This window comes from Mugil cephalus, chromosome 4 (genome assembly GCF_022458985.1).
Source record: "Mugil cephalus isolate CIBA_MC_2020 chromosome 4, CIBA_Mcephalus_1.1, whole genome shotgun sequence".
Lineage (NCBI taxonomy): Eukaryota > Metazoa > Chordata > Actinopteri > Mugiliformes > Mugilidae > Mugil > Mugil cephalus.
In genome coordinates, this window is record NC_061773.1 from 24408198 (window position 1) to 24673808 (window position 265611).

Sequence of the window (265611 nt, forward strand, 5' to 3'; positions counted from 1 at the left end):
AAATACGATAGCAGGCGTTTCAGCAGATTCATTCTGCAGCCGATCCCGTAACAAAAGTGCAAAAATGTGCAAAACCGCATCAGATTTTAAAACTTAAACATCTTTTTTATACTTATTAATCGCTCAAGTTCAATATTACGGGCAAATTCTATCAATAGTAACAAACTATAACTTTGCTAGTTATCAAGAACTCGATAATTTGCAATTCTGCCTATGCACCGCAACATTCAAACATAGAAATGATTGTATGATGTATTTTGTTACATATTGGTAACTTTATTATAATATTGAGTGAAATAATCCCCATGTCCACGCATGAGGACATATTTTTTTTCCCAAAAACTTCCCGTTCAAAGACGATGTTTAGTTTTTGTAGTTCTTTGGTGCCGCTAATCCCAAAATAAGATAATTGGAGAAATTAGAAATGCATACCAAACTAAAGCTCAGGTCTCAGGAGGATAAAAAAATCTGCCTCCAGACGTGTTTGAAGATATATAAATAGAAAACAGAAAACAGTCTTCTGGTGTCATTCTGGGGACATTGTACATCCTGCTTAGTTTTCCTGACTGAACCAGAACTTACAGAAAGTTCTACCCAAGTACTGCACTTAAAGAAGTTTTCAGTATTTCAGTTCTATGACACTTTCTCCCAACATTTCTTATCTTACATTTGTCAAGTCGTCAAAATGGATTTAAACAATGAATACAAATGATAATATAATAATGGCTGGATGGCTTTTTCTTGGTTTCTTATGTCTGTTTTTTGGTTTATTGGTCCAGGATGTACTTTGATGTTGGGGTCCCCATGAAGGAAGGACCGCCTTGGCACAATGTGATCCGGATCTAAATAAATCAAAGAGTCACTGGGGAAGAAAAAAAAAGCTAAAAACAAAGGCAACTGTTTTTTGTTTTGTTTTTTTGTTTTTTTTTAAGATGTTTCTCCTTTTATCCAAGTGGCTTTTTCAGTGGCCTCAACTTAATTCAATAGAAATTCTGTGGAATGCCCTGAAGCGAGGAGTCCAGGTGAGGAAACCCACCAACATCTGAGAACTGAAGTGGTTCTGTAACTGAGGAATGGGCTAAAATCCTTCAACCTGCTGTAGACGACTGATCCATCAGTTACCAGAGCAATTAGTTACTGCACCACAGACCCTGTGCAAACCCTTATTTCTACTTCCTGCTTCACTTTCAACAATGACGACTGAAACTTTTTTCTTATCCATCCCTTACAAATCCAAATCAATCAATTCAAAAAATGGAAATACTGCATCAGAAACAGTCTACTAGCAAGTGGACCAATCACAGCTCTTGTGCTCTGCATTGTCATGGCGTGTCGTTACATTTCTGGGGAGGTGCACATCAGTTGAGCTTTGCGTAGGTTGTTGCTGTAGCCTCTGTGTCAAATTAAAAAGTCTAAACTACCTATAATGACACGCATTGGCCACACAGAGCTCAAGAGCTGCAGCTCGTCCTTGGAGAAATTTCGCCCAAAGTTTCAGTCGCTGTTATTGAGAGTGAAGCAGGAAGTAGAAATAAATATTAACCTTAAATTAACCTTAAAAGGGCAAGTCATCGTGACGCGCACACAGGTATAAGTGACTCGCGCAAGCACAGGCTACGTGCGTAGGTTATGTTGTCTGTAAACCTAAAAAAAAGCTTCATAATAGAGTAAAATATATATTTATTTTAAATTCTGAAGTATATTGAGGTTGTGGCCTCATTTACTATATAGCCGAGCTAATACAACAACAGAAAACCAAGAGGACACAGTCATATAAAACATGTGAAAATGCTGTTTAAAACACTAAAAAATGAATAACTAAACTAATATGACGATTAAAATAAATTATTATTAAATTATTATCTTTTTCTAAAAGTCTGTTTTGAATAAGGGCTCTGGAGACTCTGTAATATCGTTCATGCAGCAGCACAAATGTGGGCACACACATTGCCATGCGTGTCACTGTATTTGTCTCATTTATTTAAATAGAATTCAAACACTCTCGCACGTCAACACCGGCCGGCCCACCAACTCAAACCCACACTCACGTACACGTAGGGGCTACTGTCCGTGCCGATACGCAAACGTATGGCAGGAAGATCCTGTCGAGGAATGTGCGAGGAGTAACGCATGGATCCAGCTTCAGGAAAAGCTCAGATTTATTGTGACTGACCTCATGGTGTGATTAATTTGAAGGGCAGATGCACTCGGCTACCACGCATAGAACAACTCCCAACACTCCTACGGTACAGAATACATGAACAGGATCCCTCTGCTCTGCTGCAGCGTAAGTGTGTGTGTGTGTGTTTGTGTGTGTGTGTGTGTGTAGTGCCGTCAGTGGTTTCTTTGTATCTTCTCACTCTTGTTCATTTGAAAGAGGGAGACGCGCAGACACAGGCCACTTTGTTTTTCCTGTGTGTTTGTGGCCTATGGATTTGACCATTGTTTCTCCGAAAGAGAGTGGGAGAGAGAAGCGGGAGGAGGGAGGAGGGAGGAGGAGAGAGGAGGGGGGGGTGACAGAGTTTGAGTACAGAGTACAGTAGACAACAGAGGTCTAATCCGTGATTGGTACAGCCATCTCTAACTGTCCTGCCTACAGCCACACTGCGTTTCAGAACACTTTCACCAGGATCAGAAGTCGCAAAGTCTTAATTTTCACGCTTTAACACCTCGAAGTGTGTGTGTGTGTGTGTGCGTGTGTGTGTGTGTGTGTGCGTGCGCACGCCCCTGTTGCTATGGCAGTGCGGTGGGCATGGAGATGGTGGTGGCAGGTTGGGGTCAAGCACAGCGGGGCATGGAGCTGAGATTAACTGTGACTGTGACTCTGGAGAGAAGAGAATGAAACAGCAGGCTATTAAGGACTGATATGACCTCCGTCTGCCTGCTCCTCCAGGCTATGGGCGCCACATCCAAAGGAAACTTTCCACAGCCCAACGCTTCGGCTGCAACTTTCAAGATCAGCCTTCTCGCTTATCTCTGCAAAGCTTTGCGTAGCGCTATGCGTGCGTGTGTGTGTGTGTGTTTGTGTGGCATTTGAAGCAGTTTTGAGTCGACTTTTGTTTAAAACTTATACGAATAATAAAGTTTCAGAGGGATTTTTTCTTTACCTGTAGAGCAGAGACACCCCAGTGATCATCAAACCAACTACCCTCTGCAGATGTGTGAGGTGTTACAGTACAAGACGAGCTCACACTGTATCTGTCAGTTCTGTTGCTGCTGCCGGTCCGGCCTCTTGTCTAAAACCAATCTTGTGTTAAAGGGACAGAGAGGTCCATTGTTTTGGGTGGTTGTTCCGACAGATGCCTGGCTGATGACTTCAGCTCCACCATGAACCGTCTCCTTATTCTCCTATAGGACTGCCATCATGGCCGTGCCGGCCTGAGCATGGGACCACAGCTGAGAAGAATCTATATATTGGGACGGTTGCAGGGTGACAAGGAAAATTTTAACTTTTTATTTTTCAAATTATAGCCCACTGAAATAAAAAAAATAAAAAAAATCACCTTAAAAGACACTGGATAATGGCATTAAATGATCATTCTTGGGGGTTTGACCCTTCAAGTACATGGTTATTCTGAATTATATAGCTATATGTCAGGGATCTTCAGGCCAAAGACCTCCAAACTGATGAGAGAATAAGTAGGGACCCCCTACCTACTACATGTGTTCTATAATAAATTCGGCCTAGTGCTATTTATAAATACACATTATTATCATTTTGTATTCCATATTCAAATAATATATAGGCACAAATATATTTTTTTTTCTTTTATTTCCAACGTGTGCAATCGTAGGGTAGCCAACTCCCGTAAACCTAAACATACTTGACATAAACACAGCAGCGTGTGTCTGCGAAATCACCTGGGGACTGAATATGACCTCATGCGGTCTCCTGATTGGCTCAGCAGTGGTAGGGGCGGGGCCTACTGTGTACAGGAGGCTTTGATTGACTGGTCTCAGCTAGTGTGGTGCACTGTGTGAAAACGGTGCGCTGTTGAGACAGCTCCTGTATCACTAACATTTTTCTGCCTCCATTTATCTCTTATGTATAAATGTGTTGGTTTCATGTTAATGTGCATTTAAAGACATTTTAATTTGTGGGAGAAAATTACAAAAATATCTAAAAAAATAAATAAATGTCTAATCAACCAAAGATTTTGCAACCGCCCCTCCAGTACCTCTGCGGATCCCCTAGGGGTCACAGATCGCTGTCGAAAACTTACGCTATATGTAATATATAAGTTATACTGTTGTTATGCCAACAGTACAATGATTAATATTAATACTTGTTAACCTCACACTACAGATGATATGAAATCGTTATTATCATTATTATCGGCTCCTCTCTGTCTTTTATGCTCCAGCTGTAGGGATCAATGGACGGGTTAAAGAAGAACAAAAAAGTTTTGCAATTACCAAGTGAAAGTCTTAAACGTAATCCAACAGAAATGTTGTGGAAAACCCACCAACATCTCAGAACTGGAGTGGTTCTGTACTGAGGAATGGGCTTAAATTCCTCCAAGCCGCTGTAGACAACAGATCAGCAGTTAGCAGTCGGAAATGTTTAACCGCTGACTGTCATCGCTGCACAAGGGGGTCACACCAGATTCCTTTTGCAACTCACAAATACAAATGATGAATTTTATTGAATAAATGCACCCCCAAGTATAAATGTATATGCAATTTATATAAAGGAGTAATCTTTTGTTGAAAAATAATGCTCTCTAGCTGTATTGTGTGTGTGTGTGTGTGTTGAGCCTGGTGTTTTTTTAATATCACTGTTCTAAAGTTGTCGTGTTGTTTAAAGTCCTCTCCATAAAGTTTGGTAATGAGGTCATGCAGGTGGGGGATCTGGTTAACATTACGTCTCTCGTAAGGGTTTAGCCTGGATGTTTGTTTAGCGCAGTGCGGAGGAGTTAACAGGTCTGAATAAACCCACATAATGACGTTTTTTATTGGCCCTCATAAAGAACGGGTGTAGAAATGATCTTTTTTTTATGAATTCCATGCATTCCACATTAACGCACAAATGCATCATTTCACCGGGACTAAAAGCAGAGCACCAGTAGCCCAAGTGTTTGTGGTGGGATCATTCGCTGCATGTCGGGATTTGTGAAATGTTGTGAGAAGACTTAAGCTGCTCTTTGGGGAATAGGTTTGCGGCGCTGGGAGGTATTTCAGGGAGGTTAAACACCGCGTTGATATTGATGCAACCACCCCTCCCTGCCTCCGTCCAAATCCACCTCTGTGCCCATATGCAGCTGGCCAGCACCCACAAGCACCCAGGGGGAAGCAGCAGTGATTCTCGGAGGACCTTCTGTCCCACCAAATGAAGACTGCCGGTTGTTAGGGTGAAGGCAGGGCCGGCCGACGCTTGGCTCGCTGCCACCCACTTACAGGGAGACAGATGGGAGAATAAAAGTGGTGAGAGGGAGAGGAAGGGAAAGATGACAGGCTGATAGAGAAAGACGTTAGCGTGGGGTCAGGGAAAATGTCTTCTTACCTGTATACGTGACAGAACGTGCCGAAGTTGGTGGGAAAGGGGAAGTGAAAGAGACTGGGGGGTAGAGGGCTCTTTTTCACGAGACAGCAGGTACATGGCACATTTTTGGAATAGCTGCCAATAAAAAGGCGTGAGAAAGGTTTTGTGGACACTGGTGAAGCTAAACTCTAGACTAGCTGCTCCTGACCAGTGTTGACACCTCGTCATTGGTGGAATAGAAGCTGGATTTCATTTTAAATTAGCTCTTTGAAGGAGAGAAAAATGACTGGAGCGCTACTGGTGTCCCTCAAACCAATGGTGCTCTGGAAAGGGAACTAATGACGGATGGAAAATGGAAACATCATCTAGAAAAAAAAACATCCAGAAAAGTAAAACGTCTTTAATTTAACAAGCTGGAGTCATTAAAAAAAAAATGGATCACCTCATTTTGGACAAAGATATGGGTATGAGCGGAAAAGACTCCACTTCTCTACTGGAGCTTGTTGCAGCCCAACTAGCTCATGATTGCACACTGCAAACTATTTGGTTCTTACCAAGATAAAAAAAAAAACTTAGACGTGTAAGATAATTTGTCTTGTTTTAAGAGTTAATTTCTTATTTCAAGTGTTTAACTTGCTTATTTCTAGATTTAACAATCTCAATTTAAGAAATCTTGTCAAGTGAAATTATGTTGCTGTATGGACATATAATTTCACTTGCTTTTAGTACCTTTACCCTCAGATTTAGTGTTTTTATCTTGTTTTGAAACCCCTCTTTTTTGCAGTGCAGCTCTTCATTTGTGAAAGGAGCACTGTGATATTTCCTCTGGAGTAAAAGTTGTTGGAGTTCATGCAATGTTTGGACTATGCTGCTGTCAGAACAAAATTCAACCTGTCACATTTCCTAGGTTGATATATTTTTCATTCAACAGCCCTCTAAATCACAGTTACCGATAGATTTCCTCCTTACAACTCTTATCTTATCATATACCATTTTGCGAGCAAAGAAAAAAAAAAATCAGTGACATCTCCCTATGTTCCCCTTGTTACTAACGTATATTTCTGGATTGGATAAAGACCCCAGCCATAGCATGTGTTTACATGTAGCACACAGTCCCCCGAGAGCGAGGATTGCTGGGAAAAGTGCCGGTTTCGGGCAGGTGAGACATATTTGAATACGAGCAGTGAGGAATTCGACCTACTTCTCCGCATGTGATGTGAAAAGAAGAAAAGCGGACAAAAAGAAGGATATAGTTGTTTAGGTTGGTGGAGAGCAATTGATTTTGAATTTCACGGTTAACGGTGTGTGCTAAATACTATACTTCTGCTCTATGGCATTTGGGAGGAGAACCGTTTACTCTCTCTCTCTCTATATATATATACAGCAACATGGAGACATTTGATTGTCAGTGTGTTTTCTTAAAAAATGAAGAAAGAAAAAGGGAAGAATTTGGTTTCCCTGCTGTGTAGCTGCAGACATTTCCCATATTGTAGGGCATCAGCTGGACTTGTCGGTGGACACATGTGACTAATAGACCCCCTCCTGGCCTACGTCACTGTGACATCATGGGGTTAGCTGGAGGCAATACAGGGAAGTTTGAGGCAATGCTACCTGCTAGCTATCACAACATTAGTTTCAGGGGTGTCCAAGCAGAAGTGGCATTTACTACTTTACCCTCCACAGTGGTTCCACTTCTCGTAATATCTTTGTTGGAGAGGCTCCACTTGATAAAGACAGACCAGACTTTGTCCCCTCTGTGTCCTCTTTTGGTCATCTAGTGAGAGTGTAGGGATAGATGACTGTAGTCCCATCAATCAGAGTAAACTTATTAAAATAACACTCATGGTCTAAGGGAGTGAGTGTATTAGTATATTCCCTAAAATTTCCTCATCCATTCTTGTCGTTGAAATATGCTAATCGCCGTTTACAAGCTAGCGTGTTTGAGATGTTTTGCCTCCACCCTTGAAAAAACGTCAATGCTAGGTACTTGTCAGAGTGAGGAGGAGGAGCTGGTCGGTTTTGCCCTCAGATCTTTTAGGAATTCAACTGTTAAAGATAATTAGATTCAAACATTAGCTGTGATTAATGTTTTGATCTTGCTTGTACCAATTTTCTAGTTCCACTACTCCAGTTCTAGCGTAATGAGTTTTATATGCTTGTGCCGACAATTTATCACGTGAGGAAAAGTTGTATTTTCTTTAAACCTTGTGTTGTTGTTGTTGCACTCATGGATAATGAGTTGCGTCATCACTGACTTGAGACAAATGCCTCAACATTGAGTCCTCTGTCTCCTCTACTCTGACGTCACACTCTGTCTGCACTCTGTGTGTGTGTGTGAGGACCTCAGTCATTGTTGCCAGACGTATGGTAATTATCGTATTTGTACGATAATATCACCCTCTGTATCTGTATGATCAATAGTTTCAAAAATCCCGATACAATAATTTGACCCCTTCGATACATGGCTATTAGGAAACACAAAATATGATCATTTGTCATTTCCCATCTGGCAACACTGACCTCGGTATTACCCTCACTCGAAATGGTAGACAACACTAAAAGCAAAGCAGAAGGACCATTCATTGAGTTTTCATACCATTAAACCAAACCTGGTTTGATTATTTCTAGCAATGAGCACAAAAAATGGACAAATGTACTCTTTATAGGCAAAAGTAGTATTAGCTACTACTTGTGTGTGAAGACGATGGCGAGTGAATCAGGGTCGAGGAGGCTGTCTGGTGTTTGGTTAAGGCCGGATGGCAGGAGAACGGCATCTGGTCCGTGTGCTGTGTAGCGAGGGCTGGGAAGAATGCTTGTCTTTTCTTTGCTCTCCCTCGGTGAGTGGAAACTCAGAGGAGTGCGGTACAACAGTGGATTAAGAGCCACATTCCCTTTTTAATCTCTCTATAGTCACCCTCAGCTGTTCAACCCCCAGGCCTCTGCCCCTCTAACTCCCCCCGCCGGTCTGTTGACGTTGGCCTGGCATACAGTTCACACACACGCCATGTCCTCAGGTGAATTTCTCACAGATTGTGAGCAAAGGTCATTTAAGTGAAAGATTTGCTCACATCTGCACTGTGTTGATGGCAAATTCAAGCAGTACAAAAAAAAAAAGATCTGTCATAGCCTTCACCAAGCTATGGCATCTCTGTAAACCAACAAAAATTCAGTTTTATTATAAAATTTCTAGCACAAGCTAATGCAGACTGCACTTATTTTTACCCCAAACCAAATGCAGAGATCTAGTGAACAAGACAAAAATGGGCTTTGGAGCAAAAACGCATTCATGAGGAAGACCTAAGCTTTATCTGTAAGGTTCTTATTTTTGTGACGCTGGTAAAGATGATGCCAACAGTGTAAGAAGCTGTCAATTGCTACATTTCCATTACCTCTAGAAATGCCTAAAACCTAAATATTGCAACAAAAAAATGGAAGAAATGCAAATGCCTACATTTCCAAAAAAACCTCTCAAGTATTGTTAAAACATTTTTACGCTCTCATGAGGTGGTTTTTCAGACGTGTCAATATAAAAGTGTATCACAAAGGCAGGTATCGCCCCACCCAGCCTATGGAGAAAGGCAGTAAGGAAAGCCGAACGACACCACTAGCACATCCTGCATGCCACAACAACACAGCTGGCCCCTCCAGGCCCATTCCTTCAAGATGGCGGCCAAGGAGCTGCTCACTTCCATCCTGGAGGACCTGTCCATAAAGGCATGGTTGGCAGCAGCTTGGAAGTGAGGGTGGGAATCAGCAGGACAGACAAAAGCTTAAGCTTTAACTTAAGCTAACTGAAACTGAGGCTGATCCAAATAAGGGGGTACTCTAATGCAAAGCCGTTGTAGCTGTGTTGATGTTTTTTACCACTCAGCAGTGACGTCAGTACATAATAAATGCAAATCAATTTTTTTGTTGGACAAATGTAATCATCTGTCCAATCAAAGCTTTGCAAGATTTTTAGCAAAACCAGCTGCTTGCATTCATATTTCCTTATTTCATACACCATAATATAAAAAAATCTGCTTGTAGACCACAAGTGTCAAACATACGGCCCAAAGTGGCCTAATCTGGCCTGCAGCATGAATTTACAAAGTGCAAAAATTACACAGAAGGCTGCAATTTGTCAATGAAAATAACTGCTATCCAGTTATTAATCCACTGTTTTGGAAAGAGAAGTGGCTAGAAGACAACACTGAGAGCCAGGACTAAACAGCAGACAACAGCAATGTGTCCAAATCACACTTTTTCTCTAATTTTTCTAATTTACTTGCATTTGTTTTTTGCACTAAAACAAATGGAAAAAGTATTATTCTGTTATATTACTGGTTCAGCATGATTGAGCTCAAACTGGGCTCGTATGTAGCCCTCCAAACTTAAATGAGTTTGACACCCCTGGCTTACATTAAAGCCTAACATACATTCTTAAAGCCATCAACCTTTGGGTATCCTCCACGTCGGGGGGGAGCTTTACTTTTAATGTACGTCTACGGATGAACAAGGAATTTAGAGGCCCCCTGCTCCAGACTAGAAAGGACTATTTCTAGGGACTCTGTTAAAAGAAGTCGTTTTCCAGAGCTCTGGGTGAACTTTAGGCTACAATTAAGCTCCTTCCGGCTCCAGATAAATACACACTCCTAATAAGAGCCCTCCCCAGCACCACTAAAAAGGTCCTTGCTCTCCTCTTTTTTTTATTTTCATTCCCCTTCACATCCCTGGTTTTCTTTAAGGGTCAGATCAGTGCAGCGCTTACACAAATTCAAGGAACCGGATAGAGTCTGACATGCAGGTGCAGGAGCTTTGGTTCCAGCAACCGTATGGTACAGGAGGAGGAGGAGGAGGAGGCGGGTAATAAGGTGCCAAGAGGAGGAGGCCAGGAAGGGAAAGATGGAAGAACACAAAGCTGTGAGGAAGTGTAGGCTGGCTCATTTATGTCTGTATTGTGAATAAAGAGCAGGAGAGAGAGAAGGAATAGGCCATGTGTCAAACAATATGGATCATTAAGGTTCAACTGAAGGTTCACGATTATTAGTCATGGCAACAAGCCTGTTGCTCAGTATGAGCTTTGAGCATATGAGTAGAAGAATTACCTTAATTCTTCTTCAAATAGTGTTTAAAAAGACAATAACAGCACTGCTGGTATTACTTACTCTGTAACACAACACAACAACACAAGTAAATGGATGCATTATTTTAAATTATTATTTGAAAAAAAAAAAAAAAAACATAGACTGTATATAAATATGGACACCATCATCACCATTTTCATTTAATTAACATTAATTAACAGCTCTGCTCTATCTCCACCAGACATGTTGGATTATACACTGTATTTTGTTTTGGTTTCGCTTTACTGAGCGGTCGGCATGGCAACTAGTGGTCACTATTACGTCACATCCAGCTCTATAGCGTCAAATAACTAACTAAAACTTCCTTGATTACGGATATAGACTAGAAAAGATCATGGTTATTACCTCACAAATATTGTATTTAAAGCTGAAGAAGTCCACTTTAAACTTTTACATAATATACAGTCCACAAATAGTTCCCTTGCAAAATTTCTGATATTGACTCTTCTTGCTAATTATGTAATTGACCTAAGTTACCTTCAGTACTTATATTTGTGTAGATTATAATAATAACAATAAAATAAAAAAATAACTAAAAACAAACGTATCCAAAACAATTGCACTTGAATATACATCAGTATTATATTAACTACCTAAAATAACTGTAACCATCATTGAAAAAAATATTTGACGTCTATTTTGGTGTTTCATTTTGGCATAAGTTCCATCCACTAACATGGAGGAGGCGGAGCTTATGATCTATACTGCAGCCAGACACCAGGGGGAGCTCTACTTGCTTTGGCTTCACTGTTCCTTCCTTATTTATATTGTCTTTGGTTTCGAACATGATGGCCACCATCATATAACTTAGCATTTAATATAAGTCTGAGTCAGTTACTGGTAGAATATCTACAGAGTCATTGTTCAGTCTTGCCTTTTTGCAGCCAAACTGTCTTTTCTAAATTACATTTCTTCAAACTTAAGCTGTTAAGTCTTTAATAGGTGTAACCAAGTTGTATCGTCGGTGGTGACAAGCTATTAAGCCCATGTTTACTGTCAACCCAAACCTATCTAACATATTGAGGTTCTATCCTGGTTGATTTAGTAAGTGTGAAAAATGCATGAAGTTTTGCAAACCACATTTGGAAGAAGCTTAAAATATAACTCTAGTTGGGTTATTGCCTCTTAGCCTGATTGCTCTGACCGCTCAACTTGGAATTTAAAGCACCTCTTGTTTCCCATGCGAGACACTACATGACGATAACATCAAATTCAGAGTGACAGAAATGCAGAGCACACTATAGAGGACAACAATTACATTCTGTATATTGTATAGGTCTGAATTTACGGTTAGATGTGCGGTGGTATACAATTAATTAATAATTCTAGTTTTAAATGCACTTTCATTAATGCTCTGCTATAACTGCTAAACTGTTTCCTGGTTGTTACAACCTGGCTCAGTGTTTGCAACAAAAGACGTGGAGGGACAAGAGTGGGAGCGATTTACCAATAATGTATTTAACAACAAAATAATCGAATACTCAAACGTAACAGTTTAAACCGGTGGGATGTGAAAGTCAGTGGGATCAGTAGTGAAGATGTGTATGTATGGGTAAACGTTATGTGTGCGAGTGTTGTAATGGCAAAAAAAAAAATTACAAAACACAAAAGAATAGGAGCTGGCTGGGAGTTGGGTCGGAGCAGGAAGAGAGTGAGACCATCAGAGGCGGGGCTTAAATACCTGCAGAACACCCAGGTTCCAGGTGCCCCACATCAGGTGTCAATCAGTCACTCGGGTTCCATGGCAACCTCAGAGAAACACAGGCATTCAGACATACCCACCATACTTCATTCTCACTATTCACACGACAGGCGCCCACGACAGGGGTCGTCACATGGTACATCATATTGGTGATATTCTCCTGCCATTGCCCCCTTGTCCTCTTAAACATGCAAAGAAACTTAATATGACTATTTTTACTGTTTTGTTTTAGCACAACATTTGCAAACTCTTCATTGGTCCTTCTGGCTGTTCAGACAGATTTTTACAACACGTGTCCGTCCATTCCCATTGAGGCAAGCTTTTTATTTAGATTTTCAAACTACTCTACAAGTCTGTTTGAGAAACTCTAACTGTAACTATCATGCCATTGTCTGTGTTGTTGTAGTAGTTTTAGTTTGAATTATTATGTTTACATGTTGATCAGTTGGGAGAGCGTTAAACTGAAGGTCCGTAGTTTGGTTGGTTTTGGAAGTTAAATTTAATAATTAATATCAATTAATTCATTTTAATTATTCAACATGAAATTCATACCATAAATGGCCAACCACTGGCCCTCACATTTTATGGTTACTTTTTTCTTAAATTGATAAAAACTCAATATTTTGCTGAATACTTTTGTTGTTGACTGTTGAAGGAAGTAGAAAACAAAAATTTGCCCAACTGGCAAAAAAGAAACAGTATTTTTTTTGTTTGTTTGTTTGTTTTTTTATTATTTATTTTTTTAGAAGGAGCCAGACTTACGAAAGCACAAAAATAAATGTCACGCTCGCTGCTGGCTGTGCACATAGGTTATGGCATCTAGTATCTTAAATGAGCCTTTAGGGTTATAGTTCCCACAAACAGACAGTTCTTGTAGTCTAATCTTGGAAGCCAGTTCCATGACTTGGTTATGTGTGTCTGTGGACAACTACCAGCTTCTAACTATGCATACATACTACGAGTGAGGTGTATATGTGTATGCATATGTGTATGCAGACACGGTCCCCACGTACAGAAAACATGGAAAACATGATGGCAGCATCCTAACAACAGGAAGAAGAGACACTTTGTTTATTGTGTGTGTGGCTGAACCACATGAAAAAGTCAAAAAGAGAAAACAGTGTGTGCGACTGCTTAACAGGAGAAGGGGCAAGGATGTGGAACACAATGCGAACACTGTGGTATACGTACAATAGATGTAATGAGTGCCCAGTTTACTTTTCCGTGTTAAGTTCCGAGTTGTTGAGGGTGACGGTCATTTCACTGACTGTCACTCACCATAAATTAGATTTAACGTTGTTGCAGAATAGAGGGTTGCATTGATGTCACTGAGGCCACGCCCCCTGAGTGGCAAAAACATGGGGAAATGTATCAGTAAATACAGAGAGACCAGGAAAAATGTGGATTATCAGATCAAATTAAGGACAATTGATCTCATCAATGATCCATATGAACTAGTATGGATTTGGAAAAGTGGATTAGCCTCAGTTTTAGATCATTTCAGTTGTGATAAATGTAGCTAAATAAAAGATGCTAACGCTAAGAGCTTTACTGAGAAGTAACGTTAGCCATATAATACTGTAGCATTGGACCGGATGTTAAAAGGCAGATATCTTTCTTTGGCAGATATCTGTAAAAATATATCTCTGACTGCTTTTCAGATCTGTTGGTTCAGTCAATCGCACAACAGCTCTTCACCTTTTTTTTAAAAATAAATTTTACAATTTAGACGCTGTTAAAACCTATGATTCAAACTAATGCTGCTAATCTCAATGTTCAAATGTCACTTTTTGCCACTCATTGGCCGTAACCATGGAGACTTCACCAGCTGTGACATCACACGCATACCCTCTGTTCACTTGAGTCGCAGTTTTATGTCTGTATGATTTGGTTTTTCAACAACCGTGGCTTTGTTTACTGGCGACTGCATAAAACATGTATGAATTACCATTTCTTCACAGGACTGTGGTTTCGTTCCTGCTGGGGTCATCCAGCGATCTACTGCAGGGGCTGCTGTGAAGCAGATGAAGCAGGTCATGAAGGATAAAAGAAGGTGGGAGCCTGCTAGCGGTAATTAGAGTGATAATAGAGGGATGGAACATGCAGAGGCAAATTTAAGGGGTGGACGTGATGGGGAGAGGTAGATGGAGAAGAAGGAGGGGAGGGGAGGGAAGTGCTGGGAACAAAACCTGGGCCTTGGCCACACTGAGGGGATGCTGTGTAATAGAGGGTGGCTCATAACGTAGATGTAAACTCTCTAGAGCTGACAAGCAGGACATCCCACAGACTTGAAAGTCTGGGTCCGCGAGAATAAATGCACGTCACCAGGAAAACAAACAGCGTCCACACGTCTACCACACAACTATTAATACTGTCACACAGGCGGAGTGCACAGTCAGGTCGGGTCCCTCTACGCTGATTCTAGTTACAGCAGGTCTATGGTGGTGGGAACCTTTGGGAGGTCCTGTGTCGTTGGGAACTCTCGCCTCTTGTTAGCCACTGCATTGCTACAGTCTTTGATCAGCTCAGCTGACTCTTAAGCTCGGCTTAGAGCGGCAGGGGTCTGGAAAATCTGGGGAGAGGGAGAGAGGTGAGAGGTGGGGAGAGACATTAGAGTGAGGAGCTAGCTAATGTCCCCCCCACTGAACTACGTACGCTCTGGTGGAGGGGTCGACGGGAAGGGAGAGAATAAACAGGGTGGAGGATAAACAGGTGGAGATGATGGCAAACGGAAGGGGTCTCCATCCGTCCTTCTCCGAGCAATCGCAGAGCTGACGTCACCAGGAAGCACTGTGAGTTTAGGAAACAGACTTCACACAAAGTGCAACCTCTGTGCATCATTACATTACACGCTCTCACAGTAGTTTTTTAGATTGAGACATCCGAAATGACATAATCAAAGCAATTAGGCCACTAGTCAACAACAGTAACTCAAGCCAAACATTCAACTCTCAAACTATTTTTCTCTACCACATTCTCAGTTTTGTTTCTTTTTGTGTCACAGCACTCGACGCTGCTCTCCGCTTTTGTGGGGAAAGACGCCCTGTTCAACTCCGTAATGAGCAGAGCCAACAGTCTCTTCAGAGGCACTCGAGCTCAACCACAGGAGCTCTCCTCCGGGCACAAACATACATTATTCATTTCGGCGCTTAGTTTGCATTCATTCAGATGCCACCTTCTCATGTGGGCTCTCTGGGTGAAAAACATTAACAGGAACGGACTTGAAGCGCCGTAATTATAGTTTACTGGAGAGCACTAAGTTCTGTGGAAATACTGGGAACTCATGTACAAGCTTACATCCCGAGTGATATTAATTATATAGTGTCTCACAGACCGCATATAAATGTCCCGACATCAAAGAGAAGCTTCTCCAACGAATAATGAGAAGATGTTTCTTCAAACGCACTAATCCACAACCTGACTGTTACATTACATAATTCCCCAACAATACTGTTGACATGTCCACACGACCCACAGTATCCCTGGAAACACTCTCTAATCTCATAGACCCCTGATGTCTTAATAGCGTACACATGGGTATGAGCCTGCGCTAACCACATCTAGCTGTTTCCTGTTTGGGTAAAGTCATATCTGAGAGATAAGAGCCGTAGCGAATGGGTGTATCCACCCTGGAAATTGTGTTAGAGTCCACACTCACCGTACACGCATCTGGGTTAAAGTCGCACAAAGTCTTTGTTTGGATTTATTCAATGAGTTAATCTGTAATTTAGTTATTTCAGAAATAATAATTACACCTTCTTTTATCCAAAGTAAGGTTTGGCTGTACACAAGTACACATGCTGATGGAAAGACATTTTCAACTGAAAGTTTAAAGTAATTTAAAGCATCATATTTATCCTGGAGCTCTGTTGTCTTATATTTGCATGAGGAAAGCGTTGTCCTGATTGGGCATGCTCACAGAATCACAAATAAGACAACAGAAAAGCAACCATTTTGGTGCTGTATTATAGTAAAGTGATTAAACTGGGTTTTGGTCTATTTCTTGGAAAAAGCACAGCTGTGAAGAAATTGTCGATTTCTTATCCATAACAATAATTCCCTTCCCTGATCAAAGCAGTTTTAACCGTTTTGACAGAAAACACAGTGGTAAGTAACGTGTTCTCCAAAGCAAGCAGCTTAGTACGATCCGTATTTCAGTTCGTTTCATCTCAGTTCAGTTCAGTTCAGTTCGATTTATATGGCGCCAAATAGCCACGCTACCTTAGGGCACTTTGCAACAATTCCCCTTTGAGCAGCACTTGGTGACAATGTAGAGGAAAGAATTCGCTTGAAGAGGACGAACATCCAACGGAACCAGACTCAAGCTAAAGCTGCTAGTTGGAACGAGAAGAAAACGTACGTCCACGTCTGTAAACGGGCTTTGTATGTAATCGGTCTGAATTTATAAAGAGACACACTGTTAATAAGGAAATACAATAGTTCAAACGATGCAGTTTTGTCAGCAACACACTGGGACAGAATGCTGCAGGTGAAAGAAGGCAGTCACCACGAGACCATGATGGCAAAGGTCTTCTGATCTTAATGAAGTACTTATCTAACCCCAAGCAGGATTTCCAGTAAACCTCACAAAAGCTCTATTCGCACGGGACTAGTTTTAAGTGGGGACCTCTGGTAATTTCTAATTATCACAGAGATCGTCTGTGATCTTAATCCTGTGTGACTACGACTCGTCCATGTCTGTGATTTGTAAAATAAAAATTATACCACGAATTAACCACCATAATTCTCATAACACAGTGGTCCTCTCACTCAAGTGCGAATCAACAACTCGATTTAGGGGTGAGTTTGTAATTTTTCATGACTTTTGTTTGACTTATGGCTTTTTTCTGCCTCTTGTCACTTAGGAATTATGAAGGATGTGCTATAATTCAAAGTTTGGACAGATGCAGGAACAGAAAGTCGAGATGTAGCTGAACTATTCACCCATTTAGACGGATGAAATCATTAAATCAACCATTAATGTGTTCATCGGCAAAGGTGGAGCTGATTTAAATACCTCCAGGACGTTGGTAAATTTCTTCCCAGGGATAAACAGTATCAAAAATATATTTTTATCATCCATTATAATTTGCACAGTAATTAAAACTGTCTGTGAAATGCAGCGAAGTGAGACAGAAAGTAGCAGAGCCATGACAAGAAAAAAACGTGACTTTGATTAAAACACAGTTTGCTTATCCCGTGTGAATGCGCCAAAAGTTGCTCTTGTGCTCAAATCTAATCAGACATTTTAAGGGTTGAGGCCTCTTCACAGCTGTTTGAGGCAGTCATGAGAAATACTGTGTGATTATTGGCTCTATGTCGCGCTGTGGACGCTATGTTTAATGTCTACAGAGCAACCTATCAGCAATCTATGTGAAATACATTATACTCAGTGCAACATGTCTCTAGCACACCTCTTGCTGATTACTACTGCAGCAATGTTTATATTATGTTTGTATCTACATGCTCAACTCTTACCTTGCAATCCAAGCCACTTTGTCCCTCTAAGTTAGTGTTAAATCCTGTTCCTCTTCGTGTTTCATGATGTTATGAACACGTTTGGTCAAATTTTTAGGACGTTCAGGAGTGTTTTCCTCATGTTCACTGAATCCATGTTGGCCGCCATATTGGATTTCTGTTTACCAAATGCGGCCACTGCATTGGTGTAAAACCAGAACTCTCATACGCATTTCAAAAAACAAAAAATGATCATACTCGCCACACATGGACTTTAAAAGAGATTAATAATCTACGAATAGATGAAGCGAAGGCAGGCTGCGCTGCTTCAATCAGCGACCGATCAGAAAATATCAGCGACCAATCAGCCAATCAGAAAATAGTATTTGTCGTTGCCAGGTGAAATAAGGAGCGCCCTAACCACGCGTTCCCCATGACCGAAAATGTGCACTGGTCAAAGAAGAATGGGAAGTGGAAGTCCGTGATCTGGTAAACACTTCATTACTTAATTTTATTATTATTGTTATTATTATTAGTAGTAGGAGTAGTAGCATAAGTATTATTATAGTGGCTTATGTCTAGGAACTATGCAGGATATTTGCTAATGAATCATGGTAGATTATCTACTTTATTATCATGCTCAAAACGAACTAGACCTCAATTAAAACATCAATTATAAAAAAAAAAAAACTGGGGGATTATGAAAGATGAACTTTTGCTTTCGAACTCAGTACAAACCTGTTAATTTTAAGAATTATAAAGTACATAGATGACAGAGGCGGGAGAGCACGGTTCACCTTACGACTTATCTCACCTAGTAAGATATTTGAATGCAAACGACTGACGTTCCCATTTTGGTGTGATGACTTGCTTTAAGCCGGCAGACTGTATTTCTCATTCAGCCCCCACCAATAGCAGCATGTTGTTATGATTCAAAATCAGAGGGGCCTTAAAAGCCTCCTTGAAACCCCCGCCGTACTTCCCCCTACATGTCTAGCACTTGTTTTGCCTCACTTTCATCTCTTCTCGCCTCTCAGGCTCAGCTGACCTCTGTCCCCCCCCCCACACACACACGTCAAGCCTCTCATTAGACAAACTGAACACGCAACAGCTAGTGCCACGCATGCACACGGGCAAAAAATGTTCTTGAACCTTTGACAATAATCGGAGAATGGCCAGTTTGACGGTTTGACCTCCATGTATGGTTCTTCTTACTCAGATTAGTATGAACACATGTGTGTAGTGAAGGGTTTTCATGCTCGATGGATAAGTGAGGTCACATGTGTGTTCACATGTGATTTATGATGATCAAGTTCAAGTCGAAGGTCAGATCGGTGGGAGAGGAATTAGACCAGGAGAAAAAACAAAGGTCCAGAAAAACTGATGTTTATTAACTTTGAAAAGTAATAAAATAAACTAGCTACCATTGTAATTCTACTGAAAACAGCTGGGAGAAGTTGCGCTTGAACATGCTGGTTGTGCGGACCGGCTACGAGTGTGTGTGTGTGTGCGGGGGGTGCGGGTGAGACATGTCTCTTGCAGATGTGAGAAAACAGTTGTGTCTCTGGGAGCGAGTGTGTCGGGCCGTCTAATTGGCAGAATAGAATTACCGAGTTAGCCTGGAGTGAATTGAAGCTAATTTAATGAGCCGTGGGGAAGGCGCGCAGCTGTGGGAAAAACAGGTTTCTGAACTCCCCACCGACACAAAAGGGCAGAGTGTGTCCGCGTTTTACGGCTCATCGGGACGTACAGTTGAGGGCGAACTCTCCCTCGCCCTCTCTCTTCTCTCTCGTCATTTGTTGGGGTTGTCTTGGCGATGGTTCGGGGGGCTTTCCTCGGCGGCCCATAACTTTCAGAGGGCCTGTCTGGATGTGACACGTCCTTTTCAGGCCGGGCATTGTTTGGTTGCTGATTTACGTGAGTTTGTTGCACTTTACCGGCACCTCCTCAACACCTCCAGCTAGGAGAGGCAAATTTTTCCCTGAAGGGTCAGTGCACCCACACTGGAGTTTAGCTCGACATATTTGACTGGAAAGTGTTGCTTCATCGGGACTTGAGTGGTGCCTTCCCTCCTCAGCCACATCTTTCGCTTTTTCCTCTTTCTCTGTTTGAAACGGTCTCCCCACTCAGCCAGTCCCTCTTCCCTCCCAGTAGGCGTTCCTACAACACTGTGAACTCCAATCGCAGGCCAGCCCTTCTCCCCATCCCTTCATGGTCAGCCTGTTGTGTTCACATGTTCTTTTTTCTTTTTTTTTTTTTCCTGCTACCCCTCATTGAGCCACTCAAACCCTGGAGCAGATGGAAAGATTGTACTGGGGGGGAAAGAAGTAAGTGAGCAGCAGAAAGGGAAAGAAGAAGCCATGCAGAGGTTGGGGCAGCCCAGCGACGATGCTTGATGAACTGAACTGAATCTTTTGGCTTTTCGACCGTTCCCCAGAGGGACCAAGGAATCAGACGGGACGCAGAGGGGGAGACGTCAATTTGCTGTCCCAGCTGACGGGCGTGGAGAGAGAAAAAGGAGGACAGAGTTAGAGACGAGGAAAAAAGAGGGGAGTTCTGCAGATGCCAGTTAAAGCGGAGAGGCAGAAGGAGATGCTCGCAGGGACCAGATAGTCCAGAGAACAGTGAGACAAGTCGCAGGTGTGCCCACAAAGATTGCTCAGAGAAAGGGACCAAAGTCCTAAAAGACAAAAAAAAAAAAAAAAAAAGCTGCAAGTCAAGCAAAGCAAGGAGAGAAAAAGAAGCCAAACCAGATATAAAAACAGAGGGACAGCGCTAGAGAAGGATGGCCAATTCAGGTCTCCAGTTGTTGGGTTATTTCCTGGCGTTGGGCGGATGGATTGGAATCATCTCCACCACTGCCTTGCCCCAGTGGAAGCAGTCGTCGTACGCTGGCGACGCCATCATCACGGCCGTGGGTCTCTACGAGGGGCTGTGGATGAGCTGTGCCTCGCAGAGCACAGGGCAGGTGCAGTGCAAGATCTTTGACTCCATGCTCTCGCTGGACAGTAAGTACGACGTTTGAATTTGACTTGACAACCCCCCCCTGATTCTCTAACTTCTAGCAGCTCAGGTCACTTTCCACGTCCACTGTTTAAATTAACTTTTGAGGGATTAGAATAAGACCCAAAGTAAGTTGTTTCTTCTTCAGGGGTCAAATATTTTATGTGGAACCACTGAGTGATATTCACTCAGTGATTTGTGATATGATGGAAATGTACAATTAAAATTCATGCATGCTAATAATCTGCTCTTGATGCATCCCCAGGAAAGGTCTCTCTAACTTAATCGCACTCTCTTTCTGACTTTTCTTCCCTGATTTTAATTCATTCTATTTGATAAGGTGTCTTTCTTGATCCACTTCCCAAATTCAGTCACTACAAATCATCACAACAGTTATTGTAGTTGGCCAACAACAGAAGAGCGACAGCTTCCTCAGCACTAAATGCTATCTGGGACGCATTAACTTCACAAGCAGTAAATCTCACTTAAAATGCTGCCGTTCGCATCTCACGATGACGTTCGGGTTGTTTTGTTAAAACTCTGAAACAACCACGACACGTAATGTGTGAGGATGGGGAGGGGGGCGAGGAATGTGGGGTTCAGACATAAATTAGCTCACATTATGAGTCTCCTGCCATCTCCAATCTGTAAGCTGGTGACTCACAATTAATGGCACAAAGATTATATGAATCCATCCTTCTGCTGCCTGCTTAAATCATCCTATTAGGGATTCTAATGACAGGCCAAGGAGGGGGTGGGCGGTAGTCGCCGGGGACGGGGGTCAGATGGCATTTTTATGAAACAATTTGAGTTTGCTTTAGTGGCACACTCCCCTTGGAACACTTTGCAAACATTTTGGTGTCTTGGTGAGTCATTATATCAACAGATTTTCAGTGTGACCGGGCGCCCCAGCTGATCTCCCATCTTCCCGTCTCCTTTGGTACATTGCAGCGATGAGAACAGAGTATTGTCCTTGTACATGAATAGGGGCTGTTAGGAGAAGAAAAGGCCAGTGTTGAGCCAAAGACCAGAGATATTCCCAGAATGCATTCTGTCCTCCCCACACGCACGCATTGTTCCATTTCGTCCACTATCACACCCCGAGTGTGTGGATTCAGCGTGGAGACAGACACTTAACGGCGTGCTGCTGCGAAGCTGTGACCGAGCATCTTCATTCAGGTGTTCCAGCCAGACAGATCCAATCATGCGTCCAGGCTCTGAGAATTCACAGCGGAGTCTGAATCTTTGATTAAACGCCCCGTCGGGTGTGGGTTTGACGCAGCGTCAAACAAAGTTGTGGAGGAGCTCTTCTCCCCTGGATACGTTAGCAGCGGGAGCAGCATGTGACGGCGGGTCTAATTGTTCACCAGACTGTGCTCTGCTGATGGCGGCTGAAGCCAACGTGGTGGCGCTTCGGGTTTACTGAGCGTTAGGGAGAAGATGGAGGCCGGGGCGACAGGTGACCGAGGAGATTGACATTGCCATCTGTCAGAAGAGGAGAGTGCGGATGGTGGTGCTGAAGGGACAGCTCTTTGCATCCAGAAATGCTGAAGCGCTGAGTGGAAGACACGGCGACCCGCCTCCGTCAATCCGTTCGGTCCCGCTGAATTTTGACATTCCCCCTTTGCTTCAATTACGAGCTTCGGATCAAAACCATATCTGCTCCACCCAATCAATCACGTTGCATAAAAGGATAAGCCCAGTGCTCATCTACATCTGTTTCTTCAATAATTTCTATTAAAATATCAAAACCGCCAACAGTGTCGCACAGTACTCACTGGCTGTCTCCACTGAAAACCTTAAAAATTATTTTTTGAAACTATATTTTTAGCTGGGATCAATACACATTTGATACAGCGCCAAGTATTTACAGCAGCAGCATTCTCTGTGGCACAGAGAAACAAGACGTGTGAAGTTTGTTTGATCAGTTTATTGCTGTTTTTCACAAGATTTGGTCACAATTCGAACCATAGGAAAAGTTAAGTGCTCAGGCTGACTATAGTGGCTTCCTTTGTCACTATCTGCACATACCGGTATGAAGGGCCGGGCTATAAGTGCAGGTGTAAGTGCACCAACACAAAAAACAGCAAAAGTGTGCAAACATTTCTTTATGCTGATTTATTTAAGACACTATACTCGTCTATGCATTACATTCCTTGGCACCAAACCAACCTGATTATATAGACAGAGAAGTCCATATAAGTTCACAATTCACAGCTGTTTTAGTTTCAGAATGTATCTTTACAAGCATCGACCAATAGAAGTAGCGATAGTAAATGGTGTAACATTTTCTTCTTGACTGTACAAAATAATCTGGATAAGACCAATGGGTCCACTTGTGATGGAGCTAATGAAAGGAAAATGATTTAAAATGAAATTCATGCTAAGTGAAGTTTGTGCTTTGAGTGGAGACTACACTGTAAAGGGGCAAACTCTGAGCTGAGCAGTGAGTGGGCAAACAGAAATTACGTATAAAAACAGTCACAAGTGACCTCACAATGGGACCTCACAGCGCCTCCACACACACTCATTGAAAGCTTGTGGCTGGCACTGCCAACCGTAGCAATGGAAAGAGAGGCCTGGCCCGGCCTGCCCCGGCCTGGCCCGGCCTGGCCTGGCCCGGCCCACGGCCACCTCCCTCCCTCCTCCTAGCCTCTCCTTTACCCCAAAAGGCCTCAGGCCACCCGTGTGGTTTGTCAGCGGTGTCGTGGGTGTCATTGAGCCCGTGCACCCCAAGAAGAAAAGAGTGGCTGAAAAACAACAACAGCAATAAAAGAAAAAAGAAAAAGAAAAATCAAACCTCTCTCTGTTGAAGACTCCTCAGATATTCCATCAAAGGGAGCACTGCAGCCATGAATCAGACTTCAAAGATTGTTCCATCCTCTTCTCCCCTCATAAGTCTCTTCAGATCAACTTCTGAAATGCTGCTTCCTTGATGCACCATGAATGATGTTGTGTGTATTTCTGTCACGGTGACAAACGATGACTTTGGCTTCCGTCTCAAGCTGTTGTGCAACGGCTCTTTTTTTTTTTTTTTAAGTGATTCTTTGTAAATTATAGCCTGCTATTCTATTCTGTTCTATTCTGTTCGGTACATTTTGCTCCTCGGAAACAGCAACTTCACAAAACACAAACTCAAGGCTCATTTTCCATCTTGGTTTTCCATATTATTCTATGAATATTAACTGTGGTCCAGTTATATCAAAGTGTGTGGTAAATTACATTTTGAAGCTCTAGAAAGGAACATGTGTGTAGCTTGCATTCAAATGCATAGTTTTTTCACACCTTCTGATTCAGTTCAATGAGAAAGTGTGTCCAAATTAGTAGTCTATCTGTCTATCTGTCTATCTGTCTATCTGTCTATCTATCTATCTATCTATCTATCTATCTATCTATCTATCTATCTATCTATCTATCTATCTATCTATCTATCTATCTAGTAAGCTAGTAAAGAAAGAAATCCCCCTCTCGTACTGTAAACATAGTTGGATCAACTTTACACTGTTATACGTTATTTACTTCAGATTTATAGACTGCAATGAAAAGCTCAGAAAAGCCTAACGACATCAAATAATGGCACCGAACTCTGTAAGTTCATTATTTACCTTTCAGAATCCACTTACTGTGAGATGCAATATGAAGGCTCCAGAAATAAGCTACATTTATATATCTACCTTGAATGAAGATTTATTTGAGAGACGGTTTAATGTTATTATATCTGGTGTGTCTCATTTTGTATATTTTTTTTTTAAAGAAAAGCTTATTGTCAGTCTCTTATTCTGTTTGTGTTTTCAGTTTAATTCTGGTTTAAACTTTGTCATTAAAAACTGCTCTGTGCGACCTTTCTTGTGAGACCCGTCTGAAAAGTCTTTATTTCCATCACCATATTTGACAGCTTTGGCCACATATCAACATCGTGATATCGGAATCCGCATGTTTACTCGCGCTGCTGAAAATAATCCCCTCGTTACTCACTCCATCAGTATTGTGACAGTATTATTGGGCTCTCAGCATTGCTTTCGCGTTTACACGTCTGCGAGCGGCTGTGGTCGGGGGGCCGTCTGATCGCCGTGGCGACGGCCCCGCGAAAACAATCTCGCTTTGTGACAAAGCCACAGTAATCCCACTGTGCGAAACATGTAAAGCGGGGCCCTCCTACAGCCGCTCTCTGCGCCAGAGAGTTTCATCTGTGCCCGTTTCCACCTACAGCTGCCGGGGCCCGTGCCAATATTGTGCCTTGTACATATGTGTGTGTAAATATGTGTAAATATGTTCCTCCCACTGAGTTATGTGTGAGCTAAGGCCTGTGTGGGCAGCGCAATAGATTTTCGAGAAGGCAAAACCACAATGGAATGATGTGGAGAATATTTGGAGGATCATTTAAGGTCCAAAGACTTGGACAAGAAATCACCTCTGGAGATGATAAAAAAAAAAAAAAAAAAAAAGAAGCTGCAATTACCCTACTCTGGAAAGTAGGACAGTGGTGGAGTGTCCGCTAATCATATTTCTTTCATAAATGCATGTGGTCCCATCAATCCTGCATAGCATGTGTAGCTTGATTCCCTTATAATTATCACTTTTATGTTCAGAAATACTTGCGTTTTAATCCAAGTGTTGGACTGAAAGACTCTTTGTTTCCTCATCCTGTCATCACATTCACTCTCCCCCCCTCCATTTGCATTTCATATCTTCTTTTGTATCATCCACTGTCCTTTGCTTCCCCTGCGGTCGCCGCCTCATCCTTTCTTCTTCTTTATCTAGTCCACATCCAGACATGCCGGGCCCTCATGGTGGTGTCAGTTCTGCTGGGTTTTATCGGCATCATCGTCAGCGTGGTGGGCATGAAGTGCACCAAGGTGGGAGATAACAACCCAACCACAAAGACTCGCATCGCTGTGACCGGAGGAGCTCTCTTCCTGCTCGCAGGTGTGATTTCTGTCTCCTAATGCTTAGTTTTCTTCTAATTTTCAAGTGTGTGCGTAATCTCCTCTCAATCAGTGCATTTAGCAAGAGTGGTCTGGCAATTTTCTAGCCTGAATATCTCACTTGGGGTCTCCTGGGTAATTAAGAGTCTTCACTGTAAACAGGAAGTGGTCATTTTAGAGGCTTGAGCCGCCGACCTCAGACATAAACACAGAACCCCACCAATTCATTTGTGTGTTGCTTAAGCTACGATGTTTGCAGGCTTATTAAGTATGGAGAATGATCTTTCTGTCACTCCACAGGTCTGTGCACACTGGTGTCTGTGTCCTGGTATGCCACTCAGGTGTCCTATCAGTTCTTCAACCCAAATACGCCACCCAACGCCAGGTATGTAGAGCATGGAACGAATACCAACGGTTGTGCCAATGGTGCCTAAAGTCTTAAGTTTCTTAAAGTCTTTAAGAAGCCGCATACAAATGACTACTTTCACAATATGCCCACTGTCCCCAAAAACTACCCAATCAGGCATATTAAACAAACAACAGAGGAGAGAAAATAATTTAGAATTTTTTTGGTCCATCAGTTAAAAGACGATAAGGATTTGGGAAAAGAGAAACAAGATTAAAATAAAAAAAAACAACACATCCTCTCAGTTCTCCCTTGGCCCTGCTTTCATTCCGGTTTAGTTTCCTTATATTGTTTGTTGTTTATTTGACAACTGCAGCCATTAAAGACAAATTATAACCGTGGCTCAGACTCACAAAACATGACTTCCTCGTCCGAAGTTTAGCATTAGCTGCTCAGCTTTCCTGATGAACACAACCAGCTTTATTTGATATATTTTCCAAATTATAGCTAATTAAAATGAGCTTGAATTAGTTTAGCACTGACTATGTGCTTCAAATTATGTATCATTAGTTGGTTCAGTTCAGAGTCAGTTGCTAATTTTAAATGAGAAGTGTGTGTTCACCATCATTTGCAAATGGTTCCAATTATATCAGATTAAAATGATCTAACGCTAACTGCTAAGAGTTGTTATTATACCTCACAAATATCTGTTGTTGGCTAGTAAAAAGAAAATAGCTGTAATTGCTAAGAATACACCTGATAAATATGTCCAGTCATAGTTTTTTTTCATGTTATGTCTTTAAAAATGGGACAGACAATGACTACATTTAGCTGCTACCAGCTAATGTGAGACATTTTTGGAGAAGGACCATGGACAGGTGTAGTTATTCATTTCTTAATTATAAATGATAAAATAGTTTTAGTTATTAACACTAAATTTTTATAGTAATTGATTATGGATACTAAAAATTATTAGCATTAGCTGCTCACACTTTCTGATAAACATGCTTGAGAACTGTGTGTTCACCATCATTTCCAAATGGTTCCAATTATATCAGATTAAAATGAGTTAACTGCTAAGAGTTGGTAATTATAGCTCACAAATATCTGTTGCTGGCTGTTAAAAAAAAAAAAAAAGCTTTAATTGCTAACGATAAACCTGATAAATACGACCAGTCACAGTTTCTAGCAGATTATAGCTTTAAAAACTTTAGCTGCTACCAGCTAATATCAGAAAGTTTTGGAGAATTTCATTTCTTAATTTTAAATGATGAACTAGCTTTAGTTATTACCACTTAATCATTATGATAATTTATTAGCTGCAAAGCACACTTTAAAAAACACTCACAACCACAAACAACATAAAAACCGAGCCCATGGTGCAATTAGATTCTGCAGCCAGCAAAGAGCAACAAGAACTAGTTGAAGCTAGCTGAACTGACGTCAGTAAGACCTCAGACACAAAGCCTCTGTACCTGTTGATAACTTCTCCTATTTTTCCCCGTACAGGTATGAGTTCGGCTCCGCCCTGTTCGTGGGCTGGGCGGCGGCCAGCCTCACGGTCCTGGGTGGCTCCTTGCTGTGCTGCTCCTGCTCCAAAGACGACATGCGAGGGCAGCAATACTACCGCCAATCACAGCCTTCCACAGCCAGGGAGTACGTGTAAACCCCACCCCTCTTCCAGCAGTCACCCAATCAGAGAGCAGAGGACACGCTGGGCACCACCCTCCCCCTCCCCTCCTCCCACAACTCCACCCCCCTCTTTGCCCAAACAATACAATTACGCTTGCTAAAACAAAACAAAAAAGACTATCACGCATAAACATGTATACACTCATATAATAGAGCTCGCACACTTCATATGCAGAAACATACCCCATACAGTGTTATTCACCAGTAGGACGTGTTATTTTTGCTAAGATGCTAAGAGAGCTACATATGTGAAGTATTTGCATGCATGTGAATGGAAATTTTTCATGTGCCTTAATGTCTTAATTATTTAATGTACTCTATATCAGACATGGATAGAAACGTAAAACTGCACTTAAATAAGTTGTTCAGACAAGCAACTTTACCATGGAGCTAAAAAAAAAACAAACCTCTTACTGGCATGTCCTACGCTTTTCTGGTTGGAGCTGCATTAGCGCTTTGGCCTCCATGTTTCTTTGTGTATTCATACTCCACTGGTGCAGTCAGGTTTGTTCAAGGACAAGCAGAAACCGCCAAGCAAACCAGGAAAGATTACAGCTACCTTTTTTTTGCGTTGGCAAAATTAAATTATCTCTAAATGTTTCAGAACGCAACACCAAAGCATTTAGATTTACTGTGAAGGAATATAAATCAGACAGAGAGCGGTTTGGTCTTGGTTTAGTCTTTTAGTGGTAAAATTTATGTACAGCGACTCAACACTGGAATCAGACTATAAAATACTCACGAGTAGCTCTGCGGCTACGTCGCCGATGGCAAACAATTATATCAACCAGAATGACTGACAGGTGTTGCTCAGTGTTCTGTGTAGTGAGGGGCTTCGGCTTCGGGGCTTCGGCCATTTTGTAACAGCTGAGCAACTTCCTCGCTTTGTCCTGGTTTACACACCAAAACACCTGATAAGATAAGAGCTGCACACGTGGACACAATCTCAGCTGCAGGGGTGGAGGTGAATTATTAGCTGAAGGTGTCTGTTTATCCTTTTTAATGAGCGTGCATGCTGTTGATTATCTGTTTTTTTTGTAATACCCAGCGCTAAAGAGAAAGTGGAGCTTCTCATCGACACATATCATAACGCTTCATTTACTAACACCATCATTCCAGATTCATACACTCCCTCGTCTCGTAATCTCTTGTATAACCAAACCAACGTCGAAGATTTAAGCTATTTCACAGACCTCTGATCAAAGTAGAATCTTACTGGGAGTCACAAGCTACTATATGAGACGCTGGCGCATAAGCTAACACGAGGTCTAAAGCACGGCTAATAAAGCAGCAACGTAGAAAACATAACTTTAACTTAAACACAGTAGACGCCATTTGATTGTTCAGTGGCAACAAGTGCTTTGCAAACCGGCGCCTGCTCCACGCAGACTGAAGTACAATGGATACGTGCAGCTAACCCCACATTAGAGCCTGTAAAACTCAACTGCACAGCTAAATTGGCTCTTGAGTTCCCCCCTCTTGATGCTCCCCCATCACTTGTGCCCTCATTTGTGTTTCTGAAAGAGCTGTTCCATCACTGTTCCAGATAATAAAGCCATTAACTTTTCTCAGAATAGGTCCCAGTCGCGCGATTTTCCGGCCATACAGTCTCTCTTCTTGGAAGACACTTGTTTGTGGAGAGCTTTATTATTGCGGAGGATTGGTGGGGGGGAGGTTTTTAGGTCTATAGGAAATTCTCTCCCCACCTCCGCCTCCCCTTTAAATAAAGAGGGATGTCAAGCGCCACTGGTCTGCCAGTAGCAGCTGCGCTTTGAATAGGGACTGCTCAGCAACAAGTATGAAAAACTACCTGTAAAGCTGCGTCCAAAGATAAGCAAACACGTACTTGAAGGAATGATTTGACATTTGAGGAAATACAAGCGAAATGCAGTTGCTAAAGCAAAAACTCATATAAATGAAGTTTAAAAGTGCAGACAGATTTGTGTAAACTGTGGACAGAGATGGACTAGCTGCTTCCAAACTTTATGCTAAGCTAACCTATGACACCGGTCAAACGTTTTAGAGCAGTATCCTCTGGTGTAGTTGGTCAGAGCTTAATCCTACAGCAAGATAATGACCCAAAAACTTTAGTCCAAGCTCTACCAGAACTACCTCAGGATGAAAACAAGATGGAAAGCTTGAAAACATGGAGTGGACCATGGCCCAGTCTCTAGACTTTAACCCCATGGAGCTGATTTGTGATGAAATGGACAGAAAAGTAAAGAGTACAACACATTTATGGGAACTTCTGCAACAAAATTGGAAAAAATATTTCCATTTTTGGAAAGAATGAAGAGTGTTTACATGTTAAATCATGTTACTTTGATAAGTCCAAAGTTTAGAATGTATTTTAGGTTATATATTGATATTTTTTTTTTATCTTCAGTTGATTATTTGGTAAAATGAGACATTAAACTGCATACACTTCAATTAAAAAAAAAGACAGAAATAACAGAGTGATCTAAAACTTTTGACCGGTGGCATCAATTCATCATCTAACTTTTGCATGAAAAGGTTCACACAAACATCAAACAACAACAATTCGTTTTTTTTTTAATCTTAATTTTATTCGTCATTCCATCAGGACCAGTCTCTAACCTGTTGAGTCTTAGCCAGCTGACATGTAGCATCACTCCTCACCCTTTTCTGCTAACGCCCTAATCGCCGTGGCAACCTGAGAGGTCGTGATGTGTCTCTGATGTCCCCTCCTGTTGTGTCTTATCCTGTTCTTCTTCTTCTTCTTCCTCTGACTGTCTTCTTCTCTCCTCTAATTCAGGGCAGAGTTGTTGAGTGAAACTAGTTTCCCTGACTGATCAGCCCCCGCCTTTTTATCGAGGACTTATCCGACTGTCCAACCACTGTCTCCCCCCCTCCCCTTCTTCTTTTTTTCCCCCCCTTTTGACCTCAAATCTGGACCTCTCGTAGTAGACGATTCCCCCTGTTTCTCAGTACTACATCTGCACCTTATCATTTTTTGTTTTAATGGGAACCAAGATCTACTGTGCTCTCCCATTGTCGCTCACCGTCTGAGCCTATTCTCTAAATACGGACTCATAAAAGATATGCGACCAGACCTTTTCTCTAAGAAATGGGGCGTCGACCCTCTACTACACCTCCCTCACCCCCCTGCACTCCTCCTCCTCCTACCCCACCGCTTCTGTCCAGTTATCGGCTGAAAGTTAACAATGAGTTGAAACAGGTTGTGGGGGTTTTGTCGCGCTGATTTTTATGTTTTTCCACTTATATCCTATGACCTCTGGGTGTTTTTGTTAATGTGCCTCTTGGGGGTTTATTTTGTTCACTGTGACTGTACTTTAACTGAAACGTGTCTTTTTTTCCCTTTTGAATTGCAGACCAAATGTTAAAAGTACCCCACCAGAGAAAAGGGAGCAGTACTTGTAGTTTGGGAGAGTCTTCTGGCCTTGCCATGGTTTTAGGTTCTGTCAACAGACAAAACCCTCTCACTGAGGAATTCAAAACAGACAAGACGGAATGAGCAGCAGCTTTTCGAGCGTCAACATAAATTAGAGTCTTTGATGAAATTAACTTTGTTAAATTAGTTTGTCGAGGTTTCATGAATTAGATGTTTTTTTTTCTGGGGGTGGGGGGGTTGTGATTGATAAAGATGATATCCTTGTCTTGTCTGTGTTGTTGACTTTGGGAGAGAGTCATTCAGGGTATGTTTTCTATAACATGTTAAAATTGCCCAGGTGTATATACCACCTACTCTGTTTTTTCTTCTTCCTCTTTTTTTTTTTTTTTTTTGTACTACATATATAATGTTTTACTACAGTGCCTTATAACACATGTTTGTGCACATGGAGGTTTTTCACCACGAGGATTCCTTAAAGTCTTCCATCCCGCCTGAGGGATGCACATCCACAGCCTCTCTGTATTTTCTACTTGTTGGATTTCTGAAAATGAATGTGAAGCTACTTTACAGCACCATTTATGAAACAACAACAACAACAACAACAACAACACATGCACGTAATAGGTCTTGTACTTAATGCCTTATGCCACTGTTTGTAAGAAGCTGTGTGCCCACTTCCACGTAGCCTGGATTGAGGATATACCGAGTACGTTCCTTTTGTTTTGTTAAGTGCCTATATGATTTTGTGTGAATGACGGAGTCGTTGTATTGTTGACTCTGAAGGATGTACTGTACTGTGTGCTGTCTCCTGTACTAAGGAACCCCAGTTTGCTGAGAGTTCAAATTCCCTTCTGATGCCTGTGTTTATTTACCATGCCATTCCTTTCTCTAATATTTACCTCCTCCATTGTTGTGTATCATCTCATTTACAGTATACCCCCATGTCTGTTTCTTTTAGGATGAAGTAAACAGAAACATAAAAATGAATGTGGCTATGACTTAGTGCTTTATCAGCTGTTGTTTTACTTTTCGCCCTTCACTGATTTCCCTTCGCCCCCTCCTCCCCTCCCAACCCGTCCCTCTGTTCCAGCTCAAAACCTTCTTTTTTTTTGCACCCTGTTGTTCAATAATTGCAGGGGTGGAATTCCACTTCTGCTCTACTGGACTGTGGCACATTCTCAGAGGTGGACTCGCAAAGTTAACTCAAAACCGGCAGCAACGCTCCACTTTTCTGTTTTTGTTAGTCTGAACTAGACTTTACATCACAGCTGTTGAAAATAGTTTTAAACTGAATCCCAAAAGGCTACCAACATGCACACATAAGCATTATGCTTGCTCTAAAGCAGGGGCAAAGGAAATATAAATAAATATACATTATTATTATCATTTTGCATTCAGTATTAAGCTATTCAGATCATACACACGTCCAAATATTGATTGATTTATTTTTTTATTTCAAACATGTGGCCAACTGCCGTAAACCTAAAGAAAGGAAAGGATACATTTTTTATTTTTCTTTAATGTTCATTTTGGACAAAATTTAATTGAAAAAAAAAAAAAGCCTAACCAAGCTAATATGAGATTTGAGTTTCACAAGCCAGCTCATTAGGAGGAGTTTCCTGAGGTTAGATGTTTTTAACCAAATCGCCGGACGATAAAAACGATATTGGAAAATTTAACAAAATCCCTGCTGATTAAAAGATTTATTGTTTCCACAGTCCACATTTATACAGTATCTCCACATGGTCATTATATTATGGCATTTAGAGACATTTGATCAGTAATAAGTAATGAATAAGGTCCAAAAGAGGGACAGACTACTGCTATGACTGTTACGGTCAATACAGTGTTGACCCGCCAATCCTCCACACAAACATTTTTGCTCTGGCCCTAATGACCGGCTGCGGATGTTAATTGCGAGGAGGGGAATTTCTATGCAGACTGACCTGATTTTCAAAGTATGCTGGTGCTTTAGCAAGTGACGTTCCCTTGCTCTGCTCCAATGAGACAGAACGGCAGACCGTCATACTCTCCCAGTGGTGAAAAGACAATTTATGACTCATGTGAGCTTATAGTATGCTACTGACTACTTATGGTTTGGTTTAAAGTGAGTCATTAGCTGAGCTTACGAAACCTTCTTTGTCGTTGCTACAGTGATAAACATGTAAATATGAAGATTTAACATCACTTACTATAAAGAAAAAAAGTAGAATATTGGTTTAAAAACAACCAAACGTTTGTTCCTCCTTTCGTTTAATCATAAAGTCCATGCGATCACGTTCATTTACACTGTAAAAATGATTAGAAAGAAGCAAAATATTCTAATATTCAATCAAATCATCTTGTATTAAGAAAAAAATCTGCTGATGGATTAAACTTTTTTTACTTGACAAAAATCTTAAAATAAGCACAAAGTTTTAGACTCTGAACAAAATTGATACGATGATTTTTGAAATTCCTTTTTTTGCAGTGTAGATTTTGCCACAGACAAGGGTTTCCCACTCGTTTATGACTTAATCAAGACATTAGCTAAACTTATTCATGCAGAATCTGAAGGCTAAAATAGTTAGCAAACACCGAACACACCTGGTGAGAAACAAAACAGCATTAGCATAACAAACATGAGTCTTTCGCTGAAGAAAATCCCACAAAGGTCATATTATAGAGTAACAGTTATGCTTGTACAGGTCCATTTAGTAAGTATCAACGCTGGAGGATGACAGGACGACCATGAGCTCGTATGCAGAGTTAAAAATGAGGCAGTTTGAGAAAAAGAGCAGAGCATGGATGTGAAATCTCACACAGCCCTGGCATTTACAGATTCACTTGCAATACCTATGACCAGACAATCGTGCAAAAAAAAAAAAAAAAATACATTTTGCACATTTGGTCCATGCACGTGTATAGAAGCAATAACTGTGAGTTATAGCGCCGTCCCAAAACTCCAAATAAACATCAGTATGTGTGTCTTGCACTTTCATGCTAAGCTCAAGTAGTGACTTATTAGCAGCTCCTTATCAGGCATAAATCTTTACTGACCTATATATTGAGCTACCGTAAGTGAAGATGTCGACACACATAACGAACCCGATGAACCGAAGCCTGCAGCGCAAACCAAACAATTAGAGTAAACACAAGAATGTGTTTTCCCACTTTTAGCACCCCGAATGATGGATGGTGTCTCACACATGTGTTTGATTGGGACTTGCATAGTGTGGTCATTGAGGCATGTGGAAATGAAAACTGTCTCCTTTATTGCTGAACTGCAAACAGCATTCCAACAATTAAACATGTTTTCAACGCAAAGGTTTTTTTTTTTTTCCATTTGCATTCAACAGCAGGACACGATACAACAGTAGCTTCATTGATTACGTCGACCAAAAAAAACAAAACAAAACAAAAACGTACGTATCTTCAAACGTAAGTTGTGTGGTTTCTTGTAGTCGGCGGAGATGCAACGCTGTCAGTTTGTGCCGCGCGCGCACTGGCATCGCTGGTACACGACGTACTCCTGAGTACCATTGCAGCTGAAGCCAGACAGCAGACTGCACCTCCCACCGTCAACCAGTAGGAGAGTCCAAACTCAAATGTTATACCAGGCGCCTGCAAAGCCGCCTGCAGTCAGAAAACACATCACAGTGAAATCAGAACATTATTCCTTAGTTGGAAAATGTTTTGGGGGCATAGAAAAGTTGTGTTCTCCACTTGGCGACGGCGTTGCAGTTTTAAAAAGCGCACCCCACCTTGATTGTGGGTTCATTAGAAATTCTTTGTGAGCGCCTTTACACCTGTGCTGCGGGCGTTTTTATCCTCTCCCTCTCTGAGACCTTTTTTATTGTGGATTCCTCCGCCTGCTTGCTCAGTGTCTGCTGTGGACCAGCACAGCTCTTTCAATTTATTCCAGCTCGACTTGGCAGCTCTGTCTGTGAGTCCTGCTTTGTGTCTGCCAGAAAAAGTGCACTATCGGTGAAAAGCAGCAGACTCAGGAGCAGGAGACTTGACTAATAACTCGTTACGGTCCCGTTACAAGCTTCAGTTCAAAGAGGCACGTCGGTTAGTTCAGACACGTCGCACTTAACATGGCTTTAAGCGGCGTCATCAAACTAGTGCAACTTACGGTTTCAAGATCTCTTTGTTTGGGAATTTTAATACAGAGAATAACACGGCTTTCATTTCCATTCAGAGCCCTCAGTGCATGTTCTGGCATTATGTTAACTTGATGTGCTGACTGAGGCCAAAGAAGAAAGTAAGATGAGACAGAGCGAGGCCAGCTGACTTGTTAGTTTTTGATTATGAGCCAAGTCTGTCTATTCGGAGCTTGACCGTCTCAGCGTTCAAGGTTTGTATTTGTTTTGAGCATAATGTGCAGGTACAGGCCGCAGTGAAATGCAGGCGCAGCAACTCAGACTGTGCAAATTATCAGGTAAAAGTAAGAAATATTTAAATCCATGAACAGTATAAAAAGACACAGCAGACATAATAAAGGACTGGATGAGAATCCCTAAAAATGTTCTGCCTGTAGATGTAACAAACTATTTCCAGGAAAGAAAATCTAACCCTGTGATAGACTGGAGATCTGTCCAGGGTCCAGCCCTCATTGTTTGGTCACTTAATGGGGAGCTGGATACGAGCACAGTATGACACATCTGTGGTCAGGTTACACTGAAATACACCATATTATAAGAAATACTCTGGGACATTTGTTGAAATTGCAGCAATTACAAGTATTTAATCACACCTACTTCCTGTTTGTATCTGGTGTAAGTGTCCACCCCGTACCAAAGAAGGCCCACTGCGCCACACAAGCCTGAAACACACACCAAACCAATCCTCAGATATGAGTTCAGCGTTAAACCTGCTCTTGCCTGAAGTGTAAACAACAACTAACTAAACAGCGTTAAAACGTGTCTGAACCAGAGAATGATGTGAATCTGAAGTAATGGACCTCGTGAGTAGCTGTAGTACCAACCTCCACACACACAGAGGGCGCCAGAGACTCGCAGCAGGCTGCTCTGCTCCTGCACACCGGGGACCAGTGTGGTGCACTTCAGACCGGGTATCATGATCAGGATGGAGACCACAGACAGCACGCCCATCCCCACCAACGTCACCCTCATCACCAACATATCGAACTGGAGGAGACGAGGCAAAGGCAATAAATAAATAGAAAAAAAAAATGGAGCTGTCTCATCAGATTTTTTAAGGTATTTTCATTACAGCATTGTGTGTATTCTTTGATATGTTTTCCTGGCATGTTATGATTATTCAGTTTAATTTTATAGAACCATCAACAAATTCAGATTGTCTCAACGCACAAATCAATATGAACTGATATAATTACAATCTGGGGGCATACAAGTATTTAAATAAAAAAATAAAAAAACATTATATATTACATTTTTAATATGAATGAATGGATAGATTCAGATGTGGATAACAACTAGAACCTGAACTCTTTTCTTTTTCTTTTTTTTTTGGCCCTGATCCCAATTAGAGGATCTTAATGTCTCTGATTCGCTAGATACAAGTATTATCTGACGCTCTGATGTTTACTTACCTGCTGATGAAATAACACTGGCTAACCTGATCCGAATACTAGTTGATTAAGCTCACCTCTGATAAGATATGAATGAAAGTTTAACTGGCAGAGAACTGGAAATGTTTAATTCGACTGGCTAATTGTCCTTCACCCATCACTCAGTACAGTTACATGCATGCATTAATTACTGCCTTAATCTGACTTTGACTGGACAAGTTAAGTGCATGTGAACACTTATCGGATTAAGACACCCAGATAATGTGACTGGAAATCGATCTGCACCATGTGTACGCCTTAATTGGACTTTAACTAGACAATGCGTGTGCACATTCTCCACAACCACTATGCTGGCGTACAACCCCAGAACAAAAACGTCCAAGAAAGCTGCTCCTACTAATAACTAATAACTTTACAGATGCAGTCTGTTGATGGAGTGTTTCTAAGGTATTTTTATTACTCATGAGTTTAAGGCGTCCCTGTTCTTTTTATTCTATTGTAGCATGTGCAATACTTTTTATCTGTAGACATGTCTGAGGGTAAATCATCATCCGTACCTGGCAGATGCTCCATATAAGACACTGACACGTCGCATGTTCTTAAACTGACCAGACTGTCGTACACACACTCCCCCCAGAGACCTCGACAACGGAGGCTGAGTCCCACTGAGGCCACGGGATCTTTAGCTCCTTGCTGAGGGGAGGACGAAGAGTTACAGATTTGCTTTTGAAATAAAAAAAAGAAAGGCAACTAGACTTGTAAAGTTTATTTTTATTATATATTAAATATTATTATGTTATATTCAAGTAGCTCCTTTACTTCTAAGGGACTGGTGGTTAGTTTAAATAGGAACATCTATGTGTGAAGCCCATCACAAACGTGACTTTTGTCATTTACGGCTAGATGCTTACCTGTCAATGAATGGAGGACTGTTTGTCCCTGTCCCCTCCCACCAGTCCCTTAGAACTAAAGAAGCTACTCAGATGAGTGACAAAACATCTTCTCAAAATAAACTAACAATGAGCGGATCGATACTGAAATATCGTTAACTTCTGATACCAGGTCTTTAAGCTCTAAAATTGATTCTCAAATCAAAATATTGAGACTTTTGATACTTCAGTTGTTAGAGATAATGTAGAAACACAGTGTAAAGTAACTAAACTATTGAGTTGTGGCAACACAACAAACCTTGTGAAACACCTCAGGTTAAACCACAACACAGAATATGAGGCATTTATGATGAGGAGGACAGAAGAGGAGAGAACAGAGTCACAATTAAGATGCAAGTTTTCATTTTATAGTAGTTCTTAATAGTTAAACAATCATTTATTTTAATGTTCTTATTTACTTTTCTAGTGTTTGAAACATCTGTGGTATCGAACATCACTAAAATAAACTCTACAAGTCCAGTTAAAAACACTCTTTGGATACACCATGACCTGGATGACTGATCAGTGAAGATCATGAAACATCTCCAGACTCTTTACTGCACAAGAGTTGCTCTGTCTTGTGGTGGGGACAAACTAAAGCTCAGAGTTTGTCAGTAGTGCAGCCTAGTGGTAACTCTCTGCTCATACCAGTGAGTTCAGTGCACACATGTTCCTACCCTCCAACAGTCTCTTCCAGCTGCAGTGACCAGCAGCATCAGGCTCGTCACTGCCGTCAGCAGACCCAGGACCTCCAGCTGTCCTCTGCTCATCTCGTCCTTTTGTGAGCAAAATATACACATATATATGTAATAACAACTTCCATCATCAAAATATACCCAATCAAAAGTGACTTTTGCAAATGCTGAATAAGTGCTGACTCCCAAAAGTCAATGAAGACGAGCAGAAGTACAAACCAGCACCGAGTCAGCACCAACAGTGGGTGAAGTATTCAGATCCTTTACTGAAGCTCAGGTACCAACACAACAACGACAACATCAGCAAAATAGTTCGAAATATAAAAACATTTTATCAACAGAAAATGTTTCAAAGAGCACATTTAGATTCTAATTAGCTGTCACCCAGAGCACTAACACCATGCTCTGTTTTATGCACACTCTGGATTTTTCATTGTTGATCGCAGTCAGTCAACACAATTGTATTACAATAAATCAGGGGTGTCAAACATAAGGCCCAGGGGCCAAAACCGGCCCCGCTAGAGGGTCCAATATGGACCATGGGATGAATTTGTAAAAATTACACTGAAGATATTAACTGAAAACTTTCAGTAAAATAAGAAATTGAACTTGCACCTTGCACTTCTTAAGAAATTCATGGTTGTTAATTACAAAGAGCTGTATTTTTAAAGTAAAGGGAAACATGTGGAGTTGTTGTTGGGCTGTATGTGGCCCCTGAACTAAAACGAGTCTGACACCCCTGAAATAAATAAATAAATACATAAAGAAAGAAAGAATAGTGGTATTCTACCTGGAAAGACACCAGACTTGTTTGCATTGCATTTTTAATTTCTCTAAGAAAAACAACAACTAAGCATCATCTTTGAACAGGAAGTCGTTTTTTGTTGGAAAAGAATTTGTTAAATTTGCACTTCATATCAAACTAAAACAGTTAATAATCATTAATAAACAAGTTTCGACCGTAGAATTCGATGAGGTTTAGTACCTCGTCCACTTTTGTCCCGTCATCGGCTGCAGAACGAATCATTTCACTATCATGCTCTTACCCCAACTAGTGTGTTGACCCTTTGCTACCTCTAGATGGCAGACTAAAGTGTCCATTTATGAGGACAACAGGTCTAAATGAAGCAGAATAAGCTTTTTTTTTTTTTTTAAAAAGACAAAAAAACATAACGTCCCCATAACAGGACACAGAGTCTCAGGAGGTGAAGACATAAACAGTTTTTTTCTTCCTTTTTTTTTATTGAGAATGATTTGTATTGGAATACAGTAGTGGACTGATTATTGTACATGACAAATCTTCCAGAATAAACAAAACAAATCCTACATAAACTGCATAGTTATGTAGGCTACAGCGTTTTCTGTCTTAATGTCTAGACTTTACAGATAAAAATGGTGGAATCGAATCTGGAACAGACTCCATCAACAAATTAACACTCATTAAATTGACCCTGTGGAAATAATCTGAGACCTTGCTTTTTTCTAACAGAGAGATATCGTGTGGCAAACCCACCAGTCAGACTTGATTCGTGTCGACTGGAGCAGAGAGACAGCTCGAATGTCTCACCGAGACGAATCAAGATCTTGAAACAAGTTTAACAACTGAACACATTTGATGCTTGACAGGACCGTTTATGTTTGATGAGAACCCGCAAGATTTAATCGTCACAAACTGACTGTCTGTTCAAATAAATAACGTTTCCATTTAATTGCTTTTGTCCAGACTTCACAAACTGGATGATAGATGTTAATGAGCGAAGGTGCGCGAGTGCAGGTGTGTTGATGTAGCCGCTGGATGATCCGTTTGCACCTGTCTGCTGTCGTTACGCTAAAATAAGCGAGCTGTCGCTTCAGATTTACTGCACAGAAATAAGTCTCGGCCACACAAACCTACTTCTCAGTTTGTTGAACACTGCACCTCTACGTTACCGTGATGTATTTTTTTAAACTTTTCAGAACTTTTTAACTGTAAAACATAGGTCTTCAACGGAGGGTCTGTGAACCCAAGGGGTCGCAAAAACTTTTTTTTTTTTTTTTTTTGTTTCCACACAATTTTAAATTTCTTTAATTCACATTTATAGCATTTTTTATGCTATAGTTGCTGATAAGCCTGGTTAGCGAAAATGGGAGAAGACCTGAAAATGCTCAGATAATTATAACGTCACCCAGCCAGCATGTCCATGTGGGGCCCATAAAGGTTAAATATGGGCTGAAGATAAGGGTTTCAAGTGGGTTTGTCCGCAGTTTCCATGGTGGCCCCACGAGTGTTTGTCCAGATGGGCCTCAAGTGGGTTCTGACTGGGTTTCAGGTGGGGCCCAAACTTGCTGAGTTGCACAGGAACCATGTAGGCCCCATATCTTTGCTGACATGGGCACAAAGGGGGGTCAAACTGGACCATAAATGGGGCCCAACTGGGCAATTTATCCGAGAACCATTTAGGCCCCAACTGTTTGGGGTCTGACTGTGCTTTAAGTGGGACCCACATACGCTACATTATGGGTTTCAAGTGGGTTTGTCCACAGTTTCCACTGTGGCCCCACCTGTGTTTGCCCATATGGGCAGGAAGAAGAGGCGCCATCATAGTGCTACTAAATGTTTACTACAGATTAAATCTTAAATCTGTCAATGACTTTCTTTATCTGTCCATTTTACATATATATATATACACATGCCAGTTAGGTTAGGTTTTAATATGGCCACCCTACTGATACACATGTTTGGAAAAAAAAAAAAAAATGAATCGCTTAACGCTGGATGCAATAATAACGTTATAGTATATTTATAAATAGCACTAGGCTGACTTTAATATAGAACACATATAGTAGGTAGGGGGTCCCTACTTAATCTCTCCTTGGCCTGAAAAATGTTGAAGACCTCCGCTCTAAAATATTGATATTAAAAATTATAAAAACTATAGCTGGTAAAAATGTCGCACAAAAGTGTATAAACATTATAATATGAAGATAGTTATTACTTTGAAAATGTCCATAAGAACTGAACATTTTAGAAACTATTTACAGAGAAGTTACGTTATTGTTTTATGAGAAACATTTCATCAACAGGTAAGACAATTTCCTCGTGTCTTGGAGCAGCATTTATATAAATATCTCGAGGAAGGAATAGAATATTAATCTGGTAGAAAACTTACCTCTTTAAAATCTTTTATTTCAAGCAAGAGCTGATTCTCACACTGGCTCTGTTCATCGCCCCCAAAACACTGTAAACTAGGCACACAATCAGAGTAAAGTGTGTTGGCAAAGGCCTGGAATTAAGAATCTAAGCACATTAACTATGCATGACCTTCATAAGTGCACAGCAACTTTCCATTCTGCTCTCCTCTCTGTTTATCCTTTCTTAGGTTTCCAACCCTTCCCATCTACAAAAGAAAGAGAAAAAGAATAAAATATTTCTCCCCCACACAGAAAAACAATCTTCATTTCTAGACATTTTGTGCCATTTGAGGCCGCTCTGATGCGGCGAGGAGATATTCGAGCTGAGGTGACAAGATGAAAAGGGAAACATTTAAATGCATCGGATGGGAAGGAGGGAGCGCGAGAGACAAAAGAGACAGACGGAGGGACAGGCAGAGCCATATTGAGATGTTCACACGGATTATTGTCGAGTGAAAATGCCAGCGGGCTGGGTGCCAGCTGCACCCGAGCTGCTGCGGACGAGCTGAAGAGGGCAGTGTTTGTCTTCCTACCGCGGCACACCTCTCTGGAAAGATTTAAGTTGTTAAAAGAAAAAAGAAAAAAAAGGAAAAAGCTCTCATCCATAATTACTTTCAGTGATGTATACTGAAAAAAAAAAAAATCTTTGCATGTTAATATGGGAGCGTTAATAGCCTTCACAATAATTAAAAGTGGGGGGAAAAAAATAATTTAGAATTTACAAAGATTAGTTCAGGTCTTCTAAATATATAAGATAATACGCTCTAATAAAAACAGAAGGATTTGGTTGCAAGACTTTCCGCCGGGCAGGTCGTTAGTAATGGAGTTGACTCACAGCTGACCAGGCCGGTGTGCATGTGTGTTTCTCTTTATTAAGTAATGATTTGTGTGTGCTCCACAGTATTAACAGTTTTTGTGCTGGTGTGTTTTAATTGTTAAGCGTGTGTGTCCTTCTCATGTGTATTTTTTCAGCTCTCGATCCATCCTCCTCCATCCTTCTTTCCGCACTACCTCCTAACAATATGGCTTAAAGCCTCATGATCAACTATTGATTCCTCATCATCGTTACCACTGTTAGCGCTGTGTACGAGGCCTCGTCTCAGTGGGAGGGGAGGGGAGGGGGCTGCACGGGACCGTTGCTTTGATTCGAACAAGGTCAGAGGAATCGATCCTCTTTGACTTGCTCGGAGAAAGTACCGCAGACGGCAGATCACGTCTGGAGTCTGGAGCTTCTCTTCAGCCTCTGGTACACTTTCATCCTCCTCGAGTTCTTTGGTTTCGCTTCATGAAGCGTCCGTAGTCATTGTACACTTTACCACTTATTTTGAGGAGAGGCTATGTTGCTTTTTTAAAAAAAATCGATATCCTTCCGAGTTCTTACCTTTACAAGGAAGAACAAGGGGGATGAGTGGTTAGCTTTGGACAGATTTGCAATGTCACTGGTTCGAATCCCTTCAACAGGTGCCTTGAGGTAAACCCCTGCAGACCTGTAGCACCACATGTGTGAATTTGTTCACGCCATGAGAGACTGAATTTTTAATAGGGCTGTCAAAATTAACCTGTCAATGCAGATTAATCCATCATCATGATTGATCTGATTTAAAAAACTGAACGCAATTAACCCGTCTGCAGCACGGGATGACTCTGAATCAGTGCGTTTACATGCACAGTTTATTCGCGCTACGCTCTAAATTCGACTTTCTGAATGCGGTCCTTGTCCAAGTTTACATGCAACGGAGAAAATCCAATAACTGGCGGGAACACGTCCTCCTCCTCCACACTAGGTGGCGATATGTGTCTTGACAGTGGGTTAATGGCCCCCTTTCCTTTCAACTTAATACATCATATATTATGCAGACTGGCATTTCAAACAACAATCACAGGGACAATAGTTCAGCTTTTTAATCTCCTACTTAATGTACGCGCTACTTATGGTGCAGATAAGATGCTATCCCTCAGGTGGTTCTTCGACATCTTCTTCTTCTTCTGCAACCAGCTTTTTTGGCTGTTTTTGTTCCAGGGTCATACACTAGCGCAGAGTTTGTGGAACACACACGTTGTCCAGTTAAAGTCCAATTAAGGCGTATACATGCCAGAGAAAATCGAAATTCCAATCGCATTATCTGGGTGTCTTATTTGGACAAGGAGAACTCCGCTCACATCCACTCACTAAAACATACTGAACGTCTCTGACAATGCATTTCAGGCAGTTTGTCCAATTAGAGTTACTGTTGCGCATGAACAAATGAGTAGTTGATCCAGTAGTGACAGGCAACTGAACCAACCGATAAACTTGGAAGACGCTAAACAGCACATTGGCCTTCTCCATGGGCAATTTAAGCGGACTGGAAATTTATGCACACTCTGCGGGAAGGAGTTTTCTTTTCACTGAAGCACTTCCAGCTTAAAATACCACATTAACGCAAAGCATACGTTAGTCGGGGACTAACACGTTGTGTACTTTCAGACAAACCAAGACAAAGACAAGCTGGTAAAGCTGACTTGCAAATACTGTCCACTCCTGCAGCTACTGTTCCATGTGAGAGACTATTCTCAGTTGCAACAACACTGTAAATAAGTCAGCTCTCCTCTCAGACAACGTCAACAAGTTTGTTTGTTTTAGTAGCTGCTGAAAGAGGAGGAACAGGGCCGCATTAATGTGGAAAAATGTTTTTTAAAAAAAGACACAAAAAGATGTTGTTTCAAGTTGTTTTGTTGTATTCTTGTAGGAATGGTAAGCGCTGACAGACTGTGAATTTTCATAAACAGCAGCTCTTTCGTTTGCATCTGGGAGACGACCCCATCTACAAATGAACACATTAAATTTGTCTCGTGGAAATAATCTGAAACCTTGCTTTCTTCTTGCAGAGAGATGCGGTGTGACAACTGTGCAACCCACCAGTCAGACTTGATTCGTGTCGGCTGGAGCAGAGAGACAGCTTGAATACCTCACCGAGACAAATCAAGACCTTGATACAAGTATAACAACTAAACACATTTGATGCTTGACAGGACCATTTATGTTTGATGAGAACCCACCAGATTTAATCGTCATAAATTGACTGTCAGGCCTGAAAGCAGCGCAGTGGCCCTTCTTACTGAAAAGATATCTGTGCACATGATGTAATATCACGAAAAACGCTTCAGCGCTTTTTTTTTTCTGTCTGTGTATTTATATCTTCCAACCCCCCATTTTCTGGGCATTTGGAAGCAGCAAACAAACTGAAAACTATACCCAAGACTGGGATGTCTTGGTTTGATGATACAACTTACTTCACCTTCCTACATCAACATACGACCTACAGGATTGTTTATCTTAATTTTTTTTACTACTGAGGCCATAACACACCACTGATTGGGAGATCAACAACAGTGATGGTTTTTTAAAAAGCCAACTTAGTGGCTGCACCAACTTGAATCTCCACACACTGACATGTCCTGCAGTAAAAGTCAGACCAACAAGCTGATGAGCACAGTAACAGTTTGAACACAAAGTCAAAGCAAGTAGAGCTCCCCCTGGTGGCTGGCTGCAGTATAGGTCATAAGCTCCACCCCCTCCACGTTAGTGGGTGGGACTTGGGTCAAGCTAAAACACGAAAAACTTTTGGGTCATTTTGGGTAATTAATATAATGTTGATACATGCTCGATGTCAATTTTTTGGATATGTTTCATCTTAGTTATTTGAGGCTAAAAAAACATGATGTGACATAATGGTTTACTTCTAAGTGGTCCCGTGGGTCATTGATATCGTGGCTCCACTCTCAGACCATGCTGATCAGACTCTGGTTCCAAAGTTGCAAGATGCCGCCACCTGTATTACCAGTAAAATAGTTTAGCCAATGTTTGTCCCTGCCCTCTTTCCCTATGAACCATTCCTAGGGACTTGGATGTGTGGTGAAACGTCTTTGTCTCTTTTGGATATACAATTACCTGGATGACTAAGAAACTTCATGGAAGCATTTATTTGATATAATTAAGCAAATCAGAACTGTTCAATGAGCATAATTAAATCTGAAGTTGACAGCTGATTTAAGAAGGGTGCAATTTGTGTCAAGTAGTGAACATTAGGTGAAATTTTAATGTCTTAAACTTAAAACTTTAACGTTAGTTTGTGCTATATATTCAAGTAGTAGTAATTAAACTTAACAGCTTAGCTCTAATTCACTACGTGATGTTTGCTTAGTTTTTTGATGAGTTTGCAAACTTCAAGATTTTATGTAAGTGTGATGCCAAAAAAAAGGAAAAAAAAACAGTATTTCGTAACAGATTCTTCAAATATGAAGCAAACAGTGGCTACTTTTTTAACTTTTTATCTTTATAACAGCTGTGCGTCACAGCTGTGCAGTCACCTGCGCACTGACACCATCTCCGCATGAGACAATAAATGTTCTCAAACAGAGACAAAACCACACCAGGCGTCAACCTCATGAGGCTGGTTCAGACATGGAGACGTTCATGATAAGTATTTTAAGAAGAACAGGGAAGTTGAGGCAGAAAGACAACTTCTTCTGCTTCACATATTGCCAGTCGTTTGAGGAATTCAACACTTCCTGGTTACTACATAATGTCATATGAGGTGTTTGTGAAGGTTTTAACTTATAAAATAGTAAAATTAAATTGAAACCAACCAGGCTGCAAAACATATAAACTGCTACAGCAGAGCTTCTCCCAGAGGAATTATCTACGTGTTGATGCGTATCAGAAAACAACTTTGAGTGAAATATTAACTTGTTATCGGCGGCTCCATCCAAAATCCCAAGGACTTTGCATTACTGCACAATAGAAAAACCAGAGACAGGAAAAGAAAAGAGAAACGCCTTTCAACGCCTCTGCTCCCATCAGCTGCTGAGAAACAAACAATTAGAGAATTCAGAGGAGTGTAAAGTAATGAAGTCCTTCCAACTTCTACGATCCAAACAGTCACGTGTCACTGTTGCTCGGGGCTGCGTTGCCAGCGGCAACATCACAAATAAAGTCGTCTCTGCATCTGTTCTGTTGTCTTGCTTAAACCTTGAAGTCTTTCCATTGAGAGACACCAGCATTGAAATTTCCCACTTATCTTTTCTCACCACACTCCTGACTCTGCTTAGAGATTTTCCTGAGATTTAACTCCTTTTTTTTTTTCCTATCGATGGCTAAAGGCAGAGTTCTCATCCTGCCATGCTACACTGCACCTATACAATTCAAAACAGCCCGAGGATTTAGAAAATAATTATCTAAATTTCCCTCCACTCGTCGAACTGGACCAGCACTCCAGAGCCCCATCCTCTTTTCCCTCCAAAACACTAGATCGCAGAGTTTTCTCACTGTAACTGTAACCTGCTGCTTCCCCCGTTGAACTATTATCTATTTCTTCCTCCAGGTTTTTTGTAGCTTTAACTCAGAGGACTCCATCATTATATCAACAGCAGAAAAGTGATTACATCCAGCTGCAATCACTACAATCAAACGCTGGCATCGCATTCATCCACACTTATCCAAAAAGTTATATATATATATAAAAAAAAGGCAGAGATGCAGTTAAAAGTGTGCGTCATGTGCTCTCCCTCCACAGCTGCATGCCCAGCAGCTGACAGCTGGAGAGTCGGGTGATGTGTGCCCGCGTGTGCGTGATAAGCTGCGAGTCATTATCATTGTTGTTGTATCATAGTTTATCACACCGCAGGAGAACGGTTACACTCACCTGGCTACGTTTTCCTTAGAAGCTTCATCATTCACACACGCAGGCGCAAAAACTTAATCTAATCTGTGTGTTTTCTCTCTGCCGCAATAATGCAGCGGCCTAATTGGCTCTGACAACTTGGCCAACTCAATTCCAGCCAGTCTCGTCCAGAATGCCTCTCTATGTCTCTAATTAGGTCCAATCAGCCGGAGTGATATTTATCGATTCACCTCATACACACACACACACACACACACAGTCTATATCCTTCGCCACGGCCACCCTTCACTCATTCTTCCCGTCTTCCTTGCTTCTGTCTGACGCCTCCTCTCCTTGGCTAATTTTAGCATGAGTAAAATAATTATGATTGATGCAGGTGCCTTTTTCTCCCTTCAAAGCGTTTTAAATAGATACCCCCCACACCGCCACCCCTGAAAGAAAAGAAGCAAGAAGCTAATTAGCACGCGAGGATGAGCGAGGAGAGAGGCCTTATCGAGCCGTTATCAGTCGGCCTGGCCCACAGCTTTAAACATCATATTAGATATCTTAATCGTTCATTCTGACAGGGGCGTCAGGGACAAACTTTCTCATTTTCCCGGCCAATTGACGTGCTCTATTTTTCTCCCCCTGGTTCCGTAACATTCTTTTTTTTTTTAATTCTTCTTTTTTTCGAGTGCACACACACAGACACAGCCGTCCGCTACGTGCTGGGAATGCTAGATGCTCTAATTCATCTAAACAACCTTTTAGCTTAGCGCCGAATGTAATGCTTCGTTTCAGAGCCTGAGCTAAGTTGGCGTCGGTGTCATTTCGGGAGTATTGACGTGCCAGGGCTGCTGCTGAAGACGCTTCTGCAGTGACATTGGAGCTGATGATTGTTTCTCTAAGGGACAATGCCCAGATAAGAGACAAAGAGGAAGAAGGCAAGAGAGAGATGAACTGCATATGCACTGTGTCAGAAAGCAGCACTGGCTACGACTCTGATTAAAGTCAAATCTTATTATATCAGGAGATCAGATGCACTTCTGATCAGAAGGTGGCGCAGTGCTTCATTTCTACTCAGAAGTCAGAATTTTCGAGTTTCGTGTTGGAATTTTCAACTGGAACGTCCCTTAAATTCGCATTTTTGACTCAGAAAGTCGGAGAATCCTCACTGCCTATGAGTTGAGTTACGAAGATGGCCGCCCCGTGTGTAAACAGTAATTAGAAGCTCCAATAATATTTTGTTTATTAGCACTTCTGATTAGTTGTTGTTGAATTAAATCGGTCATACATACTGTATTTAGCAACATAAATATGTTGAAATGCTGTTACAGTGTTATTTAAGTTTTTCATGTGTTATATGGGAACTACAAGTCTAACAGTGCGCTAACAACGGCTAAAAACTATAGCCTGGTAAAACTTCTGCACAGCTCTGCACAGCATTTTAGAGTATTTGATCTTATGGCAGACAGCTTTTAATTCGGTCTCCTGATGACTCTCATTCCCAGACAATATTTCCTGCTTCAACTGGATACACGAACAAATATTCAACAACACATTTTCTCTAATTTGAAAAAAAAATAAATAAATAAAAACATTATATAATTAGACCAGGAGAGCACCATGTTATTCGCCAGTATTTGTCTCCAATGCCTTATCAATCTTGAATGGTCTTAATATAGATTTTAAAAGAAAAGGAAAAAGTCACGTTATGGGCCGATCGTGAACGACTTCCGCACCTCTGCTGTGTTCCCTGCAGTGATGAGCGGGGCAGTCGAAGTAGCAGAAGTGAATGTGGTGGCAGCAGCAAAACTTGAGTTCGGAGGCAGGAACTAATAAACTGGACGAAGAGTATGTAGTTTGCAAACTGTGCTTCGCTCCAGTTATATTCAGAGAACACGACCAACTTGTGAACTCGTCTAATGAGACACCATGAGGCATTAACGCAGCAGTGGCCAACAAACCCTGTTGATCTGAAGCAAACTACACTGAATAACACAGTACTTATGCGTAGGCATTTTATTTTCACATATATTCAGTGGAGTGTTCAAACTGTGACACACATTTTCATTCAAAGAGACAACTGTGAACTTTATTTTGACATTTAAGTGGCAATTAACTAAATTATTAATAAACTACATAAACGGATCATTTGAATTAATATATTTTCGACTCCATTTGTCCAATGAATTATCACTCTCTTCTGATGTTCATATATACAACTTGTATTTTAAGCTGCTTTTAAAAAATTCTCAGTGAACTACGTAGAATATCGCACTATATCGCAATATCATACTATTGCAATAATGTATCGTATCGTGACTCAAGTATCGTGATACGTATCGTATCGTGACGTCCTGTCATTTTCAACAAGTTTCATAAAAGCCTGAGTGAAAAGCTTCCATTTTTCCTCTGCTAGCCAACCAGCGCTACGGCATGATGGTCCTGGATGAGAGTTAAATAAACTTCAAATGAGATATTACGCAGCAGTAATCCATGGACTCCTTACAGGCCTCACAGCTGAAGTCTTTTAAATAACGCAGCAGGCTGTCCTCATCACTTTCTTTTTGTTGGAAAAGTCCAACCTTTACACAGTCTGCTTTCCCTCTTACTTGCTCTTGCATACTGAGGTGAGTGAGGAGTTGCGCTCACTGAGGCTTTCTGACCTCCACATAACCCCGATTTAAGACAGAATGATGCTTTCTGATCTCTGCAGCTCTCTGCCCAAACCTCCTTCTCCCGCTCCGTGGCCGCCCCTCCGCTCGGTGCGGTGTGTATACAGGCTGGCTGTTTGTGTACCTGCAGACTGACAGACACCGCTTTGATCAGGTCCGGGCCCCGGGGGCAACGCGCGGCCGGGTCCTCCTCTGTGGCCGTCCACCGATGCGCACGCCCTCATCCACACATCACAGAGTCAGAGCGAGATGAGAGAGCGGTAGCCTTTGATGTGCTCGACTTTTTCTGCAGTTTTCAAACGGCCGCCGTCACAGGATGTGAGAGGAGAGGCTCAGAAGAGATCCGATGACGGCTGATTGACTCTTCAAACCTGGCCGTTCTTAACAGGGGTTGATGGGGCAAAAACACGTCGTCTCATCGTCTCATTTCCTCTCGAGACCCGATCGCGCCCCTCCGACTGACAGACATCCTCTGCCTGGCTTTTAAAGTGAGCACCCTGCTATGGTGATTAGCAGTTTTCGATTACCCAGACAGTGTGTGTGTGTGTGTGTGTGTGTGTGCGATGTGACTGATAAAGAGCGCTGTTCCTTGGAGAGATTTTTAAAGTGGCAAAATTGGCTGCTCACTTGCCCTGGCTCTGACCCCTCTCCTGTGGGCCAACGAGCAGATGGCATTCAAGTGGTTAGACCGGGAGGTTTGTAGGCGTGGTCGGCGCAGTGAAGTGGCGGGTTACCTCGCTTCTCCTCCCCAATCCTTTTAGGACGGGCGTGGAAGGCTGCGTTAAGTGATTTTTATTTGGGCGATTAAACTGTCTATTCAGTGAGGCAGCTGAATTCCGCCCTCCTGCTGCGGCACAGGCGCCGCCACGGAGGTTGCGGATGTTTCTCTCCGCGGAACATCTCCCGCCATCGTGTTGAATATTCTCTCATCGCCCCCTTCATCTCGCTCCATCTACTGAAACCCAGACGTTGATTCACCAAACCCCTTACGCCTGATGTAGAAATGATTTTGTGTCCAGGTAAACGTTCCGGACACGGATCTCGTCCGGGAAATTAAGTCTTCCCGGACAATTTTTATTTTTTTTCCTGCCTGACAAAACACTTGAAAGGTTCAATTGGAAATAATGATCCCCAGCGCTGTATTGAGCTTAGGTGATGGTGATTCGGCGCTATCTATCTGCCACGGAGCGATGCTTCCTGCAGGTTGCAGGTTATTAACTGACAACGGAGGCGGCTGAGAAATGAAATGCCGTCGTAGCTTCCACGCGGGATCTAGGTCAGGCTAGATGTAGACGACGTAGGACGTTCTGGTAGAAGATGGACTGTGGTGCTGGGTATACGCTCGGAAAACACATCTTTTTTTTTTTTTTTTTTTTTTTCCCACTCAGTAAACCATTCACAGCCCAAAGCCAGATGGGACAGAGCCAGTGTATTCTGCAGAGAAAAAAAGCAGGTGTCTACTGTATGAGTACTGAAATAATACTCCCAACCCTCTCTCACAATTGCATCCAATTTTGTCGAGCTGCCTACAATCAGAAATGAAGAGAGGAGGGCTGAGTTACAACAGCCAAGCTTTTCCAGATGTAACACCCTCGCTGATAGCATGGCTTTGTCTCTGCTGACCCTTTGGACGCTGGTCAAATCAGCTATTGTTCTACCCGGGGGCTGTATTCAGCACTTCAGTGTCAATCAAAGACAGCAATGCAGCAATGTGTTCTCGGCACATAGTGGACACACAAAGTTTTCTTTCGTCTAATGTTTTCTTTCCTGAGGAGAAACAGTAAGAGTCCACAGTGAAGACTGACAGTCATGCCAGTCACGGTGTGAGATGGGAGTCACGGCTCGTTAAGAGGGAGCCCGATCTTTTAAAAAGACTGACTGGTTTTAATGTGACAAAAAGAAAGTAGTGTGTAATATGTGAAAATGTTGTTTCACGGACCATTAAAATAATTGTTTAACTATTAAGAACTACTATAAAAAGAAAACATCTTAATTGCATCGTTATTCTGTGTTAATAGTTTAGTGACTCTCCACTGTGTTACTACATTATCTCGAATAAATGAAGTATCGAAAGTATCGATATTTTGATTTGAGAATCTATCTTAGAGCATAAAGACCTGGTATCAGAAGTATCGATATTCCAGTATCAATCTGCACGTCACTAATCGGTAGAAAAGTGAAAAACTGTTGATATGATATCGTCCTCTACAGACCTGGAAAAGTAAAATTCATTGTCATGACATTAACACAAGGGCTCAAGCAGGATTTTGTAGATGAGACTTTAATGTGAATTTGCGTCCACACAAAGTAAAATCAAAGTTAAATGTTAGGATTTTAGATTTAGGTTTAAAACTTGTGCATTTTAATAAATCATTACATTTATGAACCAGTGTCACCGTTGTAGCCCAGTTACAGTTGGTTGTTATGACACCTGGGCTGCTTCCATCTGCCACATTCTGGCCTGTTCCATCACGCGGAAGAAACAGAGAAAGAGCACAAAAGATGCCACATGTATTGCATCATAGAGTCATGTCAGTCCTTCAACACAAGCACAAATTGAATGTACGTTACATATTCTGAGCCGTTTATGTGCACGCATTTGAATATAAATTGCTTCTTTTTTTCCGCTTTGAACCTGAGTGTATTTCCTGCATAAGGAAATATTCACCCTCGCATATTTTGTAATTTGTACACCATTATGTGGTTAAATCATTTTTTAACTAACGGTAAAAGCTTTCCATTCCTCTACCGTAACATTAATTTTCAACCAAATCCACATATTAGCCAATTCAACCTTCACATTCTTGCCTCATCCACCATTATTACATCCATGCGTTCTTGAAATAATTTCCATTCACTAAACTGCAACAAAGCAGCCAACTTTGTGATGGAAATATGATCCGAATTAACTTAACCAGACTCCATCTCTTAAGTCTACATGAAAGGTGTTGAAGTTCTTTTGAATGTCGGGCACTTTGAGAAGTTTTACACAAATGATGTAATCTCTGTGTTATTGTTAAAATCCACTGTCACGACTCCCTAAAGATAACACAATAACTTGTGCAAATTGATGTACTTTGTTCAGACTGTGATCCTGTTGCAGCAGAGACTCAGCTTCTTTGCATAATTAGGACAATATTGATTGATGTGTTCTACCAGCCGACCTCTGTAATGTGCTCTGATCTTGAATTGTACGCTGTAGAGCTCTGCACTAGTTGACAGCATCCCTTCAGGTGGTCCGGACTTCATTACAGACAGGGAGCCCGCGTGTAAATAGCAAAAGTCCGCTCATATGGCACTCACATATGCTGAACTTAAGCCAGGATCAGACCGCAGAACCAGATACAAAAAAAAATACGTAGATTATCTCTGTCTTTAATTCATTATTACTCAAGATAAAATGTTACAATCCCTTGTGGCAAAATCCCAGACAAAACACATTTAGAAGCCCAGTCCATCTGAAAAACCGACGAGAAGGCTAGCAGTTAGCTACCAGCTAGCAACCATTGACTGTATATACTATGGACAAACCCAATGTGACATCACTGATTGGATTCTGAACCTAGAAAATGAAGCCTGAAGTGGGAGGAGCCCGTAATCGCCATGTTGGATGAGCTTTACTCCGCCCACACTCGGATACTCCAAATACGGACATGGGGGTCGTGTTGGGGCGGAGCTAAAGCAGCCTGGACGTTGAGACCTGCCCACCCAACTCTAAACTACCTGTTAGCTCAGGCTACCTGTCACTCAAAGCGGGAACGCCGTTAATTATGCAGAATTTTAAACCTTAATAAAAAATAAATAAACAAATGAGTTAGAAGAAAATTCACCATCCATAGAGTTTTCATGAATAGTGAAATACAATTGAGAGTAAAATAGTTTTTTGTACCAGGCTGTAAACATGTTTGATAATGTAGAGCTTTTTAACATGGGGGTCTATGGGGATTTGCTCCCTTTTGGAGCCTCAAGTGGCCACTTGATGAACTGCAGTTTTTTCGCACTTCCACATGGCCTTCATTGCTCAGACCTGGAGGTTGCTGCCTGCTAGCAACCAACAAGAAAACACCAGGTAACTAGCCTAGCCAATGGCAGTACACGGTATGCCGCACATCACTGAGGTTTGCACCTCCCTTCATCGATATTTCGTCAGGTTAGGCCCACAACGCCTCAATAAGTCTTAACAGTGAGTTCCAGCGTCCTGGAGTCACCCCCCTCCTCCATGCTGCCACCGCACAACCCCGTGACTTTCAACCACAGAGAGAATTAGCTTAGCCCTCTTTACTCCCATTCAGTAAATTGTGTCAGTCGGGTGTCCGAGCTACCCCCCCGCTCCCTGTTAGGAAGGGAAGGGGTGGGATGAGGATACAAGAGGACTTCGAGATACATTGAAATGTTGCAGTTGATTCAAGGTTCAGAGCTGAAATGGAGGGCAATGACCTTTTAAGCTTTTGGAAAAATATGAAACAGGCACAAATCTGTGACTGCCCATTGCTCTGTTGTTGTGGACCCAAATAGAGACTGCAATTAACCTAAGTGGGATAAAAAAATAAATAAATAAATAAAACAACTTTAAAATATTTAAATGAGAGAGACCACGCAACAGAGGCTTGAAGACTTCTCTCACCACACCTGGCTGTGTTAGTAGCCAGTCGAGGGACGTCACGTCTCTTTTGGAGGTCAGAGGTCAAGTCATTGAAGTGGAAATCAATGGCGGTATCCCCAGTGGCCTTAAGCAGACTAGAAAGGAAAGGAACATTTCAAACAAATAAATAGCAGCGTTTTCAAGGTGCCCTCCTCACTTCACAGCTGTGGATTGATCTCACTGGTTTAACCCAGAGGAGGAGGCAGAGAATGGGAGAAGCAGGGAGAGCCTCGCTCTGACTTGCTCTCTTTTATGTACATAACTGCTACTTTTTCACCTTGCTGCTGACATGCTCCTTCTTTGCGTCGGCGCCAGCGAGGCAAGGACTGCAGTCTGTCCAGACTCACAGGCAACCAGTCAAGGGTAATCTGCTTCACACGCAGCCCGCGATAATGTGCTCTTTCATACAGGCACAGCTCACAAGTCCTTGGAAAAAAAAAAAAAAAAAAAAAAGAAAAAAAAAGAAAAACATTCTTTATGTTCGATTAATACAGGCAGTTTTCTGATGATCACTCAAAGACAGCTGGGGCTTAAATTTTACCCATGCAGGAGGCCAGAAAGGAAACGCTTTCACACTCTTTGCAACGAGACAATGAAAATCTTAATCGTGGTCATTTTTTTGTGCATTGTACTAAAGCGGATATTGACAGATTTTCTTATTCTATTTGTTCATTCTCATAGGATTTAACTTTCTCATTGTTAATAATGACAATTGACAGCTGCAAAAAAGAGGACTAAACTGAAACTACACTTAGCTAGGATGAGTTCATCCATGGCTTCAGAAGTGATGTGTAGGGCTGGGTGGTAATAACGAATACAGGTATTTCCGTTATGATATGAATTTTTAATATACAGGTGTATTTGATTACACAGCGTTTGAAAGGAAGCGCCACGAGACACCGTTTCAGATCGGACCATTTTTAATGTAGCGCTTTTAAACACGCATAGTGTGACTGCGTCACTGTGAGGCGTGGTGAAGATGGAAACGTCCGAATAATGAAGCAGCAGAAAGAGAAGACAAAAGGAGAGGAAAAAAAGGTGCTGTGTCGATTGTTTGTTTTTAGGGTGACCAGACGTCCCCAATTTCTGGGGACAGTCCCCGTTTTGGATGACCTGTCCCCTGGCTAAAGCTGTCCCTGAAATAGTCCCAAATTTTAGTTTTTATGAATGAGAAAAAAAAGAAAAAAAAAAGATGTTGCTCCCAAACAACAATTATTATGGTAGTTGGTCATTGCCATTGATGTTAGAGACATAACAGTTTAAATATGTTTAAATATGAATAAATATGTTAAAATTAAATTGTAATTGTCCCTGTTTCTTCATGATAACATTCAATTCTTTTTTTTTTTATCTCGGAGCTGTAAATTTCAGATTTCACATCAGCAGGTAGTACCAACACGGGACCATGTAAACCTGTTTTACTACTACAACTCTACAATATTTACTCATCATTACAGTAAAATAGTCCATCCTTAGTCAATCTACTGCATTAATTCCTCTCTCAACCAGAAGAAAATGTTGTGAACACTTGATTATGCATGAAAAAATAAAATACTGTCATACATTTTTGGTCATACAGCCCAGCCCTAGTGATGTCTCTGGTGGTATGAAGGTGCCACTTTTCTCTCAGATTGTTCTTGGAGCCCACTTGTGATGTGTAGTGTTACCTCCCTGGGATCCATGCATGGATCAGTTTAATACCGGGCCGCTGACCCGGGAGACCTCTCTTTGCAGAGACATATCCCCCTCTGCTCGGCCTCGGACAGATAAATATCGGGGAGAACAAAGAACCTGCCTTTCATATCCGCTCTGACTCCAGTGACGCTCGCTCCAAATTGGGTTTTTGTGGTAATCTGTGCCCTTGGCAGGAGCGAGCCCAGGGTTGTTTGTATTGGTATGATTATGGCTATCTGTGCCCCTAAATACTGGATTCAGCCAGGGTGAATGACAAGCCCCCTGATTGTCCGTGGTTCACATGAATGACAACAGTCCTCATATTGCCACAGTCATGATAAAAAAAAAGAAAAAAAAAGAGGCAGATGAGACCTGGCATTAGAGGACTGCTCTTTTACTGCTCTGGATAAGCTTTGGGTGACATGTTCAGCATCTAAGTCACCTTGAAAAACATTTAAAAACACCAAATGAAAAGCAGCTTTGCAGAGTGCACAGATTCAAAGAAGTTGTAAAAAGTTCTCTCTTGCCAGGAGAGCGATGAACAGATGGGTATTACTGTCAAGCCTCGCTCTGTATCTGGTTCTTTGTCAAGATTGCAATTTCAATTTTTTGTTCATTCTTGAGTTAAATTAACAGCTTACATCCACATACGGTGGAAATAAGAAAGCTTTTGTTGGTAATGTGTTTTCTTTTTAAAAAAAAAAAAATCTTGAGTTGCCTTTTTCCAGTTTTAGATTTGTTGATCTATTGCCTTGATGTTATTCAGTTAGTTTTTCTTTTCCTGCAGAACACGATCCGCATTTAGACCGTACTTGGTCTTCTCCTTCCTTATTAGTCTCTCCTGTGTCTTGTTTTCTTGTCAACTCTTTGTGTATATGTTTACCCCAATCAGCCACAACATTAACGACAGTAAGTGAATAACATCGAACCATCTTTTGCTAATTCGGTGTTCTGCTGGGAAACTTTTGGACCTGGCATTTGTGTAGATGTTACTTAGACATGTACCACCCACCTACACCAGACCAGGCACCCCCACCCCATTAGCAATGACACTCCTTGATGACAGCTGCCATACCCTGCAGGATGCAGCCTGACACACACACACACACACAAAACAGTTTAGGAACAACAAAAAAAAAAAAAAAACAACAACTTAGCATCCAAATACACTATCCCAAACTGATTAAGTATCTGTGGCCCCTCCCCTTTATCCATAAGATCCAAAGACCCCCACTAACACCCTCAGAAGGACCATGTCCATTATCCGATGAGTCCCATCTGTTCTGGGGGAAGACCTATCCTTATAATATTAGGAAGGTGGTCATAATGTTATGTCTGATCAGTGTAGGGTAGCAGGGTGCTTCTTTAACCATTGCGCCACTATGACGTGTCCCACATAAGGGTATTTGGACTTGGACAGGGACTGATGAGGTTTCACAAGTCGATAAGAACACGTGTACTGACGCAAACGTATGCCCATAGTCTTGTCTCTTCCTCTTCGTCTGTTTTACTTTCAGTGTTTCAACAACCTGCCTGTATTTTTTGCAGCTTTCTTGCATTTTACACTCCAGTCTTCTTGTGAATCTCCTACCGCCTTCTTGTTTATTTATTATTTATTTATTTTTATTTGATTCTGCTCATCATTTTCTTCCCCCGAATTGTGTTTTGTTGGATTTCTTCTTGGACAGACTTGCTTTATCTTAGCAGTGTCTTGCTCACCTCCAGAAGCAGAAAGATTTCAGGTTTGTTGCTCATACTGCATCATTCCCTCAGTGTCCTGCACTTTTGAAACTAAACCCTTGGAGTTACAAGTTAACGTTTGCCTGCTGCTTCCCGTCTTCCAGAAAATAAGGAGGAAAATAATTATATAAACTAAAAAAAATAAATATATATGAAATCTAGCCTAAACTCCAAGGCACAAAAACCGGCATATGACAAACTATGTCTATATATATTTAAATAATATAATGTAAATCTAGCCAGCTGGGATAGGTTCCAGCAACCCCCGCGACCCTAGTGCAGGATTAAGTGATACGGAAGATGAGATGAATGTAAATCTACTCAAAAGCACAACTCTTTCCCCAAAGAAATATAAATGAAGGTTACAAAATAAAGCTTTCTGAAGATTCAAGTTGATTAAACAGTGTGCACTACAGCTTTAATGACAGTTGACCTGAAGTTATTAATTTAGACCAAGACTTACAGACTGTATAAAGAGGGAACAGCTTGTCTAAAGTGAAGCCAAAGCAAGTAGAGCTCCCCCTGGTGACTACATGAAGTATAGGTCATAAGCTCTGCCTCCTCCATGTTAGTGGATGGGACTTGGGTCAACACTAAAATATACATTAAGTTAGTTTTAGTTAGTTATTTGATGCTATAGATATAGGATGTGACATAATGGCGACCACCAGTTGCCATGCCAACTTCTTTAAGTGGTGGACTGAGTTGTTAAAAAACTATTTAAAAATAAGTCTGATGTCGTGGCTCTGTGTGGTTCTACTCTCTAATCGTACTGCAAATACTCCATACTTACAAAATGGTGCTGCACGTAACCCCAGGAAAATAGTTAAGTCAGTTTGGCCAGTGCAAGAAAGTGATGTTGTCCATATTTATACAGTGTATGATTTCGACAGGCACAGGTTAAAGGTGCAATCCAGGACTTGATTTAAATGCCGGAATTTGATGGACCCGGAGCTGATCGTGCCACTAGTCTATATTTCATCACAGCCACAAAGACCGGGTCAGGACAGCATGTTGGAACATTGGGACATTGGACGGAGGTTCTTCCATGACCCTTACTCATAACTTTTTTTCTTTTAGGTTTTGTAATTATGTTTCTTTCTTACCAGGTTAATACAAAAATGACTCTGGTGTGAAGGGAGTAAGGCCAGTCTGTGAAGGCTCAAAGACAGCCACATCAGTTTTTCAAGGATTCAGTGGCATGTTTTTGAGTTTGGTTCAATGCACTAAATGAACATATTAGCTATAAAGACCATCTTTTTATACCAATACTGGTTCATTGCTGCTATAAATTTTTAATTGGAGTTTTTAGGGGCAAATACTTGCTTTTGGGACCAGCTTCAAGTTATCTGAGAAACTACAATTTCAGCATGAGAGAAAATGACATTACAGAAAGATTTGTCTTTTCCTCAGCACAAGAACAATTTGGAAAACAGATGCAGGACTCCAGGAGATGTGTATTTAATGATAACAAAACAATGTCAAAAGAAAAAGGGCAGGAAAATACAAATAAAGAAAAAGGCAACACAGAAGGATAACAGGACAACAAAAATGGCAGGTAGACAAAACAAACAAACAAACAAAAACACAACAAAAAAAGCATGGCAAGGTGACAAAACAGTAGGTTGACGACAAAAATGACAGGTAACAAAGGGAAAGGCAGGGCTATATATACACACATGGGCAGAGAGGGGACAAGACACAGGTGAAACTATTGAATCAATCAAGGGAGAACACAAGGAGTAACACAAAACAGGAAACCTAGGGACTCAACAAAATAAAACAGGAAACTCAAAACATGATCACTGATTACTCCATTAAAACGTAACTTAGATACTTCACTGATTGCTTGATTTTAAAAGTAACTAAGTTAGATCACAAGTTACTTCATTAGTTACATCCCTCACCCCTTTTTGCAAATAACACTCGTTTACATGCACGTGAAAAAAAAAATTAATAATTGCCTTAATCCGACTTTAACTGGACAACTTAAATGAAAAGGAAATTGATTTTCCCAGCACGCACTGTAGTTAGCTAACCAGATGTTTACACTTTTTTTTCAGGGTTTTTTTTTTCTCACAGAGCGCCTCTACCTGAAGTCCTCTAGCGCCCCCCAGGGGAGGGATGCCTCACACTTTGAAAGCCGCTGCTCTACAACATACTGCCCGACCAACTTGTTCAACTCTCCCCAACTTACTGGTTTTGCTCCATAGTCTTGACATAGAGACTTTTAAATCTGTTGCTTTGTTACTTTCTTTCCATTATTGCACAGGTAGGTAGCCCACTTAGCTAAAGGTATGTTTGGAAACCCAGCATATGATATTTTACTGAACAACATCACTTTTGAGTTTTGGAAACTATCACTGGAGTTCGTAGAAGTCCCCGTCCACCCTTTTCTTCCGGTCACAGCAAAGACTTTAATCAGTATCCAATCCCAACTCAGCCCCTGGTTACTCACCAGTCCAGTAAGTTATGGATCTCTCATTGCAATGATGTTATGCTACAATATGGCACTCCGCTGGATGAACTCCCAGTCAACTCTGTGTGTGTGTGTGTGTGTGTGTCTACCTTGCTGCTGTGCTTTAAGGGGTGTCTGCCTGCATTCGCATCATCTCCGTCCCTCACTCTGAGGAGACTTTGAATTAGTCTAATTATCATCGCCTGTGTCACGGAAACATGAGGAGGAAGGTATCATCCCCAGGAGGTCTTCTTAGATTTAACAGCCTATGTGTGTGTGTGTGTGTGTGTTTGTGTTTGAGTGAGATATTTTATGAATTGCCACAGCTGTGTTAGACAGCTGCTGGAGGGGCTGCATTCAGCGAGGGCACCTCCCCTTTCAGTCGCTGCTGGAAACATACCCCCCCCCCACCACCACACACACACACACTTCCCGTACACAAACAATTATGAGCCTATCACACACACTCAGGACTTCACATAATTACAAAGTTCAGTGCTTACATTTAAAAATATATGCAAATTCCATCTGATCACCCCGAAGAACCGTTTGAAAGGGTGGTGGCAGTGGCATTCGTATATATACCGTGTATGCGTGTGTTTTCCTGTTGATATAATGTTTTGAAGACCATTTCATCTTTAGCCTTAAGACATAGTTATGAACCAGAGCAAGTGCAATGCTTGAAAAAAAAAAAAAAAAACTGCTTTCCTTGCTGTGGCTCTGTGACATTAGCTGTGGGAAATGATGGTCAACTCTGAAGGACTACTTCTGCGCCCCCCCTGCTGTGATCTGTGTGTTGCAGACTTAGCAGATCGCACCGTTGTCTCGTGGCCCGGGAAACGTTCATAATGTTCACCAGCCGCTCACGGTGGACCCCACATGAAGAATAGAAGAGGTAAATTCTGTTCTTGAGTGCTCACAAGCTAGGCTCGGCTCAGCGGGCAGCAACATTAAAGCTCAATTTGTTGGGGCCCATGGGTTTAGAAGCACTTGGTGTAGGTAAGGTGCTGATTTCACGTTCTGACAAGAAAGCAGAACGGATTTCTTAGAAACTGTGTTTGTTATGACCTGTGTTAGATCCCGGGAAATCAGTAAATCAGCTTCTCTGTTTAGATAGGGTTATGACTTCGCGTCAGCAGAGTATTACCCCAACAGAAATCAATGATAGCACTACTCAAGCTGAGGGCAGGGTAACTCGCCTGGCTCCTGACCAACGTCAATCCCGACGTTTGCCCCACTTCCTCTCATCCCTGGTACCACCAGACAGGGATCTGTGCACATGGAACGTGCCAGGATAAAAGTTAAAACGCTAGGCTGAAAGCCCTAAGGCAGGCATCTTCAACGTTTTTCTGGCTAAGGGACCATCTTCTTACTATATGTGTTCTATATAGCCTAGTGCTATTTATAAATATACATCATTATTTTATTATTACTTTATATTAAGCTATCCCTTATCCATTCACTACAATATGTTGAATTCATGTATTGTGCATTCAAAAAAATTTAAATTTGTGGGGGGAAAATTTTAAAAAATATATAAAAATGTCTAATCAACCAAAGATTTTGCAACCTCACCCCCTGCAGTACCTCTACGCACCCCTAGGGGTCACGACCCCCCTGTTGTAGACCAATGCCCTAGGGACATAAAAATGTTCTAAGTGGACTCAAACGACTAGTGTGACCAAATCGAGCTAGATGTTGGAGCTCCCATAAAGTTTACCTTGAATTTAACCATAAACTGAACCAAAAATAGGGAAATTAATTACTATTGAGATATTTCTGACGTTTTAGTAACTGGTTTTATTTGCAGGTTTCAATGTAAGCATAGCATCAGGTCAATAAATCAATCAAATAATCAAAAATCACATAATTGTTGTAAAATCAATTGTAAATCATTATTAATAATCTATTAGAATTCTGGTGGAATAGCTTGGAAGCCAGACCAACTTTCCTGCTCACAAATTTATTGTGAGCAGTGAAAACAGCGTCAGCGTCAAATGTTGTCCACATTTACACAGTCTATGCAGTCATGCAGGTAACCTTGGCCGAGGAATTCAATTTGTTTACAACAAAATGGCTCTGACTGCTGGTCAGACTATCCAGACTATGCAGAGGTAGACAACAGGAAAAGGATCCATGGTCTGGAAGCAGGTGGTTGTGGAGCAGAGCTTAAAGAAAAGAAAGAAAAGCATAACAAACAATGCTCATGGTAATCCAAAAGGAGTTTTTAAAAAAGGCAACTGGACTTGTAGAGTTTTGAGAAGACATTTCTCTGCTCATCCGAGTAGCTTCTTCACTTCTGAGACTGGTGGGAAATTGAGGTTTAAATAGGAAACTCTGTGGGTAAAACCCATCAGAAACTTGCTGGACTTAGATACTGGTGCCACTAATTGTCTTTTTTTAGACTCCCTTTGTTTCTCCTGTGAAATTCCATATAGACCTGGTCAAAAGAACATACTGTATGTAGAAAAATGGACAAATCATGCAGAAAAATGCATAAAAAATCCAGGTCAAGGCACTCAAATGGCACTCACTTGGATTTTTTATGCGTTTTTCTGCATGACTTTTCCATTTTCCTTCAGCCATTAGTTCCCATTCCAGTGCACCATTGGTTCGAGGGACACTGTACATTTCAATTAAAGTGCACTAGTTACAATGAGAGCAAAAGAGGGAGTAAGGCGATGGTATATTAGTATATAAGAAAACCAGACATAGGAGTATTAAAATGCAAAATTGCAAACTCAGTCTTGTGAACGATTAAGCCTGATGACATATTGTTGAGCGAGGCAGCTGGCCCATTGTTAGCTTCTCAACAGATGTTCTGCATTCAAGTACTTGCAAACATTTGGGTTTCAAATTAAGAGAACTCTTGATAAATAAATGGGCCACAACACTGTTTTCTTATTACAATTTACAGGAGAGTACACTGAAAAAGGTGACTTTTTGGTGAAGTAAACTCTATTAGAGTAACTGTCATAATTTCTACCTTGTATTTTTAAGATTCAGTAAGAACTAGAGCTTCTAAAGTAAAATTAAAAATACGTAATAAAATAAACGTAATACCTGAATTATGGAGGAAGGGTAAGTTTTACTTAGGTTTCGCCATACAATTTAAATGTTTAATAGTTGTATGTACATAAACCTAGAAATACTACATAAACTTTACTCTGAACGTGTGGCGTTTTGAAACGCATGCACGACGCATGCGCACAGTAGGACTGACTCTCCGTACGATACATGCTGGATCACAGAGAAAAGTGTAGCGCGAACGACAGTCATTCCGCAGGCAAGTTATTACTGTTCTGTTTTAAATAAATATATAAGCACCAGCTTGAAAGTACTTTTCTTTTTTATGACATGAAGCTAGTTAGCACGGTTAGTAGCATGATTGTGCTGTGCAGCGTGAAGCCCACAGCAACTTCGTGACGTACCGACCGATACTTTCGATACCAAATGTGTCCGTTTCAGTATCGATACTGATGTCTATATTTTCACCAGTCTGCACTAATTTGAGTTAACAACTTTTTTCGTCACAGTAGAAAGTTATTTCAAATCTACTAAATTACTTCATAACTGCAAATACTACAGATATATAAAATGTACTTATGCCTATGAAAAACAAGTACACTTTACTTAATTTGTTTAAATAAATATAACTTAAAACTCAAATGTAATTAAGTAAATGTTTAATAGCTTCACAACTGTTATGTTTCATGTTAATTAAAATTTACTTGATACCTGCAAGTGAGTGTTACTTGATATTGCAGCATTAAATTTTACTTATATCATTTGCGTGCAAATACTTACAATATATTTTTTAAGTAAATCTTGTGTAAATCTACTTTTTCAGTGTAGACACAACAGGAGATGACCTTGAAATATTGTAGAAAAACCCCAACTATGCTCCTTATCCTTCACACTGAGAGGGTCCGGCAGAAGGCATGTGAGTGATTTCTGCAGATCAGGCGGAATTAATATCATTTTTGTGTTTGGCAATTACTCTGTTCCATGGATGGTGAAAAGTGTTATCCATTCTAGCTTTTTAATTTATTTATTTTTCTCATGTCCTGTTTAATGACAGCCCAGAGCACAAAAGCTCTGAGGGGGTCAAATAAAAAAATTGAATATACCAAAAGGACATCAGTGACTTCCCAGAGTGCCTTCCAAATAACCAGCCCAGCCCTTCTCATCACACCTTCATTAGTAGAGCTGTGGATGTCTAAACCCCCCGAAGTCAAAGAAAACGCTGCTCTGCTCTAAACTTAACACCTGCACTGTCATCTTAGTTATGGCGGTCTTCTTCAGCATTTTTGGTGTTGTCAACTAACTTGAAAGCTTTGTGGAGTCTTTGAACTTTTTTTTTTCCAGCATTTTTCTCTGTGACATTAGATGCACCCACTTGCTGATTCATTAGGACTAAAGTAAAACTTCCAGTACTAAATCTTAACTTCATGGAGGTTATGGAGAAAAACAAAAAAAGAGAAATTTGTTTATTCAACTGTGGAAATTGGTATTTGTAGTACTGCTGAATTGTCTGGTGTTGAACTGACATTTGTTTCTGTTGTTTTAACCATATTGTTTTAAACATATTAGTAGTTATGCTAATGCTAACGGAATGTTATTTAGGTGATTCAGGGGTGTTCAAGCAGAAGTTGCATTTACTACGTTACTCTCCACAGTGGTTCCACTTACTTCTTGTAATATCTTTGTTGGAGAGACTTCACTTGATAAAGACAGACCAGACTTTGTCCCCTCTTTGTCCTCCTTTAGTCAAATCATCCATCCAGTGAGTGAGAGTGTAGGGATCGATGAATATAGTCCCATCAGTCAGAGTCAACTTGAGTGTATTAGTATATTCTCTAAGATATGCGTTTTCCTTGCCCATTCTGGTCAAAACAGTCCATTGAAATATGCTAACCTAGTTGCAGTGTTTGAGATGTTTTGCCTCCAGCTAAGCCCGCCCCTCAAAAAGCTTCTCACTACCAAGAGGTGTCACAGCCCATGGCCCAGACAGACAGGGGCCCACACCATGGCCATAAAGAACAGGAGCAGGACCTCCAACCATACAGGCCAGGACAACCCTGCAGGACTGCACCCCTACAGGCAGGCCAGACATAACCCCCCGTGTGGAGGGACCATATGAGGAAAATTTTGAGAATTTCCTGTCAGCCAATGAGCCACAGTTGGCCCACGGGTCATAGTTTGGACACCCTTATGACACTCTTACTCGGTACAAGACTGGTACTTAGACACAGACAGACTTTATTGATCCACAAGGCAAACTGCTTGGTCACCGTAGCTCAGTCGCACTTAAAGCACCAGTGGTAAAAGGAAAAATAGGTGAAAGATATTTAAAAAGTTAAAAATAGTAAAAGCAAAAAATGTACAATATTTGCATTATGTACAAACATACAAGGAATACAGACAGAAGTAAATATACACTATATACATAGGGAGGACAAATACGGTGGATTATAATAAGAAGAATAAGGTTGGAGGCTGTTACAGAAAGGTGAGCTGTTATACATTAGAATGCATTCGATTTCATTGCTGTACCTAATGAACTGGCACGTGAGTCTTGGTAAGCGCGTGTTCAGTCCGGGGTTAATTCTACATCTTGGCAAAAGGCTGTTATTGTATTCGTCGTAGCTGGTTGTCATGTTATTTAAACATGCGCTGATAGGTGGGAGGCACATTCCTCCCTGCCGCCTTTCTTCACCCACAACCCATTCTGATAGCCAAATGATTTCCTCCATTGCATTAGCTGTAGAGACATGTGCACCCCGCCATAGAACCAATTTCCAGGTGCTGCCACGCTGTGCTGAGTTACACGTCTGGGAAGCCTATTTGCATTTTTTTTTTTTAAACTAGATTTTTATTTCTAAGGAAATTGGTTGTATGAACCGTGTGTTTCATTGGCACAGATAGAAAAGGAGTGAAAATGTTGAAGGAAGCAGTTGAGAGAATTACAGAGTTTTTCCCATTTTAAAATAAAAACTTTGGCACTTGTTCTTTCTGACGGCTTTAATGGGCTTCTATCTCATCTCAAACATCTGGTGTAATTGTGTAGCCGAGAGAGAACCGCCAATGTGAGGTTGACAGTGTTTTTGTTCAGACTCAGCGTTTGCCCCCAACCATTTTCAGGGCATGTCTCACAGAAGTCATGTGTCTCTTTTGTTGGCGGTTTTCTGCTTTGTTGCTTTCAGAGTAGCGCTTGTCCTTGGAGATAAGTAATTTGACAAATGCAAAAACATACTTAGAAAATTCCTTCACTGGGAAATCTTTTTTTTCTATGTGATATTTACTGTTTTCTGCAGAACAGTTCTTGCCTGGTATATTTAAACCTCTGACCTTCTGTCACCTTCTTCCCCGTTTTTATTTTTCGGTGTAGTACTGAGCTTAAAAACGTATGGTAATGTAGGTTTACTGTATACTTGTTTTCTGATACTAGTCCTGCAGGTTATTACTATTAATCAAGTAATTAAAGGTTACAGAGGGTATGCACAAGACATAACAGCAAGAAGAAGTCTCCATGGTTACGGCCACTGAGTCGCAAAAGGTGACAGATGAACATGGAGATTAGCAGCATTAGTTTGAATCACAGGCTTTAATACCATCTAAATTGTAAAATGAATTTAAAAAAGGGTGAAGAGCTGTTGCGTGATTGACTGAACCAACAGACTTAAAGAGCAGTTAGAGATATATTTACAGATATCTCCGACTGCGAAAGAAAAGAGAAGTAAATGGATCACTGCATTACGAGATTGAGGAAGCCTGGTGTTGTGGTTCACAATTAGTGTGAGGTAATATTAATTAATGCTGTATTTTTTGATTAACTCATACCTTGTGGTACTTCTTAAGTAATGTTCTGCAGGGCTGTCAGATAAGTTTGTTGGGTGTTGTTGGTAGGTGTAGTTATGGCCGACTGTAACTATTTCAGTTCCAACAATAAATAACAATAAAACAAACGGGATATTTGTGATCTCATCATCCTTTTAACACCCAGTCTGACGCTACAGTGTTATATGGCTAAAGTGACTTACTGTCCCTTGGGAAAACTGAGGAGTTGAGGAGGCTAATGATGGCAAGAGAGCTAGATATGCAGAGATGGCAGCAGAAGCTGAGCAGCGAGGGTGAGGTGCCCGCGGGGGTAACCGTGGATATGTGGCAAAATCCACCATTGCTCTCCTGTGCAAGCTGGGAATTTATGGGCGAAAACAGAGGGTCGCAGTAAACATCATGTACCTAGCAGCAGAGCGAGCAAGTGAGTGGCTGTGGCTGAGGAGGAAACATCATAGCTGGGGAGCATGCTAAAGGTAAGGTTAGCTGAGTAGTTTTAGTAGTTAGTAGTATGGCTAAGCTAATCACATGGTTGTGTGGTGGCAGCATGGAGGGCGGTGACTCCAGGACCCTGGAACTCACTGTTAAGCATAGCTTAATGAAATCGGTGACAGGAGGTGCCCACTCGAATACCCCAATGATATGCCGCATACTGCCAATTGTTGTTGGCTAGGCTAGTTAACTGGTGTCTTCTTGTTGGTTGCTAGTTGGTAGCTGACTGCTAGCCTGCTGGTCAGTTTTTCAGATGGACTGGGCTTGTAACATCACATCTGGTGTAATACTGAAAGCTCAGTAAAGCTCTTAGCGTTAGCATATTTTATTTAGCTATATTTATCATAACTGAAATGACCTAAAACTAACTGAAACTGATGCTAATCCAGCTTTCCAAATCCACACTAGTTTGTATGGATCATTGTTGAGTCCAATTGTCCTTAATTTGATCTGATAATCCATATTTTCTACGTTTATTTACTGCTACATTTCACCATGTTTTTGCCACGGGCCCTGGATGGCAATACCCTCTATTACTATTAATCCGGTAGTTAAAGGCGGCCTATTGTTGTAGTTTTTTACTATTTTGTATACACTTTGGCCATGTAGTCTCTAGTATGTGTGCACCATATTCTCACCAGCTTATTGTGTCCTTTGTATTCAAAATCTGAATCAACTCTAAGAGGAAAATAATAAGCACAATATGAATATGACAATAATGAAGCCGCTGTATCCCCACACAATGAGACACCGACCCGCCACTGTTCTAGGTTTAGACACAACATAATGCAGAACGGATGACGATTGGTGCAGCGTGTTCTTGCAGCCCGGTTATGAAGTTCCATATCTAAATCCATATTCATACGCCTTAGAACTCATAAATCCCAAATCAAACTGGAGAAATCACTTCAATTAACAAGTCATTTTGTGCTAGATTCAGCGATCAGGAGTTATTATTTATCTTCAAACAAGAAACAGTTCTGCCAGTGGGTTAATTAGATAATTCTCGGGCCTCCTTCACATAATGCTGTCACGGTGGGAAAATTGATTTCTGTGCACACAGCTCTTATTTGCATTTAAACACACCCTGTTAATTTCACAATATTTCAGGGCTCCACGCTTAACGTTGGGAAAGTCTCAGCCTTTCATAGGAAGAGTCTGAAATTGTATGTCAGCTGCAAATAGCAAGACCTACACACTTCCATACCACCTGAAGTGCCTATATATCTGACATTTTGTATTCCATCACGCTGTCTGCCGGTGAAGGGTGGGAGGGGAATTGGGAAAAGTCAGACAGGAGGTGAGATGAGATTTAGGAGCTGCATGTCCACGTTGACTCTGTGCTTTTTTTCCCCTTTCAGGTCTCACACTGTCTATTGTTTGAGTGGCAATATGCTCAATTTGGTCCACTTTACTTATGTTTCACACAGCTATACACACAGACGCCACTCCCACCCACGCGCCGGCGCTGGCGCACACATACAGATGAGGCCGAGTCTCCTCTCCCTGCCTGCTCTCAAAGCCCTTGGCGCTGCTTGTTTACCCTTCACTGTGACAGCTGTGTGTGTGCGTGTTTGTGTGTGTGTCGATCTGAGGAAGGAGATATTGCGTGTCAAGTGCTCTCCAGGGCTAAACTATCATTTCTGAGTGTTATCACACCATCCTACTTCCCAGGGGCTGGCTGTCTTTCTTTCCGTCTCTCTCTCTCTCTGTATCTCTACAATACATGCACACAAACACACAGTCTTCCTCCCGTTCACACACACACACACACTTGCACACACTCAGGAGGAGCTCCAGACAGTGTTAGCCCAGTGAGGCATGCAGTCAAAGAGGAGAGAGGAGACTGGAGTAAGTTGACCAGTCTGTGAGTCCACACATACACACACATTTTCAGACTGGAACAATCAGTCATGCAATGGTCCCATTCAGACGCGCTGCGCTGCTAGACCTTTCTGACCTGCAACTCCGACGTAGAATACAAGTTCAGCTGTCAAACCTCTGAAGTCTATGGAACAGTAATGCACTGTATTCAGTGAGATCCACCTCAGTTTGTTCTGCCGTGCATCTTAGGTAACTAACTTTTAAGAGTTCAACTTAAGATTTGAATCAATCAATCAAACTTAAATTATATAGCACTTCTCATACAAAATGCATCGCAAAGTGCTTCACACAAAATAGAAACTTGAAACATTACAACAAATATTAAAAACCAACCCCACATATAGACACACATGCACACAAAATGTGCACACACACATGCACAACCACACACATGCATGTGCAAAGCATGTTAGAAGGTCCAGTAACATGGCAGGGCACTGAAGATCCAGGTGAGGAAAAACCGCCAAAGGGGAGCCATCCACACCGAGAGCCGCGACAGAGACTACCCCGACCTGGATAGGCCAGGGTAGACTCCACATAAGGTGCAGAACCCCCCCAGTCGTCCAGGCCTGAAGGATCTCTGAAGCCCCTTTGAATGAAAAACCTAAAAAGTTTTTTTTTTTTGTTCAATGCGAAAAGGGCTCCAGAGATGTCAATGACCCGGCAATCAACCAGGGATTTTATCGGCTCAGCTTTGATGTTAGCAGCAATGCAGCGTCGACCTGCTAATTTACACTGTTACGTTGATGTACCTGCCTGTCAAGTTCTGATTTTGTCACTGGACGGCCTATCAGTGTCATTGTTGAAGCTACTCCCATAAGAGACCAATGTCTGACGAGACGAGAATTTTGTCCATTTTTTTGGTAAAATATAGAAAAGAAGTAGAGAAATGTAAAAGTTTAAGTTTTAAATAATGTTTAATGATGTTAAAATTTTACATAGACTTAAAATAAATAAATAAATGAACAAGTAAAAACTCATTAAAATCATTAAACAATGGGAACAGTAAAATAAGAGAATAAAAGAGTAAACAGGATTAAATGAAAGCCAGATTAAAAAGATGAGTCTTGAGCCTCCTTTTAAAAATATCAACAGTCTCTGCAGTAGCTTAATGCAGCCTCCCCGTGGGTTATGGTTTTAACTTTGGGGATGATTAAAAGGCCGTTGCCCGAGGACCACAGGGTTCACAAGGGCCGATATGATACTGAAGATTCAGCATCAAGTCAGACATGCCACAAGTAATCACCTCTCTCTCACCTTTTTCCACCAGCCCACCACCCTCTTTTTCATTACCTAGTTTTTATCTCCCAACTGGTGTTGCTGAATCAGATTCCTCATACATCCAAACCATCAGCCTGTCAGGTAGATTCTCTTCCAACCCATCTAGCAAACGCCTGCGTGCCTCCCCCCTCTGACCTCTCTAGTACCCAACATTATACATTCCTCCCTGACCATGTTCCTCTCCTCATCCCTCAACTACTGCAAAATACTGCAATTACCCCAGTACTCAAAAAACCTGGCACTGACCCTAAAAACCTAAATAACTTATGTTACATCATAAACTTGCTATTTCTGTCAAAAATACTTGGAAAAAAATTGTGTAACTCAGTATAACCATGAATATCAAAGTACTTATAATAAGAATTTCAGTCTGGTTTTTGACCATCGCACAGAACAGTCTCTGGATTATTTATTTTCCTTGGCCTAAGTGCAGCCTTTGATACCATTTCCCCTGCCTCCATTGGCATCAGTCACAACTGGTTTCAATTATATCTCGGCCACTGCAATGAATTTAACCAACATAAACACTTCACCCGTCACCAGCGGAGTCCCGCAGGGTTCCATCCTGGGTCCACTACAATTCATCATTTACTTCCTTTTTCTTGGCAATATTTCTATATGACAACTCTACTTGTCTGTCACCTACAATTTCCTACAAATGAGCAGTTAGTAAAACAGAAGTCCTCCCTGTTGATCCACTATAGTCACAGTTAACAGTTTCTCACAAAGCATCGATACCGCCACTGTGCTTCCCCCCCCTTCATGTTAAGAGCCTGTCATCCTTGACAGAACTCTATCACTAAATACTCACATTAACGTCACTCAGATCCCACCTCACCAGCATCAATCAATTTTGCCCATCCCTAGAACAAAACATCATGCATCGACTTAATGCATCATATTGTAGTTCTGTTCTTCCTAAGATAACATTATAAATGTGCCACAAACTGAGTACGTGTTAAGCTTAATTTATAGTCGTGCAACAGTTCAGTGCCGTATCTTCAGACTTCAGGCCGGACCTTATACTGTAACCTGGTGTATACATTCCCAGAAAAGTAGTTGCTAGTGATTGGCCCAAAATTAATTTCCTTGTTCATGTGTCACAGCTACCAGACAAGCACGGAAAGTTACTGCTGATCCACATTTATTGGCTTGAACTTCAACATGAGCAGCTCAGTTCCACTCAATATTGTGTGAAGCAGAGTACAGCTGACCAGTTGCCACCTGGTGTTTTAGTGGCATAATTACAGAACAATGCAGACGTAATGCACAGATGGAAATGTGGCATAACCAGTCAGGGCGTGGGCTCTGGGCACACCAGATGCAGAAGCATAATCCCACACCCTCTTCAGTCAGGGTACAACTACAGGTGTCTATGTTTTTTTCCCTTAAACTGACCAGGACATTTTATCTGCAGTATACACTGATCAGGCATAACATTATGACCACATTGGCCTTCTGATGGTGTCCTGTGGTGTCTGGAAACAGAATATTGTTAGAGGGGACTTCTGGGTTCTATGGGTTGATTGGAGGGGCCACTGTGGATCAGGCTTGTTCCAGTGCAGTACTTGATCAGTTTGGAATCTAATGAATTTGGAGGCGAGGTCAGCACCTTGTGCTGTTCTTCATGTTTTTTGATGCAGCTATGTCAGGCTGAATCCTGCTGTGGTGGGGGTGTCTGTTCTGAACAATGTCAGATACAATAGTGTCCCAGCAGAACATTGAATTCACACAAGATGGTCAATGTTACTTATTTACTTCACCTGTAAGTGGTCGTAATGTTATGCCTAATCAGTGTATTAGAAGGGAAGCTTGTTTAGACTAAATTGCAAACGGTTGTTGTGGTGATTGTCTTGGATATTGGAGAGTATTGGCTCAGTCAGGTGACCTCACATTGATTCAAGTCAGTTTTATGAATACAAATCACAGGGGAGTTTCAGGGGGCTTTACAATCTGTAAACAACACATCTGTCCTTGAGTCAGGTAAGCAAAGCTTAAAAATCACCCCACATCCAGTCTGAGAATAGGCCTTATCAACCACCGTAATTAAGAACACCTGTGTAGGTACACCAGGCCCTCAAGTAGTTCTGTCTTTTTCAAATTTAGTCTCGCAACTGATGCGTGTAAAATGACCTGACATTGTGTGATGGCCCCTAGTGTGTGTTCGATAGCGGAGGCAGATTTCTCCCCCATAGAGTCACCAGCTGCTTCTTATTCACCTGTCAGTTAGGAGGTTCTCAAGCTGATGTTCAGGCCTCCGTGATCCTTCACCAGCGTCCCACCAATAAACCAGTTGTGTTTCATAGAGTGCCACGGAAACCCAACATGTTTTAAAAACTTTGCTTAAATTAAAAGGTGGGTTAACATGCCATGAGTAAGAAAGCCATGCCATTTGACAGCTATCACTGGCCCTTTCTCAGCCTAAATCCCCAAGAGCCAAGCATCGAGCCTTCTTGCTCGCAAAGTCATTCATCAAATCTTTGTAGTCCAGCTTTCTAGCCAGCTGAATTTCAATGGACAACACGACAAGACTGCAAAGCCTGTCCTGTGATATTGCGGACCTCAGATATATTTTATTTATTTATTTTTATCAGTTTTAGCTTACTGGAAGTTCTCCTCCAGCAACAGACACAGGCAATGTACAAAACATGCGTAAAGCAATGCAGACTTCTACATACAATGCTTTGCAGCTGCTGCATCTTGTTTGTGGCATTCAAGAGATCAAGAGGGGAAGAAGTTAGGAGGTCAAGTTGTTTCTCATCTGTCCTTTTTTTTGAAAACCTGATTTCCTTTGCTGCTAGGCAAAATTGTGACTGATCTAGCAACTACTAACTGCCGCGAGAGCCACGGATGCTAAAGCAGGACCAAACCATTTCATGCAGAATCACATCAGCTATGAAAGCACCACATGGAAATATTATCTGTAGCTTTGATTGATTGCTTCCGCTGTAAGATGCTGAAGTGATTCCATAAACACATTTTGGAATGATAATGTACTACACAACTGGAATTAGATGCTGCGGTATAAACCAGGTCGAAACTGAATTTTTCATAACTGCACTTTTCAATAAAGAAATAAGGGAATTTGTGACTTTCAGTTAGTATCACGCCACGGAAAGACAGATTGGACCTTGCTTGTGCTTCTGAAACAGTTAATAGCAAGTATAAAGCCCATGCCAACGGAAAAGAAAACATTACTGATTAACATTACGTTATCAGCTCAACAGTCGCCCATTGTTCTGTGGTAAGAAGGCCTAATCCTTCTCTTAGCAGTCTGAAGGAGAGATTGAGGCTTTTGTGTTTTTCTGTCCTGGGTTTCTGAGCTTGATGAGTTTGCCCTTCGCATGTCTGGAACTTTCCCTGTCGCTGACAGGAACTCATCTGCGGCGTGCAGGATCGGAGTGATGCAGACACACGCGTGGACCCAGACGCTCGTGCAAAGTTATCGCCTCTGCAGATACAGTCGCTGGGAACATGGAATCCCTTCAGAAAGACAGTGTAGCGTTGCAGAAAACAGGCAGGCATTCTGTTCTGGCCCTGACTGCCGCTGAGAGGCACAGATGCTGCTATTTGTCCAAGGACTTGTGCATATGTGTGTGTTTGTTTGCACTTTCTCAGGAGTGCTGCAGATGCCTCTGCTTGAGGTGTCCTTGAAACGTCTCCCTGACCACCAATTAGCGACACCGTATTGGCCCACCGCAATGCCGCCCCAATTAGCATCAAACCAACACTTGCTACGACCTGCCATGAACCGCTATGAGATGGCGCCACACCTCTGCTCTGCCACTTAAAGTATCAAGACCCCGGGTCATCACTGTTAAATAGCTGTCACCAGGCATTTAGTTGTAGAGTTGCTGCAGCAAATTGAATTGCCACCACTGTGTGTGTGTGTGTGTGTGCTGCATATGTTGTGATTAGAAATCTGAAAAGTGGCACTTATTGACCAGGAGGTTGAAGGTTAAAGCGGAGAAGAGCAGAAACATGAAGATCTCTCATTAGACATGCTCGTCAAACTGCAAGATTACCCAATTTGGCCTCGACTGGTGGGCAACAGAAAAACACCCAAATCAAATATTTTGAGCCATCCACAACCAGAAAAAAAACAGACACAAAACAAACAAGACTGACAGCAGCTTACAGGGTTGGAGTGACGCAAATACGGTCCATACATTGCGACTGTAGTCTGAAAAACTCTTTTTGAGTCTCATTCAGTGGAGATTGATTGAGGTAGCGGGGTGATAGGTACTGGCCGACACCAGCAAAGCACAACTCCAAAATGATTCGTTACTATACACTTCTACTGTTCATGTTCTAAATGAAACAGACCTCCATTTACGGTATGTGTGTGTTGTATGTATGATTAACCTCCTGAGACCTGACCTTTTGTTTGGTACGTATTTCTAATTTCTCCAATTGTCTTTATTAGGGATTAGTAGGACCTAAGAACTATAAAAACTAAGCATCGTCTGTGAACGGGAAGTAGTGTTTGGAAAAAAATGCGTGGACACGGAGATTACTTCACACATTATTATAATAAGGTCACCAATATGTAACAAAATGTCTTAATTTTAATGTCTGAACATGGCTGTGCAAAAGCAGATTTGCAAACAATGCAGTCCTAATTAATTAGCTAGCAAGTTATAGTTTGTTACTATTGATAGAATTGGTGTGTAATATTAAACCAGGAAGGTTAATAAGCATAAAACATAAGTGTAAATAGTAAAATCTGATGAGGTTTTGCACATTTTTGCACATTTGTTACGTGATCAGCTGAAGAATGAATCAGCTGAAATCATGTTTTTACACCAACTAATATCTAACTAAGAGGATAAAAGTTTAAATGAAGCCGAATAATCTGCCACAAACCTAAAATTTTATGTCCCCATATGAGGACGCAGGAGGTTAAACTAGACTCCGCTGTAGCTGGTCTTAGTTCACGTTGTGGAAAATACACAGACAGGGTCACACCAAGAATGCTGGAGAGTGAATGTAAGTCAGTATAACGTCTTCAGAAAATTACGAAACACGACTGTGCACGTGTGTGACTGGAAATCGTGGATGCTGTCACTGCCTGAGTGCTCCTCCATTCATGAACACGCCCCCCCTCCCTCCTCTCTGCTGCTGCTCGTCGAAGGCAATTCACAGTCACGGAATGAGTCTCTCACACAGGCGTTTGAGCGCATGCATTTTTAAATAGTGAATGCATGAAAAGGAGATGAGGAGAAAGTTGTAGTAGGGAAAGAGGTGTGTCGCAAGATGTAATTCTCTACTATGTGTCAGGACGGGCCTGTGTGTGTTTGCACATGTGTGTGCCTGGATTCTAGGCTAAAAAAGTAAACATCTTAAATGAAGGATGAGACTCGTTTTTAGGGAATTAGGTTGAGCTTTGGGCTCTTGGTTTTGATGCTTAGGGTCAACCTAAGGTGTCAGGGAAGGCAACATGTTCACGGACAAGAAGATAGTATCACAGGGATGTGTGTGTGTGCGCACTTAAATTAACCTTGCGTCACTCCGAAGACTTGCTTTCATTTCATGTCGTCATGTTTTATGGCCAGACAGACACACAGCACAAACACACCACATCCGGGCCTGCGCTTGCACGCATCACTCTTTGACCCGCTATCAACCCAGATTAGCGTGACCTCCGTGTCGTGTTTGACCACAGCAACACCGCACGAACTCTGGCACAGTCAACGATTTTCATGCACGCACTGCAAAAACCCGGGAATGCACAGAGCAGGAGATAAGGACGAAGAGTGAAAGAGAGGAGAAACATGATGCAGATGTTTTCAAACAGGTCACAGGGAGAGTGGGAAAGGGATGTGCATGACACAAGACTATTAGTTAGAAGTTGTTTTATATTATGAGCGTAGATGTATCTGAGATCCTCCACAGTGACGTGAGTGTTTTGAAGAAGGCAAATCTTACAAACAGGGTGACGCAGCTCCTTGTGTTTTACGTTGCTCATTGTCTTCTACCTTTGTACTCCTCCCTCATTAGTTTCACCCGGGTCTCATCATCCCTCTCCCCCTGTGTGTGTGTATATAGTCCTGCATTTACCTTTGTTCCCTGTCGTGACGTTTTTTCTTTGAGTTTTGATCCTCCTGTCGTCTGCAGCGTCTTGTGTTGAATGAAGACCTTTTTTGGGAACCTCTGGCCTCAACACCTCTGTGTCCTTCACTTGGGTCCACATCTCCCTCATCCCATGAGATTGTGATCTCTTTTTCTTTATGGTCCTTAAGTGTTTTTATCCTCAAAGGCTGGTCCCACTCCTCAGGGTTAGGCCGAGACTCAGAAAAGGACTCGGACCCAGAGAAGGATTGACAACAGATGTCAACTTTATTGACAAAACCAAATGAAAATCACAAAAATGCACTATATACACACACCTAAAGGTAGTGGGGCCAGGTGGAAACAATCAGAAATCAGGGAAGTCAAACAGATGACATGTGACAGAAGGGCCAGTCACCTGACAGGAGAGGAGAGTCACTTTTCAAAATAAAACAGGAAGTCACAAGACAATTAGACAAAATTTGCATAATGCGCAGACTCTGGTTCCGAACTTGCAAGTTGGCGCTACAAGGAAGAAGAACATTGTCCATATTTATACAGTGTATGAACATACATATGACCACGGAGCTGTGGACTAGTGGTTAGAGAGGAAGCTTGGTGGCTGGTGTGTGAATTTTCCTATGAGGAATCAATGAAGGAAATAAAAACAAATCACGTATCAGACAGTCTGTGAGGGATTGAGTTCATGACTGCAGGTACACCGGGGGATGAAAGGATGAAATGTTTGTGTTGGTGAAGCAGAAATTTAATGATTGTACTTGCAGTAGTAGGTAAGTAGGTTTGTAATGAGTGAATGCAGTGATTTCAGGCACCTGATACAGTATAAGTAAAACCTTAGTAGGAACCTAAACACTATTATTTGTGGGTTTTCTTAATGTACACTTACATTTTTATTTTTTATTTATTTTTTGCAACTAGACCAACTTCCCTGGGCACAGCATTTTTGGGGTAGAAAGTTATCTTGAACCCCTCTGTTGGGACCTGATTACGCTCTGGTTAAGATCCGCTGGACCAGTGACATCATTCATGTGGTGTCAGTCAGAGTCCAGCATCGTGTCTGTTGTAAAAGATATTGACAGCAAAGTAACTTTAGTGGTTTTGTCGAGAATACTTCAAATGATTAATGTGACAGACTTTGTTTCCCTGATTGGTTGAAGATTACATACAACTGCATGATGACTTTGAAATGCTGCACTTCCAGACTCATATTCTGATAAGAATTATGTCTGGATTTACTACACTAGGTTGAAACAGTTTATAAAATCTAAACTTATATCAACCTTTCTCCCACTGTGCAGAATTATCTGACCCAGGGGTTAAGAATATTCATATGTGCAGCTTTAAGTGTTTGACTTAGGGCACCTGTTTGGGTTTTTTAATTTTTTTTATTTATTTTTATTACTCCTTTATTCATGGGGAAATTCATTCTCTGCATTTGACCCATCCATTCTTTCACACAGTAGTGTGTACAGGTGGAGCAGTGGACTGCAGCCTGGGGAGCAAATTGTGGGTTATGGTGCTCAGGGCACCACAGCCATGGACAGGGCGGGAGGTTGAACCTGTGACTCTTAGTGCTTAGAGCAGTTGCTAACCTTCTATGAGGCAATCTTCTGCACACATTTTAAACTACATCCCTGGTTTTCACCCAGTCAATCAGAGAAGATCAAGGAAACATTCACGGGTCAAATGTGGTCTATAGATTGCATGAACACTGAACATAACTACTTTATTAGGTACCATGAAGAAGAAGTGGCCCAATGTTGTCTAGTGTGATAATGTGTTAATGTTGACCAGTGTCGTAAAGGTCTAAATACATGTTCACATTTGTTTACCGCTTAAGGGCAAGGAACCATATATGGTAACTTCACTCACCTTGATTTTTTTTTTTAATTTTAAAAATTAAAAAAAAAAGTCCTTATGTTCTACAATAACACTCTAAGTTAAAGTTTAAATTTTCAAAGTATAGCAATGAGTCCTTATAAAGGTTTAAAGCAGTTCACTGCTAAACAACTGGTACAGCATCACCTTTCAAGGACCAGTGTTGGTTGAACTCAAGTGTTCAGTCATTGTGTTTGAGGAAGGCAGGAATCCTGCTGATGTTGGTCATTTTTATTTTGGGAGCGATTAGTCTCCCCATTTGCATATCGGTAGAGCCTGATCTCCTTGGCGCTCGTTCATTCATCCATATGCAACACATCTGGAGAGGAATAATTTGCTCTCTCTGGCTTCGGGCACTTAGAAAGAGAAAAAAAAACACACACACACACACACACACACACACACACACACACACAACACCACCTCAAGAATGGTGTAGAGCTTGTGTTTAATGTATGAATTATATGCATGGAGCCTTTTTTATTTTTTACAGTTGATTTGAATTCCAAATTAACTCGGATATGAAAGCAGCAGGTCAACAAGGTCTGTGCTTTAAAAAAAAAAAAAAAAAAGGAAGGTTTTAAAGTGTTTCTTACTGATCTCCTGGGGTTCATCGGGGGGGAAGAAGAGGTTAAAAAACACACATGATCAGAAAGTTCATGGTGATCAACAGATGACTTGACGACTCAGGACACTGTCTAGAATATGAAGTAAAGTGTAAACTCAAACCTCTGGGTTCCTTTGCTGACTCTACTTCCTATGGACAAACATGTATTTTCTGTTTCTCTGACTCATTTTTATCAATGACATTAGTTCAGCTCTGATGAATTGAGCCATAGTCTATCATGCTTTGTATACCTGTCTGCAGCCTTTTTTATCAAAGGATATTTAACAACCAGTGGATGGACTGTTGTCAACATTATCGACAAAATGGGCCTGAAATGTTCCTCTGGGTTTGGTGACAGTGCCAATCACGCCCACGCAATTATCTGTTTGGCTCTGGGAATATTACGGTTTTCTAACTCGGCGCCTGTTTTTGTTGTGGATGCTCTTCTGCGCCCCATGAACTGCTCACTGTGTGCCACACAGAGTGTTTACAGATTTGTGTTTAAATGTGCGGAAGAACTCTGACAGTTTAAATACAGTATTTTCACTGTGTCTTAGAACTCAAATGACTTCAATTACTGTATATTTTGTGACTATTTCGCCAAATCCCTGTGAGACTTTCCTAAATGAACCAGGAAGCCACTTCAAAGTAACTGCCTTGTGTTTAATATGAAAATAAATAACCAGAGATGTGTAGTAACGAAGTAGAACTACTTCACTACTGTACTACAATAGTACTTAAGTACTAAAATGCTGTGTCTGTACTCTAGTAGAGTATTATTTTTTTTCTCCTACTTCCACTTATACTTCACTACATATTCACAAAACCATGCCCCCAAACATTGTCATTGTCCAATCATACATCCTAGCAACCGTTACTATGTCAACAAGGTCGTCAAGATACCGACCTTCAACAAGCTAAAGGGGGAAGCGGTGTCTCTATGGTACATGTAAGTCAGACACTAGGTACCCGAAGAGTTTGGTTGGGGGAGCCTCCTTTTTTCCTCCTTATTTCTTTGTGTGTTTGAATATATAGTAAATGTGACCACCACCTCAATATACTTCACTACTTTAAAATAAATTAAAAAAAAAATCCTCTGATGTTTTGTATTCTTTATGAAGCTGTGATTTGAAATACGCTACCTTTGCGAGACACTTATGGTGTATTTACACAAAGTATCAGACCGGTATCGCCGATACCAATCTGAATTGAAAGGAAATCACTGGTATCGAACATCACTATTATCTTGTACATTCCTGTCATTGTACCGCTGCTACAGCCAAGGAAAGTGTCCTTTAGGTTTAACATTTGAAATAATATAGACAATGACATTCAAACTTTTGACTGCTTTCTTTACTAACTACATAACACAACTACTTAAGTACAAAAAATGTTGAATACACTACAGACCAAAAGTTTGAAAGCAACATCAGATTTGTACATAAAAGATCATAGTTTCATTGGTATAGTTTGCATCAGAATAAACATGATTATTATATGAAGAGTAACTTATCAGAAGACATTTCTACTATAATTATCAGGTATTTGGGTTTTTATTTCTTCATAGTAACCTCTTCTGGCATATAGGAGGCATTCGTTCCACAAAGGATATTTATATTCAGACTCTCAAAAGCCAAAGAGTTATAGTGAATAATGTAAACTGTGATTTCATTTATTCACCAATAGTCTGGTAACATTAGTTTACACCTAAAGGTAAATTAAGGAAAATTGTTCATATCAATAAAACCAAAGTCTGATCATGCAGTAAATACATAGAACTCTGTTTGGTAGAAATGGCTGGATTATGAACAGAAACATGAAGCTGCTTCCAAACTTTTGGCCTGTAGTGTATGTACTTCCACTCAAGTGTGGTGCTTAAAGAACACTTCAACTTCTACTCAAGTCACTTTTGTGATAGAGTAGGTGTACTTTTACTCAAGTCTGCGTCTCTACTACTTTATACATATCTGTAAATAGCACACAATGTTGTTTAAGTCTAATATATAACTTAATTGTCTCTCAGTTATTCCATAATTACTCCATGACTGTGGAATGGTAATTTAAGAAAAGTCATAATTGTGAAGTTAGTATAAGAAAGATCTATTTTGATCATTCATTACTCTTTATTTCTTACAGGACGTGGCACGGATAAAAGATAAAGACATTTTGGGATTGGGAAATGAGCTCCCAGTCCTAGAGTTGCAACTGAAAGAGAGGGGTTATGGAGGAGAAAACATCTCATGAGATTATTGATAATCCCTGACTGGAATAAGGTAAATTTAAATAAAACATATTTTATTCACTGAAGAAAAACACAGACCTTTAAGGAGCTTAAACTACGCAAAGATGATTAACTATCTAAACTGTCAGCCAGTGTGCACGGGAAAAAGAAAATTATTTCAATCAAATGTACTGAAAACCAGCCAATGCTGCATAACCTTCTCATGCACCAGCTACACAGACAGGGTCACATTGTGGTTTTCTCCTGTCTGTATCTTTTCGTTGCTCTGTGTGTGCGTGAGACACTGCTCCACTTGGCGTGTTCTCTCTCCTGCCTCTCCTCTCCGATAGCAGCGGGGGTCCCATCACATGCTGTGAACACAAAGCACTGGCAAGATCTGTGGTTAAACTGGGACATTCCACACACTGCCACGCTAGGAAAACACGCTAAGCGCTCACACATACACGCGAGCTGCCGAGACACGGTGATACGCACGCAAACGCCCGTACACTCACCGCAAACTTTCACCGAGGCTTCAGCACGCGACATACAGTATGTATGTATAAATTGCTGATACAGGCGCAGGCTTTCAGTGCATACGTGTTTATTTATTCATTTCTTTTGCATAAAGTAACGCTCTCTGTCTGTCTCAGTGTGTCGTATATGTTCTCATCTGCATGTACAGTATCTCTAGCTATATGAGCATACTTTTATTTTTCTGCATGGATGCAGATTTTGATTCTCAGCCACACAAACACCAAAAAATATATTTTAGTAGAAAAAAATGTTCAGCTTTCATTTAAATCTTTTAATGGATTATCTGACTTCCTGCAAACTTCTGCTTCACATAGAGTCACAACAAAATGTGAAAAAAAGAACAAGAAACGTAAATTAAGTATAATATATAATATTATTATTGATATTATCTAATGTTGTTAAGTTGTATGATAAAATACGAGGATAAGTTTAATCACCACTTAATACTCAGAGTATTTAAAAGCCACATTATTAGTTCCATTACTTCTTTTATGCCATTAGTTCTTTTGTGCTTTAATGACCTGCTGAGTTGCCAGATCCAGTTTCCAGATGGTTTCTAGCCCAAAAGCTGTTCAGAAGTCCAGCTGCTATAAAGTCATTTCATGACGCATACACACACTGTGCAGCAAGAGTAAATAAATGAGTTTTTCACATGCAAAATCAAATTCAAAACCACGCTACCTGGTGTGAAACACTGATGTTTAATTTCATATTCTCAGTGGTGCAGACAAAAAAACGGGGAAAATAAACAATTTTTCCAAAGTAAAATATATCTGTATGTATTTAATGACGCATTTATTGGTTTTGATTAAATGTTCTAAATCCTAAAGCATTAACGCCTTTTTCCAACATCTTTTAAGTATGTGATATTGTTGAAATCTATTTCAATCCAGTCTTTCTCATTTCCGCCTTCCACTCGAGCCTCGAGAACACAGTAGAAAAGTGGCCCTTCGATTGCGCTGAGGCTCTTCCGCACCGCGAGACAAATCAGCTTGTTTTCCTCTGCTTCTCCGCTAAATGTGAAACGTGCCATTCATTTTGATCCTGACCCAGAAATCCTCATAAACTCTTAGTATTCATTATCCTGCCTCGTTCATGCTGAGATCTCCCTTTTTTTGCATTCATTTCTACTTCTCTGAACTCTTCCTCTATCCTCCTCTCACCCTTCCTGCCCTCCCCCCATCCACCCCCACCCCCTACAGGAAAGCGTTATTTAGTCAGGGCGACATGCCTTTGGCTCTGCTTGAAAATCAGGTTTCCCATTAAGCCCTGGAAAGTTGAATCTAGGGCCAGGATGTGTGTGTGTGTGTGTGTATGTGTGTGTTGGTGGTCTTTGTATCGTTTGTATTTTGGCGGATCTGCTTCTGGTTGTACTGCAGTAGGGGCGCTCCAGTGGTGAGGTTAGCATTGATGCTAACCAAATATCAAGATGTTTCTGGGTTCTTCTTTATTCCTTCTTTATTCTTAATTAGGATCCACATTAGCTTCCACCGAATGGTCGCTAGTCTTCCTGGGGTCCACACAACAAATTTGAGCCGGGTTTGAATGCATTGGCCCGTCCAAAGACGTGTAGTTGCAAAAATGAATGAATCACCAAGGCCTCAATTCTAGTAAAATTTAATAATTAACCACATTAAACTATTCAGGTCACATTTTGTTCATGGACACTTTTAACAAAAGTGGGCGCATGAACAAAAAAAAATGTGTGTGTGCCTTAAAATGGAGAACCCAGCATCCACAGATATTAAACTCACTGTGCAATATCTCCAGCTGTAATAATGCTGAATCAATGTCATTCAAAAGGAGGTAAATTCAGGAAACGTAGCTCATAATCCACACAGAAGGTGCTGGTGTTCAGATTTAACATTTCACCCTCTAGCAGTTCAAACCGATAACCGCTGTTATCAGTTGCTCCACGTCCAGCCTTTTAAGTCCGTGCCGAGTTTAAATGACTGCGGGCGCTGGCAGCTGTAGACGACACATTGTGAAATGACAGACAACAGCGAGCAGTCTTCTCAGTACCAGCTTTTCATTGCAATATTACGTCTCGGCTTATTGCATCGATTTTTGTTGCAGCTTAATCTTTCTGCCGTCTTGTGCCAACTCTTCGCATTTTTTTTGAAGGTGTTCTCTTCTCCTTGTGTGCTTTCTACAATCCCTAAAGCAATCTTTGGTAACCTTTCCCTGAAATGCAAAAAAAAAAAAAAAAAAAAAATCAGTGCAACTCTCTGGGCGTTAATACACCTCCCCATCTTACTCCAGGGCCACAGTTTTCCAGACGTTTTTGCTGTTCATTTAGCAAAACAACTCTGAAAGTCACCTCTTGTCTGTTTTTTTTTTTTTTCTTTTTTTTTTTTTGAAATTTCCTCTCCTTGTTTTCCTTCCAATTGGCTTTGGGCATCTGAACTTCCCATCACACTAAGCATGCTGTCAAGTTGGATTAGTCCATGAAGTCTAACTTGTGGGTATTTTTCATTGCAAGAAAGGCACTCTGGGCTTATATCTGACAAATAAACCTTGCTGAATTGCAAGTTCAAAGTTTAACCATTTATATTCTGATGCAGCTTAACTGTGCACGTGTGGCATCATCAGCAGCAAGGCAGCGGGGGGAAGAGGGCGAGGACAGAGTGGGGTGACTTGGAGGTGGGCACCTGCCTCTGAAACGATAGGGCTTTCTTTATCTTCAACTGGACCACACCTTCAACACTTTAGCTTTTCATTTCCACGGGTACAGTATAGAGGTAAGTATCAGTTGAGCAGTTTACTATTGCGATGCTCAAACGGTCAATTTCATGTATAAAAAATTGCTGAAAGTATAGTTAGTCTTAGTCTGGAGCTGCTTTGTGAACTGATACTGATACAAAGATTTGGGGCCAATCAAACAGTTGGATTGTATTTCATGCAGCAATTGACTGGGAAAGGCAACGTAGTCACACATGTCATCTGTAAATCCGTTTTGTCACTTCATTTTCCACTTCCAGAGGTTTATTTTTTGTTCCTCTATTGGTTAAAACATGCCTGATAATGAATCCCAAATGCCAAATGACTGAAAAAAAAAATGGATTGTTAATCATACTGTCTTAAAAACCTGGAAGCAATCTGGTGTAAGTAGCAATGTCGTGATGTCAATTTAACCCTCCTATTATCCTCAAATGTTACTAACACATTTTCCCCTCAAGAAAATGATTAACGTTAACTTGTTGACCAGGTTTTTGGGTCAGACACTTATTTATTTATTTGTTGACTACATAAATAACCCCTTGCTACCAGTGAGTTGACCTTCCCTCTACTGTTATTTTTTGAATGATGAACTTCGATTCGTGTCAAATTGACCCCAAGGATAATAGGAGGGTTAAATAATCTTGAATAGGTAGAGATGGCGACAGGAATATAACAGAGGTGGATGCCACGAGGGACCGGACAGCCAGGAGTTGAACCACAAATGTTGCATTTATGCTGCTTAGCCATTCAGGAACACAGCGGCGGATTCTGGATGGGGATGTGCGGATCAATACTGAAATATCGATGCCTCAGATACCAGATCTTTATGCTCTAAAATCAATTCTCAAATAAAAATATCGATACGATCGTCATTCGAGGTCATGTAGGAGCACAGTGTAAGTAACTAAACTATAGAGTTGTGGAAACACAACAAACTTTGTGAAACACCTCAGGTTAAATTACAACACAGAATATGAGGCATTTATGATGAGGAGAACAGAAGAGGAGAGAACAGGGTCAGAACTGAGATGCAAGTTTTCATTTTATAGAAGTTCTTAATAGTTAAACAATCATTTCTTTTAATGGTCTTTTTATTTTACTTATTATTTTATTGTTTGAAACAGCATTTCTGTTTTCTGTCATTATATTAGCTCAGCTATATAGTAAATGAGGCCTCTACCTCAATATACTTATACTAGTTTAAAATAAATAAATAACTGATGTCTTGTGTTCTTTATGAAGCTATGATTTGAGATATTTTTTAGATTTACCAGACACATTAGAGTGTATTTGTAAGTATTGGATCGGTATCATGATACCAGCCTGAATTTTACTCAGTATCGGATTGGAAAGGAAATCGTTGGTGGTGAACATCACTAATTCTGGAAAGCTGGAAAGTTGGATTCATGGCAGACATGTGGTTACAGCATAGATCACAATGCCTCTAGTTAGATTTTCATTAATATATAAGAGTGACTGGGACCAGTACAGTGCTACGGAGGTTTGGCCAGAAAACACAACTTTGTAATTTGTTACTTTGAATAACTGTGTTATTATGTCTAGGTGGATGGTGTGTGACTGCCTCACGGCTGGAAACACGGATTGTAAAAACATCCCATGGCAAGTCACCGCTCTTGTAGTCCTCTGATGTGTTGGTACACTTTGGGTTTGAAGCAAAACTTTTCTATGCAGCTCCTCAGTATCAACCTGCTCTCATCTCCTCCGCTGTTTTCTCTCCACTTCCTGTTATCTCCCCTGAACTTTTCCTTTGCTTCTCTCTTTCCCTGACTTTGCTCCTATCTCCTCACCTCCAAACAACACCCACCTCCTAACCCTCTCTGATTCAGCACTACCCCTTTGGCGTGTCGCAGGAAAGCGAGTTTATCATCATCATTATCACCATGTTAATTCCCGAGCCTTATCTTCCTAAATAAAGTGTGTGGTTTTGTCTCTTTGTGCTAACATCCCCAGGCTGCACTTGAATGTAGCTTACTTCTGTCTTGCTCCACTTCGCATTGCAATGAACCAGTTTTTTTGGAGACTAGCACGGGCGCAGCTTGCATCAGCTCTGTGCAAGCTAATAGGGGTATCAGCAGTTGCCTGCATTGGAGAACATCAAAGCGAGCAATTCCCTCTGAACACAGAATCCGAGTGCACACAGCGGGCACGCATGCAAAAACACACTCTCAGGCATACGCACACACACATGCACACACAGACGGGTGCATACAGCGGGCATGAGGGAAGGGGTACCATCTTGTTTTCACACAGCATTTCCATATATGTTAATAGCATTCTTGTTATTGTGCAGAAACAGCCGGTGGTGTGATGAAGTGATGAGCTGTCCTGGCTGCAGGGAAGAGGACAGACAGGGTTAGGAAGCACTACAGTCTGTGTGTTTTTTTTTTTTGTTTTTTTTTTATGCATTGATTTTGCTCCCAAATACACAAACTGTACACACATCCATAAAAATACACGTTCACACAATTGATTTCCCGACCATTGTCAGATTTAGTGCTGATATGAATGACGTGTTTGATGTCAAGCGCATTGAGGCAGATCATTGATGTTCCTGCTGTTACCACGCGATTACACTGTGAACGGCTTAATTTGATGCTGCTTCCACAAAAAAAAAAAAAAAAAAACTGCACGGGAGCTGGGTCATGAAATTTCAGACGTCCAAACAATTATACCGCAAAGATAGATGAATGGCATTTATTTGGGATAAGCACAGCTTCTGACCAGCTCGCTGCTGTACTATCGTGTGTGACTGGAGCGATCGCGGCTCCTCTATCTGCACACCACCGTGACAAACTAAACTCATTAGACCTATCAAAGTACTGTAATCATATTTGTTGAGGGAGCTTTTTTCCCCCATTTGTTGTTTAATTTGATTTGCCCCGTGAGTGGTCACAGAGCATTGCTCATTAGCATCTGAATAATTCATAATGAATTATGTTTGTAATTTCTTGTTGGTTGTCGGATGTTTTTGAAGTCACGGAACTAATGTATCGAACGCTTGGAGGTTAAACATATGTTTATGTTATAGTACTGACCCAGTTTTATCATTGTTTCATTTTAAATAATTTAAATGAAGGTTCCTTGAAAAGCGAGGCTCTGTTTGCACGGAGATACACAACTGGAGCTTCTCTGACAAAGACCACACTTTTATCGATGCAAGGAAGTTTATCGGCAGAGACGGGATGAGAGGGATTGGATGTGCAGATGGATGATCAGGGAGTTGGACTCAGAGTGGGGTCAAATCTCAGGAAGCTCCTTGAAACCCTGGTTTCTGAATGATGAAAGATGGAAGAGGAAGAAAACTGAGAGAGGGGCTTAAAACTGGGCTTTATAGACAGGCATGGGTTCAAGTTCCTGAACCCTAAGTTATAATAACGTCATTAGTTTGAAACAGATAACATAAGAGAAAGGGGAAAAAAAAGGGAAAAGGTTCCAGAAGGAGCTCATGCTCCAGCGTTTAAAAGACCGTCAGTTGTTTTGATCCTGAAAAGTAAAACGTCAGTTTTACTGCATTCATTGTTACACAGTGTGTTACAGTCCCTTGTGGCAAGAAGCCCAGTCCTAAAACTCAACCAGCAGGCTAGCAGTCAGCTACCAACTAGCAGCCAACAAGAAGACACCAACTAACCAGCCTAAAGCGGCAGTAGGCAGTATGAGGCACATCATTGGGGTTTTCAAGTGGCTTAACAGTGAGGTCCAGTGTCCTGGAGTGAGACTTTCAACCACTGAGAGATTAGCTTAGCCCTTTTTACTGCTATTCAATAAAATACACTGTTGTGTCGGTCAGGTGTCCCAGCTACCTCTGTCTCTCCGGGAGGAAAGGGGTGGGATGAGGATACAAACCCAGGTTCAGGTAACAGAAGAGGATTGACGATGCAGGACTGAACCATGACCCGCACACCCAAACACAAGATCAAACTACGAAACAGTGTTATGGTTTGTCCTGCATATGTAGACCAATGCATGCAAGCATGCTTCCCAGTTAGCGTGTTTCCTCCTTAGCCACGCACTTGTCGCTATGCTGCCAGGGACATGTTGTTTAGTAAATTAGTCCAGTTGTTCATAACCAACATCTTAGGGTTGTCAGGCCGAGACTCAAAGCAGGACTCAGAATGCAGAGATGACAAAAGGCTTTATTTGGATTCCTCAGAGATCCCTCACAGAGGGACAAACAAATGGCCACAAAAAAACCTAGACGCTAATCTGACCACTGAAAACAAAAAAACTCTCCAGAAGGAGGAAAACTCAAATCAAAGAAACAAATCAAAAAAATAACACAAAACACTCCGAATGGAGGAAAACCTCAGGACTAAGGATCTAACTAAGAAAAGACTTAACAAACAAAAACTCTCTCTTCAAGAGGATTCACAGGCTTACTTGAAACTTCTTTGGTTGAAGACATGAAACAAGGCACGAGAACAGGTTGAAGACGATAACACTCTGGCACGAGACAAGGGGAACACAGACTACTTAAACACATGGAGGGAAATAGGGGACAGGTGGACACAATCAGGAATCAGGGAAGACAATCAGACTGGTGACACATGAGGAAGGGCAAGTGACCTGAAACGAGAGGAGAGTTACTTTTCAAAATAGAACAGGAAATGACAGGACAAAACAACCCCAAGACAAGACACCCTCACCACGGTGTGACAAGGGTGTCTTGTGCAGATAATTGTGAAATCTCTATGAGTTATTTGCACTAAGCTTAAGGTCATTCACGTTCAGTAGCTACTGGAATTGACAGGATAAAATATTTATTTTAGCAGCTCACAGTTCTATAATTTTTGTCAGGGAAGAGTAACAAAGTTTAGGTGACAAGTAGGTACGCAGCACAGAGCTTATGTTGGGTGCTAGTGATAGAGACAATGCAAGGATGTGTTCCCATTAAGCGGCAACCCAAACGGTAATAACTTAAAATATAATCCCTGTGATTAAAAAGTTCAGATTTATGACTTATCTGAACTGTTTTCGATGTTCATCTACTCCCAGATTTCTTCATGTGGTACTCACAAAGTCAAACGCCAATCTTCTTGTAAAATTTATATTTATGTTCCTTCAAAACAGCCAACTCAAGTAGTAATCCCAAAGACTACCAGTACAGACTGTTTTCATTTCTGTAAAAGTTACCTGATTGGTTCCACTTTATTGTCAGGCAGAGAAAATGGAAAGCTGTTCTGGTGGAGTCACAGAGCAGAACCACAGATCAAGAAATGAACATATTGGTTAAATTTAATGTAAGAACCAGGTCTTTTTATGCTACTGTAAACTCAAAGTTAATGTAGATTTTAACAGTGAACCTGCAGATGTGGAGGAACATTATGATTTATTTGAAACTTTTCCAGTAAGTACAAGAGGAACATTCACTCCCTTTTTATCTCAGTTTGTTGTCTTTGTGAACTGCTGCGATCTTTAGCTGCAAAATGACCGAATTCAGCTCTTAAACGTCCAAGGCTTTCCATCTCTGCAACCTCCTCAGAAATTTGAGGAATCAGGTGACTGACATATTATGACAACATTTTAGCTTGGAGGAAAGAGCCAATCTGCATCCGCCGGTGAGCCAAAACATTTGCCTGCAACCAAAACAGCAACAAGACCCCTCACCGCATCTTGCTTTGGCTTATTATTATCAGAGCTTTGGATAAATAATGAAAGTGTTAAACCAGATACTGTCGCTGAGAGGACTTTCCTTCGCAGGTGTGCAGCATGTATTAATCTTTGGAGGGTGTTCCTACAGTGTGCTTGGAGAGGCCGCTCCGGTTCAGGCACTTTATCAAGATGTCACTCAGATGTCTCCCTGTGGAGGTAGTCCAGGCTGATTAGGAGAACCCCCCGAACAAGCCCAAGGGATCAGCCTGCATATTACCAGAGAATGCCTCAGGATGGAGCTGGAGGCAGTGACTGAAGGGTCTGCTGCCACTGCAGCCTGAAAAATCAACATAAACAGGCATGAACAGAAACAAATAAACCACTGGCCAACCATTAGTTAACTCTCTCAGCTGGATTCAGACAAACATCCTATCTCTTGTGTGTATAGATAACTAAAACAAAACAAGGGAAATAAGCTTCTTCAGTAATTTATTCAACAAAAGTCTTTTTCTTTTTCTGTTTTTTTTTTTTTTTTTTTTTGCTAAAGGTTGTCCCCTTTGGCAGAAACGGCTGCTTGTGGGCATTTTCGATAATTGTCGACCAGCGTTTGACATCGACTTGACCTCTCTTCCAGGTAAAACTTCCCTCAGCTGTGGGATGTTCTTGTGTATTCTAGCTTGTACTCCCTCTTTGAGATCCTGCGATGGGATTCGTATCCGGCCTTTGACCTGCTTCCAGTTCAGTGTCAGCTGTCAGAGGACAGATGACTTTACATTGGCATCGTTCTCGTAGGATCACAGTGTTGCCACATTAGCAGTTGACTTGGGAGTGTTTGTGTCCAGCTGAACTTGTTTTTGGCCATAAATCTGAATATTTAATGTCTCTTTAGAGTCTACATTCTCAGCTGTGTTTAGAAGTTGCTAACTTTCCGTTTGGTGTTGGGCTTTCAGATCTTTTTTTTTTTTTTTTGTGCTTAGGCTGCAGAAATACCAAAAACCAGTTTGGTTCATCAAACAATAACAGGAAGATGTAAGTTTACACAAAACTGAGATGAACTGATGCGTCGGTTGATCTATGATCTGTCTACAAATGGCTTTTTGATCCTCTGCGAGCGTGGACATTTCCTGCAGAGCTTTAATCGTTGAATTTGTTCAGCTTCTATTTAGTGATTTAGTCCAGCACTCGCCTTTCTAAGTTGAATCGTCTGATGTGAGTCTCCCTTTTACTGCTGCGTGAGATGAGAGCAACCCAAACAACTCAGCGGACTTCTTTTTTTTAAATGGGCTAGTACCTATGGGACTGTCAAGAGTTTATCTTAGAGATTCTGTTTCTTCCATTTTATTGATTATGTAGATTGATTCCTGCATCAAAGCTCAAGTTAAAGTTGATGTAATTTAAGGGAAAATTATGCACATTAACCAAATTAGTTTTATAGTATCTGAGTTTGAAGGAAGCAGGTTATAGGAAGTGTCCACAATGGACAGGTTCTCATACAAAGAACTTAGGAGTCTCTAATGACATTCCCTCCTTCAGTCTAATGACTTAATGATTGCTCCTTAAAACGTGTCTGGTAACTGAACTCGGATAAGCATGCTGGCGTTTAGTCCGCTGGAGGAAAACTGTTAAGCAGCGGTGTCTTATTAAACCTTTGTGTCAATATAATGACTGAATGCCATTCATTCAGAACAAACACGTGAATAATTGGACTTGCAAAGCTTTAAATATGTTATACTGTGGCAAACATTTACACGGTGATTATTATTCATTCATCGGCATACATATGTTGTTATAGATAAACACTTGTGCCATACACAGTTCAGTACATTTTTCAGTTTGTGCAACAACAGATTCAACTGTTTCTTTTACTTTTTCTGTGCTGAACTAACACCTGTCCATGTCCACAGCCCTGTTTCCCAGTGTCCAGAGTTATGTTTACGTATCTCTAGTTGCACTTAAATTGACACATTCATATTTATTTTGTTAGCTTGTCTACCTTATGAATAATGTATGGCCTGTTTGCAGAGTGGCGTCATTAAGCCATGAATATATGCATAATATCACAGTGTTTGAGGAAAATGATGCATAGAAAACATACACTCAGGTTGAGTGCCTGCTGTGAGCCCAGCTCCTAATGTTACGTGGTGGCTTTGACACTATGAAAATGACATTAATCCTGATTAGATGTTACTTTTCCTTATTTTTTATTGTTTGTCATGTCGCACTGTACCCCCCGACTGGCCTTTACTCTGGTAGTGCACATATCTCTGGAAGCTGTAGGGCAGTGATGTCAAACTCAAAATTAAGAAATTACTCCAAATCATGGGTCAACCAGAGTGGATATTTATTTAAAATAAGCCATGATTTATTTTTTCAGATGTACTATCAGAAATCGTTTGTACAGAAGATGAATTTAAAATTTTCCAATCCATGAAACTTGCGGTTGTTTTTCCAAACACTTTTCCTTGGACTGTTTTACCATCTGGGGCCAATACAACGCTATTCCTAATAAGACATTAACAGTGTACAGCATAGTTTCCTAACGTTATCTGTATGTTGTATGAATTCGCTGTTATCAAGACTTCAAATAAAATAAAACGAGACTAATGAAATAATCAAGGGGCTAACTTAGCCAAGTAACAGCAGCATGTTTAACATTGTATTAGCATTAGCTAACTGACATTTTCAGTGTATGTTAGCTTGTACATTAACCAACTGGTAGTTAGCTGTAGCTTTGTCGTCATTTATATTTTAACAAGTTTTCTTTTTGCTGAGTTTGCTACCGTGGAACAGTAGGCTAACCGATTTAGCCTGTTGTCTGCTAACTGGCACAGCGTTACTACGTCTTTGTGTAAGAATTTCCATTACAATATAGTATTTAGTGCTCTAATGTTTGTGTCTTATCCTTTTATGCGAACCGTATGGACTAATGTAGCTTCAGAGCGCCACGCTGCCGCACTGTGATAGATATAAAATATTATCTTCTGGACCGGGTACGATAGCTCCTTGGGTTTGTTGCTACAGGGGCTTCGACAGTAACAGTATATTTATCTTTTTCATCCATCCATAAAAATGATGCATCCATCTACACTGTGTAAACACTGTTTCTAATATCTAATACAATTACGTGTGCGTCGATCTGTATCAGGGAGGAAGGAATCAAATGTGGAGGGTACAAAAGAACTTTAATGAAACGTACAAATCGGGAACAAAAAAAAACCACTGCACCCTCGTGGAAGGGAAATCAAATTAACTGCCCAAACAAAAGTAATCCAAGAGAGAAAACAGAATGGGAAATGGGATACAAAGATGAAAACACGAGGAACACTGGGGGCAAAAACACTCATGACACATGTACTTTTCAGTGTGTGTGTGTTTTGTATTACATCATTATTCTGTGAAGCAATAACTATATTTTTGCAAAAGCTCCTCAAAAGAATTCTTCTTCTTCTGTGCCCTCAGTATCAGTATTAATTTAATTTACTGAGTTATGGTTCTTTCGTTTTGTCTGAAATATACTCGAAATGTCTGGTTAATCAAGCTTTAATATGTACCTCCGCTCATGTCCAGTTGTTACTCTCTAAAAAGTCTGAGGAAAAGAGGATCAGTCATTTCGTCTGGCCTTAATTTAAAAGATATGTTTATTGAAAGCACTTCATTGATGTCAGAAGCTACTTTGTCTGTCTGTCAGTCTTTTGAGAGACGGCCTTTGACGGGAGTGCACAGTTTGTCCTTTTAGCATGAATGTATTTGAATGAGCTGTGGATCTCGGTTTGACTTTAAGACAGCTCTAAGTGTCAGCAAACTCGTCTGGTTGCATTCAACGAAATCTTTTTCAAAAACAAGGACACAGCTCTCCATGCAATGCTCTCTCCATCCAGTCCACCTCATCGCTGTCACTGCGATAGCTTGCTTCTCTGACGTCTTACTTAAATCTTGATTAGAAAATTGATTGTACATGACGGAAATACATCAGCAATGGAAACCAAATTCATAGGAATCCTCAGTCTCTCCTGGAACAACAAGCCATTTATGAGCAGGTACTTCTCCAGTTGTCAGGCTATTTTGTGCGCAAGAGCCGATGCTTCAGTTGTCAAGTTCTTTCTTAAAAAAAAACAAAAACAACACAATGAACTGCTTCAGACTTACTCAACACTTTGCAATTTAACTCCCTTGCCTCTTATACCCGTATTAACTACATTTTGTGTAGAAGAGGTCTCAGGTCAATACAATGAAAGTCTGGTGGTGCTGTGAAATAGTGGAGGTAAAAGATATTACGTGTTCTGTTTAGAGGGAAAGTCCCCACATGGCAAAGTAGAAATAATAAGGAAGAAAAAGGACCATGGAGTGAACCGACGAGGCCGTCCCCAGCGACGTCTTCGCTCACAGACAGTTTTCCTGATGAAATACACTGGTGGAATTACAACACCGCGAGCCGTACACATGCATTGTTCCAAGGTTGTTTGCAAACTGTTCATTATGACCGTGCAGAGATTTGATTTACCCAGATTTGAGGGCTTGTTAATGATTTTTTATTATTGCACTTCTTTAACAGCAGGAGCAAACTTGACAACGGACCCTTAAATCCATCTGTATTGTCTGCCGCTCCCTCGTGATGCCGTCCTGCTGTGAGGAGATAAGAAACGCTAAAACCGCTCACTGTTATGATCGGCTTTGCGCTCCATTCGCGGTCGGCCGCGGGACTTCCAGGGGACGCCAGGACGGGGCGAAGCTGAGGCTCAGAGGGTCCTTGATTGCCGATATTTGTCGTCACTCTCAGGAAAGTCAATCAAGGGACAATGTAGATGGTCGTCAGCGATGGGAGGGACTCACCATTGTCACGGGGACGGGGAGGAGGCCGATAATTGGACATGGGACTCAGCTGCAACAAAGCAACGCGGCCTCAGTAATGAGATTAATGATGTTGTGTTAAGTCTTGTTTCACCAAGGAGAGGATTATCTCTTAACAGCCCTCCTAAGGTGAAGGAAAGGACAATTACTCAAACACAGATTCATCAGACCTTTTCTCTGTTCATTCTGAGTTAGAAATTATGTTTCAGAGCTGGGTCAGGGCTCAGTCCCTCAGAAAAAATGAGCAATTTACTGGAAAAAAAAAAAAAAAACTCCAATGAGTAGAATTAGCCTGTTGTCTCCTAACTGGTATAGCATTACTACGTCTTTGTGTAAGAATCTCCGTTAATATATTTTAATATTTAGGGATCGAATGCTCGTGGCTTGAGCTTTTATGTCAACCATATGAATTGATGTAGCTTCATGGTGTAGGATTGTTCCATGGTCCAGATGTTAAAAGCCAGGTTAAAAAATGATGCAGAAGATGAAGGAAAGAACAATTAATCAAACACAGGTTCATCAGGCCTTTTTCCCTGTTCATTCCGAGCTCGATCAGGGCTCATTCCTACAGAAAAAAATAAGCAATTTACTGAAAAAAAAAGAGACTCCAACATTCAAGTAATGAAGGCAGTGTCTCTGAATATAAATGTGACCAAGCTTTGTCAGAGATGAGTCCGAGATTAATTTTCTTGACCTCTGCCCCTTCAGAAAACAGAAGAAATATTCATTACAAATAACGAGGCAATTTGCTGAAATGATGCAGTGCTCCTGCAGAGAATCTCCACAATGTCGACGCACTTATGTCTTCACACTGATGTTTGTTATGTTTGTCAAGATGGATGCATTGAAAAATATCCCATACAGTCATGACGACTGCACCAGGGTTGAATGTAGTCTAGATTTCTAGAGTGGATACGTACTAAGACATCTCTGCAATTTTAGCTTTAGTTTTGGTCTCCACCAAAAACCTGGTGAATATAAAGATAATAAAGCAATTTTTTTGCTTATGTTCAACAACTCCAGCTTCCTTTAATTAGTACAGTGGGATATAAACTCAGCTGCATTACAAATAGTCAAAAAACACAGTTGCAGTCACACACAGACAAACGTTCCTTTATTGTGTATTTATGGACAGTTTGCACATTTATGATTTATCATTAGCAACAAGGATGATTCATCAACTGTAATAAAATCTCTCAGAGTTGTATTATCTGGGAAAACAAATGAGCATGAATAAATAATGAAATGTGAATAAATCCAGTTGTAGTAGTTGTTTTTCTTCCTTCCAGTGACTGAACTCGCCGTATACATTAAAAATCAATTCATCTAGCAAAAACATATCCTAACTTTATAAAATATGGGTTTTCAGTTCAAGTCCAGTGTCTCCAAAAGCATCCTAAAGAAAAAAAACACACACACACATGGTTCGTTTCAAACCGGTAGTGAAATGTCACTATAATACAAGAAAGATCATGAGGTTGTTCTCTAATAAAAACTGACATCAACTATCTAGAGGAAAACCTACCGAGCTGCACAAGAAAAGACATTCTCTTGATGGCACGGGGTATAAGTTAGGACTGATTATGTACTTTTTGAGAGTGTTCAGATATAAACATTCTACATACACGCTCTTCACCTTTTCGGCAAACACTGAGGCAAACAGTGTAATTACATTTAACCAGAAGTAACACTTTATTTTACAGTCTGTGTAGCTTATGTGTTTCTATATCCCCAGCACTCACACAAACAAACTTTAAAAAAAAAAAAAAAAAAAAAAAAGTTCAGATATGTACTCGGGGGTACAGATTTATTGCACGAAATAGCATTAGTGCTGACGTTGATCCCAAAAGTTAAACAAAATTAAACTGTTCCATTTAGTTCATAAATGCCAGGAGAATAAGAAGAGAGCTTTCAGGTGTAACACAACCCTCCTAGCAAAATATTATTCAGAAGATGCTCAGACGGCAGTTTGGGAATATTGGACGATTAGCACTAATGGATGTCTAATTTTAATTGCAAGCTATAAAAAGATGTACAGGCTACCAAGACTTGATTAATATTTATTGGATTTCAAGGATTTACATTTAAGGGATTATTGAAGTAAATATAAAATGTATAATATAATTCATATGCCAAATTTGTCAGTATATATGATACGTATAATAAATTCATTTTCCAGGTTTTCCAGTAGTTGGACTGTTGGGTTTGGTGGTAGTCACACCTGGTGGGAAAATGGCGGCCATATTGGAGACGTTCGCAGTCATTGTAAAACAGGTGTTTTTTTGTTAGAAGACATGAAATTTGCTCTAGTTTTCATGGATATAAAGATTTTATCACAAATGAATGCGACTGATTTTTCAATTAGGTATTTTTAGCAGCTGATTGCTAACTTGCTAACTTTTCTGTTGTACACCTAGCTTAAACATTTGGTAGCGTATTAAGAGCTAACATGACCACCTAGGTGTCAATAAACGAATTAGCCTCCTGTGAGTCATTTTTTTATGTGATTTTTTTTTCAATCACATAAAGAGTCTTACATTAGCATTTTAAAAATGTCTTTAAGCTGCATGAAACTGTATTTCTGAATTAAATAAAGCGAATGCCTGACTTGATATGAGGAACAACGTATATATTTAAATGTATTAGGAATATATTTTAAATATATTTAAAACGCGTTTTCCAATAAAAACTGAACTAGAAAGCCAGTGGAACTGAGTTTGACTTTGGGGTCGGTGTTTTCTCATATTCTTCCCCGCTAAACTGAAGAACTAAAAGTAATATGTCAAACTACTTTTCTCAAGGCCAAGAATAAAAATGCATTTAAAGTGCATTTAAAACACACTTGATTAACATTAAAACCTAATTTAAAACTGTATTCTGAATTAATTTCCTACAACAAGGAAATCCCTGCTGTATTTTAATGCATCAGATACAGTATTTAGCACAATGTATAACAAAAATACCACTGTTCTTTAATATTATGCATACATATGCACATATTGCATGTTATTTCAATATATCTTTTTAGTATACTGACACGTTGACAAAAATTTGTGAGAAATCTCATTATTTCTTGTAACACTAATGAGTGTTTCGTTTCTTGGGTTTCATATTATGTAATTATTCATGATTTCTGTAATGTTTTTTAAAAACTGCTTAAGGACCGACGTTGTGACATTCTGCCGCCCCTGTGAGGAGACCTGTGACACGACTGCAAAGCCTCCACAACACAGAGAGATTGTAGAATAAAGTGCACTGTAACTGAATCACACACATCTTCCAAGTACAGCAGTTGCAGCGCCGCGCGGCTTCAAACTGGGCAGAGGGCTCTGGGGCTCTCCCGGGGTCATTCATCAAGGTTGGACGGTGGAGAAATGTGCCTGTTGTTGGTATTAATAGCCTGGGGTGAAATAGGTTTTCTCCGCTGTGGAGACGATCTGGCAACTCAGGTGAGCCCTATCTCACTCGTCTCCACGTTTCCCTGGCACCAGCCTCACTCTGGGCCTCGTCCTCCTCATGCAGCTACTGCAAGAGACGCAGCGAGTGTCATCAGAGCGTCTGAAACCACCCCCACCCCGACCACGTGACATCACTCCGTGTACTCTTGCTTCTGCCCGGTTTAGTAAATCATATTACTCTGATAAACTCATGACTGATAAATTATCTTCTCTTCGTAGACAATAACATTTAAATAATTTGTGGTATTTAAGGCAGTCTTTCCATTTATAAAATAAAAACATTTCAACTGAGACAATGTAATCAGGAAGGAAAAAAAAAAAAGAAAAGTTGGACTTGTCCCAAAGGAGTCATGTTTACTTGCTCCGTAGTTAAAAGCTTGCACATTTTCTTCTTCACTCTCTTGAGAACAAGTCTTGTAAAGGTCCCATATATCAACTTGTTTTCCCATGGAGTCTCTCTAGACTTTACAGAAGCTCCTCAGATTTCCGCAGAAAGAAACCCCAGCACCAGAGTTATACGTGCACTGACGGCACACTCTTGTTGAGGACTTGTGCTCTCATCAGCTGGACGCTGGTCATTATCTTCTTCTGGTGACCCATCAGCGTCACCCCGAGCCTCTGGATGTCCCTACATGGCACATGCACAGAAATACATACGTTAGTGATCCATGGCAGAGCAATCTTTCATACTCTAGTGGAATAAACATGATATCCAGGGCCCACATTTCCTTTCAACTTAAGAAAACTGCTCATTTATCCAAACAGATTTACTTTATTCACACCCACATTATTCCACCACAGTTCATATTGTTTGCTCATTTCATTTATTTGCCCCCGCTGTAGAGCTCAGTACATGAGACGTAAATTTGGTGATTAATGAATAGAGCTGTATTGAGTTTCTTTCAAATTTGATTGTGCCAGGTGAAGTGTCTCTGCAAAGGGTCTTTGTCACCCAGGTCATGTTATATTAAAAAAAAATAAGCAGAAACAACAGACAACAACTGGACTTTTAGAGTTTCTTGAAGAGGTTTAGTCACTCGTGCAAGTTGCTCCTTCAGTTCTAAAGTACTGGTTCTAAAGTTGGGGTTAAACAGGAACAACGAATGATACCCATGTCTATTATTTACAAACAGACACTGTATTTCAGCTTCATTTGAATTTAAGAGCAATGATTTTCCATTAAGATCTTTAAGTTAAACTACACAGGACCTACTCATAGTGTTGGCTATCAGCTAGAACTTAAGATACTCACTGGAACTTTGCCTTAGACTAATATAGGATGTCGTCTGCGTAAATGGTGTGTGGGGTGTAGCTAGAGTAGATTATATGTAGGACATAGCCTGAGTAGATGGTATGTAGCGTGTAGTAAATGGTACGTAAGTCGTAGCCAGTGTAGACTGTATGTAGTAGGGCTGAGCGATACTGCGAATTTTGGTATCAATCCAAGTAAATACAGGGCTAGTATCGTCGATACCGATATGTTTTCCTGAAACGACATCATTGAATAACTTCGCAAATAAACTAGTTTTTCCTAACTAATTACAGTATAAAACAATGTAGCAGTATACATTTGAATTAATTCCCCTTTTACTACACACTACTGTTTTAGATAAAAAAAAAAATTAATTAGTGCAAAATAAAGAACAAGGTAAAAGTCAGTAACATTAATCAGTTGAGCTAAAACAAAAGCAACAATGTAAATAATAAACATAAAAATTGGAGTCATTCATTTTCCACCAAAGAAGTGAGTCTGCATCCCGTGTAATTTTCTTCACCTCTGAGTACTGACGCATTTTAACAACGGCATCAATTCCAGCTGTGCGATGCTGCTGTGATGCTAGGATTTGACAGGATTTGAGAGTCAAACACACCTTTTGCTACAGGTGAGGATGGAGAAGCTCCTGGTGTGCACAAACTTGGAGGGGAGGTGAACTTGCATGAACTCTGTGACGAGTAATTTACTGGACGTATAGAAGAGAAACTGTAACAAAAGTATCGATCTCATTACGCTAGTATCGATCCGATACCGATACTGGCCTTGGGATTGATACTATCGATATTTGGATCAATACGCCCAGCCCTAGTGTGTAGGACGCAGGCAGAATAGATTATATGTAGGATGCAGCCAGACTACCATCACCTTTGAGCTGCTGTCACTCTCCATCACAGTCAATGCTCACCCTTGGTTCATGCTTATGACGTGTCCCAGAGTGTGGTACCCCCCTGCAGCAAAGTGGTCCTTGTAGCGGCTCATCTTTATGGTGTCCAGCCACTCATCTACTGAGTTACAGCTGCTGAAGTCTGGGATCGCTCTCTCCATCAGCGGAGGACTGTTTAAACTGTGGCAGAGAGCAGGAGAGACAGATGGCGGTAGACAGGCGGAGAGAGATGGAGGAAGATGAATAGGAAGACAAAAAGATTAGTTGGAGAGAGTCCGAAAACGAGAAGGATCAAAAAGTGAGCAGGGGGCAGAGCGACCGGGGGAAAAGGAGGCTTAGAAATGCGCAAGTAAGCGAGACAGAAAATCAATAGCAGTTAAAATGATAGAGAAGAGGTGGTGGCTGTGGTTGCAGGATGGCTGCTTTAGGTAGATTAATACAGGGAGAGAGAAATCTTAAACGCTCCCCCTTCTCTTCTGCCTCGTCTACCTACTGTTTCTTTCTTTCTTTCTTTCTTTCTTGCTCTCTCTGCCACGCACCACTGACTTGGGAGGAACTGGGATCTGAACTGAGCAATTTACACAGGTCCACCCTCAGCCCGGGTGTCCTCTCAAACCTGCTCCTGGATCAATGTCAATATCACAGCGAGACTTTTACTTAACGCACAACGCGTCTATCAGAGATGAGCTTATTGGAAAATGAACATGACCGCTCGCTTCATCTGCCACAGAACTTTGAGGGAAACTTTAGGCTGCAACTTTATCCCACTGTGGCCATGTTTGATAGCAGCGGGATAAGAGTGGATTTACTCTGCTTCCCACACCGGGGCAGTTACTTAGCAGCCTAACAGTCTGTCACCACATATTGTCCAGGAGATCATCTCCTCTGCACCACGCAGTTAGTGCCTTGCTTTGATTTGCAGTTTAATCCACTAATCACATGAACCAATATTTGATTAAATGTTGGCGAACTGTCCGGCCAAATTAAATCAAAAGAGCCCTTGGCATGTGACACAATGCACCCATGTTGCGTCGCCGCAAATATGGATCTATTCAGTTGCCCACACACCTGCAGAGCGTGTCCATAGACTTCAGATTCTCTGGGTTACGGATTAGCTTGTCAAGAACAGTGACTATCTGGCAAAAGCGAGGCCTCTCGTTGCGATCCTTCTGCCAGCAGTCCAGCATGAGTGTGTGTAGAGCAGCGGGGCAGCCCATTGGAGCAGGCAGTCTGTAGCCCTCTTCCACTGATTTTATCACCTGCACACATTCAGCAAAAACGTACATGAGACTGTGGTGCCTTGATTACGAAAATAAATAGCGGTTTAGTTTGGTAACAACGGAATTTGGTTCAGCAAACGAGGGCTCACGTCTCTGTTGGTGAGGTTCCAGTATGGCCGCTCTCCGTAGGACATCACCTCCCACATGACCACACCGTAGCTCCACACATCACTGGAGGAGGAGAACTTCCTGTAGGCGATGGCCTCCGGGGCTGTCCAGCGAATTGGGATTTTTCCGCCCTGTCATAGAAAAGATTGATATAGCTGAGACAAATTCAGAAAGCATCCAATATGTTAAATATATATATCTCTACACCAGTGAGCCACAATGGTGCCAAGTAGTGCAAATGTTGTGTCTAGTATACGTTGTTTGCAACATTTGCAAAAGGTTTCCTGGTTTTAGCTCAACTTTACTATTAGAATTATTTAAACTGAACACTTTTAATTGAAAACACGACCTATTTATTGATTAGGAGAAATTCAAGTTACACTGCACATAAGTTAGTATGTAGTATAGTACATACATACATATATATATATATATTTATATTTTTTTGCACTGCCTGTATCCTCAACTGATAGATGTGTATATATATGTACACTCATTTTTATATATATATCTTATTTGTATTCTGCTTGCAATATGTCTTTCATATTTTATTTTTTCCCATACATATTATATGTGTACTGTTTGTGTGTGTCTTGAATATTTCTGTACTGCTGCTGCCAACAATGCGAATTTCCCCACTGTGGGATAAATCTTATCTTATCTTATCTTATCTTATCTTATCTTATCTTATCTTATCTTAGGGAGGGAAGCAGAGGCCATCGAGGCTCCACTAACCACTCACCACCACATCAACGTTGGAAAACACAGGACAACCTGTGTTTTCCAACGACGACGATGACGACGATGAGGCAGTTCCTACTCCCCCTAGATTTTTCCCCAAACATCCCCCTGGTGTTCAACTCCCTTTTAATCTGGGCCAGGTGAGATCTTCTGCGAGTTTGCTGATGCAGAGACTCTCCAAAACCTGGTTGAATGCACCAACCAAAAAAGCAGCAGCTAACATTTTCCAAGAGGAAAATGTTTGTTTGGACACCGTTTTCAACCGATGAGCGGAATAAGTTCATTGGTCAGCTGCTCTACATGTCTGAGGTCCATCTGTCACAGTCGAGTGTTTCCAGCTCACTATGAGTAACCCCGACATGAGTGATCCAAAGTGACGGCGTCCTTCGGGTCAGAACGCTCCTGGAGATGGCCCGCATCCACTGCCTGTCCTTTTACTACCCCAAACAACACCTGGCAGTGGATGAGAGGATGGTTGCCAACAAGGCCAGACTTGGCATAAAACAATATATGATTGAAAAGCCAATGAAATGGAGGCTGAAGCTGTTGGATACACAGTGGAATACATCCTCTATATGGGGAAGGGCATCACGCCTGTCTCAGAAGACCAAAAACAAAAGAGAATGCACTGGACAAACGGGCATCAAGGGGCAGCATCTGATGGATCAGAGATGGTGAGCAACACCACCAGCCTCCATCCCCAGACTGAACACAACAAGTAGAGCCATCAAGGGAGGAGTTGACACCTCTGATCAAATGCTTGGAACCAGATCAGTCCACTGCAAAACTAAGAGGTGGACCATCACAGTGTTCCAGCATCTTCTGGATATCTTCATAATCCACAAGGAGGTGTGTGCCAACCAGCAGCAGGCACACATGACCCGGCAGCAGTTCCAAGAAGACCTGGCCGCACACCTGCTTGGAACACCACTGAAACGCTGTCCTCCACCTCCACCAGCACAAGCAGTTGGGAATCCAGCTTGCCAGCGGTCGACCGAGGGGCGGCGAATTTGCAAACTTTGCTAAAGGTGCTCCAGCTGGATGTGTAAACTTTGCAATGCACCGCTGTGTCTGCAAACCAGACAGGAACTGCTTCAAACTGTTCCACGTTGACCAATCAGCTAATGTGTAGATATTGTAATATTTTGCTCCACCTTCTGTCTTCTAAGTCTGCGGAGGAGAGTCTGAAGTCTTAGAAAATACCACTGATGATATTATTAACAATATTCAAGCTTGTGGTTTTAAAGCTATGCATAAAACATCCTTTATTTTGTTACGGTTGATATATTTTTTTACCTATTTTCTCTGAGTGGAGCCGTGATGTCAATGACCTGACCACGCTTCCTATACTGCAGCCTGACACTTGCTTTGGCTTCACTTTTGGCGGGCAGTTTCACCATCCATATTTACACTGTCTATGGTTCACACACCAGTGCCAAGGACTGGAAGCAACTCTGGGCTCAGTATAATAGGAGCAGAATGCAACATGATGTACTCGCTAAGGACTGTACTAAATGTTAAATGTTCATGAGAAGGAGACTCATCAATGAGAGCCAGTGTGGAAATGTGTTTGGGCCAAGAATAGACTTGCAGATGTTAGCAGGTATGTGAACTACTTGCATTACTCTTGATATAAAAGTGACACTTAATTAGGTTGACAAATGGATACATCACTTCCTAAACAAACAGAGCGCTCCCAGTGGGTTATTTTAAACATTCGAAGGTTACTCTCTAAATGTAGCCCATTACAGAGGCTTGACGTGTCACTAAACAGTCAGTGAAATTCCCTCTCCTACCTCATACCTCGTCGTCTCAATACCTTCAGCTTCTTCAAAGTGACTTTGCTGCCACTTTGGGCTCAACGAAAATAAGCAGCTTTGTGCAACTTGCAGAAAATTCCAGGCAGTAACGGGAACTCTATTAATCTTCAACAATTATCACGTATTAACTGGAGGTGTGATGTAATGATGCTGTTGGGTTTGCAATATCGCAATCTACGATCCTTTTACCCTTCAGGAGGCCTCTGAGCGCACATAATCACCCTGCTCACTGTAATCTGATCTGAGCTTTAACGGACTGTAACAGACAAATGTGTCAACTGCTGATTTCCATCTGTTAACTGATAGCATCAGATTCTGGAGGCTTTTTTTTTCTCCTAGTTAAGACTCAATACGTCTCTTACCAGTCTCCAGGTTTGATTTTTGACTGCTCTATACCACAGTACTCCCATATTTTCATGTCTTGTACAGCTTCTGTTGTATACACTACCGGTTAAAAGTTTTAGAACATTATCCTCTGGTCTAGTTGGTCAGAGCTTCATCCTTCATCAAGATAATGACTCAAAACTTTAGTCCAAGCTACACCAGAACTACCTCAGGATAAAAACTAGATGGAAAGCTTGAAAGCATGTAGTGGACCATGGCCCAGTCTCTAGACTTTAACCCCATGGAGCTGGTTTGTGATGAACTGGACAGAAGAGTGAAAGCAAAGCTTCCTACAAGTGACACACATTTCTGGAAACGTCTGCAACAAAATTGGGAAGAACTCTCTGGAAAATATTCGATTTTAGAAAGAAAGAAAGTCTCAAGTGTTTTCACATGTTAAAGCCAAAGATGGGTACTGTGATGAGTTTATAATCTACATATTGATTCCATGACTTCATTTCATCATTTGCAACGATCCAACCTTTAACCTTTAAACCAGGGTTTAGTCAGAAAGGCTGTTTAACAGGTCTGTTTGACGAAAGGAAGAAGAATGACGGAGCGAAGACAGACCTTGTGGGTGAGATAAGTTGAATGTGATGGTGTTCAGGTCAGGATACTTTGACATGTTGTATAAGCCTTTTTCACTACGGGTCCCTAATCTGTTTAAGCCTACAAAAGATTAGAACATGTATGATAATTGATGAAGGCATATTTTTCTTATTCTTCCCTTTCTTGCTACAGCATTATGGGAAATGTAGGATGTAGGGTTTATGGAGCTTTGCCTGTAAGATATACTGTAAATCAGGTATTAACTGTGTCTTGTTAGGCTTAGTACATTTGTCTTAAAACTGTTAAATGGATGGAGAATTACATTAGGTGTTTAAGGTATACATTTTTTGTATTGCGAACCCTTTCCCAAATACCTTAGGGCAGGGGTCTTCAACGTTTTCCAGGCCACGGACCCCCAGAGATTAAGTAGGGACCCCCTACCTACTATATCTGTTCTATGTTAAACACAGCCTAGTGCTATTTTTAAATACATGATTATTATCATTTTGCATTCAATATTACACTGTTCAAATATTGCACAGGTTCAAAAGGTAACTTTTTTCATATCAGACATCAGTAACAGCAGTAGTGTAGCCGTGCAACAGCCATAAACATAAACATATCTGACATAACCATACATACATATGTGAGATTTCACCTGGGGACTGAATAGGCTCTTAAAATAAAAAATAAAAATATATATAGAAATGTCTAATCAACCAAAGACTTTGTAACCCCCCCTGCAGTACCTCCCCCCCTGGGTTTGTGTGTGTGTTGCTTAATGCTTGCCTCAATGTGAAAACTCACACTGGTGGTGTATGCAGCGTCGGGGTCGTCCTCCAGCACTCTGGACAGCCCGAAGTCAGACACCTTACACACCAGGTTGCTGTTGACCAGGATGTTGCGGGCGGCCAGGTCTCGGTGGATGTAGCCCAGGTCAGACAGGTAGGTCATACCTGCCGCGATGCCGCGCAGCAGCCCGACCAGCTGGATGATGGTAAACTGGCCGTCGTGTCTCTAAAAAAAACGAGAGGAGAGAAAAGAACAGGAAGGGAATCAAAAAAAATAATGGGATAATATGGCAGCGGAGAAGATGAGCAGACAGATAACAGAAGAGATTTAATCAAGATAGAGAAAGGAGTAAAGATAAGGAAATAAAACATGGCGGGGATTTGATTTTAAATAATAATCTGCAGTATTTTTCATATGAGCAAACAGTGGGTTGTTTGACATTGTCAGTGTAACACAATGTTCAATCAACCTTGTGATGTTAACTTTTGCTTTTCTGAAACCACCGGTGGAAAAAAGTCCTCCAACACACAGGAAGAAATATCGCTCCACAGTAAAACACAAGCAGCGGATCTCCAATTTTTACATTTCACCGAAGAATAACGTCCTCCTCTGCTTTCAGAGACAGTTCTAAAGTCACGCGCTCACGAAAGCATCTGAAAACCCACCGGGGGATCAAAACAAATGAAGGACATCAAAGTTTTCTTTTTAAAGTTTCTAAGATTTTCACACGAGCATCTTGAATAGTGGTGCATTGCTTTCACTGGAAATTACAGAGGCCGCGGGAGCTCAGTGCAACGCAGATTGAAAACACCCAGATAAATAAAACTCCAGCAAACTGAGAAACGCAATATTTAGAGAAGGTGCTGCGAAGAGGGAAGTCGAACACAGAAACACAACTGACAGCTGATATGTTTCCAGGAGCCACTGGAAACACGCTGGTTTATGCATTTTATAGTATTTATTTTTCCCAAATTCTCCATATGTGTTGTCACATTACTGAAGATGTATTATTAGGTTCCTGGAGTTTTATTTACTTGCACGTGTTTTACTATGTTGCAGTGTGGTGAGCTCTCTTAGGGAGCACTACAATCCTCCACAAAATTATTAGGCAATCATTGCACAAACGCAGAAAGAGGAGGCTCCTCGCTGAGGCAAGCAGTAAAAACACAAAATTAGACAACATTAAAGGCTAACAGGAACCTGTAATCTTTTCAATTAAGAACTCGGATACCGACCCTGAGGAAGGAGTCCAGAGAGCCGTTCTCCATGTACTCGGTAATGATCATCACTGGTTTACCTGGAGAGACAAAAGAGAGACGTGCAGGATTAATATAACCACTACTGAGCTGCGTGTGTTGAGTAAATTCTGAGGAAACTGAGGAGATGGTGGTGGACTTCTGGAAGTCCAGGTCCCACCCGCAGCCTGTTAACCATCACTGGGGAGTGTGAAGAGGTGGTTCAGACCTGCAAGTACCTGGGTCTACATCTGAATCATAAACTGGACTGGTTGGTTAACATAGACTGAGTCTACAAAAAAGATCAGAGCTGCCTCTACTTCCTCAGGTTCTTCTACTTCTACCAGACTATCGTTGTCCTCTTCTATGCTGTGGTGTGACGCGGAGGCAGCACTAAGAAGAAGGACACCTCACGGTTTTGACAAACTGACACGGAAAGGAGGACTCTGTGGTGGAGACAAGAGCTGGAGACCCTGGACATCGGTGACTAATGCGAGAACCATAGTCAGACAGAGAAGCTCGTTCAGGGACAGGCTGCTGTCTCTGTCCTGCTTCACGGACACGCTGAAGACGTTTGGACATAAGACTTTGTAACAACTCCCTGTGAGGAACCAACTGCATCACTGCTGATACCACCACTAGGATTCATCTAATCCTGAATATTTCTTGTGCTTTTCCCTCGTCTTTGTTTGGTTTCAGTGATTAGTTAATACACGCTACAAACCCATGTAGCGTCTTCACCCTTCAAGGCGTCTAATCAGGCAGAGCAGCACCTCTTCTCTTTAATGAGGCTTCAAACTAGAAAACAGACTAAGGTTCAGTTTGAATCCTAAAAAGCTTGTTACTGCTCATTGTTGTAAAAACATAACAGAACAATAAATTAAAGGTTATGACACAGCAACATATCCAATAGATTTCCTTATAAAGTAATATATTTTCCTCTGTGCGTGTTGTGACTCATTTCCTGTTGGTGCTGTATAGGTTATTACATTAAATAGTATGTTGTGCCATTTGATGTGGAGCTGAGACACAGGATGATAACATTACGATCCAGATGAATGGCAACTGGTAAACTACACAGTAAGTAATTCACAAACTGTACAGAAACAGTATGTCAGCTACTCTAGTAGTCCATAGATATGCCTCTGGAACAGTTTACATGATGTTTCTATTTCAGTGAAACGTGTTCACAGTTAGGAGCTGTGGATGAGCTGAGCCTTCAAACCGCCTCATGTCAGAATAATTGAGTAGTTATTTAGATATAGCCCCTTTCAGAACAACTGAATGCCATTCAACGTTCTTTATATCCTGATTGAAAAAATATATGAAAAAAGAGTAACAAACAACAACAAAAAAGGACATGGAGACTAACGCACACGTTAAAAAGGATAAGTTCAAGTAATAAAAGATCAATAAAAAAAATGAGAATAAATAAATAAAAATATAAAATTCAAAAATATAGTAAGATATAAGAATATTAAAAGTACAATGCAATAAAATGTAGAATAAAAATATAGAATAAAATAGAAACACTCAAAATTAAGATAAAATAAATAAAAAAAAACAACAAGTACGGTAAATAAAAAATAGGAGAATACAAACTGTAAAACAGAATAAAATAACTATAAGACTATGACATAAAAGTCAAGTTGGTTGGACCAGTGACACAACAAAATTTGTTTTAGTGCAAAGAATAACAAGTAAATTAGACGAATGTTTATGTGTAATAAGCTTAAATAAAAAAAAGTCCTGGGTCTGTGTGTCTGTGTTTTGTCCACTTCTCCAACCAAAACAGTAGACAAATAACTGGATAGCAGTTATCTTCACTGACAAAAATTGTAGCTTTACATGTAATGTTTTGCACCTTGCAGATACGGGGCAGATTTTTGAATGCTTTTGAACCTGTAGCATATTAATAATTATATTACTTTATATAAAATTCACAATTTCATGCATCTCTGTTTGGAGTCACAATAAAGAAATTCATAAAATACAATTTTTGACATGAATTGTTACTATTTTTAAATATTTAACAGTATTAAATTATCAATGAGAAATTTTGACTAAAATAAAGAAATAACTGAAACGTCACTAATATTCTGGCCTGTACGAGCTCAGGTAAAGTTAAACTGAACCAAAGTTAAACTGACACAATTACCGGTTTTCTGAGATGAAAAATGTTATAAATTCAAATTTGTTTTTCTATTTAATTATTTACAGTATATAGCAGTGGCTTGTGTATTCAAATAGTATTTCTGCTGACTAGAATGATGCTTTTCCCTTGTATCTTACAGTACTGACGTTCCATTTTAAATGGTGAGAGGGCTTTGGCATCAGTAAACACAAACAGGATGGAAGACCTGAGCCAGCAGTGCAGCGCTGCCTTTCTCCCTTTTTGTCAACACCGAGGAGGTCGTTGTCTTGTTTGAACACAGTTTATTGGAAGCGTCACTGGGCAAACTGACTTTGTGCAGTTCAACGTGAGCAAACAAGTCCCAGGTTCTAGCCGCGAGCGGGTCGAGTAAAAGGTGTAGTGTGAGTTAAACACGTTTTACAAGATCAATAAAAATCTGCCAGCTTTAAAGGCTAGCCCTAACGTAACAAATGGAGAAAGTCAAACCTTCCCAGGCTTTTCTGCCTCAGCAGTGCACACATATAGACATAAAAACTATACCCTCAGAGTAACTGTTGGACATGTTACTGAACTGAAATCTAATACTCTACTGAGCTTTGCTAAACGGCTCAGGATAAAAACAGACCCTGTGACACCTGCACTTCACAGAAAATAATCTTAAAAGTAACTACTTCTCTGACTTCTCTCAGCACTGATGCCTCAAATCCTAGAATATCTTTGGCTTGAATATGGGAGTATGAACAAATGAACAACTGCTTCTCTACACTATAGTTGTAGCTGCAACGTACTGTGGGTTACGACTCCCTCCAGGCGGATGACGTTGGGGTGGTCGAACTGAGCCATTATGGACGCCTCAGCCAGGAAGTCCCTCTTCTGTTTCTCCGTGTATCCCGCCTTCAGGGTCTTCAGCGCCACCGGGATGTCTCGTTTGCCCGGGAGCCTCATGCGTCCGTAGCACACCTCCCCAAACTCCCCTGAACACATGGCACAGGGACAAGCCGAATGCAGCGCTTCAAACACCGGATATCCCCATCCACACATCCTTTCAAGCCGTTCGTCTACATGAGAACGTGTCAGTTAATTTGCCAGGATAGATAACAGAAAGCAGTAGAAAGCAGCACTTATAGACTCTCCGCCCACATGGGACACTTGTGTGAAACTTGCATTTAGCTAATTATATATTTGTGCTTATCGGTGTTAATTTTAACGAAGACAATGATGAAAAGCACTATTTTCTTCTGTGACCGAGACGAGACACTGACGAACTAAAACTAAATATCTGATGATAAAGACTATGATGAAATTTGTGCCTTTTTCTGTCACTGGATTGGATGAGGAACGTTCTGATCTCAGTCTGTTGACGGTAGTTTACCAAAACTAGCAACCTGCCATGAGCCACGAGCAGATGAACTTAAAGAAAACTCAGGCAAGTACTTTCCAAGTCTTGAACTTATTGCTTTCTGCTTTTACTGACGTATATTAAAACAGCGTAACGTCTAATAATGGATTAGCATTTAACAATTAACAGTCTATAAACGTAGTTACTGGAATGACACGTTCTTGGGTATGCTACCTCTTTTAACTGTATGCAATGCATGAGCCAACCTTATTATTATTATTATTTATTTATTTATGTGCTAGAGACAGTGCACAATAATGAACATCAGTCTATCTATGCTGTCTAAATAGACGCTGGATGATAGCAACAGTGCTAATTTGCATCTGTGGTCCCTCGGCAGGTAACACAAAAACATGATATCAAAGACACAACACAAAAACATTAAATAGAACAAGGCAATAGATCTTAATAAGAGCGCATCATAAGACAGTACATTACTAAGAAGTTAAAAGTCAGTGGTTACAAGACTGGTTTATTTTCATCCGTTGCTTTAGGTGTGTTTTGAAGGTTTGTAATGTGGGACTCTCCCTTACGGAGGGTGGAGTTCGTACTGTCCTTTACATTAAGAGCAAAATCAGTAGGGACAGCACAGCGGTCTGACAGCCAGCTCTGGAAAATGACATGTAGAACTGCACTAGTGCTAAGACGAAGTGTATTTCTGCCAGTAGTGATACTGAAATATTGATACTTCCGATACCAGGTCTTTAGGTTTTAAAATCTATTCCCGAATTAAAATATCGGTACTTTCGATACTTCAGTCATTAGAGGTAATGTAGGAATATGTTGGAAAGTAACTAAACTATTGAGTTGTGGCAACACTACAAACCTTGTGAAACACCTCAGGTTAAACCACAACACAGAATACGAGACATTTATGATGAGGAGGACAGAAGAGTAATTTCTTTTCATTATCATTCTTCATTCTTTTCTTTCATTTCATTGTCATTATTTTTCTTTTTATTGTGTTTGAAACACATTTTGTATGATTGTGTCTCTGTTTGTTTTTTCTGTTGTTGTATTATCTCAGATATATAGTAAATGAGGCCACTACCTCAATATATTTAAAGTTTAAAATAAATAAATGAATTACTCTGATATCTTGTATTCTTTATGAAGCTACGATTTGAAATGCTCCATTTTTAATTTTTTATTTATTTTTATTTTTTTACCAGACACATTAGGTTGTATTTACACAAAGTAGTGGATCGGTATCACTGATACCAGCCTGAATTTTACTCGAAATCGGGAAATTGGTGGCATCGAACATCACTAACTAAGACACAAAAGTTTGGACAAACATTCTCACTGAACTGAATGAGAGATGTGTCCACACGTTTGACTGGTTGTGTATATAAGCTGAACTCATGCAGCATTTTCATCTGAAGACGTAAACCAAATTGTTGTTATATGTTTTACTTCGTAAGAACTACGCGTGTGATTGCTGTGTGTCTCTCCGGCTGCAGCGCATTGTGAAGCTGACACAGTGTTAGTATTCCTGGCCTGTCTGAGGCGCTCTGATTGACAGCCCCACGTAACGCTCTGATTCCACTCTGCTATCCTCCTCTCTGCTGCACACCACAGCCTTTACACCGGCCAATGATTTTAAGTTAGCTTGCCCAATGATTCTCACTCTGTGTGTGTGTGTTTGTGTGTGTGTGAGTGTGTGTGTGTGTGTGTGTGTGTCAAGTTCATGGTTTTACCTGAACCAATGATTTTCTCTATTTTGATCCTGGAAGCTTCAATTTCTCTGGCGAACTCGTGGACCGCCTGGCAGGGGTCCTCGTACGTGTGTGGGTCGATATAGAACCTCGCATCGGGGAATGACACTAAGATAAACAACATTAGCATTTGGTCACATATCGCAGAATGAGAGCAACATCACATCTGAGCCCCCTGTCACCGGCGTGCGCGGGGAAAAGCCTGATGAAAGGGGAAGAAATGACTCGGAGACGGGAGCAGACCCGAGACAGAGAATAAACAGCGCGCACAGAAGAAAGAGGGCGTTCTCCTGAAATCACTCAGAGCCCGCTGAAAAACTGTTTGCTCTGGGGATGAACTTTATTAAAATGCGAACTCTTCGAGGAATGCGATCGTATCTATTATTGGTAATAAACTGAGGAATGGGCCAAACATACCGTGACCATTCTGGTAATGCATCTTCTCCTCGTCAGAGTCCTGGAAGGCTTTGCTGTAGCCGCAGTGTCTATACAAACCACACACACACGCACACACGCACACACGCACACACACACACACACAAACATATGGAGGGATGAATACAGGACAATAGTGGAACATTTGTACGATCAAACTCGAAGCACAGCTCATAATTAATGAATCAATAATTGTTTATTATGAATTATTAGCTTTGACGCGGCTATTCATCACTTAGTAATACTTAGCTATTTATAAGGAACAGCTGTTCTAGTGTGTAGTCTACCTCTTAATTAGAATGGGTAAAAAAAAAAAACATATTAACTTTGAGTGTCAGTCCAAATAAGTCGCAAAAATACACATTTTCTCATTTACTCATGCACATAATAATAATTAGATCCACCTAAACTCAGCCTTTTGAGATTTCTGCTGCTACACCAGTACAATGGAGGCGGATACCATCTAGTCTGCTGATTTCAATTTCTATACCATTAGAAGTGACTTCTAAAATTATGCTTGTATGGACTGGACTCAGCGTTTTAAATTAGTAGACTTTTCCCTTTTGTAGTCGTGAACCTGTTTCTGTGGGTGTGCCACGTATTTGCAGAGATGACTGACATCGTTATTCACGTTACGAAGGCGTCGTATTCTCATATTCAGATTGAGAAGTTGCAGGCTACGGCTTTGAGGGCTGCGTTTTCTGATGTTTCCGCTGCACCGCTGCACCACAGGATACTTCACTTCCTGCTGTGTTTTAGCTCGTGTCCAGAAAAGGCCCTATGGCTTTACAGTATGTTCAGCACAGTGACTGGCTAGCTGCTGTAGCCTGCGTGCTGCTGCCGTTTGGTACGTACAGTAATATATTAACATTATGTTTTTGTTAGGAGCAGCACCGCAACGTACTGGAAAAGAGTCTGAAGAAGTAGCTAGACATGCGGAAAGCTACGGTACTATTTTTTATACAGGTTCTTTATATCTTATTTTTCATTAGGTTTATATTTTCTCAAAGCAATGGATAAGCAATAAAAAAATAAAAAAATTCTCTCGCATTTCAATTTCTTAAGTGCCTGCTTAAGAATCTAAGCAGGCACTATGGGCTACGGACTTCCCTATGTCTGCAACACCGGTTACTCTTTCACCCAGGAAAAACTCCAGGCTGTGAGGCTATTTCGCTGCAGTGGCCACATTATTGGGATATTGCAACGGATACTGCAGCCCAGAACAATACACAATGCAGAGGAATAAAGAGAGACTATAAAGCTGAGCATCATAAGCCTCTTTTGAAGCTCAGATGTCATCCTACATGCATACAGTTTTCCTTAATACAACTACTAAAATATATTTTAAAATAAACATAATTCAAGACGCATGCAGCCAGAATGTAGAGTTAAGTTGTGACAGTAGTCGCTGTTATTGTCTTTGCTCTCACTGCTAATATTATATTAGCTAATATTATGTTACTAAACTGATGCAAATTAAATTGTCTAAAAGGCACACTCGTATTTTTGTGTTTATACTTCATTTAAAACTTAAAACTTCTGCCAGTGTTTTGGCAAATTGTCCAAATTCAGGAATGAGACGGAAAGTAACATCAAGTTCTCCATGCTAACGTGCTAGCAAACGTTATCTTATCGGCTAAGATGACGCATGTCCTTATTTACCTTAGTTATTTTGTAAAATTGACATTTAGTTTATGCAGTGAAACCATTTTATGTTCCCAGTTTTTGATATTTCCACCAATAAATTGGCCGGTGATGTAATCCCCCTATCTCCTGAACCTGCTGCATGAGTGAAACCTTTCCCTCCCCATCCACCTTCCTAGTAGCATACATCAGGATTACATCCCGTGGTCCTCCAACCAAATCATCATTTTATATTCTTTAACAGAATGGGAATAAAAACTTAATATGCACCAAAGTTTGAATTAATTAAGTGCAATGAAATTAATCATTTGCTGCAGCATTACAGAGATGTAAGTATTAGACATGAAAAGGGAAGGGGGGGGCTGATGGGATAAGTGGGAGCGCTTGGCTTGCAAGCTACTGGACATGAATCAACATAATTAAATCCACTATGAGGTGGAAATTACGAGCTAGGATATTAGCTAAATAGGACAGTGAGACGACAGGGAGGACTGAGGATCATTAGTTTTAAAACCTCTCATCTACATATCATCCTTATTACCAATAGAGCAGCAGGCGGATTATGCGTGCACCTGATATTACAAACACAACAACAGAACCTAAAGGTATTTTAGCTTCTCAAACACAATCCTAAAAGAGATTCTTCCACGTTTCTGCAGGTCATTGTTATCTTTACTTTAATCAGAGTAAAACCTTGCCTTCCTTTCCGTTGCAGCCAATAAAATACATAGAAGCATAGAGAAATACAGTGCACAGGGGAGGAGGAGGGGGAGGGGGTGGTCGTCACAAGCAACAATACACAAAAAGAGGCACAGTAGAGTAGCGTAAGAAAGTGTTCCACACACAGCAGCGATGGGTAGTGTGGTAAAGTGTAGCCTTGCCGTTTCCTGCAGATGATGATGGCCAAGAAAGCGACCAGGCCGGACACCAGGGCCATGCAGATCCAGATGATGGTCATGGTGTTGTAGCGTAGAGGCGCTGTAGGGACACACACACACAAACACACAAACACACTGCGTTAGCCACCAACAGTCGACAGCTTGCACTTAAAGTGAACACACTGACACACACAGAGGCAAACACTGTCGGCAGACTGAGAGTACTTGGTCAAACAAGATAAACAGGAAATTAAAAAGCCTCCATCTTTTTTTTAATTGCATCCTGTTTGCATTAAGTTAGCTTGTCATCTGTTGTCATCTGTTCTGACGGATTGAGAGTTGCCCCGACTGCATAAGTCACCAACTTAAGTACATTGTCATAAATTGCTACTATAATGTAGGACAAACAATGGGAGTCTGAGGCTACAGTCAATAAAATGAAGAGTTAGGGTGCGACTGTGTCACTGGCAGGTGTGGTGAAGATGGAAAGGTCTGAAAAATGAAGCGGCAGAAAGGGAGAGGACTTGTGTCGTTGTCTTTTTGTTGTTTTTTTTTTTTAGGGTGACCAGACGTCTCCGATTTCTGGGGACGGTCCCTGTGTTGGATGACCTGTCCCCCAGTTAAAGCTGTCCCCAAAAATGTCCCCAATTTTAGCTTTTTATGAATGAGAAAATAAAAAAACGTTGCACACAGACTACAGTTATTACGGTAATATTTATTTAATTTTTCTTTTTTTTCGTCCAATCTATCTATCTATCTATCTATCTATCTATCTATCTATCTATCTATGTGACAGTGAAGTGAAGTGTTTCTGTCAAATTAAAGACAAATTGAAAGCATTTCACTATTAATTTGCATCTACTTCAGGCCCTCTGAAAGGCCTATTTTCAAATCTGCTTCATAGCACAATAAACTGTAGTAATGCGTGTCAAAATGAGTGAACGGTTTTCCACAATAACATCAAATTGATAACCGACTAAAGAGCCATTAATCTGTGCTTCGTTGCCTGCAGCTTTCCCCAGTAGTGACTCATGCAGGTTTGTGTGTTGCGTTGCGGCCGACTGACAAAACAACCGTGGCAATCACAGCTTTGTCAGGCTTAAAAATAGGCACGTCATCTTCCTGTGGCGGACTCATTCCGAACAAAGATATCAACATAAAAAGCACATACTGTATTTCTTGGACCGAGGTTGACATTAAATTCTCAGGGCGATCACTGGACTGACACAACGATATGATAGTGAGAAGGATTTGTCGATTACCACTGAGTGGACAGGGCAAAATAACTTGGCCAACAAACTGATTAATTAAGTAAAAAAGTATAGGCAAACAAGTTGCTTGGTGAACTTGTATTTTCTTACACTGGTGTTTTCAGCTAAATACTAAAATGCTGATGCACAGCTTCTAAAATGTCACTGGAAGTACAAATTGGGGTGAAGGGATTATGATTAGTTTAACAGGATGAAACTAGAAGTGCAACATGCACAATGCCAGAGATCTTGATATCTAAATTTAGATTATCTAAAAACTGATGGAGTAATTTTGGAATCACTCGTTCATTCAGGTTGCCATTTTATCATTCTATCACATCGCTAACAGACAATCACACTCATATGCATCTATGGCCAATTTAGAGGCGTCAGACCTAACCACTGTGCTCAAATTGCTGCTTCTTTAAAAAGAATGGAGGCCCCTGAAGCTAATACGGTTCATCTAGGGAGGGAGCATGAATGTCTGTTTTATAGCGGTCCATGTAGGGGTGGGGAAAAAATATCGATATGGCAATATATATCGCGATACCATATCGATTTAAAAAAGGAAGAAGAAAAAGTCATGTTTAGGGCCGATCATGAAGGCCTTCCACACCTCCACCACAAGTCTAATAAATTGGAAATTGATGTAATGTGTATTTTAAGCTGCATTTAATCATGCAAATCATTGAAATCTACACTATTTTTGAGAAACTGTACATCAGATCCAAAGTGTTACACTAATTATCCTCTAGTCTAATTAAGAGGTCAACCGATATAAACTTTAAACTTTAAACAATTTGCATAGTCTAAAGTTGGGTAAAGTTCACAACTGTGTGCTTGAAAAAGTCAACTTTTTTTAAATAAACTTCGGGATGTATTGATTACGCAGCACAATGGTACGTGGGATGTCTGCAGTTCTCTTGTTTTCAGGGTCTGAAAATGAATCAGGATGAGAGTTGGGGTCCAGTGAACAGCACAATGAAGGGAGACTATCAGTCAGTGAAACAGCACTGGGACTCTAACCAGGCAGGAGGCTGCGCTTTGCAGACCTAGAGTCTGCTCTGCACGGTGTCCACCAGAAGCCCTATTAGTGAAGAAGTATATTTTCCATAAAATGTTGTTTTGTTTTTTGTTTTTTTGCTAACATTTTGTGGACAGACTCATGATGCGTTCCATCCAGCCCCAGCACCGTGTACAGAGCTATTTGAAGACCGGATGTGTTGCAGTTCTGCTGACAAGGGTGACCCTCTAACAGAGCATAGATCAACGAAACGGAGGGATGGACCGGGGCAGTTAAGGGCCTCGCTGACACCCGAACCTCTTTAGCCTTGGGACCATGCTGTGCAGTCTGGCCCAGCCTTAAGAAGCTTCCTGCGCCAAGTTTTATAACAACACAAAATGTTGTTGCTGGACTTTTTCGACCAAATCAAACAAACACAAAACTGCTGAAGGGTTCCAGTGTCTCTTGGCAGGCAGGAAGGTTACCCAGCAATTCAGTGACACGCTGTGCTGCCTTTTGATTTCTTGGTTTCCTATATGACAGAGACACACACCTGCTTTCCCAGTCTGAATCTCTATGTTCTGGCTGAAGCGTCCGCAGCCTGCTGACGTTCTGGCTCGGACCTGGAAGATGTACTTGGTGCCCGGCTTCAGTCCTGATACTCGGGCACTGGTGTTTTTAGACTTCAGAGTAGAGTAACTGTGCTCTTCATTATCCTGTAAAAAAAAAAAAAACTGAATAAAAATAAACAGAATAAATTGACAACAACTTTCTTTACATTCAGTGGGTTTACATTCACAATTTAATTCGACATTCTGAATGTAGTCCTTGTCTCAGTTTACATGTAACGGAGAAAATAGAATAACTGATGGAAACATGTCCTCCTCCTCCACACTAGGTGGCGATATGTGTGTTTTCAGCGGGTTAATACGGCCCCCCTTTCAGGACCAATAACCATTTCAAACAACAACCAGAAGGGTAATAGGGGGTTCTTCTACTGTTTACCTTCTTTGTCTGTGAGTGGCACAGTTAAAGTCCAATTAAGGCGCATACATGCCGGAGAAAATCGATTTCCAATCCCATTACCTGGGTGTGTTAATCCAATAAAGAGAATTACGATAGTACTCGGAGTAGCGGGTTTACATGCACTTAAGTTGTCCAGTTAAAGTCAGATTAAGGCAATAATTTGTTTTGTTTTTTTTTTCACGTGCATGTAAACGTACTGATGGACACTGATATCATGCGAATAACTGGAATAATAGTCAACCACCTCAGTTGAAACAGAATGGCCGAATCTGGCCTGTTTTGGAAAGAATTTTTTAATCTTCCAAGTAGAGGGGTGGTGTAAAGGACTGATAGGAAAATAAATCTTGATGCAGTCATTTCTCTGTGGTTGGATAAACACATTCTTTCTGCACATGGAGATAGCAACACAGCAAGTTGCTCAAGTGTTTGAAAGAATGACTGCAGCAACAATGAATGAGTGATGAAAATGTGAGTCCTGTTCTTCCATTGAATAAATCCAGCGTTGTCAGAAAAGTTGGGGGAAAATAAACCTTCTCTTTCTTCTTCTAGTATATTATATTTCCCACAGATAGCATGCTCCACTACCATGAAAGTCAGCTTGACTTCTCCCGCCCACAAACTGTCTGCGGCGGTCTGCCGGGCTGATTAAATGTTGGACGTGATGGACATACGGCTGCATTGTCATAATGGCATCTGAGCATTGAATTCAGGCAGAACCACCATGTGGATGTCAGTAACGTTGGATTCAGACTGATATTTTTGGGGCAGGTGAATGTACACAATATTACTTTCTTTTTTTATTGAAATGTATGCAGCTTAATATCTCATATTACTCTGAAATGAAAGCACAGGCCAAATAAACAACTGAAGTGGAAAAAAATATATATATTCTAAACTTTGGATTTATCAAAGTCACAATCTGAAATGTGTCTCTTGTAGGGCACCAGTTCATCACAAATCAGCTCCATGGGGTTAAAGTCTAGAGACTGGGCCATGGTCCACTCCATGTTTTCAAGCTTTCCATCTTGTTTTTATCCTGAGGTAGTTCTGGTAGAGCTTGGACTAAAGCTTTGTTTCATTATCTTGATGTAGGATGAAGCTCTGACCAACTAGACCAGAGGATACCGTTCTAAAACCAGTAGTGTGTATCTTGTCACTTTATCGTGGTATTTAGAGTCCATGTAAAGAGTTTGGAAGTAGGACGCTCTAATCAGAATGAACTCTATCACATCCACTGAGGACAATGCAGCTTAGTCTTTCACTGCTTTTGTCTTGAACTGTTATACTCGTCTTAACAGAAGTCCAAAAAAGACAGATCCCACCAAATCTGACGCACACAAGGCTTCATCAGCGCTTTGTTCATTTTAAAACAACTTGTTGGTGCATTTTTACCATAAATGAATATAATCTGATCTGCCAGTCAGACTCAACTGTCAGGTAATTACTTCAGACAAATTCAGAGCTGCCTCCATCAGCCCAAAAAAATAACACTTTTAAAAGTGTTCTTCTGATTCTATACGTCCATTTATAAAGCTGTTCAAAAATAAATTGCCTTGCACATTATTACTACGTACCTACGTACCAAAGTATTATGACACATGTGTCTGTGAAGGTTCTCAGTCATCAGGGTCATAGTGGTACAAAAGGATGAATGAATAATTATTAATTTCGAACAAAAATTGAAATAAAAAGTACACAGTCAACAGTCAACTTCATTATAATAAGCTAATAGTTATAATTATAACCTATCTTCCTCCTTGTATTGAAGAAATGTCTTTTGTATTTGCTTTTGAAGTCATTTATGTTATTTATCTGCTTTAATTGGATTTCTAAGTCATCCCATAACTTCACTCCACAGATGGAGATACACACATACTCTTCAATGTTAACTGGCCATGATGTATTTTGAAGTTCAGTTCACCTTCCTCCTTTTTTTTTTAAACACCTTTTGGATCATGACAACGTTCAGCGGTTTGACGGAACATATTGTCTTTTGATTAGCGATAGCGCGCTCGTCGTTTGTTCTGATCTGCCTGCTGCAGCCTTATTCAGTGTGGTGGTGGTGGGAGAGTAACATCAACAGAACAATAACAGAAGTTCCACGGAGCTTCCAAGCAGCAGAATAAGTGAATCATTCATGTGTCCTCAAGGATAAGAGCCTAATTATGAAGAAGCGTTTGGTGCGGAAACAAGAGCCTTTTTTTTTTGTTTTTTGTCTTCATCATCCTCGGCTAGTGGGGCGCTGCAGCGGGGGCCACCCTCGCTGTGCCTCGTTGTTTCGTGCTCTATTAAAAAAAACCTTAAGAAAGCACATTGCTGACTTGTCCATTTGAAATCCCCTACAGGCATCTCACCCCGTGAGCAAGGCCAGATTAAGACACCAGTGCAATAGACGAGCTAATCCTTCAGCTCGCCCCGCACCATCCTGCTTATTTGGCTATGAGACTACTGGCTCCCAGGACGCTCTCTCTGCAATTAGCTGATATCTATCACTACAAACACACACACACTCCACTCACCCGGACACACACAGTTACAATTAGCTCATCGCGATGCTCAGGCCCCCACCAGCCGCTTGCTGTCACCGTCGCTTCTTCTAAGTTGGAATCTGCGCCGTCTCATCCACGTTGGCTTTCAATTAGCTCAACCTGCCAGCGGCATCTTTTTTCTTGGATTAAGTTATCCAGACTCTATCCACCCTCTCCTACTTTGGCTCAGCTTAGTCTCAGCCCTTTGAAGACAATGAGTTCTTACAGGTGCAACAGAGACTGTGACGCTTTCTCCTACTTTTCCCCTACTTTCTAAGCTGCCTGAAAAGTTCCCTGATAGTTTTTTTGGGGGGGACAATAAAACAAAATGTGTTGACATATGCCTAAAACAAATGACTACAGCACTTGTTTTTTGTATTTTTTTGTTGTTTTTTTGGACTCAGTGTCTGAGTTTAATACCTTCTCGTAGTATTTGATGTCGTACTCCAGGATCACTCCGTTGGGCCGGTCGGGTTCATGCCACATCAGAGTGACACTGTTCTGACTGGTGTTCTCCTGGCGGATCGCTAACACCTCCGAGGGGGCTGCAAAGCAAAACGGAGAGAGATCACTGCTTCGTGAGTTCACAGGCTTGTCCCAAAGTCAACTATAGATAGATAGATAGATAGATAGATAGATAGATAGATAGATAGATAGATAGATAGATAGATGCTTTATTAATCCCAAACTGGGAAATTTTAATGTTGCAGCAGCAACTATTACTATATATAAAAGGAAAAACATAATCTACTATATACCCGTTATTTACAGAATAATAAAAATACGTGAATTGAAAAATAGTGTATACAAGGAGGAAAAAGAAATAATGTACAGAGTGTTATCTGTCACATGCAGATGAGGAGTTGAACAGGCGTATGGCTTGAGGCAGGAAAGATTTCCTGTAGCGTTTTTTGAGACAACAGAGTTGTCTGAGTCTATACAACAGCTACAGTGAACACAGATTATAAGATTGTAGATGCCTTTGTAAGTGCCTTTAACATACAGTCTCAAAACAAACAGATTCATTTTGTGGCCCATTTATTGTAGTGAGAACACAACAACAGAGTTGTCTGAGTCTATACAACAGCTACAGTGAACACAGATTATCTCTGGTAAGTGCTTTTACCATACAGTCTCAAAACAAACAGATTCATTTTGTGGCCCATTTATTGTAGTGAGAACACAACAACAGAGTTAGAAGTATAGGAGGAGCACGGAAACACGTGAAGCTACGAAAGCTTCGTAAGGTGACATTATGTCATTGTGTGTATTGGACCATGAGATTCGATGTTTAGCCAGATGTATGTGTGAATGACAGATGTATCCCTCCTCTCCTCTCCTCTCCTCTCCTCTGTCTCGAGCTTCGTTATGCTCAAACTTTCTTCCTGTTGTTCTCCTTAGCTCAGCGGTGTCATTTCAGATGGGGGTCCACATACAGCTCAATTTCATCTCAAACAAGCCAGACCAGTAACATACAGTAACACCATAATACTCTAATCTGACTACCTTTTTCCAGTAACTAGTAATCTAATGTGTTTCTATTTCCAAACCAGTAATCAGATTAAAGTTACTTATGTAAGTTACTGTGCGTTACCATTTTTCACATTTTATATTTTTGCTTTCTTCTTGCATCTTGCTGAGTGACGTCATGTATGCAACACAAACGTGAGCAACAACGGAGGGAGGAGAGGAATGAGCGTTTTCGTGCTGGAGTAGTGGTTAGTGGTGCAGCTTGGAGGCCAAAGAGTCATAGGTTCACCTCCCAAAGAAAAAAAAAAAAAGAATTAAGAGTCTCTAATTCAAGATCAATAAGTTAGAGGGTTAGGGAGAGATGAAGACGTTGGTTGGCCAGTATGTTGTGGAAGAAATGCCGCATTGTTGATAATAATATGTTTTTTATTTAGTTTCTTTTGTTGGGCGGGCGGCAGCTGCTGAATATAACTAATAAAGCAACTTGTAATCTAACTTAGTTACTTTTTAAAGGAGTAATCAGTAATCAACAATTTTTTAACTAGTTTTAGTGCAAAGAAGAACAAGAATGTTTATATTTGATAAACTATACTTTAAAAAAAATTAAATTTCTGAAGAAAAATAGTGCATTTTGGGAACATGGCTGTCTATGGTTCCGTTCACTTCTCTGATTAAAACAGTGGACAAATTAAGAATAGCAGTTATTTCCATATAAAACATGAAGTCGTCTATGTAATTTTCACCCTTTAAATCGACCTGACCCTCTGGTGGTCTGGAGGGCCACTTTTGGCCCCCGGGCCATATGTTTGACACCTGTGCATTAGTACTTAGTACTTAAATAAATTGAACTGAATCGAACTGAAACTGAACTGCACCAACGTTTGTGCCGTGTTTGACCACCAGCAGTGAACATGTAGTATAAATGTTACAAGTGATCTCAAGACTTTTATAGACTACTAGAAGTTCAGTAATCACTGTGGTGGGTGTATGCAAATGTTCTCTTTAGATACAGATATTTGTTTTGTGTCTAAGGTCCATATGGAGCGTAGAGGTGTCAGAGTTAGACCTGAGTACTGTTCACTGGCAGTAGCAGCTATTGCACCTGATGGAAACAATGCGCGCACGACACAACCTGTTCTTTATTATCAGCACAAAATGTCGCAGAGACAGCACATTTCTTTCAAAGATTCTTTTTTTAGCACTTGTGCACATTTGACAGTGAGAGAGACGGAAAGGAGAGACGAAAGATGTGTCTGATGAAAGGGCCAAGGCTGGATCCCAACTCAGAATGATGTGGCTGCAAGTGAGCCACCAAAAGCCAAAGAACTTCATTTTTCCACCAATTCATTTTGAGGATTTCTCTTTTCTTGGGGTCCCTTAAAACTACTGTACTGTTTGATCGTTATCCTTAGATGGAAAAATAACTCAGTGCTGAGAATGTTTCATTGTTTAAGTATTTGTAAAGTAGCTACAGTACTGAAGGTCATTGGAAAAAGATATATTAAAGACATACAGTATATATGTATATAACAGATATCACCATGAAACTTCTCCAGTTGATTACTTACATAAATACAATATTTTTTTGTATTACAAGTTTTCTATTAATTTATATTTAAATATGCAAATGAGGAGTTATCTACTTAAATATGCGCTAATTTGCATACATTTCCAGAACAGAAATCTGAATAATAACTGAAATGACGTTCAAAATTCTTGTTTCATGTTGTTAAGATATTAGATTTCCATGTATTCACCGAGGGAATTTTGGATATCTCTTTTTATCGCTCCATAAATCACAAAACACTGTCAACAGTCCAAAAAAAATCTATTTTTGCCATGTTTTTAGGACTAAAATGTTATATAAACCAGGCTCTGAAGTCCCTCTGTAAATACCTGCAGAATGTAACTAGGAATAAATTTGTAAAGTTTGGTTTGTGCAAGTGCTACTGAAGTGGAGATTTTTGGTTCAGAGTAGCAGAAAAACTAATTTTGAGAAAACGGCCTTCAAAGTTTTACATTACAAAACCACTATTTACCAAAACCAAATCTACTCAAATCCTGTAAAACACATCACATAATCATGTCAACACATATAATATCAAAATATCAGATTAAATTTCTAATAAGTTCATTCAAGCGTGAAACATGAATGATGACCCACTGCTGATCGTCTCCACCTTCGTCTCCTTTCACCAAACACAATTTACGGCCGGATGAACTCAGATGAGTCTGACAGAAAATTAGCGGTTTAGAAATTTAGAAATTTAACGTTAAATTCAGAGTTTAGCTTCGGATCATAATTTCTACTTTCACAATTTGTTGCCAATACAAAGGATATGACCATATTTGGACATGACAGACTTCTGCAGGAGAAAAACAGCTTCACAACGGTACCTCATACGCCGGGGTACAGACGAGGCTACGAGACGACTTTTAGCCAGTTTAGGATTAAATTAAAGGTGCAACAAAGACAAAATGTAGTGAAATGAACAACTAAATATGTAATTTTGACCTTTTTTTTTTTAACTATGTTGATAGATACATGTAAATGAAGCAAAATGTCAAAAAATCTCGCCTTAAACTAGGACTATGGGCATCTTCAAAAGAAGGCAGCAAGACAAGCTCTAATTATTATTATTTTACCTTTATGTATGTCACTATGGGAAATTATTTCCCTGCATTTAACTCAGCCATTTGTTCATTTGTGAAGCATCAAGGAAGGAGTTTGAGGTTTGGGAGTTTACTCAACATGACTGCTTCTCTAACCACTGCAGTACATTTGAGGGGACTTTATTTCCAGGAAAAGTGGATACAAGTTGTGTCAAAGTGTTTTGTAATGATTTATATCGTTGAGAACCCTACCTGCCTGGTTCGTTGTGATGTTCACCACGGCGTAAGGCGACGGCTCATTGCTCAGGTGCGTCACAGCGTTCATGGCGAGGATGCGGAAGGAGTAGTTGGTGTGGGCCACCAGGTTGAGCACCGTCACCCAGGACTCCTTCAAGCCCGTCTGCCGGGGCGAGAACCGAACCACGCCCGTGCCGGAGCGCTCCACGATCCCTCCCCCGCCGGCGCCGATGCTCGCCCCTCCTCCGCCCGCCTTCCCGATTCCGGCGCCTCCCGGAGAGGACGCGCAGTCCTCGCAGGGTCCGTCCCCGGAGCATTTCTGACACAGCACGCTGTACAGCAGGTCGCTCCGGCCCCCGGTGTCCAGAGGGCGATCCCACTCTAAATTCACAGAGGTCCCGTTCACTGAGGAGATGACGTTTACTGGAGCAGACGGAGGACCTGGAGAAAAGGAAGTCAGAGGTTTGATCGTGTCTAAAAAAAGTAAAATTGGATTTTTGGAAGATAAGGAACATTCGGTACACTTTTTCATATTTGCAGAGTTGTGGGGTATATTTGTGTGCACCGTTTGAACATGTTCTTAGTGTACACTGTGTTTGTGCTTACGGGAGCACGAGGCTGCCGGCGGGTCATCTGCCGCCCGATAGTAGTTGGAGTCGCAAGGGCAGGAGAGCGCCGCTCTGGTCTCCGAGTGGCTGTGTTGAGGACATTTACCGCACAGGCCATCGCCCGCCACCGGCTTATAGAAGCCCACCTCACATGCTGCAGAGAGAATAAACAGAGTAAATAGAGAGCTCGCAGGGAAGAGGCTGCCCTCCCGTAATCATTCAGACCCTGATAAAATTCGGAGGGAGCGCAGTCAGAAAGTCATGAATCACACTCTCACAGCAAGCGGCGTATATCAACGCACAGCTTCAACTTTTTCAAAAACTGTGTCATCTCCACCAAAGAATTCATTTTAGGACATAGGCCCCCTCCCCCCTCCTCCTCCTCCTCCTCCTCCTCCCTCCCTCCCTCCTCTTTCCCAATCTATGTATAATTACAGGCCTCGTAACCGCAGAGACCGCAGAGCAGGCGAGATGAAAGTCATACTTCTTTCTGCTCAGATTTGGGCTGAAAAGGCGCTGCACTGTTGATACTCCCAGTGAGACCATCAGAATCCAGACCGTGCTTCAACCTTATTCAGCTCCTCTGATACATATTCACTTTTAACTCTGCACTGATTAATAATGGAGGGAGCTCTGATAAATATATTCCCTTTCCGTGCGGTTAATAGGCTTCTGCTATGGTAAATAGGGCAGGGGTAAACCTCGCACACATCAAGCACAGCAGCGGCAGACAACGACGACGTGCTCGTGTTTACTCTTCCTCCACTCGGGGTAATGTATGCGTGTTAGTTTACAGATGCGGCGTTTACCCAACCTCTCCCTGTTAAGTTCATTTTAGGTGTTTAGGCTTCTGAAAGAAGCACGAAACTGAATAACCGACACGACTGAAACAAAGCGAATAGTTGTATTCAGGACGACTGGTTGAGGCGTTTCAGATGCGTCTGGGAAAGAGTGGCACTCGCCCTTTCTTGTACTTGAAAAGCGTGCATGCAAATGATCGTCGCGGCTGCACAGAAACGCACACAGATTCACTCACGCGATGGTTGTGCGATGCAACCATTTGATCTGATGTCACCCAGCCCACATTATACATACAGTCAGTTTTGACTGACACACAAACGTGAAATAGAAACGAGAACAGAGAAGACGTAGAAAGATGCCGGGTGAAGTGTTTGCCTCAGGAAATTAAAATAAATGACGCAGTCATGAGGTTATCTCCACGTGTCACAGTTTATGAGACGCTCCAGGGAGGAAAAATAAAATCTGGTCGTAGGCTCAAACAGTAAGAAACAAGATTCAGAACTGTAAATTATTCTACTTCGCAATGAGAGATGGATCTATCAAGTGTATTAGGACTAGTTTTCACATTATCAGTAACAAATATTTAGGTTTAACATAAGAGAAGGCCTAAGAGAACCTCAATGAGAGACACTTAGACTAATTTTTGAAAAACAATAAGTTCCCATCAACAAGACAATGATGTCTGAGGAAAATCAAATCACAGGATAAACAGCAATTCAACCATGAGTCACTCCACGTTAATGTTAGTGAGCAAAGCAAATTGAAAACAATGCAACATCCACTGTCCACTGACATAGACTGTAAAAGAAGTTACAAAGAAATGTCGGATTATACACTGCACTTATTCATATTATTATTTTTTTTTTTTTTAAAGCAAGCCCCATTATGGTTCAGAATTTGTAAATGTTTTTTTTTTTTTTTTTTTATCAATTACTGACTTTTCCCCCACAGAGCTTGGGCAAAGTTAATTACATTAATTCACTTATAATCTCAAAACTGCAAAGATCCTTCATGTCATTGAAACCTACAAAGGAGTAGTTGTGCTGTAAATTGTGCTAACCAAACTCAATACTCTGTTATTTTGATTATTCTTCAGTGAACGGTTGTCAATGGTAACTGTCAATCATCACGACGTCACATCAGCTAAAACAACAATTTGCAGAAAAACGGGCCCTTGAACATGCGTCGTCATTATATTAACTATCTAAAATGACAGACGTCATTTATTTGATGTGTATTTTGGTTGATTCAGTTTGACCCAAGTCCCATCCACTAACGTGTAAGAGCTTATGACATGTACTGCAGCCAGCCACCAGGGGGAGCTCTACGTTCTTTGCCTGTAGGAGCCACTTTTTTTTCCACTCTACATTATCAGATCACCTCTTCATTAAGGGCAACACACACGTTATGAAAAATTAATGTGTGTTACATCTGAATAAATATTACAGCCTAGTCCCAGTAATTCAACCTAATAACAGCATAATTTAAAGATAATCTAATGACACAATCAGCTCAAACAACATGAGAAGCAGAATGACTTAATTAGAGTCTTGGGAGATGTCAGCAACAATGTGATGGGAGCATTTCTAGGCAAGTCCAAGGTCAGTTTTCCATATCATTATAACAGGATTGAACTGACATGTTTACTGCACATGTGGAGTTTTTGGAAGCACTGACTACACATTGTAAAAGCTAAATTATCATACACTTGGCCCTAGTGTACCAGTTCTACTTCACCAAACTCACCTTTGCTGCGTTTATATAGTTGTGTTGACATAGAATCTGTGTTCACGTTGCTTAAATTGGCACCTGGCTACACAAGTTTTCATTTAACATGACAAGAAGCATCGTAAAAGTAAAACAAATCACAGCTTAGGAGGCTTCTGTTCCATTATTGCTGCTTTTTATTGCAAATCTGATTGCATATATATTTACACCAAATTACTGGAGTATTTGTAGAAACATGCAATCCAGACTAAAAGAAAGTCTTAGTTTTTATCTGGTTGATGAGCAGGACTTTTACACAATAGCGTCTGCTAGTCTTCTTCATTATTCAACCTCCAGTCTTTATGATCAGCCATTTGATGTGCCCCGACTTGTTTCTTTCTGCCTGTTCCTTTTAGCTGACAATATGGGCTTCCATTAAGGGACATAAAAGACATAAAAAAAAAAGAAGCTGCAATAATGAAGAGAGGGGATGGAGATGCTTTGGTCCTTCTCATGCGTTTGTCACATGAACACTGTCAGTGCAGATAGAACTAAAAAGTGCATTGATTAATTGAAGATCTACACTATCACTGTTACAAAAGACCAGCATGAAGTTTGAGAGAGAATCTTGTGACAACTAGAAGCTGAAAATGCTGAAACATGATAAGACTAAGTTTATAGTTTATTAGCACGAGTAACTAAAGACATATTAATCATTTACAATCAGTGCAAACATTTTCAGGGCTCTCAGTGGAAACCTTAACTATCCAGCATGCATGCAAAGATCACAGACCTTTCAGTGGGTTGACAAATATGGGAACACAAGTAAGAGCTGCAGGTTCGGCCAAGGTGAACTAGTAGGTGCAAGGTGAGGAGGAGCTGGGAGCAGCTTGAGGTTTGTGGAAAAGGATTTAGACGTTTAACTGGGCTCAGTATTTTACCCAGAGTCAGACATTAGGGTTGACATGGCTACAAACCAAGAGTGAAGCAGATTCAGCGAACATTTAATCTGAGCCACACTGAAAAAAGCAAACTAAGAATATGTCATTTTTACATAATTAAGTCATGACATGAATATATTATGTTTTGAATTTAAGGCATTTTGATTTTTTTCATTATGAAGACCCCCGCAACATACAATTTGTTCGTTGTATTTACTTTGCTCCAACTGTGGCCTGATGTTATGAATTCTGGGTAAATCGCACCAACCAACCAGCTCCACAAAAGAAGAGACTGGAAAAAGTGGAAGACTGGACTTTAAGATAAGAAAGTTAATGTTAGTGATACAGTTGGTTAATTACTGCAGTCTTTCAGGTTTTATATTGTTGTAGAAAAGAACAATTAAAATAACTGGAGACTCTTGATGTAATTTTGAATTAACAACAGCAAGTGGCTTCAAAAGACTTTTTAGGTGAAGCTAATGTCAGCTAAGTTATTTTAAAATACTTGATTCAAGTTTAGTTTCAAGCTAACGTTTGCAAATGTAATTTAAAATAAAGCAGAGATGTGTTTTTTCCTGTACGTAACATTAGCTTACGGAGCTAACACCAATTAGCCGTTCGCTAACACCGGTTAGCCATTAAAATGTGATTTACATGATCATTTCCCCTTAAACTTTAACTCTCTGAATGTGCAGATCCTTCCTATGTCCATATGAGACACTACATCTGTCACTAGAGATGAACAGACTGGGGGTGATGGAGTTCTCTTTCACTCTCACTGCCACCATAGGAGCCAGAAGCTATTTCTATTTGCAAAATTCATCCCAGACTGTTTTCTCGTCCTCCTTTTTATCCTGTTAATCCCCCCCCTCCACCAACCACCCCCCCTCCTCATCCCTTGATGTTTTTTGTGAAGCCCCTGAGTTGAAAAGCAGGTCACGATAAACATCGGAACAGCTCGTTCATCAAGGAGAACGAGCGGCGAGCGCTTTGAAGTCTCTGACATATTCACTACGAGTTCTACCTACGCAACACACACACGCACACAAAGGTTATGGTAATGCAAAACACACAAATATACACATGGTGATGTCTGATGCAGCCACGGTAACCACACGCTACATCAATTCATGAAGACACAAGTGAATATGCAAAGACAGAGAGAAGGTGGGCAGGGTCAGGACCAGCTGTGAGGACCTTTCACTTCACGTCTGATTTGATGAGTGTGGAGGAAATTATTAAGGTGTCAACGGGAATTATAAAAATAACCATTAATGATTAAACGACCACTGAAATGACTAACAGCTGCAAACAAATCGCCTAATAACTAGCTTAACATCATGATGATTTTACTCTGATATTTATTAATGAATGCAGTGGAGAGCATTTTAATGTATAACCAACAACCTCCATCAGGACCTGCTTAGCTTTTTTAAAATGTGTGTGTCACCACGTTGAGGTTTACAGGGAATCTACCTGCACCTTCAGTTGATGCTCTCCACTCCCTCTGAGCTACTAATATTCTAATTTAGCATCACCAATTAACCTAACCAGCATGTTTTCTTGGGTTGTGGATGGAAACCTACGCAGAGAACATGTAAACTAGGGCCGTGCAAAGCCTCCAGTATTTATATTTGTTGAGGGACATTTGAATAAAACATGTGTAAAAATGTATTGTTTTTTTCTAATTTAGGATATAAAGATGTAAAAATACGTATTCTTTAATTATCCATTATAATAATTATGGATGTATTTGTAATATTGGTTGATGTTTTGCATTAAATGCAGCTAACAGAGGGGATTTATTCTGACTTGAAGGGGCAGAACATGACTGTGATGATGATTTGGTGCTTGTGGGAGATAATAGGGGCGACTGCATAATAGGTTTTCACCCTGACTCCTGAACGTCACTCACGCCAGGCAGGTGCACAAATATTCACTCATTTACACGAGGAAAGGCAGCTTTTTGACAGGATGTTCTTCTTGTTCTCAAATACAAATACAAAGTTTGGAACTATTTTTTCAAATTAAGTATTTGTAAAACTCTCCTAATGCAAACTCCACACGCTGGGTTCAAATCTAAAACCTTCCTGGATGGAGAGTCCCAGATACACCAGGTGCACATCGTCCTAAACCCAAACCAGTCCTCATCTCATCTTCTACTACCAGAAGTAGGGGGTTGCTGGAGCCTATCCCAGCTGTTATCGGGCGAGATGTGGGGTCCACCCTGGACAGGTCACCAGTCTATCACAGGGCTGACACAGAGACAAACATCCATTCACACTCACACTCATACCTGATCAATTTTGAATCACCAATCAACCAAGCATGTCTTTAGACGTGTGAGGGTACCTGGAGAAAACTCACGCAGACCCAGAGAAAACATGCAAACTCCACCCAGAAAGGCCAGAGATGGACTCAAACCCAGACCTTCTGACTGGGAGGCATCAGTGCTAACCAAACCAGTCCTCTTCAACCTAAATATCTGACCCTTAAACATTACCTAACCTAAACCCTGCACGTAGTGGAGGGAAGCATTTCATGAATGCAAGACCTGACTGGTCAATCCCTAACAGTTCCACATCGACTGATATCCTATCTAAATAAGTTGAGTGACAAACTCTATAATGGCCGATGAGAAAAGCCAATCAGATGCGTGGTGCGCTAAGTGATGTTCTGGTCACTGGACCACAGCAACAAAGTGTAGCAGCGCCGCAAACCAAGACAAAGTACCACAGACTAGTTTCTTGCATGCTTACTACGCTGGCGTCAGCAGCCAAGTGTCTATCTGTTGCTGACAGGACAAGCACCAAACGTTTACCTCCTGAAGCTTTTGGGGGATTACGGCCAAACTTCATATCAACACGGTGAATACTGTAATTAACAGTTCAAAAGCTGTAGAACTGTCTGTCACAGAAAACAATTAAATTCTGAATTTTATAATATTATTCGTCATATTTTATATGTCAGCCTGTGAATCCTACAGAATAATAAAGTAATAACATTCCAGATATCTGCAGGAATCGTGGCCTTTGCACAGGTAAGAGAAAGAGAAGGAAGAGGGAGGTGAAGAGACAGATCCATTCGCTCCCCCACTCCTTTAAGTAAACTGTTTACACAACATGTACTGTGGTAAAAGTGTGTGTCTGCGTGTGTGTGCATGTTACCCAGCGTGTCAGTACCTGCCAGTGTAGTGAACTCGCTACAGGAGAATTTGCATTACAATGAATCTTAATAGCCGCGTGCAGCATTGTGCGCTGACCTTGATTTATTCCCTGTATAAGTGGGTAAATAAATACGTTGGAAATAAAAACAGGGCGAGCTAGAGAAAGCACATCATTGTCCCACGCGTGAGGAGACTGAGGGGGAGCCGGGGTCTTCGGTGCAAGCTGCTGGAAGCTCACATGCAAAATACAGAGCGGGCTTGGAGAGAGATGCACAGTCATCCCTGTTACCCTAAGGAAAGGTTACAGAGTGAAATGTATTAGCACACTGATCAAGCAGGCCCCTAAATTAAATCTCTGCTTATGCAGTTTCATTTGATCTCGGCTTTTCCTTTGCATTGAATCCTAAATCATGCTGAGCAGAATCAAACAAAATGGACATAATCCTAAGGATGCTTCACGGGAATGTTTGGAAAATCCAGGTAATATTTAATTTCTGTGTGACAGTGAAAGAGAGGAGCTAGAAAAAGCTGAGAAAACAGTGCAAACAACAGGTGACATAAGTCCAAAAGAAATATGTCTTGTGACCAGACTCAAACTGAACAAACCACAGCACTCATAATAGGTGTGGATCACCTGCTATTTATCCCATATCTTTTATTATCTGGATCCAGGTCGTCAGTCAGTAACGGACATTTTCACTGAAAATCAATCCACTTTTTTAAAGATCTACATGAATTCAGAAGGAAACATCCAGCCCTGACGTCCTAGACCCAGCGTCGTATCGACCTTGTAAAGGAAGCTCCAAAATCTAGAGACGAAGTTTGCCCAAGGCTCCTTAGCTCGGTCCCTCGGGAGCACATGAAGCCACTAACGAGCCGCCGAAGCTGTCCGAGTGATGGATGAGCGTGTCGGCGAGATCAGCTCCGGAAATGGGACACTCGCCATCCGCGCAGTCTCGCCTCTTTTATCGATAGTCTAGATACTAACAGCTGGATAGCTGCTCTGCAACGACGCACTGTACGCTTTAAGAGAAGGCGTCACCTTAAGTTTGGGGAGGGGCAGATTTACTCGGGATTACGTCCAGGTACAAGAGGACGGATGACCTTGGTGATAAATTGCATGGGGCCGGCTGAGGACCCTTTAAAAAGGAGATTGTTTTAGCTGATTTGTAAAAAGGATCAAAGGACAACGTGAAAAAGTCCCTGCAGTCGCCTTAGCTTGCTTCAGTGTGTGAGATAAAGACAAATCAAAGATGGGTAGGAAACAGATGTGTGATGATGGCAATGACAGATAGTAAAATAATGTCATGGATATTTATGTTGTTTTTTTCTTATGCTTGTAAAAGCTCAGAAACATGGCGGCAGAGAAAACAGCGTGTAATAACATTCATCAGACCGTAAAGTGGAATAAAAAGAGACCAAACTCTAATAAAACAGCCTCGCCTGAGACATAATATAGTTGGCCATCTTGCGCCAAAGCCTAAAATAAGTGGAAGCAGAAATCCCCTGGAGAAAAATAGCACATTTTAAACTGTCCAAGTGGAAAACACTTGTTTATCCTACTGGCTGTTTGAGTTTCCTCTGGCAGTGCGATTAAAACACGTTTTGAAAGTAATCTATCCCAGAGTTACATAGCCTCATTGAAAAAAACTGGGGGAAAAAAGTGAGAGAAAAGTACATTTTGTTTTTGACAAAAGTGATAATTATTGTGATTTGGCTAATTTTTTAAAATAATGTTTGTAATAAAGATGCAAACAGGGGTTTAGCCAAATAGAGAAGTAGCAGGTTAGGTTAAAACGTTTAATAATGTCTCTTCCCTAATATTGTTTTTATTTCCCACCTTTTCCAATCTCTTCTTCACATTCAAAGCCTCTTGACTCAACAGCTAATAAAAGTTCATCAGAAACTTTTAAATTGGAAGTAACCAAGAGTCTTACATTAGGGACTGGAACCAACTAGATCTCTAAAAAAATATGTTGTTACGACAAAGATAAAACTGCTTGGCTCGGAAATTGGAAGAACCATTTACTGCAGCCTCATTTCCAGCACTAGTAGGTAATAGTATTTTCCTGTCAGAAGCATTACTAACCACTTACTTAGTGTGAAATGTCAAACTTTAACAAAGGCAGCAGTGACCAGTGTGAACTTAGAAGCTAATATTCCAAACAGAGGTAAAAGGAGAGTTAATTTAACACCTGTCACTCCATATGAAAATGAATCTGCTTCGTGTCTACTAAATGTTAAATGCAAAATTTTTTAATGACTGTGTAAATGCAGATATTTTGTCTGCCTATTCTCAAACACTGGATACGGTAGGTGCATAGTATACTGCGTTATGTGGTGCAACCTACCATTCATTGCTCTCCAACAGTCTGAAGAGTGATATCAGACAAATAACTAGCATGCTGTCAATTTCAGCATACGTACAATTCACTCCATATAGGTTCCTGCCTCTCCTCAACTCCCTGTCGGCCTCCCTGCTGGGTTCAAATCAATTCCATCAATGAAGCCATCACAAAGGGAACATTACCGCAGTGTTTTCCTGTGGAAAAGGCCTGGTAATTACAAATCAAACGAGACAAATACATCCCGGTTAATGAGCGTTAAACGGATGTTAATTATCCGATTGAATGGCTGTCACCATTAAACTGTGTCTGATGGAGGGAGTGGGTGGAGGAGAGGAGAGGGGAAGAGGGGGGACGGGGGGTAAGCTAAAAAAAAAAAAAGAAGAAAAAAAAAGTCAGGCATTCTGAAAGGCATATTAGCAGCAGATTGAGAAGATCAGACAGTGTGACACGCGTGTCGGAAATGCGAGAGAGAGGGGAAAGGCGTGGGGAGAGGCGGCAGGGGAGGTGAGGGGAGGGAGAGGAGGGAGGGGGGTGGAAGCTAAACTTTCCTCTTATTTTCTGACATTAGCAATTGCTGCGACGCATCAGAGGGGAAATTAATCAACTGTTTTTGATTATTTATATATTTGAAAAGGACAAAGTGTGCGGAAGGAGAGCTGAACAGAGGCAGGAGTCACACTGTGCTAATGTGGTCGCAGCCGGTCCGCCAGGCAAACCTCAGTCATAACATATCCATCACTAAGAGATGCACAAGAAAAAAAAAAAAAAAAAAAAAAAAAAGCTCTTGCACTTAACACTCAAAACAATGCACACGTCCTCAGTGATTCATCAAGGCACTAGCGTCACGACGGTAAATTATCTTTAAATCAGGGGTCTTCAACGTTTTTCAGGAAAAGGACCCCAAACTAATGGAGAGGTTAAGTAGGGACGCCCCAACTACTACATGTGTTTTATATTAAACTTGGCCTAGTGGTATTTATAAATATATATCATTTTGCATCGAATATTAAGCTATTTAAATTATACATAGGTCCAAATATTCAATATTTTTTATTTCAAACGTGCAGCAGTAGAGTGGCTGCACTGTAAAATTAAAAAAAAATATATATATATAAAAAAAACCACCACCTGTTGGAGACATATGCTTTAGATCACTACTGAAACGAGTGTTGTATGGCTTCACACCTTCACAGGTGATTTGTACAAGGACCAAATGACAGTGGACAACATGAATTTCTGTTATTAATGAAGGATGCAGATCATCAATCAGCATGCATAAACATATGCAATGAACAGCTGGTGTAATATAAATTCAGTTTTTTTACGCACAATCAATTTTAGATGACCCAAACTTGCCACTGACATCCCTCTATGTCCATCCCCCTTTAACCACTGCCCAGTGCAATGTAACTAGTGGGTTGAATGCAAAGACTTCTGCATTCGCAATGTACAAAAAGTATATATATATAAGGGAAATCCACACAAGCAGTAGGAATTCCTGAGAAGAATGTAAATGGCCCTACAATACAGCCATGAGGTACTCCACAAAGGTTGTCAATAACTTTAAGGTACACATAATGCTCCAAGTGAAAGATGAGGATACAGTGGTCTACAATGCAGAGTAAAGCTGTGAGATCTAGACAACTAAGAACACACTGAGAACTGAGACGGTCAAAATTTTCCAGCTCCTAAAATCCTAAAATATGCCGGTAACTAAAACATTTTAATAATATACTGGTGTACATAATTACTTTCACATTCTCCGCATTCAAGCTTTTGTCAAAGAAAAATTCCATTGGCCTTCAGGATGAAGACTTTAGCTGTGAGTTTGTCAAGTCAAGTCAATTTAAAATACTACTTTGGGATAACACAAAAAAGCAGCTCACATACTGAATTAAACACCAAAAAAAAGAAAAAAAAAAAGAAGAAGAAGTGCCAATGAAGGAAGGCTAGAACGGGGAAAATGTGCTCTCACTTAAAATATGCAGCATTCAGCACCAACTACAAGCGTGACAGGGAGTCCTGTCTAACATCAGCATACAGGGCATGACCGTAGTTAAGATGGGACCAGATGAAAACATGTCAAAACAAGCCTAGAACAGCTGGTGAAATATAAATTCAGTTTTACACTCACTAAATTTTAGAGGGCCCAAATGTGCCATGGACATCCCTCTATGTCCACCCCCCTTAAACAGCACACTACTCCAAGTGCACCCAGAGCAATGGGAATAAGTAGGTTGAATGCCGCTGCATTTACAAAGCACAAAAAGTGAAGTATAAGGGATAAGTATAAGTATAAGTATAAGTACAAGTAATTGGAGAATGGGAATGGCCCTAGAATAGCACCCTGAGGTACTCCACAAAGGTTGTCAGTTAGAATCTGGATCAGACCAGGGCAGTAACTTTAAGGTACATATAATGCTCCAAGATGAGGATACAGTTGTCTACAGTACAGAGTAAAGCTGTAAAATCTAGAATAAATAATAAATGTTTAATAATGTTTGTATACCTCTTTTTATTCCCCACACATTTCCCTCTCTACTTCACAATCAAGACCTCCTGACTCAATAACTAATAAAACTTTTTAATAAGAAGTAATCAAGTGCTTTAAGCCCTGACTGTAACACCTCTAGATCACCATGTATATCTAAAAAAAAAAGACAAGACAAACATAAAACTCTTGGAAACTTGGAAGAGCCAATTACATGTTCAAGTGACTCAGACTTTTAAAATGAAATGCAAGACACGACAAAAGGAAAACTTTCAGTATTTCTGAAGACAACGGAAGTTTTATTATCCCAAGGAGTCAACTGATGTTGATGGAGGAGTGAAATATTAAGTCACAGCTGGTCCCGCTATTTGAAATGCCACCAATTATCATTTGTGACACTCACGTACACACACACACACACACATGCGTTCAACCATCCGCATCCATAAAAAAAACGCCGCTCTCTCCAGTGGAGTCCTGAAAGAGGGAGAAGTCGATGACAGCGCCCCGTGTGCACATCAGTTTAACTCAACAAGAAGTCAGGGCAGAAAATCATTTGAAGAAGTCCCGCAGTCCCTTCAGACGGAGGCTGCCAGCTTCTCAGTGATCTGCTATCATGTTGCCTGTCTCTTTACTGTCTGCACTAATAGCTCTTCGACACTGGACCGGGACATGGGTGGCTACCGCAGGCCAAGGGTGGCACACACTCAATCAATAATTTACCCAGCAGCTCTCCGCCCTTTGTGTGTGTTTCCATTGCTGAATTAAGCATTCATACGAAACTGCACATAAGAGTGTTTGTGTGTTGAGAGTGTGTCTTTGTGTCGGGTCTGCAAACTTCTGAAAATATATGTGTGTGTGTGTGTCGGCAGTGTGTACTGACGTGTAGCCCTCTGCACCTGCTGTGGAGATAGGGCTTCGGCCAATCATAACAAAGATTGGAGAGAAGTTTGAGTGACACAACAGCGCTGTGTCTGGCTGAGATATGATTCATTCCGTTATCGCTTTCTCTCTCTCTCTCTCGCACACACACACACACACACACACACACACTGCACCATGGTGGCTTAACACAATTAAAATGTTTAATAATGCAATCTCTCCTCTTACAATGTTTCTAATCCTTTCTCCGATTTCCTTTCCACCCTTTCCGCTCTCTTCTTCGCACTCACTGCACTGCTCTGTTTCATTTTCTTTCATGTTCCTCCCCTATTCCTCTGTCCCAATTTCTTGTGTCTTTTATTGTCTTCTCTTGGCTTTCCACGTCCTCGCCGTTTCCTCTCATATCTATTTCCATTTCCAGTGCATGTAGGTAGACGTGCGAGTTGATTGATTAGTCTTGTCTGTGAAGGTTCTCAGTCATGCAGGTCATCATAATCCAAAAGGTGTTGAGTTAGGGCAACTGGACTTGTAGAATTTTCCTGAAGAGGTTTCGCCACTCATCCGTTCTTCAGAACTGAAGAAGCTGCTCAGAAGTCCAGTTGCCGTTACTCAACTAATTTGGGTTGATTAGTCGTGATTGCTAAGTGGTTTTAAGTCGGTTCGGGAGGGACAGGCTGGTCCCGTGAATAAAGGGCAGCGTATGAAACCTACTGAGGAAGCAGGAAGCAATAGATAGATGGATAGATAGATAGATAGATAGATAGATAGATAGATAGATAGATAGATAGATAGATAGATAGATAGATAGATAGATAGATAGATCAGGCTGAAAACACAAAAGTCGGACAGTGTCTCGAGGCTATGTCCAGTAGTATGAGCTGCAGGGTTGGCATGGAGCACGGCTCTGGGTCAGATACTGTATCTGTTGGCGACTCATGCCATTAAAATAAAGATGTTTACTCTTTTAGGGGAAATAAATGCTTTTCTGGATGAAACATACGCAGTCGGCCAAAGTCAATGATTACTTCAGTGACACTGATAAATTCGTCGAATCTGCCGACCAGACAGAGTTCAGGATGGCTTTCTGAATTCGTTCCCTCAGGCCTCTTGGTTGTCTGTGCCAGAGAGTCAAGGTGACCAAGTTCTTGGCAAACACAAGTGTTCCCCTATATAACAGCTGGGGCATCAACTATTTCGATTTGAACAACCAAGCACACACTTTCTCCTTAACTTCCTCCCAAGTCTCACAGCCTAAAAACACTGAGTCGTCCACCGTCCACCCTGAGGAAGCTCTGCTCTACCTACACGTGGCTTGTGTCCCAGTCTGTTTTTATTCATTTATTTTTTTACTACTTATGTTTCACCGTTTTATTATGAAATAGCCATCTTAAGAAAGGTTTTTACATTTTTTTCAAGCTAGAGGAGTGCCTTGGACTTTTCTTTTGAGCTTTGGTATTTATGTCCCTTCCCAAAGTACCAAAGACCACCCTCATTATATGCATAAAAAAAAAATTCCCAAGCAGCCTGTTTGTTTGTTTTTTTCTCTTAACATACAAACTTTGTCGAAAAAATGGTGCCATTTCATTTTTAAGAAATTTTGTGATGTGCAAATTGAACAGAATATTTTTAGATAATACAACTAAACCTAAGAAATAGATTCAGCAAAAGAAAATAAAATTCACAACAAACATCCCTCTCTAACCTCCTCCATAATTATCATAAAAACAGTGGCGGGGGCCTGGCAGGCTAATCAAAGACGGTGCATTTATCGGCTTTTAAAAAAAATGCTATGCGTCGCCAGATGTTTAACCAAATTCCAGGTGTTACCTCCCTTGTACAGTATTGCTTTCCAGGTCTTGTTGCCAGTTGCCCAGTCTGCATCTGTTGAGGGTGAAGTACGGACAAACTTTTGACCGTTTGGCTTTAGGTATTTTGAAGTTTCACTTCCATCCACGCCAGTGAGAAACCGGTGTGATGTCACATGTAGCGTCAGAATAGCAATAGAGCTAAGGGGGTGCAAATTACAAATGCAGTGACACCAAAATATGCATTGCTTTTCAGTCTGGTTTACTACCGTTAGAGTCAGCACATTGTGGTACCGAGTAGTCTATTGGTACCCATCCCTGACGGTGAAGTGAATCCGTCTCATTATCTTATTGAGCAGCTGGGTTTTGGTTTTCTGGGAGATTCCTTCAGGTCCGTGGCCTGTGTTTAAGCTGGTGGGAATTATCTTGGGCTGATTCCTCTAATCACAGGTAAGTATCTAACTATCTACCCCAGTCATGAGAGTTTCGGGTTGGTACCACCCACAGGTGTTGCTAATAAAACTCCTGAACAGACGCTGCTTGGATAAGTGGTGAAAAGTCTTAAAGAAAAGGGTTAGGGTTGTCCTTTATGTTTTGGACACCGTAGGGGCTGTTAACGTCCCACCTCGGGGTGGAGCATTCCTACTAATCAGATGGTGGATAATATATCGACCTTTAAATCTGACGTTTAGCCTCTGAAACACTCTTCCTTGTGATTGGTTGACTGTGGCTTTGAAATGACTCATATTTCCTTGTAATGTGTTAATAAAGGGATTTTGAAAACAAAAACAAAAAAAAGAGCGCTCCCTTCTAATCTCCTGTTATCCTCTTTCCCTCACATCCTAACCTCCTTCTTTCCTTCTCTTAAATTTTCCTCTCCTTCCTTTCCTTCTCTCCTCCACCCTGCCACCGCCACAAACACACACACACTGACCAACCATCCAACGAGGAACCAAACAGACGCACACAAAAAGACTAATTAGTCTTGGCATGGCAACAACAAATCCCTCATCACTGACTCTCGCACACTCCCGCGTACGCTGCTCACGCGTTTAATGAGACATTTGGAGACGCGCACACGTTTGTGAAATACCACACACACGCGCACACACACATTCCCACCGCGCAGCACGCCGCCGCCGCTGCTGCTGCAGCTGCGAGAGTTGTCGTTCTGCGCTTTTAGTGAAGTGTTTTTTTTTGTTTAGCCACATCAGTGTGTATACTTGACGTTGCTCCGTTGCTGCAGTGATGTTGTAATTATCTGCGTTTGTGTGTGTACAGTATGAACACAATTGCTATTTAAGACACTATTAGATTCAGATACCAGCTTGGGGCTTATTTCAGTGGTGTTTGCCATCATTTAAAGCGTGAACGCACAAACCTAAAAACAAAATTCATGTGTAAAGAGTGTAAAGGCCACAGTAGACCGGTGTGTGACGCGTGTCCCACCCCTCCCCAAACAGCCAACCGTCTCCTTTACAGGCAGCTGAACCAGAAAGCGTTGTTTTTGTGCGGATGTGAGAGCAGAGTTGTTGAAGTTAACACCAGTTTGAGCTGCGTGGTGCCAGGAGCAGGTGCAGACAGACTTGAAACAATGAGCGTAAAGTGGTTTCTTTATCAGTGACGCGTGGCACAGCGGCGTTCTGATGGAAGACGGCGGCGACATCATGGCACAGCATTACGCTGGAAAACCTTGTGCATACCATGTACATACACATTAGAATGTGTTTTTTTATTATTATTATCTGACTGACTGGTTTTAAGTCCCAGTAACCATAAAAATTGCAGTATAATTGCAAAATTGGCATCTGCCCCATTTATTTCAAGGCTCTGGTCTTAACCTGAAATAACTGCCCAGAGATATAACCAAAATGCCAAGACTTGGAATACATTGAACTAAATTATTCCTGAAATATGAGAGAACGGTGGAAAGAAACAGTTAGCATAAAATGTATCATGCAGACAAGAAAAAAAATACTACTCTACAGATCGACCATTTTTTTGGTAAAAACCATAAAGACTTTCACTATAGAGGAACCCTCAAGTATAATGCAAATATTTACTGATGCTTACGATTCAAAAGGCTCTGAAGGTGTCATTGTCAAACTTTACAAGAGCTTTATTTTACTGAAGAGAAACACAACAGATCGTATTAGATAGAAACATGGCTCCAAATTTGGAAAAATCAATCCACTTCTACAAATTCTTCTTTTTGGTGTCATTTCAGGAAGAACCTGATCCGTTTTTTTTTTTCTTAACCGAACCAGGTGTCCAGATTCAGTGGGATATGTTCATATTTTTTGCCCACATATCTTGTCTTTAATAGTAACTTTTGATTTCGCATTCGCTTTATTGTATCTTGGAAAAATTGGCCAGAAGACCTGAGCAGAAGGGACACATACCTCTTGAAGATTGTCAAGGTAGCTCGCAATAAAGTAATAACTAAACGTCCGTCCTACCATGAGGCTTTTTATGAACATTGTGAACTCACCAAAAACAGAAAGGACATGAAAACACGGAGGAATAGGATTGTTATGTGCCGCACAATGACTGTTGATATGTTTTTCAGGTCAGAGCGCACTGTCTTATGTAATGAACCTTTTCATTTTGTTTTGTTTCTGCTGATACCGTCCTAGCCCTGGTTTGCTCTGTGTATGTTCAAAAATAAATAAAAAAAGGAAATAATAATAATTAAGAATTAATTTCTTAGTGGATGTTGTATATTGACATCTATACTCTTTATGGCATATACTTCTATTTTACCTCCTACTGACAAAAGTTAGAGAAGAAGGAGTAAACTATAATAGACAAACCAAGAAAAAACAAAAGTGGTTAAAATTTCCTTCAGCTTCTTTTGCAAATTATATATTTTCATTTTGACTCAGTCTAGTTTTAATCTAAAGCAGCATGTGTGAGATTAAAATCAGAAACAGACAGTTTTATTATATTTTTTACCTTTTTCCCTTTCAATCAAACTAATTTTGGAGCTTGTTTAAAACACGTCTTGTGTATTTTTTTCTTCTTTTCTTTCCCCCCACATCTCATTTCCTTTTAGCGACGCTGCCGTATTCCCAGACTGCAGAGCTGCGTGTTGTTGTAACCAACTCAACTGAAGAGCCAGACCAACGAATTAAGATCCAAACTGGCACCTGTAATCTTCTTTTCCATAAAAATAATTCTCTTAAAGTTCAACTGAAGTTGATCCAAATCCCCGGTGGAAAGGGATCTGGTGTGACTGTGATTGTGAAGTCGTGTTTGCGCTAACATCGGGCAGCTTTCCCCGCCCGAGGCTGCGAGTGTGGGTGTGTTTCTGGAGCCTCGGTGTCATTTGCCTCCAAACACTAACAATGTTGTTGATCAGCAGTTGTTTACAAACCGCCAGGAGGATGGAACTAATTTGATCACGGCGTATTCCCCAGTCTCTCTCGCTCTGGAGGCCGCTTCAATCTGAGGCTCCTGCATCCTCGGCAGCGGTAGCCGCCACCACTCCATCCTGACAGCAATTATGAATATCATGTTCCACTCAAGTGGCCGTGAGTCTGAGAATAATGAAGTTCTCACCAAATCATCTGTTCCTAAAATCACTTAACTGCATCTTCATTAGGAACTCTGCAGTCTGACGGAAATCAGAGCGGGACTCGGCTAAAAGGCAGAGCTGTTTCACCTCAAACTTTGAAGCTAAAAATCCAAGAAATTACGAATACCGCTGCCAGTTCAAAGTGTTTAATGATGAGTTTGTCTCGAGGTGTGACAAACAGGCAGATTCTAATATATAGAGGGTTAATCTAATCATTGGCAGCTCTGGTAAAAGCCTCTTTGATGCTAATACATAGACTTTAAGCGAAATTACTTGGTCAAAGGAGCTTAGTTGCACATAAAAGAAAAACTTTTAAAACCACAGGTAAAAAGATAAATTAAGATGTTTATAATTATAAACAAAAGTTTTACCTGGTAAAATAAAATAGGCAGCTTTTTATAGTACAGTTTGTCAGTTTATTTACTGACAATCAGAAAGCTATCATTTACATTATAATAAAGTCACCAGCGTGTGACAAAAGAGTCCCAACGTCCTCAAACGAGTACCTGATAGTTAGCGAGGCTGTAGCTCGTTGCTATTGGTAAAATTTGTTAAACTGGCATCTTATCAAACTGGAAACGTTAATAAGCACAAATAAATACGTTTTAATACAATTTGACGGGGGTTTCGCTCCTCGTCTGTAGAATGAAACGCCCGTGGTCATGATTTTACCAACTAGCTAGTGTCTTGACCCTTGTCTGCCACTAGATGGCGAGACTAAAGCGTCCACTAATGAGGACAACGAAGCAGAATAGGCTGCGGTAACACCTAAAATGTCCCAGTGTGAGGTTAAAGAAATAATATTAATGTAAAGGTTTTCAGTGATGAGTGTTTCTATACTGTAAAGACTTAAGCGCTTAAAACTGAAACATTCTCACACCATTAGTAAACACACTTCAGCTAAAACTCACCTCAGCAGTTATTTCAACGGCTTCTGGAGATTATCCCACATCCAACCTTTACCTCCAAACTTCAGTTTATTGTTTGCAACTTTGAAAATGTCAGGAAATAGTGAAATGTTCCCACAACAATTGTCGACAGGTTCATATGTTTGCAATTCTGATTCAGGCAAATATTGGTGAAACTTTCACCAATACCAATAGTCGGTTAAACTTTTCAGTTGACAAATGACCTTTTTTTTTGTGGACATATTGGTTCATTAAAAAACCTTTAGAACGCATTGAGCTGTTTGCGGGAAGTAACCAAAGTGTCCGGTGTTTATTATCAGTAGAGGTGAATGAGGGGGGAGGGAGGGACAGCGTAGACAGCGGAGAGGACAGAGGTGCTCGAAGGCCGGAGCAAGGACAAAGCCCTCAGGTCGTCTCTGTGCGTGTGTCAAAATAGATATATAATAGAGGAATATTAAATCCTCCTTGTCGCCTGCCGCCGCCGCCGCCGCCTCCCTCTGATATTTCTCTCCGGTGCCACGCTGACAGATAACGATCACATTATGAAGCAGTCTGTCACCTTCCCCACTTCTTTCATTTTACTTTGTTCCATAATCTCCGTGTCTCCAATAATCTCTTTGTATTTTTGACTCCTTTATTTCACCTCGTCTGTTCGCCCCTCCTTTTTTTTCCTCTTTTCTTTCTCTGACACTTAGACAGGGAGGGAACAAGAGTCAAAGAGGCTCTGAGAAATCCCACCATCCTGGAGGAGACTGGAATCGTGGTGCGATTAGGACCGAGAGGTGACGAATTACAAGACCTGTCACAGCGACGACAGTTTGGTCACACGCATCATTTCAGTTTTTTAATTAATCATCATCTCTCAGTGAGTTCATTTATGTTTTTGTTCTAAATATATATATTAAAATGATTTTACCTTAAGTGTTTAGTGGAGTTAAAGCAGAAAAAATAAAAGAACGCGACTCAAAACACTGCAGAGCGTAACATAATCCTCTCATATTCACACGTTATCTAACACCAGAAATAACCTTTCTTATTCGCTGTTGGCTCTGACTGACATTGCAATTTCTTAAATCTGATTATTTGTTCTGGTCCAGGATCTTATCTGTACAAAAGGATCAAACCAATCTTTGTGTGGCGAATGAAAAGCGAAGCATGAAGGAACAAATGCAATAAAATAAATGAATATTTGGATAAAGAAAAAGACATAATTACATTAATTACTGTGATTTATTTGTATAGTTCCTTACAATTAAATTTTAGGCTGCATCTGTATTTTTATTTAGTTTTTTCCTATTTTTGTATTCATTTATTTTTCATGGGGACATTTCTGGCTTTTGCATTTTAAAAAAATATAAAAAAAAAACCTGTGTATGTGGTTTACAGAGGGTTAATAAAGCTGTAGGTAGGACAGGAATCATTTTCTTGAGCCTGTGCCTCAGACTGAGATTAGGACTGGCCACCGCACCAGCAAATAGACGGAGAAATAAATAGTGTGACTGAAGACATGAACCCCAGGATTAACCCAAATCAAAGCTGATGTATAAACTAATAATAATCCACAATGATAAACAGAGAAAGGTCCTGAAAGGTCGCTGTAAGAACCAGAAGAAAAAATCTACTAATCCAGTAAAAATCAGCTGTGCAGAATGAATTAATCAGAATGAAAAGATAAAAACTACATTACCCTACATGTGGTGCACAGAATTTATATTCATACTGACTTGCAATGTTGTCATTACTAATATTTCTTATTACTATATTGTCTCAGATTTTGCTCTGTTTCTACGAGGTTATATTTTGGAGTGAAGAATGAAAATGGATTTCTGTGTTCACCTCAAATGTTGCAGAATCAGGTTCGCTGCTTAGAAGATTGATTTGACTCGAACAACAGTTTTTATCATTGAAGGAGGACGAGACTGACTGGAGCCTCAGCCAAAGACACCCCCACCTCACCCTCCCCTGGTAATATACAATGAATGTATCAGTGTATCAGTGGGTTTTTGAAGAACATATTAGTAGAAAATGTGTTTTTTTTGTGTGTGTGTGTGTGAATGAAACAGAAAACCATTGACAGGACGGGTATAGATTTTATATTTGTGTCTGTATGTTTATGTCAATGCTTTTATTTTGACGTCGCTTTGCTTCTTGTCGCTGTAAAGCTGCCACTTAATGAGCAAATCTATAATTGCACTGTTGTCATATCCGATACTTAATAGCACATATATCTCTTTGAACAAGAAATCCTGCTTCACTGACATCCTTTTGGTTTTATAAAGTCTGGAGCAAATGTCAAAAATGACGACTTATAACAGGAGGCGGCTACGGAGAAATCATGTGTGCGTTGATACAACTCTTACAGTGACTCTCACAGACATGAGTATGTTCAAATTCATTTTTTTATAATCCAAAATTTAAATGTAGTTTTAACTTGAGTGATTTCAATAAATAGATACATGTTTAAAGGAGGAATTAAACCAAAGCAAATTGAGTATTTTCTCAGGATTCGCCACAAATTTTCTTCTTAATTTTACAATGTTAACATGAAAACACATGGTTTATTCTTGTTTAAGCAAACAATTATCTGTCCTTCCACCGTATCAGCTTCTCTACTAATAAACTCTTAACTGTTTCCCTGGAGAGAGACTTGTAGGTTAAGTTGGATAATTGTGATGTTGTTTACGTTTTCGTGCATCAGTTTCGACTCCTGGTCAATGTTTCCCTCCTTGATGTCTGAGCTTCACTGGCGTGTGTTTGAGGTTCTTCTCTTTCCCTGAGCTCGTATAAACTCAGTGAGTCCTGACGCTGGTGGAGTTTCAGCGTAGTAGTCGATATCTGTCACCAAGTATTCGACAAAACTAATCCAGCCACAGAGGAGATGAAGATGTCTTTTATTTTATTTATTTTTTAGAACAATTTACGGGATAATTTAGCTATGCTATTCTATGCAAGGCAACCGTCAGTCAAATGTGATCAAACCTCAGCCACGCATCTGCTGAAGCAGATGTACATTTGATTTTGCGAAACAGATATTATGCATTTCCAGTTTTTAATTTTTATGCTTTTTTTTCTTCCTATTTCTGCCATAAAACCGACGATGAATAAACCCTGACAGAGGAAGAACACATTTAAAACTTTATTAGCAATAGTTTAAATAAACGAGTGACCCAACCCAGTAAAATAATAAAAATAAATAATGGTTATTTTTTCCTGTTTATAATATTAGTTATTGTAATGGAGGGGGAGACTCAAGAAGTAAAGAAGGCTAAAAAGGAAAACCACGAGGACTTTCAGTTTTGCTGATATTATATAATTATTATATTATTTACCAAGTTTGAGGAATAAACGTTCCAAAATCTGGATGAAAGGAGCAGAAAGAAGAATAATCTCATATAATCTGCCTCTTTACCCCAAGAATCAATTTACAAAGAACTTACCTTAAAAAACAACACAAATAGCAGCAAAATAATGATAATAATAAAATTAAATAAGTATCGGCCAACGCTGACTGTCACGTATCCATCATCTTACGGCTCTATCTATCTATCTATCTATCTATCTATCTATCTATCTATCTATCTATCTATCTATCTATCTATCTATCCCGAGTGTTTTACCTCGGCTCAGTGTTGCAGTTAAAAGTGGCGCGGATGCGACGATAACTCTCATGAAGTGGTACGGCACAGTTCATAAAGTAGGAGGACAGGCTGTGGTCCACTGACTGCACAGAGTTAACCCACATGTGCGAATACACACCCGCCGCCTCCCTCCCTCCCTCCCTCCCTCCTCTGTGTGTGTGTGTGTGTGTGTCAGGGTTGGATGGGCCCGGCTGAGCTGAGTAAATGTGACCAGACTAAGTGTGTGTGTCTCATATCAGCGTGTCCTCGATCGCTCTCACTGTATGGGGCACTTTAGTCCATTCTTGGCTGGCACTGGGAGGCACGCCTACACACACACACACACACACACACACACACACACATCCACCTGCACACATGTGTGCGCACACAGCTACACCCACGCACGCTCAGTGTTTTGATGTAAACTGAAGCGGACGAGCGGAGGTTCCATTCCTCCCCTCCGCCCCCCTCGACCCTCCTCTCTTCTCCCCCCCAACCCCCCCCCCCCCCCCCCCTTTCGTCTTCCGCGGCTTCTCTCCGTGTGACACTTCTAGCGGCGTGTCACGCAACCCTGCGCCGACGTACGCGCGCGCACGCATGTCGTGCTCTCAGCCCGAAGCCCCTGCACCTTTGTCAGGGGAGAACCACTTAGGCACGCTCATATACACACACACACATTCACACACACATGTCTGATTTCTTTCATCGTCTACACACACACACACACACACACACACATGTACAAGCCTTTACCACTTAAGCCGTCTTCCTTTCACCATCTCGTGCCCTCCCTTCTTCTCTGGGTCTTGTCTGGTCTCGTGTGTGCGTGACTGTGGCTGACTTTGGCGAGGGTGAATTAACACAGCGACCCAGTTTGACATCAGAAGAAACAAGACGTCAGTCGAAGATATATACACACACATATATATATATATTAAAATCTCATTTTCTTTTCTGCATATCGTTCTGCTCTGCTCTGCAGTTTTGTAATAGTAAATAAAACACCTGGCAGAAACACCACCTCCATCCGAGGATTATCATAAAGCCAATGAATTCTATTTTTAGACACTTTTAAGCTCTTCCTCCTCCTCGCCCCGTGAAACTACTTAAAAGATCCTATCTGTGAAACCTCTTATAATATAGTCCGTCTCAAAATGTGGTTAAAATCTGTTCCCCAAATGAAGCATGAGCTGCTGGTGCGTTCACGTCCACGTCGTCGTTCCTATATTTTCAATATTTTGTCCCATTTTTGCATTTCTGTGTCGATGCTAATTGGCTGCAACTAATTATAGGAAGTCTGTTTGTGGCCCCTCTGAACCGGACACACGCGAACACACAAACGCTTCACTACATGAATCGAGAAGGGTTTCGCCAAGACAAAAAGATTTGTGGGCGTGTGTGTGTGAGTGTGTAAGTTATGGGAGGAGGAGGGGATGTGAGAGGACCGGTGTTGCGTGTCTCATTTGGCTCGTTTAGCTGACAAACTGCTTTTAGCGTTTAATTATCCATCACTCTGTGATTAATAGGTTTTAATTACTGTAACCCATGGCAACCGGAAATGTGCACAGGTCTCCAGATGGGGTCAGACGATCAAAACCCCAGGAAGAAATCTGAGGGATCGGAAGGATGAAAACAAACAGAATGTGGTTGGAAAAAAAAAAAAAAGAGAGAGAAACAAGAGAGGAGTGAGATTCTTTCAATCTCAAAGCTTATTATTCATCAGCGATGGCGGAGTGAACAGAGAAAACTGAGCCCGGGTGTACGTACGGCTGTTTTCTCAGTATTTATCTACTTGAGAAAAAAAAACAAAAAACGATGGATCGACCCCAGAAAAAGGTTTTGACCAGGCCTTGAACTTCTTCACTTCGTTTATATTTTCCTTTCCATGATCCACAGCGGGAGCTTCAAACAGACTCGGTTAGAAAGGTTAGGACCTTTCCGAATGTGCTGCTTCGCAGGCTTTTTGAATTGTGCAGACACAGCTGCTGCTGCTTTGAGCTCAGATTGTGAAATTAATGGGCAGCTCTGATGCTAGCATGATCATTTTTCTGTAAAGAAAAACAGGACGGCGCGGAGGACGGCGCGGAGGACGATGCTTCCCGAGCTGCAAGCAAGTGGCACAACATCGGCATCACTAACATAACATAAGAATAATAAGAAAAAAGACTGTTTGAAAGCGCAAAACGTGGTGAAAAACAAGGAAATGGTCAACTGCTCCGTTCTCTGATCTGCAGCCAGGAAACATTATGTTCACTGAGTCGTCACAAAATAACCGCGCACACCTCTTCATACACTTGACCGGAGGATTTAATTATTTTTTTTTTGTTTGTTTTAACATTGAAATGCATCCCGGGGAAATAATTCTGTTGCCTCACACTTTTCTTCACACAGTTGGTTCGACAGACTCTCGTGCGCGAGAGGAGAGGAAATAATAAGAAAAAAGACTGTTTGAAAGCGCAAAACGTGGTGAAAAACAAGGAAATGGTCAACTGCTCCGTTCTACGATCCACTTCATCAGGTTTTAGATCAGAGCCCCCGCTCAGCGACAGTTCACCTCACTCTGATTAAGGCCACACACCTTCCAGCTCTCTGGAGAGTTTCACTATTGCTTGTTCTCATCATCCCTCCTTCCACCAACTCATCAGGCAGCACTTTCCCTCAGACTCCTTCTCTTTTAGCAACAGACGTTAGCGAGAGAAGCTTTAGATTCGATATAGGTTCACTAGTCGAGATTGTACCAGAAAAGCACAAAACACCAAAACCTTTTCACCTTCTCTGTAACAAAGGATAAAAACCGTGCTTCAGACTACGATACACGAGGAACAAAAACCCACCAGACCCTCGTCTGTTCAGCTCTGACAAACACAAACACAGCAGCACCTTATTATTGCCTCGATGCGAGTCGACTCACCTACACAGGAGTCTCTGTGCTCTTCGAATCCGGCCGAGCACACGCACCTCCCGATGGGCACCAGCCACTCGCCCTCGGCGCTGCAGTACATCTTGGGCGTGTCCCTCTCCTCGGCGTGATCCACGCACTGGCCCCTGACCTCCACCAGGGACGACGAGTCGGCCCCCGTCACCACGTCGGTGAACACGGCCAGGTTGCGGCTCACGCCGACGCAGCGCTTGTAGTAGACCCGCACGGAGGTGAGAGCGATGCAGGCGCCGATGTCCTGGAAGGCCAGGTAGAAGCCTCGCCGGCTCAGAGGACCCACACCTCGCACCTGCGACGAAGGAGGGGGGGGGGGCGGTCTGATAATGTGTCATGCATTTTAAGTTATCACAGCTCATTTCATGGGGAATGTTTACCTAAAGCAAACAGGATGAATGCATTTGCTACAAAGTTGCAAGTTAAGTATAGGAAGTTCTGCCACTTTTTCACAATAAAAGCTCAAACTAAACAGGTGAAATAACGTGAACACGACCTTAATTTAATCTCTGAACTGGTGTTACGTGTTGTGCTTTGGCAGCTAGTCATTAATCACCCGCTCTGCCTCCGAGAACAACCTGGAAACATGCACAGTTTTACATGTTTCCATAGACGATCAGTTGGCTTTTACGTGGTAATATATAGACACACACGACATCTGAGCACAGCAGAGTTGAAATGGCTCTGATTGCTTGTTAGACTATCTGTCGGCTGCGGATGATGTTGTTTCTCCGTATTTACTGATGAGGAGTATTTAAACCAACAACTGAACAAAGAGTTTGCGCAGGAATTACTTGTGAAATCGCCACAAATTAAATTCTGTTGTGACAGGGTCTTTTTAAGCAAAGTGCCGTCGTAATTACTTATATATTAGTAATTACGACGCTTGTGTTCACGCTGACCTGGGGACCTGTCTTGAATTTAGTCTTGTCTAAAGAGACGACCACTAACCACCGTTTATTACAGTTTCCCTGCGTGTGAGGAAAGCACTTATTTCGGCGCATCTTTAAAAGACACACCGAGACGGTGCCGCCGCGCCTCAATTAGCGCCTCTGTTTACCCGCTGATTTGATGGATTGAATTGACTCCACCTGAAGATTTCGCCGTCCTGCCACATCAACGCTGTGTGCTAATTAGACAGCTAATTATGAGTTTTGCAGTGCTTCCCCGCTCATAATAGGGATGTTTTTGTTGGTACTTCATGTATGAATTAAACATATGCCGTTCAATCATAAATCAGCAGTCGTTTAAATTCTCCCAGGAATTACAATCTACTTTCACTGCATGCAAAAAAAAAAAAAAAAAAAACAGTTACAATGATCTATAGTTGGAATTGAGAAGCAAACGTTTGCAGCTACTGTATCAGAATGAAGGAATAATTATGTAGATACTGCATGTAAACTGCAAAGGCTGTTACTTTAACTTTATTCAAGACCAGTGTGGTCCATGTAGACAAAAATAAACACCAGACAGAAAGACAATTTTTGCCTTTTTGTGCTTCCACAATGGCATGTGGAATTACATTTTTTAAAAAAAAGAAGAAGAAGAAGAAGAAGAAGAAAGAAAATGTGCCCCCAAATATGTAGGAATGTGAAAATTTAAACAACCAACCAAACTAACTCAAGTTCCAAAAGAACAACACAAAGTTTCCTGTCCTGTTTAAAAAAAAACAAACAAAAGAAAAACAGCGTCTGTCTCCCACATCCCACTCGTCACACTGGCTAAATTGAAGCAGAATCCCCCCCGTCCCTCCACCGGCTGGAGACCCGCAGGTGACTGGAGCATTGTGTCTCGTGGCTGATGTGCTTAAGCGGTCGCTCCAAGTTTTAGCCCCTCGCCGAGCAGAGCACGAGGAAATCGATTCTAACAGAATAAAAGCTTCTCTCGCGCGTTGGGAGACAGAAAAGCCAGAGTGTGCTGCTTTTTGACCCATTTTACAGACTTTGCCCCTGAATGTTTTTATTTTTCTACTGTCGTCTTCCCTTTCCACATCAACATGTCTCGTCTCTGGTCGTCTTCACGCGTTAACAGTTGTTTTCCACTTATTCTATTGGTGCTAGCTTAAGCTTAGCTAATAGTTTTGTTTTGTTACATTTTTGTTGCAGACACAAAAGAGGAAGCATTAGGGAAAGACTAAAAGGCGCACAAGTTGTTATGTTTCCTGTGTATAACTTAGGATTAATGAATGAGACATAAAAGAACAATGAATTATGCAATAACTTTCATATCTTCATCCTTGTAACGATGTAAAGGCGTGGTTCCACTATCCGGTATTAGATCTGAAGCCGCCATCAATATCAAAGTATTTCCCCAGACGCTGAATCGAGCCCCACTGTTTGTTTTCTATCACAGATCTGCAGAACAAAACAGCTTGAGTGACGAGAGTGGATGGAGCTCTCTGGGGCCGTGGATGCTTCCAACTTGTCTTGAACTCCCGTGGAGTCGTACGTGCGAAGAATCGAAAACAAACTAAACTATCCAAAGTGAGATATTACTTCAAAGAGCCCGGGCTGACATTCACTTGCGGTACCAGTCAGCGTCGGCGGCGTGTTGTTTCGGTGCTGTGGCTCATACCTCCGTGTTGAGTTTAAGCCTGCGGACTCCCAGGTCTACGCCGGTGAAGCTCTCGTCGGCAGCGATGGTGTCAATCTTGATGAACTGGTTCTCCCGTATGGACGAGCCCACCGCCCTGTCAGACTCGTAGTAGTACAGGTTGAAGGTTTCCTGCGGAAACAAGTGTGTTCATTGCATTATGCTGTTACACGCTAAAACCCAACACAACAGGACAGAAGACGTTCTTGTTTTTTTACTCCATCCACATCTCAGGACGCGTGTAGTCTATGTCTTTATTTCTACTCACAATGCTAATAAATGCTAATACGAACTCTATTGAAGCAGCCGCCAACAGCATCTTTTGCTTAATGGAGGCACAAACATGAAAGTCCCGCGGACCTAACCATGATCTTAAAGTCGCAATTTCTATTTAATAAATACAGTCAATTGTATCTGTCCCGGTAGCAGCTTGTGCAGTTTCAGGCTAAAAAAAAATCCCCTTTTTGTTTTTTCATTTCTAATTTGCTGCCTTTCGGACCCGGCCGACGCTGACCCAGGCAACATCACTTAATGTGATTTATTAGTATTTGTTCAGCTCCCTCACCTCATCTTAAATACTGTCTGAAGATGTCTTAACCATTAGCATTATTTAGGATAACAGATTAAAACATATATATATATTTATATTTTGTAATTTTTTCATGCACTCCACTGAGATTCCATCAGATGTTCATATTTTGTGCTATTCTGGGGATTGGTGAGAATCATAAATTACACAGTAATCACTGCAGCACAAAAACAAAATAAAACAACTAAATTGTCAGTTTCCGAACTGCTTAAAAAAAAACAGTCTGCCGAGTCTATATTTGCACTGTTAAGGTGAACACTCAGTCTCTGTGTTTTTCATGGTGATAATTAGTGTTGTAATGGAAAGCGGCGTTAGCTTGAAGGACGTTAGCATTCAGGTCAGAACCGTCTACCAGACTCAGGAGGACGTCAACACCCAGAGTCTCTGAGCTTAAATAGACTTTAGATTTGTTTTTGTTTTTTTTTCAAACCCAGTTGAAACAGAAAATGCGTTAACATTGTGCGTCTTCCTCCCTGGCTTTCCTCTCCTTCCGTCAGTAGGTTACCTTGCAGGTGCCCAGTACTCCAGGCATGCTGTTGCAGTCTCTCAGGGTGAATTTAACCTCAATGTAGATCCTCCTGGCTCCCTCTCGAGGGATCCAGCCCGTCCTCAGCCAGTTGTTCTGGCTCGGACTCATCACGTTACAGACCTGATTTAAAGCCATGGATGAAAAAACAAACACCATTACTCTTTAAAAGATGCTACATGTAACATTATTACTGTTATTCCAGCATATTTGATGCTCTCTAAATGGGCCACCGGAGTGCAGCTCTGTATATACTGAAGAGCAGAGCACCTGGTTGCACCTCTTCATATGTATTCATGGGGCTGTCTGAGCTGATATGAATATGAACCTGCACCCAGGATGGTTAGAAATGTGCATTTCATAAAGTGTAAAGTGGCTTTGCATCGTTTAGCAATTTAACACATGTTTACCAAGCTTGATGGAGAGGAACGCACTGTTAAATGCAGCGTAGGTGGCAGAAGCTAAGAGTTCAGCGTACGTTGGTCTGGTTGCTTGGCTGAGATTATAGCGCCAGTGCCCTCTACTTTCACTTTCAAGGCTAGATATTTATAAAATTGGCTATTATCAGGGGTTGCCGGTAACATTAAATAGCCTCGGGTCATGTTGTCACTTTTTCTGGGATTTTGTTGATGTCAGTTTATTGCCTACAAGATGGTTAGTATTTCCAGCCTTTTCCTGATACTGTGCTATAAAAGTAAAGTAAACTCCTACAAGGATGGATTCAGATGCATAAAATGGATCAAGACGGAGAAGACAATGGACAAGCTTGACTAAATTTGTATGAGTGACAGGTGTTCTGCATTAATGAGATTTAAGAGGATTATTTGAGTCATTATTTGAATTGATTTGGCCTCTCCATAGTATCTATCAGTGTCTTTCATCAGTGATCTATTGTTCAAGGGAGACCTGGCCATTAAAAGTAATATTAATCCAAAACAAATGATAATATTAAAATAGCTACAGACAATGACAAGCACCAACTGATGTAAAAGTTAGAAGACAGAAACAAAAAAGCGTCTGTTTTTTTAAAAAAACATTTTGCATCTGGAAGTTTCTGTTTTCAAAGTAAGAGCACGTATGAAGACGGTGCTGTGTTTATGGCTCAAATATATGACTTCTACCTTCCCTAGCCCAGGATAATATGTCTTTTATTTAACTCTGACGTGATATCTTCAGAAATCTCTGCACCCGTATCAGAGTAATGTTAGCTAGTATCTAACTATTCCCTGGTTATGTGTAGTTACTTTAAGTTTTTAGCTGAATTATACTTTGAAAAACAACGCACTGATCCATGTCCATCAACTTACACCGAGTCGTCCTCATACGTGCTCTTACTTTGAAAAGCACAACTTCCGGTCGCAATGTTTTTAGAAGCAGAAAAGCAGAAAATAGACCAGTTTTCAAAGTTTTGGTTACCTCTTCTCAACGCTGATAAAGAAAAATGCCTTGAATTTCAATTTAAATTTTTGAATTTTAAAACAAAAATCAAATAACCACTTATTTGTTGTTGTTTTGTTTTTGTTATTTTATATCCTTTTCTGAAAGGAAAATCCAATGACCAAAACATAAACTGATCCCGTTTGCAGGTGCAAATCGTGCAATTTAATGAATATTAAACAACGGTTTTGTAATTAATTCATCCACAGATTCAAAACTAAAGCTTAATTTAGGTTGAAAAATCCCAGTTTCCCCGGGATCAAAGGGAAACATTCCATTGAAGTTATTAGAATAATCCTAATAACACATTCAAGCCCAGCGCACACTGGGAACATTACACACCTGGTACGTGTGGATGGGACTGAAGTACTCGTCCATCTCATTAATGGCGTCCCACTGTGTGGAAAGAGAGAGATTCTTGGGTTAGTCACATGTCCATACCTTCGTCTCAGACTCATATGCAGCAAATCCTCCTGCTGCTGGATATATTTCCCACGTGATTGTGTGCGTCCGCGCGCCTCCCGAACCACATCCTTGGATGATTATTAGCTTTTACTTCAAATGAAACACGCGACGACTCCTGTCGCCGAGGCGCCGGCGATGGCTGCGTCTGTTATATTTGAATTTGTGGGGTGAACAGCAGGTATAGTTTAGGACTGAAGATAAGTGGCTGCCAGGTTTTAAACTGCATGATATATAAATATATGAAAACTGTAGGAACTTTTACATTTTTTTCCTCACTTGTGTAAAAGATTAATTTGATGATCTCCACAGATGCCGTTAAAGGTGCAACATGTTTAAATATGCTGATGTATTCCATCCTAGTGTTGTGGCGCACAGTGCTTAACGCATGTAATCACATGTTCTACATTTCAGCATTGCTGGGATTCGCTTAATGCAATTCCAACGGGACGCATTTTCCTTTAATGAGATGCCCCTCATGTATGTGATTAGATTTACATTGTTTACTGAATGCCGGCGGCGGGTAATAATAGCATTACACGGAGGAACAACAAGTGAAATGTGCCGGTATTCCTAAATGTGTGTTAAAATGTGTACTCCCCACCCACCCCCCACACATCTACTACACCCAGCTCCGGGAGAAAACTCAATCACAGAAAGCAGACCGTCGTGCACCTCCTCTGTGCGTTGACGCTCTCTAAGCTTCACCCCCACAGCATTTTTATCAAGAGATGTCCAGAAAACACCCAGATTTCATGGAGCACAGCACACGTTCAGAAGTCTGATTTATTCGAACGCATCGGCGCTTAGGCCGAGAATAGCCGCGTTTTCCGTGAGCAGACTCGAGCGTCTCTCGACGGTCTATTTTTTGCTCCGGCGTTCACGAACATAACAAATGTAAACAACACATTTACATATGGGAACATTTGCGTTACACTTCATGAGGTGCACTTGAAAGCTGTCACTCGTCTGTCAGGTACCGAATAAGAAGTCAAGTCGCTCAGTGTGACAGAGTCTAGACAGAATTCAGTCCAGGAACAAATGTGTTTTTTTTGACAATCCTCTAATGATCTTGGGTTTAGTCTATTTAATTTTATTCTAGTTAAAGGGGGTGAAGGTGCAAAAACTGAACATGATGGACCCACGGAAAACGTTCCTAAAGCTGGAGCGCACACATTTATTCGCCAAAAAAGAGAGACATGAACCAAAGAGCACCAAAGCACAGCCAGACCTGACCCGAACAGACCTGAGGGTAATTAGATCTGATCCGAAACGTGCTCCACCAAAACAAACCAAACAGGCAGCACCGTGTGATGTGCAGTCACAATCAGTTAACAAGGAGTTGTGGTGAGAAACAGTAGTGGTGTGATGATAGGATAATAGTAATGATCTAAGAGCTGCTACAACATGTGTTTCACGCTCCTGTGCTGTGGATTCTAACATGACACTTGAGCAAAAACATTTAGAGGCCGTAACTTGGGTTTTGTCATCTTGCGTCGACATTTGGGATTTAAGAAGGATGCAATTTGTGTCAAATCGATTAAACTGAAATAATTTATGGATAAATAGTTTAATAGAACTCTTTAAAACTGAATGATCACCAGTGATATGTTAAAGCAGGCAGCATTTGAATTACCGTAACTCAGAGTAAGTTTGCACTATTGACAAAGTTCAAAGGTATTTGAATTACCGTAACTCACCAATGGGTGAAATTCAGTGTAGATGGACACTGGGAAGTTTTGCCTTTCTTTTCGTGACATCTCAAGGGTATAACTAACTTTATTTTTACCAACAAATTCCTCCAAATAACTTTCTAATCTTGCGTCGCTCTCCAACCTGCAGCAACAGCAGCGGTGCGTCATCATTACCGTAATGGCAGCTTTTTTACCAGAAAGCGAAACTTCTCAGTGTTCAGCCACATTTTGACGTTTTTCCATTGGTGAGTTACAGTAATGCCGCAAGTTTTATTTTATCCGCAGGTCGATGTTTAGGCCTTAAAGGGTTAAGCTAGCATGTATTAGCATGTATTGGTGAACCCATTGGTAACCCTAACCCTAACCCATTTTTTTTTATTTTTTTGGAGGTGGATGTAGAGGGTCTTAAAGGGTTAATGTTAGTTGTACTACATATTCAATATGTGGTAATTCAGTGGCACTTAAAGTGAAGGAGCTCTAATTCACCATGTTACCTTTACTTTTCATTTGCTGCTTGCTACATGCTTTTAACATTTGAACACACTTGTTACATAATTTCTTTCTAAAATAGAAATAAAATAGTTTCCAGACAGTTCTTCCAAATTTTGTTGCAGATGTTTCAAGAAATGTGTCTCTTGTAGTGCGTCAGTTCATCACAAACCAGCTCCATGGGGTTAAAGTTTAGAGACTGGGCCATAGTCCACTCCATGTTTTCTAGCTTTCCATCCAGTTTTGATCCTGAGGTAGTTCTGGTAGAGCTTGGACTAAAGTTTTGGGTCATTATCTTGCTGCAGGATGAAGCTCTGACCAGAGGATACTGTTCTAAAACCTTTGACTATTAGTGCACTTTGTTAAGTCGATTTAAAAGACTTCACAGTGTAGCAGTGAGCAGTGTAGATGATTAACCGTCTTTTTGAAAATGGAAATGAAAGTGATAGGGATCAACATGACCACAAATTCACTAATAACATTTTAGATTTTTATCCAAGTTGAAGTGAATAAACATTTGGAGCCTGGTATTTAGTTAATCATTAGCCACCGTGCTAATCGTGTTTGCTGAGATGGTGAAACATGATTAACTTACCAATTAATCTCACTTAGAAAAGTTGTTATTTACTTACTGAATATTTAGCTAAAGTAATAAACAGCATGGCCTCGGGGCGCTGGTAGCACGGTCATCTGTCAGTCACACATGCTCCCAGTTCCCCAGCAACAGAGGCATCAAATAAACATTATCGGGGGAAATCATTACAACGGACAGTGATATGACAGGAACACACAGGTTGACAAAGATGGGAAATTTTCTTCCTGCACTGGGAACTTATTGATATACTTCACACGTTCTACTTATGCTTCTCATTGTCAGTACAAATCCACTTGCACAGTTATACGGTACATTTTTGATGTACAGGGAAAAATATCCCCCCTCCCCGTGCCCCCCTCCCCCCCCTTGCACGCCTTTATTAAAAGCAACAGCACCACGGCTGTGCTATAGAGGAAATAGAGATGTTCTGTCAACTGGTTTATTCATGGTAACATGGAGACTCAGCTGTGAGGTGTCAAAAATTCGGCTTAACCCGGACTGCAGGGGAATGGGATTTTAAAGACCGGCTTTCTTCCTTTTCTACTTTCGTTAAATAGCTTTTCTTTCTTTTTCTTTTTTTTTTGGATGTGAAATAAAGTTAGTGGAGGCCTTTCACAAGAGTAAGATGAGAGAGCAAAACAGAGTTCGATCACTTCTGTTCTACATTCACGGGTGAGTTTCGGTTTTGGACCTTTATTCGGTTTGAGGCTCCTGTTTTGCTCCTTGTTTTGTCTTTTACTGTCTTCCTGCTGTAAGATCCTTGTCCTTGTCCCTGTGGTTTTGCTTCACTTGTGTTTTTCTGCCTGTGTAATTGTTTGCTCGGGCCCCGATTAGTCTCGGTCTGAGTTCTCTGTGTGTATATATATACAGTCCTCTCTTATTTCTAGTGGTGCTTGACTTTTGTTCCTGTTGTTTCTCCCTGTGTATTCTTTTGGATTTGGAGATTTTTGGATCTATCTTTGTTGAATTTTATCTGGATTTATCCTACTCCAACTCTGATGAGCCTTATGTTTTATAAGTTTCATTAAATGAACTTTTATTAGTGCAGTCTCTTCTCTCCTTGTGTCAGTCCTGCATTTGGGTCCTTCCCCTTACTTGAAAAATATAATATACTAGGCAAATAGGAGAATTAAAGGCCACGGGACATGACCTACTCAACCTACTCAACAGTTTCCCATTTGAACCACAAAACCTGGACCATCAGGGTGATTCGTGGCTGTTTGACAAAAGAAGTGAGTTTAAATGACTCGAGAGGCCGCTGCTGCTCAGACCCCTGACCTTTCTTCTGCGATGCATTTTTAATTTCTTTAATGTATCTAGGATTAATAGGACCTAAGAAGTACAACAACTAAGCTTCATCTTTGAACAGGAAGTAGTTTCTGAGTGATGAGTGATGTCCTCATATGTGGACACAGAGATTATTTCGCTGTTTAGTGACCCTGAGTAAATACACAACCATCCATTTCAACAATGAAATCCCAACGTCCTCAAACGAGTACTTGCTAATTAGTGATGTTACTATTGATAGACATAGAATTGGATGAGGTTTTGTACCTCGTCCACTTTCGTCCCGTGATCGGCTGCAAAATGAATCTGTTCGCTATCATGTTCTGCCACTAGATGGCAGACTAACGCGTCCACTTATGAGGACAACAGGTCTAAAAAAAATGAAGAAGATGAAAATAAACGTCTCCAGATGAGGATGCAGGGTCTCAGGAGGTTAGTAGTTGGAGAATGACTCTAAAAGAAGTGGAAAAATCAAAATTACATTTACGTAGCTAATCCTTGTCTACATTTGTTAAAATGACAGCAGAAAGTAACATGCCGACCTGTCCTTGAACATGGACAGTAGACCTCATGAACCTCAGATGAAAGGGACGGAGCTGACGGTTACAGAATGAGAAGTGGTATTCATCAGCTTGATGGTCACAATCAATTTCCGCCTGCAGAAGTGTACATGTAGCTTTTATAATTTCCCAGTATTACATGCATGGGCGAAGCCAATTTGCATGCACGCATGGATGGAAGCCGACACGTGTGTGTGTAACCCCCCCGGTGTTGCCCGTGATCCTCCCGGGTCGAGGATCCTCGTACGAGCGGCGGGGTAATTGAAAGGGAAACGGTCGACCCCAGGAAGCTCTGGGCCCCGGCCCAGCTGAACTCAACCTCGGTTAAGACGTCTGGGTTTGCCGTGGAATCCCTCCAACTTCTCTCCTCGGCCTCGACCCATCCCACACCCCGCCGCCCTACGCACACACTGGATCCACCCCCCCCACCCCCCCACCACCACCACCACCACCCGGGCACCTCCGGCCAAAAACCACCGGGATAATTAAGACGTAGGAATCCTCACCCATCTCACCCTTCCCTCCCTTCCCTTCCTCTTCCTCTCATCTTTATCAGCTAAATTGAAACTGTCCTTGAACTTGAGAAGACCCCGGCTAATTAGTGGGGTGTATAACCTCCCTATCTCCCTCATTATTCCAGCCTTGCCATCCCTACGCTCTCAACCTCTCTTTTTCCTTTCATTTTTCTTTTTTTTTTTTTCTTTTACGTTTCTCTGAAAATTGGACATTTTAGCTCCTGGTAGTTCTCTCCCTCAGACTTATAACCCACTGTATCTGAAGGCTGACTGCCAGGAGGTTGAAAGCTGTGCGGTAAGAACGGGAGGGAGGGAGGTAGGGAGGAGATTGGACCAGACTGGTTGTTGTTCAGTTGTGAGAATAATGGAAATCTGTTCTGCTCTTCCTCTGCAAACAGCTGGGGAGACGAAGAAGAAGAAGAAGAAGAAGAAGAAGTGAGAGATTCAGTGGGGCGTGTTTATCTTGTGAGAGGGCGATAAGAGAGTTTTCTATCGTGACGACAACAGAAACGCAGTGCTTCACAGAGCCCCCGAATGACAACGTGGATGTGCTTGGATGTGGTGTCAGACGGAGAGAGAATAAGAACGGAGCACAACGGAGGCGGGCCGACGCAGAGAGGGAGAGAATGGGGGAAGAGAACGAAAATTAATTGGCTGTAAATTGCACATTTGTTTCCTGCCCGTCAGCTCATCGGATCTCTCATCAGGAGAAATCAAATGCGGCAGACACAGACACGCAAAATTATTTCCTCACAAACACATTAGCATGTAGACGCAACGCGCAACCACCTCCGGTGCACATGTGCAATATGAAATATCTGCCAACGCTGCAACTAAGACGAGAGCGCACCAGGGCATTATTTTCTACACCATAGAACAGGGGGTCACAGTCCAGGATGCTCTGAACTTTCCTCATGTAGCACCTTTCAGTGACAGTCCCCACCGAGACCAGGCTCCTCCCCAGAACCGAGTCAGCCCTACGGATGAGCCTGTCCAGACGACAACAGACGACAGCATACAGCACGACAACAGACTTGTAAAACACGTACAGCATTTCACTAGACATATCAAACGAATTTAGCCTGCGCAGAAGGTGGAGCCAACTCTGTCCCTTTGTGAGCAAGCCATCACAGTTCTGTGTCCAGTCCAGTTTGCCATCGAGGTGGACCCCCAGGTACCAACCACCTCAATGTCAAAATATAAAAACACTACAAACAGAATGAAGTAAAATGCATAATGCATGTGAACATAAAACAGACCAATACATATAACGACATGGCAAATAGTGGCCACAACACATGGAACACCTTCAAGTGTCACACAATGGGGAATCTGCAGCGACATATAAACCATATTAAATGGCAGTGGTGGGATTTGAATCCTCGCCTCCTGAGAGACTGGAGCCTTAATCCAGCGCCTTAGACCACTCGGCCACACTACCGCATACAGACATGCATGACATGACCACAAAGTCCGGAACTACGAATCAGTTTTTCTCACCCATTCATCCACCCCAACCTCAGTATGTGATATATTACCATTTTATATCCAGTTATACAGTTTCTGCTTTTTAAGGCTCTCTATTCCTACATTTCACGATGACCTGTCCCCTCAGCTAAAACTGGCCCGAAAATGTCCACAAGTTAAGTTTTTTATGAATGACAAAAAATGTTGCGCACAGACTACAATTATTACGGTAGTCAGTGGGGCTGCTATTGACAATACAGACTTGGCAGTTTAAATGTGAATAAATATGAACAAAAATCAATGAAACCAGAATAATTGCTCCTGTTTCTTCATTTCATCTTGATAATATTTATTTTTCTTTTTTTTTTTTTAAATCTCTGAGCTCTAAATGTCCCCAGCAGTCAGTGCTAACACGCAGCCATGCAAACCTGCTACACAGCATTAGTATGGGATTATTCTACAATATTTACTCATCACCACAGTAAAATAGTCCAAAAAAAATAATACGTTGATTCCGAATTTTGAAAAATACTGTGATATACGTATCCATATATCAGAAACTTGCTGGACTTGTTTCTGTAAGAACCAGAAACTGGAGCCACTAATTAACAGCCTGATAATTACCTGTCATTCTTCTTCTCCTTCCACGGGTTCAGCTCAAGAAAACAATCCTTCTGCCCTCAAGGGCATTTTCACATTTTTTACACTCTCTGGCCAAAAGGTGAAAGAAGAAGCTGTCCGGCTTTGTGTGGACAAGGTTTTTTGTTTTCCGCTGTGATCCCGTATTTAATGTGTTGTGTCAGTGCCGAAAAGCAATATAAAGTAATCATACAATAAATAGAGGAGACTGGTAGGAAAGGGTGGAGATAAGACAGACCGGGCCGATAAGCTTTGTTTTCAGCCACTGCACTGACACATCTGCACCTCAGTCCACTGATCCCCTGAATGCTCCGGGTGAACTGATATAACGACTGATATATATCGCTATCTCCGTATCATGAAACACAAGCAAAGGCAAAAACGGTAAAATGGCTTCCTCTCATTCACTGCTAATTGTGTTTTCCGACCAGGGCGTAGTGGGGTCACGCTGTCACACAGCTCAGCCTCCGCTAACTCTTTTTGGCAATTATTATTCGTCTGATCTGGGTTCCTCGATTTCTCCGATTCTCCACGCTTCCTTTCTCTCTTTAATCTCAATCTCTTTGGTTTTCTTCAGCCCATTTGCCGTTTCCACTCCACGACAAAGAAGGTTGCTATCTGAGTTGCCTGAAGATCAGAGAGAAGCTGTTGTTAGCTGTTGGTTAAAGCAGTCGCCTCTAAAGCTGGCTTCTAAATCTTTGGCTCTATTCTCGTACGGGTCCAACGCCCTGTAGCATGAAATCTATATTAGTCTATTCACAACATGCGATGTGAGAGAGAGCTGATGCCAGGAAAGATGAAAGAGAGAGCGAAAGATTGATTAAGTAATATGAGGAAAGGAAACTGGTTGGAAGGAGATGATTGTGTGCTGCTGGCATGAAGGACAATAGACAAGGAGTTGCTTGTTTAGGGCTCCTCTATTCACCGCTGTTGTTTCTGAGCATGATGAATGCAGCTGCAGCTTCAGTATGAACATTCATACAATAAGTATTTCCTGCTTAGTTCTGATGCCCTGTGGAAGTTACATTTCAAACAAACTATATTTGGAGGCTTTTAACCCTTAGTTCAGGGGTTTTCAACATTTTTCAGGACAAGGACCTCCTACCTACTATATGGGTTCTATGTTAAATAATAAGTTTTAACTTTAAACATGCAGCGTGCTTCTGGACTTCACCTGGGGACTGAATAGGCTCTGAGCCAGTTGCAGGGAGCCTGATAGAGTCAGAGTTCAATATGCAGCTTTGTGATTGGTTCAGCAAATGCTAGGGGCGGGGCCTACTCTGGAGGAGGCTTTGATTGACAGGTGTGAAAGGGTGCAGTGTAGAGACAGCTCCTGTATCGCTGAATGAGTGAGTCGAGTTCTGACTGAAAGATTACGTCTTCTGCCTCCATTTATAAAATATGTTGGATTTATGTTAATGTGTATTTAAGGAAATTTTAATTTGTGGGTGTAAATTAAAAAATATATATATATATATAAAAAAATGTCTAATCAACCAAAGCTTTTGCATGGGTTCAAAAATGCCCCCAAGCATTTTCTATGGTATTTCAAAGGTTAACCCCAGGAACCTTTGATTTGAGCATTGAGCTATCGTCATCAAATTACTACTTTGTAGAGTACTGAGGTAGTTTACCACCACTAGGGCAGCTGTGACTCCTGAGGTACTACTGAGCAGATGAAGGGCAGCTGTGACTGGTGGTGGTGGTGGTAAACTACTTCAGTAGTCTTTGGGTATTTAGAATAGCTCTATATTAAACCGATTTTTGTGATAGTCTGGTGATAAAATGTGATAAAAATGATAAATGAACACGTCAAACATGAAATAATTCTTTTGTTGACCAAAATATAGTAAAAAACATTATTTTTAACCAATATGAAAGTAATTATAGCAGAAAATGCATTGATTCTAATTGGGGTCATTTTTGACCCGACTCATGTAAGAGTGAAGGTATTGGTAGAGACATACAAACTTTTTGGATTGATTAGAGTTGAGACCCAAACTGATCCAAATGACTCACCTACTTGTTTTTATTAATAACCTGTATATGTCCTGTTTATTTTCATCCTCCGTCCAGCACTGAACACGAAAACAATCTGGTAAACGCTGGAATAACAAATCTAACCTACTACTGTGACCAAGCAATTTCCCTTGTGGATCATTAAAGTCTACAAGTCTGCAAAGTCTAAGTCAAATTGCCTGTAAAAAAAGAAAAGAAAAAAAGAATCCAAATTAAAAGACTCATAGAAAGCCACGTACTGTATGATTGACAGGGCTGGGGTGAATATACTGTACATTATTACGCTAAAGTGTCAGCTGTTAATAACTTATGTTCATAAAATCAAATCGTCTTGTCACAATGAATTTTGACTGTAGAGGAGTGGGAGGTGGAAGGGACTAATTAGTTTCTTGGCATAACGTATGTGTGGGGAAAAGAAATCAATTCAGTAAAAAATGGTCGTACATTATGTGCTGCAATGATTATTGTTTTTTAAAAGAAACACTAAATAGAAACAGAAATATTTTTTGTGAATAAAAAAAAAAAATATTCAAGTCAATTAAGAAAACACAAAAACAATAAGAACATAAGATAAGTGAGACTTAGCAACTTTTTCTTCTAGAAACAATAGGTCCTGATTCCTATATCACCACGCAAGTTTGGTATAGTTTAGAAAACTTATAGGAGGTTTAGACTTCTGCGCTAAGTTGAAGCAGAAGATACGGTGACAGCCCAGACCCTGCATAGACCCTAGGGCCCTAACTAACGTTCCAGGTCCTCCATCTCTGCAATTTTCGAATTGATTGTTTTGGATGAATTAAGATGGAACAAATCGAGGAAAGGTTACAGGGATATGCCACCCCTTTGTAAAATGTAATCACTCATCGTATTCCCCAGAGTTGGATAAGTGAGAAAAAGCGTTTTTAAATCAGTCCGGGGATTGTCCTAATCCGGGAGTGCAGCTGTTAGTTTTAGCTTAGCATAGACGCTGTAATGTAGTGTTGCCAATTAGCCAGTCGTTCACAAAAGTGATAAACTCAAGAATTTTCCTTATTACTTCTTGTGACCTGTACATTCTCATCAAGTATAAATATCAACGCAATTAACACAAAGGAGTTGCCTAGGGCAGATATAGATTTGGGACTATATTCCAGCAAAGCACCAGGCACAAAGACACCACATAGCACCTGAAAACCAGCCACACTGGTGTGTTAACGGAAGTTGTGGGTTTGCAGTGTGTCTTTGCACTTGGTAGTGGTGCTTTCCTGGTGCTTTGCCGTAATATAGTGTAGTAATACTATACTGGCTAATTGGCAAAAACGACATTACAGCGCCTATGCTAAAGCTAACAGCTGCGCTGCAGGATTAGGACAATGCCTGGACCCATTTAAAAACGATTTTTCTCATTTAAGTGACTAAATTTCACATGAGGGCGAGGCGTATCCCTTTACAAACATTTGTATGACTTGATGAAATTTCGTTTTAAGTTTCAGTCGCCATTGTTGAAAGTGAAGCAGGAAGTGTAAACTTAAATTAAACTGACAGCATTTCGGTGGCGTTGTTACAGAGCAACTCGCGCAGGATATGTGCGTCAGTTATGGCTTCTAGATCCCACAGTACTCTTAAAGAACCTTAGCTTTAGCTTCGGCTAGCATTAAGGTGAATGTTAGTCAATCCATCCACCTGAACCTCCTCCCTATTCAATGTTGTCTGGCTTCTGCTTCTGATCCTACTGCTATTACCACAGTTAATGGCGCGTGCATAAATACAAACAGAATATCTCACACAACAATAACATGTAGCTATAAAACTGTAATTATGTTGCTGTAAACTGCTTGTACAAACATCCTGTTGCAGTTTTCTTTTTTCTTTATGAAAGGCCATCCTTCACACAAATGTTCCACGTCAGATTTAGAGAAACTGTAACTTCTGCTTGTGGATCCTTTTGCCCTGGCCTTATTGTGTGGTCAATTAAATCGACTCAAGTTAAAATAATGAATCATTTTTCTCCAGCAAAATGTTATGTGTAATTACCAGAGTATTGATTACTTAATATGAACAAAGCTGATTTCCCCTGTGCCTCTTCTTATGCGGCAGATTTGTTGAGTTAAACTAAAATCCAAAAAGAGTTTATTGTATTTACATTATAGCAAATTGCTGGCATTTTACACAGTGTACTTGCATATACATATACTGTGTGTGTGTGTGTGTGTTCTTGTACAGCTACTTTCTGAGGACCACTTTGACTTTTTACACCACCATATTGAGGACATTTGTACATGTGAGGACATTATAATTATTATTATTGGTCGAAATAGAAACAGTAGCAGCACCAAGTAAGTGGAGCCCAACTTGCAACTTTTTTGTGTACAAAGGAAGAGGAGGGGAAAGACAAGGGTGACAACTGCCAGAAAGATCTTATTTCAGATTAGTATATTTGATGGAGATTTCTTCATAGCGTATGAACTGAGGAGAGGACGGACACGGAGACTGATGAAGCCAGAGTAAGAATAGGTGGATCATTTTGGCTGTGTGAGTCCGCTGGTGGCATTTCCAAGGGAGGTGCAAGGCTCTATGCAAAGTAACAGGTCTGCATATTAACTCAGTGGAAATATCAGGCTCTGCCCAACACCTTTCTGCCTCTCACACTGTCAGCCGCACAACCTGAACAGACTTAATAACTGTGTGTGCATGTGTGTGTCTGTCTGTGGCTCGTGGGCTCTTTGACAGCGCTAACCTTTCTGGAATAGGAGTGTTAATTGCACTGGTCTGGGATCAGTGGGGGAGATGGTGTAATTGCTAGCTATTCTGAGATGCAATTTCTACCGGACAGTGTGTGTGGACATGTGCAATTGTGTGCGAAACGATGAAAATGTTCAAACAAAGCAACAAAGTAAAAAAAAACAAAAAAAAATAAAAAACACTTCCTCTGGGGTTGTGTGTGGAATAGTCATGGAGAATTTGGTACCAAATAAAGAGCCACACCAGTGACTTATCATGGGCTCTGTTGGCCTCTCCAGGCCTCCAACCCCGCTAGCCAGGAACATTTTATTCATCTCATCTCATCTTCTACTACCGCTTATGCTCAACAGGGCTGCAGGGGTTGCTGGAGCCGATCCCAGCTGACATCGGGCGAGAGGCGGGATCTCCAGTCTATTTCAGGGCTAACACATAGAAAAACAATTCACACTCACATCTAGGGTCGATTTAGGGTCACCAGTTAGCCTGATGAGCATGGAGCATGTCTTTGGAGATACAGACGCAACATTTTTCAACATGTTTCTGGTTTAGAAGACTTTTCATTACTTTGTAACGGGACGTTAGGGTTAGCGTTAGCCGCCCATGAACCAGCTTAACATTTGGGCATTAAACACTTTGCTAAATCTTAATCTTAGTTAGTTCCATACTAGCTGTTACCTTTAGGAATACAGGAGCAAGTTCTCCTTGATGCTCGTTTGCTTGTTTGTGAGAATGGAGCTCAATTCAATTCTACCTGTACAGCATCAATAACTGTTCACATATTCTTAAGACACTTTACAGAACTCATAGCCTGAAACCTTGTGTCTGTTCTGAGCCTTGTAGAGGCAGAAGTTCTCTCGCTCTCTCTCAAACACCTGGGCGATGTACCCAGTTGAGAGCTGCAGCATTGATCAGCATATCAAAGTTAGGGTCATGCAGAGTTCAGCTTTGGGCAAGTTCTAGCAAAAAAATCTTTCAAGTCAGCACAGCCCGACTCAAGACCGAGGCTACCGTCTACCTGCCTGCGTCGTCCTCTGCAGCTCTTACAGACCTCATCGAGACATCTTTACCTTCACCTGGCATGTTTGTTAAGAGAGGTACGTCCGGAGAGCAGCTGCAGAGGTGTGCTAGCACCACCATCAGCCAGCAGCAGCTGGGCTGTGTTGCGCCACGCCGCCGTCTCGGAGGAGCTTGTACAGCCAATTGCACTGCAGAGGGTAGTCATAGAGAGGGAACAGAGATAGTTCAAAGACCGGCTGAAGGTTTGCTTAGGCAGCGTGTAATCAGACCGGCAGAAAGTAGCAGAAAAGCGAACCTTGTTTTTTCTTTTTGTTTTTTTTCATTCAAAAAAAGGAATTCATAACTATTTCCATAATAATGTTAATTAATTCAGAACAAGCACTGGTGTTAATTATGAAGAGTAAATATGTAAATACCAGCTGCTTAGCTCCAATAATTCACAATAGATTCCTCATGTATTGCAATTAAAATGTGTTACAATGAGTAAAATACTCATCTCATCTTCTATAACCGCTGGTCCTCTAGTTGGAGCCTATCCCAGGCTGCCATTGGGCAAAAGGCAGGGTACAGCAGTCCATCACAGGGCTAACACAGGGAGACAGACGACCATTCACTCTCACACTTACGGCCAATTTAAAATCACCAATTAACCTAACGAGCACAGCTTTAGTCGGTGGGAGGAAGCCAGAGAACCCGGAGTGAACCCAGTTGCATTTGAACCCAGATCTTCTCACTGAGTAAAATACTGTATAATAAAAGTTCCTTTTTGCTTTACTTTTTAACAAAATAAAGTGAAATAAAACACTATGTTGAATCAAAGGCAATGATTTGTATATATCCTGGTGTATATCTGTCTGAAGGTTTGAAACCAAATGTTATATGACTTCTTTTTTCACCCCCACAACTTTAAATTGCCTCCTCCATTCCTACAAATCCTGAATTAGATGCTTTCTTTTCCTATGAAATGGTAAGAAAAAACAATCAGTGCTGATGAAGAAGTTATTTTTCTACCTTCTTGGGCGACAAAATGAGCAGAGATGACACTTGTGTTGGGACTTCTTGCACTGTCTGCCACCAAAAGCAGGAAATGTACCACACAGTGCACGTAGACAGTGTCAACAGAAGGGTCAAGCACGTGTGTGTATTCTGACATAAACTATTAATGTGAAAAGTGTAGCTGAAGTCTTTTCTGTCGTTTTTGCCCCATTTGATAACACACTGTGAGAGAGTGGCTTTCGTGTTTTTTTTGTCGACATGATCCCCATCCCACTGTGGACTACTTCTGCTTAAAAGAATTGGATGTGCCGGACTGGAGAAAAGCTTAGTCCTTTCTGACAGTGTTCAGCTTTTCTGTGTTCCTGTCTTTATGATCCAAAACCAGCCAGTCAGCATGACCAAGATGCTTTGGTTCGCACAGCTTGGTAGATGGACGGGTGAAACGTCCCAACAGTCCCCAATGCTATGTATCCACGGGAGGATGATTATGCAAAGTCTTTTATTGTATAAAAAACATCAAACTTATTTTAATTTGTGTAAAGTGCCACTTCTGATTTTCTTATGGTTCAGGTTCAACAAAGAGTTGAACACAATTCACCACAGTAAGAAGGCACCAATCTGTTAAGGATTAAGGGTCCTTCTCATTTTGAAAGGTCAACTAATAAGTGGTGAAAGTCGAGTTGATGACGTCACACGTAAAAACGCAGTAGAAAGTAAAGCTTTGAAACAATCAAATCTACGTTCTCGACCTGAATACATATCGTAGCGTCTCACACAAAAGAAGCTACGGAGGCTTTTCTGCAAAGTAACTGAAGCTTAGAGCACGTAGACGTCAACACCATAAACACCGTCAGTCTGACAGTTTAACATGCAGCTCTCATTCGGAATAAATAAATAATCAATCAATCTTTATTTCAGACTGGAATTGGTCCATATGAAAAAAAAAATAGTAATAATAATAAAATAGGAGACAGGAACAAACAGCAACAGGGGAAAAAATAATATTTGAATCTGTGTATTATTTTAATACCTTAATATTGAATGCAAATGATATTAATGACGTTTATTTATAAATAGGCTGAGTTTAATATATAACACATCTAATAGGTAGGGGGTCCTTGCTTAATCTCTCCCTGGCTTGAAAAACATTGACATTGTTTTAGACAATGAAATTCACCATCGAATAGTTGATTTGCACCTCCTCCTCTCTGTTACTGCAGGTGAAGTTGTTAACCGACTCCTGTCAGGAGGATTTGAAGCGTCCCTCTGTTAGCGTTAGCAGATGACTTTTTAGATGAGTGGGTATTGCAGTAGCACATTTGTTGTACTTTAGGACTGACTTACATATTCTGCATGTCACGGTTGAATGGGCCCCATCTTAAGTGGAGTATTTCCACACACTTGAACCACTGCTAGTTTGCTGCAATGACCCACTGAGCTCCTCACCTGTCCTCTAGGAGGCGTCCGTGTCGTTGTTGTCATGTGATCGGTGAATAGCGTCATAGCACGACAGTAAGGTCGACTAGTCCTATTATCATTAACCTTTCAGTTTTCAAAAACATCCAAGCTATGTCAACGAAAACGGGAAAATAGTTGTAACTCCCAAGTCAGACTGAGATTTGAAAAAAACATGCAGAAAAATTTTGCATCTTTACTTCACTCATCTGCATTGTAAGTTAAGAATAAATAACATCCCATATCAGCTTGTACATACTGAATACATGCATAAGGAAGTAAAGCCTGGAAACAGCAGGTGGAAGTAGTTTGAATGTGTCTTTCAAAAGAGCTGTAAAACACAGCGCTGCCATTAGTGATATTAGTGATGTTCCTTTCCGATCCGATCCGATACTGAGTAAAATTCAGGCTGGTATCGGCGATACCAATCCGATACTTTGCCTAAATGCACCCTAACGTTTTTGTGACAATATTCATGTACTGGAATAAATGTGCCCTTCTTCATTCGCTTCCTTTTTTTTTTTTCACATCTGTTCTCCTCCTCTGCCCAGGTTCGGACTAGAACGGCCAACCTGTGATCTCTGCACTGTGTCCCATCATGCAACAACATCCGACAAAACAGAGGTCACAGGTGTCGACTGCCTGACACGAGCACAAAGCCGCCCGTCGGTTTGACACGTCACGGCTCTCAAAATTCCACTTTCTGCAGTTGCGGGAATCCTTCTTTCCACCATGACGGCCAGACTGAGAAAGCTCCTCGTTCTTGTGCTACAGTGACAAAATGTTCAGAAAATAGCCATAAACCAAGCCCTTGTGGACGGATGAATTATTTACAGAAAGTTTTCACAACAGGGCAGCCTCGAATTATTTCACAGCAGTATCGGTATCAGCCCAACACAATTCTGTCCTTTTGTTTTGTCGCGGTGTTAAATCTGCAGATCCACATAATCCCGGCACAGCTGCCTCCACTGAGCGAGCCTCGGCCAAACAATTGATTCCTTTTAATCGGGATTTAACAGCGGAAACAGATTTGGCGAATCCTGCAATTCTGATTTGCAGATAGTAAAATAGAAATGTTTTTAGTTTATACTTAACATCCAGCTGATCTATGATGCAACTTAACCTACGTGACACCAGCACGTCTTGGGTTGATCGGCCCAGCCGTCAGATACGACTCATCCTTAATAAGAGGCAGTAGAAGGTGCTGTGAGATCGCAGATAACAATATGCAAAAAAATAAAAAAAAATAAAAGTGTGCGTAAGAGAGAGTGGGTGAGAGAGACGACGACAGAGTAACAAGGAATAGTTAGTAATGGCAACACACTGTGGTCTTATGACACTTCAGCTCATCACTTGCTCGTCCCTATCATGGCTCCCATGCCAACGTTAATCACAGACACACACACACAGACACACATGGACACACACACACACCGTAGTGTCAGCTGTATCGATTGCGGGGTGGCCGGTGGATGAACCTGTCATGGCCAACATAGATCGGACTGCAGGATAATGAAGTCTTCCTACTCTATCTGACAAGCTCCAAGAGAGTGTGTTAAAGTGTGTGTGTGTGTGTGTGTGTGTGTGTGTGGGAGAGACAGAAACAGAGGAAGATGCTCCTGGGACAGCCCACGGGCGTCCTAACCACTGCCTGAATAAATTGGATGGAGAGAAACCCCTTGAGCCGCAGACGTGATCTGTCATGATGTCATCTAAACGACACTTGCATAGAAGGAGGGTTAAGGGTACTAATAAAGACCTAACCCGCACACACATACACACATACACACATACACACACACACGTCCACTGAACAACGCAAGCTGACAACTTCTGCTCTTTTCCTAGAAACAGTGTCCGACGGTGCTAAAATATTCTTCCTCGTCTTCATGGTTTCTCTCGCTCTATCTGCGCTCGGTGTTTGCGGGAGCTCGTTCCGCGGTGATGTCTCTGTCCAGTGCGTCCTCGTGATGTTTTGCCTGAGCTGCCGGCGTCTCAACGCGCACCAGGTGTCGATGACGCACCGGGTTTGCAATTTGCTGCGATGTTAACCCACTTATAGGAATATTAGATGCCGAGAGAAAACGATCCGGCGTGATGTAGGAAGGAGGACGGAGGTTTGTGGGGTGGAAGAGGCACAAGTCACAGGACTTTCACATTTACACCAATTTATTTTTGGACTTAAGTCTTGTTTTTATTTGCTGCTAATTTAAGTGTAAGCAATGAAACTGCTCAGTCAGGGCTTAGGTAAATTTTGGGAACACGCTATGGGTTCAAGGTCCAAGGTTCTTTATTGTCATTTATATGTTTGCACATACAAACGAAATGATTTTCTCGGGGCCGGGAATATCCAAACATAAAGAATATAAATACTATAAGAAAAAAAAAGTGCAAAATTCATAGGATGTTAGAATCCCTTGTGCCAAGATCAGAGGCAAAACACATTTAGAAGTCCAACTGAAAAACCGACCAGCAGGCTAGCAGTCAGCTACCAACCAGCAACCAACTAGAAGACACCAGCTAACTAGCCTAGCCATCAGCAGTAGGTATGAAGTGATGGGACATGCGACTACATGTCAACCAACACTTCTCCCTTGTGCCAAGATTCATGACTGGAAGCCATGTCCAACTAAAAACAACAACAACAAAAAAAGGCCAGCAAACTAGCCGTCAGCTACCAACTAGCAACCAACAAGAAGACACCAGCTAACTCCAGCTAACAGACGGTAAAATGTGCGATAAATTTGAGGTGCATAGTGTAGTAGATGGCTCTTAGGCATGTTGTTAGGAAGCTTTAAGCGGCCACGCGTTCGAATGTTATATTTTCATAGCGAGTTAATTTCCTCCATTTTCTCAAGATCTAGAGTTATTTATCTCATTATCTCGGTAAAAAAAAAAAATGTTTTCTCAAGATGTCTAGAAACTTAATTGTTATCTAACAAACAAAGCACCAAACGGCTCACCTTACAGTAGGCCTATTACATTAGGCTACTAATTTACTACATTGTAGTGTTAAGGGCGTCCATCAGTGAGCATGATGGAACTCTCTCAAATTAAATATATTGAGATCTGGAGAAAACAGAGGAAATTAATTCATTATCACTGGAAAAATGACAAATAAATAAATAAAATAAAATTATATGAGAATGCATGGCTTCTGTAGATTTGACCTTGATGCAGTGAAGTCTCTTGGCTGATGTTCAAATAGACCATGCAAGTTCTTGTTACCCGAAAAGCAGCAAAAGTGACAACAGCAGCACAAAACAATGTGTCTGAAGCCTAAAGGCATATAGAATTGTCACAGATGGGTTAACATTGGACATCAGCTGCAAACTTTGTGAGTTACAGCGTTGACACCTAAGGGCACCTTGAGCGTATCTTTGGACGAGCAGTGGCTTTGACAAAATGGCAATATTTGATGCACTAGGAATGAGAATGGGCTGCTCTGTCTCATTCGTTCTCTCCGTACATGTATATAGTGTATACCTATGTAACATAACATTATGAATGCCTTCTGAAGGTGTCCTGTTGTGTCTGGCAAGTGGGGGCCTATGGGTTGAAGAGAGGGGCCTCTGTGGTATGTCTAGGTAACAGAGAGAGGGGGAAAAGTGCTCATGGTGCACATTTAGTGTTGTATTTCCATATATAACTGAATCTCTTTATGTTGAACAGTTCTTGATCTGACTGGAGTCAGATCTGTACCGTGATTGTTAGATGGCCCAACTACACAGTGACTGAACACTGTCCAAGCTCACATCTGGGTGAAAAACTCAAATCTAGGCTTTGGCTTTATAGTAAATGAGGCCAGTACCTTAATATACTTCAGAGTTTAAAATAAGTAAATAAATTACTCTGATGTCTTGTATTTTTTATGAAGCTATGATTTAAAATGCACTACTTTTTTTTTTAGGTTTACCAGAGACATTACAGTGTATTTACACACAGTATCGGTATCGGATCGATATCGCCGATACCAGCCTGAACTTTTACTCAGTATCAGATCGGAAAGGAAATCAGTGGTATCGAACATCACTAATAATAGAGACTCTAGAGCAGGAGCATAAGATAGAATGTGTTTGATTTGTATTAAAGACACTGAACACAAAATAAATAACAATGATCATCACAGGGAGTGGGATTAACATTAATAAAAAACAAGATAAATAAAAACAAGTAGTTGGATAGTGGGAAATCGTGTCCCCAGCCCTTCCTCCTGCTCTCTGAAAATTACTTTTGCATTCAGAAAAATACACATTGACAATTTTAATCCATCTTCCTCCACCATGAACTTGACACCTATTCCTCTTGTATTCCCTGTGGGCAACCTCTCTATCTGCTTCTCCCTCTCACCTTTGCCTTCCTCGCTCGCTCACAGTGACACGTGTGTCTCCTCCGGAACAATACTTCAATGTAAAAATATCTTTATTGAACCTGGAGGATAACGGCAGATCCGAGCTTCATGTAGCAGCTACGTGACAGTTCAGTTCACTCGAAAACTGCGGAATCCAAACGTCCTCACCCATTTTGCGAGTCAAACACAGTGTGACCGTACATAGACGAGTCACTTTCAGTGCAATGAAAACAGCTTTTTGTGACACAGTCATCGAATAACTTAAATCGCTTCCTTCCGACGGGGGTGTATTTTTTTTTCAACCTAAGACCATCAAAGGGCGGCTTCTGCCTGGAGCAGAGGGCAGCCGAAAACCTGATGCTGCTAGCATGGCACATTCATAACACTGTAAACTGTCAGGATGGCAAAAAATGACCTTATAAGTGCAGCGTGTGTTTGTGTGCCCGTGTGTGTGTGTGTGTGTCTGTGTATGTATATGTATGGAAGTGTGGAAGGGAGAAAGTGACAGTTAGAAACTGTCAAAACATCCATTTATCAAAGATCCCATGAGGTCTCAGCAATGTTTTTCTCTCTTCCACACTCAAATCACTGACCAAGGCGCACTGTGCATCAGTCACTTTACAATGAGGAGTTTAAAGAGCTTTTTCCAAGTCCATCTTATTGCAGCGCTCACTTTCCACAAGTCATATCACTTTTTTCTCTCTGGAATAATAATGTATCTGTCCAATAAACTTTCCAGGAGGACCAAAGTAGAGCACAAACAAGGATCTTAACCCTGCATAGGGCACTCACTGAAATACTTAGAGCAAAGGTCTTCAACAGCAACAACACCTTATGACCATAAGGTACTGCAAGACCTTTGGTTGATTAGACATTTTTTATACATTTTTCAGATTTTGTCCCACAATTTTACCCCAAAAATTTAAATTTCTTTAAATGTATATTTACGTGAATGAAACATGTTATAGTAAAGGGATAAATGGGGGCAAACGTTATCTTTCAGTCAACAGAGCACCTAGCCGAAACCTGTCGATCTAAGTCTCCTGTACACGGTAGGCCCCGCCCCTATTGCTGCTGAGCCAATCACAAGGCCGCAACTGGCCGAGAGCCTATTCAGTCCCCAGGCAAAATCCCAAACGCACATTAGCAATGTTAGCAGAAGAGAAGCTACCAGTGTGTGTGTGTATGTATATATATATATATATATATTTATATATATATATATATATATATAGGTATGTTTTTGTTTATGATAATTGCACAGCCACCCTACTGTTGCACATGTTTGAAATAAAAAGAAATGTGTATCTGTCCAAGTCTAATTTGAATAGCTTAATATTTAATGCAAAATGATAATAATAATGTATATATATATAAATAGCACTGGGGGTCCCTGCTTAATCTGCTTAATCTCTCCATCAGTTGAGGTCCTTGGTCTAAAAAAAATGATATTGAAATGGATAGTTTTACATTTACACATGGTGACTTTTTTGTATTAAACAGCAAAATAATCCCAGTGTCCACATATGAGGACATCATTCTTTTCAAAAACTACTTCCTGTTCAAAGATGATGCTTAGTTGTTGTACTTCATTGGTCCTACTAATCCTGGATACCTTAGAAAAATTAAAAATGCATACTAAACTAAAGCTCAGGTCTCAGGTGGTTCAGAGTTAAACGAATGTAAACATATATTCAGACTATTAGGCCATAAGGGCTGACTCTGACACTTGTCAACATTATCACATTAGGACACTCGGTATCTAATAAATCAGTCATCCTCAGCGTTCCTGCAGAGGTAGAGTTGGAAGACCACATATCACCTGAGAATGTCGCCTTTATCTTCTCTGACTGGCACTCACACACACTCTTCTAAACCTCACCGAGAGACAAGCAATTTAAAATGTGTGTGGAAGCTACCAAATATGGTTGCTCGCCCTAATAAAGGGGTTAACGCATTCATGGTGGAAACACTGCTAATGTTGTTCCAAATAAAGTACGTCCACTTCATTAGTCATAGACTGATGATGTGTCAGTGTTAAAGTAAGACCGCTGCTGAGTTTGGCCAAATGAAGTGGATAAATGTTGTATCCAAGCCTTATTTTACATTGAGCTCAGCTTTAAAAATGTATTTTTGTGCAGATTTTGCCCACCATCTTATTTGGTGTGGCTCATTGTCTTTATAGAGATGAGAAGCAGAATGTGCCACAGGTATTGGAAAGGTTTTTCCATACTATGTATTCATAATATTTTTGTGATGGTTTATACGAACAAAGTTCCATAATTAAAACTCAACCTCCCACCAATCCCTTAGAAACAATGGGTGGCGAAACGTCTTCAAGAAATTTGAGAAGTGCAGTTGCTTTTTTAAATGCTTTTTGGATATACCATGACCTGGATGACTGAGAACCTTCACAGAGGTAAGAGGAGCAATAGAAACTTGAAAAATATCCAGGTAGATTTAAAACAGATAAAATAAAGTGTGATTAATTTCAATTAAACCTGATTCAATATTTGAAACTATTGTCAGCCCTCATTTGTAATTAAGTCATAGCAGATGCCTCTTGAGTTGTTGTCAAACTGATACCAAAATCAAAAATAAACAGAGAAAGGTGTTTTTAGTCATTTGTAACTCATATGACACCATTTTAATTATTAAATTGAATGCTACTTGCTAAAATGCATCCAAAACCTCATGCAAGTTTTTGTCACATCTTGACAATCACCTGCTGCAAACCGTTGCCCATCGGGACTTTTCAGATTATTATTTGCTGAACCACACTGTGCATCTCCTCTGGACTGAAAGCACTGGAAACGTTGTCTTCAACAGTGCAAGGCCTAAAACCATCAAACATTGACACTTTTCTGGTTTCCACTCAGTGTGGCTGGAAAAACTCAAGTCAAAAGCAGCAGCAATAAAACGTTGATGCTGCTGCTGCTGCTGCTGCTGCTCCGATAGCTTCGCTGAGGAATCATTTTGAATGCATCATTATCGAGCTCAAAACATACCCAGTCTACAGTGGCACTTACTGCTCCGAGTAAATCAAACCTCCCACATGGAGGACTGCGCCTCCTCATTCATACTGAATAAGCCTAGCCCTGTCGAACAAACACTGTGTACCCAGACAAATATCTGTCTGTCACTGGAAAATCTGTAGCCGTCAGTAATGAAAATGTGAAAAATCTTAAATCTGTGTATGAGCAGTAATGTATTGCTGAGTGAGTCGTACACCAATCTGCGCACGGAGTGTTTGATCTCGACTTAGGAGATAAGCCGAGCGCCGGAAATGCTGTTGATCTCACCCAGTTTACAGACACTGTTCTGAGTTGTTTTCTTCGAACCCACATTGTTTCTTTTCTCACTAAGTAATTTGCCACCATAAATAAAATGTACGTTGTTCCTCTGCTTGTCAAAATATTACCTGGAACATCTACACTTCAAAGTTTTTGTTTAGGAAATTAACGTAACCTATAACTTCTTCAGTCTGTTCAAACAGGCATATTTCCACATCAAATGAAAATCACAAAGGTCATTTACAAAGATGGAGATAAGTATTATTTAACAAATTATATACCCATATCCTTATTACCACAGTTCCCAAAAATCTTAGAAAAAGACTTGATTACTTCTTTGAAAAGCACAACGTACTCAGTGAATATCAATATGGCTTTAGATCAAACCAATTCACCATAATGGCAGTCATAGAGCAAATATTCACAGCAATGGACAATGAAGAATATACATCTTCATTGACCTAACAAAAGGAATTCACACAACTGTCCATATACTGTTAATGAAAAAGTAAGACAAATGCGAAATAAGAGTGATAGCACTAAAACTGATTAATAACTACCTTGTAAACAGGTATCAATATGTTAAGATTCATAACAACAAGTCTGACTTGCTGCAGGTTGAATGTGGGGTTCCGCAAGGATCGGTAGTGGGTCCACAATTATTTATAATGTAACTAGATGATATCTGTAATGATGTCTAATTTGTTAAATTTTGTCTCATACGCAGATGAAACTAACTTGTTTTATTCTGGTAAAAATCTCAAACTGCTTCTAGATACTGTGGAAATGGAAATAGATATTTTGAAACGTTGGTTTAGTGTCATTAAATGTAAATAAAACTAAATAGATAATCTTTGGAAATCGTAATTATGACAGGCAGAATTGTAATACAAAGAGTTTATGACAATAAATTCTCAGTTGTTATTGACCATGAATTATGTTGGATATTGCATATTGAATATATTAAAAAAGAAAATATCAAAGTCTATTGCAATGTTATATGAAGAAATTCTTAACACAAATTCACTACAAATATTACATTGTTACCTTATACTACCATATATTACTTACGGTGTGGAGGTCTGGGGGGAAATCATACAAAATATTCACTAATCCAATTTATCTGCTTCAGAAAATAGCTCTGTATTGCTCTGTATATATATAGCATGTAGGAGCTGACAGAGATTGATAGTGGGGTAAGTGTAATAAGCCAAGCTTCAGCCTACACACTCTTTTTCTGTTTATATTTCTTTTTTGTGTAATGCAATATTGGCATATGTTTATCTGTTGTTTCTTTCTCTTTTACATTTTGTATCTGAATTCATATTCTGAATATGACCAAAATAAAGTAAACTAAACTGAACAAGCTGTAATGTACTGTAACCTGGAGAAATAATGGGACATGAATTAATGAGGTGTAATTTTTATGTTGGTGCTTGCAAAAAGTACAGAGGAAGTTTTTCCTGCGACAGCATTTAAACTCTGTGGCCTTGATCTTGTTTATTAGTGATGACTACAAAAAACTGTTCATATTCATATGAAACGGTATAAATCCACTGAGTTCTCTTGTTAACCACAATAGAAAGATATCGGGAGATCTGTATATGGACAGATCGAGGCATTTCTAAAATGATCCAGTGGTGGGCCTTGACTGCTGGTATAAACTTTATCACACTGTAACCAGATCTGTCAACCAGATCTGCTCTAGGATTATCTGTCGCTTCTAAATGACGTCATATAGTCAATAAGGATGGTGACGTTGTGTTTTATAACTGGTTGGACAACAGTGAGAAGCGGAAGAGAGGTTGGCAGTTTTAGCGGTTGTTGTTGAAGTAGAGCAACTTATCGGTTTTGTTTAGTCCTTTTATTCTTTGGATAACTTGATAAAAGCTATATTATTATTTAATCTTTTTTGTGATAAAAACAAATTCTATTATACAAATGAATCGCCTGAATTCGAATTATTTTGGCATTTTATTACTTACTTATTTTGTTATGAATCATGTGCATATTTTTTGTGCTTTGTGGAAAATTAAAAATTCTGAATAAAAAAATGATTGAGCTATCTCTTCTTCTTGCATCCAAAGCTGAACGTAGCTGAACGTAATTGTTGACGACATCTAGAAGCGCCAGATACTCACTGAGCAGATCTGGTACCTAAACCGTCACAATGATCGTATGAAAAGATATTTTATGGTTGGGGGGCATTGAAGTCCTAAGTGGAAAATGCACTTGCTAGCTAAAAAAGAAAACAAAGAAAGATGTCTTCTTCATCTGTTTTAGTTGCGGTTGGTTAGCGTAAAGAAGAAGAAGAAAAATCAAAACCACATGACTAAACATGTCTGCCGCGTGGATACATTACTCTAGGAAATGAGGTCAGTCAAACATTCATTTGTAAATTATGCAATGTGGATGTTTGGTGACATGGTAAAACTAGATCCTCATTCAAAGAACACAGAGTGCATGTGTGGTTTAAGAGTAAGATGAGAAAATCTTTATGAATCTCCAGGAGAGGAAATTTTGTTTATCTAGGATCGGATCAGGACTCGGATCGGCTGATATTAAATATCCTCTATTGGGACATCGCTTTCAAACGACTTGACATTTGAAGCCTACATGCAAGTAGGAGTAGGACACCTGAACATCCATTAATGGCAGATATGAATTTACATTTTTCATTTTCAAGCCGTCTATAAATCTCGTATGCATTGACTGTGTGTTTGGATTAGGTTGAATAATCTGCATACATGGTAATTAAATAAAATGTCAACAATATGTTAGGGTTGTTATTTTGTTTCTGTACCGTTAGCAGATGGAAGTGCGCGGCCATCTCGTTTAGAAGCCGATTTGTCGTCTTGGATTGGGTGAATGTGTAAGTAGGAGTCAGGGAGGGAAGGCAAAACAATCCCATCTGTTTAAGCAGCTCCATACAACAACCCAAACTAAGCCTGTGGCAATGAAAACCTAGGGCGGCGGCGGACTCACAGGACTGCTGTGTATGCAGCATAACACTGAGTTATGTGGCTTTAAATAAAACACATTTAAATGTAAGAAATGTTGGAAAGTGTCAGCTGTTTTCCGCTACAAATGACCAGTGAAGTCAAGTCACGAGTCATTGTGTCCAAATTGAGTCGCAAGTGAAGTCAGCTCAGTCCTAGTGGTGTGGCTCGAGTCCATTTCTCTGGTCATTTATTAAGATCAAAATTTTTTCTTTATAAGCAACTGTATATACTTTATGAGTACATTGGAGTACAAGTGTGTTCCCCATAAGGATTTGTTTCTATCGTTTTTTCGGTTAATAATGACGTTTCCTGTCCTTCCAATAGAATCACACCATGAATTAACAAGGGATACATACAGAAACCAGATGTTTGGGTTTCACTTTGACAGCACCCTCAAGTGGAAGTAATTATTAGTAATAATATTTGTATACAATTATTTATAGTTGTATATAACTCTTGATAGTATTGTGTAATTATTTCTACTATTATAAATACTACTGAGTTAAAGGGTAGGACTTGATAAGTTTTTACTTCCTCCTACCCCTTTCGAGCATGTGGAAATAGTTTTTGCTTTTGATTTGTTTATTTGTCTACATATTAATCCACCTGTTCTGGTTTGATTTTTCATTATCGTCTTCTTTCTTAACTATTTTTTTAACTTTATTTCATTACTCACATGTTTGAAATAAAGACTATCAACCAATAAACCAACCAACAGACCAATCAACCAAACATTCAACCAACCAAACAACCGAACAATCAACCAAACAATCAACCAACCAATCAACCAACCAATCAACCAACCCATCAACCAACTAACCAATCAAACTGTCAACCAACCAATGAAGGAACCGACCAATCAACCAATCAATCAATTAATCATGGAAGCAAAGAAAGAGCTGAGTGATAGAGCCACATATGGAGGAGCACAAGGTGGATGGAGGGGTTAACAAAGACATGCCCAGCCCTTAACACTGACAGCTACATAACATTACCTTCAACATTACTGACTCACAACTGTAAGAACTATTTTCCCACAACAATAACAGTCATTTTACCATGTAGACTTGTGACTTGTGCCATCACACAGGTCAGTTTATGTAACCGAACGCTAAGTCCAGTGAGTCAAGGGTTAAGGTGTGGAGGCCCCACGTGACAAAAGTCTCTAATCAAGTTAGGAATTGATATTTCTGGAGTAATGAACAAATATAGCATGGGCTGTCAGGGGAGGACAGGGGAGATTCCCCTCACTCTGGTTTCACGCAGGAGTCGTCATTTCGCTCAAAACTCTAATCCGATTCATCCAGCTCTTTTCTCCGGACTTGAAAGACAATCCATCTGTTCCTCCTGGCTGCTGTTCAATCACACCACCTTCTGCTGTGTGGACCGGAGGTGAGTTAAATGTTTCTACCATTTCTCTGACAGCCGGGGGAGTCGGGGACACGGTGGCATCTCGCTGCTATAAAGATCGCGGCTGGAGTCCTAATTCATCACCCCGGGTATCATCATGTGGCATTACAATATGCTAATGCGGCGACGCCGTGCCCTCGCTGTCACCTCATTCCTTCTTTCATCTTTCTCTCTCCCTTGGGAGCTGAGTCCTCCCACGTGCCCGATGTGCACCTCGCTGCCAATATGTGGAAGCGGCTGAAAGTGATGTCGCAACTGATGTTGGGATTAGGTGAATGTTGCATGTAGTTGTCTGACTGCAAATCACCAACATGTAATTAGCCTGTGGTGTCACTGCTACAACCGGATCCCATTTAATAAGCACAGACTCGCCCTCAGCCGGAGAATCACCGCCTCGCTTGTCTTCAGATGGGATAAAAATAGAAATATTTTGCAACAGGTGTCACATTGTGGAGAAAATGTGTGCAGTTGGAATCCCACAATAAAGCACCCAAACAGGCCGATGATGTCTAGACGCAGATTTGAGGTGGGAGGATTCTGCAGTTAGCCTGGAAAAGGCTCAGTTCTTTGGATTTCATTATGGGCTACTAGTAAATGATACTTCTGCATACAATTGGATAGTCCTACAACCAGGGATGGGAGTTCCAACTGGTTCAGTTCATCAATATAATTAGCCTTCATGCTTATTGATTCCCCTTTTTGTAACAAATGTTTACAACCCAGACCAGATGGTGGCGGTAATGCACCTTAAATTTGTTTGCCACCCGCCAAAAACCGAAAGAAGAAGAATATTTACATCAAACCACGTCATTCACATCACATGACGACAAGGAAGATGCGATGGCAGAGAGACTGAAACGATCCAAAGTGTGGCTTCACTTCACCAGAAGGGACTGTAACACCGCAACGTACAACTTATTATGCAGCACCGTAATTTCAAGCAAGGGCGGCAACACCACCAACATGTTGAAGCATTTGTCGACGACGCAAGGCATTAAATACCGAGAGTGCCATGTGTTCGACGATCTCCGGTCAACGTGTGCAGCTATCGCTAAGTCTCAGCGGAGCGGTGCTAGTGAGGTTCCAGTGGTCAATTTCCTGTTTCTTACACAAGCTCTTATCACTTGTTTAGAAACTCAATAAAATTGCTACTGTTTTCACAAAACCACGAACGAATACTTTTTGTAGACCAAGAATTCAGAGGAGGAATTGATAAGGGAATCGATAAAGAATCAGATGGATAAGCAGAATCGATAATGGCCTATCGAAACCCATCCCTACCTACAACCAATCAGTTTTGAAGTTCATGCCTCTCATATAATGACACATAAATCCTGCCCATCACATCATAATCAGTTCCTAATGGAGTTGTTTGATCCCAGTATTTATCTTTCTAATGAAGTTAAAGGTAGGTAAAGTGAATATTGCTCTCTTACCCCATGTGAAGGATACGTCAGCCAGCCCCAGTCTCCTGTGATCGTCGTCGTGTCCAGTAGATTCACTGCAGAGAACAAAACAAAACAACGACAGAGGAGGTAAGCGATGAACTTTAAATGATGGTTTTTCCCGTCCTGCCCCATCCATCCTGTCCTTCATCAGCATCCTCTGCGTGCGCTGGCACCCGACGGAGTCAGCCGCGCGCACACATGCACCTGTCTGACAGGTGTGACTGATGAGGCGGGACGGTCGTCACGGCAACTTTGAGCCAGGTGTCACAGCATACGACGTCACCTTGACCTGGTTCACCCTCCGAGCAATCGGAGGTGGGACCCTCCGGTGGTCCGAGCTCAGAATAGGACAGGACACAAGATGTTTACTGTTTAATGTGTGGTGTGAAATGTTACAGGACTCCGGTGATACAGTAAATCCAACGTATCAGTGGTGTAGGAAAAGACTGCTCCTTTTCAAACAGTTTCTCCATTGAGTGCATACGTCACGTCACGGCAACAATAGAACATATACTGTGTGAAAGATACATGAAAATATGTTTAACTGTGTAAAAAAACAAAAACAAAAAGACAACTGAAACAATTTGACAAAGACCCAGAGCAGAAACGGAGACAAATGTAAGCGGAATATATATATTTTTTATAATGTTTGTGTGAATTTGACCGTGTTGCAATGTTTAATAGTAAAAAAAAAAATTGTAAAGGCCATAGTGGTTAATATGTCAGCACCATTGATTATTTTTGTCTTTGCATTTATTTTTAAAAGAGATAAATTAAGCCTGAAATAGCTAATTTAGCTTGATTAACTTAGCATATCATCGGCACTATCACCAAACAACACAATTACAGATACATAATTAAATCTGTAAATTTGAGTTCAGACAAAATCTAAGTAAATGTTACCTGACTCTGACATTAACCTTCTCTTGTATCTAATTTTTATTCACAACAGAGTAGCTGCTACAACTCTTAGCTGCGGCTAACTTCTGGCCTTTCTCTTTTCTTTATGTCTGCCCTTTCTTTACTGTTCCTACTGTTTAGCACAAACCTTAGGCTAAGTTGATACGTTTTCAACTCCCAGAGACACGTCTTCTCTGCTTGGAGCTAATTCCTGGACATTTGTGTCCACTTGCCTGTTTCTACTGACTGAATCCCGGTGCATTGGACATTTCCATTACATTCCGTCTTAGCACATGTGAGTGACAAGGTATTACGAGGGAGAGGAATATGGGGATGGTGGTTTGCTGAAGCCTCATTTCGGTCCAGTGGCAGTGTCTGTATCATCTGCCCCAGCAGGTTAGGATTTCTGTGTATGTGTGTGTTTCACTCCTTCAGCACTTCCAGCTAATATGATCTCTGCTTCAGGGCTTCTTGTCGAGCAGCCAAATGATGTTCCCCCACAGTGGAGTGAATTTAACAAAACACTTCACACTTCTTAGCTCTCCGTCGCCCCTCCTTCACCATTCTGCTCGACTCATCCTCTCTTGCTGCATCTCCTGTATGTTCAAAACCACAATAACAACCATTTTGCACCGAAGCAGGAAGTGGAACTCAGCTGGCCAAATGCATGATGGGATATTCCTGAGTTTTCAGATAAACACTCGACCACGATTCGTGAAGGAAATTTGAGAATTTAAAGTTCATAAAATGTTTGCAAAGGACATTATGATATTTGCATTTTTTTTCTTCAACCATAATTACATGATCCTTATTAAAACGTAACTCTTTACATGGAACCAAAATAAAATGATACGATAAGACCTTTTTTCCTATATATCTGGAGATCCTATTTACCATTTTTAGTTTCATCACTGTACATTTTGGTGCTTGTTGATATTGTCTTTCTTCTACTGTGCCACTCACATCTGTTTCTTGTGTTTTAGGCCATGTGTAGGCCCCATAGCCAGCACCTCAAGAACATTAAAACTACACTTCCCAGAAGGTGCTTCTTCTTCCAGCAGAGTGTGCACAGGTGGACTGCATTCTGTCAATGACCAGAGTGGGATTGACTGTTTTTTAACCTGCATTGTAAAGGTCTTATGACGAAAGCTTAAAAATATTAAAGGGATGCCATTGCACAAATTCACGTGTGTGTAAATTTTCTCTTCTTAAGACATGAGCCTTTACAAGTCTCAAAATATCAATCAAAACATCTGCAGGACTGAGTTCAACCGACAGACAGACTGAGAAGAACCAGCATTTTCACAGCGGCCCACGCCCATTACAACTTCCAACATCTTTTCAAACGCTCGTCCTTCCTGGACACTCGCAATGCTCTAATATTTGTGTATCACCTATTTATATAAAATGAAATTTATTTCAGATATTTTTACGAGGTGGAATACTAGTAGCTGCTACGTGGTTCGGTCCGAGACACGGGTATGAGGTCGTGTAAGTGTTTTTACGGGTTTGGTTTTTATTTTTGTGGTTGGTGTGGTCTGCATGTGTGGGACGAACCGTAAGACTGGTTGGTTGGTTGATTTTGTGTTTGGGTGTTTGGGTTGTGGTTCAGTCAGGAATCCTCAATCACGATCCCCGACCCAAACCATCCTCATCCCAAACCTTCCCTTCAGGGGAGAGACGTCACTCGGACACCCGACCCGACAATTGTGTATTTTGTTGACCAGGACGCCAGAACTCACTCTTAAGCTTTCTTGAGGTGTCGGGGGGCCTAACTTAATGAAACATCGGTGAAGGGAGGTGCCCACTCGAGAACTCCAACGATGTGCCGCCTACTGCCGTTGGCAGGCTAGTTAGCTGGTGTCTTCTTGTTGGTTGCTAGCTGGTAGCTGACTGTTAGCCTGCTGGTTGGTTTCAGTTGCACTAGGCTTCTAAACGTGTTTTGCCTGGGATCTTAGCACAAAGGATCATAACATCACTATGTCTGGAAGCACCGTCAATACAGAAAGATCCACGGACACGGTTTGACTGACAAGTGACGTCTTGCAACAGCAGAAAATGCCAAAGTAATGAGCGCTCCAAGCATCTGCACAGCCACACTCACACAGGTGCCTTCTCTTCTCTCTGATTAGACCTCCTCTCGCAAACGCATGAGCAATTTGTGTTTGACAGACATCTGACTTTCTGATTGCCAGCGAGTGCGGTTTGGGTTAACGAATTAGAAAGCAGCGTTCCCTTCCAGAAGATATGAAGATCATCCAATCAGAGTCATGCTTCTTTGCACGCGTTGGTGCCTTGTAGCTCCTGAACTCTGTTAAATCAACAGCGGCTTTAAGAGGAAATAATCACCAGTCTTCTAAATGTGCAATATTTATACTCTCAGAAAAGTCAAGTGTGCAGGGTGTATTTGTCTGCTGGGATTTTCTTATGTTGTTCCTTTTTTTTTTGTTGTTGATGGTTGCGATGTCTCTCGGTTTCGGTCTTTGGCCGCCTTTGTGTAGCCCCCAGCGCTAATAACAGCGAGCAGGGCGTGAGGGCAGGATTCTCCAAAAAATGAACCATCACCATGTCCCAACTCTCTCTGCTTCTGTGTCACTGATGAATGAAGAGCTGCAGATCTGTGTGTGTCCGTTTCAGCGCAATGAGCTAACAAATCACGAAAGCAGGGATGTGCAGACGTGTGTGCAGGAAAAAAAACAGCTAACAAATAATGTGTTTTTCATGCTTATTTTGAACAAATAGTTCAAAACACAAATGCCGATTATTTGTGTTTGAGAAGAAGAAAAACATCCTTTGAAAAAGCTGCCTTTCCTCGTGTGACTGTGCTGAATATTTGTCCGTCTGCCCGGATCGAGTGACTTTCAGGAGTCAGGGTGAAAAGTCTGGAGTCTGTAACAGAGGAGGATCTGACTGGACGAAACACGACTTAACTGGGTTGTGGAGGCATCATATATTTTTTGGGAAGCGGAGTTTAACCAGGAGATTATTCCGTTACGTTACATTAGCATTGACACGTCTGCAGTCAGGTTCTCTCATGTTAGCATTCGTGTGTTAGCTCGCTAATTCAGACTATTGTCTGTTGGTAATGGTAAATTGTAAATGGTCTTGCTTTTGTATTGCGCTTTTCTACGTATTGGAACTCAAAGCGCTTTACAGTCTACTAACTGCTCTACATACTGAGCTATAGTCACTCCTATCATCTCCGAACAAGAACCAAATCATCACCACAGTCATGTTCTCAATCTTCAAGTCAACCTGAATCACCTCTATTAGCTGCATTTAATGCAAAAGACCAACTAATATTGTATAAACATCCATAATTATTAGAATAAATAAAGAATACTTATTTTAACACTTACATATGCTAACTTAGAAATGGATTTTTACACCTATTTTAAATTTTATTTGAAGACAAATATAAATACTTTTTTCCTTCAACAAATACTGGATGCTTTGCACGCCCCTAGTATATCACTATATATGTATATTATAGACGGAAACAGAAAAACATGCTGCAGGCGGCAGTTATATCCCAGCAAAAAACAACTTCCTCAAACATCTGTAAAAATTTTCCAATTCATTCACCAAGAACAAAGAACAATTTATCACGACTGTGTCAAGTCATTTGGACTGTGAACGCCTCCACAGGAATCTTACAGCCTGAACCAAAGCGGTGTTCTGTAGTAGACAGCACTGAATTTATTCAATCTTAATATAAACGTACTCAGTAATCTGCAGCCGTTTAGTGACTTTACAAACTTTACAGGCTCGAGAGTCAGCCGTTCCTGAAAGTGATGAACTTTCAGAACGCTGTGTGATTACCAGCCTGTGCAGCAGCAGCAGCACACCAGAGAGATCTAATCTGGTTTCCTCTGCTTTGGAGAGTTTCTGTGTTTTCCTCTCAAGTGTCGATTTGTGTCGTGATGTGGGTCAAGAACACCCACAATTCATAGAAGCACAAAAAAAAAAAAAAAAAACGCTGGTAATGGGGATAGAGCACTCTTCTCTTCTCCACCGCGGCTCCACTTCACTTCACCATTTAGATTATGGAGACGGGAGCAGTTTTCCATAAAAATGTTGCCGAGTAATTTCTCACGTGTTGCTATTATCCCGCGTTGTCACTCCTCCTCATTGGCCGTTGAGGAAGGGGGGGGGCGTCGTGGAGGGCAGCGGGTCAGAACACACAGACAGATGGCAGCGCCACCAACCTCTCATCCCTCCCTCCCCATCTACACGCCCTCTCTCTGCCCCGTCCCTCCCCGAGGCGCCGACGTCCCGTCATCTCGCGCCGCTGATGATGATGATGATGATGCGGCGGCGGCGGCGGCGGCGGCTGCCCCTCGCGCTCCAGCCAAGGTCACAAATGGATGCCGCCAATTACACTTCTCTCGGTGCCCCCTCGCCGCTCTAACGCAGTGACATAATGAAAGTGGCGTGCTGGTGCAAGTGGATTTAATAATTCTTCGGTGTACCGAGGGAATTTTGCTCTGCTACAGTGTTATTATTAAAGCAAGAAAAAAAAAAAAAAAAAAAGAGAAGACAAATATGCCCCCCTCCCCCTCCTCCCTCACCCCAACCTCCCCCCCTCCCTCCCTCCACCTCGAATCCAAAAAAACATGTGAGGCGGCGTGTTATCGCCACAGCAGACCGTGTGAAGATTCATGAGCCGTTCCCTGAGGTATTAATTTAATTTCCACTCAAATGAGAAATCCCTCTGTCTTTGAAGGTGGTGGGAGTCATTTATCTAATTTGCCGGAGCCGTCTGAATTATGACTTGTGTACGAGCCGCAGTGTTTAGTGGCGTGTCTGTTGCTTCGCTTTAAAATGCGACGGGAACTCTGTGAATAAAACAGGGGACAGGCATTAATTATCGCTTTGTCCACTCCCCGCGTCCCCCCTTCATCTCCACTCACACTTCAGCTCGTCTTACATGTAGCGAGGGCCCGGTTCTCTCACTGCGCCTCTCCACCTTTCACGCCGAGGCTTTTTGCTTCTGCTCATTTTCCACCGACCTTCATGACACCTTGGTAGCTGAGCTCCAAACACCTTCAGCAGTGAAGAGGTTAAAAGCTTTGTTTGGAGGAGGAGGAGGAGGAAGAGGAGGAGGAGGAGGAGGAGGAGGAGGGGGAACGGAGGGACCAACTGCATCTCCTCGAGGACCCCGGGCTTGAAATTGAGTTTGTTCCTGTTTCACAGCGTTCTGTTTATAACAGAAACACAAACCACCACCACCACCACCACCACCGCCACCACCTGCACCAATTTCTCTTTCGCCCTCTCCACCCCGCACCCGCTCCTCCACATCGCACCAAATGAAAAAGCTGTCCGCCAACTCGAGAGCTTGTTCTCGCTCGCTCTGAGACGCGCCGCAAATTTCCCAGGGCAGTGGTCAGCGCCCCTCCGCCATCACTTTCCCCTTCCCTTCCCGAACCTCTTCAATCCGGGCCGGCAGGTTAGCAGCGGGCGGGCGGCGGCGGTGGCTAACGTGTGGACGCCCGCGGCTCGCCGCTCCTGTCGCAGGCATGCATCAAAGCGAGCGGGGCCCGCCGACGCTTCTGGAAAGCAGTCACGCTGATTAAACACGCTGCTGCTGTCATGTTTCTCTTTTCTTTTCTTTTCTTTTATAAATGGTCAGCGGAGTGGCCCCGACTCCATTAACTCTGCTGAAGAACAACATCCTCGTTAATATGAATTAATATGACAATATGATATTTAACATACACCCTGTAATTTCTGATTTATCACTGTTTATACTGAATCTGAGTCATGTTTTTTCTTTACTTCACGCGTTACATTAGAAGCACAGTTTAGATTGTATTTTGTATATAGTGTTTTTGTGCATTCTCTGTACGTCCTGTGAGTCTGTGGTGGATGCTGTTTTATATTTTTATTTTCGGGCTACAGATGGAAATTAGCTTTCTGCTAAATCTGAGGCACACGTCTATGTGTTTGACACTGCATAAAATCGGTGCAAAATCTTTGGTTGACTGGACGTTTCTTTTATATATCTTTATTTTTTTTTTTAATTCTCCCCCACAAATATAAATTTCTTTAAATACACATTAACTAAATCCAACATATTTTAGTAAAAGGTTAAAGATCAGCTTAATATTGAATGCAAAGCGACAATATATAATTTATTAATACAAGTTTGATATAGAATACATCCCTACTTAATCGCTACTTAATAATTAGTTTGGAGGGTCCTTGGCCCCTCTAAGACCCCTGGTTTAATGTATGTGCATATTGTCCATAAACCTAATAAAAGAAAAAAAACACAAACACACAAACACACACTTTCTAGCAGTGGTCACGGCACTCTCAGGGAGCGTGTGTGTCTGAAGTCTACGTGGAAGAGTTATGAGCTGTCTTGGAGGAAGTGGAGTTTGCCTGCAGTGGCTCTGTGGAGGCGTGAACGACGTTTCCTTTAAAACGCAAACACACACACACACACACAAACACACAAACACACACACACACACACACACACACAGGGGGGGAACTATAGACAGAGGAAACGGCAAGAATATAGCAGATGCTCAAAACCTCATTTCCACCCCAAAAGACACGGTCATACATTTCAAAGAGAAAAGCAGCGCCATCATTCTACAAGACGTGTCTAAACACACACAAACACACACAGAGAGACGGCTTCTGATATCAGACAAAAAAAAAAAAAAACGTCCACTGCGCTGGATCCACGAGGCCGATGCTGCATGTCGGACATCTGTACATGCCTTCCAACATGTACAGATACACTCTCGCTCGCACACACACACTCTGAAGGCTCTTGGGCCAGACAGGCTCTCTGACAGCTGTGTAATTATCTCATCAACACCTCCCCTCTCTAACAAGCTTCTCCTTCGCGTGTCTCTCTTCTCGCCGCCTGCAAAGCTCCTCATCAGCGACCAGAGAGGACGATAAAAGCCTTCACAGAGATGAGAGGAGCTCCACCAAAAACACCAGCCTCCCGCCTCCCCGCTCTTATATTCTCACATGCGGAGACGGGCTATATTCTACTTTTTTTTTTTTACTTTATTTTTTTCCCTTTGCTCCAGAGTCCCAACACCAATTCCCTGCTCTCCAATTACGAGAGCAAGTCCACATAAATTACTACCTCTCAAAGGAAAGAAGATAAAAAAAACAACAACAACAACATACAAGGCGACGACACACCAATAGAAATGTCTGGGAAATAATTGTTTTCATTTCAGCCTCCCCGCTCCTCTTCACACATGCTCGTGTTTTTCTTTTTTTCTGACGGCGACTGGTGATAGGTTTGGAGAGGTGTGCTGAACTAAATTAAACGCATGGAACGGAGAGATGAGGGGCGCGGCGGCAGAATTAAGGATGTTAATGCGCCGGGCCGTGAGCAAACGGCGAAACAACAGAGCTCGGAGGCAGTGGATCACGTTACCGCAGCGCGCAAGGACACTCAAGTGCACGAGGACGGCAGGTGATTAAGACGGTTGTTGTCGAGCGTCCTCAGCCTGGAAGTGAAAAGTAAAGGAAAGGAGTGACGGTGGCTTCTCAGGCGTGACCGCGCTGCCAAGTCGGAAACTCGGAAAAGTGCCGTTTTTATTTTGTCACAGAAGAGTGTATATATATATACATATACTGTGTGTGTGTATAACTATATAACCAAGCACCAGAAATAACGGTGCATTTACAAAGAACATATCTAACGGAACCATAGGAACTGGTGACCTTTAACCATAGAACACTGACGTCGGGTCATTTTCAACCCGCGATTGTTGTCATGTGATAATTGTCATAACTTGCAGCAGGATTTTTAAGGCACCGTACTGGACGCATCGATGTAAATATCGATACCGAGGCCAGTATCGGTATCAGGTCGATACTAGCGTGATGAGATCGATACTTTTCTTACAGTTTCTCTTCAAATTACTCGTCACAGAGTTCAGCTTCTCTCCAAGTCTGTGCGTGTCGGGAGCTTCTCCAGCTCCACCTGTGGTAAAAAGTGTGATATGATATTTTACGACAAACAAATCTTAGCATCACAGCAGCATCGCACAACTGGTACTGATGCCATCGGTACTCGGAAGAGAAGACAACTACACGGGATGCAGACCCAGTTCTGTGGTGGAAAATGAATGAGCCAACATGTCTCTATCTGAGCAGTTTTTATATTTATTATTACATTGTTCCTTTTGTTTACTCATTTTGCTCTTTATTTTCCACTGTTATTGTGTTGTTTACATTATATTTATATTTTCGTTACATTGTTTCTTTTTCTTATTTTGCACTGATGACTTTTTTTTCCAAATCCTTTTTCTTTTTCTAACTGTGTGTAGTAAAAGGGGAATCATACTCACCCTGTGTTTACTTGGTATCAGGTCGATATCAAAATTCCCAGTATCGCCCTATTGTGCACAGCTTTCGTCCTGTCACAGACATGGATGATCTGACATGTCAACAAGTGAATAAAACATAACTGAAGGTAGTTTTATTTTAGCAGCCGTTAGCTACGTTACCATGTTTATTGTTCGACACTAGAGCTAGATGAGCCGTTCTGGAATTTGCATATAATTCTTATTTAGTGTTATGCTTATGATTAAATATCATGTAGTGGTAATTTTCTAATAGAACTCATTTGGTCAAAAACATATTTATTATCAGTTCATCATTTTTATCCACTCAAAAAGTGACATTTTAGACGGTTGTCATGGTGATGCAGGAGGCCTGTGCCTTCACATCATCCAGGAACGGGAGGACCGGATTTACTTGTTAAAGATTCCCTTTTTTTTTTTTGAGCCATTTTTAAGGGCTTCAAACCTTTTTTTTTGGTTTTATGAGACAGTTTATAGTTGAAAATAAAAGAAGTTCTGTTGTACTTCAATATATTTTGATGAGAAGGGTATATTATACCGGTTTCATTTGAGTGTTTACTTTATTTAAATACCAGCAGCCAGGAGTCAAATGCTTTCTTTTTTTTTTTTTTTTCAAATCTGCTTTTACTTGTTCACACATTTGGCTGTTTGTAGATTTTTCACCAGTTGTTTTATAACCTGATCACCTGCATAGGTTTGTCATTGTTACACAGTGGGACATTGAAAAACTGGTGCTTGTGCCCAGAAATGTGGCTGAGGAAGAACCTTAGTCCTGAGCTGTGTGTGGAATTAGTCTTTTTCTTCCTTTATATAAACTAAGTGCATGTGGCCGGTATGATTAGAGCAGCCTGTTAATTAATGTTATTATCATAGAATCACATCAAAAATATGTAAAGTTTGCACATATGTTTCATGAGGGAAGGAATGTGGTTAAGAGCTTTTAGGGCACTGCAGGACCTAGACATCGTAACTATTTTTCCCACATCTGTGAGATAATCAGACGGTATGATGTGGTGGGAACATGGAGCATGAACATCAACTTATTAATTTAAAACTAAACGTCTAAGGGGAGCTGTATATTTGTCATTTGCCTTGACATCAGCCCAATTCCCACACATATAACAGAGAATAGAACCATACTGAGGCAATCAATGGTAACTAAGGCCTTGAACGCATCTTTAGAAATAAACCAGACACATTGAAAACTGTACTTAAATAATTTGGTACTTCAGAAAAACACTGTTCCTTCTAGTCATCAACCTTGGTTCACAACCCGTGACTTTTAGATGAATATCATTTCTGTACATGAAACTTTCTCATCTGAAAGGTTTTTGTTCAGAAATAATAAATTATGGACAGTAATGAAGTCCAGAGAAATAATGAATGCATAAAATCAACATTTTATGGCAACGATAAAGGGTTAATTCAATGAAAATGTTTTGGTTTTATCTGATACTGGTGCCAAACCGGTACTTTTGAAGCAGTGCCAGTGTTTAAAGAATGGAAAATGATACAAACTTGGCACAAAAATGGTGCCTTTGTCTTTTTTAAGGCATTTTGTAACATGCAAGTTGAACAGAATGTTAATTTAAATAATATAAATACATTAAGACTATAGCCCTGTTCGTACGGGATTTGTTTTACCTGGGAACCTCCGGTAATTTTCAATAATCACCGAGGTCGTCTGTGATCTTAATAAAAATTACAATAATTCTTGTAACACAGAGGTCCTCTGATAAAACTAATCCAGTGCAAATCCACATCTCTGTGATTTAGGGGTTTAGGAGTTTTTTTACTTTTTCGCAACTTTTGTTTGATTTGCGATTTTTCGTGCCTCTTGTCATTTAAGAATTATGAAGGAGTTTGGGTAGATGTTAGGGAACAAATCGAGATGTCACTGAACTATTCACCCGTTTAGACAGATGAAACCATTAAGTCATAAATCATTAATGTGTCCATCGCCAAAGGTGGGTCTGATTTAAATAATTTCTTCCCCGGGATGAACAGTATCAAAAATATATTTTTGCAAAGTAATTAAAACCGTTTGTGACTCGCAGTGAAGCGAGACAGAAAGTAGCATAAACACACAGTTTGTTTATCCCGTGCTAATGCGCCACATGAAACGCAGACGTGGGGGGTAATGTTTGGATCACAGGACGTCCTCAGGTAAAACTAATCCCATGCAGATAAGAGTTTAAGAAATAAATTAACCAATAAAAAATACAAAATTCACAACGAACTGTCATAACTGTCATAATAAAACTGTGGCGTGGGGTGTTGCAAGGACGGTACAAAGACGGTACATTTCTCAGCTTTAAAAAAAAAATGTTTTGTGATATTTAATCAATTTCCAGGTGTTACATCCTTTGCAAAATATCTCCTTCGAGCACTTGTTGCTGATTCTGAATCTTTTTAGGTGAAGTACAGCCAAACTTTAGCTGTTTTACCTTACCCTGCATTTCACACTTCAGTGAGAGTCCGTTAGTGATGTTCGATACCATCAACTTTCTCTCAGATACGATACTGAGTAAAATTCAGGCTGGTATCGGCGATACTGATCTGATACCGATACTTTGTGCAAACAGACCCTTGTTTGTCTGGTAAATCTAAAAAAAAAAAGTAGTTTATTTCAAATCATAGCTTCATAAAGAATCTAAGACATCAGCATAATTTATTTATTTTAAATTCTCAAGTATCGGTATCTGGTATCGATATTTCAGTATCGATCTGCACATCACTACTGAAACAAAGCGACGAAATCTGGAGTAACGTGCACAAACAACACCTAACTTAACACTTTAAAATTGTGGATGAGTTTCTAAACTACATGTAAGTGTTAATGGGTCTAAGTGTGTCCAGTCCAACTGCCGTCACCAGGAATCAGAGCACAAAGTCCAGTGAGCCAGTCACAGGAACACATTTCTTCCCCCCTCCCTGGTCCTCGGCTATTGTACATGTCGGTTTGCTTTAATCTCATCTTGCTTTTCCAACATGCATCCTCGTATTTTTTTGATATTTCTTTTGATCACTGGTGTTGCGTTTATGTTCTTTCTTTCTTGCTGTATCATTTTAGGATTTGTTGCAGCAGTGGCCCTTTTTTTTCCCACAGGGATCATTAAAGCTTCATCTTTTTACCTCCACGCCTACAGTAACCTTCTTCCCTCCTCCTCCTCCTCCTCCTCCTCCTCCTACTCCTCGTCTCATCTTTCTCCAAACTCCCCAAAGTTCTTCCTCCCCAAGGGCCCTTCTTTTTCCTTTCTCTGTGCCTCTCCACTGTGGTGTAAGCATTTTGTCCTTGGTGCAGAGAAAGCGATGCAGACGTTGTGGAGAGAGAAGACAGCAGAGAGACTTATTATGACACTCGGATGCAGACGCTCGCCTCAGAAAAGACGCCGTTTTCAACTTTTCATCTCCTCCCTCTGAACTCCTCCTCTGTTTGGATGGGGAGATTTTAGCTTTTTTAAAGAGGCAAACAGACGCGGCTGCAGAGATTTGAGTCGATGTGAGCGACGGCGGTTTTTACTTTTTCGTTTCCGCTCTAACACCCAGCGTCAAAACTGATGACGCGGTGAATAGAATCAAAAGGCAACAGCAATGTGGGCCTCGCGGTAAATACAAGAACCGTGCACGCATTCTGTGTTTTTGTTTTTGCAACCACCAAGAACATGGACCTGAATTAGTTTTTTCCTGTGTTAGATTATGGACATTACAGATGCACGTTTTCATTCTTCATTAACCCCCTAAGCTCTGGGCTATTTTGGGGGTTTTCTGTGTGAAAAGGGGGAAGAGATTCAGTCGATGGAACCGCAGCTGTAAAAATCAAACTGAAACACCTCGGGATCTGTGGATTAGAGACAATTTTTTTTTAAACCCAGCAAGTTTTTTTTGCTGCCTTCAGCAGAAAAATTTGAAGATTGAAAGTGACCGTACAATGTGCAATTTTAGGTGTCAGGGCTTGAATAACAGCATTTATAACAGTGAGTCAGTCAGCTCTGGCCCGTTAAATAAAAAAAAAAGAAATAAAAAAATAAAAAAAAGCTGCGATTCAACAAAATAGAAGTGCAACAACACTACATCCATTTTAGTCATTTTAATACCATGTGCTCGTGGTGGCCCGAGGTCAAGAAGAAACACAGTGTCAGTAACTAAACTACTGAGTTGTGGCAACACAATAAACCTTGTGAAACACCTCAGGTTAAACCACAACATAGAATATAAGGCATTTATGATGAGGAGGACAGAAGAGGAGAATTATTATATAGTAGTTCTCAATAGTTAAACAGTAATTTATTTTAATGATCTTATAGTTTTATTTCTTTTTTTAGTGTTTCAAATGTATTTTTCATATGTCGTATGATTGTGTCTCTGTTTGGTTTTTCTGCTATACAGTAAATGAGGCCACTACCTCAATATACTTCAGAGTTTAAAATAAATAAATACATTTCTCTGATGTCTTGTATTTTTTAAGAAGCTATGATTTGAAATACATGACTTATTTTTAGATGTATCAGACACGTCAGGGTGTATTCACACCAAGTATTGCTATCGGATCTGTATCGCCGATACCAGAATTTTACTCAGTATCGGAAAGAGAAACAGTGGCATCGAACATCACCACCATGTGGCCTCTTTGCCGAGTGTGCCACGCTCTGCAACCTTCTCAAAATGGCGGCGGGTCATGTTTTAATAACAAACACAGCAGGGACTGCGAGGGTGCAAAGGGTTAATGGTTTTACGCTCTGACGTTTGTCGCGTGACACTTGGATGGCGCCTAAGACCGAGGCTGAGACCACTGGACTGAACTATGTGCAGTGTTGGGGGAGTGATGTATTACACATACCGGTGCTACGTATTTAGAAAACAATTTTGAGTAACCGGATTCCATTACAAAAGAAACAGATGGTATTTAGAACAGTTACACTGTTGAAATCAGTGGATTACATTTACATTTAAAGAATGGAAAATAATACAAACATGGCTCAAAAACGGTGCCTTTGTCTTTTGTAAGCCATTTTGTAACATGCAAGTTCAACAGAATATTAATTTAAATAATATAAATAAGTACATTTACGGCAACTCCACAGAGAACATGCACCCAAAGACTTTATGACATCACATTTGTTAAAGAGAGTTTGTCAAAACCCAGAGGACCTGAATCCAGACGAACTAGTTTGACTTTGTAAGAGCTAGCTAGCAGAGTTAAACTGAAAGTCAACTATAAATTAGATTTACTGGCTGATACTGTATTTAATCTTACATAAATTTGCCCACAGAAGACCGCGTCTCAAAAGGATTCAGAGTTTAGTTCTTCCTGTATCTGCACAGGCTGCTGCTGGTCCTCGTTTAATCCATCGCCCGCGTTGCTGCGGTAATTTAAAGACGGACTGATGCAAAACACACGCTCTTATTTTACGTGGGGACATTTCATATACTCTGTAAAGAGTTTTTACTAGTTGGGATAATACTACAGTAGATATTTATGGGCTTTTATTAAGACAGAAAACCTGCCAGGGCTCCAAGCATTCAGAATACGCTGCTCAGACTGAGTAATGTAACAGAATATATTACAAAGTATACTACATGGTACTCGTACACGTCAATACGTAAAAATGTGTTTGATACAAACATGAGGGTAAATGTTTTCACTGTGTCGTGACTGAACTGTTCAGGTGAAAACGTAAAAAATATATAATACTTGTAAGTAAAAGTTCAATAGGCCAAACAAAGCCGCTTTAAACGTTTAATGTCCGTGAAGCTATGAGTAAACAGAGCCCCTGATGACTCCGGAGGCATCGTGCTCGTGCAGCAGACGAGGGAACTTGGATTGAGGACTTGATTTGTTCGGTGCACTAAACTCTTTGGAGCATTATCCCGGCGTAATAGGACTCCGCCGCACGCTTGATACTTTTTTGATGAAATCGTTATGTGGCTCATGCATTTTTGATTTGTTGATTTTTTTTCCAGATCAATGCTATAGGAGACAACAGGCTAAGCGGAGAATTCTAATGGTTTATTGAGGTATCACTGTCAGAATAACATGGAGAAAAACTAATAACGGACTAATGATCTGGTGGTAACCGTTTATTCCTGGGTCTGTTGTGTGCAGCTGTTCGCTGGGGAACCTTTGAGATGTTAAATCCCTCTGAGAGGCTTATCTCAGAACATTACGGAAACATACACCGCAGCATACGTTGCATTAATCGGCTTTTTCTGTTACCTAAAAATATATATATATATATATATATATATATTTTAAACTTTAGACACAAGTGCACACATCATCATCACCGCCAGAGCATCCAACAAAATTGTTATGGAAATGAAGCATGGACGCGTGAGCTGCACAACTTTTTCCATATTATCAGCACAAAATGCACTGGAGGCAGCGCTTTTTCCAACAAAGAAACAGCAGAATAAACTGTAAACACGTCCCAGTTTAGCCTCCTCCAAAAGCTCCAGATTAGGTCAGGAAGAGCGCGCCTCACTCCTCCGCTCGAGCGGCGGCGGGACGACTCGGTTCACACCGGCCGGCGCGACCACGGCACGAGCCCTCATATCTTATTTTAGCAGGTGCTCGGACCCCACTTTGAATATCCCTGCAAGGCATCATGCCTGCTGCATGATGGAGGGTGGAGGATGCTCAGGGGCCGGCGAGATTCGTCCGTTCCCAGGGGAGGGACGAGCGAATAGCGGGGCTATACTGCTGCCTGGGCCTGCCTGGCTTCCCCCGGGGGAAAACATCTAGAGGAGTGTAGACGCAGTGGAGGACAGGCGTGCGGGGCTATTTATAGAGCAGGTAAAGAGGGGAAAAAAAAAAGAGAGAGAGAGGGTGGGAGTGAAGAAAGAAGAAGGGTAGTTGAAAAAAAAACGAGAAAAGACAGAAAAGTCTGAAAGCAGGCAGATGACAGAATGCGATATCTGTGGCCGACGGCATCCGCGGAGATCAGGCCTGACGCCGTCTGCAACGCTCGCCGAACAAAACTAAACTTCTGCCTTGAAGTTTGGCCTGCCGCTGCAAAAAAGAAGAAGTATGCCTCAACTTATTGATTTACGGTGGAGAGTTCACGCAGAGGTTAGCTGTGTTGAACTGAAAAGGAAAGAGACAGACAGAGGGAATAGTTGAGTTCAGACGATAGTGATATTTTATAAATAACGACTCGACTCGCAGCCCGGCCTGGAGATCCTTGTGATGTTTCTATACCAGCCTCGTTCTCACCATGCCTTCCTCTTTAATAAATAAAACTGCTTTTATTCTTTATTTATTTCCCCCCCTTCTCCGGCTGCACCGCTCGCAGGCCCCCTCGCGCTGTCAGTTGGTTTCAGCCCTCGTGCGGCGCGTACGTCTCTATTTCACTCCGATGCCCTTTAATCATTTTCATCATTTCAGTGAGCTGACATTTTACATAAAGAGCTCTTATCATCCCTGGCTTATGCTTAATGATGAATGGTGATAATTACTGTCAGTCAGTGTGTCTAACGTGCCATGGTCACATCAGTATTTCTGCGCTGGAGTGTGCACGCTTAAAGAGGGGAAAGAGGCTGTAATATCCGTAGCTAGATAACATTTAAAAAGTGGGGCACGGACTGCACCATATTGGTCACGGCTCATTTTATGGAAAAACCTCCCGCAACACACAAAGCACGTGCGGTAGATGAGCATGTTGCTGCAGTGGTTCTCTGCCTCTGGTTGGTGCTGATTGTCCAGGAAACATTTCCTGACAGGCAAAAGTAAAAGCCCTAAATATACAGTGAGACTGTTATGTAGCGCAGGTGCTTAGTGACGACTTGTGGCGTAATTGCTCTGAGTTGGTGCGCGCTTTGTTTCCCGTTATCTGTTGCTGAGGTAATCTGTTCATCATGGCAGACTCAGCTATTCCACGCCGTGCTCCTATGTGCGAATAGCGGCTCGCGGGATCATTAGAGATTCTTCAGAGAAGGTAAGGCCCAACGTGTCCGCTGTAATACACTAACATCTCACTTCTATTACGGATACGCCACCCTGCTAAATATTCCCCAGCGCAACCACTCGTGTTTTGCTCCGCTGCATAAACCGATGCGCTATTTTTTCCCCTTTTTGAGTAATGATTTCTAAAAATTGCAGTGCCCCGTTTGTTTAAGGACATTACGGAGTCTTTAATAAATTATGAAGCAATGAATGTGTATGAGCGGTAGGCTACAGTAAGCAGATTTGGCTTTTTTATTTTTTTTTATTTTTGTGGTCATGTGGACCAGGGGCGTCACTAGGTTTTAAGGACAGGGAGGCTCAGTCCCCGGGAGATGCGAAGTGAGTGAGCACACAATTTAACAAACAGCTAAAAAAGAGCACACACTTAATTCTATAAACAACCAGGACCATGCATTTCAGACTAACTAGCTAGCTAAATAGCATTTGTTTAGAGCTGGAATATGTCCTTTAACACTTCTGTCAAACAGGAATCATTTGGTTTTCTGCTGTTAGCTGGGGGGGCCGGAGCTAACATAGTGTAACTGCCAGCAGTGATGAAGGCTTGCTTTCTTAAAAAAGTTTCTTATATCCACCCTTATTGACTCTGTGCTTCAAATGTATGGACATGTACCGAGTGCAAGCAAGTTGCCATGGAAAACATGGACTGGATTTTCAATGATGTGGGCGCTCTCTGTATGAACAAGTAGAATGGATTGGATAAGGATGCACTGAAGGGGCTAGCTCTACCGGACACTATGAAGTGAATGTCTATATATAGTCTCCGTGGTTACAGCCACCGAGTGGCAAAAAGTGACAGTTGAACATGGAGATTAGCAGCATTAGTTTGAACCATAGACTAAATTGTAAAATTATTTTAAAAAAAAAAAGGTGAAGAGCTGTTGTGCGATTGACTGAATGAACAGATTTGAGATATATTTCTACAAATATCTGTCAAAGAAAAGAGAAGTAAATGGATCACTGCATTAATAAAAAACAGCTGGAATCCTGGTGTTGTGGTTCACATTTAGTGTCAGGTAATATTAATTTATGCTGTATTTTTTGATGAAGTCAAACCTTAAGTTACTTCTTAAGTTACGTTCTGGAGGGCTGTCGGATAAGTTTGTGGATGTTGTTGTTTTGGTGTAGTTACGGCCGACAGTAATTATTTCAGTTCCAACAATAAATAACAATTAAATGACAAACGAAATATTTGCGATCACTCCTCCTTTCAACAACCTGTCGGAGCTACAGTATTGTACGTTACTTCTCAGTAAAGCACTTAGCATTAGCACCTTTTATTTAGCTACATTTATCATAACTAAAACGACCTTAAACTAACTGAAACTGAGGCTAATCCACTTTTCTAAATCCACACTCGTTCCTATGGATAACCAGTTTCATCAATAGTCGCTTGAATCCAGGTTATGATTGATTAACTGTGGCCGTGGTTGATTGTTACATTCTAAGTCAACTACTGCCGCTCCAAACGTCAAGATAGCCTCAATTATAACCTCAACTTTTGATTTTTATATTTATTTATCTACACAGCACGATAAGAAATGGCTGTGGTTGGGATTAAAGGTTATGACTGAACTTTCTGCAACCGTCTCTGGCATCGGGAACCATGACAAGTCTTGGAAATGTTCTGGAAAAGGAAGGAAGGGTCACATGCTAAAAAAATAAATAAATAATAAAAACCATAGACTGAACCATGAGAGCAAATTGTTGTTACCACAGCACTGAAAGTAGAGAACTGCACACTGCAGAAATACATCGAGCACACACAGTACACATCAATAATGTTTTTAAGAATTACTGCTCGTCGGTGCCAGAAGGACGAGACAAAAACTCAGCACTGCAGCTTCAAAAGATTGGGAAGCGGAGCTGTAGCTTCACGTGACCCACACAGCCATTAATTAAAAAAAATCTAATAAAATATGGATGGATGGATGAATGGATGGAGAAACTGTTGTACTTCCTTTGATTTACGGCAACAACTTTATCGTCCGCTTACCATGAAGTTCTGCATTCTTAAAGCCAGTTTCATAAAAGAGTTTTAATAAGGTTATTTTCGCAGACGTGCTCATGCATAAATACATCACAAATATTATACAAATAACAATTTTATCAAAATGTAATTGGCACATTTTGTTCCTGGTTACCCTGATGTATAAGAGTAAGCCAAACACATTTACAGTGAGGGACCGCTTGAGGGCAAAAGTCGGCGCTCTCTATTTAACACATGATTTGTCAGAGAAAACCTGTTTTAGGGCGCTTTCATACCGAGGTCATCGTTCCGACCCGGGTGTCTTCCAACCTCCCTACCAGGAACGTTTGTTTGGGCCGGTGTAAACACAGTAATCATATTCTCTCCGTCTTGGAACAAATTAACCGAGCTGAACCCGGTTCAGAAGATGCAATCGCTCCCCCCGTTCATCTCTGTCGACGCTGCAGAGCTGTTCATCTGCAGTGTGCGGTTCACCCCTTTAGCTGTAGCTCTTGCAATGACCTGATGTGTCTTTTGGAAGTGCGCCTGACTTTGCATCCATATGTCGTTGTGCTTCGTGAACCAAAGAACAGAAACACATGCCAGTGCCACGGCTTTTTCCTGAAATCGATTTTCACGCAAAATTCAGACCCATCATAAAAGAGTTTGCTTTGTCTTGTTTGCCCTGTGAGATGGAAACGAACCGAAAATGCAACACTATAAAAATACTGTATCAATTAGAACAAAATATCCATTTAAAAATGTTTAAATGCTGCATCCGATCACTTTCAAATAAATACTTGAAATCATTTTCAGAAATCTATCATAATCAGTTTTTATGTGAAGATCCAGATGATTGTTGTTAAATGCTTCCACTGCTGAAATATCAAATTTAAAAGACCAAGGCTACGTTCTGTAGCAGCAACAACTGTCCATCCCACAACAGATTCACCTGCTATGAACTAGGGATGGGCGACAACGGCTGAAAAATGTATCATGATAAATTTTGCCAGTGAATAAAAATCGTGATAAAAATGTAATAATATAATATATATATTTTTGATCATAGTTAAATAAGCTGCTTTACCATTGGTTTAAGTTGGTAAAGAGAAAACTGTAACTAATCAAACAAGAACAAAATGTTAAAACATCCCTTTGGTTCAATCTTTTCAATGGACTATTTTTTTATTTTTTTATTTACTGTAAGGTTATTAGATTTCTGAATAAAAAAAAGAATTAAATGTTGAAATGAAGAAACTGGGACAATTATGGTTATATTTAAAATGCTATGTCTATAATGTCAATAGCAGTGCAAACTGGCTACCATAATAGTTGTAGTGTACATGCAACATTTTTTTCTCATAAAAAGCTAACATCGGGGACATTTTCAGGGACAGCTTTAGCCGGGGGACAGGTCATCCAAAAGGAAGACTGTCCCCATTAATCGGGGACGTCTAGTCACCCTAATTTACCCTAATTTATGTGACTGCTTTCTTCTGATTCATTTGCTGGCTCTCGTCGTACTCCAGCTTGTGGTTGTTCTTCAGGTGGTGGAATAAATTTGTTGTGTTTCTATCCTTAACCATCATCTTTTTTGTTTTTTGTTCCACATCCACTTATGATATCTGAATCAGTTCCATATCATATTATACTCCATATTGTCCTCATATGTGGACACTGGGATTATTTCATATTATGTATATATATTATAATAAAGTCACTAATGTGTGATAAAATATAAAACTGTTTATTTTAATACCTGAACATGGCTGAGCAAAAATAGAAATGTGAACAATGAAGTCCTCAAATGAGTTCTTGCTCATTAACGACATCGTAGCTTGTTGCTATTGACAAAACTGTAAAATTTGACAGGGTTTTGTTCCTCGTCCACCTTGTTGCTCACTATCATGTTTTTACTGACTGGTGTATTGACCCTTTGCTACCACTAGATGGCAGACTAAAGCATCCACTAATGAGGACAACAGGTTTAAATGAAGCAGAATAAGTTGCAATAAAACTAAAACTTAATGTCCCCATATGAGGACGCAGGGTCTCAGGAGGTCAAAGATGAGATGAGGAGCCTCGTTAGCGGTTAGCAATAGCCACAAGTGAGTTACGGCTGCGAGGACGTCAAGTATGGTGCACACCCCAACATCATCAACTTGCGTTTATCACATTTAACACAAGATTATTAATAATAATAATAATAATAATAATAATACATTGTTTTTACGTTGCACTTTTCCATTTTAGATGCTCAAAGCCCTTACAATTGAATGCATTATTCATTCACTCACACAGTCACACCCTGGTGGTGGTAAACTACCTCGGTAGTCACAGCTGCCCTGGGGCAGACTGATGGAAACATGGCTGCCAACTCGCGCCTACGGCCTCTACGACCAAAGCTTTCCATTATTGGACGACCGCTCTACCTCCTCAGCTACTGCTAGACGGCAAATTCTTATCGTGGGGATTGTTTTTTTGCAGTATATCGTGTCCATTCCCACTATGAACACAAACATTCCTTCTGCATCACATTTCGTATTTTCAGACCAATGTGTCTGAAAATTTGTTTGTATGACTGTTCGCTTCCGTCCCAGTCAGGGTAAAGCCCCGGTGCTTTGCGCCACACAATACGAGGACTCTCACGCACCGAAAGCATCAACGCGAAATAAAGCAGTCTGGCACATCGGCAACAGGGACGCCGGTGCGTGACTCAGTATCAAAGAATAACTTCCAACGCTGGCTGTGATGACACGCCGCTATGTTAATGTGTTTGTTTTTCCCCCAGGACGATGTGTCGGAGTGCAGAAAGTTGCAGTGCAGAGCGAACTCCAGCTAAGGATCAGTCACCAACACGCTGCCTGCTCGAGGCCTCGCAGGGACACGAGCTTTGTTGCTGATCTAATTTGAGCGAGAGTAGATGAATGAATTTCTGCATTTAAAAGGGGCAGTGTATGAACACAAGACAGAGAACAGAGAGCAGAATAAAGGAGAGTTTGAGCGCAGAATTAGACACAGAGACGTTCCATTTAACATCACTGGAGCAGCTGTCTGTAAGATCTCCTGCTTTCAGACTAAACTGTTGCAGTGCGGATGAGCTTTTTCCACGTGTAAATAATTCTCTTGCCCAGCGCCAGAAGTTTCTCATCTTCAAGTCTGCCCTCAGGACCATTCGCGCGGTAATAAAACACGGAGGTAATTGTGCTGGATGACAGTAGATAATGAGAAGAAATAAAACCATTTTTTTACGACTCGTAATAAATAAGAGAAATTATTTGCAGGTGGCAGTTTGGTAAGATTCTCGCTGTGAAATTACACTTTCCTCCTCTTAACTTTATCAGTTTCTGAGGAATGTTCTGCGGAAGACGTTACATGAGGAGTTGATCTAGAAACGCTCTTCATGTCGGGCCATGTGCCCGAGGGCGATGATGAATTTGCTGTAAAACGGTGATAGTACACTCTAAAAGTCAGGAGGTCAGGACGGGCGAGAGTTCTCTTTCGGCTTCATTTACCACACAAACAGTTCCGTCCTCCAAACAAGGAGAGGCTGTTTCGAACGTTTTTATTTATTTATTTATTTATTTTTTTTTACACTAAATGCTGAGGAGGTTACCTCAACAGGAGGTAACTCATGAGTTCTGCGCTGATGCAAGACATTGAAACAGACTTTTACAAACCTTTAGCCAAACTACCCCTCATTTGATTTATTCTCTTCCTCGCGCTTTTGTCTCGCTCCCCTATCTGTACGTATGAGCCAGACATTCCCAGCGCTTCTTATTCCTTTAGACTTAACGCATACCGGACGTTAATATAATATCATCCCCACAGAGATAACTCAGTTCGAAGCTGAATGTGCGTCTGTGCGTGAGAAGTCCTGAGTGCAACTGTTCACGTGCAGGTGCGTCTGGATTTTCATCAGTTGGGGGAGATGAGTTATTAGCCCCCCTCCCACCCCTTCGCCTGCCTGATATTAATTGCATCAGGGCTGTGATGTATGGGCAGATTACTAGGTGCAAAATGCATTATTTCCTTATGGAAACAGGCCCAGGAGAGATCCATCAGACTGCAGTGTGGCCATTTTGCCGATCACTACATCATACTGTAGGTGTGTTTGGCCGACCTGCCACAGTCTCAGACGTACTATGTGCTAATACTGTTACACAACTGCATCCCGACCAAGCCAGTGTCGAGGTCCACCTCGCAAGGACTCACTCTGACTTTCACCCAAACGTGTCCTGGTCTCAACTCACGCCAACGCAGCGAGTGGTTCAGAGGCCGACAGAGCGAGAGGCCAGCGTTTACTTTGATGTATATTTTATACTTGAACGCTAATAGGCGGGGGTGTCCTGATCTGATATCGATATCCGATATGTCCGATATCAGCAAAAAACAGTGTGTATCGGGTTATATTGGCCTGCATCGAAAATATCCGATATAAGCAGTTCATTCCAGACCACTCCAGCACTTCTATCCAGCAGCATCCGGATCCAGCATGTGATCACAACAACAGCGTTGACTGTATATTCTATGGACAAACCAATGGCGACACGACCTATTGGATTCTGAACCTCGAAAATGAAGCCCAAAGTGAGCAGAGCCCACAGGCGCCATGTTGGGTGAGCTTTACTCCGCCCACACTCAAATTAGATTTGTAGAATTGTAAACCTTAATATAAAAATAAGAGGAAGAAGTTGCAAAAAAGTGTGCGTCAGTGTTGTACCAGGCTGTAAACATGTGTAATGATGCTTTTTAACATGGGCTTCTATGGGGATTTGCTCCCTTTTGGAGCCTCTATTGGCCACTACATGAACTGCAGTTTTTTTGCACAAAGTCTGAAAAATATTTTTCAGGGTCTTCTAATTTCTTTTTTATTTATTTTATAGAATATTTTTATGCTTAAGGTTAAAATTTATGTAACCCATAGGTTAATAATAAATGGGTCTGTTTGAGCACTTGATCAAGCTTTTTCTAACATTCCAAACTGCAGAATAAGTAATAAAAGTATGTATGATTCGTGCTGATATCGGTATCGGTCAATAATCAAGGCTGCAATATAACATATTACAGGCAGTTTAGATTTCTACATTACATTGACGCAGAAGCTACGGTGACAGCTTAGACCTTAACAGAAATGTAAATATGAGCCACGGCAACGCAACGAGTCAAGAGCTGTGACTGGTCCGCTTGGTTGTTTGCGTATTTTCACTTGAGTATTTTCACATTTATCAAGTTGATTGTTTTGGATCAATACAGATCAAACACATCGGGGATAAGGATAACTGAGGAGGTACGGAGATACAAACATTTGCATGACGTGTTTGTTGAAAGTGAAGCAGGAAATAGAAACTAAAATTATCCCGCGTGGCACCGACCAGTGTTTGGGTGGCGTTGTTATGGAGGAAGCCAGACAGATGGTTTGGTTGTGGCGTCTCGGTCCCGCGGGACAATAAAAGCACCTTGGCTTGAACGAGTCTGCTGTGATGACCGACCTTTGTGTTCCTGGCAGTTTGGGCTGAATATCCAGTTTACAGCTTACTCTTCCATTTTTCTCACACAAGCAGCAGTAAGCACTCGGCTCGTGAGTATCTCCAGTACACATTTAGGAATTATGTATGATGGGCTTTTATGTTTCCATCACCAGACGAAGCTACGTCAGTTAAACTAACTGGTGGCAGCTACAACTACAATCACTGTCCACTACAGAGCAGCTAAGGTTGTCACAGCAAAAAACTTTAGATTCCTGGAGGGAGAGCAGGTGAGTTTTGATTTTAATTTAAAGAGACATGTTATTTTTTTCCTTATACACACACTCAAGCACAAAGCCACATAATTTAAGTATTGCACTTATTTACTTATATATATATATGTGGAATGAAAATTTAAATGTCTTGGTGCATGGCAGTTCATCAATATACAGACAGCCGTCAAAAAACAGTAAACAACATAAATTATATATAACAAATTGTTACAGATTTATTTTTCCTCAACAGTGTCAATAATGGCGGCGCTATAGAACAATATTTAAGAAAAATAATACAAAAAATGCAAATGGAGGCTACTGGAGTGATACGTATTGGAAGTTGATAAAAATCCATGGAGGTTGTGACGGTTGTGCTAGGTTTCCACCAAATACGTGTAAATATCAGGCCACAGAATACCCGTTATTTTCCCATTCAGTAGCTTCACACGGACCTGGAAGCCAGTTACCATTCGTTAAAGTGAGTTTTTTAAAGTAAGCTTCACGATCTCGCGCGAATAATGTGCTAGCGGAGCTCGACAAACCACCACTAGCCGCTATCCTTCCGATGCCATGATAAAAAGTAAATGTGCCTATGGGGGGGGGGTTGATATTTGCTTATAGCCAAAGTAAAGATATTTTACTTATTAGCTTTAAGAAATATGAATGAAGAATCTTAGCATTTATGAAGCGTAACAGAAAAAAAAAAAGTCAAAATACTTGGGTTTAATTTTTTATTCTACTAATTTATTTGGTGGTCACAGCCATGGCCCCCTCTTAGTTCAAGTCAAGTCAACTTTACTGTCAATGACATGTGCAACACAATACAGGACTGAAATTACCATCCTACGATGCAGCAGCTAAACAAAAAGTGTAAACAAGAAATGTGCCCCGTTGTGAATCACTCTGGCAGAACACAAGGAAATATTTATGTGTTTTATCTAAAAACCATCTTTTAGTTGGGAGGACTGGGCTTCACGCTCTCAGCTTGTTGCTGTAGGAGCTGCAGTGACTCAGAGGGAAGACTCTTCACAAAGTGAGCCGGGCGCAAACTTTGAGTTTGACCTTATTAGCCGGATGGCTCTTTGTTGCTGCAGCAATTGGAACAGGTTGGCAGGTTTGCCAGCACTTATCAGAGCATATTAGACCTTCGCTGGGCTTCTATTAAACTTAATGAACATTTAAATCCTTTAATGGATTGAAGGGAATTGCGAGCAGCAAATTATCAGCTAGACGCTCTCGGGCCGGTGTTGATAAAGACACCCGCCGCTGGAACTTGAAGAGACATGTTTGAGACAGCAGCCTCCTCCACTCTCCCTTTCGTCCTCTCTCTTTGGTCTCTCTCCGTGACCGTCTCCCGATCTCCTCGTTTTACTCCCTTCCCGTCGCCCTCTTTGCCAGCGCATCCCTCCATCACGCAGCCCCTCTATTGTCTCCTGTGTTCCTCTGTCGATCTATAACGGAGGAGAGGAGGCTGCTGCTGCAGAGCCAGATCTCCATCATTCATCAGTCCCCATGAAGGGGAACATCATAGAAATCTCTCTCCGGGAGGGATGTGCTAACACGACCACAACACCAGCCCATTACAGAGCTGTCAAGCGGCGACTACAGCCGCCTCTCGCTCCTCCGCTTCGCCCGCGAACCACCCCAGCGAGGGATCTTCCAGGCCACACGCTAGCCCGAGCAGAGAAACGCGAATTACCCCGACGGCGTGTGCATGCGATCACAAAACCCGGGGGCCGCTGAGCTCTGGCTGTTCCGGCCTCGGCTGCGGGTTAATGGGAGGACGAGGATCGAGCGAGGCCCCTGCTTTGTGAGGCCTGGCCCGCTTCAACTCCGGAGAACTGGCAGGCCGGCCCGTCCTATTGATCTGCTAGCTCCCATATTTCTGCCGACAGCCCGGCTAACAAGGCTGATGTCTCAATAAAGACCGGTGCCTGGGGGAGAAGAGGTTGGGGGGAGGCAGGTGGGCCGGCCAACAGCATCCCCTGTTAAGACGAGCCAGCAGACAGTGGGAGGGAAAAGTTCATGCCCTCGCAGTTTTTTTTTTTTTTTTAATGCACTCTCGTGATGCTGCAGACACAGGTTCTTCCGCCCCAGGACGGCGCTAGAAACCCAAGATGGATCCAGAGCCATGGAAAAATGCAATTTTAATAGTTATTGACCTGAATGGTGGGGATCGCTTTTAAAGTGAAATATGAATTACCTCGTAAACTAACCATCACTTGCAGCCAAAGCACATTTAATAAGAAAATTCTTTCATTAAATGGTTCTTTCCTTATTTTGAGGTAAAACTGTGACTAAATACGCAGCCTGTGCGTGTCTCACACCAATTCTCCCGTCCCTTATTGACTGGGAACCGACAGCCGTAAGTGATTGAGCAAAAACAAACAAAAGAAGAAGTGAAACACGGAGACAGGTTGATTGATGAGGACGCTCATCTATTTTTTGACGCGTGAGACATCAGGATGTGGTCCGGGCGCTCTGCGCGGCGAGGAGGTGGAGGGAGGCGTCGATAAAAGGCGTTTAAATATGAAACGACGCGGAGGAAAACATCTTTCCCCATCAGTGAGCTTGCTGAAGTGTCCTTGAGCAACAGGAACGAAGCGGCTTCGGTGCTTAGCATAATAGCCCCCTTTTTTTTTTTTTTTTTTTTTGCCCCGTGTAATCTGCTGCAGAGAGGCTTCCTCTCCAAGCGATTAATTATGAAAAGTCCTCATGCCTTCTATTTTCATGCGATGTTGCTAAACATGCAGCAGGTTCTCTATTGACTGAGGCGAGATCAATACAAACAGCAGCATCTGAACCGACTCTAGTAGTCATCATAATCAAAGCCGCTTTTTTTTTTCCCACTCGCACAAAAAAAGAAAAAGAAAAACTACTTTTACTGCACAAAGAGGAAAAAGCCTGCAACTCCCTGCAGTTCGTCCGCTTTCAACTTCTTTGTCTTCCCTTCTGTGGCTTCTAAATTACATGTTCAAATCTTTAAAATGAGGCAAAAATAATCTTTTCTGCTGCTCATTGTTCTCCGTCTCCGAGCCTCTTTCCCCTGACGGTCCTCCTGCAGCAGAGGTATGTGGTAATAATCTTCCACCTACAGTTTGCTCATTAGCAGTGAGTCCTGCTCTCTGCACGAGCCTTTTCATGTTCCTCAGCGCTGACAACAACCTGAAGGTACGATCTCTATCCTCGCTGGGAACGGGACAGTGTGAAGCGGCGTGCAGGAGTTGAACCGGGGGGACTCTCAGACTGGAGGTGCTGCCCAGGGAAACCGCCACCGTCCACGCAGGCGAACGCACCAAACTTTTCTACGAAAACGTGGGAGCTACCGCAGGACCGGTCGACCGCTTGATGCCTCCTGCGTGAGTGTGTGTTTGACATTTCTGAAGGAAGATCGAAATACCGCTGATATCTAATGCGACCGCTTTCACGCCTCAGTGTAAGACTTCCTCTCAGAATTGATTCCAGGGAAACACGATTTCTGCTTCTTCTGCTTCTTAGTCTGAAGGACGTTCACTGCTGCTGCTGCTGCTGCTGCTGGTGGTGATGATGCGTTCATGTCTGTTTGTATCAGAGGAGAACAAAACCGCCTATGTACAACCAAGTGTTCAAATGCAACACATATACACAAACAAACTGTAACGAACAATGGCCAATCACACAACAGGCCGCTTCTCATTTGTCTTGATCGACAGGCAAAGCGCCCGTGGTGAACAGCAACGTGGTGAAGAGTCCAGAGCGACGCAGTGAAAACGTAAAAACTGGTCATTTTCAGTGTTTCTTCACGAGCGGCAACGATTTAAAAGAAATTATTGGAATTCTGCAGTTTATCGATACAATTTGACTATTTTGACAGAAGATTTTTTACGCGTTCCTACCAGTAACACTAAGATAAGCTGGTACTCCCATATTAGCTCCCACATTAACCTGTATCATCATAAATAATAATTAAAACTGTCTCTATACATACATATACAGAATATATGTACTATATATATGTTGTATATATGAATATGTATTAGTTTGTTTTTAGCTGCAGATAGTAATAGAAAAAGAGATCAACAGCGATGACTTTGAAATAAAAAATATCAGGAAAATGTAAAAACAGACATGTGTTTCTTTTTTTCATTTTTTTTAACTTCTATAAAAAAACAAGTTTGCTTGTAAATAATCTTAAGGCCACATTAAAGAAGTAAATTCCGGCCAGAAATACGTTGGTACGCTCAGCTGTACGTCCCTGCTGGTCGGCTACTGATTGCAGCTCCTCTCATTTTTTTTTTTTTTTTTTTTTCCAATCCTTGATAGAAAAATAAAAAAATAAAAGTAGCAATCTGAGCCTATAGTAATTGCTGCGTCTCTTGGGCTCTGGATGGATCCAGCGCGGGGTTCGATATTTCCACGTCTCTTATTGAAGAAACACGCCGGCGTGTTATGAGAAGTCAAAATATCATTTGCTTTCCTCTTGTTTCTTTGGTCCTCGAGCTCTAACCCCGTCTTACCACACACACAAACACAGAGATATCACACGCGTACACGTAGTACATATATAATAATAAATAAATGATAGGGTCTGAAGAACACTTGAGACATGATGAACTGATCTGAAACACAGCCTCACTGTGTGAGTGAGGAGTGCACAGCCACACATATATACATATATATATACACATACATAACGTGCTTCTGGCAGTTTGCATTGCACACAAGTAAAACTGCAAACCCTGAACAAAACCAAAATGGCTGCTCGCGTACGTGCAATATAGCAGCAGAATCCAGTCCGTCCTGTGCGCCCACTCTTGAGCTTTGCGTGTAGTCGAGTGGAGCTCTGCATGACCGCGTTAGCACCGCGTTACCGGTTCTTCCACCAATTTAATTCCCAGCCCTTCATTCCAAAGGTTATCTCTTCCATAATATTTGTAATTGCCCTCCAGTCGGGCCGAAGCGAAGAAATTAAATGTTAGGCGCCATCTTTTTTAGATTTTTTTTTTTTTAATGCACTGACAAAACTGGGGGGGAAAAAATGTTATCTTTTACAACTATTCCCGTGGATGTTATTAAAATTTTGCCTTTAATTATTTCCAAAACTGAATCTTCTGTCAGATCTTGGAAAATGTATTTATTTTTCACGTTTTTTTTGTTTTTTTTATTAAATGCAGGAAGAAAAACGCTCTAAAATCAATTTATACGCTGTGGTTTAAATCTCTGTATTTCAAGTGTGTGACATCATCTCAGTATCTGAGAACATTAAACTATTCAGTTCAGAGTTTTCACTCATTTTTTCTTAATTTTAAGAAACCGTCATGGGTTAAATGCTGACGTTTTAGTTCAGTTCCCGTCAATCTATTCACTGTCAGCTATCTATATGTTTATCTAACAAACTTACTTTGAAGTTATTTAATTACTCCACTCATGCTCACAATCCATTGGCTCTTAATATCCCAAATGTTAGGACTGAGGTGGAATAATCTTTTGTCAGAAGTCCATCTGGACGCCTTGATTCCTCTTAATCAGTTCACTCTGAGTGTATATGGACTTTTTAAATGGCTTCTGATCTACGGTTTGCCTCGCTTTATGTTCATGTTGTGCCGACGAATTGTTTGAAACCAGGACGTCATTGGAAAAGAGAGCTTGCTCTCAATTGGCCCACCCTGAATAAATAAAGGTAAAAGAAAAAATATAGACAATATCCCTTTCCTTTTTTCTCGTAAAATCACTAACGTCACTGTATTTTCATATTTCATAGAGAATACTTAAGAATTAATCAAGCTGTTAATCTCTTCTATACATTGGTGAAACACTTTTAAATCTGCACCTTAGCAAAGGGCAGAAAAAAACATACTCGGAAAAAAAAGCATACGTTGCTTTACGATTTCTTTTTCAACAACAAGTTCAGAGAATGGAGGCAGACGGGGTTCAGAGAGTCAATTTTAGATTGGGGCTTCACGAAATGCACGCGTTTCAGCGGAATCGGCAAAGAGCAGCCGTCGTAGCAGGAAAGGTCAAATGACTCTGAAGAGAAATGACGCGAGAAACAGAGAGATGGGAACCTTTGACATGGGGCCCAATGACATTCAAGAAGAAAGAAAAGAGAAGGAACGAAACACGCAAGATTTCAGCGTTGGGTTTGACTGGACGGCCCCTCGGTTTCCTGGTTCGTCTGACCTGAACTACACAAGCTCTACAGAGGATGAGTCCTCACCTCTCCGCACCTGAGATGATCCCACCTGAACCAAACGACTGATCTCGTTCACTATTTCTTCTTCTGCTGCAGGTTTTTTTTTTTTTTTTTTTTGCCACCCTGCAGCAGTTTAAGCTGAATATCGCTGTCAGGGGTGAAAGGAGAGGCCCCAACACTTGCTGTCCAGATTTATTTTTATAGGACCCTGACTCTCAATAACACACACACACACACACACACACACACACACTCACTCACAAAGAAAGGCGCCGGGGGGGTTTTGTTGTCTCTGCGTGACATCAGTTGAACAAGTGACAACAACAGTTTTCCGTCTCACAGTGGAAACATTAAAGGACAGGAGAATGGAAATAACACAACCACAGGCTGGGCTTCGGGGAGGACCAAAGTTTGCACATCTGGGAACACACACACACGCACACACACACACACACACACACACATGCTGGTTGTCTAAGAAGCTCAAAGGGAAAGACTGAAGATGCTCACCTCAGATAACGCACAGAGGATCTGCATAGACACACTTTCACGTCACCGGCTAAGCCCACACGGGCAGACACATGCGCTGTGTTACTGCAGCCGACACGCAACCCGGGCAAAATATGAGCAATGTCAAGTTCACGCGCGCACACACACACACACACACACACACACACACACACACACACACACACACAAACAGACATCAGTGAGATTTCCTCAAAGTTTGATGCCGTGCCCCTGGGTTGAGACGCACAAAGGCGCCGTCTCTTTTTTTAAAAAGAAAAGTGTGTGTTTACACTTGTTTAGGAGTGTGTCGCCTTGGCTGCTTGTCGGCGTGAGCTCCACATGTATGAAGTTAATCCCTGCTGTCAGAGAATATGCATTATTGAAGTGCGACTCTTCGAACGAGAGCGCACACACACACACACACACACACACACACACACAGACGCGCACGGACGCACACTCTTACCTTCGTTGCTGCTAGTTCCCGCGGTGCCCACAGCCTGTAGTGATATAGTCCATAGCAGCATCGCAGCCAGCCCCGGATCTGAAGCCATGGTGTTCTCCCTCACACCCCGCCAGACTCCCTCTGCCTCTCTCTCCCTCTCTCCTCTCTTACTCCCTCGCCCTCACTCTCCCTCTCTGCCACTCGCTGCCTCTCCCTCTCTCCTCTCTCCGAGTGTGTGTGTGTGTGTGTGTGAGAGAGAGAGAGTGTGAGGGCTGCGAGCTCATTGGGTTGGAGTAAGAGGCGAGCTCTGTGGCTTGCTTCAGTCTGCCGGCTCCCTCACAAACACACATACACACACACACATATATATATACATATACACACACACACTTTCGGCAGGCAGCCTGAGGATGGGAGGGGCCTGCACGTCTGTCAAAGTCGAGGCAGCCAATCAGAGCGCAGGATTGGGCTAAACACTCCGTTCAGTCACCACACCCTCCCACCCTACCTACCTACCTACCTGGCCAACTCTCACTAGTGATGTTATCGATACCACCGATTTCCTTTCTGATCCGATACCGAGTAAAATTCAGGCTGGTATCGGCGATACCGATCCTCGTATTCTGTGTTGTGGTTTTAATCTGAGGTGTTTCACAAGGTTTGTTGTGTTGCCACAACTCAGTAGTTTAGTTACCTACCTACCCTACATTACCTTGAATGACTGAAGTATTGAAAGTATCGATATTTTGATTTGAGAAACGATTTTAGAGCACAAAGACCTGGTATCGGAAGTATCGATATTCCAGTATCAATCTGCACATCTCGAGTGAACATGAGCTGAATCAGCGTTAAATCGAACATTTTTACAATATTGCTTGAATATGATCAAAATGTTGGTGTGACTTTAGGTTAAAAAGGCTAAAAAGAAAGTCAAAGTATCGATATTTTGATTTGAGAATCGAATTCAGAGCATAAAGACCTGATATCGGAAGTATCGATATTTTAATTTGAGAATCGATTTTAAAGCATAACGTCCTGGTATCGGAAGTATCGATATCGATCGCCACATCAAGAGTGAACATGAACTGAAACAGCGTTAAATGCAACATTTTTATAATATTGCTTCAATTTATGCTTGAATAGGATCAAAATATTAGTGTGACTTAAGGTTAGAAAGGCTAAAAAGAAAATCAAAGTATCGATCTTTTAATGTGAGAATCGAATTTAGAACATAAAGACCTGGTATCGGAAGTATCAATATTTTAATTTGAGAATCGATTTTAAAGCATAATGTCCTGGTATCGGAAGTATCGATACTTCAGTATCGATCTCCACATCAAGAATGAACATGAGCTGAATCGGCGTTAAATGGAATATTTTTACAATATTACTTCAATTTCTTCTTGAATAGGATCAAAATATTGGTGTGACTTAAGGTTCAAAATGCTAAAAAGAAACTCACAGTATCGAAAGTATCGATATTTTGATTTAAGAAACGAATTTAGAGCATAAAGACCTGGTATCGATATTTCAGTATCAATCCACACATCACTAACTCTCACTTTCTGTTTATCTCTCTGGGTCATGGGTTGGCACACCGTGCCCCCACCCTCCTCTCCTCACCCCCCTATCCTCCCCCTCTTTCTGTTATTTACCCTCATTTGTCATTGGCTCTCCTCATCCACACACACACACAAACACACTCACCTACCCGGTGGCAAATATCTGACTGATGGGATGAAGTGAAAGCAGCAGCACGTCTCTGCGTGACCCAAGGACAATGATCGGATATCGATCTTCCATAGCGCCTTCATGAAGCTGTGATCGACACCACGTCCAGGTGAAACGCAGTGCGACCTCACACTCTTATAGTTTCCATGTGTGCGTGCGTCACTGTTATTCAAGGCCCGTGATCACGTATTGATTCACGTGATGGTGGGAAACTGGGAAAAATGTGCCAGATCACAGCACCTGTCCTAATCAATTATCTAAGCTTTTTTGTTTCCCCCCCCCACACACACACACACACACTACACACAGACACCTTCACAGACCGCTGCGTTAAAGTAAAATCATTACACACATACACGTATTGTGGTTCATAAAGGTTCAATGTAATATTACATTTTTAAGCAGCAAAACTCAGTTTGCCCACATCTGTATTCACACGAGGTGCCAATAATGTTAAGTGATGTACAGCTAATAATATGCAGCCGAAAAAACTTGTCTCACCTCAGTGATGTGCGGATCGATACTGAAATATCGATACTTCCGATACCAGGTCTTCATGCTCTAAAATCGATTCCCAAGTCAAAATATCGATACTTTCAATACTTAAGTCATTCGAGGTAATGAAGTAACACAGTACTTTATGTTAGGTTTACCAGACACATTAGGGTGTATTTACACAAAGTATCGGTATCCTCGGTATCGGATCAGAAAGGAAACCGGCGGTATCAAACATCAAAACTTCTACTTAGCTGTGGTGGGTGTGGTCCGTTGATGAAGATCACGTGATACGATAGAAAGCTCAAGACAAGCTAATAAATAAACCCTGAGATGAACTTTTATACAGCTACACCCATTTCTCTTCAATTAAAATCTTTACTGCTGCCACTTATAGAACTTCCTCTGGTGAAACGCTCGTCTTAAAATGTTGATCGCTATCTTTATCCTGCTGCAACTACTACTATTAGCTATGATCGTAATAATTAATAATAATAATTGTTATTATTATTATACTTAGAACACTTTAATGATCCACAAGGGAAATTACTTGTTCACAGTTGCCTAGTTGCACATGAAAGAAGCACTAGCAAAAAGTAATAAAAATAAAAGTATTATCTAATCAAATAAAATAGTTTATTATAAGAAAGATGAGCTATTGCTGTTAAAAACATATCTACCAATAACAGGTCATTGTTACTAATCTCACTATTGCTACATCTACAGCTTCTTCTTCTTATCATTAATTATGATTATAATATTCACACTAATAATACACCTGCTACTAATGTTAATATTATTTTATTAGTGTTAATTAGTTAGTTCTTACTGTTACTGCACATTACGCTCTAACGCCAATCCAATGTATTTTAATTTACTTATTTACCCTGCGTGCACCACTAATACAGGCCGTATTTCCACTTTTTATTTTTTAATAAACGGAGTTTAGTTTACTTCTCGTCAGCGCCGTATGCACTGTGATGTAGCTGTGATCTAATGTGTACAGGATGCCTGTGTCACCGAGGTCTGCCACGGGGCTCTGCTGCCGTGCTGATTTTCCAAACCGAAGCTGTACAACCCCCGTGAGCCCCGGAGACACGGCAGCACGACGCTGTCACAGCTCTGCTGCCATCAACGACGACAAGGCTGAAGCATCGCTGACGCCGGGGCCCGCTTGATGTGCCTGGCACGCGCGCGACAAACGAGAAAAAACGCTGCTCGTCCCACAAAATATTTAAGCCTTCGAGGACCATCGTGAATATTGAGCGCGAACATACATGCAGCTGGCCTGCCAAAGCCGAGGAGATGGAGGTTCGTTGAGATGGCCAAAAAACGAGGCAGCGCTGCGCCTGCCAAACTCCTTCCTCCACCCCCCTTCAGGCCTGGAGACACAGGGGTTTCTGTGCGAGGTTTATAATGGTTCCTCCACAGCATGTATAGGGGAGCCTTGTGCCTACGTGCAGCGTCTCTATAAAGGCTGCAGCGACCAGGGCTCGGCAGCGCACGCGTCGCATTCAGTCGGACACAGTTCACTCTATAGCCGCCCTGTCCCTCATCTGCAGTGTGTGTTCATGTGTGAGGCTCCGTTTCTTTACCACTAGGCTGCACTGTCAGTCTGCCTGTCTAATAGGCTGCGCGCCCCGCGAGGAGGACAACAACAACACTGTCATCTTCGCCCTGACACTCCAATCTTCCAAGAGCAGAGGAGAGAGTGCTCTGTGAACCCTTAAACACCGTCGACACGCCAAAAAAAAAAACACCAAAACAAATCACTGGTTTCTGACACACAGCGTCATTACTGGAGAGTGGGAGGGTGGCTGTAGAAGAAAGGGATGCTTCGACAAAAAGAGCTTTATTACTAGAACATAATAAATAAATAAATGAAACGACCTTTAATGTGGGATTTACTTTCTGCGATGTACAATGTTGGTTTGTGTCTTTACATTCAAACTCCTTTCTTGTGCCGAACAAGAACACAAATAAAAGCGTATCCCCCGGAAAAATCACACCAGCTGCCGTCTCAGTCACCCTTTTGCATCTTTGCCAATTGATTTTCCTGCGCGGAGCCGCATCAGTGTGACATCTCAGTTTAGGGGGAGCGCTTCCTTTTTTTTTTTTTTTTTTTTTTCGGGGTTGTTTTAAAGTCTTCTCTCATTTCTGGCTACGGGCGGCGGCGGAACATTTCCACGCACGGATACGAAACGGTCGCGGGGCCGTAACAAGGACGACGGCGTGACGCCGAATGTGAATAGAAATAACACGAGGAGGAGCAATGGCGACGGCGTAGGGTCATTTCGTCCTTTAGCCTTAATCGAGGTGGCGTGAGGTGGGAGAGAAAGGCGTGATAGATGTGTTATATACACACACAACGAACCTCCACGCGCACACACACACACACACACACATCCAACCTCATTAAAATGGCTCCCCATAGTTCTCTACTCACACGTCTTTGAAACGCCGTGTTGCGGTATACACTATATGCATCCACCATAATGAGGAAATTTACTCCATCGCCGCGGCAACAAAGTGGGAGTCCCCCTGTGTGTGTATGCATGTGTTTGTGTGTTTGCATGTGTGTGCATGCGTGTGTGTGTATAAGACCTCCTCCTGACGAGAATCTTAATACATCCACCTGGGTTTACCTGGGGGGGTCTGTGGGCAGCAGTTGGCATTAAAACCTTAAGGTGTGTGTCTGTACGTGCGTAACTTTGTGTGTGTGTGTGTGTGTGTGTGTGTGAGACAGCGAGCGAGCAGATGGTGGGGGTCAGTGTGCGCCGACTTTTGTGGGGCTTGTTGGTGTGTGTTGGCTAAATATAGCGCCGTAGTGACAGAGCTGCTCAGAGCGCAGCCACCGACTCTGTCGCCGCTCCCGCTTTAATTCTCTGATCAGTTCGGCTCCGTTCATTTCACCTCAGTGTAATCGAGCCGCTTCAAAGCGAGCCAAGTCATTTCAGGTTAATTAATTTCAGCTATAAACCAAGCGGCCGCAGAATGAGGCTAAAAGCTGTAATTTTGCCCGACAACTGTTATCATTGCTAATTAACACAATAATATCAGCTTTTCTTTTTAAAAGACACGTCCCCCCCCCCCCTTTACTTCCTTCTTCTATTAACTTACTTTACAGCTGGATTTAATTGAAGCGCAAGAGAACAGTCTTTATTTATATTTATCGCATTATTTTGTTCCGCTGTGAACTTGCAATTTGCTGCTGATTTCATTAAAGGAACTATTTATTTCCGTGTATTTCTGCCACACTGCCACAGGATGGTTTTACAAAATGATCATGATGTAGATGCCACGGAAACTGGATGTGGCACTCGACTAAAACGTAACACTAACTAGGGTTGGGCTGTATATCGGTTCATACCCAGGATAAAAAAAAAAAAAAAGTATTTTTGATGATATGATATGAATTTTTAATACAAGAATATTTCGGAACGCTGCGCCGCGAGACACTATTACAGACCGGATCATTTTCAATGTAGCGCTTCTAAACACACATGGTGCGACTGTGTCACTGCAAAGCGTGGTGAAGATGGAAAGGTCCGAAAAATTAAGCTGGGACAGTCCCTGTTTTGGATGATCTGTCCCCCGGCTAAAGCTGTCTCCAAAAATATCCCCAATTATAACTTTTTATGAATGAGGAAAAAAATGTTGCGTGCAGAATACAAATATTACGGTAGCCGATTACATACATCAACATAAATGAAACTGTAATTTTCCCCGTTTCTCCATTTCATCTTGATAACATTTAACTTTATTTATTTTTTTAATCTTCTAGCTGTAAATGTCCCCGGATTTCCACATCAGCAGTCAGTGCTAACACTGTTTTACTACTAGTGTGGAAATATTCTACAATATTTACTCATCATCAGAGTAAAATAGTCCATCCTCAGTCAATCTACTGCAGTAATTTCTCTCTCAACCGGTAGAAATCCCGGTAGAAAATGTTGTGAACGTGTACATGAATCATGCATGAAAAAAATAAAATAAATACCGTGATACTGCCAGAATTTAGAAAATGACCATGATATACATTTTTCTGCTCGCTCTAACACTAACTGGACGAGGTCATCTGATTTTTTTCCTATTAAACAATTTTTTTTGTCCACACAAGTCCTAAAAGTAGACAAAGAGAACACAAACCAAACAGAAATATTACACTTTTGTATTCGCTTATTTGGGAAAATGAGACAATATTAAATGTTTGTGTGGTTCAAAAGTACCGTATTTCCTCTAATAGTGGGCGGGGCCTTTATTTACTCAGTCGCCTCAAATACCCGCCCATTATTGGAGGCGGGCTTTTATTAGTAGGAGGCCTTTAATTCTAATTCCCTTTGTTTCATAGCGGTATGTACTGGTATATTTGCTCAAAGTTTTCCTACCATTTACTCTACTATTTATTTACTTTTTTCACTTTAGCAGGTAATAGCAGGTAAACCATACACGCAACAGCAGCCTCCAGCTTTTATTAGAGACCCCGCTATTAATCGGGCTATATTAGAGGAAATACCTAGAAATAACTAGTTCATTTCAGGGCCAAATTATATTCCATCTGTTCAGAAGTGTTTCCGGTGCTAAAGTGTTTGCAGTTTGCCAAATATCACATGAACAAGCCAGAAGCCTATTGGGGACATGTTTTTGTCGACGGATGAAACCCAAGTAGAAGTGTTTGGACCCATCTGTGAAATGTGAGGGGGGTAATGTTCTTGTTTGGGCTTGTTTCGCTGCAACTCGTCGCCATTAACAGACCAATGAGCTCTGAATTATACCAGCGTACTCTAAAAGAAAATGTCAGAACATCCGTCTGTGAGCTGAATCTTAAAAGATACAGCATCATGCAGCAAGATGGACCCCAAGCACACAAGTTGTTCGACAAAAGAAAAGGAAGAACAAAACCAATGATCTGGAATGGCCAAGAGAAAATAAATTAACTGAAATGTTTTTGTCTAATTTATTGAGACTTAAGAGTGCACACATTTTTTTAAGTGTCTCTCTATTCCCATTTCTCCGTTAACTTCTGTGACGTATTTATTCTCTTCTTATTCTGCTTTACTTTCTTTTCCTTCTTTTTTTTGCTGTGCCAATTCAAAACTACCGTAAGTGGAACACTTCCCGCACAGATGTGTCACATTAAGCGTCTTCTCCCAGCTCAAAGGTAATAATTCCTCCTCTGCTTGTCGCCTTTTAGGAGAAAATTCCACCTAAATTCAGGAATGTAACCTTGTTACGGCTGCAATGACGTGTCAACAAAATCACTGACATTAATTGGGTACCTCAAAGTGTCTTGAAAAGCCAGAACCTGGTTGTCAAAAGTACGGGGATTCTTTTAACAGACGTCCAATTAGGTGTATGCTAAGTTAACGCAACACAAACGCTGCGCACAAGAATTTGAACATAGAAGATCTGACAGGTTCCTGACTTCAAGCCTTCACAGTGAGTTTTACCTTATTTGTTACTGGTCAGTGCACAGTATCTGTATTTGTATCCTCATCTGTTGTGTTTCGGACAATTGAACAAAAACTTTCTACAGTATAACAACAACTGGTAGGGGTTGAACAACTTTTTTTTAAGTGTACTATTTGGTGAAAGTCGAGTCAAGTCGACTAGTCAATGACGTCACACATGAAAACACAGTACAAAGTAATGTATCACAACAAAGAAAGCTGAACCGTATCACACAAAAGAAGCCACTGAAGCTTGAACACAAACTACTATAATAAACACGTTCTACAACTACAGCAACAATGTCACTTATAGAACACAGCAGAACTAAATAAATACTGTACGCTGCGGATATGTTCAGCCTTTATATCCCTTTAAAACCGAACGGATCCCCGGCCACCATTAACGCACGTGGTTTTTCAATTACCGTAACTCACAGTAGTTTGCGCTATTGACAAAGTTCGAAACGTGGCTGAACACTGGGACGTTGTGCTTTTGTCTGGAAGACCTTTGTGACATCTCAAGGGTATAACTAACTTTGTTTTTACTAACCAATTCATCCGAAGAACTCTCTCTTCCTCGGTCTCACCGGTCTTGCGTCGCTCCCAAACCTCCAGCCAACAGCAGCGGTGCGTCATCGTTACCGTAATGGCAGCTTGATCCGCGGGAAGATGTTTATGAAATTTACCAGGAAATTGTTGATGTGCAGTCTCCTTCTCTCTGTTATCACAAATGAAGTATTTGACTGTCTTACAAATTCTGCATGTCATTACAGTATGAGCTTAAGTGAAGTATTTCCACACACTTGATGAGCCGCCGCTAGTTTGCTGCAATTGACTAGTGGTGTGCGGATCGATACTGAAATATCGATACTTCCTATCTTTATGCTTTAAAATCGAATCTCAAATCAAAATATCGATACTTTCGATACTTCAGTCATTCGAGGTAATGTAGGTACACCGTGTAAAGTAACTAAACTACTGAAACTACTAAACTGAGTTGTGGCAACACAACAAACCTCGTGAAACACAGAATACGAGGCATTTATGATGAGGAGGACAGAAGAGGAGAGAACAGAGTCAGTTTTATAGTAGTTCTTAATAGTGAAACAATAATTTCTTTCAATGGTCTCGTTATTTTACTTAGGCCATCTTTCTGCAGCGTTTGAAAAATCATTTTCACATAATTTGTATGATTGTGTCCTTTGTAAAATAAATAAGTAAATTATTCTAATGACTTGTATTCTTTATGACGCTATGATTTGAAATAGAGTGTATTTACACAAAGTATCGGTGTCGGATCGGTATCGGATTGGTTTCACCGATACCAGCCTAAATTTTACTCAGTATCGGATCGGAAAGGAAATCGGTGGTATCGAATTGGCAACGACCCACTGAACTCTTCACCTGCGAGTGTTGTTATTGTCACGTGATTGGCGGCTAGTCGTCTTCCTGCTTAAAGCGTCATGGCGCAGCACTATAGAGTCGGCTAGTGGGTTAGTCAGTTACAACCACTAATGGCTGGTAGGCTAATGGTGATTTTTAGCGCATTTAAAAGTTTTATACAGTTTGTCCTTGCACACGTAGAGCTGTTAAATAATACAGCTGCAATTCAGATAACAATCAGCACAAGCACTGAAATTCAAATAATAAGCTACTCAATGTTGGCAGAATATACAGATTAATATAAGGATTAACTGACTACTGGGGAAATTATCTAAAAAATAATCTAGAAAGATCTAGATCAATTAAATAATTATAGTCGTCGGTAGCAGGCTAGCCCTAAACATCTTCAAGCAGCCAAGCAGAAGTAGTATTTCTATTCTGCTCCAAACCCCCTCCAGTGTTTTCTATCCGGCCCAGCCATCATTTGCTGTCTATATACCCGTGTAGTATGTGAACATCAACTTTTATTGGAGAGTTATTGGTACTTGTCTGAAACAGGGATAACGGCAGCACAGGTTATCTCTAAAAGAATTGAACAAGTCAAGTTGAGATGGAATACCTCTCCACCATGTCCCTAGACAGTAAGCACACGGTGTTTGCAATCATAAAGTCATCCAGCTGAATCAGCCAGGAATTCCACCTCATCTAATCTTCCTCTCATCTAGATGGTTTGTTTGATCAGACTCAGCACCAGTGAGACTTTACTACTACACCACAGTCCACTCCAATGTCCCGACACATTCAGCTTCTTCGAGATAATCACTTTTAACTCTCTTCTACCCTCATATGCCAACAGCAACTATCAGAAACTACATGATCTCCTGCAAAGACACTGCCCTTTTTTTTTTGCATCCCCTCATATGCTTTGCTTGTCATTTTCCATTTCTCTGTTTCCCCCTCCAACACAGAGGTCACTGACCTCTTATAAGGGTGCTGTAGCTTACACTGTGGAAGGTCAGAGGTACTAAGATGAACAGGTAGACGCAGAGAGACACGCTTTGTGAGTAAGGTTGAGTCATAACAGGCTGCAAAAAATGAGCGTCGAGCATTCTGCATATGATTGATATAAAAACACAGTGGCTATATCCAGGATATTAAATCAATCCAATGCATTTTACACACAGATTCAAAGCATAATCAAAAGTCCTTGGGCATTTAAATAATCAGTAGGTATATTTTACCACTTTACTAAAGTAATATTTCACTGAGGCTTTGTGGAACTCACACAGGACCAGTCGTGTTGTTTCAATGTCCTGATGTCTTTTTGCTTTACAGTAATAGTAAAAACAAATAAAATAAGACTGGACTGGGTGTTTGTTATCACTAATCTCTACAAAGTTTTCCCACTGTTCAGATCAAAATCCAATCCAATCAGCTTTATTTGGCACATACAGTTTATATGTACACACACAAGGAATTGGTTCCCTGTATTTAATCCACACTTGGAGCAGGGGGCGGCCATGTAAACCATCTGAGGAGCAGATTGGGATGTTTGCCTTTGCCTTGCATGCTCAAGGCGTAGACATAGAGGAAATGTGTTGACCTCACAGTCACAAAGCTCTAAGCATTAGTTAGTCAGTGAGCCCACTAACTAGTGTTTAGAGAAGCACGCAACAGTGACTGGTGATGCTTTGGACCATGGACTGTATATAAAGATGGAGCTTAAAAGTGAGGCAACCGCAAGTAGAGCTCCCCCTGGTGTCTGGTTGTGGTATAGGTAATAAGCTCCACCCCCTCCATGTTAGTGGATGGGACTTGGGCCAAAGTGAAACACTGAAATACACATTTTTTAAGGATGTTTTCTGTCACTTCAGGCAGTTAATGTTGATGCTTGTTCAGGTGTCTATTTTTGATGCTATAGAAACAGGATGTGATGATAAAAGGCGACCACCAGTTGCCATGCCAACCGCTGATTGATTGGCTCAACAGATTTTAAACTCTTTTTCAGTACTCTGCCTCTAATCTGTGATGCATCTCGTGAGCAGCCAAACTGAATCCAGCCGTAAGATGTCAGAACTGTCAGTCCGGCTTGACGTGCAGTAAAAGTACATTTACACAACGTGTAGTCAGCTCCTGCAGACAAGACTACAGATGCCTTACAGTCTTATTAGTATGTTATGCTCTGAATAATAATTCAGTCTCATTTACCCACATATGTTACTGATTGCCTCTTCTTTAATGCATTCTTGTGAGCAGATGGGTCCCGCCATATGAGCTGGGTTATGCTCAAGGTTTCTTCCTGTTAAATGGATTTTTTTTCTCCTCACCATTGTCACCTTAGTGCTTGCTCTGGGGGTTTCAGGGTCTGGGTTATGTAAAGCATCTTGAGACTATTTCAAATGTCACTGATGATATATAAATAAAGCCAGTTGAGACTTTGCTGGCTTACCCACATCAGCTGTTCTTCTGCTTAAATGATTTGTACATCCGTACAAAGACAAACAAACCCGTACTCCTTTAAAAAGGAATGCCGATCCAGCACAACGTTATGTGTCATGGATATGTGGTGGGGGTGTCTGGTCTGGTCTAGGTGGGTAGCACATGTCTAACACGCACACGAATGAATACCAGGTCCAAAACTTTCCCAGAAGAAAACTGAATTCTAAATTCCTTTATTGAGCTCAAAGATATAGTCGATAAACTATTCGTGTAGTTTATTTTGTATTTAAAAGTACGCAGTATTTACAAGACTTTTAATTTTATATTGTTAAACACAGCTCATTTACTAGTATTTATTACATTTTTTTGTATATTATTTTTTTGTTTTACATACATTAATTATTATTTTATTTTAATCACATGTTACTGTATATTTCTTTGGTGATTTCATTTATCAGTGTCTTTTTTATTATTATTATTATTTAAGCTCTTCCCTATCTAATTTAACTAAACTTTTATACACTTTTATTTCCTGCACCCTTTGGTCTCAAATTGCTTTTCTTTTTACATTTGAAAGGTCTTATTATCAGTGTCCCAACCATATGTAAAGCTCTCTGATTCGCTTCAACCTCTACTAAAGGATCTATACAAATAGATTTCAAATGATCGAGATTTTTCATCATTCCCCATCAAAAGACAGTGAATGGCCTTTAGCACCTATGTGGGAGGTGATGAATTTCATTTACGTCATCTTGATGTAAGTGTTGCATCAAGTTCAACCTTTAACAATTGCTGTTTTCACTGACTCACAGACTCGGAAAACTTAGTGAACGCCCTTTAGTCCTCGTCTCATATTAACCAAAGCATATCTGGTTGAGCAGTGTGCTGTCTTTGGTGTGTTTCTCTAAGACACTGGCAGCCAGACAAACTCTTTCCTAACAACAACACTCAGAAGACAGTTGCTCCAAGGCCATGGGTTAAATAACACTTGGAAGTGTGAAACTGCAACATACAAAAAAAAAACACAAGCTAATCGATGCTATGCTAACCATGAAACAGAAATACATTCAGACCACAATATTAGATGATGCTAGCTGAGTTGCATAAGTGAGTTCCTTAACATATGGGTGAAAACAAAGGAGACGTTGCTGCGTTGTGTATTGTTTTTTGAACAACTTAAAAGATAAATCTGCTCGCTTCAAGAGAGAGGGACAAAAACCGAATAAATGTATGACTTCAGGCCATAAAACGGGTGGACAAAGATGGACAGCTGTGGGACAGCCCTGATAGTTGCTGTGTTTAACGTTACATGTGTGGCAAACACATCAGGATGATGCCAACATTAGCTAATATCAGCTGAGTTGTTAGTTATGTTAAAAATTCAAAATTCATGTTATGAAGTCGTGAATGTTGATGTTGAACTGAAATGACACTAGGTAACGACAGAGCAGAGAGTTATGTTACCATAAAGCATTTTTTTTTTTTAAGTTTAACGTTGGCTAAGCTTCATGCTGTATTTATGTCATGACATTAACACAGGTTTTTCTATATAACGTCGCTAATCGTTGCTCGGCAACAGCATTATACGACATTTCACTTGCTTTCTAGCCAACAAATGCTAGCAACACAAAATAAAGACTGATTACAAAGGGGATTTGTATTTACCACCAGTGGTTTGTTTTCACCCAAATGGGGGCGTGGCCTAATTTGCTTCTCTCTTCTTTCCACTACTGGAGGAAGTAGTTATTTCCCTGCATAACAAGGGAGGGAAGGGAAAAGAAGGGAAAAATCTCAGATCCAGCTGTTTGAGCACAGATTCACTAAAAAGTGGAGCAAGCAAGTGAAGGAAGTGATAGACTTTTCTTTCACATCTATCTTCAGAATGAGATAAACTGCCAAAATCCACATGAGCAAAGCTTCAAGTGGACTCAAACCTGGATTTGCTGTGAAAGATTCAGTTTATTAAAACAGTGCATTTGCCATAAAAAGATATAAAGGACAAATTATTTTTAAAAAATATTAAATAATAAATGAATCCATTCTTAAATAAAAAAAAAATAACCAACTTTAGAATATCATTGACCAAATATTTTCACACTATTAACTGAGATAGGATTGCGTGGAAGAAACATCAAAAACAGAAACACTATAGTGTTGAGATGTTCACATTAATTGGTCAATATTTGTGCAAGGTTGTTTTTTCTTTGTTTTTTTTTTCCAGAGAAACCAGGAGCAGCAGGGACCGTGAGAGGGTCTTAACCAAGAACAGTGTCAATAATGAGGTCACACTTAATGTTAATGCATGTGTGCACGTTTGGAAGTGTGCAGACGAGGAACTGTATTTCCACTCGTGTATGCATCCCTGTGAGCGAGGGCTCAGCGGGGTCAGCGTTGTTGTTGCTTTAATACAGTTTAGTTCTAATTAGCGGACTGCCGCTAAGCCTCCAGTGCTCTCTCACAACACACAGCGTCTTCTAACAATCGATTTCTATGAAAACAAGAATTAGCCCTGCCACTATAATGTCACGAGTCTTTGTTGTCCTTCTTTTATTTTCAGTGTTTTTTTTTTATTCGCCGTGAACATGACATTTCAGCACAAGACTGACGTCCCAAAAGACGAATAGCCAAAAGTGATGAGTTGTCTTGTATCTTGTCTCCGAGAAAGCTTGTCTTGACTTGTTTGGAAACCCCAAGAGTTGACAGCCTGACAGGGACGACTCCGCTGAGACCCTGTCAGACACTGTGTGTGTGTTGTGTGTGTGTGTGTGTGTGCTGTCGTGGGTCGCGGAGGTCCTGTGTGACGCGTGGCTTGTTGTATCTTAAATTAGGAAAAGAAAAAGAAAAAAAATCACAAACTCAGACCTGGATTGAAGACTATCAGACTAAGAGTGATGAAATTTGTCTTGAAAGTGTCACCGCTCAGCTCATGTGGGAGTGCAAAAAAACTGGAGTTCATCAAGTGGCCACTTGAGGCTCCAAAAGGAAACAAATACTCTTGTTAAATTGCCCAACTTTACAGCAATATTAAACATGTTTACAGCTGGTAGAAAGAACGATTTTGGTCTCAATAGTTTATTTCACTATGACAACTGAACTGTACTGGGGGTGAATTTTTTTGTAAGTAATTTTTTTAATGTCTATTAAGGTTTAAATTTCGGCATAATTGAGAGTTTTCCCTCTCTGACTGACCAGCGGTAGCCTGAGGTAGTGAAGAGTTGGGAGGGTGGGTCTCAACGTCCGACATGACCTCTGACCTCCCATGTCCATATGTGGAATATCCGCAAGTGGGCGGAGTAAAGCTCATCCAATATTGTGACCTCATTTTCGAGGTTCAGAATCCAATGGGTGACATCATGATGGATTTGTCCATAGTATATACAGTCAAGTTCTGTTAGTCCTCACCTGAGCTAATGTCAACCTTTTGGATGAGTTTGAGATTTTGGTCCATTTTGGATCATTTTAAATACAAATAATACCTGTCTGCTTTGCTGCAACTCTTATTTATATGGTCCGTTTCAGTGCCCAACATAGCTAGTCTGCTAGCTGAAGTATCTAAGTAGCTAGCTAATGAATTAACTTTAGGCTAGCCTTCCGGCGAGGCTAATGAGAGGCTAACAATGAAACTGGTACTGAACTCAAAATCAAAGAACTTAATAATAATACTTTTAAATAACTTGTGTCAGTTTGGGAAATATTAATCCACCAGGTAAAGCCTCATTAACACTCATTACATGTGATCAATGCTGTGGTAACAGTGAAACGCCCATATTTGGAGTATCCGAGTGTGGGCGGAGTAAAGCTCATCCACAGGTGGTGACCACAGGTTCAGCCCACTTCAGGCTTCATTTTCGAGGTTCAGAATCCAATAGGTGACGTCACGATGGGTTTACACATAGTATATACAGTCAGTTCTTTCAATGTCCACTGGTATTTAATGTATAGAATCAATAGTTCGTATCAAAAAGTTTAAAAAAAATTTAGGGTCACATTATTTCACAGCAATCACCCTCTGGTTAAATGCAACATTTTTACAATATTGCTTCAATTTCTCCTTGAATTGGTTCTAAATATATTTGTGTTTACAAAGAAAGTTACACTTGAACCAATTCTATAACTTAATTTCTCATAATATAAATTAATTTGTGGCTCAATCGAGAACGCTTTGATGTGGCCGACTTCGGTATCATGACATGAAATTCAGTAATTTTGTGTATTCCGTCTGTGGTGTCCTCACCCATGTTTATTTGAAGCAATAGCTCCACTGGGAGTCTGTCTGCACCTGCTCCTGCCGCCACACAGTTTTTCCAACGGCACAACTGGCTTGATATGTTTCCGGCTAATCAGGCTGCTCCGGCTGTTATCGAACAGACGATTTGCTAATTTGGGGAGAGGGGCAAAGACGTCTGTCGAGTCACACGACAGACATCTTTATTGAATGTTCCCACAGATCTGTATTCGGCGGTTTGTCTCTCCTTTTAAAGTCTGCGTCCTCAAATCCATAAAACGCTCAGTTTAATGTTGCAGCTCAAGATAAATGGACCAGATACAGAACTGATACCGCTGGCACCAACATACCTGTAAGCTGTGAGCTTTAAAGGTAACGGAGGGAATCTTTTTGAACTGTGGCAAACAACATTTTTAACTTCTCACTATGAACACTATTAGCCTAATAAAGAGTAAAGGTTGGAACCAGGGGGAAACGGATAGTTTGAGCCAGTCCATACCAAAAATAATAAACAATAAACAAGTAACACGTTAAGTCGTTCGTCAACAGGCTTGATTACAGGATATAAATTAGATGAGCCCCAATGTGATGAAGAAATTGACCAAAGTCAGGTTTTCCCCCAAACTCCTCTGTGTATTTATTTCAGATTTGTTACCTCAAAAACAAAATGTCAAGAAAATAACTAACACCGTTTTATAGTGAGAAGCTAAAAATACGACAATGTTGAGCGGCAGCAGATCCATTTATCCCAAACCATGACAAACCAGAGAATAAAATGGTGAATTAAGCCATCTAGTGACTGCTGACTTTTGCACTTTTCTACAAACCTACAGACCCGAGTACCAGTGGTCAGCTTAAAATATTGCTATCAATGTTACATAAAGTGGCTCCTCTGAAAAAGCTACTAACCTTGTGTAAATTACCTCACAATACAGCAGGGCACACATTCAGTGTATTATAAGAGATGACATTTGAAAAAAAAAGAAAGAAATAATAATAAAGTCTGTTTTATTGTATTTATATTCTCTGAGTCTACACGCATCAGTTCGATCCCCCCTTATATGTGCACATATGCAGTACATACTGTACATGGCAAATAAAGCTGATTTGGCACATATCCCCCACTGATGCACCGACGGGGGCAGAGACACGGTTTGCTGTGTTTTGAGCTTTTATAGTGCAGTAAATCTTTAAACATCTGCAGAATATTTCGAGCATCTGCAGATTTTGAGGGGAGTAGTTGTAATTTTATTGAGCTAATCCTCTCCTATTAAGGGGAACTGGTCAGTCTTTTAGGTTTGAGTTGTTCATCATTTTATCATTCTCTGGGTTTGATTGTATTAAGGCGTCTGCTGGAGACGAGCAGTCTGCAGGGATCCGCTGTTATCCACCTATGGCTGTATCTTGGTACTGTTGCGGACTGTTAGCTGGGTTCTTAGCTGTGATTAGCAGGTGATCGTGTCCATGTCTCTGGTGCAGTTTGATTGTCTACTGCCAAGTGCTGATTTTTATTTTTTTTTTTATCACATTAATGTTCATGTTTGACACAAAGTCAGAGGACTCAAGTTCAGGTAAAGTCAGTGACGAAGGTGTTAAAGTCTAAATCTTTTGTGGTCTATACCTGAGGATCAGTGGACAATGATAAATTAAACTTGTTGTTGGAGAGAAGGTTTCTCAACTGCTAGAGACGTGATATTATTCATTTTGGTCCAGCACACTGTCTTCCATTGTTATTTCTTTTAGAGAAATAAGTTAACCCTCTGTTCACATACAGGTCTAGACACATGCTCTACACCCACTTGGGTTTGCTCACCAGGAAAAGGTGAGCAAACCAAACAGGAAAGGGCTGTCTGACAAGCTAATAGAGATGAGAGTGGACACCTCACAGCTGGACAAACTGAGACAGAAGGTGGACTCCGTGGTAGGAGCAGAAGCAAGGACCCTTGAACAAACTCTGGTCCATCATGAGCGATGTCCACCCCTCTATCTATCTGTCTGTCTAGATCTATAACAAAAATACTAAATCTTCAAGATGGTGTAATTAACCCAACGTTGTCTTAATTCAATAATCATCGTTTGTGGAAATGTACGCCTGCAGCTCCTCATTAGTGAAAGTAAAATTTGTCTGGTACAGATGTAGCTTTTGCTGCTTGACCAGTTATCTTACATCACTGGTTTTTGAACAAATTACAATGAGAATTAGACAAGAAGGAGCACCTGAGGGAAACTGTGAACGTGCAGGCGGCAGCATTGATACAGAAATAAGATACGTTACTTTTAGTTGATTATCACTATCACTGCATGAATGTTTTTCAACCCAGAATGTGGAGAAAACGCAACAAACAAAGTGAGACATCTTCTAAAAGCTGAGTTCTAGGACCAGACATTTCTTTTGAAACTGTCAGACTGGAAGTGATAATGATTAGTGAATTTACTGAGGACAGTCTGTTTAGTCACTGGAGAGCACAGGGACGTGGACACTGAACCTTTTTATTATCCCCGCTGCAGACCAGAGTCACATCTGTAACCACCTTTGTTGCCTCTGATTTTTGTTTTTTTAAAAATACAGATTAATTGTTATGTCCCACAAGAATGACTGTCCTCACGCGCCTAGCATTCATTATTGATAGCATGAATTACACCTAGGTGCCAACAATGAAATACCAGTAATAACAGTAATTATCTAAACTCCATGACCTTTTGCAGTCAGAGTGTTTGTTCTTTCTCCGGCAGACATTTTCTGAACAGAATATCGACCTCCAATAGCAGTAAAGTTCAATTTACAGAATAATAGCAACACATTATCTGTATTTAAAACAAGTAGAGTGAACTCCAAACACTCATTACACTGCAGTTTGTATCAAGTTCATTTTTCCGTGCAAGTTACGCCTCCATTTATTATGTTTTTCATGGTTTTATCCTACTGCTAACCTACAGCAAGGAATGCAAGCTGGTCAATGGTGAAAAAGAAGAACCTACAAAGATAGAGCAGGAAGCTGCAGCAGCATAATCACTGGCTCCTGCTGAATTTAGACATCAGAAAAGCAGCTGCAGTCACTTACGTCAGCTGTTGTAGGACACCGGCTCCATTTCTATTAAAAACTTGATGATTCTGAGAGTCTTGCAGCCCAAACTATTACTGGAACGTTTTCATTTGTGTCAGGTTGGCTAATCATTGCTCCACAAAGTCGGCCTTGAGAGGTAAAGTATGCTTTAACTTAACTTAGTCTGGGATTCTGCTTTCGATAAACCACCCTCACGAAACATCAGGGTCTCAGAAAGTCTACCTGGGCCGAGTTTTCTGATATCATGGACCAGTTTTAATCAAGTAAGATGATTTTTCCTGATTTACACCCCACCAGTGAGTGACATGGATGGCAAATTATCCAGAAAAATGTTAAAGAAAGGCAACAGGACTTGTAGAGTTTCTTGAAGATGTTTTCCCACTCATTCAAGTAGCTTCTTCTGTCGTAGGGACTGTTTGTCCCTGTCCTCTTTCACTACAAATGGTGCTCTAATGACCCAATACCATCAGACGTCTCCGTCTCAAGGTGTGAATGGAACTGAAAACGTCTTGGTGACTGAAGTCAGAACACTGTCTTCCTTTACTCCCCTGTCAAAGCATCTGTCTTCTCTGGCTAAGACTTGGTGTATTCAAAGGAGTGTCCTTTGTCCTTCGAGTGGAGGTGGACCGGAGTCGTTCCCTGATGAGCTGGCTCTCCTGTGTTGGGCCATGCGTTTGTGGATGGGTTGTTTATCTTTATCTTCAAGAAACTCTGCAAGTTAATTTGTCTTTATTCCTCTTTCAAACCATCTGTCACCTCTGGCTGAGGTTTGGACGTTCTTGAAGGACAAAGGAGTGTTCTTTGTCCTTCAGGTGTAAGTGGACCACTGAATAATGTTTCATATTTCATTTGTTAGATTTTTCATTTCCATTTCTCTTCTTTCTCTTTGGATCACATTTTCAGTGTGAATTTTAGAGTACTTTGCTGACATCAAATGACTGCACACTTATGACAGCTAACACTCTCCAAACACTCTATTACTGTTTGCTCATACATATTGCTCAGCATATGTACAGTATGTGTATATGTGTACTGCATGTATTGTTTACTACACTCAGGATGCGCTGCCAAGTAACTCACTCTTCAAATAAAAACTGGTCATGCATTCATTCTCAGAAGGGATCATCAGTGATGTCACATAAATGGACAACATCAACACTCAATCTGTGACATCTACAGCTTTTCCATTTGATCAGACTGTGCATATATCAACACCAATGAGCAAGACAAATAGACCCCGTCATGGCCTACGCCACTGTGACCTCACAGCGTTAGCTGGAGGCAAAACAGGGGGAGGCTTGAGGCGAACATGGTCACTTTCAATCTTTTTTTGTCAAAATCAAATAATCAAGAACACTAACTTGAAGTTTTATCAGATACCAGCCACTGCCAGTCGTAGACGACTTTGTTGGAACTTAAAAGAAAGAACTGGAGTGAGACAATCAACAACTACGCTTGCAAAACACACTTCATATCAAATGAGATTAATATGTAATGTATCATCAATTTTAGCCTGGATAACGTTATGGTTTAGACTAAATTGTGACTGATATTATGTTAAGTTAATCATTATTTGGAGTTAGGTTTGGTTAATGCTAATGCTAACCGCTAGGCTAGTTATGTTTCGGGCGTGTGTAAGCAGAAGTTGCTTTTGAAACTTGCAACTGGTCCCACTTCTTGTAATACCTTTGCTGGAGAGGCTTCACTTGATAAAGACAGACCAGACTTCGTCCCCTCTGTGTCCTCCTTTGGTCAAATCGTCCATCCAGTGAGTGAGAGTGTAGGAGCAGGTGAATATAGTCTGACTCAGAGTCAACTTTTTAAAACAACAGTCTCAGGGAGTGAGTGTATTAGTATATTCTCTAAAATATATGTTTTCCTCGTCCATTCCAGCAAAAACAATCAACTGAAGTATGCTAATCACCGTTTAGTATTTGAGATGTTTTGCCTCCAGCTAAGCCCCGCCCCTCAAAAAACATTACATTGTTTACAAACTGTGGAGGCGTCTATAGCACATTATGTTCTTCAGTGACTTAACTTCCCTTAGTCACAATTCCTACGTGGTTGGTTGAGACGTTAAGGCTCCTCTGCTTGAGAAAGCATCATCTCACCTCACTAGTCATATCCCCACATCATCATAATCAGTGCCACTGTTTAAACCGTATCATTCACAAACCAGAGGCACCAGTAGGACTCCCTCAGACAGCCAGGCCACAGATAACAGCCTCTTTCCTTCGTTCCTCAGAAAAATCCTGTGAAAAAAAGAAACAAAAAAAATATGCAGAAAATGATGTTGTTCAGAACTGGATTGTACTAATTAATTATCACCGTATTCAGCGAAAAACCAAAGTGATCTTTTAAAAGAAAACCATAATAAATCAGTTAATTAGAGTTTATAAATTATGCTTTATAAAACTCCAGCTTAAAATTAGATTTGCTAATTAATAGTCAAACACTATTCTATTTGCATGTTCTCTGTGTTGAATGATGACCCAGTGGTGACCATTTTAAACAGCAAATTCAGTTTCTATGAAGGTTTTGAAATGTTTTAACTATAAGATCTTCCTCGCATTGTATGTTCAGTTTCCTGCTTTAATATGTGTAGTTTATAATATGTATAATATTTGTAGTCGCTTTGGGGCAGAGAAAACAGCTGTTTGACCCTCCTGTTACCTTCAACTTCACTTTTTATCAGTGAGTAATTTCACCCGATCAATTTAAACCTCCAGAAAATCTCATCGTCAGGGTCTTCAGAAGGTTTAGAAGGCTGCTGCAGACCTGTTCAAGCCTTGTCTTTCTTTACCCCTACGTTGAGTGAACCATCAATAACCTCACATATTTTCCTCCATCCACATCATATTGTATTAGGGTCCTAAAGCTCAATATCATCCAAAACAACCGAGACATATGGGTGGAAAATTTAGATAGTTCTCATATAGCTAAAAGAGCCTGTGGTCAAATTGACACGGATGTGTATATGTAAACAGGACAATGAAAACATATCATTGTTTTAATTTTATGTTTACCCATTCGTCCCCATTAAATTAAGTAACTGACATTTGTTATTGTATCTGTCAAGCAGCCAGACTCCAGCAGCTGCTGACCAAACTTGGCAACTTTAAGTTAGGATGAGCAAGAACACATTCTGTTATATTTGCAGTGTTGCAACTAAAGCTAACTGGGTCAGTGCCAAGTAACGACATTTATAAGTGTGATGTTCTGCTGCGGGTGTAAAACACAACCGTTCATATTTTATACTGACCAGTGGGACGCATTGAAGACAATAGCGAGCAAAAAGTCTATCAGTTATCATTGAATTAGCTTAGGGTATGATATGAATGACGTGCGTTGCTAAAATTGGTGGTCGCTGCAAAGCAAAGCTCCACACAACTCGACAAAATGTCGACTAAATACCCGTCTAATTTGCTAAACAATAATGAAATGAGCTCATTCAACATTGTGTTCTTTTTGTCAAGTTGAGATAATCATGACAGACATTTCTTTTTTGTTGTATCTGTGTCTGAGAAATCACTTTCAGCTAAGTTACACATGACATTAACACTCTCAAGGAAGTGTTAAATCCAGTTAGTTATTTAATATAAAGTAGTGTGTGAGTCGAGTGTGATTTTATCACATGTCAACAGTCTTTCTGCAATATATTTATATATAACTTTCAATTACTCATATAATATTTACAAGACTCTTACATAAAAATGCCACGTGGTGATTGGTTATAGGCGGCCATGTTGATTTTAGGCCTGAAAACAGACAAAATGTGATCAACTATGAAACCTATCAACTATGTCCCCACACGATCAGATCAGAAATGTTCCTGTGTCGTCCCTCTAAAGAGTCCAAGTCACCGCACAAGACACGGCATTTAGATGAAAATACATCCCTATAATTAAAGAGCCATTTGTTTATTATCTGTAGAGTAACTGTGAGAATAGCTGTCACCGAGGAGGAACACTTCGGTGATGAGAGCCTTTCAAAAAAAAAAAGAAAATCCACTGATGTGACTGCAGGCACCTCCTCCTGTCATCTCCCAACACGTCTATCCGCTCATTTCCACTTCTAAAGGATGCCTACCTGCCTTCAGGTTGAACTCCTCGCGCGCATAGGTAAGGACAGGCGCGGATGTGCGAGCGTAATTAGAGGAAGACGAGCTGTCTCCGCGCCACCGAGGTTTATTTTACAGTGATTCATTTCTATGATTTAAGGTTTGTGATTCTCCCCGCGCACATCATCATTTAAGGAGCTGGAATCAGTGGGGGGAACACACATTTTGCAGCCAGATAAAAAGTGTGACGGTGCTTGTGTGTGTATGTGTGCGCGCGCTCGAATAAAGGAGGACAGAAATAGATCTTGAAGTATTGTGCAACTTGCTGCAGAGACAACAGGGGCTCACTCCGTCCTAGCCTGCGTCTAAGGAACTCCTTACCCATGACAGATTTTTCAAAAGAGAAGAAGGGCGAGGAATAAGGGGAGGAAGAGGAGGAGTGAAGGAAGGTAAACAAGGAGCGTTGCCAAAACAGCCTCAGAGCCCTTTGTCGCTTTGAGAACGAGAGCAAACAGCTCCAAAGGAGGGAGGACGAAGGTGTGTGCTTGTGTCAGCATCTCCGCGAAATCTGAATGTATCTTTGTGCCTGTGACTGAAAGGGATGGCGGGGATTGTGGGAAGCCGTGGGAGGTTACCGGGAGCGATGCATGACGGGAGGTGGGGTCAAACAGAGTTCAGCTCTCAGCGTGCTGACCCAGAAGTCGGGATAACGCTCACGCGCGCACGCGGGATAATAATGGCCGAGTCCAAAACGAAGCATCTTGGGGGCATAAAGCCCACGGCGCCTCAGAGCGCCCGTGCAAAGCTCTTAAACACACACGTAAACAAACACAAATAAACACCGCACACAAACGTACAAGCCCATGAGCTTATCTCGTCTGAATGTGGGCTATGCGTCCGCTTGCCAAGGGAGCAGATAAAGGGGAAGGAGAAAGAGCAGCAGACACTGCAAATCCATTTATGTGTGAGAAGAAGAATCTGTGCGTGGACCCGAGCATGTGTGTTCATCTGGCCACTGTCCGTCCACGCGGCGGAGACGTCAGCGGGCTGACCCGCAGCTAATTCAGACAGAGCTCCCGGCTGCTCAGTGTCAGTAACTTTATTTATTTATTTATTTTTACATGACACATGTGAAGATGGGGTCCATTTGTATTCAGTGAGCTCCCCACAGTGGTGAGCATTCACCTTCGATCAGTTAGTTAATGGGGATGAAACAAATCAGGATTCTTTTTGTTTGTTTGTTTTTGATAAATATCCAAGTTTGACTGAAAAGCGTGCCTGCCATGTTTCACTTATTCACATATTAGCTGAGGTGTGATTGCATCCTCATATTCGGGGACATATTTGTTGTGCAACATCACATCAACCCTACTGGTGCAGATTGATACTGAAATATCGATACTTCCGATACCAGGTCTTTATGCTCTAAAATCGAAATTCTCCGATCGAAATATTGATGCTTCCGATACTTTGGTCATTGGAGTTAATGTAGGAACACAGTGGAAAGTAACTAAACTAAACAGAATACGAGGCATTTATGATGAGGAGGACAGAAGAGGAGAACACAGTGTCAGAATTAAGACGCAAGTTTTCATTTTATAGAAGTTACTATACTACTATAAAATACTATACATCAGAGTTTAAAATAAGTAAAATAAATTACTCTGATGTCTTGTATTCTTTATGAAGCTATCATTTCAAATACACTACTTTTTTGGGGGATTTACCAGACACATTAGGGCATATTTACACAAATGTATCAGTTTTGGATCGATACCAGCCTGGATTTTACTCGGTATCGGACCAGAAAGGAAATCTGTGGTATCGAGCATCACTACTGTCTATGAGAAATTAACTTTTTAGGACAGGAGGAAACTGACTTTGGGAAAGTTTCCCCAACCTGCACCATCATTGAAATGTTTCATCATTCCAGAGATGACACAGAGTTCTACAGTGTAGACTGATAATAACTCACTTGTGTCTTTTAGAAATGTTTATTTATGATGATGTTTAACTGTGCACGTACATGTTTTATGGTCTTTAGTGTTTCAAATCAAACTTCATTTATGTAGCACTTTTCCTTCACGCAAATAAAAACATGAAACATTAGAACAAGAAACAAAATGGGAATCAGAAAGCAGTCGGATCAGCTGGGCCACATGCAGAGGGGGTGAGACTCGCTCACGGTGTGATCAGATCTCGAATCAGGTGTAAATGACATCTGTGCAGTGTTTCATTCACACAGGATGAAAGTTACTGTAGCTTGCAAGTGAAAAAGCTCATTTCTGCTCCTGACCTGGAACCACAATTTAGCTTAAGCTAAGCAAAAACACATCGCCCAGCTGCTTCCAATTCAGTTTTTTATCTATTTATTTATTTTACCAGGGATTGGACACAATTTCAACCTGTGTGTCACCCCGTCCTGACAACGGACACCCTGACCCAAGGGCCCCCTGCAGAGACGCTCTCTGTGCAGACAGTCAGGCCAAATGAATTAGCTAAAGCACTTAATAAGCCAAAGGGACTGAGATTAGTTCAAACTAAGATTTTAAAAAGTTGTATAAATAAAAAAAAAATATGTGTCCTCTCTTTTTTATATCTAATTTCCCCACATACATATTGTCGATCGTGCACCTCTGCTTGCAGAGCATATACCTGACAAGACCCACTCTGACTGGAAAGTCTGCACAAAGCTGCTGTGCAGATAAATAAATGATGATTTGTGCAAAACCTCATAACAACCCCTACAACAACAACAATGTCTTTTTCTTTCTATATCCACGTGTAGTTTGGTCCAGTGTTGACCTAGCTGGTGTATCTTTTCAATTCAATTTTAGGAGAATCTGATGGGAATTTTCAAACATGACAGAATTTCCTACTTGTCTTACACAATTTCTTACATTTCAATGCGTGACATGGCATGGAATGATATCAGGTCTCAAGAGAAACTGAGAGCATGGCCGATAAACGTCTGCCTTCTTCTAGTAATTGTGCTGTTTCTTGTTTCCACATCCTGCAACACGTGGATAATCATTACTGGTTGGGTATACAGGTATACAAGTGGCTAGTCACCTTTACTGTTTTACTGCCACGATGCTTTAAGCTGGAAGTTGTCTAGTTGCCGATCACGTAGGGCTGGCTGGTATGACCAGAAATGTATATCACAACATTTCCTGCTGGTTAAGAAAGGAATTAATGCAGTAGATTGACTAATGATGGCCTATTTTACTGTGATGATGAGTAAATATTGTAGAATAATCCCACACTAGTGGTAATAAGTAGTCAGAGTTAAAACATTTTGACATATTTATTCATATTTAAACATATTTAAACTGCTATGTCTGTAAAGTCAATAGCAGCGCGACCGGCTACCGTAATAACTGTAGTCTGCGTGCAACATTTTTTTCTCTCGGTAATAAAAAGCTAAAATTGGGGACAGCTACAGCCAGAGGACAGGTCATCCAAAATAGGGACTGTCCCCAGAAATTAGGGACATCTGGTCACCCTAAAAAAAAAAACTACAAACAACCAACACAGCACCTTTTTTTGGTCCTCTCGTTCTGCGACCTTTCCATCTTCACCATGCCTTATAAACTCATATCATGAAAAATACGGTATTCAGTATTAACCAGTACACCACCCAGGCCTACAATCACGTGCAGAAGACAGGTGAGGTCCAAATCTCAACAACAGTCAATAAAACAACAGACTTAAGCCCACCACATCAAAATCTCCATACGTTGCGGTGTCACTATTGTACGATCTATTGTTCCCATGAGTTCACTTTTATTCCAGCTGCATGTGGACGCGTCGTCTTCGCTGGACCACGGGTTCGCACAGAGTGAAGGATGTCAATTATTTCTACCATATTTGTGCGCCCCAGACAGCAGCTATACTTGAAATAAACCCGCTGCATGGAGAATCGACTTTTTAAAATTGGCTTTACTGTCATTAAGCCCCGTCAGACAAAGCACCAACAAGGACTGGTCCGGGGCCACGCGGCTGCATCCACAATCATCCCTCAAAAGTGTGTGTGGCTTTGAGAGATAGTTTGGCATGTCAGGTGAGAAAATTCAAATTGCATATTTTCTTCAACACTTCAAAGGTCAAGTTATGCATAACCATGATAATGCGCGCACAAACGTAATGGCCATGTTACATGGTCATTATCCACAGTTTTCGCCGGCGGTTTTGGAAAGCAACCGTCTCAAATAGTAATGAGGCTGAAAAACACTCACATAGAACGATTATTACAAACTCCTGTTTACTTATTTGATGGAGCGGTTGTTGTTTTTTTCTGAGCGACACAGTCATTTTCTCCCAGTTTTGTTTTCCTCCAAATGGCATCTTTGTGGAATCGCTTAACACCAAAAGCACTTTACACTGATAGTCACACACGGGCGCACTCTGTGAATTCTCCGTGACCTATAGCTGCCAATGAACATTTTATGGAATAAAAGGAGAGCACCGGACCAAATATCTGACCTATGAAGCTGACGCAGTGAACGGCTGTAGTGTCATCGATGTGGAATCTCAAAAGCTGAGTGAAGGTCCTGTCATTATCCGTACCATTCATGCATTTCCAATTTGTTGCTAATACAACCCGAGGCCAAAACACCAGAAGTCTGAAAACGACACGAGAAAGCTGCAATTAAGTGCATCGCAAACAGGATTATGGAACAAATAACAATGCGCATGAAAAACTAAAGACAAAAGAGACAAAGAAATTTTAAAAAAAGGGCAACACATGTGAGCATCACATCCGTCTAAGTTTAAAATAAATAAATAAATTACTCTGATGTCTTGTATTCTTTATGAGGCTGTGATTTGAATTATTTTTTTAGATTTTTTATATTTTCCAGACACATTACGCTGTATTCACACAAATGATCGGTATCAGCGTCGGCTCAACTTTCACCACGTTAGTCGACTTTAAAAAAAAATCCAAAGTCGTTCAGCCCCTAGTGTGTAACTCATTAGATAAACTGGTAAATGAACGCGTCGCTCTAAATGGCACGAAGAGCCTCTGAACAGTTTCTGATTATCTTGGTGACACAAGTGCAGCATTGTGTGAGGAATTACACTTGACTTTATGAATTCGCTATGAACCATCTTGGAATCGGTTAATTAAAAGCAACTGCAAAGGCGAAAGATAAAACTTTTTTTTTTCCTTTGCTGAGCTGAAAAATAGACTCTTCATTAATTCACCATGGAGGGTGTGAAACACCGGAGAAATGCCAGACTGGGCAATATAACTTTATTTCATTTATACAGCACCATAAAAGACAACATGTCGTACAAAAACATGTAAAATACAGATCAACATCAGTTCACCAAAGAAATAAAAAGTTAGTGGGTGATCAGGTGAAAATAAAAGATGAAGCCACACAGACCAACATTCATTCATAAAAAAACAACAACAAAAAAAGGATGTGGATATGACAAACAGAGATAGACCCAAACGCACAACTCTCTAACAACAGTGTTTCCAAAAAAAAAAGCCTTTTAATGAGAAAGCAAATTCAATACACGGGAATCAAAGACAAAATCTGCAAAATCCGCAGAGACAAAATCCAAAAATCCGATCCAAAGTCCAAAAACAAAAAAAGACAATCTGACTAAGACTAAGACAAACTGGCGCAGAGAGCAGGGAACACACAGACTAAATACTAGCTACACTAAAAACATACGGGGAGAGTTTCACTTCAATGAGAGGAGTCAATATCAGAACATTTTGCAAAGGAACTGTTTGGTCTATATTATGTGAAAGTTTAAAGTGGACTTTTTCAGCTTTAAGAGGGTAATAACCATAGTTCTTTCCAGTTTATATAAAACTTTTTTTGCTTTTTTTGAAGATAGTGGCGAATATGGTCGTTCCATTCACAGTCAGTAAGGAGTAAACTATGGAGGACTAATTTTGCCAATATAAAAATAAAAAATAAATACCTACAGATATATGCCATACATAATTAAATAAATAATTAAATACCTAAATATATGTCATAAATGCTATTTATTTATCCATTTATTTATTTATTTGTTTATTTATTGGAGCACACACTTCGTTAACATTAGCTTATGGCTAACGATGACGAGTTCATTAGTCTTAGCTCACATATCTTATGGTTATGTGTATAACAGCGTCAGAAATGTTGGTACAAGCAGCAAAGTGCATTAAAAGCAGAATGCGCCACCATTTTAATTGTCTTTATATTTATTTTGCACATGAACACATCTAGCTGAAATCTAATGATGGTTACATAAGAGCAGCTGCATGCGGGAGCGATAAGCTGCAATTTACGTATGAAACGATAAGTCGACTAATCGCAAAAATAACCAGAATAATAATAGGTTTGTGGCGGCCCCAGTTGATTCCAGGCGTGAACAGGTTGCAGCAAACCAGAGACATCTGGAGAGCTTAAAGCAAACAGCTTCCAAAATACGATTCACCTGGATCGTTCGTAGCGATTGACAGCAGGTCTGACAAACGCTGAAAGAACATTTTGTTCGATCTTGAAATAGCCTTCCCAGAGCCCTGCTCCACCTCCTATGGGTGGGGGAAATAAAGCCACAGACAAACTGGAAGATTTGCTGGGTGAAAAATGGAGAAAACTTTCATTCTAACAGTTAAAGAAACTTTCTGATTCCACGTCTCGGCGTTGACAAGCAGCTAAACACTGGGTTTGAGTTTTTACTGAATAATGGATCTATTCCTTATTATGTTTGTCCTACTTTTCTCATAAATTCATATCCATTTAGCTTTGGTGTCAAACTAATTTTTCACCATATTGTAAATTAAGTGCCTGGGGTCGGTCTCAACACATTTAGGTCGTTTGATTTTAGTTTTTATCTTTTTCTACAAAAAAAAAACAAAAAACATCATTAGGTATCAGTGCAGTGCACAGTCTGCTCATGTTACTAATCTGCATATTACACTTGTATACGATATATATATAGTATCTTGCCTTGAACTGAACATGAAATTCATTAGACAACAACTGTAGCAGACAAAGAACTATTTGCAGCAAGATAACAATTATCTTTGTGGGTTCAAGCAAGGTCAACACCAGCTCCTACATGGTCCCGTATGCACATGCGGAACCGTGCAGTGCGGTGCTCATGTGCTCGTAATCAGGAACAGTGGAGCAATGTTTCCCAGCGCACAGCTGCTAAGTGACAACAAAAGGCCTGTCACTGTGATTAATGACAAGGAAAGTGTCCCAGTGTGCTTCCTGTGCGCAGTACTGTAGCAGCCGCTCTGGATGCAGAATGAACTGTGCATGTGCAGCCTTGTTGGTCTCTTTCTGTATCATTCCACAAGTTAATACCTCCACTTATCTCCGACCTTGCACACTCTTAGCAGCTTTTTCCTCACTCCTGCAGGGCCTGGCCACCAATGGATGATGTGTTTTGGCTCAGGATTAAATAGAGGGAATAACAAGAGGAGAACATAGTGTCACGTCAGAAGGAAAGACAAAGAGGGAGCCGGAGCACATTATCACCACGTGGCATATTCAACCAAGGTGCTTCAGAAATTACAGGGCTTCGATTTCTTTCCTTAAAGTCGGGGATTAAAGTTTCTGACTCACCCACTGGGAAGCGAGCACCGAACCCAGCTGGGGCAAAATCACATCGGCTATGGGTGTAAAATTGATGGCTCAACTCTATGGAAAAAAATCCATACGCCGTAGGTTTATTCCACTGAGCTGGATGCACCATGCAGCAGCGCACCACATGATACTTGAAAGAAAACAAACGAAAAGAACAAAAGAGCTACAACCACAACAGCCTGTCTCGGTTTAACTTCATGTAAAAGTTCATAAATTCTCGGTTACTCGTTCTCATGTCTTAACCTGAAGGATAATTCAGGTTCACGACAGTTTGGGTCTTCATGTCCCATTTGCTTCTGTTTGAACAGGAAGAGGAAAATGATCCAATGTTGTCTATAATTTCTGTTCTATTTCATGTTCAGACAGACTTTACTATAAAACTAATGTGGCTAAATTTGGTGATGTCATGCATCATCAGCACTTCATGGATTTATGTGGAGGAAGAGGTGAGTCTGGCTGCGTTATGCATTTTTAATTTCTTTGAGGTATATGGGATCAGTAGGACCTAAGAAGTATGAAACCTAAGCATCATCTTCCAACAGGAAGTAGTAGATTTTGAAAAAAACAAACAACGTCCTCATATGTGGACACTAGGATTATTTCATTATTTATATCATAATAAAGTCACCAGTGTGTGACAAAACTGTTTATTTTAAGTCCCAACGTCCTCAAACGAGTACTTGCTAAGTAGTGACGTTGTAGCTTGTTACTACTGATAAAATTTGTTAAATTTGTGCGTCATATCAAACTAGAAAACAACAATCATGAATAAATACATATTAACCATAGAATTTGACTGTATTTTGCTCCTCGTCCACTTTCGTCCTGTGATCGTCTGTAGAATGAATCCGATGAAACGTCCGTATCATGTTTTTACCGACCAGACCCTTTGCTTCCACTAGATGGCAGACTGAAGTGTCCACTAACGAGGACAACAGGATTAAATCAAGCAAAGTAAGCTGCAATAACACCTAAAACTTAATGTCCCCATATGAGGACGCAGGGACGCAGGACACCTGAGGACCTGAAGTGTGTATGAAAGAACAGGGCTTGTGGTCTACAATTGGATTAAAATCACCTCCAAGCTTAAATGTCATATATATTCATGATAAGAAAAAAGAGCGCTTTAACCTTGGCATACCCTTTGACTTAGTTATCTTTTGACACTTGAGTGATTAAAGTCCTCATTTCTCCAACAGGGAAATATCCCTAAAACCAGGTCATTCTTTTCATCTTCTAGGAAACGTCATCCAGGCTCCACATACAACTCATACAAACTGCTTCAAACAAGTTCTAAAATAAGAGACCACAACATGTTTTACTGAAGTGGCTGCTGGAGTTGGACCAGATAATAGCTTGTAATAGCACCTGGTTTGGTGGTTTAATCAATAATAATGCATCACACATTAATATAGATAAATTATTGCTGTTGCCTTGAGACCTCATTGACCCTTTTATTCAAAAATCAGTGTTGGTTAAGTAACTTATTATGTGAAACTAATTACTTTTGACTTAACTTCTCATCATTACATCATTACATGTATCATTAATGATGCTTTTCAACAACTCAACACTCCCTGTACATATGTAACCCATGTTACAACAGATACAATGTGAGTGAACATCTGATTTAGAGACATTTACTCACAGCTGAGTTGTGACTGAAAACAGCAACGCTCCAGAAATTCACTTGAACTCTTAGAGGTAAGCTGGATGTAGTAGAAATGCATCCCCATGTTATTATTATGTTCTAGATATCTCAATCTGTGTTATATATCATAAGTGAAATGACCTTAAACTAACTGAAACTGAGTCTAATACACTTTTCCAAATCCATACTAGTTCGTATGGATCATCATTGAGTCCAGTTGCCTTTAATTTGATCTGATGATCCATCAATGCATAACCTCAATAGCATCAACGCAAGGCCAATGCAAGGAAGTGGTGACACGTTGTTCATATTCATACAACCCATGGTTTAACTGCATAAAATTCTGCAGTGGAATATTTTCAGAACGGGTCTGAAACGACTCATCCTCATCCACTTACATTTTAAGTGTCTCTTTTCTTTTGGGCACAAGGTTGTTCAGTCTTACAGTTCTGCAGCAGACACAGATCTATCAATGAATAGCCTAAAATTTAAGAGGGTTACGAAACCACTTCTTGTCAAGGCGTTGTTTTCTAAGATACACGGCTTTCATCGAGAATAAACCACTTGTCACGACTTAACTGGTGGACGGCACAAAGAGAATCTCCCACGGAGGCGCACTTAACTTAACAGTGATCTTTGATGGAACTCTGCAGGATGTTAACAAGGCTCAACGTACTCTGGCTCCGACTCGGAAAAGTGTCCTCTTCCTGAATGCTGTAGACGACCACAGGGGAAGTGAACTGTCTCATACTGTCCCAGATGGAGTCATTACCCGAATAATGAATATCTCCCTCATGCACACTCACACACACACTTTCTCTTTTGCATACACTCTGTCTCCGTTGTCTCTCTTGTGAGCACATCAAATAAAAGACAGTGGAGGAAAAAAAAAAAAAAAAGAAAAAGTTTTTCTTTGACATGCTTCTCTCCTCCTGATAAAAGATGGTGGGATATTTCTCCACTCAGGTCGACTGCAGTTTGAACACCGCAACCTCGGTCAACTTCACAGACGCCAGCCGGCTCTGGCCTTTAAAGAACGCCTCAGGTTTTAAAATTCAGCGAGGGTTAGTCTCTCTTTCTTTATGCAAAGTAGCTCAATGAATTTTTTATTTATTTATTTTTTTTTTTTCTCTGTCGAATGTTTTGCTGCTGCTCTGCAGTCAGTGTTTGGCTGGCGTATCACCGCTGGCCACTTGGCAACGGGGGCTTTGGACGGCGTGTTCTGAAGATTTGAGTGCACACTTCTACACATCTTACACACACATTACAGGAATGAGGCACACATAGAGTGGGGGTGGGGTGTGGGGGGGTAGGGAGGGTATAAATAATGGCGACCGTTGTTGAGATTGTTGACAGCTTGGCTACTGTCTAAAAACCAAGTTTGTGCGTGAGTCATCGTGGCTTTTGCTCTTTATGTGTGTCATTGTGCAGAGCAGAAAGGAGCAACGCTGATCAACACAACAGAGCCTCAGTTTCTCCGCTGGCCCCTGCAAACACCAGGGACTCCGGGCACAATTAAAACAAGCCAGCTGCAATTATTAGCCGCCATCGCCTCCTCCTGCTTCTTTGCCGTTTCTCCCTCCTCCCCCCTAAAGCCAGGCCTCGTATGGCTGTAATCTTCAGCCTTTGCTGCTTTCACTTTTTTAGAAACAATGAAGAAAGAAGAAAGAGAAGGAGAGAATGTTAAACATTAAGCTTGTGGTAAAAGACCAGTGTGGTGTGTACTGAATAAATTTAGGAATACCATGATGTATGGTATTGTTTAAAAGGATCCCCATTAGCCCCAGTAGGAGGAAGATTTTTTTTCATCATGCACTTTGAGGAAAAAAGTCAAAATCTGGTGAAAAATAGTTGAAATTTCAAGAAAAAAGTCAAAATGCATTGTCATAAAGTAGAATTTCAGACTGGCAGTACTGATGCATCTGGTACCGCTGATTCTCCACAAAGTATTTGGGCTTAATTAATAATTAATATTAAGAATACAAAATTGTATTGTAATGATATTATGTATATTATATATATATATATATATATATACATAGAGACTATATACTATAGAGAGACTATATATATATATATATATATATATATATATATATATTTTTTCTTGAAATTTCAATTGTTTTCTCAAATTGCATGATGAAAAAAAAATCTACCTACTCTAATTTGTTTTTCTCATGGTGTCTCATAGGTGGTCCTAATACTGTTACTTAACAATGATAAATGATAAAATAAGTTATTATACTGTAAACATCAAAACATATTCAGAAACAGTTATTACATTCATTTCATTGCTACATGTAGCTGTTCCCACTCCCAAACGTGAACAGTATTTGCTCACATCTAACAGTGCAGTGCTTTCTTAGGTTAAAGACCTGGTAAAATGAGAATGAACCGACTGCGTCTGATGATTTGTTTTTATAAGTCAACAGGCTGAGAAGAAAATACAGTTTTCCCTATAAAGTTTAACCGTGTTGAAAACCAGCCTTTTCTCTATAGTTAACCATGAGAGTTGATGGAGCATATTGATAGCGTTAGTTCTTAGGGAACAATGTAAGAATAACCTGGCTGCTCTGTTCTGGGCTGCTTTTAATTTCTTCACTTGACCTTTGGATGCAGAGGATCATACAGATGATCACAATATAATCCAGGTGACACAAAACCACCTGTCCCACAGTGTATCTAGGAGCATAAGACATTTCCTCACCATGGAGATCCCATCTTCTTCACCACTTCTGGAGGTGATAGAAATAAAATAAAACTAAAAGAAATCCTTGCTGAAAAATAGGTTCATTAGGCTTGATTGAGACTGGAGAAACGAGGGCTGGGTTTGTGATGATGGTGACACAATGCTCCCCATTAGAAGACTAATTTAAGTCTTGTTTGACCTCAGTGACAAGGACACGTAGACTACCTCAAGTCTAACACAAAAGAGATCTGAGATCCGTGCTGATGGATTAAATCTGACCAGGCAGGGAATATTAAATTACCGTTATTATTGTTGTTATTATGACCAATCAGACACTCAGCCCAAATGCTCAAAACCTAAATACTGCAACAAATAACTGGTGAGGAATTTTCTGCAGAAATTCTCGCTCACTGACAAATCAATTTGATTGTGGGGTGAGACTTACAAATCAAGACTGTAATCAATGGAAGAGGAGGAAGAGATCCTGACATAGACTGTATAGACTGTATATAAATATGGACAATGCACCCCGAGTTGCATCGGCCAAACTGATTTTCCCACGGTGCCATCTTGCAGAGCTGTGATGTTAATGACCCGACCACACTTCCCTCAGACTCACTCCCGTTTTCATTTAATAAAGACTTGATTCACTTTTCGGTTCACAGGAACTGTTCTGCTGTTCATATTTCTACATATTTAATTTACGACCTAACACCGAAGAGTTATCATGATCAACATTTGATATCGAGATTGTGAAGATGTGTCACTGACAAAAAAAAAAACTTCTTGACGACACAGAACCTTAATAAGTAAGGGACATTTTGAAGTTGTGGTTATATTGAATATGGAGCCTGATTTAGCTACTGCATAAACTATTGTACAACACAGTGTGTCCAAATCGTATGCTAGCAAATATAATAAAGTGCATGTGTGTGATTTAGAAATGCTCAGAGGGTGGGTGTTCCTAATCTAAGCGGGAAGCCTGCAGCTCTGTCGATCTCACACTGTTTAGGAGAGGCTTATCTGGAACTCCAGCTTAGCCGCAACACAAGGGGCTTCACATGCGCGCACACATGCACGCACACATGCACGCACACACCTACACACCTACACCTAGAGCTCCCGCCACGTCTCCACAAAGACAGCGCAGGAAGCGCAAGAGCGAGGGCAGGGCGCCGGTGCATGGACAAACGCCAGGCGAGGATGTCATGAGAGAAATCAAGGGAGAGTCTGTGCACAAAAAGCAGCTAAAAGAACAGCAGGGGAGAAGTCAACCCCCCTCCTCCCCACATCGGACTCTTCTTTCTCTGCCTTTTGCTCGCTTCTCCTCTGTTTGACGTGTCGTGTCTCTGCCCAGTCCTCACCCGGCTTAACCCCGTCCTCTTCTCCCCACAGCCCCCTCGGCCGCCTCGATCCGTCTCCATCATCCACTCCTCGACCCGTCCCTCACCCTCTCCGGTTTCTTTTTACCTCCCCTCTCACATTGTCACCCTGGAAAGCACTTAGAATGGCTTATGCTATGCCGCCTCGCTGTCTTCGCACACTAATGCAAAGTATTCATCGGATTAAAGGGAGAATGTGTTGACTGCGCCGTAAACCATTTCCATGGCTCTTGATCACAAAGTGGAGCTGCCTCCTGACTACAGAGACTGACAAAAAAAAAAAAAAAAACACAACTTCATGACTAATTCTGCCAGTATTGATGAAATACTTAAACACTTTTTAAAAAATCGCACCCCCCTAAATATTCAGCGGTTGTCGTCTTGGCTCTGTGATTGAACCCAGTTCATTAGTTCAGCTTACATAAGTATGCTAACGAGGCACTGGTTTTTATTGGCCTCATTACACGGCAGGGAATTGGCCCGATAAACCGGGAGTTATGCAAGGAGAGAGGAGAGGACCACGGTTCAACATCTGCCCCTTCATGGCAGTAACCCACCAGGCTCCAATCAGCAGCACCAAACTGTCTTCACACTAATACAGAGTGAGACGTGGAGACACAGACGCATCCCTGGCCAAATCCAAATTTGGCAAGCCTGGCATGCGGGAGGGAGCGTTAGAGAGTCTGTGAGTGACAGTCTATGCCATTTGTTTTTTGTCTCCCTTTTTTTTCGTCCCTGCTTCTTTGCCAAAGCTGAAATTTCATGGCCGGGGACTATCAGAGGTGATTCTGAGTGCAAAGCTGAATTATTTCTTTTTGTGTCTGATATAAGCGCATTGGGATGTGTGAGTGTGAGTGTGTGAGTGTGTGTGTGTGTGTGTGCTAATACGTTTTTGCACGATTATGTCTCCTGGAACATTTTTTGTCAGCCGTTTGTTCTTCTTCCAGTGTATCATCAAACATAAAGGAGTGCACGCTCTGAATCAGAGCTATCTATGTCGTTGGAAGCGGGGCTCCTTCCATCCCACGCTTGCCACCCGGGCAAGTTGCTGAGAGCTGCTGCCTCTCGTAGCGCGATGGTGATTATCACCGGATATTAGTCCAGACCTGCAGAGATCGGTACAAATAATGATTGGATGCTAATACAACTGCGAGATCACTTTCATTCAGTCGTCAGTGGCCTGCCAGCTTACCTCTATGTTTGATTTGCAATGAGATCTCCCACATGAATTCAATAAAGCACAAACATCCAGAGGACGTAATGACCTGTGTGGGGTAACTCAAGAGATATTTCACAAGAAATGTGGGAACAAAAACTTGTGAAAGATATTAAAAACAATTAAAACATTTGAAGGAATTAAATTTTTGTTCATGTCTTAGCTTGATTACAGAACTCTACATAATTGTTGCTCTGATTTGGTCTCCACCAGCACCTCAGAAAACCACCTACAGCATTTTTAAGTTAGCTGTGCTTTGTATTTTAGACATATTATTGCTATTTTCCTTTGAGGGCACATTCACTTTTTTTTTGTTTTTACTTATTTGCACACTATAGCAAACGGCTGACTAGCAACAATTTAAAGTAGCGAGTTCGATTTCTTCTCAGAATATGATTCTAGTAACACTTGGAGTGGAGTAGTAACCTTTGCACATAATTAGTCCTGCAAACAATTAAATTTGTTGTCAAGTAATTCAACTCCATGGCGCTCAGATGACGTGATGACGATTACTACTTCACTGCATGAACTCCACCCAACCAATTTGACTGTTATTTGCTGTTCTCCGCTCAGTTTCCTGTCACAGTTCTCTGTTTTCTGCTTCAAGTGTGGTAAAAGCTGCCAGTCAGATGCATCATATGATGTGTGTACACATTTAAAAATGAAATAAAGTGCCAGACCGAAAAGTGTTTAGTTGTTATAGTGTCATAAAATAATTTAGATGTTGTTGACTATGTCAGCTCCTTTTAATGGCGGTGCAAGGAAGTGAAAGACCGATGACCTACACCAACACATTTTCAGTCTAGCCTGATATATCCCAGCTTCTTAAAAGCCCGCTGCCTTTTAAAACTGTTTTAAATGCACAAACACCTTCTCGCTGTTCAGTGAAAGGCGGCTGCAGCTAAACACCCGGGGTCTGGTTTTTGCTGACAGGTACAGTATGGAGGAGCTCTGGGGAACTGCCTCTTATTACAGAATAACACTGACCTTTAAAGCATCCCATCAGGCACCCTGGGTGTTCCTGGTAAAACATCTGTTACTGTAGCTCGGAGGCACACACACCGCCACCAGCGCCACAACTCTGTGTCCCACCCTGCTCTGTTCAGTTCTGCTCTAAAAACTTACTGCAGGATTTTACATAAGACATCTTTACCGTCTGCCTGAGCTTGGATGGGCGTGTTTTTTCTTTTTCTTTTTTCTTTATTTATTATTTTAAGAGGTTAAACGTTTAGACTGTCTGACATTTCACAGACACTTTTTTGGCGCGAGAAGTTGCTTGATATCGCCGCATCGGTCTTTGCATCTCAGACGGTTTGTTTACAGTGTAAAATCGGGATAATGGACCGTGAGTCTTTCGGCCCCACTGGCCTTGCTTTGACTCTGTCCGCACACAGGACCGAAACAAAAACAGGCTTTGTCCCAGAAATGCAATTCGGAACGGTGCTGCCGACCTCCTCCCACTTTGGCCGCTGTGAGAAACAACAGCCCCGAGGCTCAGCGTTCGAACGCTGCAAAAAGTTTCCACTCTGAACACACAAAAAAGAGGCGTGTGGGGAAAGTTGTTAAAAACCTTTTGGATCTACAATAGACCCCTTCACAGCACGGTGACGTCACAACGTCAGCTGGAGGCAAAACAGAGGGAAGCTTGAGGCGAACGCTGTCACCGTCAACTGAGAAGATGTCGTTGTGTGGTGACTCACAATAGTTAACGTAGTAAAGACGTTCACCCAGGTACCAGAGGGCTTGTACCTTTAAGAGCTGGAGTGTGAAATGGTTGCCTAGCAACCTGGGATGCTGGTTCCGGGTTCTATAGAGTTTGTATGGTTTCCTAGCAACCTTACAGGTTCAGTGTTTTTACTGTGTGGAGAGTAAATGGACTTGGAGTAAACTTGAAGCCACTGCCAGTCATAGAGAACTCTGGTTGAATGCGATTAAAAGAAAAGATTAGAGATAATGAGACAATCATCAACAACACACGTGTTTTTACTTCGTATCAGGTCAGATTGATCAGTTTCAGTCTGGACGACGTTATGGGTGGAATAAATGACAGTCTGGTTCTGTTCTGATCTTTTTCGTGTCATTAGTATAATCATTTGTGAACGTCATATTCTGCCTGAGGCCATGGTCCTCAGTCGGAAAAGGGTGAAGTTCCTGCTCTGGGTCGGGGAGGAGGCTCCGGCCTCAAGTGGAGGAGTTCAAGTATCTCGGGATGTTGTTCACGAGCGGGAGATCGACAGATGGATCGGAGCGGCTTCTGCAGTGATGCAGGCGCTTAACCGGTCTGTCGTGGTGAAGAAAGAGCTAAGCCGAAAGGCGAAGCTCCCAATTCACTGGTCGACCTACGTTCCGTCCCTCTCTCGGAGTAGAAAGCTCCTCCATGTCGAGAGGAGTCAGCTGAGGTGGTCCGGGGCATCTAATGAGGACGCCTCCTCCTGTTAGAGGTATTCCGGGCATGTCCCACCGGAGGAAGGCCTCGGGGTCGCCCCAGGATACGATGGAGGGGATTATATCTCCCGTCTGGCCTGGGAGAACCTGGGGATTCCTCCGGAGGAGCTGGAGGAAGTGGCCGGGGGAGAGGGCCGCCTGGACTTCCCTGCTGAGGCTGCTGCCCCCGTCACGACGACAACATCATCATAATATTCTGATAACCCCTGGCTTTGAGATTCTAGTGACTCAGGAAACAGATCCCGCCTTTGGAGACACAGAAATTGCTCATGTGCGCATTGCTGTTGTGTGTAAATAATTTAGAGGTTACTCATTAAATAAATAAGAGAACAAAAGCAAAACCAAATCAACCATTAGCACTCACACCTACGGCCAATCACCAGTTAATCTAACCTTGTTTTTGCACAGTGGGAGGAAGTCGGACAAACTCCACACTGAAAGAGCCAATTGATTTGAACCCAGAGTTGCTGGAGTCTCTCCCAACTGTCACTGGGCGAGAGGCAGGGTACACCCAGGACAGGTGTCCAGTCCAGAGACAAACAACCATTCACACTCACACTTACGACGAATTTAGAATCAATTAACCTAGTGAGTCTTTGGATGGTGGAAAGAAGCTGGAGAAAAGCCACAAAGGCACAGGGAGAACATGCAAAACCTGCTATCCACCACAGTACTGTGTCTCCCATAATATCTAAATATCAATCATTAGATTGAAGCTTGTGTCCCAGGAAGTTTTCTCAATCTGTAACTAGCTTTCAATCATATGTTAAACATTATTAAAGTAAACTGTATGTATCCTCCTCTGGTAAAACACTACAGTGAATTTGTATTAAGCGTCTCTTTCTTTCTTTAGGCAGCCACATTTAGGATCCAAACACAATGTATAAAGAGTGATTTTACTCCAGAGACCTCAGAGTTTCAGGGTGATGCAGACGCCTAGATGATGCTATTATTACCACTGGGGACGTGTCTGTTCCAGTTGTTCCTTCTTGCCTAATCTGGGAATTTACACAACTGACAACTGTTGTGCTTTTGCAGGATATATAGGAGCTAAGGCAGAAGGTAGAGGTAGTGTGTTTAATTTAATTGTATACAGTTGTCTTGGTAGATGTGTATAAATAGTTCATATATTTTATTTACATTTTGGCAAGAGCAATAGGATTACATTACCCCCGACACTTAAACCTCTAATCTGTCTTTTTTTTTTCTTTTATTACTACACATAATAACAGCTACGTTTTACATCCGTTTGCCTTTTAATAAATTCCTGTCCAAATGCCACATCTTTGTCTAATAAAAATAAGTTTTGGCTAAACCATTCCCCAGAAGTGGATTATCTCCCATGCTCCCCCGGGTCGCAAATTCTGCTTTAACATTTTGTGAACTGGCAGATACACTAATCGTGACTGATTTGTTGTTGCACATCCACAGGAATATGTGTTAATAAGAAGGAATTTTATCCATGAATAGTGCAAAAAGCAAAAGCTTGGCAGTTCTTTTTCTGCCCTCAGCCTGGTGCAGCCAAACTCTGTTCTTATCAGAATATGAGACATCTGACTTGAATGTCATTAGTGGGCGTGTTTTAACCCATACAAATAAATATCTCTGCATGCAACTGATAACTCATTCTCCAAGCAACCCGAGCCACAACAAATTAAACTCCACACCATTCAGATGACATTATCCCTCTTCTGTCCATCACTACATAAAGCCCAACCAAACCATTTAAACGGCCCAGCCAATGTTTTTATTCCAGAGCTTCATCCGTTCCCAATGGAGCGACACACTTTCCCCAATAAACATTTTGTAGGTGGTTAAAGGCTGTCTTTCAGGATAGTTTACTTTTAAATCTACCTATTATAAAAGATCGGAAGTCATTTTTCTGAAAATTATAGGCAGGCTTGTGCACATTTAGGTGAGTTTTGAAATTGAGAAGATGCGCAATAGTTATGCAGTAACAGTTATTGCTGATATCTTCTTCAAGGATCCAGCAAAGGTCCTAAACACACACCTGTATAGACCCCTTCATGGTCTACGTCACTGTGATGTCACAGTGTTAGCTGAAGGCAGAACAGAGGGAAGCTTGAGGCGAACACTGTCACTTTCAACTATGAAAATGTCGCCTTGTTGTATTTTTTGGTGCCAAAACCGAAAAATCACAAACACTAAACTGAAGTTTTATCACATACCAGCCACTGCCAGTCGTAAACAACTTTGGTTTGGCTTGGGCGATTATAGGAAATAATAATATCAGATAATATTAATATGTAATGCATCATCAACCTGGAAAACGTTATGGGTTAGAATAAACTGTAGCTGAAATTACGTTAATTATGATTTGGGGGATTCTTGTTACATGTTAATGCTAATGCTAACTTCTAGCTAATGCAAAGTTAGTTGCATGTTTCAGGGGTGTCCAAGCAGAAGTTACATTTACTACGTTTCCCTCCACAGTGGTTCCACTTACTTCTTGTAATATCTTTGTTGAAAAGGCTTCACTTGATAAAGACGGACCAGACTTCGTCCCCTCTGTGTCCTCCTTTGGTAAAATGGGCCATCCAGTGAGTGAGAGTGTAGGGGTCAGTGAAAACAGTCCCATCAGTCAGGTTAAACTTTTTAAAATAACCCTCACAGTCTCAGAGAGTGAGTGTATTAGTATATTCTATACGTTTTTCTCATCCATTCCTGTCAAAACAGTCCACTGAAGCATGCTAACCGGCGTTTATAGGCTATAGTGTTTGAGATGTTTTGCCTCCAACTAAGCCCCGCCCCTTGAAAAAAAATTGTCATGTTGTTTACAAACTGTGTTGGTCTTGGCAGTGTCGCTTAACGAGATATGACAAATGCAGCCAACCGTCAACGGCCTAGACACTTATTGGGATGTATTTCAGTGTGCTTCAGACGACTCCTTCTTCCTTTTGATGAAATGTCCACCCACCACCCCGCCTTTTCACAACCACTGAAATATTAGTCTTATAACGCTAACTGGGCAATTAGCTTCCGCCTCTTATGCTCTTTGGGATTTTCAATTATTAATCACGTAAAAAACAAAAAAATTAGAAAGCAGGTAATACCCACTCTAGCGGGCAGATTAATCAAAGGTTGGCTGTTAATGATGTCACACCAGGCAGTCGGAATAGAAAAAATAAAAAATAAAAATCTCTTAAAATAAACTGGTGCCCTTGAGATTTGCTTTGAAAGTCATTTTCGTTTACTGCTTTGGGAACGCCACTTGATGTAAATATTGTTTTAAAAGAAATTCAGGGCAAGCGAGCCTTCCTGATTCCACGGGTTTGATGATGAGACCAAAGGACCTTGTCAGATCAAGACGTCCCCCGGCAGATCTTCCTGTCCAGCGCCGGTTGACTGGTAGGAGCGTTTTCATCCTCCCGGTCACGGAATTTGAATGACTTTTACTTCCTACTGCGATTCTGCGATGGATCAGGTCCTCCGCACAGTCAGCAGGTACGCCTTATTGCTGCATTGTGATTTTGTGTGTTATTTCCGTGTCGTGCCATGTGTTTGCATGTATGCATGTGCTGCATCTGTGATTGTGTGTGTGTGTGTGTGTGTGTGTGTGTAGTGGTAGCGTGAGCAGGAGTGCATGCTTTCAGAGCTTCCGTGACTTGCCAGGAAGCCCCCTGCTGTGCTGCTGAGTGCCTCCCCTTCAGACGCATTAAAATAAGATGAGTGTGTGTGTGTGACTGTGTGTGTGAGTGTGTGTGTCAAGAATACGGAAGGAGATAGCGAAAGAAAAGAACGGAAAGAGTTAAAGGAGAGATTAAAGGATTGCAAACACACACATCATGAGGCAGATCTCTGAGCGAGTAGTCACAATGCCCACATGCAAAAATACCCATGTGTGTGTGTGTGTGCCCATGTGCAGGAATGTGTGTGTGGAGTCCCTGTGGGCCATTAAACTAAGATGAGTGCCATGTTGGATTGCAGAGAGGGAAAGATAGCAGGGGGAAGAGGAGGAGGAGATGTGTACATGGTGGGTAATTGGCTCTTAAGTGCAGCACGCGTCTTTACCCAAGAGCCTCTCCTCTGCGCTCCTCTCATGGCTGCTGTTTGTTGGGCTGAAAACTCCGTCCACTTATCTCCGCAGCCAGCAATCGCTACAACCTTAAACACACACACACTCTCTTTGTCGCCGGCTAACATGTTTTCACCCGCTCTTATATTCCGGCTGCCTCTCCATTATTGCTCCGGATTCCCTCCTCCCGGCCTCCGCGTACGAATAAAGAGCTCACACTGCACAACGCGTCCATCAATATTTAGATTATTACCTCTAAAAATGTTCATTCGTCCTCGACTCTTTAGCATTTGGCGGCGTTTAGGTTGCTTCACTTCAACGGAGCGTTTTCTACTTTTATTTGCAGAACGAGACCGAAACACATCACACGTGTCTGAAATTACACAGAGACATTTATGTAGTAAATAAAATAATAACAAACCAACACCCTATAGAGCTCTACCTCTCTCTACCAATCACACGTCCAGCCTTTCGTATCAGTTTGTTGATTCTAATGATGTCTTTTTTGCTGGTATTACTCCCCCAACTAACTACACCAAAGTACAAGACACTCGCTACAACAGACTGGCAGAAAAACTCTAGTAACTCACTGCTCACATTGAAAGAGAAAGTAGAGTCTACTGAAATCCTTCTTGCCTCTCCGTCCACTACTTCCACCTCCAGATCCTGGATAGTGACAGGCTCCACTGGTGTCCTCCTCCTCCTGAAGTCAATGACCAGCTCCTTGGTCTGATCCATGTTCAGGTTTGCCTGGGACCACTCCAGTCCACAAAGTCCACAAAGATCACTGTCCTATACTACACCTCCTCTCAGGCCGTCCAAAAATTTGCTTGTTTTGCATTCTGCAGTTCTGTTTCCCTTCAGGGGACATGTTTCTACAAAACGTAGTTAAGTAGGTAAGTAGGTAGGTGGAGTGGTGGAGAGGGACTGACTGAGGCACCTTATATTCAATTCAGAATTGGACCAGGAGCCACTGAAGAGCTTTCAGGACTTTTCTAAATGAAAAACACTAAAAAGGTGCTGTTAGTTCAGCTAAATATACACTCACTTGTCGCTTTATTAGATACACCTGTTCAATTACTTGTTAGCACAAATAACTAATCAGCCATTCAGATGGCTGCAATTCAATACATTTAGTCATGTAGAGGTGATCAAGACAACTTGCTGAAGTTCAAACTGAGCATCAGAATAGGGAAGAAAGGGGATTTAAGTGACTTTGAACGTGGCGTGGTTGTTGGTCTGAGTATTTCAGAAACTGCTGATCTACTGAGATTTGATAGAAAGGCAACAGTAACTCAAATAACCACTGGTTCCAACCAAGGAATACTACAGAATACCGTCTCTGAACAAAAATGTCGTCTGGTCTAATGAGTCTCGAAAACCAGAAGGCAGCAGAAATCTTGTACTAGCAAGGTGTACCTAATAAAGTGGCAGGAGAGTGTATGACCCCATTAATAGGGCACGTTTCCAAGCAAGTCAAATGTTTAACTATTCAGACTTGTGACAAGCAATTTTTTTTTTTGACACGACTGTGTAAATGACAGAAAATCATTAAGCACATGTCCATCCAAGTGAAGTTTTATTATTAGATGCAACTTCAGCAATGTAGGTCATCCGGCCTAAACTGACAAGATGACTTATCTGCCCACGAGCAGATTACAGGACGTGTGGGAGGCACCTGAGGGCCCGGCCACGTTCTGCCCGGCTCAGTCTGTAAATCAGTCTCTCCCGAGGAATTAAAGATTTCACTCTGGTGAATCTTTTTTTTTTTTTTGCATGTCATTTACAGCCTCCGTCTCCCTCTTCCTTTTCCTCCGTCTAATGAAGCAGACATGAAATAAAACTGCTGCTTAGAGAGGCGTTTATAGATAATCTAGTGCACCTCCACTGAGAAATAATAAAAGATGAATATACTCTCTGTCGCCTCGGATTCATACGTCAGGCACACACACACACACACACCAATAGCAGTAACAACTCATTTATTTATATTGCAGCAAACGTCTTTTTTCCAAATATGTGGCACACCTGAGTACAGTATGTTACAAAGTTAGCTCCAAAACTTTACTTTTTCTTCAGCAGACAAATGTGCGGTGGCAAACGCTTTCAAATGTGTCCCCCAGCTGCCGTTAAATAACATCTGGTTAGCGCTGTTAGCATTTGTTCCCAAAAACCAAGGGACCCCAGCGAGAGCAGGAACTCGCTTCAGCTTTCTCCTCCTGGCGTGGAAAAAGCATCTGGTGGCTAAGGATAACCAATTAAAATCTAAAATATCAGCCCTTTTCCCCCCGTCGTGAATCAGACGCCCTCGTCGTCCGATCGTCCATCAGAGTCGGCGCCTTGTCAGACCTTTACGTTACGACGCCACGATGCATCAGAGGATGATGCCATGAAGAGGAAGTGGTGAATTCAGCCCATGTGAACAGGCCCGTCATCCCTCCCTGTCTTCCCCACCACCCCACCCCTCCCCGCCCCGGCTGGTAACGAGAGCAGCAGACTTAAAGTATTCACAGTGGAGAGATAAGCTCAGAGAAAAAAAAAATAAATAAAAAAAACTCCCTCAATGATAAACAGCTGCTGGAGACAGAAAAAAAAATATTCCTCAACAGACTGAGAGAAAAGGCTTATGTTTATGATTTCTCAAAACAACTTTATTTCTGACCTCTCCATAATCCCCCAGAAAGTCTTTCAATTAGAGAATAGTTGAGATTCCTATTTTTGAGCGCGCTGCTTCCAGACAGACCGGAGAGAGTCAGAGATAATTGGCCAATAAAAATGTAAATAGGGTGGTGGAGCAAACCAGCATGTGATGTGAAAAACTGTGTGTGTTGGGATTGTGGAGGGGTGAGAAGAGGAAAGGGGGGGAGGCAGGGGAGGGGGGGGGTGGGGGGGGGGATAATCCACTGTGACAGGTTGTGTTGATTTTGTTGGATGCTAATTGGATGCTCGCCGAGTTCTTTTCTGAGCAAATACTATAATAAAACGGACGCGATTACTGATGGAAGCCAAATGAGATGAGGAGGGTCTGAAGGCGGAGCGGTTTGAACGCCGAACCCCTCCCTCCTCCTCCTCCTCCCACACGGTCGACCTCTTAGACGACGGCTTGGGGCAACAGGTGAAATTGTGGAGTGACGGTGTTTGATTTGACCGGGTAAAAAGTTCAACGTGGTTGTTGGACCTGTAACTGGATTTGACAGCGGGGGAGATG

General features: G+C 41.2%; 2 protein-coding genes, 1 long non-coding RNA gene and 1 other non-coding gene across 7 annotated transcripts; 1 reads left to right on the forward strand and 3 right to left on the reverse strand.

Annotated features, from left to right (window-relative positions):
• The first annotated feature begins 20025 nt into the window (after positions 1–20025).
• On the forward strand, positions 20026–32091 carry cldn19 (claudin 19). Of its 2 annotated transcripts, none has more exons than XM_047583053.1 (5): positions 20026–20775; positions 25532–25696; positions 25996–26080; positions 27551–27697; positions 30510–32091. In XM_047583053.1, the coding sequence occupies exons 1-5, from the start codon at positions 20553–20555 to the stop codon at positions 30544–30546; spliced, it is 657 nt and encodes a 218-aa protein (XP_047439009.1). In that variant the 5' UTR covers positions 20026–20552; the 3' UTR covers positions 30547–32091. The 2 variants fall into 2 exon arrangements, with proteins under 2 accessions (XP_047439009.1, XP_047439008.1); XM_047583052.1 differs by having other exon boundaries at positions 20028–20775; positions 31087–32091.
• A 19946-nt stretch (positions 32092–52037) lies between these two features.
• Positions 52038–76887, reverse strand: LOC125007188. Its single transcript, XR_007112661.1, has 4 exons — positions 76829–76887; positions 54677–54825; positions 54387–54494; positions 52038–52218 (listed from the first exon to the last, which is right to left on the reverse strand). It is a non-coding gene; the product is annotated as an uncharacterized LOC125007188 (long non-coding RNA).
• Positions 76888–96348: 19461 nt separating this feature from the next.
• epha8 (eph receptor A8) lies at positions 96349–226970 on the reverse strand. Of its 3 annotated transcripts, none has more exons than XM_047583639.1 (20): positions 226753–226970; positions 186462–186526; positions 157396–157449; positions 155596–155739; positions 154484–154633; positions 151889–152204; positions 126730–126885; positions 126139–126564; positions 122224–122348; positions 118803–118965; positions 115964–116096; positions 113457–113524; positions 113022–113147; positions 110711–110896; positions 107789–107850; positions 106569–106778; positions 102249–102398; positions 101948–102138; positions 100901–101059; positions 96349–99348 (listed from the first exon to the last, which is right to left on the reverse strand). In XM_047583639.1, the coding sequence occupies exons 3-20, from the start codon at positions 157429–157431 to the stop codon at positions 99234–99236; spliced, it is 2916 nt and encodes a 971-aa protein (XP_047439595.1). In that variant the 5' UTR covers positions 157432–157449; positions 186462–186526; positions 226753–226970; the 3' UTR covers positions 96349–99233. The 3 variants fall into 3 exon arrangements, with proteins under 3 accessions (XP_047439595.1, XP_047439594.1, XP_047439593.1); XM_047583638.1 differs by lacking the exon at positions 226753–226970 and adding an exon at positions 218548–218759 and having other exon boundaries at positions 116000–116096; XM_047583637.1 differs by lacking the exon at positions 226753–226970 and adding an exon at positions 218548–218759.
• On the reverse strand, positions 164015–164096 carry trnal-aag. Its single transcript has one exon. It is a non-coding gene; the product is annotated as a tRNA-Leu (tRNA).
• Positions 226971–265611: the final 38641 nt, after the last annotated feature.

Excerpts from the sequence above, each read along its gene's own strand:
- cldn19 (XM_047583052.1), top strand. The coding sequence starts at position 20,553 with ATGGCCAATTCAGGTCTCCAGTTGTTGGGTTATTTCCTGGCGTTGGGC. Across the intron at positions 20,776-25,531 it reads CTCCATGCTCTCGCTGGACA|TCCACATCCAGACATGCCGG; the intron begins GTAAGTACGACG and ends TTCTTTATCTAG. Across the intron at positions 26,081-27,550 it reads AATACGCCACCCAACGCCAG|GTATGAGTTCGGCTCCGCCC; the intron begins GTATGTAGAGCA and ends TTCCCCGTACAG.
- epha8 (XM_047583637.1), bottom strand. The coding sequence starts at position 218,635 with ATGGCTTCAGATCCGGGGCTGGCTGCGATGCTGCTATGGACTATATCA. Across the intron at positions 113,148-113,456 it reads GCATTACCAGAATGGTCACG|TGTCATTCCCCGATGCGAGG; the intron begins GTATGTTTGGCC and ends TGTTTATCTTAG. Across the intron at positions 110,897-113,021 it reads AGAGAAAATCATTGGTTCAG|GGGAGTTTGGGGAGGTGTGC; the intron begins GTAAAACCATGA and ends CCATGTGTTCAG.